At 44.8% G+C, this 283,982-nt stretch overlaps 10 protein-coding genes, 1 non-coding gene and 1 pseudogene across 18 annotated transcripts; 5 read left to right on the forward strand and 7 right to left on the reverse strand.

Moving 5' to 3' along the window:
• Positions 1-1,102: 1,102 nt before the first annotated feature.
• YBX3 (Y-box binding protein 3) lies at positions 1,103-23,939 on the forward strand. The gene is made up of 9 exons (XM_065675627.1): positions 1,103-1,503; positions 5,179-5,242; positions 6,947-6,980; positions 12,343-12,432; positions 13,094-13,216; positions 17,682-17,776; positions 22,134-22,305; positions 22,898-22,998; positions 23,412-23,939. Exons 1-8 carry the CDS (start codon positions 1,245-1,247, stop codon positions 22,961-22,963), a joined length of 903 nt encoding a protein of 300 aa, XP_065531699.1. The 5' UTR covers positions 1,103-1,244; the 3' UTR covers positions 22,964-22,998; positions 23,412-23,939.
• An 8,595-nt stretch (positions 23,940-32,534) lies between these two features.
• Positions 32,535-35,354, reverse strand: SYCE3 (synaptonemal complex central element protein 3). Its single transcript, XM_065665095.1, has 3 exons — positions 35,265-35,354; positions 33,860-33,965; positions 32,535-32,744 (listed from the first exon to the last, which is right to left on the reverse strand). The coding sequence occupies exons 2-3, from the start codon at positions 33,963-33,965 to the stop codon at positions 32,572-32,574; spliced, it is 279 nt and encodes a 92-aa protein (XP_065521167.1). The 5' UTR covers positions 35,265-35,354; the 3' UTR covers positions 32,535-32,571.
• A 1,889-nt stretch (positions 35,355-37,243) lies between these two features.
• On the forward strand, positions 37,244-58,780 carry STYK1 (serine/threonine/tyrosine kinase 1). Its single transcript, XM_065675629.1, has 11 exons — positions 37,244-37,279; positions 40,590-41,151; positions 50,356-50,460; positions 51,328-51,471; positions 53,141-53,389; positions 53,638-53,819; positions 55,422-55,505; positions 55,757-55,965; positions 56,189-56,229; positions 56,516-56,612; positions 57,287-58,780. Exons 3-11 carry the CDS (start codon positions 50,394-50,396, stop codon positions 57,489-57,491), a joined length of 1,278 nt encoding a protein of 425 aa, XP_065531701.1. The 5' UTR covers positions 37,244-37,279; positions 40,590-41,151; positions 50,356-50,393; the 3' UTR covers positions 57,492-58,780.
• A 17,158-nt stretch (positions 58,781-75,938) lies between these two features.
• LOC136007178 (killer cell lectin-like receptor subfamily G member 1) lies at positions 75,939-81,593 on the forward strand. Of its 2 annotated transcripts, XM_065665097.1 has the most exons (6): positions 75,939-76,162; positions 76,673-76,915; positions 78,245-78,343; positions 79,316-79,467; positions 79,878-79,981; positions 81,288-81,593. In XM_065665097.1, exons 2-6 carry the CDS (start codon positions 76,675-76,677, stop codon positions 81,397-81,399), a joined length of 708 nt encoding a protein of 235 aa, XP_065521169.1. In that variant the 5' UTR covers positions 75,939-76,162; positions 76,673-76,674; the 3' UTR covers positions 81,400-81,593. The 2 variants fall into 2 exon arrangements, with proteins under 2 accessions (XP_065521169.1, XP_065521168.1); XM_065665096.1 differs by lacking the exon at positions 75,939-76,162 and having other exon boundaries at positions 76,562-76,915.
• A 3,585-nt stretch (positions 81,594-85,178) lies between these two features.
• On the forward strand, positions 85,179-85,249 carry TRNAG-GCC (transfer RNA glycine (anticodon GCC)). The gene has a single exon. It is a non-coding gene; the product is annotated as a tRNA-Gly (tRNA).
• Positions 85,250-86,238: 989 nt separating this feature from the next.
• Positions 86,239-193,360, reverse strand: LOC136006083 (hydrocephalus-inducing protein homolog). Its single transcript, XM_065664102.1, has 84 exons — positions 193,241-193,360; positions 191,835-191,960; positions 190,723-190,842; positions 187,229-187,363; positions 182,108-182,307; positions 180,799-180,923; positions 175,947-176,148; positions 174,885-175,056; positions 172,043-172,142; positions 167,697-167,815; positions 165,474-165,697; positions 164,347-164,414; positions 162,252-162,487; positions 161,040-161,140; positions 159,659-159,794; positions 159,045-159,209; positions 153,930-154,082; positions 150,416-150,654; positions 147,267-147,522; positions 144,787-144,930; positions 143,762-143,905; positions 142,673-142,986; positions 137,684-137,876; positions 135,600-135,716; positions 134,692-134,901; positions 133,704-133,841; positions 132,347-132,524; positions 131,728-131,858; positions 130,871-131,004; positions 129,733-129,869; positions 128,815-128,942; positions 128,536-128,727; positions 128,001-128,150; positions 126,672-126,911; positions 126,226-126,394; positions 125,556-125,747; positions 124,550-124,720; positions 123,717-123,890; positions 122,388-122,599; positions 121,793-121,945; positions 121,323-121,506; positions 120,707-120,848; positions 119,802-119,958; positions 118,427-119,062; positions 117,713-117,922; positions 117,096-117,301; positions 116,736-116,918; positions 116,368-116,487; positions 114,859-115,018; positions 114,581-114,753; positions 113,926-114,124; positions 113,195-113,294; positions 112,793-112,892; positions 112,146-112,314; positions 111,621-111,859; positions 111,193-111,307; positions 110,385-110,589; positions 109,801-110,036; positions 109,061-109,212; positions 107,984-108,176; positions 107,291-107,399; positions 106,456-106,713; positions 105,726-105,868; positions 105,172-105,387; positions 103,838-103,998; positions 102,879-102,991; positions 100,621-100,867; positions 99,879-100,091; positions 99,073-99,211; positions 98,567-98,732; positions 97,971-98,118; positions 96,506-96,713; positions 96,008-96,229; positions 95,245-95,414; positions 94,857-95,055; positions 94,529-94,687; positions 93,674-93,954; positions 93,102-93,321; positions 92,097-92,309; positions 90,524-90,687; positions 90,078-90,228; positions 88,164-88,394; positions 87,321-87,545; positions 86,239-86,844 (listed from the first exon to the last, which is right to left on the reverse strand). The coding sequence occupies exons 1-84, from the start codon at positions 193,358-193,360 to the stop codon at positions 86,341-86,343; spliced, it is 15,357 nt and encodes a 5,118-aa protein (XP_065520174.1). The 3' UTR covers positions 86,239-86,340.
• On the reverse strand, positions 164,515-165,163 carry LOC136007461 (endoplasmic reticulum resident protein 44-like; annotated as a pseudogene).
• A 12,504-nt stretch (positions 193,361-205,864) lies between the features above and the next one.
• On the reverse strand, positions 205,865-212,584 carry GABARAPL1 (GABA type A receptor associated protein like 1). The gene is made up of 4 exons (XM_065675630.1): positions 212,309-212,584; positions 208,568-208,646; positions 207,513-207,631; positions 205,865-206,113 (listed from the first exon to the last, which is right to left on the reverse strand). The coding sequence occupies exons 1-4, from the start codon at positions 212,396-212,398 to the stop codon at positions 206,048-206,050; spliced, it is 354 nt and encodes a 117-aa protein (XP_065531702.1). The 5' UTR covers positions 212,399-212,584; the 3' UTR covers positions 205,865-206,047.
• Positions 212,585-218,203: 5,619 nt separating this feature from the next.
• TMEM52B (transmembrane protein 52B) lies at positions 218,204-222,817 on the reverse strand. 2 transcript variants are annotated; one of them, XM_065675631.1, is made up of 6 exons: positions 222,761-222,817; positions 222,196-222,555; positions 221,561-221,604; positions 220,835-220,873; positions 219,708-219,874; positions 218,204-219,275 (listed from the first exon to the last, which is right to left on the reverse strand). In XM_065675631.1, the coding sequence occupies exons 2-6, from the start codon at positions 222,241-222,243 to the stop codon at positions 219,025-219,027; spliced, it is 549 nt and encodes a 182-aa protein (XP_065531703.1). In that variant the 5' UTR covers positions 222,244-222,555; positions 222,761-222,817; the 3' UTR covers positions 218,204-219,024. The 2 variants fall into 2 exon arrangements, with proteins under 2 accessions (XP_065531703.1, XP_065531707.1); XM_065675635.1 differs by lacking the exons at positions 220,835-220,873; positions 222,761-222,817 and having other exon boundaries at positions 222,196-222,682.
• A 4,376-nt stretch (positions 222,818-227,193) lies between these two features.
• LOC136006088 (oxidized low-density lipoprotein receptor 1-like) lies at positions 227,194-233,217 on the forward strand. Its single transcript, XM_065664116.1, has 6 exons — positions 227,194-227,284; positions 228,787-228,885; positions 229,216-229,365; positions 231,071-231,222; positions 232,400-232,518; positions 232,786-233,217. Exons 1-6 carry the CDS (start codon positions 227,194-227,196, stop codon positions 232,946-232,948), a joined length of 774 nt encoding a protein of 257 aa, XP_065520188.1. The 3' UTR covers positions 232,949-233,217.
• A 3,668-nt stretch (positions 233,218-236,885) lies between these two features.
• Positions 236,886-245,037, reverse strand: LOC136012547 (C-type lectin domain family 12 member B-like). 3 transcript variants are annotated; one of them, XM_065675650.1, is made up of 6 exons: positions 242,776-245,037; positions 241,520-241,609; positions 240,282-240,380; positions 239,893-240,047; positions 239,228-239,340; positions 236,886-237,508 (listed from the first exon to the last, which is right to left on the reverse strand). In XM_065675650.1, exons 1-6 carry the CDS (start codon positions 242,885-242,887, stop codon positions 237,433-237,435), a joined length of 645 nt encoding a protein of 214 aa, XP_065531722.1. In that variant the 5' UTR covers positions 242,888-245,037; the 3' UTR covers positions 236,886-237,432. The 3 variants fall into 3 exon arrangements, with proteins under 3 accessions (XP_065531722.1, XP_065531716.1, XP_065531728.1); XM_065675644.1 differs by having other exon boundaries at positions 236,886-237,556; positions 242,776-245,034; XM_065675656.1 differs by lacking the exon at positions 241,520-241,609 and having other exon boundaries at positions 236,886-237,556; positions 242,776-245,035.
• Positions 245,038-246,409: 1,372 nt separating this feature from the next.
• LOC136012570 (natural killer cells antigen CD94-like) lies at positions 246,410-266,572 on the reverse strand. Of its 4 annotated transcripts, none has more exons than XM_065675658.1 (7): positions 266,246-266,572; positions 254,654-254,803; positions 251,942-252,040; positions 250,572-250,658; positions 250,130-250,284; positions 247,979-248,091; positions 246,410-247,628 (listed from the first exon to the last, which is right to left on the reverse strand). In XM_065675658.1, the coding sequence occupies exons 1-7, from the start codon at positions 266,385-266,387 to the stop codon at positions 247,508-247,510; spliced, it is 867 nt and encodes a 288-aa protein (XP_065531730.1). In that variant the 5' UTR covers positions 266,388-266,572; the 3' UTR covers positions 246,410-247,507. The 4 variants fall into 4 exon arrangements, with proteins under 4 accessions (XP_065531730.1, XP_065531749.1, XP_065531738.1 ...); XM_065675677.1 differs by lacking the exon at positions 266,246-266,572 and adding an exon at positions 255,424-258,345; XM_065675666.1 differs by lacking the exons at positions 246,410-247,628; positions 247,979-248,091; positions 250,130-250,284; ... (1 more) ...; positions 251,942-252,040; positions 254,654-254,803 and adding exons at positions 257,152-258,351; positions 258,450-258,643; positions 259,471-259,580; ... (1 more) ...; positions 262,352-262,495; positions 263,213-263,311 and having other exon boundaries at positions 266,246-266,549.
• Positions 266,573-283,982: the final 17,410 nt, after the last annotated feature.

Raw genomic sequence — 283,982 nt, forward strand, 5'->3', positions numbered from 1 at the left:
TCAAGAAATGAGGCAGCAGTGGTATGGCAGGAGTGAAAACCAGGCGTTGGTGGGGGCGATACAAACTGGAGGGTGCTACAGGAGGGAAAGTGTGAACATGGAAAAGGTGACAAGGAAAGAATCATAGAATCAATGAGGCAGGAAAAGATCCGTAAGATCATGTGGAACCATTACCCCAGGACTGCAAGGCCACCACTAAACCATATCACTAGGGGCCTAGTCTACACGGTTTGCGAACACTTCCAGGGATGCTGATTCCACCACTTTTCCAGGGCAGCCTCTTCCAATGCCTGAGCACCCTTTCAGTGAAGGAACTTTTCCTAATATCCAGCCTGAACCTCCCCGGTGCAGCTTGAGGCTGTTTCCTCTTTTCCTGTCACTTGTTGCTTGGGAGCAGAGACGAGCCACCTCCTGCCTCCATCCTCCTTTAGGTAGTTGTAGAGAGTGGTAAGGTCCCCCCAGAGCCTTCTCTTGTCCAGACTAAACACACACACACACACACACACACTCACACAGACTTCCCTCAGCCGTTCCCCATCACACTTGTGCTCCAGACCCTGCACCAGCTCTGTTGCCCTTCTCTGGACCCACTCCAGCACCTCAGTGTCTCTCTTGTAGTGAGGGGCACAGAACTGAACACAGGATTTGAGGTGCGGCCTCACCAGTGCCCGGTACAGGAGGATGATCACTGCCCTGGGCAGCAGTGATGCTACCAATGCCTCCCCGCTCACCAGCACGCGTCTGTCCCCCACAAGACGCTCACTCCTGCACCCACCCCACCCGGCTGCGCGCCCCCGCAGGGGCACGCCGGTGGGTGCCCACGGGCGGGCAGGCGCGGAGCTCAGTTCCGCTCCGGTCCTACGCACGTCCATCCACTCTTGTGTACACACGCGGCCACGTATATACCCGCATAGACACTCACCCACCTATCTGCCGCCATGCCATGCCATGCCATGCCATGCCATGCCATGCCATGCCATGCCATGCCATGCCATGCCATGCCATGCCATGCCATGCGCCTCGCCAAGGAGAAGCCTCTCCCCATGCCTCGCGTCCCGCCCGCTGTCGGCACGGCCCCTTTAAATGCTAATGAGGCGGCGCGAGCGGCGGCGCCAGCCCCCGCTGACTGTGTTAAAACTTCGGCGGGGCCATTTTGGGGGCAGTAAGACCCAGCGCGGGCCCGAGGGACGCCGACTCGCCCGCCGCGCACCCGCCCGTCACACACCGCCCTCCTGTCAGCCACCATGAGCGAGGCGGCGGAGAGCAGCACCGCCAGCACGGCACCCGCCACGGCCACCACCACGACCGCAGCCGCCGCTCCCCCGGCCGGAGCCCCTGCGCCGCCGTCGCCCGCCGCCCCGGACGTCAAGCCCAAGAGCCCCGTTAGCACCGCCGCGCCGGGCGCGGCTGTTGGTGAGGCGGCCCCCGGCGCTGCTGCTGCCGCCGCCGCCGCCGCTGCTACCACCACAACCGCCGCTGCCGAGACGGAGAAGAAAGTGCTGGGTGAGTGGCGGGCCCTGCTCCCAACTTCCCGGGGCACCTGCGGCAGGAGCGGGGGGAGCACACGCCACGGCACATGGCCGCCGCCCGGGGCCCAGCCCGGCTTCCCCCCGCCGGCTCCCCCCGCGGCTGTGAGTCAGGCAGCGCTCGGGGGAGGCGGCCGTGCCTCCTCCTCTTCCCCCCTGCCGGGGGGCCGAGCGGCGCCTGTCCGGGACGCCAACTCCGAGTTGGGCGGTAGCACCTGTATGCGGCGGCGGCGGCGGCGCGCCCGGCCCCGGAGAAGAGCCGGGCTCGGTCTCCCCGCCGGTGCTCCGGTGCCGGGAGGGGATAGCGAGTGAAGTGCGGGCATGCTGATGGGCTCCCCGGCACCTGCTGCCGGCCCCGTGTCCTGCTGGGGCATCTCCCAGTGGAAAGGGCTGCTGGCAAACCCTGTGTGATACCCGTACCCCCTTCGGGCTTTGCACAACTTCTGTATGTGTCAAGAGTCCTGCTATAGTAATGCTTCTATGTTTAGTGGGTGGTTTTGGGGGGAAGGTGTTGGTGGGTTTTTTTTTTTCTTGTTTTTCTCTCAGTTCTTACTTTATCAGTAAAGGGCAAGCCATAATGTCAAGTTGCCATCTCTCTGCTCAAGCCTAGTGCATAGCTAATGCAGTGGTTTTTCTCCATTGTGATTAAACAGGACCAACCTGTTGGAAAGAACAGTACTTCAGTCTGCAGTGGGATAGGGATTTACTGTTGATAAGTGTTTAAGACGTTAGTAAGAGCAAAGTTGGGGCTGACTACTAGTGCAGAGCCCTAAGCTTCATAAAGAATGACCAGTATCTTCCCTTCTGAAAGGGAAGACTGAGGTCTTACTGCAGCAGAGGAGCCAGGTAAAGAATTTCTCTGCAGCTCAGGTAGGAGGGATTCAAGCAAAACAAGACACTGGAGGTACAGTTTGTGTTTTTTCCCTGCTCTGTTATCGTATTTGTTGGTAATCAGTCGAGGCACATCCTGTCATATCTGTGTGTCTGTCTGCTTCTAGCCTTAACATGGCTTGTGTCACTCTTGGTAATGTTTTTATCTTGTTCACCTGTTGCTGTTGCTTGGGGCTGGGGGGAAGTGGAGGCATAAATGCCTTTCCTGGTCTGGCAGGGAAAAGAAAACTGCCATGGTGTTGGTTTTGCGTACTGGCCTTATTGCTAGGCAAGCTTTCTATCGGGAGCTGTAAGGAAAATGATTGTTGATAATGCTAATTGAAAATAAACTTATATTCAAGTCCACCTCAAATGTCTTGTGTTAATGGTCTTGTAAGAAGAGACTGAAGTGAATATAATTACAAAGATTCCATTAGACACAAGCTCTAATGCTTGCCCAGGGCATCCAAATGTCTGACTGAGGAATAAGGATAAAGGTTAGTCAACTTTCTCCTCTCTTGGTCACAGGAAGCTTTGGCTTTCTCTGTTATAAAACTAATGAAAAGGCTGTTTTGTCATGGATAGGTTGTTTCCCCTGATAGCATCAGAGTCCAGCATTTTGTAGAAATACGTGGGCTTTCACTTGCTGATGGGATAGGAGCGATCACATGAACTACCTTCTCTGCCTCGTGTGTAAAACTGGTTGTGGCTTCCTCTGGGCTTGCCCTCCTCCTTGCCTCATCTCCCTGATATGACAGCTCAGGTTTAACAGTGTTAACAATGCCTACACCATGGCCACGTGGATGTTCAGTGTCATGCTATTGTCTCTGAGGTTCTTTCTGCCCTTAAGGTGATGCTTGAGGGAGACTAAGACTGGTGTGGGTAGGGAATGGTATCTCTCCAGAACACTGTTTTAGGGAATCTGTTGGAGACTCCCCTGATCTCTGCCAGACTGTGCAAAAGGAGCAGTGTTGCTTTGAAGCTGTGTGCATGGACATCCACTTAGCAGCAGCCATCTGGCCACATAGTGTGAGTTTTATTTTCCTTTCTGCCAGCTTTCTTAACTCCTCTGAGGGTTTTTGTCAGGCTTCCTAGGCTTCTTGCCCTCTTCCTAATCTGATTGAAATAGGCCAACAGATTCAATAGCTATTCTGTGGGGGAGGGAAAGGATGGTGCTGGGGGAATCAGTGGTATTAACCTTGTTTCTTAAAGCAGGCTAAAACCTGCATGTGCCATTGGCACCTGTTACTGGGCCTTCCCCCCCTGCCCTTCTTCCACTGTTTAGTGCAGTGAGCTCTTGCATGTAGCCAGTGCCTGTGTGGTAGCAATAAGCGTATGTAGTGATGTCCCTATTAAATTAAACCTGAAAGCACAACTATATCTGTTGATGCTCAAGACTTGTGTGAAAAATCAGTGCTAGGCAGTGAATCTCTGTGAACAAGCAGTCTTGGGAATGGATGCTATACTCAGTAAAGCCCTTTAGTAACTGTTTCAGTCTTAGCATGGTTTTGCTGATTTTTAAATACAAACATTTTCTATTAAAAAACAGTATTAAAGAAGAACAAAACTTTCACTTCTGAAAGTGCAATGAGTAATGACCTGTTATTAGCTTCCATAACAGCAACAGTACTACAATGGACTGCTATCAGCAAACATTCCTGCTTTAGTTGTGTATTTGGGGAAGGAGGAAGAGGTTGCTTTTCTTGTCTGTCAGAGGGCTACGTATGAATGCCAAGTGTGCATGAGACCCAAGGTCTTGTCTAGCTGTGTCATCTCCTAGTGGATGTGTAGGGAATATTGCAGGTGTAGAGCAGATGATGGTACCTATTTGTAGTGTGTTTGAGTCTTTTTAATAAGACAAGCAGTCATCTGTAGGTGACTAGACCCTTTTCAAATAACTACTATGTAGATTACTTAGTTGTGGTCATGCCGTGTGATAAGTAACAGCTGTTAAGTCTAGGATCCAAAATTCTCCCTTTCCTACAGGTTTGAGAAGTACAAGTTTGTGGTCTCCACCCAGTTGCTGAGAGGGAAGGAGAGGTTAAACCACCTCCATTGCTGTTGAGTTCCTCCCACATGCTCCCATATGTTGGAGGAACAGGTTTTGCCAGATCCTATAAGACGCTGCAGTCTGGTTTCTAAGCAAGATGCTGTTTTGGTGTTGAGACAGGAGCTTGTCTTGCTCCTAGGAGCGTTGGAACATTAAGTTGGTCAGTTTGTAACTGGTAAATTGCAGAAGATCTCTAGAAGTAGGAATATAAAAAAAAAAAAGAGCCCAAAACACACACACACAAAAAGCCCCCAAAACACCACAAACAAAAATAAACTTGCCCCAGAAACTTCTTGTGGGGTCTTGTTTAGTTAGTGATGTTGGCCAGTTCTGGTTTCCAAGGAAGAAAGAAAAAGTAACTGAGTGAAAGAGAGGACTTATAAACAACTTTCTATTTGATGTCTAGTTACTAAGCTAAAGAGAACTGATGATTTTCAGCATCAGTGCACATCTCTGGCATAAGAAATGAAAAAAGAGGAGATGGATGCCTAATTCTGAAAATGGAGCTGGACTCCATTCTAGATGCAGTGTGGTAAACTCTTGGCTGAAGAACAGCATATTAAAACAATCCTGTGTTAGTATAAACTGAAGTGGGAGATAAAGGTAGGCTTTGAGTGTTAAGGTAACAGACTAGGTCTGATTTTGACTTCAGGAGCATAGATAAAGGTATTTTTGTAACATGCTTGTACTTTCTTATGTTTTAGAGTAACTTCTTAAACTTTTTGTTTCCAGCCACCAAAGTTCTTGGCACAGTCAAGTGGTTCAATGTCAGAAATGGATATGGCTTTATCAACAGGTATGTTTAGATTATGATAGTCATATTTGTACTGTACTAAGAGTCATGGTACAGATAATATGCCATACTTTAAATAATTGTAGCAGAGACCTGAAGACCTGAATACAAGTTTATGCTGTTGATGGCCAGGTTTGGCCAGGCATTCAACCAGCTCTATCTCAGGAACCACCACCCCTTCCCCATCAAAGTTTGTGTGTCTGGGGAGAAAACAAAGGGTTAAACCCATTACAGATTTGGTCTGTTGCTTGTTTCTCATGATTAATTGTACTACACCTTTAATGACTATATGCTTTTCATGACTGCCTGTCTTTTTTTAAAGGTGCAAGATAAGTTGTAGAATGAGGGAAGTACTTTTTGGATAAAAATTCAAGCGTTAACTGATTGGTCAAAATACCTAATGTAAATACACACTGAGATTCTCTGATACCATCTAACTGAAGATGTTCCATGCTTGAGTTCACAGAAATTGTCTTTTTTTTTTTTTTGTCCTTCTCTGATCACAAATGAAACTGAATGGCATCAATAAATAGCTGTTAGTGGTAGTGACCACACTCCAACCTTAGGTGCACAAGACCCATACTTCCAAGTTACTGGAGGAAACTCTGGCTTTTAAGGCTGGAATCTCTGTGGGTTTGAGAAGCTTTAAAATATCTTGTGTGCTTTATGAAAAATGAAGCTACTGTATGGGGAGTGCTTGTCTTGTGAAAGACATACCTGGTGAGTTATTTTATCCTACAAGTCCTTGAACCTACTTACACAGCAGTGTAGCAGTTGGACAGTGTAGAAAAGGGCAGAAGAGCCTGTTTCATGTATTTGAAGCCAGTTCTGGTACAGTATTTATGCCAGTCTCTGGAGACTACTCTCCAGTGTTATGTAAGCTTAAAGAAAAGCTTGAATGGCAAAGTACTCCTAAGTCTTTTGTAGCAGTTGATGTGAGAGTCTTCAGCTGGATATGATGTAATAATTTATTAGCTTTCTTCCTGAACTGAAGTCTGCTGTTAGTTCAGGCCAGTGCAACAAGTTTTGGATTATGCATTATTTTTAAAAACTCTTTAACCCTCTTGTGCCTTCTGCAGAGAAGGAATTGAGAGAACAAGTGGTGAGGTCTTTCTGTTGCATGGGATCACAGAATTGAGGTCTTGGACCTATCTTCATGTTTTGCATGTGAAAGCTTGAACTGGCTGGCCTAATCTTGACAACCTCACATTCATGTCTGGGTCTCCCTTTGATGGACTCTCCTGACATCTCTTGTGCATGGTTGCTTTGAGTTTCACTGAAAGGAGAGCTCTGTTGACAGCTGTGGCCAGTCGTGTTGATAGTCTTGCTTGACCTCTGGGATAACAGCTCAGGTTGCAGCCCCTGTGGAAGTTTTTTTTTGGGGGGGGTGTGGAATATAGTTAAAGGCGAGCAGTCCAGTCATTAACTCCATCCAGTGTCAAAACAAAATACGGAGTGCTTGCCAGAAGATTACAGAGAACCTCCCTGTCCCCTAACCCTTCTGAGGGCTGGGGAGTCCTTTCTGCTGTCAAGCATATGACCGTGAAAAATCAGAGCAGGGTCTTGGTATCATAGCCTTTACAGAACGTATGGCATCCAGGAGATGTACTACAGGGTGGGGGAAGGAGGGCTTCACTTGTGGAGTCAGGGATTTCTATTTAAGTCTCTCAGTCTAAACTCTTACAACTTCTCACTTTCTGTTCACAGAAATGATACCAAAGAAGATGTGTTTGTTCATCAGGTAAGACAGCAGTAAATGTGTTCAGGTGTGTGCTGTGATAGGTTTTTCAGGCAGCTTCCTGTAACAGCTGCCTGACCTTGCTGAACATGTGTTTTGAAGTTTTCAGGGAGGAATATTAGGGTATGTCTTCTTCTCTCTGGAGTTATAGTTGAAGGAGTAGGTATTATAACTCTCCATGCTTTTTTGTCTGCTCTGATTTGAACATGAGAGGGTTTGGGTTTGTGTTTTGGAGGGTTTTTGTTTTGGTGTGGTTTTGTTTGGTTGTCCCTCCCCTGGGGAAATGACTCCTGTTTTCTAAGTATGTTGTTACTTGTCTGTGTCCCATCGCTCCTTCTCCACTTCCTCATGTTCCCTGTCTTCTGTTTCTTCCTACCCTTCGTTTGCAGGTCTGTTGTCTGCCCTCTGTGGTATTGGAAAGAAAGTGATCTAGTCTGGCTCTTGACCAGCCTGAGTTGCTGTCAGCTGTTGCTGCACAAGGCAGCTGCTCTTAGGAAGAGGAGGAGGAAGGCTGCGTGCCAAAGTCTCAGTTTAGAGGGAGGCTGCCCAGCAGCTTGTCATTGGTTGACTTCCCTTGAGCTGTCAGTAGGCTGTTCTATGTTTATACTGTCAGCTTGCAGATGACTAGTGAAAAGACAGAGGATGCTGTTTCTCTGCTGATGTAAACTGGCTGGTTGGCTTAGATCTAGTTTTTCATCTGAGACTTTGTCCCATATGAAATATATGCAGATCCATGTGATCCTTAAAAGAATGAGCTTTCTTTTCAGGTGTATGTGGCAGTATTTCCATCAGATGTAACTAGGAAACTTGCACACATAGTTGGTCACAAAGCATGAGGATATGTTTGATGCGTATGCTGGTCAGCACTGAGAGTTAGCTTAGTTCCTGTGGGATCATGGCCAAATAGCCTGTGATAATTTTCTCTGGGTCAGGGACTGTGTAGTATATAATATATATATTTTATATTATCCAAAACCAGATGAAGCTGGAAGGGAATAAGTCTAGTGCCTTAGTGACTAAAGATGGTATTGGAAAATATGTGCAATTACATATTCCTGTTTCAGTTGGTGGACTTGGGATCAAGAGTTCTCAATGCATGCTCTGATCTCTAATGAGCTCTCTACTTCCTTGATGGCTGTGTATATGGCAGTAGTGCTGCTGCATCTGTGCCTTGATGGGAGCATGTCAAGAGGAGGTTGGGGAAAGTTCTAGTCACAGAAACATGTTCTGGGTAGGCAGCACTACGAAACTATCTTGAAGGCAAATGAGGTCTTCAGACCTGAAAAGATATCCTGGAAAATGGCTGTTGTGCTGATGACAGAGGCAACATGGATCGGTGTTATTCTGCTTGGGAAGGCTGCCTGCAGAGACCCAACCAGTGAAGGTCAGCAGCAGGCTAGTACTATCTGTACTGTTTTCTCCTTCAGTGGTGGAAATTATCCACCTAAATGTAAACTAGTCTGTGTGGGGAAAGGGGGGGATGATGACTTGTTTCCCCATCTCTTGTGGATGAAATACTCTTGGAGTGAGCACTGAGCGAAACTGGCTTGGCATCTTGGAAATACCATATTACATGCAAGCCTGCATCTGATTAACTCTCTTGGTGGGCTGTGTATGGCAAAGTAGATGCTTCCAGCTCTGGCTTGGGTTGGCTGCAGTGGGATTTTCCTCAGCTCTTCAATCTTGAGCTGTTTCCTTATGTGAATGCACTCATAGCCAGAGCTCCTGATTGTGGCCGTTTGCTTATGCCATGGATTTGCCTCCCTCACCAAAGGTCCTGCTACTTCGAGCTCCCTTGCCAGGGTTAGTGCTGGTTTTGCCCCTCCTCCCTGCACCCTTCCCAGGAGGGGCTGGATTACATGCCTAATCCCTTCAGAATAAGGCTGACCTAGTTGAATGGATCCAGCCTCCTCCCTGCCTCCCCTGCACACATCCGCAGTGGTAGAGAACAGGCTGATCTCATGATTGGAATGGGGGGTTAACGCTCAGTGTCTGGCTATTGGATGCTATTTATAAACCTAGTACAGATTAAAATGCTTTTCTCTTTAGGGCATGCATGGATTGCTTTGAATTAACCCTTTGTCTTGTGGGGGGACCCAAGCAGTGTTCTGGGGAAGGGCAGTTCTTCACCTTCTCTGTCCTGCTTGCACCCTTCTCCAGGTGGTTTGTGCAAGGTGCTGTGTTAGTTAGAAGCTGTGTTTCTGTCAGTTAGAGGTGTTCTGAACAGTAGGGATCGATTCACCTGGTGGGGTGGAGTGTATCTAAGGAAGAGGAGGCTCTTGCAGTTTAACGCCATTAAAAGTGTCAGTAGCCAGAGAAGTCCACCTTAATTAGTCATAGTTTGAATCAACAAGCAGTGAGGAGGAATAATGTTTTCTGCTGCACAGAATTCACTGGATAGTATTTGTCATGCACAGTAACTGGTGTAACAAATGCTGGCTATTGCTGTGGCAATGCTGGATGTGCACATGATGGGGCAGTAGGAGGATATGGAAGGAACTCTTCTAAGCAAAGTACTGAACTAGCTCTGAAGACTTTCATGGCTGTTCATCAGTGTTCCCTTGGGAAAGGAAAGGCTTTGTCTTACTTGTTGAGGTCTGCCTGTGTTAACACAAAACATCTGTCTTTCGAATCAAAGAACTAGGAGCCTGCAGGAAACAGTAATGGGGAGAATAGAGCTCTTTCCCTTCTGGATATACAGAGTAAAAGTCTTCTCATCAAGCTTAGAGCTTGGGCTTATTAGAGGCTAATTTCAGCAGTGTTTACCTGCAGCTGAAGTAGTAAGTAGTAAAGCTGTATAGTTTCTGTTCTGAAGTCTAGGACTTACTCAAAATTGTTTTTGTTTGCCTTTATGAAACAAACAGCAGCCTGCTGTGTGGTAGCCTCTGTCTCCGGCTGGCAGGTTAGTTGCAAACCCGGATTTCTGAAGTTTCTGTCCATAAACTTGGAAAGGAACATGTAGAATCCTATTGAAATTCATCTTCCGTTACCCTTCTTGGAGGATGTTTGAGAAGCTTCCTTAGTCTGAAGTATGCCCTCTATTGAATAATTTGGTAGTTGTTTTTTCCTCTGCACTTGGAAGGCGAAGGAGTTTTAAAATACAGGCTGTTGACATCTGTCATATGCAGAGCACAAGTCTTAAGAGTTTGAGCCAGTTTCTCAGTACAAGTGGTAGTGAAAGAACACAACCCTTACTCTGCAATGAAGATAATCACTATTAGTATACAGCAGTTATGGAAAAACCATCAATTCCAGCTGATTTTTAGACATGGGGCAGTTACACTGATAGGTCAGCAGAAAGCAGACAAAGCTGTCTCAGCTGATGGTGGGAGCCTCTGCTTGCTAAAGTAGTTCCCAAAAGAACTCACTTGAGCAGCTCATTCTCTTCCTGTATCAGCACACCCTCAGTCCTATCCCAAACCAACAATCTCATGGGTTATTTTTGCTTTGATAGCAATAATATGTATACTCTTGCGTTCTTCCTTAAGCCTTTAACACTGTGGGATACAGGGAAAGGTGTGGCTGGATGTAGGGCTGGAAGAGCATGTTGGCCTGTTGGGCAAAGGGGACACTATTCAGCAACAATGAGAATACTTTTCCTAAACTGGTCAAGCTCAACTTCAGACTGATTAGAACTTTTTTTTTCCTTCAGTTGGAAATATTTTTGGGCTGTTGTTGACTTAATGAATACAGTTGCCATGCACAGGCAACAATTGGGCTGGTCTTCATTCTGCCTGTTTTTGTTGAACTGCAAACAGGTGTGACAATTCTCTTATGTTTCTGCTCTGCATCCAGTTTCTTAAAACAGAGGAAATGTATTGTCATGTGCTTCTAGGTACTAGATCTGCACCTGCCTCCTTTATGCTAACAAAGGATACTTAGGTTATTAAAGACCAGCTTGCTTTAAGAGAACTTGAATAAAAAGCAGGCTGCTAGATTAGTTTACATGTGTGTGTAGTTCGTTTTTTTGTTTGGGTTTTTTCTCCCCTGGCCTTGTACAGTTTGTGTACCCTTATCTAACAAACAGACAGTAGTCTTTCCCTTCTAGCTGCCTTCTGTGGAATCCTGGAAATACTCCCCAGAGTGAAAAGCATTTGTAGTGACAGACTGAAAATTCCTTCAGGAGGTTTGAATGTTCCTGGGAGTCTGAGGAGGTTTTCAACCATTTTACTATTAGCAACATTGTCTTTGGATTATTTTGGGGTTTCTGTCTTTGACTCTGTCTTCTTGTACTATTCCTGAGCTCTTCAGTGACTTGCCTAATTTTTGGAAAGTTTTTTTTTTTCCTTGCAGTGCTTAGGTAGAAAGGCTTATTTATGTTACACTAGAGTTACAGTAATTCTACTCTAGTTACTATGAGTTGCCCTGATACCTTATAGTTAGTGCCATCTTCTACGAAAATGCTCCTGCTCTTAAGTTTTCTTCAGATGGTGTAGAGATCTCCTAGTGATAATGAAGGCATGGGGCACACTTGCTGCTGGAGCTGCCTTGGTACAGCTTGTTGGAGGTCAGACACTGAGTGTGAACACTGTCCATACAGCAATATGTGCTGATCTGCATCTTTAGTGGGGTTGACAGAAGGGATCTTGGGGCAACAGCCAGTTTGTAAATTTGTATGTGTTGAGAAAGGAGTAAACCTTGGCTGCATATTAGGAGGCCTGTGGAATAAAGGAGACACCTCTCAGACTCACAGAGTGGTTTAGGTTGGAAGGGACCTTAAAGCTCATCCAGTTCCAAACCCCTGCCACGGGTAGGGACACCTTCCACTAGACTAGGTTGCTCCAAACCACATCCAGCCTGGCCCTGAACGCTGTCAGGGGTGGGGGCAACCACAGCTTCTCTGGGCAGCCTGTTCCAGTGCCTCCGCACCATCACAGGGAGGAACTTCTGAAGATCTAATCTAAATCTATCCTCTGTCAGTTTAAAGCCATTTCCCCTTGTCCTCTACCTACATACCTTTGCAAAAAGCCCCTATCCATATTTCTTGTAGGCCTCTTTAAGTACTAAGAGTTGCTCTAAGGTCTGCCTCCTGAGCCTTCTTGTTGGCTGAACAGACCCAACTCTCTCAGCCTGTCTTCATAGAAGAGGTGCTCCAGCCCTCTGATCATCTTTGATCATACTCAACTAGTAGACTGTATCTAATAATTTCATAAGTTTCATGTTTCTCATTAAATCTGTATGTAGTAAAGCTTATGTAGGAAGATCAGTAGCACTTACATGTTTAAAATATCTTGGTGGGGTGACTGATCTGATGTGTAAAGTTGTGACTGTAGCAAAAGAATACTGCCCTTCCCTCATTCAGAGGGCTATGAATGTGTAGGATAAGATGAAATAGTACATTTTTCTCTATCTTCTTTCTTTAAAGACGGCGATAAAGAAAAACAACCCACGGAAATACCTGCGTAGTGTTGGGGATGGAGAGACTGTAGAATTTGATGTGGTTGAAGGAGAGAAGGTAAGAGATAATGGGGACTTTATGCTGTAGTCCAGCAGAGGTGACATCACTGTAGTAAAGAGTTACACAGTTATGGTTCTGTGTATCTGGTAGGTTTTTTGTCTAATGTGTTAATCCCTGGGGTGGGTGGCATTCATATAGCTTTTCTGTGGAAGATCTGTAAAGGCTTCATTAAGAAATATTTTTTGATATGTATCAAAAATTCTTTATTACATCCTTGGGCTTCTAGAATCTGTAATTTTTATTTCATAGAACATTTGAAGCTTGCAGCCTGCCCAGTAAACATTAACTAAGGAATATATTACCCTGAATAATTTGTCTTGGTGTCTGGTAGCTTAATAACTGTAAGAACCTTAAAGGTTTTTGTTTCTACTTTCTCAAATGCTTTTTGAGTTTTCTGATTTATTTTTTTTTATCTTTTTATTTTTTGTGTGTGTGGTTGGTTTTCCTTTTGTTTTGCTTGTTTGCTTTTAAGTTCTTTTATTTTTCCTCTTAACACAGCCTGCCTGATAACTCTTAGTTATGGGTTGAGAATAACAAACTTGCTTTTGCCCGATGTGGAAGGAAGGCATCTCTGATGCTTGGAACTGTTTCATCTTCTCCCTGTAGCTGGTTGTTCTTCTATCACACCATCTTGATTGACTTTCTTTTGGCCTTTAAGGGTGCAGAGGCAGCTAACGTCACTGGTCCAGATGGAGTCCCTGTAGAAGGCAGCCGCTATGCTGCAGACCGGCGCCGCTATCGCCGTGGCTATTTCGGCCGACGCCGTGGACCACCTAGAAGTGTAAGTCTAATTTCTGCAGTGGTGGTCATCCCACTTCCTCAGCAGTCTTGCAGTCCCCTCATGAGAGAGAGCAACAAGTTTTGCACTGCCATTCAGTAAACAGTTAATGTTTAACAAAATTGTGAGTTTTCTGTGGTGGTAATCTGGGTTCTTCCTTTGCTGATACTGATATTTTCTACTTTTGGGTGTCCTGTAGACCTGTCCTTGGCATATTGTTGTAAAATGTGCTAAAAGCATTCCTTTGGGTGTCAAAGTATCTGTGCTAAAGAATAAACACAAAGTAGTAAGACACAGAAGTGGTTCACTATGCCCTTTACCTGCAGCAAGGAAGAGTATTTATATTACTCTAAATTGTATAACCATAACTTGGAAAGGGCTACTTGGAAAATAAGATTTGTTTAAAAGCTTGTCGTTTCTGTATAATGTGGTAGTAGTTTGACTAACTAGTTGAAACCTCCATGTATCATCCCTTCATCAACCTCTGCCTACAGCAGTTCAGTGTAAAGACAAAGCCTTTTATTTTTTTCTTCAAACTAGCTACACCACTGTTCATAACATCTGCAACTCTCCCAGAAGCAGCTTCCCTTCAGGTTTTTGCAGAGGGAGAAGTATGAGCTACACAGCTGTAGTTCTAGCAGTTACTACTCCTATGCACATTATGCTTATGCTAAATTTGTGTCTGAAACAATCCAAGAAACTGGAACATACCCCAGGCTTGATTATCTGTTCTTTAATAGTTGAGTCTGTGATCATCACTTGCAGAAATAGGTGATTGATCTAATAGGAAAGCCCTGGTGGAAGTCTGCCCAAACAACACAACCCTCTTCTCATCTTGCTCTACGGAGTTGACAGTAAGGGAGCAAGTGGAACAAATGTTGTCATAGAATCAGAGAATAGAATCAGCTTGGTTGGAAAGACCTTTAAGATCATCAAGTCCAACAGTTCCCCAGCACTGCCAAGGCTACCACTAAACCATACCTCTGAAGGCCTCATATGCACAGTTTGTGAACACTTCCAGAGATGGTGACTCCACCAGTGCCCTGGGAAGCCTGTTTCAATGCCTGAGCACCCTCTCGGTGAAGAAACTGGTTCTACTATCCAGTCTGAACCTCCTCTGGTGCAGCTTGAGGCCATTTCTTCTTGTCTTATTGCTTGTTATCTGGGAGAAGATGCAGATCCTCACCTCACTACAGCCTCCTTTCAGGTAGCTGTAGAATGTGATAAGGTCTCCCCGAGCCTTCTCCAGATTAAACAACCCCAGTTCTCTCAGCTGTTCCTCATCAGACTTGTGCTCCAGGCTCTTCGCCAGCTCTGCTGCCCTTCTCTGGACCCACTCCAGCACCTCAGTGTCTCTCTTGTAGTGAGGGGCCCAGAACTGAACGCAGGATTCGACATGCAGCCTCACCTCTGCTGAGTACAGGCGAATGATCCCTTCCCTGGTCCTGCTGGCTACACTTTTTGTTTCTGTTTTCTTTTGCTCTACTGAGATTAAAATTTCCCTCAGCTGTCTTTATTGAGGGACTAAAGCAGGGACTGTGAAGGGCTGGGCAGGAGCTGTCCCTGAAATTGTTGTAGTGTAGGTGAGTGAAACCACTCAAACTTGTGCAGATACTCTTGTTATCCTCTGTATGCTTGCTTTGGTAGATCAGCTGAGAGTAGAATGGATCCTCATCTCAGGCTAGCAGTACTTCCTTTAGGAGGTCTTTTGCATTTGCACCAGTTAGCACATTCTTCACATTGAAGCTGTGTGTCTACTGTATCTAGAAAGATGCTTCTTTCTGATAACCTTTTAACAAGGTCTTCTCTTTCCCCTTCCATTCCCATGTGTGTAAAGGGGGAAGAGAGGTAGCAATGTCTGTGAGCCATAGCAGTGTGTATACACTGTTCTGTATAGTCACATTAGTACATGCGTTAAAGGTTGTACTCCTCTACTTGAGGTTTTTCTGTCTAACTGTCCTGCTGGATACTTCTGAGGCAAGTGTGAGTTGCTGATGGTATGGTATTCTTGGGCTGTGTTTGAAAGGATATTTACTTAGCTGTAGGCAACTCTTGCTGCATATCTGAAAGAGAAGGTTTCCATGTAGCCAAGCCTGCTATGCTTAAAGATCTTCTAGGCTGCAGAGGTGAAAGGTTTTCCTAGAGCTCAGCTGCCCATGTCATCAGTTCCTGTATTTACTAACAAAAAAAAAGTTGAATTTATTGAGGTGACTTTTTGACATGGTGGCCTTCTAGATTTCAAGACCTTTCAATTGATGTCAGCTGGCAAATCCAGTCCAACCTTGTGTAATGCAGTAAGAGTTGGTTTCTCCTTCCTTACTGGCATGGTTTTAGATAAACTAATGATGCTGTCCTTTGTTTGCCATGCTAGTTCACATGTGCCTGTACTTAGTAACTTACTGAGTCTGGTTTTGACCATACTGTGTGAATTTCTCAAGAATGAAGAGAACCCTGGGGAATCAGAGGTATTTGCTCTAGTGGGAACTGCATCTGGATTGCTTGGAAAGTTCTGTGCAGAGTAAAGTACTTGTTCATATCAGAAACTTCTTAATTGCATCCACTACAGAAAAGAGGCTGTGCTCTTCACTATACTAACAACGTAGACATTGTGTGGAGTTGTAGTCAGAATGTTAGAAAACAGAATGAATCATGGAATAACCTTGAGAATTAATAGTACCGTCATGTACGTGTTGTGTGTATGACTAATAGAAGCCTCTATACCAATGAGTCAGAAAATAAGCTAGTTTAAAAGTTGTTTTATAGGCTGATGCTGTTTCTTGTAGAGAGGAGACCCCAAAAGATTAATAGTATTATACAAAACTAGACTGATCTGAAGAGACACAAGACCAAATAAAGAAATTTGGGGAAGCAGATGGGTAAAAAGCTCATTGTGCTTTAATTAAACAGTTAATGCTTGAAGAAACTTGTATTTGGGGGACAGCAATAAAATTTTGTCCCTTTTTAGATGTTCTCTAACCTTTTTAGGGTTGCTTTGTTAGAAGGTATTTCCTCGAGTTGGAAGGTTCCTGTGAAGGAGATTGAACAAATGGGATTATGTGTGTGCTAGATGTGATGTGTGGTGCTTTTAGGAGTACAGATGTAGATTTCCTAATAAATAAATCTAATGTTTACTGATAGTAAGCATAAGACCTCAATGCTCAGGTTCTGTTCTGCATCCATTCTGGTGACTTCTGACAGCATAGTTTTATCCTGGAGCCATACTTCACTTCTGAACAATAGACCTGGGTCAATTGACAGTGTAATGTAACGTGTCAAGTGAATTTTTGTGCTGCTATAGAAGATGTGGAAAATTTTCAGGACTTACAGGCTAAGCAATTCAGTTGCTTTACTGTTCTGTTTTCAACTGATTGGTTAAACCAAACCAATTTAAAATATTGACATAGCAACATTTGGTTCAAAGTTAATAGAAAAAGGTTTGTGTTGGTTTTGAGTAATGCTTCACCAGGTCTAGAGATAGTCTTTTTTATCTGAGATTCCAATGTGGCCCTTTGTAGGGAGGAGGGGTCTTGAACTTCTACATGTTTTCAATAGCACAGCCCAGTACTGCCTTTTAAAGAGCTCTGCGTGTGATGTTGAGTGTGAAGTGCTACAGGAGAGCTTTGGCTGGTAAAAAAACACTGTTGTATGCCCCTTCCTACAGTTAGGTTGGTTGCTGCTTTACTAGCTTCTGGCACATTGTCCCTCAGGAGACCTACTAGGTCTTTGGTTCTGTATTTCTGGCATTGCAGAGCCCTGCTGAGCACTAATTTCTTGTGCTTGCTCAGAAATTCTGGAGAAATGACAACTATGCTGAAACACATTCAGGATTGTTTTCATTTTGTGCCCTCTCTTCCCTTTACATCTTGCTGTTCTCTTTTCTTGTTTCTGTGCTTTGACAGTCCTAACATGACTAAGAGAGTGAGAGCAGGAGCAGCATTAGTTTCTTATTTCACAACAGACAAATCCCAAGACATATGAATCATGGTTGTCACATACAGTACTGGTGGTGCTATTTCTCATCTTGCTGTTTGTGACACTTCTAACTATCCATCACAGGTCTATTAAATTGTAAAATTATTTAGTACAAAGGGTGTTGATAGAAACAGGACAGATTGGTATTCCAAAGTAGATAGAAGTAGTATAATGTTGTTGTAAGCTTAGAAGTGACTTTTGTTTCAGGTTCTGAGTGTCTCAAGTACTTTTCAACTTCTGTCAGGTGCTGCCTGTTATTACTACCTACTTAGTTGGTGGGAGTTCCTGTGAATATTTAGTTATCCTACTCTTATCTTTGTCCAAATTTAAGCCTTTTGAGTATCAGCTGCTTCTTTTCACTTCATCTGTTGGTGCTTCTATACTGAAACTGGTTTTGTGTTCAGGTTCAGATTTCTGGGCTTTATGGTTAATATACTACCCATGAAGTAAGATAATGCTTCATTGTTGACTGTCTTCTGCTTTCTTTTGGTTATAGGGTGGTGAGGGAGAAATCAAGGATGGGGTCACAGAAGGAGGACAGCTTCATCAACAAGTCCATAGGAATCCTACCTATCGTCCCCGCTATCGCCGGTTTGTACGGTTTCCTTTTTTCATCATTCCTTGGATGCTTTGTGATCCACACAGGCTTCATTAAGAGCAGGAAGCTGTGTTCCCTGATGTTAATGTCTATGCAAATCTTGGGGACAGTGAGAAGGTTTTAATTACCAGGAGAAAGGGGAGCTACCAGAATAAGGGAACAACTAGACTTTTGTTAAAGTGCTTATATAGTGCTCGTGGTCAGGAAGAGGTCAAGAATGGGTGAAGAATTCCTTGTATCCTGTTACTTTTCAATATATTGCTCAATTGTGAAGTGAGTTGCAGGTCCATGCCTGCCCAGCTGAACTCTTATGCTTTCTCAGACAAGTAATGCATCCAAATCCCACTTGGCCTGGGACAGCTAGGCCCACCACCTGCAGGGTCAAGGTGTACTTTATAACTGCTCCTGAGCACTGCAGACAGTAGTCTGCAGTTCAGCACTGGACTGCAGCTTGTGTGCATCCAGCTTAGCCCTATGTGTCATGCAGGCTTGGTTTTATGCACTGGTGCTGCTTGTAGCTACAGAGGGTAGGCAACTGTTGTAAATACTGAAGTTGTGTTCTCTCTATAATGGCCTCCAGGCCATTAAATAGTATGGTAAAGTTACAGTTGCCTCGTTGCCAACTCATACCTGTTGCCCCTTGTCTTCTCAGTGTATTTTCTTGTGAAGAGAGATTCTGTCCTTTTTGTAGCTGCCCTTTAAGTACTGAAATCCTGTGATGAGTTCCCCTCAGATGCCTTTTCTCCAAGGAGAAAAGACATGACTTCCTCAGCCTTTCCTCATAGGCCAGTTTGTCCAGCTCTTTGATTATCATCTTGGCCCTCCTTTGGCCCACATCCAGTCTGCCCACTCTTTGAATTGTGGGGACCAGCACTGGACACAGGACTCCCCAGTTGTCTCATAAGTGCTCATTAGAGTGGTATGTTTGCATCTCTCTCTGCCGCTGATATCTCTGTGGATGCAGCCCAGGCTCTGTTTTGCCTTTGACTCATGTTTGAGTTTTGCTGACTTGGGCTGTTAGGTCCATACAGCAGATAGTGGGAGACTTTTGCCATGGGGTGTTGGGGATGATAAAAACTTGCATGAGCTTGAGAAAGACTGGTCAAATACCAGAGAAGGATGCCATCGTAAAGAATGTAAACTCCATCTGGCTTGGGAGATCTCCAGCATGGAAATTAATTGGAGATTTGGAAGCTATTTGGGAAGTGGGTTTCCTTCTCCTTATTTTCCCCTGGGGATCCATAGAACTGGCATAAATGGGCACTTAAAGACCCACTAGGCCATTCTTAAGTTCTTAGTTAAGATCTCTTGGAGCTCACATGAATGCTGATATTTTCCAGTGGGAAATACAAAAGAAGTTGCTAAGTCACCAGTGTAGGACTCTTTTCTTTGTTTTCCAGCCTTAGTTCTGATATGACTACTCCAGCTTCCAGCCTCTACTCTCAGGGAGCAATTCCACAGCTAAGGAGTTCTGTGCAGTTAAAAATAGCAGTAATATCAGTATGAAATAGTCAACCTCTGACTGTCATAGCTTTTTGAGATGTTGCCTCACTTGGTGGTTTTGTTTGTCTGTCTTTGTGTTGGTGTGTTTTGTGTGGTTTTTTGGGTGGTGGTTTTTTGGTTTTTGTTTAAACTGAATTCCTGTAAGTGAAAAAGCTCATTCACTTTCTTCTTGTGACTTGTCACTCATTCTCCATGATGAAACAACTCAGATAAACCACTAGATAACTTTCACTGGTGTTGTTCATGAAACATTGTAACAGGGGCCCCTGCAACATCCTTATCTGTGGGAGATCTATGGATTTGATGGGTGGACTCTTCAGTGGATGAGGAATCGGTTGGATGGTCACATCCAGAGGGTAGTGGTCAACAACCTAATGTCCAGATGGAGATTGAGTGATGTCAGTACTGGTACCAAAACTATTTAGTATCTTCATCAATGACATAAACAGTGGGATTGATGCACCCTCAGTAAGTTTGCAGATGACACCAGGCTGAGTGGTGCAGCTGACATGCCTGAGGGATGTCATGCCACCCAGAGGGATTTGGACAAGCTCAAGTATTGGGCCGATGTGAACCTCACGAGGTTTGACAAGGTCAAGTACAAGATCCTGCTTCTGATTTGAGACAACCCCTGGTATCAGTACAGGCTAGGGGATGAACAGATTGAAAACAGCCTTGCCACAAAGGACTCTGGAGTGCTGATGGATGAAAAGCTAGGTATGATCCAGCAATGTGCACTTGCAGCCCAGAAAACCGAATGTATCCTGGGCCACATCAAAAGAAGTGTGGCCATCAGGTTGAGGGTAGTGATTCTGCCCCTCTATTCCACTGTGGTGAGACCTCATCTGGAGCACTGTGTAGAGTTAAGGAGTCCTTAGTACAGGAAAGACACGGGACACAAAAGTGATCAGATGGATGGAGCGCACCTCCTTATGAGGACAGGCTGTGAGAGAGTTGTAATGATTCAGCCTGGAGAAAAGAAGCCTCCAGAGAGGCCTTGTTGTGGCCTTTCAGTACTTAAAAGGGACTTATAAGAAAGGTGGGGGTACATTTGTGTGGTAGGGTCTGTAGTGATAGGACACAAGAGGAGATGGTTTTATAGTAAAAGGGGGTAGACTTAGACTAGATTTAAGGAAAATAGTTTTTACAATGAGGGTAGTGAAACACTGGGTTGCCCAGAGAGGTCAGGTTGGGTGTGACTGAGCAATATGGTCCAGTTGAAGGTGTCTCTGCTCATTGCAGGGGAGTTGGACTAGATGAGCTTTGAAGGTGCCTTTGAACTCGAATTAATCTATGATACTGCTGTCAAGGAGCTGGTTTATATTACTCTGCCATTCACCCACTTGCTCCTTTTCATCTTGTACTTGTTTTTCTATCGGTTAGCTTAAGAGGTTGAGTTCCAACAAGGAATTTAGAGAGATGAACTGTGAAATTATGTAATCCCAATTTTTTCCATATGTACTTCTGTTGGAAAACAAAAAAGCAAGAGTGAGGCACTGGAATTGGTTGCCCAGGGAGGTTCTGAGTGCTCAATCCCTGGCAGTGTTCAAGGCCAGGTTGGATGAAGCCTTGGGTGGGATGGTTTAGTGTGAGGTGTCCCTGCCTATGGCAGGGGGGTTGGAACTAGATGATCTTGAGGTCCTTTCCAACCTTAACTATTCTAAAATGAGTTATTCTTCTAAACAGTGCAAGAGGAGCAACAAGCTGAATTTCATAGGAATAGCAAGATTATCCTTGATGGTAATGACTGTCTGTTCCATGCGTGGTAGATCTGTCCTTGATGCTGGGTCTAGAGCTACAAGCCTTCCACCTCTACTCTGAGCTTTTCTGTATGAACATTTATGTTAAAGTTGTCCTTATCTAGGATTGTGGGAAGTGGGGTAATACTCATGCTGCTGCTTGTAGTCATCTGAGTTGAATAAATTTGATTCCTCAAAAGTTTCATTAATATTAGGCAGTCAGGAGTAGCACCATACCAAGCACAATGAGGCATTTGAGTTTTTGCCTGTTGTGAGTGAATCACAAGCAGGTTAATTTGCCTGTGGCTAATGGGAATTTATGCATTTCTGATGCATTTTTTTTCCTGTAAGAAGTATGATACTATATGAGTGCAGAAGGCTTCTGTTTGAGTTAATAGGTAAGTGTTGCTTGCATTTGCATGCATTAAATCCAGTAACACTACTGCTTTTATATTACATTTCCTTGGAAAAGCTAAACTGGCTTTTGGGACTAGGTAGCTGTGGATTAGCAAAGACAGGTAGTGGAAACTAGACAGTAAGCAGTGACTTTATTGTCATTCTTGGCTGTGTTTTAACAGTTTGTGGACATAGCTTGTGTATACTAGAAATGGGATTAAATGTTCTTGCCTTTCACCTGACTGAAATACATGCTACACTTCCTTACATGATCAAGAGAAGCAACTTAGGGCAAAGAGCAAAGATCTAGGAATGGTTTACAGGAGGAACTGAGATTCCTGGGGATTGCACCATTAATAGGGCTGGGCTGGTGTATGGCTATGCCAAGGTTAATTTAGCAGAATCAGCCTGTGTGGCTACTACTGGTTTGTTTCTTCTCCTAGCCAGCAGTTCAAGTGGGCAAACTACATCTTTATTGTAGGATACACAGAACATACAGGTACAGTGTCAACAGTGAAGAAACAGCCAGATTGCTTGTGTTTCCCTTCCAACTCTATGCCAGCCAAACTCCAAAGGATTGTTTTGCTGCCATTCAAAACTGTTAAAGATAGCACTTGGTTAGAGAGGTTTTTTTTTCCCCAGGCTAAAATCATGATAGTTTAACCTTCCTGGGCTTCTCTTGTACATGACGCCTATTTCTCCCCCTGTTCAGAGGGCCCCCACGTCCACGCCCTGCCCCAGTGGCTGGAGAGGCTGAGAACAAAGAGAACCATCATGAAGCCAGTGCTATGAGTCAGCAGCCACTTCGTCGTGGGTATAGACGCCCATACAACTACAGGCGTCGACCTCGTCCACCCAATGCTCCAGCTCAGGATGGGAAGGAGGTAAATACACTCCTGGCACAACTGTGGTAGAGACTGAGGTTTTAATGGGGTGAGTGCTTAAGACCTGTCCTGTGGGAGCTGGTGTGCTAAAGGAGTCTGGTCAAGTCTAAAGTGTTGGTAACTGAAAGTATCTGGCCTGTTCCTTGTGATCTTCTTGGAGAATGAGTAGCTTACCTTAAATAGAGCCAGCAGTGCAATAGGGATTGCTTCTGGATAGTTCTTAATTTAGGTCAGACTGTAACAAATGTTTTTGAAATGCAGAGAAACAGTTGTGTTTTCCAGCTCTCTCAAACCTTCAGTCTGTATGTAGTACAAGATAGATTTGACAGGTCCAGATCCATTTCCTGAACAGCTTGAACCAAATTAGTTAAGGGAACTGTTTGTGACCACAAATTTTGCCTTAATGACAAGCGACTTTCTCATTCTTTACCTACTCGAGGTAGTCCCCTGACAAAACCTGCTTTGTAATACTTAATATTTTCAGAGGATTTATCTTCCCTGATTATTTTCAAACCAGGGTTATGCTACCACTGAACAGAGGAAGCATCAGGAGGTCAGTCTGTGTCTATAATAAAGGTTTATTGTGTCTCAGACAAAGGTAACTGAAACACCTGCTGAAAAACCTGGTCCAGTGACCGAGCAGAGTGGTGCTGATTAAAGTCCGGCTCCCCAGGCACCTTTACCATTCCTCAGGTAAGGAATTTAGATGGTTCTTCTTCTCCAGCTGAAGCAGCGTGGTGTATACTTGTAGGACTTGGCCTCTGGCTACATCCGTTTATGTATGATCAGATATTTGTGATAACTTCTGAGAATGCTGTATAGGCAAACCAAAAACAGTTGCTGCTTTTCCCTCCTTTCTTTCCTCTGCTTCTGTAATTGTCACAAAATACAAGGAAGATCTGTCTGGTCCATACAGCAACAGCATCTGCTGATCAGTTAGTAGTGTTTTGTTTTAGGAAGATGCTGTACTCTTAGCTTACAGACAGGATATCCTAGTCATGCTTATCCTTTCTTTCTGTGATAATTCCTTTTCCACCTGACATCCCATCTGTTCACCAGGAAAATGAAACTTAAACTGCACTGTTTTCAATTTGGCTCTTCAACAGGTGTCCTAAAATACAACTCAAAAGTTACACCAAAGAAACACACAAAGCAATAAATTGTCAACAGTGATGACAAAAGCAAAGATTTGACCCATTGGAACTTAAACATGTACCAGCAGCTGAGACCCAGGGAACGCCTGCAAGAGATGCATGAAGGAAGGACAAGAGAGCAAGATCCAGCCAGAGCACCCTCCCCAGTTTCAGTAGCAACCCTGGGTTTTGGTGGTTTTGTTTTAAATTTCACTATTTCGCTAGTATGGAATTTTTCAATTATTCTTTTGGTATCAAACTGAAAAGGGGAAGATAAAAAAACCCCAACCAAAAAACTGAAATTGAAAGAAAAGCTTTTTTTTTTTAATGGATGCTGGTGCTGAACCTCCCAGGTGTGATGAGGTTTTTCTTTTTTCTGTGCCAGTCCTGATTGCTGCAGGACAGGGGGAGGAGAAGCTTGCGCTTTCCTTTGTAAGATCTATTTGAAACTGTGCAGCATGGGTGACGTTCCTCACAAATAAAAGTGACAACTACAAAACAGTCTGGGTTTAGTATGTTTTTCACTTTTAAAATAGTTAATGATTTCAATCTTGCTGCTTCAGCATTTATGTGTGAAAATGAGAACTGCTTGTTTAGTGTGTGTTGATGAATCTTGTCTGAAACCATGCTGAAGGATAAATGTGCAGGGACATGGCTAGGCTGGGTGGATCTACTTCAAGCCAAAACAACTTCTGCAGAGAATTTACACAACAGAACTATACCTCATGCTGTCCTCTCTGCTTTTCTGGCTCAAATGGTGTTAGTGGTTGGGTTTTTCTGTTACCATCTTGTGGCAGGAGTTTGGGGGCTTTGGATTGTGTTGCTGAGATGTTGTTTTTTCCCTATCTGTTTTCTAGGCTTTTTGTATTCTTTAAACAGCGGAATACAAGCTTTGAGACTCTTCTGCTCAGAAAGACAAAGTAGGCTTAGTAACTGCCACTCTATTCAAGCTTCTGTTCCAGATAATGACAATGTTTTACTAGCCTCTTCACTTTTCCTTGTTTGCAACTAGTAAAATCCTCTGTGTTAAGGAGCAAGGTACTTTAAAAATGTGTGTGGTTTTCTAATGTCCCTCCTGAAAACTTGGGTGCCTTGCAAGTGTTATCAGTCTGCTTCCAGCTGTTGAATACGGGTGTGTGTATTCAGCTATCTTGTTGTGTCCTTCATTCTCTATCCACCATTTCTCACGCTGCTGTCTTGCAGTTGCTGTTATCCAAACCTTAGATAGTGTATTTTTCTTAAAACATCTTTCTGTTCTTAGCTATGCAATCTTTACCCAGCCTTTACTGAATAACACTTTCATGTAAAACCCCTTGTGCTGGAGCCACACTGTAACTGTGTGCATGTAGACAGGTACTTGCTGTCCTTATCTCCTCTGGTTTGCCTGTTCTTGCACAGTCTTAATAATGCAAAATTACACAGAGGGTCTCTGGAGACACACTTCTTCATGTTACTCCTCAGGAAGTGAGAAGTAGGGGGGAGCTTAGGACATAATTTGAGTTTCCAGCTCCTGGGAAGGTGAGGAATGGCCCTTGCACCCTGTTGCCTTTGCCTTGAGAGGCATAGGGGAAGGTTTAGTGATGCATGAGGGATTGGTTTTTCAATGAATTAGAAACCTTTTGAGGTGTGAGCTGAAAGCTGCAGGCTTGCTTCAGGAAAGAGAATGCTTCTGACTCCCTTGAGTACATATGCATAGTTGTATACGCTACAAACTTATGTAGTGCAACCTGCCATTGCAGCACTTACGCAGCAGTTCTGAAAGGACATTGATACTAGAGTTGCTGTGAGACTTGAGTTGCTGCACTGAGTCTGACAATCTGTAGGCTGGGAAAGATATGGAAGTGGACACAGTGGTATTCTAATGTCTTCCCTTGGAAAATTAAGAATATGGTTGTTCTGACAATGAAGTTTAATAAGGTGAGGAAAACATAAGTAATATACCTTTTAAAATGTTGTCTTAAGCAGGACAATCCTTAGTAGGCTTCAGTTTTGTTCAGTACTAAATCTATTTCAGGCAGACTGGGGTGAGCTTGGCAGTTTCATCCTAATATAAACAGATGTATAGCAGTCATAAATACTGAAACATTACTGCAGAGCTTGTCATAAACTACTTGAGCTGCTTTCAGTTGTTCAGAGTGTTTTTTCTTAAAGTGAGATTTGACAGGCAAAAGAGAATTTTCATAATCTCTGCAAAAATGTAGTCATTATCAAGTCAGTGGAACAGAAGCACATAACTAGCTACCTTTTTATTTTATGATAGGAGAAAGTGAGGAAGAGATGCAAGTACTGCCCTAGTGTCTAGTTCTATTTCTGTTATTTCAGTCCTGCCTTTATGATAAGAAGAATCTTTGCATAAAACAGAAGCATGTGACTGATACTGCCTCCTTGATCCTTGAATTCCTGGTTATGAAAACACAAGCTCAGCTTGAGCAAGTCTAAAATAGTCACTGAAATTACATTTTGGCTGTCGCAGGCTGGGCATGAATTGTTCCCTTAGCAGGCCAGTTGTCCTCTTGTTAGCTGAGCTTTGGCTGAAGGAATCTAAAACTGGTGCTCAGTGGTGAGGGGCAGTTCTCTTGGCAACAGTGGTGCTTCTCTAAGTGAATAAAGCTGTGGTTGTTTACCTCAAGCATGACTTTAGATGAGTGCTTAGTTTGTAGGTTTAGTTTGTTTTAAAGCCTTTTAGCTACAAGGATTCTGAATTTGCAGAGTAGTTAACATACTTTCATACCTACTTTGAGACACTGCTTTTGTACTATGTTCATTCTTTCATTCCAGCATTCTTCCCTTTCCTAGGCACTTGTAATGGCTTACACTTGGAGTGAGTTATACTTTCATAGCGTCACCATTTTACAGTGTTTTCATAATACTCTGCCTGCTTGACTGCACCCAGGCTTTTTGCTTTTGTGAAGGCTGCTGTCTGCTGTTACGTAGCTGCGAAAATATTCCCTGCGGCTTGTGATCTTTTGAGGAGGATAAGGAAGGGAAGAAGACAGTGCTGTAGGCCTTTGTGCATTTTCACTTAAACATAAGTCTTGCAGTGATGAGACATTGATTCAGAGAAATATGTATACTTTAAACTTCTGCATTGAAGAACAATATATCTGTGTGCAGCCCTTCCCACCCGCTTCCATGGGAGGACAGTCCACAGGTACTGTGTTTTGCTTTCAAGCCATTCAACAAATGCTTTGGAAGTGAAACAGACTTTCTGCTGCAGCTGGAAAAGCTTTGGAAATTAAGTCTGTGCTACACAGAACTTGATTTCGGAGCCCTTATGGCAAAGCTACGTGCATACTTGTTTCCTGCTGCGGCACATGCTTGAGACTCCCCCATAGAATGCTGTCATGAACTTGCATGTGGTATGGGTAGTAAGAGTTGCAATGATCCAAATAACTCTAGAACAGTGGTTTTCAAACTCTTCAATTTGTAGATCTATGGAAACTTCCAATGAAAGTAGAAAACTGCAAGTCTGACACTCATTTCTTACTGCCTTTTTAGAAAGGCTGTCTGTAGGTCCTGAGTTCAAAGTCACTGCTGTAGACATAATTATCTTTTCTGCCAGTTTGGCTTTTTGGAGAGCCAGCTAGTCTTCATTGCTGGGATTCTGGAGAAACCACGTTCTGAGGCGGTCAGACATAACTTGGAGGGTGGGAATTGGCTACACAAGCCAAGCAACAGTGGGATCCTTGCTCAAGCATAGAGAAGATGAGAAAGCTTTGGAGGACATGGCAAACAAGTGTCAGCTTGCACTCTTAGTTTGTGCTGTTGACAATAGTGGAGTGATGCAGCTGTCATTTGGAGTGTTAGAGCTAGACTACAATGCGTGGGGCAGAAAATTTATCCTGACAACTTATTACCACCATGGTGAGATGAATAATTACTTCTAATATATCAAATTTTTAAAATGTGATAGGAAAGATCTACAGAATGTTGGCACCAAGTTCAGAGCTTCATCCTGTTTCCGATTATCAAAAAAGCATCAGTGCTTGACTGTCAGTCTTGAATTTTGACTTGTAAATTATGATTTTTGTGCGACCACAGGGGTCCTTAGATTTACTCAAGGATGATTTGCTGTAGAGTACATGTCTATAGTACAGAAAGATCTCTCCAAAAAATCAAAGTATGGGTTAAATGTGTGTTGATCCATGCAGTCAGATAAGCAGTTAGCAGCAGCCTAGAACCCAACTTTAGATGCACCTCAAGTTAAAAATCCTGTTTCCACTGTTTTAACTTACTAGGTAGCAGTAGTTAGGTGGTAAGATTTAAAATATGCTAAGAAAAGCTAATAGGCTTTTGTTTCTAGAGACTTAGAAGGTTGTGTTCTGTGGTTACTGCTCAGTGTTGCTCTAGGTAAGTATTTTCACTTGCATCACACAGCTTTGTCCATGGCTTGCAGAATGCTGTTAACAGTTTTTAATGGCCTCTGATTCTTGCCTTTCTTCTTCTAAAATCCTCTGTGCAATGTGGTGTTGGTGTATGTAACTAGCTGTATGTAAAATCCCAGCAATTTCATAATCTTGGGATGGCATCCCAAATGTGGCACAAAAGCTTTAACAGTCACTGAATGTACCTGCTCTAACTAGTGCCTCTAAATGCCTTTATTTAGTCTAGCTTTCTGTAAAGGGGAAGATGCCATGTGTCTCTTTTATTCACCATTTGACTTTCTGAGAAGTCACCGATAGTTTTATGGTTAGCAGAACTCAATCCATGTGCAAGATCACATGGCATTTCAGACCCCCGTAGTCTTACTGCCAATGGGCATATTTCAATGATTCAGATCCAAAGCACCTACAAAAAACCATGCAAGCAGTCAATAGCTTATCAGAAACAAGAAAATGAGAAAATAATGTTTCTGTTGAAAAACTGTAAATGCAGAAGCAGGGAGGAGGCAGAGCTCTAAAAAAGAAGTCAATTATGAATAGAATGAACACAGAAAAGGCCCCAACACTTTTCTTTCTGATAGAGCCTAGGTAATAAGGTCCTTGTTCTGGAGGAAAAGACTGACTGAAGGAATGTTGTTCACCCCCTTTGTTCTCAATAAGCTCTCTGCGTCTCTGCTAAGGATGCCAGCAAAAAGAACATTATGTTGATACTAGCATGTGTAAATAGGCTGTTACAGGTTCAATTGTCTCTTCATATGCATATCAGGGAAAAATTGCTGCAAGGATCTGGAGTGAGATTTTTATACAATGCCAAGTAGAACAGTTAGTACACATTCTGTTCTTGAGCCTGTCTGAGGAAACCTGAATAGGGGCTATAACAGTAAAGAATTGGAAAGCACTAGTACTAAATGATATTCATAATCTAACCAAAGCTGTAGGCCACAATCTGGCAAGGGTCAAGCTGCCTAAGTGAACATGCAAAATGTCTACAGCCCCTTCTCAGTTGTTTTACACTGGAGAGAAGGGCAGTTTCTCCCATCAGAAATTTTTGGGAGGTTTTTAGCCATGTCTTACCTGTTTCTTGCTAAAAAGCTGTTAACAGAAACTCTAAAAAGTGTTGAGAATCCACATACCTCTGAGTGCAGTAGCACCTGAGCTGCTAGAAAAAAGGGGCTATAGGACACCTTGTGTGCTTCTGTCTTAGAGGGAAGATAGCTGTTCACGTGCAGAAGAGGAATGTGCTCTGAGCTATGCGATCGCAGGCTGTTCAGGCAAGACAGCTCAGTTTGGTGGTGGCTCAGTTTGATGGCTCTCAGACAGTTTGCTCTTAGGCATAGATCCTTTCATCTTGCCCACAGGTTAAGTTCACAACTAAGATCAGTAAATTTTGTTGTGATAAGGACAGTAAAAGCACTGCAGTGTTTAACACCAGAGCATCTGCTACTCTTAGTAGGTTTCTAAGAGTCGAGTCCATAACTTCTTTGCTAAGCTTCACACACTCCTTGATGGAAACAAGACTTGGCCTATCAGCTCATGCAAAATGAAGCAGGGGTTCCAGAACCTGTCCAGGGGTCTGCATAACAAGAGGAAAAACTAACCAATCAAGCAACAGTACATTTTAGCTGATTTGTGACATGCTTATTAAGTGTTACTTAGCAGAAGCTAAGGAAGGAATTACTAAGGAAACAGAGTCCCTTACCACTGTATTTGGCATCCAAATTTGCAGTGCATTGGTGCCAACTTCTCTTGCTTCCGTAACAGTTTTGTAGAAGAATGCTTTGCCTTAAATACAGTATAGGAAGCACCTGCTCTGCAGGCTCAGATCACAAAAGTTGAGATCACTTACAGTGAATATAAAGCCAAACTGCTGCTGACGCTTTTCATTACAGAAAGCTTTGATGATGGGGGATTAAGAGATGTCAACCCAGCAATCCAGATTACTGCTATAGTTGTGTGAGCACCAGATGGGGCTGTTGCTCCACATAGTTTTTACTGAAAATTAATATAAAACCCTCTGACTGAAACACCCTGATTTCCTATGTGGGCTCTCTGTTTTCTCCTGCCTCTGAAGCATCTAGCTGGGCTGAAATGTAGTAGATGGTGAGATGTTTGAAACAAAACTCACAATTCCCACAATCGGATTCTCAAGGAAAAGGAAAAAAAAAAAAAGCAACCAAAAATATGCACAGATTATTTCAGTAGTAACAGAAAAGTATAATCATCTTGGTGTATAGTATTTCAAGGAATATGCACTGTTCCTTTGCTGGTGCATATCCCGAACTCTCCTCTGCTTATCATCATACAGCCGGAAAGTAACTGTTGGGGAGAAAGAGGCAGACCTAGCCTACTCAGCCAGCCATATTATTGTAGAATCACAGACTGGTTTGGGTTGGAAAGGACCTTAAGATCATCCTGTTACAAACCCCCTTCCTATGGGCAGGGACACCTCGCACTAGATCATGTCACTCAAGGCTCTCTCTAACCTGGCCTTGAGTACTGCTAGGTATGGGGCATTTACCACTTCTTTGGCTAGCCTGTTCCAATGCCTCACCACTCTCACAGTAGAGAACTTCTTTATATCTAATCTGAACTTCCCTGTTGAGCCCCTTATCCCTTGTCCTGTTGCTACAGTCCTTGATGACCTCCCCAGCATCCTTATAGGCCCCCTTCAGATACTGGAAGGCTGCTATGAGGTCTCCAAGCAGCCTTCTCCAGGCTGAACAGCCCCCAACTTTCTTAGTCTGTCTTCACAGGTGTACCCAACACCCATGCTGATAACTCACTGTTCCTTCACAACAGGGTAGCATGGTACCTCAGTGTAAACACCTCTCCTTGAGACTGAGTTGGTGCTCGATGGTTAGTAGCCTATAATTTGTCTGCTTTTTTCTGAGGAGAAAGTTAAGGTGCTGTTAATGCCATCTGTTGTTAGTGCTGTAATGCCTTACAGTTATACTTCAAAACAATATCCATTTTTAAGCATTTTCCAAACTTCAGAAAGGAAATACTGTAATGTAATGAGACTTGAGGACTGTAAAGAATGTTACCAGATGCCTCCTTTCCTTACAGCTGCACTCTGTCCCTTTGCTCTGGAGAAACAGTATTCTGACAGACTTACTGCAGCCTTCCAACCATGGGAAATGGGATTCAACATCACTACTGTTATAATTAAGAGACATTTTATAGAAGTGTTGGTTTTGAGCACTATTCTCAAATCAAAATGGGATTCCTGGATTCAAACAATTGGGTGTTTGTTTTTTTAAAACACTGGCTACTTGCTTTGAATATCTGAATGAAAACTGAGCTTTCTGGAAAATGTCAAGTCAATCCAAGCACAATTTTCAGCACTTTATGGCTGAAAAGTCACACAAACCCCACAAAATTCAGTAGATTCCTACACGAGCTGTTAAAGACAGTGCATTTTCAAAGACTTTGGTTTTAATAGAGAATTGAAGAGTGAAGAAAATGTAGTCAAAGGTATCAAAGTGACAACATGGCCTTAAAAATTCTCCAGAGATTAACTGAAATCTGAGTTACCTCATGCTGCTCTGCCATTTTGCCTTACCTTGGCTGGAATGAAGACCTGTCCACTGGAAAGTCAAGAGTAGAGGTTTATGTTTTTTACTATTTGCACCTCTAGAAAAAAATGGTAGCTTTGGGGGGAAAAAAGTGAAATTATTTTTTGCTTCAATGAGATAAACATTCTGTCTGTGAATCAAGAATACAGCCTAAAAATCTTTTGACAGGTAATTTAGATGTGATTTAGATAATGAAATGCCTCTTCAAAGGGGATGGAGATGCTCTCACTTGCTACATGGTGCTTATTTTCTAGTTAAAAGAGACTAATTTTAATGATAAGGAAGATCCTTCTTAAAGCTTGAACTAACTTCCATCTCAGATACTCTGTTAATGCATTAACTGCAAGCCACCAGCTGCTGCTCTCAATCCACACCTTGTCTGCAAAGGAAAATAACTTCTTTTTTCCTTCCTTTTTTAGTATTGGGCAGTAGGAACATACAAGCATGTTATATAATGTGGTTAGTTTGGTTTCTGCAGCAGTCCCACAAACTACACCACACACAGGGTAGTTTATAATGGTAAACAATTTTCTCCTAAATGAGATATGCTACCTACCTTCAGAGGGTTTGAGAAGAACAATCTTGCTGGGAAAGCCAGTCCAAAGAAATGGTTAAAAATCCAAGGAAGCAAAATGAAACAACCACAGATGAGCTATCTAAAAAAAAACCTCTTTAACTGAACACCTACGTGGCAATCCCACATCGAATTAACTCAATCTGTCTGCAGATCTAGAATTTCACCTGTTTTTCATTGGGAAATACAAGTAATTCTTTGGTTTTCCTTGGAAGGCATGTGCTGGTGCACTATCACTGTAACGGTTCACTGCACCCTGTCTGCATACACACAACACACACCCTGTCATTTGTTCAGGTGTCAAGGATATTGATGAGTATGATCTTCCAGGGAGAAAGACAGAAGGCACGCAAGTTGTGTATGTGCACACACCACAAGGATTACTGATGAGCATGATAAAAATAGACACATTGTTACCTTTTACCTTCAGCAATTATAAATATATGTATGTATAATCTTATTAAAATACTTCCATAGATGTATACACGTAAGTATTCTTAGGAAGGTGAAAGCCAATCCATTTTCCACAGTATCTGTGAAACTTCCACAAATAAGACTGGAGTGATTTTCCAAGTGTTGGAGTTCTGTGAGTGTGACTGAATTCAATTTACTCTTTTTTTTTGCTCTTCACCTTTAAATTCCATTAGCACTTCTTGCCATTTCTTTATCTCTTCTTTGCAACTCAGGAAGGCGTCTTCCAAGCGCTTCATGGAGTTGGCCAGGTCGAGGTTGGTACGCATGACCACCATGTCAAATGCCATCCAGGTTGCCCCCACTGCAAACCCAACAGATAAAGCTAAGCCAGGAATTTTTGGCTAAATAAAAGCAATAGCTGATTCAATAAATTAATAAAGAACATGAATTTTTATCAGTTCAGATCCTATGTCAGAGAAGGCTTGCTGTATAATAAAGTGGAAATTACCCACAGAAATACTGAAGATTAAATAAAAGACTGCTCGATACTGCTGCTTTCTAAATGTCTCAAAATGCTTCAGAATGGAAGTAATACTGATGTAAATTACAGAAGGGAGAGAGACATTTTACCTAAAAATTACAACAAAATAGGCAATCAAAAAGAAATGTTCAACAGACTGTTTTAAAATAAATGAACCAAAGAATCCTCTCTCCAGATCTCCAGACCAGTTATAGTCACAAGGCTCACATTAGGTGAGAAGGAGGAAGATCAAGGAGGCTGCAGCACAGAGATAAAAGGTTTTAAAACCAACCTAAATAACGGAATTGATTTTAAATAACAAGTATCTCATGAAGCAGAGCAAATAGTTTTAGCACTTATTTCATACTGTCCCTTCTGTTGTACTATAAATTGTCTGTAGTTTTCTCACTGGCACTCATGAATTGTGCTTCATGTAGTGCAAAATAGTTTAATTAACAGTTTCCATCTATTCTTGTTAGTTGCACAGTGTCTGATAGAATAGTTGCAGAACATGCAGAAGATTATTCAGTCCTTTCCATACATACAGGACTAAGATTAAATCTACAGAGGAGTCTTTATTCTAGCTAAGGAATTAAACATGTCATGTGCTGACCCAAGATCACTATGTATCCCACCATTTTTCAGGCTTAAATCTCACATACTATGATTTAATAACTGTACATTAAATATTTTAGTATTATGTCTGTTTTCAACTACAACTCTGAACTGAGCATCAGATTTAATGACCTATAAATCTTCAGTTCTGAGCCACTTGAAAATTCTAGATTATTTGCATGCTTTCTCCCAGTTGAGAACATGAGGGCATTAGTTGATGGTGATTGTTTCCACTTAAATTTCTATCACATGGAAGTTTACAGTAATAAATATAAATAATATACCTTCAATGTCTTTCCTTTAGTAGACAAATCCCTATCATTCTTAATAAAGACCTGTACCTGTTAGTTTTTCCATTTCATCCAGAAGTTTTTCTAAATCTCTTTTCAGTTCCTCCATCTTTACCATGTTATCATAGTTTCCTTCCTGATCTTCTGATTCAGCCATCTACAAGGAAACCAGGAATTTCATGCTTTCTTTTACTTTGAAATGAATTGATTTTCACAGTTGAAAGTAACCGTGCAATAAATTAAAAATAAAATCCAATATGTATATAAATATTCAATTTACATGTGAATTCATTAAGGATCTGCACTTGGAGTTACTGGTTATCACCTGTATGCTACATTCTACTTTCACTCCATTTTGAAGTGAATTTAAGTAGGAAGAATTACACTCAAATATGCTGTGTTTGTGCCAGATAAAGACTTTCGGTATGAATAATGACAAAGATCACTGTGTCACATGCTTCATCAGAAAATTTTATCTGTTACCCTGTTCCAGTTGTCTTCAGGCTTCTCTCCCAAATACTCTCATGCAGGGCAATTCCTGATTTCAAAGTTAGTTGCAAAATCCTCATTTGCTTACAGTATTTCACACTTGCATGCTACAGCTGGATAACTACATACACTAAGGTCTGTCACCATATAAGCATCCTGGCAGTGTTCAGGGCCAGGTTGAACAGGGCCTTGGGTGACATGGTCTAGTGTGAGATGTCCCTGCCCACGGCAGGGGGTTGGAACTGGATGATGTTAAGGTCCTTTCCAATCCAAACCATTCTGTGGTTCTATGATTGTATAATAGTAACTGAAAACGTGACACACAGCCTTGCCTTTAATTCCCTTTCCTGAAAACCACTGGTGGATGGGATGAAGCTATAACGGAGCCAGAAGAGTGTCACTGTAATTAATCACTGGACACCTGACGCAGCAGGCATGGCTTTTGTCAAATTTCTTTTTTTACATGCGATTTATCAAACTTGGAAACTTGGATTAATGAATGTCCAGTTTCTGTTTTTTTTTTTTTTTGTTTGTTTGTTTTTTTTTGACGGTAAATATGGAAGAAATGCAAGTTTGTAACAGTGCAGTGGTGTTTTAAAGCAACACCAAGCCTTATCAATGCTTTCAAGGGTCTCTTCACACAACCAGTTTCACCGGGTGACTGTGTGCCGGCAAACCCTTCACCCCAGAGACCTTAGGAAGCCCCAGGCCGTTTGCTGTACCACGGAGCGGGCACGCTGTAGTCTGCCACCGGGAACACCGTGCGGACCGACGGCCCGGCCGCGCCCGAGGAGCCGGCCTTCTGTCAGAGGGTACCTTACCCACCGCACCGCCAGAGGGCGCCCTTCGGGCCCCTCTACGTAGCTCGGAGGGCCCCGCGCTCCCCGCCTTCCGGGCCCGACGGCTCGTCGCCAGCGCTGGCGGCAACAGGGGCGGGCGGGAACGGAACACCAAAAAAAGCACTCACTCTGCGCTCTCTAGCCCGCTCGCCCGGCGAGCTCACGAACTCGATTAATTCTGTGTTTCACGAAAACAAGCACTTGGGTGAAGAGTTAGGCGGCCGAGAGACAGGAAGGGAAAGGCAAGGGTTTGCCCCCTCGGCGGCTCAGCGGGGAGGTGGCTCCTTGTCCTGCACCCTTCCTCCTTCCATCGCACCCGCAGCCGGCCCTCGGCCGCGGCACGGCGGCCTGTCAGCCTGCCTGGCCAGTCCCCTGACCCCTGGGACTGCTCGGGCTTGCTGCGCAGCTCCTCTACGCCTGCTTGTTGCGGCGCTGTAGTTGCCCTTCCTCGGTGTCTGGACCACAGGAGGTAACCGTTACCCCTGCTTGCGGCCCCATCGGAATGTACTGATGTGAGCAGGACTTCCTCTCACCCTCCTTCGCTGCCCGCCCCGAGGCACGGCCAGCAGCCGGCAACGGAAGCAGTGACAAGGGTGGTGTAAGCAGATGGCCTGTCGTTTGGGGAGTTTTGCTGAAAGTAACCCCGAAGTTAACATCTTGAGCCAAAAGCTTGGAAGTTTGTTGGTGCCTCTGCTTATTTTCTCTGGGGGTCCATCTCACCTCCAGGATGGAAAGAAACTTCAGACCGGGGTCTGTAGTGACAGCACAAGGGGGAATGGCTTTAAACTGACAGAGGGTATTAGGGGTTTAGATTAAATGTTAGGAAGGAATTATTTACTGTGAGGGTGGTGAGGCACTGGAACAGGCTGCCAAGAGAAGCTGTGGATGCCCCATCTCTGGAAGTGGCCAGATTGCTCATGCCCCAGATCTTGCCTCATACCAGATCAATATCCACACTTCAAAAGGGCTGAGGTGTTTCTTGTTCTCCTTTTCATCCACACAAACAAGAACTTAAGTCTTGTTTTTAAGTGATTGAGTGTATTAGCATTCTCATCATGCATGAAAGTTATTAATCTTTTGCTATCACCACTCATTTCAGTGCCAGCTGAGAAGCTGGTTTGAAGATGGCAATCCATCTTCAAAACACACTGAAGTATTTGTTCACCCAAGTTGTATGAATGCGGCAGAATTTGTTCACAGAGCAGTGTGATTCGTGTTGCTAAAGTTTTGCAGGGGTTCAAAAGCAGTTGGGCCAAATCATTCAGGGCATATAAAAGTTATATTTGGGTAGATAAATCCATGAACCACACAGATTACTGGAGGCTGAGGATATTGTTAAGGGAATATCATTTTATGGTGTTACAGTATTTCCTATATATAGTTTCCCGGAGCACTCACTGCCAGGTATCTGAGGCATAGTACTAGGCTGATGGCACAGTCATTTCTTAGGTAACCCCAGCTCCTAAATTTTGTGCCTTTAAGCCGCCTCCCAGATGCTGCCTCCCTTCTGGACATATGTATATGGGGTTAGGAGGCTGATTTTTTGGTCTGGTGTTGCTTTTTAATATGGCTTCATTATTCTGTGAAAATCTGTGCAGCAAAATATCGTGTGTTTATGCATGTAACTCCAATAGCTTAGCAGCTGCCTTGCAACTGCATAATAATAAATATGCTAGAATCCATTTCCAGTGACCCTGCACACAGGAAGATATTTTTCTTCAGCATATCTTTATTTGTGATTGTTCTCTACTGTAATTAGGACATAGCAATGTTTTAGAGGGTAAATTACAGATGTAAAAATTATATTATTAAATGGAATAGTTCTTAAGTGTATTTTTATGTTACAGTGTGACTCTTGGTGATATGTACTTTGTAGTTCTGAAGTCTCTGGGGGCATCCTTTCCAGAGGACACGTGGATCCTCAGCTTCTTTATGTGTGGAGCCCTGCAATTTATTCCATCCTGAGACTGGATGTTTAGGTCACTAAAGGTCTGTTCGCCAACTTCTAGGTTTTGCCAAGAGGAGCTGTGGAGTTCTCACAGGAAAATGTGAACAGTGTAAAAGTGTGGTGCCAAAGAGCAGGAATTTAAAAGGAAAATGTATAACTTGGACAAAATGAATATAAGAAACTAAAAGAGAAAAGGTAAAAGTAACAAAATAATATGTCCTCAGGTTATTGGTTGCTCAGGACACTAGGAACTTAGGAACTAGACAGAATAGAACTAAATGTATGTGATACATGCTGCACTTTACTTAAAGTCTAACAGTTCATCTGTCAGCCCTGGAGATACGGGAGAGGCTGTGGCCAAGCTACCGAGTTATGCTGCCCCAAGAGCTCCTGTTTAGGGAAGTTACTTCTTTGGAGAAGAGGAAGACAATGGAATTTTGCACAAACATATGGCATCTAACTTCTGATATTTGTCCAAGACTTGTAAATCAGGAGCCTTGGACCCTTTGTATGTGTGACATTACTCTAGGGAGAGAGGATTTTAGTACTTGAAATGCTTTGCAGAAGTTCTTATGATCTTGTATTAACAATACAGAGAATCTAGGACAGCTGTGTCCCAACTTAGTTTTCACCTGTGTTGGATGAATCCCAGCTTCTGGGCCTGGAAAATTTTCTGAAGAAACCAAAGGGGAAAACAGTACTGTAGCCTACTTACAGCATCTAACCAACCTTTGGGAGCTTTCCTGAGCCTATGGTTTGGGACGGGAGGGATGTCCAGACCAATGATAGCATGAAATTGTGCAAATGAAACTCCCATTTAGATTTAAGAGTTGGGAATCATAAAGTCTAATTTCGCAGGAAAGTGGAGGGAAAATACTGTTATTAGAAGTGCCTAACCCTAAACAGAGGAGGTGCTAGTAGAGTACTTGACCTTCAACTGACTGAAGAAGATTGATGCATAATCCTTCTGTCATTTAATTTTTCTAAGGAAAAGCTCTTTTGTGTTTTCGTTTGAATTCTCTATCTCTTTTCATATAATGCTCCTCTCTCCTAGCCTTTATTCGTTTGGAAATTTTAAGGGAGGAAACTGAAGGGATGAACTGAAAATCACACTAGAACCACCATTTTGAAGGAAAATCTAAATTTAAATAGGCAAATGAATTGTTCTCAAGCCAGAAGACCTGCCATCTTGAGAGGCGAAGCTCGTGAGGCAGAACAGGGACTTGGAATAGTTATGGGAAATCTCCTTTTACTTCTAGATTACCTGTTCTGATTTGGGGGCTTATAGCTGGCTTGCAGAAACAAAAGAAACGGTTCTGAGGCTTTCAACCTGTATGGGCTCAAGTTGACCGAAAGATCAGTTACAGTTGTCAGTTAGAGTTACCAGCTACAGTTATAGCTGTCAGTTATAGTAATCAACTATAAGCCACAGGTTTAAATCTTACATTAGGATGTGAAAGTAAGTCAGAGACCTCAAAATTACTACAGAAAAAGTGAATCCTGCAGTAACATTTAAGAAGGGGACCTTTTTCTGGTCCAGTAGCAGTTGTCTGGGGTATGCTTTGCTACTGGAAGCAGCACCCTTGTCAACAGTCCCAGCACATAGGACAAAGACTGAATGGTTTGTGGTTGAATTGATGCTTAGTCCCAAAAACACATCTTGAGGCTACTGAGCAGTTGTGTGTGGTTTGGGTGATTGCTCAATATGCTGTATCTGTCTTGGAGACAGAGAGGATGTTTTTGTTAGTCAGATTGCCAGTTACTGTCTTTCAGTGTGCCTGATCATACTTGCCTGAGGAAGAAACAGAGAGGAGGGAGGCATTTAAACAGGCAGTGTTTTCTTTGTGGATGTGCACGCAATACAAGACTTAGAACAGGAAAAGTTTATTTTTCACAAGACAAAACATGTCACTAAATGACTGCTGGAGGAGGGGCGTGTGGATCAGTGAGGAAGATTATATAGTCTGAGCGCTGAACTCTGAACTGATAAAATATCTTCTCCAACCAGTCAGACTGGGAGCGCAGCAGAGACTGGAGGAACTAAAAGCAGCAGTGGTTGCTAACTTTTGCATACGCAGGCCTTGAATATTAACCCTTTGCTTCCTTCTCTTCCTTCTACAGTGTGAGGGCTGTAGAAAGTGTGAAGGAAGGTGCAGAAGGAGGAATATTTCCAATTATAATATTTTTACATAGGAATCCAGATAGGTTCCCCAGATACCCTTGGAGAAGGTGCCTGTGGAAAGTAATGTATTTCAGTAAAGAACTCGTTTAAATGAGGAACTGTCGTTTGCATTTTAGCTGCATTTTAATGGGGAATGGTGTATAGGACAGATCCTCTGCTCCTTCATGGAGAAAATTCTGCTGAAAGTCAGTGCAAGTTAGTACCAGAATAAGAGGGAAAGACGAAACTGGAGTCTGAGCCTAAACTCTGCAACTGTTGTGATCTTTCTAACACAAGAAATTTCTCTATCTCAAAGGTGCCTCTCCTGGATTCTCAGGGGGTGAAAATCCACAGCACAGAGCTGTTTCACTAGTGCTATTTTGCCTACTTCTGCCAGTCTCTGTAGGGAGATCAAACAGTGAATAAAATCACTCCTAGTTTTCACCATTTTGTGCATATGGACAGTAAATGCCAGCTGAAAGAATAATCCCAGAGAGAAGTTAAGGACATGTTAGTGTACAAATACATTGATATGTGGTCGCTTTTATGGATAAATTATGTTTCAGTATCTAAATCTAGTGCCTCTACTGCAACTAAAATTTGCCCACAACACAATATATGCAGCACCAAAGTGTTAACAGAATTAGGTAAGTTTTGCTCAAAATCTTGGCAGAGAATGTATCATCTTCTTTGTCTTCCCAAAGCCACCTGCATTGTGTTGTTGACTGTGCGAAGTTTGCTCAACAATGGGTCTCATTGTTTCCTATTGTAATACAGCTGCCCCTCACTTGTATGAAGTAGGTAAGCAAATAATCTTGTACAGACTCATATAACCAGGAGTCAGGAATCTGAAACTCTTAATTCAGTGATAGGGGAAAGCAGACCAGCAGCTGAGGCTTGCATTCACAGCTTGTTTGGAAAGAGGGTCCCCAGAAATAAAATGTTGAGGAACTGAGGTGCAATGAAGACTACACCTCAGAGCTGCTGAGAACTGAGGGCATCAGCAGAGAGCAGTGGTCACCCCAATGACATCATAACAGAAAAGGGCAGAGGGCAACTTCAAAAATATTATCCAGTGTGGTTCGGGAGCTCAGGAGGGGTTTTATAAGGGGTTTTGTAAGTGAGGATCATTGCCAGGGCTGTGCAGGAGCTCCAGGCTGAACTGGTGGGAGGAAGGGCAGGGGAGAGCTCATGGCAGGGCTGGAAAATGCTGACAGAATGCATGGACAGACCAAGCTGGAGGAGTTGAATGAGCAAGGCAGAATGTGAATCAAGCCTGTGTTGCTGCTGTCTGTTGTAGCATGATTTGTATTATTAATATTTTCTCTTTTTCATCATCTACAGATTGTATTCCTGATAATACAGGACACTGAAAGCTCTTCCAGCGTCTGGAGTTTAGGGGTTTTGTACAGATTTTCTGTTCCGAGAGCCTTTTTTTTTTTTTTTTTGAACATGACCCTGTAATGTGAAGTGTATGGTTTTTATTTATTATGTTAGCCTATCCTTCCTGCTCTGTGGTTGCTTACCTTTCAAATGACGCTCCAGGTCCCTGCCTTAGGACTGTGATTTGCCCATCTCTGTCAGTAGCAGGTGAGCAGCAGGTGCCTGGAAGCCAGGCAGACCCGTTCTACAAGTGTGTGCCTACCTGCCCGCTAGCGTGTTGGACGTACACTCCAGCCATCTCCTCTCCCTGGGGAGACAGCTGAGAAGACCTTCTGAGGAGTAAACAATTGAAGCTGGGCAGATCTGGGGTAGACAAATCAGTGGGAAGGAACTTAGTCATAAGAATTGCAACCCAACGAGGTAACCGGCAGCATTATCAGGAGTGGCCTCAGACAAACGGAGCCGGCAGCAGGTGAGCTCCAGGAAAAGGCTACCACAGGGCAAGCGAAGTGGTGTAATTCAGGTAAGTGAAGGAAAACACTGCTGGAAGATTAGCTAATCAGTATTCAGTTTTTAAAAAGTCTTTTATTAACATAAATGTGACCTGAACTAGGATATAGCTGTACTGTAAAGTTTCTATGTGTATGTATGTATGTATATGCATCTGTGCATGTACTTACTGACACACTGACGTTACTTACAGTAGTAAATGTCTGTGATCATAATGATATTTGGGTTTGAGAAAAAAAAAAGGTATGTTCTCTACACACAGGTTGATTTAAACAAAATAACTTTTAGGCACATTTTAAACAGGAAAAGAATAACAAAGGAAATGTTTCATATAAAATTAGTCTCAGTTCACTGAAACAATGCAGAGTGATGCTATGCATTTGAGTATAAATACCTGCCAGTGTTTGGTTAAGTAATACATGCCTAAGGCTGGATTCAAAAGTAATTAGCATTTGACTTCCATTGCTGTTGCTTGACTGTAAGTAAGCTAAATGTAATCCAAAGCAGTGCAGATACCTAGGTTTTTCTATGTGTTTACCTGTTTGCATATATCTGTGTGTGTGTGTGCACAAAAATCTATGTTAAATGCACAAACCTCCAAAAGTTGGTAAATTGTGAAGCTAAAGTTTTGTGCTCAGTTCCCCTATGGCTATGTGTTTCTGAAAGCGTATTCATGTTCTGTTTCCTTAGCCATTGTACAGCAATGTGATATCATGTAGTATTTTTATCACACAGTGTTTTTTTACAGCAAGATCTGTATGTCTGCATGGTCCTTTGAAAAGATCCTTCATTTTTGTTAACGTCCTGTCCCAGCTTTTGCTGTCACAGTTTTTCAGAATATCTGCATTGAGTTTGTGCTAGGGTTTGATCCAGGCTTAGAACTGGCAGTTACCACCAAAATTAGAAGTCAGTTAGTAAGAAAGAGGCAGAATAGCCTGTGTTTTCCAAAGCACTGTGTGATTTTGACAACAAAAAAGGAAGCCATAGATAAGAGTGGGCTGTTGAGAGTTTGGCCTCTAGACTTTTCATATATTGTCAAGAGCCTGCTCTCTGAGGGCTTCAGGTTAATAATGTTCCTCACAAATTTTTATAATTTTAACTTTTATTTGGCAGATTACTTGTGAGGAATTAACTTTCCATGGCCTTAATTCAGGGGCAGCGTGATCACGATACATGTTAATTTTTTGGAAACTATAGTAGTCCATGTCTGCATTAGAAAAACATTGTTTTGTCTTTGTCAACATTCAATTCTTGCACCATTCCACACTTCTGTACTCAGACTTCCTCATGCTGCACAGATAAATTAATTTTTATTAGATGATCTGAGTCTAAGCAGAACTTAGCACCATGAGAGCCTTCCTATCTCCACTGATAACGGTGCCAGTTTAGACTAACCTTGTTAGGATGAAAGCACAGCAGTGCAGAGTCCTCCTGACTCGTATTTCTCAATGCAGCAGTGAGTGCTGACTTGGCCTGTTTTTTCTGCTCCCTTGAAAAGGAGCCAAGTTTGCCCTAAGTAATTCACCTGCTCAAATAGCAGCACGGACCTCATTACTTGCTGTTTTCTCCAGGGTCTAGCTTCAGAAGGGGTCAGCCTAATTTTGTTTCACTTCTTTAATACACTTCAGTAGCAGCTAGCCTAGGTTTTATGTTCAGGTACAGGTTCTGATTTTGGGCCAAAAGAAAATCTTGAGTCACTATACATTATTTTTTGAAATACTGTTTTCTTACAGGGTGTTACACCTACCAGCTCTTGCAAAAGTGAGTTAGAGTACCACATCTTTATAGCTGAGACAGTGTTACAGCCAGTACAGCAAGCCACAGGATATTATCCATAATCCTTGTTCAGGACAGAAGTGAGACGGCCTGATATGTTACACCTGGCATTGGCCAGTCAGAATTTCTCATTCTATGCAGTTGGAGGTGCTGCTTGGTGAGAGATGATATGACTCAGTGGGCCAGGGAAACCTTGCGAAGATGTCATGATCTGGCAGGCCATTGGAAGTAGTCAATAAGGTCTTCTGAAGGCAGAAGAGACAGGATAGCAGCTTTCCAATACCTGAAGGGAGCCTACAAGGATGCTGGAGAGGGACTCTTCATCAGGGACTATAGAGATAGGACAAGGGGTGATGGTTTAAACTGAAACAAGGGAAGTTCAGGTTATATATAAGGAAGTGGTTTTTTACTGTGAGGGTGGTGCGCACAGGCTGCCCAAAGAAGTTGTAAATGGTCCATCCCTGGCAGTGTTCAAGGCCAGGCTGGACAGAGCCTTGGGTGACATGGTCTAGTGTGAGGCATCCCTTCCTATGGCATGTTCCTTTTCAACCCACACCATTCCATGATTCTGTGATGTATAGTCTAACAAATACATAGCTTTTGCAGAAATAAGTTCTTATGGCATCAAGTTGTTAGGCTTGAAACCTGTGGGAGTTGTTTCTTACTTGTTTTGGATGCTGCTTTTAGTAAAATGATGGACATTACAGAGGAAGAAATGTCTGTTTTGCTGTTTGCTTTTCCATGGGGCTTTTCTTCTCCCTCTTGTCTCTCAGTATCCACGACTGCTTGGCCAGTTTCACTACTGTTTCTGTTCCAGCAATTGTCTTGTAGCTGTCTTCCCTTTCAGCTTTGCAGCCAGGGCAGGGCGCTTGTGCATAACAGCTGCCTAAGCCTTGACTGGTGGCCATGTTCAAAGGTCATATAAAATACAATGAAAATAGTAAAAGCAGTACAGAAATGGTCGCAGGAAAAGCTTGAGAGTATGGTTCTGCCACTGTAAGAAATTAAATAGAAGGTGTCATAGCTATAGGGTTTATTTTGTCTTTTATCATCCAGGCAGTATGCAGGACTGAAGTGAGTAATTCCATAGCTGTTCTTTACATGCCTGTAAGTCATTTTACCATTGGTCCTCACAATTAGTGTATGAAAAACGCTTGTAAGAATATATTTATAATAAAGTGGTGTGAAGTTAATGCAGGCTAGTAAGTCTGGAGAAATAGCTATGTTAATTCCATAGGAGCTCACAGCACAGTTTAAAAGGTCTAGTGAAGATCCAGATGAACCTTAGCCTTTATTTTTAACATATTTAAGTCATTTAATCAGCAGTTTCTATAGACAGTATAGCTAGTTGGTACTCAAGGATTTACCTATTTGTACTGATGTCAGACATATTCACTGGCAAAACTGTGTATTTACCATTAATATGTACAACATTTTATTTTCCTGAACATGGCAGGAGCAAGCAGAAGGCAGTTTCTGTTTGTGCAGTTCTCAAGCTGTCTGTTTCTGTATCTTCCATGGACATATAAGACTATATTTCTCTTTCTTTTCAGTCTTCACAGAATCACAGAATCACAGAATCCCAAGGGTTGGAAGGGACCTAAAAAGATCATCTAGTCCAACCCCCCTGCAAGAGCAGGGTAACCTACAGTACATCACACAGGAACTTGTCCAGGCGGGCCTTGAATATCTCCAGTGTAGGAGACTCCACAACCCCCCTGGGCAACCTGTTCCAATGCTCTGTCACTCTTACAGTAAAGAAGTTCTTCCTGATGTTAACGTGGAACTTCCTATGTTCCAGTTTACACCCATTGCCCCTTGTCCTATCACTGGATATCACTGAAAAAAGCCTAGCTCCATCATCCTGACACCTACCCTTCACATATTTGTAAACATTGATGAGGTCACCCCTCAGTCTCCTGTTTTGCAAGCTAAAGAGACCCAGCTCCCTCAGCCTCTCCTCATAAGGGAGATGTTCCACTCCCTTAATCATCTTTGTGGCTCTGCGCTGGACTCCTTCAAGCAATTCCCTGTCCTTCTTGAACAGAGGGGCCCAGAACTGGACGCAATATTCCAGATGCGGCCTTACCAAGGCTGAGTAGAGGGGGAGGAGAACCTCTCTTGACCTACTAACCACTCCCTTTCTAATGCACCCTAAGATGCCATTTGCCTTCTTGGCCACAAGAGCACATTGCTGGCTCATGGTCATCCTCCTATCCACCAGGACCCCCAGGTCCCTTTCCCCTTCACTACTTTCCAGCAGGTCAACCCCCAACCTGTACTGGTACATGGGGTTGTTCTTCCCCAGGTGCAAGACTCTACACTTGCCCTTGTTAAATTTCATCAAGTTTCTCCCCGCCCAACTCTCCAGCCTGTCCAGGTCTCGCTGAATGGCAGCACAGTCCTCTGGTGTGTCAGCCACTCCTCCCAGTTTTGTGTCATCAGCAAACTTGCTGAGGGTGCACTCAGTTCCCTCATCCAGGTCATTGATGAAAATATTAAACAGCACCGGTCCCAGCACCGACCCCTGAGGAACTCCACTAGTCACAGACCTCCAGCTAGATTCTGCGCCATTGACCACAACTCTCTGCCTTCTTCCTTTCAACCAGTTCTCGATCCCCCACAATGTTTGTCACTTGGGCTTCTTGACTCTTGTCGAGTGTCCTGGCACTTTAAATAGCATAAATTGAGCCTGATGAGAAATATAAATCCATAAAATGTGAGAGAGTATTGGTGACTTAGGCAGATCACCTTCCCAATCCAGTTTACCGCGTTGCCGTGTGAATGTTTGTGCTAGCTCTAAGGGGACAGTATACATGTGGGAATGAATGGCAGGGGACTAGAAAAATCATAGTAGGGCTTCTACTGGCACACAGTAACTGTGGATCTGTGCTGACACAGGGAATGGGTTCACAATACAGCTTCAGAAGAATTAGCCATTCACCACCCTGGGTGCTGGGAGACCCGTTTTCCCTCTTCCTCTTCCTGTATGTGTGCTCCTGCCACTTCATTGAGCCTGCCTAGCACATGTTGAATTGCTTGGTGAACTAATACCACTCACTAAAATGGCAGGAAATCACCGTGACAAAAGAATGATGAGTTTTTCCTGCTAGGTTAGCGGTTGGAATCTGTCTAACGTTATCAATTGCATAGCTGTGATGAAAACAAGGAGTGGGGAGAGAGCAGAGAGAAGAGATACTCCTTTCTTTTGGCATTAGTGAGCGCTTAATTCAGCTCAGCTGCATTCACAAAACCATATTCAGCTCAGCTGCATTCACAAAACCATATTCACATTCAGTACTGGGGCTTGCTGAACTGGTTTAAGCAGCCCCCACAACTACCATCTTTCAGATGCTTATTGCTGGCCTTGTGTTGACCTCTGTGCTTTGTCTAAATTGCCAGGGCAGCAGAACAGCTTGGGAAACAAACACCACCTTTTCCCCCAGTGTTCATCCTGCTGGCAAATGTGCACAGAGGAGCAGTAATTGTCTGTGTAGGGCAGATATGGGGGACTGTCCCCATGCTGTGGAGCTGCTGCACCACATGCAGTTCACCAAATAGTCTGCTAGTGGCAGTTTGCAAATGCTGCTGACTGTAGGTTAGCTTGTGCTCAGGTTTTGCCTCTCATTGTCAAAAGAGCAGCTGCTTCTGCTCTTTCTAGATGCCATGGCCTTCACTGTATATTTAGTTTGGACATGGGGATTTGGATTCAGGTATTAGTCAAAGAAGGGCTTGACTGACATGGTTGTTGCAGTCTGCTTGGAACTATGTAGTATCTGAGCATTGTTAATTGAGCATAACATTGAGCATTGCCATCTAGGGCACTGTATCTGCATTGACTCTCATTTATTTCCCTCTGCCCCAGCAAAAGCTCCCAAATCTCTCAAAATCTGTTTAGTGGAAACCCTGTCCCCTCCTGAGCTCTAGCCAGAAAAAACAAACACCTTCTCAAAACTCATTTACAAAGACCTTCACAGCCCCTTGTTGCTCCCATTTATCAGAGACTTACAGGACATGGAGTAATGGATTTAACTGTAAACAGGGGAGGTTCAGGTTAGATGTAAGTAAGAAGTTCTTTACTGTGAGGGTGGTGAGGCACTGGAGCAGGTTGCCCAAAGCAGTGGTAAATGTTCCATCCCTGGCGGTGTTCAAAGCCAGATTGGACAGAGCCTTGGGTGACATGGTCTAGTGTGAGGTGTTCCTGCCCATGGCAGGAGGTTAGAACTAGATAATCTTAAGGTCCTTTCCAACCCAAACCATTCTAGGATTCTATGATTCAGTCATTTTTATTGAGGACTGTTGTTATAGAAAAGCTCATTTGCTTTCTGATCACTGTTGTCAAAGGGAAGTTGTCTTTCAGGAAGGCTTTGTAGTCTGAAACTGAGTGGAAACATACCATCCCTACCTTGAGCCTTGGCATTCTGAGGGAAGAAAGACCTAGTACTATAGTCATTATGTATTGTGTTTGATTTCTGTATTGCACTGCCAGCTGATTTTCTTAAATAAGGTACTAAGTCACACTGTTATGCTGCACAACAGTGAATGTACTAAAAAAGATGCATGTCCAAGAGGAAGGAAAGTTTCAGGTTTGTGTCAACAATGAAAATTAAGAGTTTCAGCTGAAGGAAGAGGAAATCAGGATAGATCTGAAAAGATTAGATAGGCTCAGGCAGGGAGAGCAGACTATTGAAGCAGGTATGGTTTTGAAAGTAAACAATAAAGATAAATGAATTCCAGTGAGTGGATTTCAGTGTATGTAAAAGAGCAATAAAAAAACCCAGTAGAATAACTAAGCTGAGATTTATGTGTGATTGCACAAACTGTTCAATGCAAATTCTAAGTTGAATTCATACAGGATATGTTCTCCTGTGCTCATGATATAGACAGCACTGGTCTTGGCACAACATAACACACAGACAAGGAAAATCATAACAATGAGGTATAGGTTTTGAACCTTATAAGGTACTTTTGTCCCCCTTATCCTGGCTTGGTACTGGAAAAACTGTCTCCATGTAATAAAATAAGTAGTTGAGCACTCCCAATATGCTTTCTGGTATGTGGTGAGTATGCGCCTATACAGTGAAGATGTTACTTCCACATAACCTCCATGTGTCCCCTGCTGGTAAATTTAAAAAATAATATATATATATATATATATATATATATAATATATATAAATAAAATGTGGATTTATGAGTTACCACTCTGGTTGTGAGGATGGAAATGTAGGAACTGCAATAAAGTTACTCTTAGACAAGTAAGATGGAGGAGCTAAGTATGAGAATTTTGTCTGAAATTGTCCTCAGCCTGTAGAGTAGCGCTGAAAGGCACTTCAGAATTACTTTTTTTTTCCAGAGTTCTGCAAGAGGATAGAGGCATAGAATGTAAATAGACTTGTATAATCAAACTTTTCAAGTTTGATTGGACTCCTGTGCAGCTCCATAAGCAACAGCAACAAATGGGAGTGCCAGTGCAAATAAAGCACCAGGGATTGACAATGTTTTTATTCCTGGATCCCATAGTTCTGCTCTGAGTATGGTTAGGAAACATGGGGTGCCACCCACTGGCATCACTGCTGGGAGGTACATAAGGGAGGAGGTAGGAATCATTTTTTATGAACAGGGAACCAGTGTAGGCGTTGTTGCTGCGTCAAAGCTTTCTTCCATGGATCTTCCTGATTGTATGAGCATGTTTCTGTGTAACTACAAGTTGGTACGTGTGTGCTTATATCTGCCTTGGGCATGCACGTCATTTAAGTGTAAGTGTGCATTTCTAGTGAACATCTGCAGAAAGCAAAGCCGTTAGCTACTGTTAAGATGGAGCTTGGACTGTTTATGACTCAGATCATACAACATGATTGCTGGCTAGTGGTCTTGAAGTCTGCTTTCCTGTGCTGCTATTATGTCTGTTAGTATGTGTATTTTGTATCTGAGGGTAATCTGAGAGTGAAAGAAGCTAGGATTTACAGTTTTATGGTTAATCCTGTGTATTTTTGTGTAAGCGTGTGTATGTGTCATAGCTAAGTTAGGTTGATTTAGTGTGCTTACTTTCAGAGTGCACCTGCAAAGCTTGATGTTATTGCTGTATTATTGCTGCTTTGGCTGGATTCATGTTGTAGCCACACTGTGAATCCATGTCAGTTTGCTAGCATACAAATAATCAAAGGAAATAAGAAATGAAATAGACCTTTTGTAATACCTTGAAGTGCAGATATGTTCCATTTTCCTCTTTCTGCTGCCTCTGTTGTGCAACTGATCAAGCGTAATGTCACCCATCAATTTAGCACGAGAACAAACTGTTTAATATTTCATCCATCACTGACTTCCATAAAGCCATATTCATACCAGTAAGAATGCCATATGTTATTATTAACATTTGCCATTGAGGTTAATTGCCTTGAACTCATAGCTGAAAATAAAGTAAGTACTTAAAAGGATAAGAGTCCTGATGCTTATAAAACATTCTAGATTATACTGTTTGTGAAGCTGTTAGACTTAATTTTTTGGTACTGTTTATAAGTAGCAGTGACTAAATATATGTGCCTTGCCTTTCTGTCAGTCATCACTATTCACCACATATTGATTGATTTATTTATATATATTTTTTTTTTAGTTTAGAACTAGTAGTCCAGGTCCTCTGCTGGTGTAAACCAGTGCAGCACCACAGAGCCTCTTCCAGTCTTATTACTTCAGTCCTCAGTAAAGACAGTATACTTAGTGTAGCAGTGGGGCATCGTCCGAAATGCTTGTGTGTTCTCCAGAGAATAAACAAAAACACACACACCAATTTGAACTGAAATACAATTTTCTATAGGGATAATCTTCACCTGTAATGCAGAACAGCTAAAATTCTACAAGAATGTGTTTTGAGAGGTCTGCAGCTATCTGCAGTCCTGGAGCAATTCAAAGACACTGGCATACTCTGATGAGTCTAGTCCTCTCTGAGTGGGGTTACACAAATGGCAAATGCACTTACACGATCAGAAGGGTTTGTAGGTGTATGATTGCACATGCTAAGGGATTAGTGATAGCAGAAATTACAGCTAGAAAGGTGTGTGCTTGCACAGGCGCTGGATTTTTAAGTACAAATGCAGAAGAGTTGGACATGTTGTGCTTCAGATTAGTTGTGGGCCTGGCAGTGTTAAAGGAGCACTATGAATTTTTGTGCATATGCCAGCCTTTAGGCCTAGGCATACCTGTTTGCTTGTGAAGCACTCTAGAACAAGCTTAATCTTAAATTCTCTCTGGTCATGCAGTCTACTGTTCATAGGATTTGATACTAGATGTCCTGTATTATTCTCTAAGCCTCAAAGTCTCAGTGGTGCTTCTTGACACAAGCACTGATCATAAGGAGTAAAAAGCTCCACGTTCAGCTTACTTGTTGCTTCATAAATCATCCTTTCTTGAAATAAATTTAATTGATATTCTTTGTGTCTGTGCAGAAGACAAAAGTTGGAGACCCACTTGCTCATAACTGAACATGGCAGGGGATGTAAAAAGATTCACACGCGTGCTGCTGGAATGTAACAGCAATGACAAGCTGTGTGGTAAGATTCCCAGATTCCTTAAGTAATAACTTTCACATGCTGAGCAGGAAGTCCAGCTTTACTAGAAAGTGGGCCAAGCCCTTTCCACTCCTCCACCTGCATCCCAGCCCACAGAGAAAGATTTCACTGAGCTTTCCTTGCATTGTATCTCAGGGGAGAAACTTTTAAAGGGATGCAGCCTTTGTGGTGGGATTCATCTCACATAATTTTAGCCATTTTAGAGTATTTCTGCCTTGAATAAGTCATAGTCATTAAAGATTCCCTACAGCTTTCCTAAGGACCAGTCTCGTGAGATTTTGATTTCATGACTTTCTGTCATCTTTGGGAACTGAAACATGGTCTTGGCCTATGCAAAAATAACATCATCTCCAAATCTGGGGCATAAGAGAGTTAGTTACTTGCAACATACTTGTTAATTGTAATGTCCACACCTTGTTTTCTTTAAAATGTTTCCTGTAATTTTAATGGAAGGAGCTGAAGCTGTAATTGCACATGTATTTGTGATGGCGTAGCAATATTCAGCCCTTCCCATCTCCTTGCTGTACCTTTGCCAGGGACAGTTCTGTTGCACTAGTGGATGATACTTACACATGGCTACAATTTCCAGCCTCTCTATTACAGCATCTACATAAAAGACCTCAGGTGTGGGAATCCCAGTGGATTCATGCAGTTTAGATACTCAGCACCTTTGAAAAATAGGGTGGCAGCACTAACTGTTCAGTTGCTGTTCCAAGAGGCAGAGGATACATAAACTTTGGGGATTGAAAGATACTGAAATACATTGTTACTATTCTGTTACACAGAACCAATGTGCATCAGGAAATGCTGCTTAGTCCTCATTTTCCCATTTTCTTTTTCTTTTGATAGTTGTGCGCGAATATCAGACTGAAGTGATTGTTGTCCCAGTTCTCCTTGTGGGTGTTTTTGTCATCATGCTAACTGTGATCCTTTGGCTCCACTGCCGAGGCTTGCGAGCAAAGCAGGAGCAATCATCAGCATCTGGACACCAAGGTAAAAAACTTCTTTTCAGCCACAGGAGCGAGTGTTCCTGTCAGTGGCCAGAAGGCAATCCCTTCTCTTTATTGCTTGAGCCATTAGGCAATAGCATTTATAGAATCATAGAATCAACTAAATTGGAAAGACCTTTAGGATCATCACTTCCAGACACTCTCCAGTACTGCCAAGGCCACCACTAAACCGTATCACTAAGGTCTTTGTCTACAAAGACAGTGTTTGTGAACACTTCCAGAGATGGTAACTCTACCACTGCCCTGAGCAGCCTGTTCCAATGCCTGAGCACCCTCTCTGTGAAGAAATTTTTCCTAATATCCAGTTTAAACTTCCCCTTGGCACGGCTTGAGGCCATTTCCTCTTGTCCTGTCACTTGTTATCTGGAAGAACAGACTGATCCCCACCTCACTACAGCCTCCTTTCAGGTAGTTGTAGAGAGTGATAAGGTCCCCCCTGAGCCTTCTCTTCTCCAGACTAAACTCCCCAGTTCCTCAGCCGTTCCTCATCACACTTGTGCTCCAGACCTTTCACCAGCTCCGCTGCCCTTCTCTGGACCCACTGCAGCACCTCAATGTCTCTCTTGTAGTGAGGGGCCCAGAACTGAACACAGGATTCGAGGTGCGGCCTCACCAGTGCCTAGTACAGGCAGATGATCACTGCCGTGGCCCTACTGGCTGTGCTATTGCTGATACAGGCCAGGATGCTTCTGACCTTGTTAGCTGCTTGGGCACAAGCTGGCTCAGGTACCACTGCCATCAGTCTGGCCTGAAGAGCCTGAGTGGTGTTCAGCAATTGAGTGAAAAGTAAAAAAACTGAGAACCTTAATTTACACCGCTTGCAGTAGTAGTAGTGAAATCTATAGTATAGATGGATCTGAGAAAACTTAAAACAACATATCATATAGACTGTTTAACACAGTATGGTAACTAACATACCTCAAGACCTGCAAAGTGTGTTTATGTAATAGCCTTCTAGATGCTACTGCAAAGAGAGTTTCACTGGAGTAATTATGAATGATATCTGTTTTGGTGTAGATCATACCTAGTTAATCCATTTTCTACCCTGTCATTTAAGAAAAATTTCAAGCTGCTGTCTCCCGCTTCCTGTGGAGACAAGAAATAGAACAGGGACTGGGAGGGAGAGGGGGTATGGAAAGGTTTGTGAGTAGCAAAAAACACATGTTGCAGAAGTGAAATTCTGTGGAACTGAATGTGGAAATGAAAATCCAGTACTGAATTGATTTTGGTTTTGTAGAGGAAAAAGCCTTTTCAGCCTATACTAAGGGAAATAATTGAGAACAAAGATAACAACACCCTGTGGAACAGCTTGTGCATGTGACTTCTGTAACAACTGGTAGCTGGTAATAAAATGGTCATTGCTTCAACACAAGGGAATCAAGTACAAATGCATCTTACCTAGAAAGTTTACATAATTAAATATAGGGAAGATCTCCTGACTCATTCTGCCTTTTAATCAAATAGAGTTGGAGATAAATTCCCTCTCCTCTTCAAGGGCCAGGATAAGTAAGATACAATAACAGTTCTTTACTTTGTCCTGATTTCCAGTACACTGTGGGGTAAAAATTAGAGGCTAGAAGGACAAGTGTTGCCACCTACTACAAGAGTTCATCTGTCTGGTTTTATGCATCTTGTGTATTTGCTTTTGTCAGTGAATGACAAGAATCAGCAGGAATACAGCTCAACAGAGAGCTGCTATATCCAGCTGAGTGAGATGTCTGTGGAAAGCCTGCTAAATTCTGCATCCTTGACTCTGAAAGAACTGGAGATACCACGAGAGAAACTCTTACCAGGGACCTGGCTGCTGATAAAACATGGTCGCTATGGGAGCATCTACAGAGCACAGCTGGAAACTGGGAACCCCGGGAAGACTAAGACAGTAGTACTGAAAGCCTTACAAGGTAAGGCACATGGCCAGGATCTCTGTATCAAAGACATGCGCAAGACCAAGCTGTGTTGAGTATCATGTTAGCTAGTCTGAGTAGCTGTTTTGATAGGAGTGTCTTGGTAGGACTAAAGAAATTGCTGTTCATGTTGATTTTAAGCTGTTCTTTGCTGCCTCCATTTTATAGTATAGTGGGTTTTTTCTTGGGGGGGGAGGAGGTTGGCTTTGTTTGATTGGTTTGGTTTGGGGTTTTTGTTCTTTCAGACCTGGCTAGTCCCCAGAAGGTAAAGGATTTCCTGGGAAGGATTAAATTCCATCAAAATCTTGGTCATCATGAGAACCTGGTTGAATTGGTTGGATGCTGTGTAGGTCAGCTCCCACTTTATATGATCATGGAAGATGTCTCTCTTGGTGACCTGTTGGCATTTCTATGGACATGTCGGAAGGTGAGTCAAAAGAAGTGATGATAGAATATCTTCTTAAATTCTTTAGGTACATATTTACCCGTAAGTCATAGTCCATAAGTCATAGATGATTCTTTTCATCTCTCCATGCATCCCTCTATATCAGTCTAAACTATTTCCACCCCCCAAAGAAGTTCTGCACAAGTCTGAACTGGAATGGGATTAGTGGATATCTTGATTGGTATGATACAGTGTGGAGAAGTTGACATAGTCCTACAGATAACTGGAGCTTCTTGAAAGATACAGCAGGCACTGGAACAGAGCGAGAGTTGAGACAGCTATCTGAATTTCTAATCAGTTTTAAATAATGTCTCACCCCAAATGGTTTTAAGAAAGCAGAGCAGTTACAACACCAGGAAACAGAGTTATATGCGTGGAAGGCTGATACTTGCACTGGAGGGATGTCACTCATATGGGACTTGGTGCTGTTTGTTGCATGTATCAGTAACCTAGAAAATGGGATGACAGTGAGATGACGATTCCAGCCAGTAAAGGCAAGTGCTGGCCCTGTGGAACTGCAGGATTTTACAAGACTGAGAGACTGGCCAATAAAAAGAACAGGTGAAATTCAGCATAGTTACAAATGAAATTACGACCATGTAGGAAAGCAACCTTAGCTTCACATATGTAATGATGGCCTCATATCTGTCTGTTGCTGATGAGGAATAAAATCATGGATCTGATTGTATGAAAATGTTAACTCAGGCTGGAAAAGAAACCAAGTATTAAGCATTATTAAGAACGGTGTGGGAACAAAACTCTGCCATGTCACTGCAGGAATAATTTACCTACATCTGGAACACTCAATTCAGAGAGATTGCTTATTGTCTTGTTCAGCAGGTCAAGGTGGTAGCAAATAAAGCTACCAAGTGTCACGTTCAAAACAAACAAAAGAAGTGGTTCTTCATGCAGTGGGGAGTTGACTAGTGGAATTCCTTGGCACTGACTGCTGTGGATACAGAAACTTTACATGGGTTCAAGAGAAGACTAAATACATTCATGGCAGGTAGCCTTTCAGAGGTTACAGAATATGTTGAAACTGTAACCATCTCAGAAAATCCTTAAATTGAAAATAGTTGGGGGGCTGGAAAATGACACAGAAAAAACATTGTGTGCTTACCTTATTCTCTTTCTTTCATCTGGCATCCAGGTAGGGTCACTGTTAGAGGCAGGATAGCAAGAGAGATGGACTGTTAGTCTCATACCAGATAACCATTTGTGTGTTATAAATGTACATTTCTACTCAGCATTGTAATTTATTATGTATCTTTCATTTTTCTGTATGGGTTGTCATTCTCCAGTGTCATTCTACCCATTTCTGTCTAATCTATTAATCTCTTCTTCACTCTTCAAATTACCCACCAGTTGTCTCTAATGTACTTGTCTTCCCCGGCACACCATCCAGCTGTCAACATCACCCATCTGCATACCCTTATATTTCAGTCAATTTATAATCAGTTGGGAAATTACTTGAGGGAGCATAAGAATTGGTAGTACTAATTTTATTAGATTAGAAGAAAACATTTACCAGTATGCTACAGCTATGGCATTTGTTTGAACCAAGATCTGGTCTTTTGTCTCTAGGATGTAATGACAATGGATGGTGTTCCCTATGACTTCACTGAGAGGCAAGTATATGAGGTTGGACAGCAGGTTGCAGCAGCTCTGGTAAGTCTGCTCATATTCACTGCATTTTTTGCCTTCCCAATTGCAACTCAAGTCTGCATGGTGGCTTAAGTATTCTCGGCCTAAGCAGCGAGGATGTGCTTTGTAAAACTGAGCTATATATGCTTGCTTTATTTTTGTGAGCATACATGTCTTTCCACAGCATGGAAGACAGGCATAAATTAAGTGAAAATTTGTACCAATTAAAATTCCTTTTAAAATTATCATGATCTCTTTGTTTTCCAACTTTCCAGGCTTATCTTGAACAGAAGAAATTGTTCCATGGAGACATTGCTGCCAGGAATGTCCTTCTTCATTACAACTTCACTGCTAAGCTCTGTGGTTTCGGTCTGGCCTATGAAACTCACACATATGGTGTCAACTCAGTCACAAAGATTGTGCCAGTCAAGTGGCAGGCACCAGAGCGGCTCCTGAAGAAACCCCCCAGCATCAAGGCAGACATGTATGGTTTAATTTTTGAACTAGAAGTTCATCTCTTTCACTCCTTTATGTATCATTTCATGTCCTAAAGTTCACAGTAAGTCATACCTACTCTGAGCATAATGCTCCACTTTATATCTCATACCTTCTCTTCTCATTTCTGCAGGTTGTGCCTATTTGTTTGTATGCATTTACGCTAGAATTTAGCTAGAATGGAAACTTAACATTGTTTTCTTTTCTTGCAGATGGTCTTTTGGAATTCTGCTGTATGAAATGATTACTTTAGGTAAGAAGATACAATGATGGTAAAAAAATATGTAAGGAAGCAGCAAATTAGGAAGACCCCAGTCTCAAATTTTAGAATGTAAAGTTGTGCCGTTTAAATAAGCATTCTCTTTTTTCCAACTTGGAAAGCCTTGACAATTCCTTTTAGACTTCGTTTCAGTGTGAATTGTGACAGGATAAAAAAGATGGATTTTGGTAGGGAAGGAAGGCATTTTCACAAAGAAGCTGCCATCAGCAACAATTCCCTTGTCATAGTTTTTCTGCTGTTACTCCTTTTGCCCTTCTAGGTGCTCCACCATATCCTGAGGTGCCACCTTCTGACATTTTACCGTACCTTCAGAGAGAGAACATGATGAAACAGCCCTCAAGCTGCCAGCAAGCCATGTAAGCCACTTACTTCATGGGCAATTGAACTTGAGATCTGCAGAGCTAAACAGAAGTGCAACATACAAAACTAGATCTTACAGAGGATCTCTATAGCCAAAACAGTCATCTATTAGCTGGGGAGACTTTTTCTCACATGTCTACCACATCTCTTTACTAGATACTGCTGCATGGAACCTTGATTGCAAAACCCTTTCTTTCCTGCTTTTGAAAGTTACTCTTTCTGTTCCCTTGTCTGCCCTTGCATTTTGTTGCGCCATTGCTTCCCTGCAAGGTGTAGGACTATTCTGGAGTAATCTTTCTCCTCTAAGTTGTGGGATTCTCCCTGAAGGAAACAAAACATCCATGAGCAAGGTCTAAGGTATTATATTTCCTTTTGTGAAGGCATAAAATACTCTAATTTTAGAGGCTTTTTTTCTATAATGCTGTTTCAAAAGGGAATACCAAGCAATCTTTTTCCCTTTTCCCATACTCACAGTTGACATCCTGGCTAACAACTGTATGCATTTGTCCCCACACAATATTCTGTGGTTGCATATTTCAGAGGTTCATTGAAAGAACTTTACATGAAGCAGAAAAAGAGGAGGTCTCTAGACGTTTTAAGTATGACTGTAGTAAAAACTTAGTGTTGGTGCTTCTCATTCCCAGTGCTTCCGTACTTCTCAATCTTACAGGTACAGCATCATGAAGTCCTGCTGGCAGTGGAATGCAACTAACCGGCCTTCTCCAGCAGACCTGATGTGGTCACTACAAACAGCAATGAAGAACAGCAACGATCATGCAGTACTGCAGGTGCCTGAGCTGGTGGTGCCTGAACTCTATGCTAATGTTGCTGGTGTTGATGTACTCAATCTAGTGAGGGAATACACTATACTCTGAAGGACCTTGATACATGTTGGTATAAGAGAATTCTCTGAGTCTGCCCTTTCTAGACACTTTGCAAGCTCAGGATAAGGTCTGTATGTTGGGAGGGATCCCTTTGTTATTTGAACATGTTATATATATGTGATCTCTCCTCCATTCCAGAAACAACAAACTGTTATTATTATGAAATCAACCTGTTGATATCAGTCTGGCAGTGGTCTTTTTTTTTTTTTTTAGGAAGCTATAGAAAATGTAATGAGAAGCTTGAGTTAAAGTGTATTGGGTTTGTGTAGTAAGGTTTTGGTAGCAAGAGGACTTCAGGGGTGGCTTCTGTGAGAAGACACCAGAAGCTGCCCCCATGCCCAACAGAGCCAGTTCCAGCCAGCTCCAAGATGGACCTACCACTGGCCAAAGCCAAGCCCATCAGTGATGGTGGTAGCACCTCTGGGATAGCGTGTTCAAGAAAGGGTAAAAAAACCCTGTGCAACATTAACTGGAAGAGAGAAACAGCCCTACAGACACAAAGGTCAGTGCCCCAAGGAGGGCAGGAGGGGCTCCAGGCTCTAGAGCAGAGATTCCCCTGCAGCTCATGGTTTAGACCATAGTGAGACAGGCTGCCCCCTGCAGCCCGTGGAGGTCCACAGTGGAGCAGATTCCACCTGCAGCCTGTGGAGGACCCCGTGCCAGAGCAGGCAGATGCCCACAGGAGGCTGTGACCCCTTGGGAAGCCCACACTGGAGCAGGTTTGCTGCAGGACTTGTAACCTGCAGCAGGGGACCCATGCTGGAGCAGTCTGTTCCTGAAGGGCTGCACCCCATAGAAGGTACCCATGCTGGAGCAGTTTGTGAAGAATTGTGGGAAGGACCAATGCAGAAGTTCATAAAGGACTATTCCACAACCCCCATTCTCCGTCCCTCTGCAGCCCTGGGGAAGGTAGAGAAAATCAGGAGTGAAGTTGAGCTCAAGAAGAAAGAAGTGGGGAGCAGGTGTTTTAAGATGTAGGTTTTATCTCTCATCATCATACTCTGATTTTGACTGACAATAAATTAAACTGATTTCCCAAGCTGAGTCTGTTTTGCCTGTGATGGTAACTGGCGAGTGATCTCTCCCTGTCTATATCTCAACCCATGGGGCTGTTGTCACATTTTCTTTCCCTGACCAGTTGAGGAGGGGCAGTGATAGAGAAGCTTTGGTGGGAACCTGGTGTCCAGCCAGGGTCAACCCAACACAAGGAGGTTTCTGGATTATCTCTCCCAGCTTTTTCTGTCCCAGGAAATTGCATCAGTTGGGTATTCGAAAGAGATGTCCTGGGGAATATACTATAGATAAAGTATAGGAAAAAGTGCAGAGAGTAGGTGGTACAAAGGGGTAGTTTCCTGTCCATTCACTAAATACCTATCCAAGACAGTTGTGTTCGTGCCTTTTAAGAGTTCAATAAATGTCTGGGATTTCTCCAGTGCTTTATACTCTAGCTTTCTACGGGAGAATGGATACTGTATTAAACAAACAAACACCAGAAACCTGCATATCTGTGGATGCAGAAGTTGTTACATTAATGTAATATGTCTTCACGTAGGGTGTACCTTCCCTGTAGTAGTTGTGGGGTCAAGTGACTACTACTCCAAGAAAAAAGGCATATGCTTGGCTCAGGATAAAACCCTTACAAGACCTGAATTTCTCAGGGATGGCCTTTAACCAGTGATTCCTTTGAGCAGTGCAGGTCATTTGTTCCTGTGCTCCTCTTCTGAGTTGCTAATTCATGGGTTAATTACTTTGGTATTTTGGGGACATCTCTCCAAGGTTACAACACCTACTGTAAAAACAGTATGGAAATGTTAAGAGTAGACCACATAAGAAACGTTTGTGTACAGTAAAAATAGCATACATATGATGAGAATAAGTATTCATAGTGACGTTGTGTGCTTTATGGTAAGAGTATACCATAGACTGCATTTATCTCTGTGGTGACACCTTTGCTGTATGACTTCTGCATTGAGGATCTGGATAGTAAACATTACCTTCTTAGCTACTCTATGACAAGGGTGACAGTATGCAGCATTTTGTGAAGACTGATGATATCAGAGCTACTTCAGGGTCTCACGTATAAACAACACAGATAACTTTGGTAATCATATGGAGGATATGAATTTGTGCCCAGTGAGCTGCTGAGTATGAACTCAAGCTTAAAATAATAGCATGAGAAATTTTGTGTATGCAGTTTTCTTGTAAACTTTTTGTACGCCATGCATTGATCAGTCGATACACTTTAATGTGAGTTCCAGACTTGATTCCACTAAAGATTTCAATGACTGGGCTTGTTGCACTGGTGATTTATATGAGTGCATGTGATTTGACTCTTCAGGTTATGAGCAGGCTGTGGCTGTGCCAGTGCTACTGCAGAAAAGTTAGTAGTGCCTATGATAAGACTTGCTGTTGCAGCTGGTGGTTGAAGTCCCAGTGGAAATAAACCTGTATGTCTTCAGTGTTTACCTAGGAGAGGGGCAAGTGTCTTTAACCAAAAAAGTGTGAGTTTTGCTTGTTCAGTATTTATATTTTATAACGTAAGCTGCACAAGCCTTATCTGAAAATATTTGGTCATTGATTTTCATGATCATCCAAACTTTATAAAATATCAGAGGTACTTGAAGCCATAGTGCTGCTGCAGACCTGATGAGTAATGCACAGTGGTTCACAGGGAGCATTGTTAAACGGAGAGATTAATGTGACAAATGCCTCACTGTTCTCAGAGCTCCCTATCTTGTTGCATCACAGAAAGTGATTTTCTGCTTTACACAAATCCTCATATTTTGTTTCTGTTATCAAAGCTCTGATCAAGGGAATATGTGGGAATTCAGGATGCTGAGCACCTCACAGCCTATAACCAATTATCTGATTTAGTTTGCCAGTGAACAAACCAGTGCCAGTACCCTGCTTATGAATTTACCCACAGAAAGACATTCTCCTGCTGTACAATGAGGCCCAGATTTAATTTCCTTTCAGTTGAGGAGCTTGATTCTCAATGCGAGCATTCTTATCTTTGATTGCCTTTTCCCCAGGTTAGCTTATATAGATTTGGAAATGACCCAGTCTAAATTAGATTAAATGAATTAACACGAACAGCTCTCCTAGGGATAAGGAAGTTCTGTCTATTGCAGGCAGAGAGAAAAAAATATTACGGTTGAAAAAGTGACAACAGGCAGGATGCACATATGCTAACTATTTGTGCTGCAGTTTGGCTTCACCGTGCTTGGAATCTTCCTGAAACCACAGATAAACCATTACCTTTTTAAGTCTTTTTGAACTCTCTAAGCATCCATAAATCTTTTTTCCTGCTACAGTGGCATATAGCAAAGGATTCCCATTTAGACACACAGAAGGAAGATAATACAGTGCTCTTACTTGCTCTTCTGTGGTCACAGAATTGCTTTTTGGTGAGGGCTGCAGTTAGTCATGGGACTGGCAATGCCTTTGTTTATGCTCCCTCCAACAGCTTGTGGTTTTATTTATAGCAGGTACTGCACCACCAAGAAATAGCGATAATTCATAAACATATTACCCCCCCCCCCCAGCTCTCCCAAGACACAAAAAAGTGCTCATTTTTTTTTTCACATTAGTTAGGCTCGTATTGCAGCGATCCATCAGAAACCAGGACATGTATTTATAGAATGCTTTAACAGGTCTTTCTGCCTATCACAAAAGGAGGAGGTGGCTTGGGGTTTTCCTCTTCCCCTGTATTTAAACAGCCCCTGTGATCATCCACTTCTCCAAGACACATTTTACGTTGTGTTTTACAGTAGAGATGTTGCTCTTCTGTTCCTGTGTCAGCATAGCTTCACACAAAACATGTTATAGCTGTAGGTTAGAAGTTAGAAGCTCATTTACCTTGCTAGCTTATTTCTGATTTTTCACCAGTACTTTGGATCTGATTTACTTTCCCCTGCTGCCATCACCCTGCGTATTTTGCTCTTTATTTGTCTTTGCTGAAGCAGCCGTTGCTGTCAGAGCTGCTCTGAGGTGGCATCTTAATAACAAGGATCAGTCATGCTTCACTGCAGCAGTCACTCTCACTAAGGCAGGGGAAGTTTTTCAGATGTCAGAACAAAGGGATGTCAAAATAACCCGTGTTACAGGGTTACAGGTGCCTTTACTTCACATAGGTTCAGGAAGAATGCCAGCATGGCTTCTGATCCAAGAAACAGGCAGCAATGTGGCAACTGAGCAACGGAGCGCTGCCCACAGGCTAGTGTTTGTCCTCTTTCCCTCTAGTCGCTGCAGTCGGCTGCCTGCCAGGACTGACTGGTTTTACCATATCTGCCCTCTGGTCATCTACCTTAAAATTAAGGATTAATGTTGTGAGGCTAGAGGAGGACTTACCTGTACATCTGATTTTATTTAGATGCAACTGTGAATCTGAACAGCATTAAAACAACTCCATGTGTAGTGAGTCATACATTTCAGATAACAGTAGTAGCTGTAGTCTTCTAATATGCTTTGAGCATTCAGATGAAGTCTGCCACATTTAAACTGCTGTAAGAATTGAGATATTCCTGTTTCTCTTTCTGGGTTATCCCACATGTATACTGATTCTGTGGAGTCTCTTATAACCAACCCTTTAGGCCATTGGTAGGTTTCTACTCAGTGTGTAAAACTGGTAATTCATATGCAAAACATTTCTAGTTTGGTGATGGTCATAAAAATGTTTGAGTCTTTTGTGGCTTAGAGCTTGCTACCCAGTGATTTTTTCCCAGATGTTAATGAATGCTGTTTTGGTTTTCTTATTGTAAATTCATCTGGATTATAATAATTTTATCTCAAATCCCATCCCCTGCAGGATGCTGTATTTCCCTTTGTGGCTGTGGGGGTGTAGGGATGTCCCATTTTGCCCTTGGAAGCTATTTTCATTTCTCTTTTTCTTACGGTTCTCCCCTACAGATCTCGTTCCCAAGAGTCTCATAGGAGTATGCAGCAAGCCAGCCTGAGCTGCCATCACTGACTTTTAGCAACAGTGGCTTGAGTACTATACCAAAACGTTTCTTCATTTAATATCACACACAAAAATACAGTAACTCTCATTTTGCATGGCATCAGCAATCCTGTGAGTGTAATGGAGTTATTAAATACCCAACAAAATAGCTGGATTTCATAGAGCTTTTTGGTAATCCAAGGATTTGTGTACAAAACATAGCAGGAAGGCAAAGGTGTCCAGGAAACATGCTTGGTATAGTCCATGAATGGACTTCTGCATATTAAAATAATCACATTTCTGCAATTAGTTCCAAAAGAAGTAGTGAAGGCAGAAGGCTTGAAGGCGTTATCCTCTGTAGAAGTGGTTAAAATAAACACGTCTGAGGCAGAGTTGTGCAGAAAAGCTTTAAAAGGTTAGCAGGGTAGCTGGAACTAGTATTTTTAAAATACTGGAGACAAAATGTGTGCTTGCCTTATTCTGTGTGGAAGTAGCTTTTTCTGTTCAAAGGTAATAAAAGCTGCTAGATACAGTTAATGGCTGGAGAGAAATAGGTGACTGGCCAATGTAGCCTTGTGAAACCAAGAGAAAAGATCATAGTCTTGTCTTTCAGATGTGTGCACAACATGAAAGGTGTGTGTGGCTATAGATGACTTTTCAGATCCGTAATGGCAGCACAGTTTGGAGTCTGACTCAGGACAGAGAGATATCATGTAAAAAAAGAACAATTGGAAAACACTGACAAAGTGTCATTAAATCATTTTGGACTGACAAGTACCTATTTTTTCAGGCCAAGTGATATACAGTTGGGGAATGCTTCCTGAATACCTGTCATGTCTTATCCACAGTGGATTTGCAGCTCATGTTAGATGTGTTGGTAATCTAGTATGATCCTCTATTGCAAATTAGTCACTGTTCTTGATGGTCTAATGTTGGAATGGCATCTGACCTAGTCTTTGTTGCTGTTAAGTGATAGGATACACCTCAGTTATGAATCATTTGTTCCGAAAATCATTACTGAAATCTTGCTGTGCTGTATAGCTGCTTTTATAGCATCTTTAAACCTGAGATTGGTGGTTGCTGGTTTGTTGTAAGCACCCTGCCTTGTGGCTGAGCTTTATGTAAGCAGCCAGTAAGCAGCAGATGAAGAAATGCAGTGTGGAAACACAACCACGCTGTTTTCTCCTGAGTGCTTCTGTATGTTTAGAGCGAATTTGATGTGGATGCAATTGGCATGTGAAATACCATATCATATCATATCAGATAAAACAACACGGACTTAAAGCGTTGGATCTTAGTAAAGGTGATGTATCTGTAGAGCCTGCATCCAATAGAGTCTCCTTTAAAGCTGAAGAAAAATTGCTGGACTCCCAAGAATGTCACAACTTACGGAGCTTCCTTCTTACTTCTTGGGTTTGATAAATATTTCTTACCCAGCACTGCATTTTTTCCTGTTCTTATTAGAGGCCACAGATTTAAAGATCAGCCTGAACTTGTTTCTGAGCTCTTAAGCCTTGGGTGAGCTTGCGGATCATGAAGTGTGAGTGGCAAGGCTTCGCCTTCACTGGCATGTGAGTGGCTGGTTGTTATTTCAAAATTCTTCTTCCTGCTGCAGTTTTACGGAGAATGCTGGGGTTTTGTGGTTTTTGGCTGGTTTTCTTTTTTTGTTGTTGTTGGTTTGGTTTGGTTTGTTTCTTTGTTTTGGGGGGGGGGGGTTGGTTTGTTTTTTTTTGTTTTGTTTTGTTTTTTGGTTTGTTTGTGGTGGTGTTGTTTTTTGTTTGGTTTTTGGTTTTTTTTAGGTGTCCTGTGTTAGAGATTTCTTTCTGTGTATTAAAAATGCCTCTATGGTGGTAGTTAAAACTGCTATCTTGTCAGATATGGAAGCACGCATGGGGCGTGAGACAGCTTCTTGTCTCTCCAGGTTCCAGGCAGCTGGCCAGCTTTCTGAGCACATCCTGCTTTATCACCTAGGACACTGTATTCACAGAAATTGCTCCTTTACAAATACCTCTGTTCAACCTTGAGTGTGAATTTCCATCCTGAAGTGTAAAAAAAGGGTAAATAGGAAACATGTAATTTTGTCATATATGGATTAACTTGGTCAATACAAACATCTCTTACAACTAAACCAACTTGCTTCACCCTCTCCTTCCATTCTTAACCCTCTGCTTCATTTACAGTAACTATTGACTTTGAGAAACTTACAGCAGACCTATGGTGTAAGGAAGCAGTGTTTAGTAGTGCTAGGCTTGAGCCACAACACTACCAACAAGGCATGTTATGAAATATTTATCATCCTGTTTAGATTAGAGTGTAAATTGTTACACATGAGTCAATGAGTGATTTCTGTCCATACTAAAATTTAAGTTTTCCTTCTTGGAGGAGTTTTTAGTAGAAGATGTTAGCATCCAGGGTTTAAGAGCAAAAGAACTGTTAAAATAGGAAGTGAAGAGCACAGTTAGGATTAAAGAAGTTGAAGAGATATTGTGGCAGAGGAAGAAAGTACTCTCTTCTTGCTGCAACGGGTTGACCCTTGCCTACATCCGGTACCTTCCAAAGGTGCTGGATCTGCTTATCAGGAAGCTTGTTATTCCCATACTGGGTGCTATTAAGATGGCAGCAGAAAACCAAGTCCTGTCATGAGACCCATGCTGCACCTTTCTTCCTGCTTGCTGCCAGGCACTGCAGACTTAATTCTTTCCCTATTTCTTCATTAATAACACAATGCATGTTTGCTCTGTGGGATACATTCCTTCCTGGAATGACATCTATAGCCCTTCAGTGCAGTGCCCAGGGCAAATCTGGTACATCAAAATAGGACCTGGAAGACCTTGCACTGTAGTAATGTCGAGGTAGTCAAGATAAGATGGTGTTGAATTTGTCCAAAAATCAGAGATTTTGAGCATAGTTGCCTGGTTTAAGATTGTAGAGCAGTACCTGCAATGGAATTGCTTTTTGTGCTAAACTTAAGCCAGGACATTATATGGAAAATACTCTCTCTCAGTTGCTAATAGTTTGCTTCTTCATCTGTTTGTTCAAGCACCTGTTAGGATATTTTGTCTTCAGGACAACTTTTGCTATGATATGGCTTAGTCCTCCAGGAGTATTCTAAGTAGGAAGATGTGCTAGTGTGATTCATGTTAATTAAAACAACTTTTGTTTGCAAGAGCTGCTGAATGCAAACATGAGAATTATCTCTTCAGTGAGAGGAGTTGTATGTTTCTTCTGACTCCGGGCACATCCAGAGTTCTGTGGCTACAGTACAGCCTTGTGATGTGATCTGCTTTACATGGCAAAGGTAAGGAAAAAAGTGTTTGAAAGAGCTCTCTTCTGTGAAAATCTGGGAACTGAGTCAGAAGAAATTAAATTAGAAATATAATCCCCTTGCTGATAGTTTCTTTTTTGCCAGGCACCACCCAGTAATTCCAATGTGGGTTATCTTGTTGCCTGTTACAGAGCCTGCTTTTCACTCCAGAGGTAAAGCTGCCAAGTTGCCTCACACTGGCCAAAGCACTTGCCTGCACTGGGGTCTTGACCTGTAACTGAGGTTCCTGGTAATGGTGCCAGGGAGGATTGCTGAAGGACAGGCATACTGGAAGCGGGTCTGGATTGTGGTTACAGATAATGATGTAACCAGTGCCCAAATTTGTCAGCCATGGTTGGCCTCATTTTGGTGGAAGATGGGACCTGAAATTAAGCACTATTTTTGACAAGAAGGGGGTTGTGATACCTGGTGCTTGCTTCCTATTTATGCTTGTCATTCAGGCTGGCACAATGTGAGCATGAATGTTGGGATACTCCAGATGGTCTGTTTGTGGCCTGTAGGCATCTGTTGGTTTGTGTATTAAAAATGCCTCTATGGTGGTATTTTGAAGTGAGATTGCTCAGTGCTTGTCAGGTACCTGACAGCAGCAAGACACATTGCTGATAGTCCTGTTATTATATCCTACCTGCAAGGTGATTTTGATGCATGTCCCCAGGTGTGCTTACCATGACTGTAGTCTTCTTGCAGCACCAGTTGCCCATCTCAGGCTTTTAATTATATCTTCGTTTTTCTTCTCCAGAGAGCAGATCTAGGAAAACGTAAAGGATGAAAATAGTGAGAGGGTTATTTTGCTTCACTCATGGCTTGGAGTTCTGTGGCATGCTATCAAAGGTATGTTCTGTGACCAGACAAGAATGCATGATAACATCATTTGTGTCCTTATGTGGACACAGGAACTCAAAATCTTAATGCTTATGTTCATAATAACCAGAGAATGCCTGTGGTTGCTGTTGTTCATCACCACAACCAAAATGAGAGAAAGGAAAATTCTAAATCTAGAAAGAGAAAACCATGGGAAGACAGGCACAGAACTTCACTTTGAGGTCAGTATTTACATGGCTTCTGCTAGCAGCTATGTTGTGAACACAGTTCGAAAATCCATGATTTCCAGATGGTTTTCCATCGCATACATGTGCACACAGCCTTGAAAACTCTTGCAATTACTTGCAGATCATAATGATTTATGCAACATGCAATATGCAGATGTTAAAAACTGTAGTGTAGTCGTACAGAAGCTTCTCATCAAGATTTTGGAATTGGTAACAATATCTCTGAGGCTTGAAGAAAGGAGGCATCATAATTCTGAGAACAACTGTGGTCAGAACAGTGTTTGTTCACTGTATTACACATCAGGATTTATTTAAGTTGCTGGGTGCCAAAGGAGGTTCCTATGTGATGATAGCTTAGTGCCTCTGCTGTTTTCTGCCCAGCCTGAAGTGCACTGCATATAAGACTGGTAATGCAAACCAAGCAGTCACCAGGTTTTTTGACTTATATATATAAAACCATTAAAATAATTTTATAGGGCACGGGCAGCCACATCTGAGTCCTGCTCATTAATTCATAACCATTGTTTCAAAAACAATGAAGAAAACCTAGGTGTTGGGTGTCCCAGCACAAGAGCCAGTGTACCAGAGTACAACTCAATGAACTGGTAACTCTCCCTCCTCCTCTGTTCCAGCTCGACTCTGAACCTGGCAAAATTTGTGGTTCAAGTTCTATTATAACAGAGATAAAAATTTCTTAGAGAAGTTTCACAACCAGCTTTAAGTTTCAGAGCTGGCTGCATCAAATCACACTGTAAATTCAGGACTAATCCCCAAAATGCACATTTCTTTCTCAATGTGAACAGCCATAAAGACAACCAGTTTATAAGGGGGAAAATAATAAACACAAGAAGACGTCTGCTGAAATACCAACAGAGACAATGCCTGCTAGCCTGGGAACAAGGCCTGGAAACAAGAAGCATCCTTGAGAAGCACAGCTGGCACCTTTGAAGTGCAGGTGGGCACTGAGGGACTGAGACAGCCTGAGATACTGTCAACAAGTGCAACAACAACAAGGGATTGTAACAGAAGCTTATCATTTGGAAAGGTGAAAAACAGTCTGGCGAAAGGGGAAAACATCCTGGGAAAGTGAGAATTGGTAGCTGCCAGTGGCTGCTCTACCTGCAAGAACAGGGAAGCAGTCTGGAAAAACAAAAACTCTTTTGAGAGAACAGAAAACATCCTCATCTGTGGGCTGCTCCAAATGAAAAATAGAAACTAGCTGCCTCTATTGACTGCTCCAGGTGGTGGTATCCTGCGCCCATGTATGTCTCTGTGATACAAAATTGTCTTATTTTTGACCCAAACTGGAGCCTCTGCAAACTTCCCATGCAGCATGTACTCCTCCTTGTCCTGAGCAGGCCGAACTCCCTGCATGAGCTTTTCTATGTGACCTCCTGACAAGTTGCAGGGCCACAGCCAGGGATGCCTCGTTGGCTCCCATTTGTGCCATGGATGATCTCTGAAGTGAACTTCTGTCATTTTATTTGTCCCACTGGTGGGATTGGTTTGATTTGGTCCCACCTGTGGGATTCATTTGGCCTCCCACGTGTGGGATCGGTTTGGTAGTGCTGATATAATGAACATGCCTTTTTATACATATAAGTAACCTGCCACATGAGTATCTGCTGTTCTATTACTGATAAGTTTGCTTTACGAGTGATAAGTTTGTAGTAACCTGAAATAGAATCAGAATTACAGCATGATTTGGGTTGGAAGGGACCCTAAAGCTCATCCAGTTCCAACTCCCTGCCATGGGCAGGGACACCTTCCCCTAGACCAGGTTGCTCCAAGCTCTGTCCAGTCTGTCCTGGAATCTGACTGTCCTGTAGTTCCACAGCTCTTCCTTTTTACTGTTTTTAAGTTGGGTTTATGTTTCCTAATTGGAAGAACCTCTTTGGACAGCCTGTTCCAGTATTTTACCACCCTCACTGTAAAGAGTTTCTTCCTCACATCCAGCCTGAATCTCCCCTCTTTTAGTTACAAACCACCACCCCTCACCCTTGGTGTGTGACAGTTTCAGAGAAAACAACACAGGACTTCACATTCATAAAAGTCTCTGTTCCTGTCTATAGCAGTTTGGGTGAACACTTCACTACCAGGCAGAGGTGTCTTGATTATTATTCATTCCAAGCGTCACAATGGTATTTCTCCCTGTTTCTCCAAGTCTCCTGCTGTCCCTTGCCTAGCACACTTGCACACAGGTCCACCGCCTCAGGAAGTAATGTGGCTGCAGTCCTGAATGGGGAGGGGACACCACAACAAGAAGCCAAACAGCCAATGCTATGGCTTTAAAAGATGTGACCCACAAAAAGTGGTTACAGATGACACCAATTCATGTAAAAAAGAAAAGAAAAGAAAAAAGTTGAAAGAGTGTCAGTTTAAATGTTAGGTGTTAAGCAGGCAAGTAAAGGTATGATGGGAGGTAAAAGGAGAGCCTGAGAAAGTAGAAATCACTGTGAAGTACCAACAGGACCAGAGAAAACCCAAAACCTTCTCCTGCAACCCTCTGGCAGAATGCATATAGAAAAGAAATAACACCATCTTTCCAAACGGAGCTCTTAAGAGTAGGAAGCTGCAGTGCTGCAATGCACAGGGCAAGGCAGGCAGTGCCTGTGGTGCAGCCCCAGCTGCTGCAGTGATGGAAGCTGGTGTCTGCAGCTGCATGTGCCCCTTCTGCACTACCCGGGGATGTGCTGGGTACAGTGTGTAACTGTGCTGGGTGCCTGTGGCAGCCTGTGGGCTGTGGGGGGCTGCAGGGATGGTCTCTGTGGGAAGAAACTAGAGGCTGCTTGCTCTGCAATGGACCCACCGCAGGACACGACTGAGCCCCTCAGCCAGGCTAGCAGTGCCTCTGGGGACATGTATTGAAGAAAGGGCAAGGATAAAAAGGGAGAGAAGCAATAGAGGGAACACCACCACTGTCAGAGAAAGGAGGAGGAAGGAGGGGCTTTCGTGGCTATGGCATTTCTCTTGCCAAGCAACCATCCATCCGTGTGCTCAGCCCATCTTTCTTGCTATTTGCCAGACATCTGCTGGCTGGTGGGAAATACTGAAAAAGCTTTTTGCTTTGCTTGAGTGTGCAGCTATTTGTGACACACACAGAGTCATGGACACCCTGAGTGCCAGCACAGCACCTCTCCATCTGGCTCCTCTGCCCAGATCCCAGCCCCTTTAACCCACCCCACAGGCCCTCTACTCACCAATGGGTCCAGCTCAGTGCTCACCAGCCACACAGACACCCATCTCACAGGAACCCCACACTTATGGGACTCCCTCCAAACATCAGTAGGGACCCTGTGCCCACCTGATCCCCTGCCCAGCCCCAGGGCCTCCTACTCCCTGGCTAGTGCAGCTTGGAGCTTCCTATGGAATTGGAACTGCACACGCACGGGCTGGGAAGACACGGGCACTCTCCCCCCAGCACTGACACATGGACTGTGACCCCCAGTCCTGCTCCAGCTGCTGAGCCCCCCACTCATCACTCATCACTCCCTTGTTCTGGTGCCCCAGCAGCTGTGGCCAGGACACACAGACATGGTCCCAACCCAGACACTGAGCTGAGTCCCTCACCCACCCCAGCGCCTGGCACCACGCTGGGGTACTTGATCTCTCCGGCTCCAGAGCTGGCTCCACATCCTCTTGCAGGGTGCCCCTGGGTGCTGGCACCTCATCTTTACAGCACTGGTACACACGGGGCAGAGACTGAGGTAGCAGGGAGAGAGCAAAGAAAGGGTTTAATAAGGAGCCAGGACCTACTGTGGTGATCAGGGCAGGCCTGGGTCAGACAAGGGCTTGCACACCATCAAGCAACTGCTCACACGTGGCCCATCCCCTCCTCTCTGTCACTCCCCTTCCCCTAAATGTTCCTTGGCAGGTTTTGCACAGCCCCATCTGGAACATCCCAAACCCTCCTCCTTCCCCCCCATTTTATCAGTTACAAAGCCAGCGGTGTCCCTCTCCAAAGCTGTGTCTGGAGCTTCTTGTTCGCCCATTAAGTAGTGGCTGGAGACTTTCAGTCATTGCCATCTCTACTGCTCTTTTATGTGCAGCAGGTCTGTGTCTCTGTCAATCATTACCCTCTTTTGCATTTAAAGAGTACTTCAGTGGGGACTGTAATGGAGTGGATGCTCTCACCTTCCACATAGCTTTACAGAAGCAACTCAGTGTCAGCGTGAGCAGCAATAGTTTGAACAGTTTCCCATGACTAGTACTGCAAAATTCAGTACTTGGCGACGCATGAGGCTGGGTTGGTAAGGAATGAATATTTTAATGTGGAAAGGCTGTAGCAGAGCTCTTGCCACTGGAGAAATATTTCATTTCTTTTCACTGGGATCACTGTAACAAGAATTAAAGCAATTAAATATTTGTAGCAGATTTAGCTTATGACCAGCTGTTCCTTTGTTTATTATACCAACAGCATCTTGCATGTACACGGGTGTGCTGCAGCTCTCAACTCTTCCCCACAACCCGTTTTCAAGAGGAGGTGAGGAGACGGGAGCAGTACAGTACAGTGTGGAAATGTACACAATAAAAAGTGTGTATGCTGTTCTGATCAGGTGAGTTTATTTGTTGTTAATTGTATTTCTGTATTGAAAATTCTGTATTGAGAAGTCTTGAGTCTGAGATACCCAAACCACAGCAGCAAACACCACCACCACCATCCCCCACTCCTACAATAAACAAACATGCAAACCAGAGATGGATGTTTTGCATGTTCGGGCATGTTGCAAACCAGGCCTGTCTGATGAGGCACACAAAGAAATGGCACTATGACATATATATGGTGTTGTGGAAGAGAAGCACTCAGAGCTTTCTCACTGTCTTTTTGATTAACCATTGCATATGAGCTATTTAACAAAGCATTTTGTGAAGCCAATGCTTCCTGTCTGGTCAAAGCTGATGTCTTCAAAAGCAGCATTTCCTGTGAGCTGGTGTCAGCTTTTCAAATTGTGGATTTACTGTGGTTTATTGCTCATGACAAGAAAGAGAAGCCACATACAAGCTGAATTCTCTGTAACCTAACTTTTTAAACATTAGGTTTAAAGAATTCAGGAACGTCTACTTTCTGCACATCTCCAGCTCCACCATGGAGGACGGGGTTTAGTTTGATTTGTTACAGAATCACAGAATGGTTTGGGTTCAAAGGGACCTTAAAGATGAACTAGCTCCAACCCCCCTGCCATATAATGTTATAATGTTTTAATAACTTAAATTGCTGAATTTCATATACTGAATTATAAAAAAGAAGCCTTTTATTACATTTAATCCTGCATTCTGTATGGAAACTAGCTTGAGACATCTGTGTTTTAAGTGAGGAACATCCTGCCCTAGAATATGCAGTCAGATGCAGCAGCACAGCAAAGAACTCAGGGCATGGGGGAGAATTTAGATCCAGCTTGCTGGGGAGTGTGGCAAGTCTGATGTCTGTGTCATAGATCTGCCCACAAGGAACCACAGACTTGTAAAACAATGCTGAAGATCTTTGTCCAGTCAGCATTAATCCTTTATGTGATTTCTGCGGTGTGCACAATGGATTTTGATCTTGTGAGTTATGGTGCGTGCTATAATTGCTAGGAAGAGCTGTACTAGCTTGCTTTGCCCCCAAGAGATGTTTTACATCACAGCTGCTCAAGTACTGTCTGGATGAGTTTGAAATATCAAAAGCCACAGACTCTAAAGCTTTTCTGTGAAAACGGGTCAGCAGCATCCTGCAGCTCACTCCTGCAGAGCTGGCCCTAAAGCTGCCAGCTCCTTGAACCACACACCCCACAAATTGGGGTGAGGGAGGAGAAGATCTTTAGATGTGGAGGCCTTTAGGCCTTATCAACAACACAAGACAGAGCAACCTGAAGTCTGTTTTAACTTCCTAAGCCCAAGGAGTCCCTTCCAGGAGCAAAGGATTTATTGTACTGCAAGGCAGGGTAGAACCTACCTGCCTCTCCAAAGCTGCTGTAGGGGAATCAGCTGTAACATTCAGCCTCCATCTTCTTCTTTCATACTGAAATTTCACTACTTGTCACAGAGTCACAGAACAGTGGAGATTGGGAGGCAGCTCTGGTGACCGTAAGTGCCCTGCTTGAAGCAGGGTCAACCCATGAACATGAGCTGGCAGTGTGCAGTCACAGCCCAGACAGCCAACTGTATCCTGGGCTGCGTCAAGAGGAGCGTGACCAGCGGGTTGAAGGAGGTGATCCTGCCCCTCTACTCTGCTCTCGTGAGACCTCACTTGGAGTATTGTGTGCAGTTCTGGTGTCCTCAACATAAAAAGGACATGGAACTGTTGGAACAAGTCCAGAGGAGGGCCACGAGGATGCTCAGGGGACTGGAGCACCTCCCGTATGAAGACAGGCTGAGGAAGTTGGGGCTGTTCAGCCTGGAGAAGAGAAGGCTGCGTGGAGACCTCGCAGCAGCCTTCCAGTATCTGAAGGGGGCCTATAGGGATGTTGGAGAGGGACTCTTCATTAGGGACTGTAGTGATAGGACAAGCGGTGATGGGTTCAAACTTAAACAGGGGAAGTTTAGATTGGATATAAGGAAGTTCTTTACTGTGAGGGTGGTGAGGCACTGGAATGGGTTGCCCAAGGAAGTTGTGAATGCTCCATCCCTGGTGGTGTTCAAGGCCAGGTTGGACGTAGCCTTGGGTGGGATGGTTTAGTGTGAGGTGTCCGTGCCCATGGCAGGGGGGTTGGAACTGGATGATCTTAAGGTCCTTTCCAACCCTAACTATTCTGTGATTCTATGAACTACAGCAAGCTACTAACGACATTGTCCAGTTGGCCTTTGAATGTCTTCCAAAGAAAGAGGCTTTACCACCTCTGGGAAACCTGTTCCAGTTTTTGATCACATTCACTGTACATAAAAAAAAAAAAAAAAAAAAAAAGAAGGAAAAATAAAGGAAAAAAACAAAAAGACAAGATCCCCCTGAACCTTTTCTTCACCAGGCTGAACAGTCCCAGTGCTCATAGCCTCTGCTTGTATGAAAGATGCTTCAGTTCCTTAATCATCTTATTGGCTCTTTCCTACTTGCTCCAGTAAATCCACATGCTTCTTGTACAGGGGAGCCCAAACTGGATACACAGCCTGACCAGTGCAGTGTAGAGGGGAAGGATCACTTCCCTTGGCCTACTGACCGCTTTCTGCCTAATGCAACCTAGGAGGCTGTTGGCCACCTTTGCCATGAGGGCACGTTGTTGCCTCATGTTCAGTTTGTCATTTGCCAGGAATTCCCAGATCCTTTTCTGCAAAGCCGCTTCCCAGACAGCTGACCACAGTGTGTGTTGATGTCTCACCATGTACAGGAGCTTGCATTTGCCTTTACTGAACTTCATGAGGTTTCTTTCTAGCCATTTCTCCAACCATGTCCAGATCTCTCTGAATGCTGGGACAACCACCTGGTGTATCAGTCATTCCTTTCAGTTTTGTCTCATCTGAGAACTTACTGAGGGTAAGAGAACTCACTCTGCTCTATTGTGAAGGTCACAGGTCACAGACACACTACTGCATCCAGTGTTGAGCCCTGGGGCACGTCTGGTCACTAGCCTGCAGCTAGACTGTCACAACCCTCTGAACCCAGCCCTACAGCCAGTTTTCAGTCTGTCTCACTATTTATCCAGCTCTATAGTTCGTCAGTACTTGTCTGTGAGGATGTTGCAGGAGACAAGAGACAATATCAAAATAACACCCACAGCTCTCCATGGCGTGAGTCACCTCACTGTAGAAGGTTATGAGGTCAGTCAGGCATGCCTTCCCCTTTGCAAAACTGTGCTGACAAGGTGATTGCCCTTCCTTAGCAGGGGGATTGGACTAGATGATCTCCAGAGGTCCCTTCCAATCCAAACCATTCTGTGATTCAGTGATTCTTATCCTTCCTGTGTCTGGAAATGGTTTCTAGGATGAGTTGCTCTATTAGCTTTCCAGGGGCTGATGTCAGGCTGACTGGCCTGTAGTTCCCTGGATCCTTCTTCTTGAAGACAGAAGTCATCTCCTGCCTTTGTCTTCAGGGACCTTTCCTGATTACCATGACCTTTTAAAGGTTGTTGACAGTGGCCTTGCAATGAAGTCAGCTCCCACAGCACTTGTGCTATGTCCCATCAGGGTCCATGAACTTGTGTATGTACATTTAGTCTCAATGCTCCCTAACATGATAGCTCCTCCACCAAAGTTAAGTCTGCTTTGCACTGGACTTCCTCATAGTTTCCATGGACCTGAGACTGCTGAAGGAAAGTCACATTAACAAAGGCTAAGACAAAGGAAGCACTGAGTCACAGAGTGTATCACCCTTTCCTACATCTTTGTGATCAGCTACACTGCAGCCCACATTTTTCCCTAGGTATTTTTTGCTTCCTGATGTACCCAATTAAACCTTTTTTGTGCCCTTTCACACCAGATTCCAATCCAGGCAGGCTTTGGCTTTCCTAACCCCATCCCTGCAAGCTAAGGGATTCATGCGGGCCCACTGTCACCATTTGTAACCTGCTCATTGGGTGGGCTACTCTTGAGTTCAAAGGAACTGACACTTGAAAACCATCCAACTATCCTGAACCTCTTCTCTCTAGGACTGTTTGCCATGGGATACCCAAAAGCAGATTCCTGAGCAGCCTGAAGTTTGCCTTCTTCAAGTCGTGGGTTGTGATTCTGCTTTTTGCAGGTTTTCCCTTCTTTTTAGGATCCTGAACTCCACCACCTTAGGTTACTGCAGCCACACCTTCCCCCACCCTTTACATCCCCAACCAGTTCTTGTTCATGTCCTTAAAAATAAATGGAGTAAGAAGAAAAAGAAGGGAAAGGACATGAAGAAAAAGGATGGAAAATATTTTTATGTTTCAAAATTAAACATATACATCTTCCTGGTAGCCTATATAGTAAAAATGATTATGAAATTTTAATAAAATTATGTTTCCAGATTTTGACTAAACCTCAGCATTAACAAAATGAGTGAACTGTGAAATCCTCTTCTGTTCTAAAAGTACTATTATTTGTTTTCCATTTGAAGACTGGCAGTGCAAGCCTTTGCTTTTAATAATGCAGTCTACAGATTCAGCTTGTTCAATGTATTCTGTTGCTCACTGAATTTAGCACTGCAATTAGCTCAAACAGAGTTTGGTGCAACCATGGCAGGAACACCTTTTTTTTTCACTGTAACTCTGAAGAAGTAGAGCTCTGTGCTGCGATAAAAGGACACAAATTTCCTGTGTGGGTCACCACGATACTTATTTCCCATCTCTCAGTTGCCCTGTTTCAGTCTGATAGTAACAATCAATTTGTCATCCTGCAGAGTAATATATGGAGACCAAGACAGATTCACCAGCTGTTCTGCTATCACATTTCAGCTTCCTCCTGTGGAAATAAGGTAAAACCCCTCAATTTTCTTGTCAAAATTCTCAAAGGATTTTTGGTTTTCAATCAACATGTCATTGGTATAGGTCAAATGCATCTGTATTGCTTTTATTACTGGTGCTTGCAGTGAAAGAGAGAAATCCATGCTGCAAATTGTCCCACTAGAATTACCCATGTCTGTCTATTTGCTGCATAAGGAAATATAATTCCTCACCTTTGTCATTTTGGTCAAGTTTAAGTTGCTTACTTATATTAGTTGATGTGGAGAATGCTAGGTAACTTCACCTATCTGTGAAAGTAAGATCCCCTGTCTAACACTGGCCTACCTAGCATTCATAGGAGCAGTTTAATCATAAATGATAGAGCTCTTTGAGAGCTATTGTCATTGCTTAAATGACTTTGTACTCCAGAAAGCTGATTTGAACTAGATTGTATTTAAGATCCCTTTCAACCCTAACCATTCTATGATTCTGTGATTTGTTCCATGTATTACTCTTCTGCTAATAATATATGCTACCATCAGAAATGATTCCGAGCTCCTGGAAGGAAAGCTCTTTTGACCTTCAGGAAAATTCAGATCCAGACCTGGACTTTGTAGCTAGTTGGACTTCTAAATTCCAAGTAAAGCAAAGTAAAAAAAAGCAACACTTAAAATCACATGACAGGAATAAAAAGGAACCCATCTATCTGAATGTGAAACACAGCCCTTCTTCCAAGAAACAGATGATGAGAAGACAAAGAACAGAGGAGAACATCACAAACAAAGGTAAAGTCTGTGAATGGGAAAGATGTATGCATTACTGGATAAACAGTCTAACAGATTTCATGTCCGAAGGGGGCCTACGCAGATGCCAGAGAGGGACTCTTCATCAGGGACTGTAGCAATAGGACAAGGGGTAATGGGTTTAAACTTCAACAGTGGAAGTTGAGGTTAGATATAAGGAAGAAGTTCTTTACTGTGAGGGTGCTGAGGCACTGGCACAGGCTGCCCAAAGAAGTGGTAAATGCCCCATCCCTGGCAGCGTTCAAGGCCAAGCTGGACAGAGCCTTGGGTGACATGGTCTAGTGTGAGGTGTCCCTGCCCATGGCAGGGGGGTTGGAACTAGATGATCTTGAGGTCCTTTCCAACTCTAATCGTTCTATGATTCTATGAATTAATTATTTGCATTTGTATGCTAATGTATTTTCTTTTCTAGCCTGCTATTTGTAGTTGGGAAGGATAGAGAGTTCGAGGCAGGTTAAAGTTGGAGACTTGCAGCTCCAATGGAGTTGTGATCTAATAATTTCTGTTGATGCTGTATCAAAAATGTCACTGTAGTTGGACTTCTCTTCAGACGTAATCCTGAGTTGTGACTGATCAATAAGCCCCTGCAATGGGAGAAGGGAAGTATGTAAGTGCCATGTAAGCATGAAGTATGCAGTATTGAATGTGGCTGCCAGAAAGAAGGCTGAACTTACTATTAAGGGTACCACAGAGGTACTTTGATCAGCAGGTGTACCATTTGAGTGATCAGCTGGTGTAAATTTGTGTAAATTTGCCCGTGAGTTGATTAAAAGAGTGTGAATGTCTTGCTCAGCCAGACCAGCACAGGGGGTGTGCGTGTATGTGACAGCCTAACACAGACTGCAACCACTGAACAGCTGACAAAAAGAGCTTTGAAGACAGCAACAGGCTTGAGCTGCTTACACCCACATATTCCTTGCTGATGGAACCCAGTGTTGTGATGGTGAGCAAATTATAGAGCCTAGCAATAAGAATCACATTTATCTTGTGATTCAGCTGTGTATTGAAATGCTATATTCTGCTAAATGTAATTTGCACTTTTGTGCTGCTTTCAACACATAGCTGTATCACCCTGCTAAATCAGAACCTCATGCAACATCACATTTCTTTAGCAAAAATAAACTGATATTAAACATTGAATTATCCATGTGTGGAATATCAAAAAGAACTAGTCAGATAATATTGCACTCTGACATGAGTGCAGGGTGAAGTAAACAGGCACTGCAGTTTCACATATATTGTATTTCTAGAGCTGATCCCGTTGAGAAAACCTCACCTTTATCATATTTATGTTCTTTTTCTTCCTGTTAGATTTTCCTGGTTTATGCACCAGCTGCCGTATTACTGCAGTGATTCTAGGAATCCTCATCTTGGCATCACTGGGAACAGCACTGGGTTTTATTATCAAGGGTAAATAAATACCTGCCATTGAAACTATTTTAATGTCAGGAAGCAAAACAGCTTTTGATATCTGCTCAGGGCTCCAAGAAGGGCATGGAAGTATAATTTCTCTATTAAAAAAGACCTGATTCTGTTATCTGAGGTTTTTAAACATTAAGTTTGGCCTAGTTAGACCTGTCTTCAGCAGGAACAAGAAAGTAAGGCATAGGGAATATCAAAGATGCCTTTGAGAGGGGCAACTGGGTAGACTTCAGTGTGTAGCAAGCACACTTTGTTGGGTGCTCAACCACTCATGACTATTTACATCCTGATGAATGCAGCTCTAGGCTGGAGGACACAACCAGAAAGCCCATTTTTTGGTGTGTATCTGCAGATCATTGCTGTACAGTGAGGGAATGAACCCTGAGGTGTTCAGTGGCCATCCATGGGCCAGTGGCACTAGCTGCTCTCCTGTCAGGAAGGAAAAGGAGGGTGCTTCAAGCTTCAAGACCTCCATGACTAGCAGCTGTTACAAAATGATTCCTGGTCCTAGCAGCAGTCAGAGCTTAGTGGTGGGGGCTGTATGGAAGTGGGTGATCTGCCACGGTCCTGTCAGGTGCCAGGTCTCTGCCTATCCCATTGGACAGAAGGAAACATGGCCAAAGATGAAGTTTATATGGGGCAGACAGAATGAAAAGGGGAGGGGAAAACAAAAGAGCAAAAACACTAGAAAGGAAAACGAAAAGGAAAAGGAAGGCCCCAAGAGACCCCTCCATAATCTCCCACCTATTCCCATCTGGTAAGTGGGTGCTTTTCACAGAGCCCTCCAGAGGCTCTGTGCAGTTAATGACGTTGTCTTTGCCAGTCTCAGAACAGCTCCAGCGATGGCATTACTATAATGCTGGAGAATCATTTCCTAGAGAGGATGTGTGTGAGAAATGTGTTTGCAATGGAGCTGGCCCTGACTATGAACGAGAAGAGAGCTGTACGATTGTTTTGCAGGCTATCCATGCCCACGCTGCCCTGAGCAGTGGGTCGCCTACAGAGGGAGCTGCTACTCCTTCTCCAAGCAGAAGAAGGACTGGCATTCCAGCCGGCAGTCCTGCGGGGCACAGGGAGCTCATCTCCTGGTGATCAGTGATACCAGCGAAATGGTGGGTGCCTTTGCAGTGACCAGGACTGAGGGCCTTTGCCATACAGGATAATAGGATTGCAGGGCAGTAGGTCGAAGGCGCTGTACTGTCCAGCTGTTCCCCTCTGTGAGGAAGGGAAAGTGTAAAAGGCCTTTGCAAGAAGGGCTTGCTTCTTTCTGCCTGCCCTTGCTGAGCTTGTCATGGGCTCAGCCCTCAGACCCACGGCTGGGGGAGTTGCTTGGCACTCTGAAATGCTGCCTCTCACAAAGTAGGTTCCTACAGTAATGAATGGTGTGGGTGCCCAAAGGACATTGAGAAATAGCTGCAACCCTCCCTCTCTCACACAGCGCCCCATTGTTTTCCCCCAGAATCCAGGACTTGACCAGGTTTCTCTGAGACTACTGATCGCCCTGCCTCTCTGTCCCTCCTAGGACTTCTTCCAGATGATGCACACCGAATCCTACTGGATTGGTTTGCAGAATAGCACTGGTTATGACTGGGTCTGGGAAGATGGCTCAAAACTAAATGGCAAAAAGTGAGTATGGTATTTCCTCTGTATTTTTCCGTAAAGTAAAGGGCTTGAGATCCTTCCGATGCCCTTAAACTTTTAAATGAGATGTTCCATCTGTAGTCTGTGGAAGTCTATCAGCAATGAATACAGCTGCTATGTTCAGAGTGGCTGCTGCCTCCAGCAGCTCCAGAACTAACGGGTTCCTACTGTCCGGCTGCTGGAGCACAGCCTGGTGCACCAGAGATGTGGGAGCCTCTATCCCAGGATGATGTGCGCAGCTGCTACATTCCTGTTTGTAGGATCACTCACTAGGATACCTGAGCATGTGTCCCAGAGACACAAACACAGTCATAGGTGCAGGCAAAGGACTCTCACACAGCTGGCTGCACACACTGCCAACAAACAAGGCACTGCCTTCAGCAGCAGCCGCATGTAGTGCTAATAGGACTCCCATAAAGCATAACAATAGGCAGGTAAGTCCCCTTCCTCCTCTTTGGCTGCTCAGGATTGAAATCCATTAGTGAATACACACACACAACACTCCCTAGGTTCCCAGGGCCTCCTACCCCCTGGCTAGTGCAGCTTGGAGCTGCCATGGAATTGCAACTGCACATGGACAGTCTCCCTGCTCACACATGGCCTGACCCCTCCTCTGTCACTTCCCTTCCCCTAAATGTTCCTCGACAGGTTTTGCACAGCCCCACCTGGAACATCCCAAAGCCTCCTCCTCCTCCTCCCCCCTCTTTTATCAGTTATAAAGCTCAGGGTGTCCTTCTCCAAAGCTGTGCCTGGAGTTTCTTGATGGCACATTAAGTAGTAGCCAAACACTTCTAGTCTTTGCTGTTGCCTCTGTTACCTCTTTTGCACCAGATTTGTGTCTCTGTGGATTTCTGTTTGATCATTAATTCCCCTTTGCATTGAAAAGGTTTTCTATTGGAAAACCATAATGAAACAGAGGCTTTCATCTTCCACCTGCCCATACAACACATTCAAACTGGAATAATTGATACTTTCTATCCCAAGTCTCCAGATGCTTTAAAGCAGGGCAACAAAAATTCCCCTGTGGGACAGCACGTTTCTCTCAGTGATGGGAAATGGAGAGCCCAAAATGAGACAGACTACCCCTTAAATCTCAGGGTGAGCTGTGGGCATAGCAAGCCCCACTGCCAGACCTCACATGTTCCAGGGGGTCTTTCCTGACACAAGGTCATAAAGTCCAGCTTCAGTGAGTCTCCTACCTCCAAAGAAGTGCAAGGTTCTTCCCCCTGCCAAAGTGATGATCCTTTTCTAATGTCCTTCCGCTTGCGTGCTCTGCCTGTGTCTCCCACAGTGTCCTGTTCAACAGCCCCGTGCAGAACTGTGCCGTTCTGCTGGATGGTGCCATTCGTGCTTCCAGCTGTGAAATCCTTGCCCCATGGATCTGCGAGAAATCTCTTCAGTGACCTCAGAGGACCTTGTGTGAGGAAGTGTGCTTTGGAGAGTTGTGCTAAGGCTTGGTCCCTGTGGAAGTGTCTCAGGAAGCTTCTCAAAGAGAGAAGCTGTGCTCCTTGCTGCTGTTTGTACCTGGAGAAAACTGCAGCATGGCTGCCAGTGTTTCACTGCTGTGTAACTCACCGTGATGGGGTAAACCCGTTACCCTGCTGAGATGAAAATAAACACAGGTTGCTTCTAACAATTTCTTCAGTGGTTACTTTCTGTTTTCCTCCCCGATATCATTGTTTAGTGCATTAGGTGGTTGATAAATGGGCAGAAAGGAAGCTGGTGGCAGGAACAGTCAGGAGGGCAGGGAGTGAAATATTTTCTTTGCGCTAACACTGCAGAATAGCAGCGTCTCCTGTTGCAGAGAACACAATACCGCTACAGCTCTTAAACAGGCTCCTGCCCCAGATCTGCCTGAAAGATTGCTGACTGACACAATTACTTTTGTCAGCAGCCAAATAAACACAGCTCCTTTGCCCTGAGGCCCCCCAGTAAAGGTGCCCTCAGCTATGTTTAACATCTTTGTCACTGACATGGACAGTGGGATGAGGCACCCTCAGCAAGTTTGCCAATGACACCAAGCTGTGTGGTTCGGTTGACACACTGGAGGGAAGGGATGCCATCCAGAAGCACCTTGACACACTTGAGAGGTGGCCAATGCCAGCCTCATGAAGTTCCTCAAAACAGGGCTTTACCCAAATTGCAAGCAGGATGGTTTGAGACCGGGTCTGGGGGAGCAGCAAGGGCCAGTGCTCTGTAGCGTGTGGATGGCTTGCTGGGAGCTGAGAGCAGTAACATGGCTGGCAGAGGTGATGGCCCATGTCCCTGCCACCTCTTCTCTCTTTTGGTAACTGTAGGACAAGTTTCTGATTCATTGGAGGGAAGCTCCAGTTTTTCCCACTAAGCATGGTGGATGCTGTGGCTTAGGTGATGCCTTGTCAGCTGCAGAAACAGGGTTTCTTTTTCTTCCTATGCAGAAAATGTGGGGAATAGAGACACCAGCACCGTGGCACACAATACAGATGTAAGGTAAGAATATAAAGCCAGTTTGTCCCAGAACTGTTTGATTGACTAACACAGATGTAGCCTAAGAAATCTTGCCTCATTTTTCATACAGGGTTAGCACCTGTTTGGACTGTGCTCTGTTTCACAGACAGGGCCATCAGCTCCCTTCAGCAGTTGAACATCTGTAGTCAACATGCAAAGTTAACATGTGCACAGGTCTAACCTGGGACTCCAGCCTAATCCACACAGATTTGTTCTGAGATGACACCTTTGACATAGTGAGCAGTCTGGATCTCGGTAGATCTCCTAGTATTAACAGTGATGATTTCCACTGAAAGCATCATCAAGCAAATAAATCTTCCTGTTTGCTTGCATAGATCACCTTTCATCAAGGCATTTTTTCCTGAAGGTTGATACACTTGACAAAATCATGTATTGTGGAGAAGGATAAGGCTATTCTCCTTTACAGTGTAATCCCAGGAGAGCCAAGTTTTGGTTACAAAATTCCTAACAGTGAATCCTACTTAATGTTGTGGTCTTAGGTCCTGCACTGACGTTACTAAATCTGTCCCACTGGGTGACTTTATAATCTGTGTTCCACCCTTTGGAGGTTCACAATGCCTACACCCATCTTACATAAACAGTGGATATTTGAGTTGTTTGACTTGTTGAAACAAGAGTTTTTAATAGAAAATACTTATGATAATCCTTGTCTCAGAGTGGAAAATTGGAATAGGTGGCAGGATTCTGTCCCACACTGAGTTAGATTAGTTCATAGAATTGTAGAATCCTAGGATGGTTTGGGTTGAAAAGGACTTTGAGATCATCTAGTTCCAACCCCTCTGCCACTGGTAGGGACATCCCATCCTGTTTCTTCTCCTGCACTTCTTAAGAGGCAGCACAAAACTTCCCAGAAAACACACTACCCCCAATTCACAGCCAGCATATATACTTTTTCCTCTGTTATTTCTTTATATAACTTAGCTTTCCACATTTCTGCTTTTGAAACTCCCACACTATGTAGGGCTTACATCTTTCAGATCTCCAAACAAAAATCATGCTATTTGGAGACAGAAAATCATTTTCAAACTAAGCTTATAAATCATACTTAAGCACCTTCAGTATTTCCGGAAGTGGATGAGTCTATGAAAGTGTTGACCTAGTTCTAGCAGAAGATTCTCCCCAGCTTCCCCTTCAGAGACCTGATGTTACTTTGCTTTTTCTGCTCTGTATCTAGCTGATCTAGGGTTGTTTTCTGTATCTCAAAGAACAGCTGCCTTTCCTTAAGGAGGATGATCATATCAATTTTTGTATCAATCTCTGTAGATTGCTTTGAGATCCTCTGGAAATGGAGGCTAGGCTTGCCACGTAGTGAAACCTGCCCAGAACTATCACTCAGACAAAATGAAACCTGAACTGCTTTGCCAGCTTTTACACTTTTGATGACTTTGGTATGTACTGGGAAAACCAGGAAAAGCACAAATAGCTGTTGCAAGGAAAGCACGCCTAAAGCTCTGAACTACATCTGCCCTGTTCTAAAGGATTCGGGTATGCAACAGAAAAAAACAAGAAGCACAGAGGAAATCTTAACAACCTTACATCCTTGTAACATACTAGGGACCCCAGAGAAGACCACTAATTGGCTTAACATATGGAGAAAGCTAAAGCAGCCTGGGCTGACCTGAAAATGAGACAATCTGTGACTTAGTGGCCATGTCAGCTAGGCAGCAATAAAGAGTGAAAACAAGTGTCACTGAGGGAAGGAACGGCTTCCCCAGATGTACAGCATCACAAAGAAGGCTACGCTCCAGCTGGAACTGCTATGTGTACAAGCTGGGCCACCAGATAGGTCTTGGACACTTTTCCCACCTGGAGTAAGCATACTTGTCATGGCCAAAGCAGTCTTCATTTGGGGCATTTTATTGCCAAATTGTGAAAACTTTGGATTACTGATTCAGATATTGAGAAGAAAAAAAAAAGTATACAATTAAACAAGCATTTAGGGAAACACCTTTCCTCTTCTTTCCCTCAACAAATCTTCAGTAAGCTGTCAGAAACGAATTTTTGGCCACAACAAATGCCAAATAAATTGGTACTGAAATGGGGAATGATGAAGGAACCCAGCAGTGTAACCAGAGCTCTCTCCTCCTCCCCCCTGCTCAGGTCCAACAGCAGCTCACTGCCCTCCTGCTGCTCCCAGCCTGCAGCCTCTTACACCATTCGTGAACTCTCAGCCCAGGATAGACTCAAGCGCCACTCACCATGGCTGCGTGCTTGCAAAGAAGTCACCAGGTCTTTAAACACCCTCTCCAACATGGTAGGTTATGAGGGTCATGTACCCACAACACAGCATAAGACAGCAGCAGAGAACTGGCCGGTATGGAATTACGGCCCACCAGACCCATGCCCAGCACCATGACTTTGGACCTTCCCAGCCACCCATACACCACTTCAGCTGATATTCCAAGCAAACAAGGTTTCCATAAGCCATACCTGCTCCTCCCCAGGAACTTACAGCTTGGAACCCAGGGATATTTAACTCATCCACTGCACTTAAATGAAGAGACCTGTAACCCTGCTCCAGCCCATGCAACCACTTTAAGGTCCCGGGTCGTCCAAGGGCCCTTCAGTCCCAGCCCCACTTGCAGCAGAGCCACTGGAAGCACGGGCAGCTGTGAAGGCAGAGGGGCAGGCAGTGGTGTAAGCAGCGGTGCAATCAAATTTCCGAACAGCTGGAGCATTGGTGGTTCAGTGGTAGAATTCTCGCCTGCCACGCGGGAGGCCCGGGTTCGATTCCCGGCCAATGCAACGCTTACTTTTCCGTTTTAGCTTTGACTTCTCCCCATTCCATGGTCTCGCTCTTCCCAAAATCTCAGCCTAAATAGCATCTTTACCTCAGGCTTCAACGAAATGCAAAAGCTTCCAGTGCCTAACTCAGTAGAGGCGTTTGCCAGTGGCCTGTCACCCTCTTTAATACCCAGGAGAGTCGTTACAGAAGATGTTTATGAACTTTTCCTCCCGAAACGTCTCTGTTCTCAACCTGCTCTGAGCAAAGCAGGCTGATGGCAGACGGGCATGGCCACCCCAGCGCCAGCTCCTGCCTGCTGCCCGGCGAGACCCCCGTGTCCTGACCGCGGCTGGCCCGGAGCCGGCCGCTCCCCGGAGCGTCGCGGGAGCTGAAGCCGCGCTGCTCAAGCCGTCAGCGCGGGGCTCGCAGGCACAACGCCGGTGTCGGACACAGACCCTGACCCGCTGGCGCCCAGAAGCTGACAGGCTCAAAGATAAACTTCAGCGGCACATGGATGGGGATGGGAGACACGGAGCAACTCGGGGTGGGGGGGGGCGGACTGCGCCCCTCCTGCCCGGTCACTGACCCTTACACAGCCACCGTCACCCGAGCCCTCGCTGGGGCTCCGGGTCCGCACACACCGAGGCCTGCAGCCCCGCGCGGCCCCTGGGTGGCCCCGTCAGCCGGGGGAGCCGGTCCGATATGGCTCCGTACCGCGGGCAGCTCCACGGCGCACGGCGGCATCCACTCAAGCATCACAGGCCGGCTCCTGCCCTCCCGCGATCCGCAGGTGCCCCGCTCTGCTCCCAGTCCCTCCGCGCGGTGCCGCCCCGTCATCCATCCCCTCGGCGCCGGTGCCCCCGCCCCGCTTCCCGCTCCCCCCGTCCCTCACTTCCCGGGGCCGAGGGCCGCTCTCTTCGCGCACCGCGCTGGCGGCCACGGCCCCTGCACCCCCCAGCACCGCCGTGCTCCAGGGCGCCCCCAGGCGACGCAGAGGCTGCCTCCAAAGTACCCGCTGCTCCGAAGGAGCGCGCTTGGTTTATTGCACACCGAGCGCCGCAGAGTCAATGGACCCTCAGCTAACTACCGAGCGCCCGCTGTCAGAAGCAGCTTAGCTGGGGCTCAAGGGGGACACCGGTCCCTTGGCAGCGGGAAGGCCGCGAAGGTAGTACACCCAGGAGACACCGGCCCCCCCGGGGCAGGAGACCACCATCCTGCTGGGGACAGCAGCCCCGCCGACAGCCGGGCTGCCCGCAAAGGAGATGGTGATGGCCATGGTCTTTTTGGCACGCAAGCTCTTGGGGGCCCTGACGGTGAAGGCCGGATGCTCCACCGTGCACTGGAAGGCCATGGTTTGGAGGAAGATGTTCTTGAAGGGGATGGAGATGGTGGTGCCAGCCTTGATGGGGAAGGGGCCCTGGGGCTTGGGTGGGAGGGCGAGGCCAACGAGAGGGATGCTGTAATCGCCGCCAAGCGGGGAGGAGAGCTGCAGTATGGCCCTGGCTTCACCCAGCTGGCAGGGCTCGAAGGTCACCTCCACGCTCAGCTCCGAGCCCCTGGGGCTGGCAGGGGCCGCACTGATGGTTTTCTCTGTTTGGAAGTCAGCACAATTGGTCTGCACAGGGGAGAAAAGAGACCATGGAGGGGGAGGGTCACAAAAGCTGAGTCAGCACCTCAGGAAGAAACCAACAGTCCCCTGCCATCACACTAGTTGTGGTTCCTGTCCCTGTCCTGTCACTATACGTCCAACCCACAGCATTCCCCTGCTGAATGGGCATGAGAACTGTCCAAGTGTGCCAAGCAGGGACAACCTTGCACCCAAACCCCAAGAGGCCTTACTGGGCTGTAAGGTGGAAGTCCAGACACCATGGAGCCTGCCAAAGCACCTCCAACAAGGGCAGCAGAGAGCATTCTGCAAGGGAGGCCAGTCCAGCTAGGGACAAGCCCACTGCTGGTGGGCAGACCCCTGGACTCGCATGGCCATCCCACCTACGCCAGACCAAGCCAGAGGGGCTGGACCCCTTGGCAGAGAGGGCCTGTGCTGGCCAGAGGAGCTGCCTCCCAGCCAGATCCCTGGCAGCCCAGTCTCACCTGGAGGAGGTACTCAGTCTTCTGCCGGGCATAATTCATTATTTTTGTGGTGATGGTCTGACTAGAGCCCAGTGTGATGGAGAAGTAGAGGGGCTTCTCTGGCCTGCTCATGATGGCTTTCAATTGCAAGTTGTAGTAGAAAGAGCCCAAGTCGCTGCTCTGGAGCACCAGGCACCCAGTGCTCTCACCCACTTTCAGGGGCTGGTACTCAAGTACAAGATCAGCCTAAGAAGAAGGAGGGGAAAAGCCACTGAGTTAGACAGAGACAGCGAATTCAGGGCCTAGGATGGGGGAAATTGTTCCCTGGTGTGCTCACACAGTGCTGGAAGGCTGGGCTGCCTTCCTTGTTCCAACTCCTTCTCTCTGGGACACAGCCTTGCTGCATCTAGGGGGACAGTTCACTTGCAGGACAGTCCCCAAAAGCTGAGAGTTCTCCAGCACTATCCCAGAAGCTTCCCACCCTAAAATGCCCCTATAATGCCTCGGGGCACACACCATGTCCTATCAATCCAGGCTAAAGGCACCCTCCGGTGGGCTGAGGCATGCCTTGCAGCCACTCTGAACTGAAAAACCACATTAAATAAAGAGCATGTGGCGCGAGGACCTGCCACATGAGGCCTGATGGAAGCATACCACAAGGGGTAGCAGAGCAGACTCCACCAGCACAGGATGATTCCCACTAGGGATATTCTCACACACTACTTCCCCTCTAAACTGTCAGCAGATGGGAGCTGCCACCCTTGGAAAGAAGCCCCAGATGGTTTGTTCAGGGCATCACCCATCAAGAGCACCCCCTCCCAGAAAGGCTGAAGTGAGAGTGTACTTGAGGAGCTTTGCTCCTACCTCTGACTGTGCAGGAACAGTGAATTGTGGCGGAACACTGACGTCGGGCACTTTGCAGTCTATGGCAAACGTCACTGGGACGGACAGAGGGTTATCCACCTTGACGGTGGAGGACACTCTCTGCCGAACACTGGTGGTAATTTCGACAGTGCTGATGGGTTCTGAAGCAGTAGCTTTGTAAGTCACCATGTAGAACAAGTATTCCCCCGTCTCCTCATTGAGGAAGGTCACCTGAATCAGAGAAAAAGGGAAGTGCGGGTCATTCTCTGCCAAGGACCTTTGCAGGTCAAAGGAGGTGATCCTGCCCCTCTACTCTGCTCTTGTGAGACCTCACTTGGAATATTGTGTGCAGTTCTGGTGTCCTCAACATAAAAAGGACATGGAACTGCTGGAGTAAGTCCAGAGCAGGGCCATGAGGATGATTAGGGGCTGGAGCACCTCCCGTATGAAGATAGGCTGAGAAAGTTGGGGCTGTTCTGCTTGGAGAAGAGAAGGCTGCATGAAGACCTCATAGCAGCCTTCCAGTATCTGAACGGGGCTTATAGGGATGCTGAGGAGGGACTCTTCATTAGGGATTCTAGTGGTAGGACAAGGGGTGATGAGTTCAAACTTAAACAGAGGAAGTTCAGGTTAGATATAAGGAAGAAGTTCTTTACTGCGAGGGTGGTGAGGCACTGGAATGGGTTGCCCAGGGAAGTTGTGAATGCTTCATCCCTGACAGTGTTCAAGGCCAGCTTGGATGGAGTCTTGGATGACATGGTTTAGTGTGAGGTGTCCCTGCCCATGGCAGGGGTGTTGAACTAGATGATCTTAAGGTCCTTTCCAACCCTAACTATTCTGTGGCTCTATGATTCTGCAGATAAAAATATACCAGCTGTGCTAAGTCAGCTCAAAGAGCCTGCCAAGCACAACGCCCTGATTTCAGGAATAGCTGTGAGCAGCCACAGAGGAGGAGTGCAAGACTGGGGGAAAGCATGTGTAGTATTTCACAGAACCCTAGAATGGTATGGGTTGGAAGGGATCTTAAGGATCATCTAGTTATCCCTCTTGCATGGAACCTTTCACTAGATCAGACTGCTCAAAGCCTCATCTAACCTGGTGTTAAACACTTCCAGGGATGGGGCATCCGTAACTTCTCTGGGCCATGTGCTTCAATGTCTCAACGTCATCACAGTGAAGAACTTCTTCCCAACTTCCCAATATCCAATCTAAATCTCTCCTCTGTCAGTTTAAAGCCATTCCTATCCCTACATACCCTTGTATAAAGCTGCTCCACAGCTTTCTTAGCTTTCTTTTTGGCCCATTCAGGTACTGGAAGTCTTCTCTAAGGTCTCCCCAGAGCCTTTGCACAGCAAAACAAGCCCAGCTCTCTTAGCCTTTCCTCATAGGGAGGTGCTCCAGCCCTCTGATTATCTTTCATGGCCTCTCCTGGACTCGCTCAAGCAGGTCCATGTCCTTAGGCTGGCCCCAAAGCTGGACGCAGTATTCCAGGTGGGATCTCATCAGAGAGGAGTAGATGGGGAGAATCACCTCCCTTGACCTGCTGCTCACACTCTGGGGATGCAGCCCAGCACATGGTAGGGGGGTGTGGTTCTGGGCTCAAGGGCACACTGCTGCCTCATGTTGAGCTTCTTGACAGCCAACACCCCCAAGTTCTTCTGCTTTCTCCTTTAGAGGCTCCTGATTACCCATTGCATCCACCTTACCAGTGTCCTGACTCACCTGTACTCAGCTGCGTGACCCTCACAGAAACCATTGTGTTAGGGGGTGTGGGGAGTGATGCCTGCTCTTTAGTTCCCACCCAGGACACCTACAATCCCACCAGTGGGCATTTTGAGGTATGAAAACAGGTGTGTACCTTCTTGGTGAGCCAACAGCTCCTTGAAGGGCCGACAGCCTGAAGTCCACACTTACCACTGCGTTAATGACTGCTTCTTTGTACGAGAGGAACATGAGCTGGTAGTCCTTCTTGGCAGAGCCTGGCACATCGATGTGTTCCAGCCCCTGCAGCACAAAACTGCTTTCCAGCTTTTCTGGTTTGAGTATGTCTATCACCACAAGAAACCTGTGGGTGAGAGGACACATAGAAGGTCAATGGTAAGGACAAAAACAGGTACAATACCGCCCCTCTCATCCTCAGTGCCTCAGGAAGAGAGAGCCAGCTTTTGTCCACCTTGGAGGCAAGGCCTTCAGGATGGGTCTGTGTAGGCAAAACATGGGTAGTGCGTAGGCACCTATTGCCAAAAATGGCCAAAGAGAGTAAAAAGCTTTCAGGAAGGATATTCCATGCAGTGGAAGGTTTCTTCCTTGTGCTGCTGCAGGGATTGCTGATGGGGTGAGATTTCCTGGGCTGGACTCACCTCTGTGGCCTGTGTAGCCAGTTGCAGACGGGGATGAGCTCAGTGTGGGAAGTTCTACACGCCACCTGCCGGGAAATGATTCCTGAACACTCTGGCCCTTCAGCAGTTCCTTGCAGGCAGTAGTACAAGCCCATCCCGTCCGGCAATGGGAAGAAGATGGAACCCTAGAAGACAAGACGGAGGATAAGTGAGCTCTCCTGTGCTCTGTCTGGGCCAGTTCCTGGCTCTGGAGTACCTCTGGTCAGTCCCATGTCTCAGGCTGTCACTTAAGTAGCTTTGAGCAAGTCCAGCTGGCAGAGCTGTAACTGCAGCCCTGTCCTGCACAGGAGAAATGGCAGCGTTGTACCCGCTCTGGCTGGCACAGCCACAGGACACAGGGGCAGCATCTCTGGGCAAAGCAATGACACAGTGGCCCTGCAGCAGAGCCGTTCTGCCTATCCCAACGCTCTTGTACTTGCCTGACTAATCTGGGCATATCCGCTCCCAGCCCTGTGCTCATGCAGGGACAACCATAGTGAGGGGGATGGCAGTCCCTGCTGAACTGGGCTGCCTCAGCCATGCTGGGATTAGCCTCAGTATTACTGCCAAGGGAACAGACTGTAAGCTGGCACAACAGGGTGCTAGCTTACAGCCAGGTGGGCCATGAAAAGCTTGTATCCATACTCATTTTTGGTGCCAAGGGGTCACAGTCACCTACCTGCCTGTGGAGCAGCATCTCCTCTGCCTTCAGAACAGCTGAAAACTGCAGCACTCTTTATGCAAGACTGTACGTTAAGGAGGTACTGAGCACGTGCAACCCTACAGGGCCCAGCTCTGCTGAGCACCCTGGAGACTGAGCGCCTGTGGCCTCCACTCTGGCCTAAATTCTGGCCTAGGGTAAGGTCAGCAGGAGTGGGACAAGGACCCCAGCAGCTCCAGCACCCCAAAGTTCTTCTGAACTGACCCCTTTGATTTATGGCTTGTCCCTGGTCTGTCACGAAAAATATTGCCCATGGAAACAAAGGGGTTGGTCATCCCTGTGTGCCCAGCCTGACTTCTGCAGGAATGGCTCTTTCCAAAGCTCTTATACTACCGAAGGGGATGTCAGGAGAGCCCTTGGTGTCATTTCCCACCTAACTGCTCATGGCCAGGGGCTCATTGAGAAACTGCAGGGTAGCTTTGCCCTTCTTGCTCCCTGTGAAAGGGAAAAGGACACCAGCACAGCAGTGCTGGCAGAAGTGGCTGTGCCAGGGCTTGGGGAGCCTCTTCAGTCCATAGGGACTGAGACCCCCCCACGCTGCACAGGCAGGGATCAGGAGCTGCACTGAACAAACTTCATTTCCTGGACCTTCAGAAAGCCTGGCTTTTTAGGTGAGCTGCTCCAACACGGTTAGTAGTCAGTCCAGACTTCCCACCTGCCCCTTCCCTGTGCCTGGCCTCTAGCCACCAAGAAAGTAGCTTCCAACAGAGATCACAGGACACCTTTAGCTTGGACAGAGCCTCTGAATGTCATCTTGTCCAACCTCCTGCCCAAAGCCAGGTGACCTATGAGGGTCACCCCGTGAGGGCTGGCATGCTGGCACAGCTCACGTACCTGATGATTCATATTCTCAGAGGTCATGGTTTGAGGTGCGTAGGTGACCTTGTACGGCTTTTTTTGTTGATTTGCTTCTAGATGGAAAAGTTCAGGCCCTTTCCAGTGTTCCCCCTCAATGATGGGTTGCACAGTCCAGGCCTCATTGCTTGGGTTTGATAGGAGGATCGTCTGGCTCTGCTTCCCACGCACGCTGCATGTGAAAATCAGAGTCTGCAACAGAGGAGCACAGAGGCTGCTTGGTCACACCAAGGAACCCTTTCCACTCTTCTCACACTGGCTCTACACCAGGACTTGAAGCACAGAGGGCAGCTTTTCCTTGCCACATGCAAAATTTCCGGTTGGGCCACAACTTTTGTAGTAAATCAAATTATTTGTTTCTAAAGAAGGGAGAACAATCCTTTCACTTGCTGAGTGAAAGAAAAAGAGGTGTCCTAGAAGAAAACTCTCCTGTGCAAGGAGAAGACCTACAGATGCACAGCCCCTTTGGGGGCAGGCTGAAAAGCAGTTCTGGATGTTCTTTTGGGATTAGGAGCCAACACTTCCCAAGTTGCCCTGTCCTGCAATGCCTGTGAGGGCCAGGAGTCCTCCCCACTGCAGCCCTGTGCCCCAGGGGCCTGGTGCAGGTGCCTTGCCCACTCCCAGTGCTGAATGTCCTCCCCTGTCCCAACAGGGAGAAGAGCAGCTGTGGGTGTATAATTTTGGGAGTATAGCAAAGTGGTTCTGTGGGGAGGGTCTCAGAAAAGCCCTGCAGAGTGTCCCTGTGGCAAGGGTGCTGCAGCATAGAGCAAGCACAGCTGAGCTGCTCACTGGAGGAACAGCACCTTTAACAGGGCTCAGGAATTTTGAGAATCCTGCCCAGCAGATTTCTCAGCTCTCTAGAATACCCAGGCAGGAGTGAGTCCATGCATATTAAGTGTCCTCCAGTCCCTGCCCTGGGAAAGATGTGGTGCAAATGGTGGGGTACAGGTGGGATGGGATCCAGCCTGTCTCTGCTTCAGTTACCTCTTTGACCACAGGGGCTTCCACACAGCATCCTGCCAGAGTAAGCCGGAGTGGCTCACTGCCCTGGATGAAGCACTGCAGCCCATCGTAGTGGACAGCCTGACCCAGCTTTGAGGGGCAGAAGGTCACAACGAAAGGGACAACCATTCCTGGGGAGATGTAACCCTCTGTGGGCCTGATACAGAAATCTGGCTTGAAGCTCTTTATGTCCCACTTAAACCTTGCCAAAGAAAGCACAAGAACAGGAAAGAAGGATTAGCAACTTGGGAGGCTTGTGTGCTGTTTGCAAGTCTCTTGCAGTATTTTCCACATCTTGGCCATGATGCTGAGGCACCTGGCAATCAGGCTTTAGGCTGGGCAGGACTTAGCTGCGCCCATCTGTAAAGAAGCTTCTGGTTGTATCCCCTTTGGTTGTACCCCCTTGCTAACTGCCAGGGCCTGACTGCACAGCCTTGGCTGCATGACTCTCCACTGGGATGGAAAAGCAGAGGGGAACGATCTGGGCAGGCTACAGCTCCATGCAACCCTTATCCAAGCTGTCAGCCCTCAGAGGGGATGGGGTTCTGCATTACTTGACTCCTATGTCGCCTGTGTTCCTCATGACAACGCGCTGGCTTGTGTAGCTTTGCTGTATCACGGCTCCAAAACTGAGGTGGTCCTGGTCCAAGCTCACTTGGCTGCCCTGGCAGGAGCCCCGCACCACAAAAAGGGAGCGCACCAGCCCGCTGCACTCCAACATCACTTCTTCGGTGAATGGCTGGATGCGGCGCTTTGGAGAGAAGGTCACCTCCACCTTGCAGGTGTCTCCTCTGGGTTTCAGGTTTAGCTCCTTAGTGGGCTTCAAGCAGAGAACCTGCCCAACAAAATGAGTGGAGACTACTTCACCTGACAACTGAGCTGCGGATCCTCCCTCACTAGAGTCAGAGAAGAGTCTTCCAATTCCTGTTCTGTCCCCACCAACATTGCCCCAGTCCCACTCATTCCCACATATGAATTCCTAGGTAACACCAAAGGTTTTTTCCTGTGATGTGTCCATCTGGCCATGGTGAGCTGAACTATGTCTTCTGAAGTAATTTCATGCAAGCTTCAAGAGAGCTTTAACTCTTAATCTTTAAAAATTCATTTTATCTCCCTTACCTTTCCAGATCAAAAATACATGGCTTTATCCTAACGTATGTGTCTAAAACAGGCTAGGGGAATTGTACCACCTTGCTTCTGGCTCTTAGGGGAGTCCTGACATCCAGCTCAGGTGAGGCATTCACACTGCAAGTGTCTGCTGGCAGAGCAGTTCAAGCAGTGAGGACAAGACAGCACACAGGCAGCCGGGACAGGACATGGTTGTAATTAGCTACTAGCTCCTGCCCAGAGCAGTTCATAGCTACCTGCAGGCACACCAAAGTGCTCTCCAGTGAAGGAATAGGCCTTACCCCAGCTTCTTGCAGCTCTGGCATGGTGGACGTGAGACTAAGCTTAAAAGTGAGAGGGGCAGCACTGTTATTTGCTATGGTGACAATCTTCTTCACCGTCTGTCCAATGGAGAGGGCTCCCAGGTTCACCACCTTTCCTTGTGGTTCCACAACGTCAACCTGAGGCAGGAAGGATTAATGTAAAGTGAAAGGAGAGAGGCAGAAAAGGCTTTCTGCCACCTTTATGGCAGAAAACCAAAACATGGTAGGCTGTGGAGGAGATGAGGAAAATGAGAAAGCCATGCTGGCTTCTGCTACCTGCAGTTTTAGGATTTGGAGTTAATCTCACCTTCATTTCTATGCCTCTCCCTCGGACCTCAATGGCCTGTTGGTACACACCACCGATTTCAATAGGGATGAGCTCACGGTAAGATGCAACCTCTCTGGGATAGAAAGTGACAGGGACCTCCACTATCCCTCCTGGGCATAAGACATACACTGGGAAGTCCACCTTGAGGTGCACAGTGTTGCTGAACAAGCAATTCAAACTGGCAGAAAGCACAACAAAGAGGAACAGAGGTGTCACAAGGCTGCGTACGCTCAAACAGCAACAGGGCTGCTTAAGGCTCTTCCACCTCCTTTCCCTGCATCTTCAGAATTTCACCCACAGTGGTCATGAGGACACGGAGTAGGGACGTGCTAAGCAAGGGATGAAGGAGTGTATGGAGAAGTCCTACCTCATATCTTTGTCTGCCTTGTTTGTGATGACAAAGGTCTGCTGGGCAGGTGTCATCCCAGCACGGTAGATGAAGCAGGTTCCAAAGTTGAGTCTTGTGGTGGAGAAGTGGACAGCGGGTGGTACCACAGTGACCAGGAATGTGCAGGTAAATGTGGGACCCTTGCTGATCTGGGGGGGGAGAAAGACAGCATGAACCAGCTGAAAATAAGGAAATTCCAACCACAAACACCAGAGACAGCTGAGGAAGAGGATGGGGACAGCTGGCTGCAGTGACAGTAAGGAAAAGCACATGCTGAAGGAATTTCAGCAAACACTGAAAGGATTTCTGTTCCCAGAATGGAAATTGAAGGTAGAAGGCTTGCTTCCCTCTCAGGGAAAGGTTTTTGGAGAGACACATCCCTGCTTTCTGCAGCCATGCACTGGCAAGACCTTTCTGAGCTGTGGGACCTGGCTCAGGAAGGGCTTGGTGAGGAGAAACAGTTCCATCCCCACGCACATCTTGGTAGGCCTCCTTCCTCCTGCTCCCAAATTAGGGATAGAGAGAGCCTAGTGGATATGTTCTGGAACAAAGGCACTTCCCAAAGGGCTCCCAGATAAACACTTAGTAAAATTCTCCATTCAGAAGCTGTCAGACTCTTTATTTCAGCAGCAGGAGCCTCTTTTGCCTCCTTCAGGCTCTTTAGTGGTGGAGCTCACCCCTGGCTTTGGTCTCCTGCTGCATAGGGAAGGCAAAGGTCCCCTATTAAATGTTGCTGTCTCACCTGCAGTGTCAGCTTAACATCTTTTAAAGAGCACATATTTTGTGGGTGAAATGCCAGCTGGGTCTCTGCTTTCTCCTCTGCCTGCAAGGCGCCTGTCCAAGGGGTCATGGTGAGGACCTGCTGACAGGCTGCTGGGCCACACAGCTCCCATGTGAAGGTGAAGCTGAATCTGCCGTTGTTGCGGATGCTGAAGATGCGCTTGATGTTCTCATTTAGCTGTACCTGTGGGGGGAAAAGGTGGTGATGACGAGGGGTTGCAGCATGCACCAATTGCTGGCCAGCTCACTAAGTGCTCCTCCTTCATGTGCTCTGGCATCTTTCCCATTCAGCTAATGATCTCTGTGAAAGATCCACCTCCCTCCCTCTTGAGACCTGATTGTACCCATAAATGAAGAAAAACTTTCCCTCTTCTTGAAATCTGTCTGCAAAGCTTCTGGTTAAGGTGCAATCTTGCAGGGCTTTGTGGAGCAAATGGTTCAGGGAACCAGCGCTACTCACTTCCTTGAGATCAATGATGTTGATTTTGTGTGCACTGAGCTGAGTGACATGGCCATCGCTGTCCTGGCACCCAACAGAGACATTCATGCTGTAGCTGGTGGCCTTGATGTTCAAGGAGAGAGGCTGGGTCTTTCTCTTGACATCGCACTTGAGGTTGAAGACCACCTCTCCTTCTATTGTTGGCATGAAGAAGACTGTAATGGGAAGCCTGAGAAGAAAAGACCTTTTTTGCTCTGTTCACTGTCTTTTAGTTTTCTTGGCCCCACATTGACTTCTCTATGGGAGAGCAGCTGTGCAACGGCTGTGGTGAGACCCCGGGCCTGGAAGAAATCAGGAATGGCATTCTGCCCTTCCAGGGCCTTCCACTCTCCATGCTGACAGCTGTTTAGAGTATGATGATGCAATGAAACAGCAGAGGATACAACAACAAAGCAGCTAACACTACCTTTACTGTCCTGTCCATATCCTTGAGGGCAGCACTGCCTTGAGAGCCTGCTTCTGTCCCAAAAACAGAAGAAGGTACTCAGAGACCCCCAGTCTCTCTGATCTGTATGACAAGAGTAACATCCTCTTTGCAAAGAAGAATCATCCAGCTCCTATGACAGCAGTACAACGTGAGTGCCACCAAACTGCCTCTTTGTAATTTCTGTGAGTAATCTCTGAATAGGTGATCCAACACAACCAAACTACAAAGATCTGAGGAATTACCACTTCTCAGCTGAGCCATAGTAACCGATACATTGTAGTTGATACATCTCTTACATTGCACCCCATGGCAAGCAAAAATTCAGCATCTTTTAAGCCACAGCAAAGCTGCCCGGAGCTAACATTCTCTGAGCCCCAGAGCAGGCCATGAATGGGCACAGGGACATCCATGGTGGATCAGCAGATGAGCTAGTGACCTGTTAATGCTGCTTGAACTCATGATCATGTCTGACTGCAAGCCATGGCTGCAGTCTTACAAGAACATCCATTTTCTAACAGGGGATCCTATGAAACACAGCTAGTTGTGTAAGTCTGTTGCTGTACTCCCACAATGGGCTTATATGGTGCCTGTAGTGCTGCTTGCGTGCTTTGCTCCTCTTGGTGGTCTTGCACAGACCATGCATGGTGGGCTCTGTCACTAAAGTAACAGGGAAGAGTAGACCTTGCGCACTTAAGGCTACTGGCTTAGGGGATCACAGGGTTAAAAACCCAAAACGTTTTTGTCATCAAAACTAGAAGATCTATAGCATGGATTTCTCTAGGAAGGGAACCTAGAAGACTAGGGTAACCTGGACACAAGTACTTTACCAAGAAACCTGCAGTTTCAGAGTGTCCCAATTGGAAAGGAACGAAACAAGGCAGATGCCTGCTATTGCTGAGAGGCACCTGGTGACTACCAAGGGGAAAAAATCCCCAAAGTAAAACGGCAGTGCAATGTTTGGCATGCAGGAGAGGGAATGTGGCCTGTGAGCTCTTTTACCTTGAAAGAGGAGCGATGGAGCCTTTCAGGGGCTCTACCTTCACGGAAGCCTTGCATCCCTCTGAGAAGAGAGAGCTTTCCCTGAAAGCAAAGCTGAAGGCTTCCTTCTCACTGTTGATCATATACATAGTCTGGCGTACTTCGTGCCCTGGGGAGAGGACAAAGTAGCTGCTGAAAATCATTTGTTCCTCTGGCCACTGGGCTGCCATTGCCCCCTGGACTCCTGCCTGCCAGCTAAGCACAGCACGCAGTTTGCATGGAGGACCATTGCTTGCAGCATGGCACACTCAGAATGCCAATATGGAAACATTTCTTGTACAGCATGCACTGTTGCACCCTCTCTCCATGCAAGGGGACCCCCTGGACTTCCCTGCCTCCCCCAAGTCCCCTCTTGAGAATAGCCGCAACCACATGCCTTGTCCTTCACACATGCCTTCTTCCCCCTCATACATTTGGGTGCCAGGAGCTGGATGATCTGCTTAAAAGTACGCATTTCCATTTCCAGCTTCCCTTTTGGAGGCTGCTGGAACAACAGGAGTGCTGAACCCCTGGAGCAGTCCACATCTGAGCATGCAAGGTATAACCATGGTGCTCACCAATTAGCAACAACTGGAAGTTCAGGTGAGATCTGTCCAGAGTCACGAGTGGGTCACTGGCACTGCCCACTAACAGAACTGGGACTGAAATGTTCTGCTCAGGGACTGTAAAGATCCAGAATGATTCCGTCACGTCCAGGTGCTGTGGGATGAACTGGAACTTCATCTGTGAGAGAAAGAGGTAAATGAAGGAAAGTTGCTGCCCTTGGCAGGGCAAGGAGTGTGTGTGTGTGCAGTTTACACCATCAAGAAACCCAAGGAACCTCTACCTTATGCTGCTGCGAGCTCAGAGATAGGCAGCTGTGCCTAAAGCTTGGCAGATATGGGGTACAGGGTGAGAACAGGTTCATCTGCCAACTCATTTACACTACAGTCATAGGTTTCTGCATGGTCTTGGCAAGCTCACAGTGAGAGAGGATGCCCAGTAGTGTAGACATATCCAGTGCTAAAGTGGCATACATGTGTAGTGGAGCTACAGATCTGCCGTCTTAATTTTCTGCGCCCACCTCTGCTTTCTTCCCTGGCTGGATCTGACCTCTCTCTGTAAGGCAGAAGAAAGCCTCCTGTCCTCGTGGAGCTTCAAGGTCTTGACAAGTCCACTGGAAGAAGTATGCAGAACTGGTTGGGTTTGTAACCATGAAGGTCCTGGGAACATAAAACAAAATGGACTACTAAGGTGGAGCTGGGATGTGAACAACTCTTGTCCTGTAGCAGGCATCAGGAACTGCCAGTCCTGAACACCATCTGGAAGGACTTATTTGGTATTGGGAACCACACTGGGAGCACAAACATTTCACCTGCTTTCTAGGGACCTTGTTTGTGTCTCAGGTGACTAAAAATTAATAGCTATTCACAGAGAAATTGGCAGTCATCCGAACTCTTGCATGTAGAAATGGTAAGATCAAATGAAAATGATAACATTTCCATTCCAGTAAGAGTCTCTTGGAAGAATGGTGCTCTCTATTGTGGCTGCAGCCTTTGCTGACCCTGTCCAATTGGTAATCTCAAAGGAGCAAGAATGTTCTTTAGAGGCACAAAGGTTGTATTGGCCACAAAGCAGAAGCTTGGGATACATGGTCCTCCCAGACTGACCTACACTATTGAGGAAAAGGACAAAGAGAACCAAAAATTGGCTAGTTGGTCTTCACTGACCAGTTTCTTCCAGGCCCAGGACAGACTGGTGGCCAAGGGTCAGCAGATCACAGACAAGGTACAGATGTACATTGGGGCTTGGAAGAGGAGCTGGAGAGATTCTCTGGATAAGGTGCATGACTGGGAGACCATCAGCCAGAGAAGCCATGCCCACACCTACCTGCTGCTTCTGCTGCATACCCCAATCGCCACAAACTCAATCACTCTTGTGTTGAGGTCTAACATTGTCTCCTTTGGGTCTGGCAACTTTGGGTTGCGCCTGTTTGCTGTGAGGTAATCAGAGTCTTCTAGTTCAAAGTGGCAGTTTGTCATCAGACTTTTCCCCTTCACAACCACCTCTGGGCACTTCTGGTTTGGTGTCAGGTTAGGAATACTAGGAAGAAAGGGACTGATATTAGTCAGGTAAACATTTCCAGACAGCCTGTCTGCTTGCCTGTCTCCTTGTACAGCATGTACTGTTGCACCCTCTCTCCATGCAAGTGCTGCGCAGAAAATAAAACAGAATTGCATTCCCTGCCACAGAGACAGAAGAAACGGCACAAACATAAGCAGCGATGTGTCTGAAGACCAACTGCAGTGCACAGGTTTCTCTGCAGATAAGGAGGTCATGCTTGATTGATAAGAGAGCATAGCTAGGGACTAGCTGGCCCCGTGGTAGCCTTTCTTGTCCTCTCATTCCAGAGAGATCCCTACATGAGCTTAATATTTCATGCAATGTCTTTTCCCAGTACCTCCATACCTGCTTCTACCACAGCTGGATGATCATCTTTACTCCTGCGTGTTGATTGGTTCTGCTATCTCTGTGGCTGGTTGTCCACAGGTTCTCACCTCACCCATCCCAGAGGCACAACCATGACTATCCATCAGTAGCATGAGTTGAAAAGTGCCAGGACATTTCCTACCTGCAGAGCATATGGCTCTCAAAGTCCCCCACGTACACTGGAGAGAACTTCATCTGGAAGAGCTGCTTCTGGCGAACAGGGATGGTGCCACTGCGGGGCTCGACAGAGAATGGTGACTTGCCACTGATGGCATTCAGAGATGAGTTCAGGGAGGGAGAGACGTGCTTCAGTTCATGGTCCAGCTGACTCGAAGAACAGCTGGGATGGAGCTTCCCAGAGGTACCACAAGTGGAGGAGAGGGAATCCCCTGCGGTAAGGAAGAAGCACAACATCTCTCAAGAAGAAAATCCTTTGTTCTCAGCAACTCTGCCTCCTGTTGCAGTGGACAGAACAGAGCTGGGATGCATTTGGAGTGTCTCTGGCCAAGTGCTTTCAGCAGGAGGGCTCCCACTGAAGAACAGGCAGAGTGGCCAGTTTGTGCTTTCCTTCTGTGATACTGCTCGCTAAATCATAATCCCAGAAAGTCCTGGGGAGAGGTGGAAGAACAGGTGGGAGAACAGGGTGGGGGGAAGCAAATACAGTGAAATGGCCCTGCAGAGACCCAGAGAACTTCTTGAATCAAAACACACCATTGAACATCGTTCTGTAGACACTCATGGTGGACAAGAAGGCTATGTCTATGTTAGCAAATCAAAACGGCCCAGGACAGAAGCCTGCTGCTCCACTTCATGCTGGATTGGGGAGCTAGATGCAAACATCTTCTGCAGGACCACTTCTGGCCAGCATTCATTCCCAAACCATGTCCAGGATCTAACAGAGATACCTGTGTTGCAGCATCTGTGAGAATTTCTGGGTGCTGTTTCACATCCCAGCCCAGCCAGCTTCAATGCTTAGCATTAAGGACAGTGTTGAGTCCTGCAGAACTGAGCTTTGTTTGTTGTGTATGGTGGAGAAAAGGCCTTGGAGAAAATGCTGCTGTCCTTCATACCCTTTCCTTCTTTTGTCTTTCTCAGGCTTTCATAACTAACAACCAGACAGCTAATGACGCAGTCCAGCAGACCAGCTCCAGCATGAGGGCACCCTGTGCTGGGGGGAGTCAACACCTGGACCCCAGGGGAGGGAGATAAGCATATTCAGAGCACCAAGAACTTTGGCTGAGGTCTCCCATCCTGACCATCAGAAAGCTGTCCATGCTAGGAAACAAGAGGGCTGACTGCTCTCCTGTATTCTGTATCTGGTATGCAGTTGTGGTGTCCTCAACATAAAAAGGACATGGAACTGTTGGAACAAGTCCAGAGGAGGGCCATGAGGATGATCAGGGACTGGAGCACCTCCTGTATGAAGACAGGCTGAGGAAGTTGGGGCTGTTCAGCCTGCAGAAGAGAAGGCTGCGTGGAGACCTCATAGCAGCCTTCCAGTATCTGAAGGGGGCCTATAGGGATGCCAGGGATGGACTATTCATTAGGGACTGTAGTGATAGGACAAGGGGTAACAGGTTAAAACTTAAACAGGGGAAGTTTAGATTGGATATAAGGAAGAAATTCTTTACTGTTAGGGTGGTGAGGCACTGGAATGGGCTGCCCAAGGAAGTTGTGGATGCTCCATCCCTGGCAGTGTTCAAGGCAGGGCTGGACAAAGCCTTGGATGACATGGTTTAGTGTGAGGTGTCCCTGCCCATGGCAGGGGTGTTGAACTAGATGATCTTAAGGTCCTTTCCAACCCTAACTATTCTATGATTCTATGATGAGACCTTTTGGACACACAGCCCTGTTTCCTTGCAGCCACCCAAGGAAAACAAGCACTCAAACACAAGCACATTGCTATGGTTTAATGAGTCACAGCACCACCACTGAGCTCCAACATGCTGGGAGCAGGGTCTCTGCTGACAGGAACAGTTCTGTGCCTGAGTTAGGAGGGTCAGTTTTAGACAGTGACATTGCATTTGCTTTGGACTGGGGGATCACACACAGACAGTGATACAGATCAGCTAACTTACTGTTACACCATCAGTTTTCCCAGTCTCAGAGATTTCCCAAAGAGCTGCCCTCATGTCCCTGTTGCCAATCTTGACCCAGGCTCAGCTCCATGCTGACCACTGTGTCACAGCAAGCACATGAGGGTATGAAAGCCAGAGAGGGGGACAAGGAGAAAGTCTCCAGCTGCAGCTGGGGAGATGCTGATGAAATCAGATGGCTGGACAGGGATGAAAAAGCAACTCATGTTTTGGGGTGAAGTGACACAGTCTTCTCCCCAAGCCTTCAGCTACCAACTGAAACACCCTGGGCATGCCCAGCTCCCACCCAAAGCCAGTGCCTTACCATTCAGATTGGGCAGGAGCAGCTCCCCGGTATGGTTCACTGCCCTTTCATCCTCCACAGTTGCCATCCAGGTGTATTCCAGGGCCACATTCCCTGTATTAGACAGCTGGAAACTGCTTTTCAGCAAGAGAATAAATAAATAAAAAGAAATAAAAAGAAAACATCCAATAAGTACAAAGCAAGTAGAAAAATAATGCTTTATGATGGACTCCCGGTACCCCTTTCTTTATGCTGAGTAGCATCTTCTTCCTCAAGCATCTCTGTTTCATCTAGATTGCTGCACTGGACTGCCCCAAGACAAGGTACTTCAAAGTTTGGATGTGAAAGAGGAAAAGGCAGACATGGTGCCCAGGAGGTTAATTCAAGCGTCTTATTCTGGTCTTTATATCTCAGTTTAACATTATTTTGACTGCAAACTCATCCTTAAGCAGATGAGGACAGCCAACATGCAAAGAAAGCAGGACCATGCTTGTTTTCAGCAGAACCTCTCCTGGCATGTCTTGGCAGCATGGTGTCAACCATCTCCTGCTTGGCTTTGTATGCAGATATGTGAGCCTCAGCACTTAGCCAGGACCCAGAAAGGATGAAACAATAAATGACTTGTTTAAAGGGAAGAACAGAAGTGAGACTACACAAAAAGTTCTAGGAAGGGACTCAGATCCACATGTGGGAGATCTCCAGGACCCTAGGATACGTAGAAACTGAAACCTCAAGAACCATCAGGCACCAGCACCCGCCTCCAAGGCCGGTCAGCCTCTTAGAAGAGGTTTTAGAAGAATTAGAAGAAGTGGCTGAGCAATAAATATGTCACTGTAACTTTTGTTGGCGCAGGACCATGAGTAGAAGGAAAAGCAGAGGCCACCAGAGAGCACAGCACAGCTTTGGGGAAGCAGATGTTGGGACAGCTCTGGGAAAGGCAGCTCCCACTTGCAGGTCTCTGCCTGGCCTCCAGCACTCACGTGACTGTCCTTGTCTGGAAGAGCAAGGTCTCCTTGAACTGAATCATGTCCACATCCAGCTGGAACTCGGCATAGTCAACAACAGCACTGAGGTGAAGCTCCACCTCACGGCTGCTCTTCTCCAGGACAGTGTGAGCTGGTTCTGGGGTTGTCTTGATCACCTCCATAGAGGAAAGGGAAAAATCATTAAGCAAAACCCAGAAAGCCAGGCTGAGCAGGGAGTCTTTTGGCTTTAAAATCACATATAGGGGGTAGAAAGGACCATTCCCATTTATTTTGCCTGAAAGATGACAAAATTTGACCCTTCTGTTGCCTATTTGTTTCTACCTATTGATCAAAGCAATCACCACCATGACTGTGTATGCCCATGGGGACTATGACCGGGTATCAGTCCCTGTGTTTTATCCCTGTAGGGTGTCTGACGTTTTTCCTGGCCCCTATAAATCCCAGAAGGCCTCTAAATTAGTTTCCCTGCAGGAGCTCTGTGGATGGAGACCTCCAAGACTGAACAAACCTAGAAAGCACCTTTTCCTTCTTGTCTTATGAGAAAGTGCCTTCCAGATGTCATGTTGGGCAACAGTCACAGTGGTGGGGGCTGGCAACAGGTATTTTTGGGATGGGAATGAATTCCTTAGGAAGGTCTCTGACTGCTGAAGCTCTGATGAGGAAGAAGTCTGGTTTACAGCTTTTACAGTGCTTCAGAAACCAGGGAAGAACCATCACTGGGTAAGTGCATTTGACAATAATGATAGTAGAAGCAAGAGTTTCTGGAGATGACACCCAGACTCCTGCATGACTGTCCTACAGTGCCTGGGCTGCTCCATAATGAGATATCCCACATGATACAGAGACCACAACCAAAATCTCTGGTGTCAGTGTAGACAGAGCTCAGAGCATACACACAACATGCTGGTGGGTTACCCAGCATACACAGAAGAGCACTAATGTTGCTCTCCAAGAGACAGAGCACAGTGAATTTAACTCCTTGGTGAAAAGGCACTGAATCAGATAAGACATTTTAACACCATAAAATGCAATAAAATCAGAAAGTGTGACCTCCCATTAATCACAGGCTGCAACACTTCAGCCTTTGGCAGAGACTGATAGTTTACATGTAGTTAAACATCTCTTTCCAAAAGACTTCCCTGTCTTGTGTAAGCATGTCGGGCCACTGTGCATCCACCTCTCCTCTAAAATGCACTGCTGTTTAACCACATGGGATGGATTAAATAAAGGAGGAAGCAGAAGCTGCTTAGCCAGCAGAGATGTCAGTCTGCTGCGATTGGCAGTTCTTTTTGTAGAAGCTCAGTAGCTTTTGCTATTGTGTTTCTTACCTTTCTCACAGGCCACGTGGCTGCTGAGTCCCTGCTGGCATCCATCCACTCAATGGTGTGCAGGTGGTCATCCCAGTCCATCACCTCCTCTGTTGGCAGCTGGAAGGCGATCCTCACAACCTTACACTTCACAGGGTGCATTTTGAAGGCAACCGCGACATCTGATTTCAGGGTCACTGTGATGTCCTTAGCACAGCCAGCATGGAGGTGTCCCACCTATGGAGAACCAGAGAGCCAAGACCAAACTGGAATCATTGGCAAGGGCAGGACTGACAGCAAAGGGATTGATCTGGTGAGCAGCTGTGCCAGGAACCTGCATCTTACTGTGTCTTTGTCTGAGTTTGACGGAGGAAAGTACAAACAAAAGATGCCGCATCCTGTAACACAGTCTTTACTGCAGGGCTGATGGCTCTGCCCCAGTAAAGCCAGGGATTGTATCTCCTACATGGCACTGGAACTTCCTTTTACCAGTCTATGGTGACTCCCTGCTAGCTCCCAGGAAACCACTGGGTAGGGCTTGAGCAACAGGGAAAGGCAGAGCTGTCCTAGCTCACCTGGGGGGAGAACTGGAATGTGGGGTCTACAAGCCACTCAAACCGCAGCACCTCCACCTTGCTGCGGTTGCTGATTGTGAAGGTCACGGTGTAGGGTGTCCCGATGTGACAGTCCCCAAACTGGATGTGTTCCACTCTGGCAGCTGCTAAGAATAAGAACAATAGGTCTCAGCATGCAGTGAGGTCCATCTGACCCCTCACATGCACAGACATATGTATGTCCCACTCTTCCTTGCTCCAAGCCTTCCTCCTGCTACGAGATGCAGTTCTCCATCCTGCCACTTTCAGGAACATGCCCCAACACATCCCTAAAACCGTGGCTGTGCTGTGCAGAGAGACAGCTGTACAGTATGCACTGTGTCTGTGCATGCAGCTGGCATTCTCACAGGCTACCTGGTCCAGTGGGCAACAGCACAGGTCTGGTTACACAGAGGGCACAAATTACCAGACATGGTCTTCATCTCAATAACTGACTATGGGCTAACAGACCTCCTTTCAGAGATAAGAGCTGAATGCTGGCATCTCTGACCCTTCCCTGCTAGCCTGCAAAATTCTCCATTGACAGAGGATCTTCCCCGTGTTCTTATGTGTGGCTGCTCTGCAGGCTACAAAAGGCAACAGAAGCTGTTCCCAAAGGAATGGTCCCTGGACCAGACCTGAGCTATCACAGGGTAAGCAAATGTGTATTTTCCTGTTCCTTGCTTCATCTTGGGAGCCTCTCCTCTCTTACCCTCAATTATGTCTTCCTCCAGATTGCCCTCAGTGTTCTCCTCCTTGTCTGACACTAGTCCATGGATGTTATCCAGCGTGAAGTCATCCTCGTAGCCTTCACCTAACAGCTGAATGCTGGTCTCTTCATATGGGTTGTCCACCACTGACAGGTAGATCTTCCCTTTCACACGTTGTGCCAGGGTGGGTTTGAAAAGCACATCAAACTCTGCCGATTCCCCTTGATGCAGGACCAGGGCAGCGGTGTGAGGCTTCCTGTCTACATGACAATGGAAATCAGAGACAAATGGTAAAGCTATACAGGGGAACTAGCTTCATGGGGTATAAACAGGAGTAAGAGGTTGAAACTCAGCTGCCTCTAACTGCAAGCTCTTCCACAGTGTTCACAATGTTCTTCTGCTATGTTCACAAGACTATAACACCACCATGCTTAAGTGTCTTAATCTCAGGCTAACATCAAACTCTCACTCAAACTGCATCCAGCCAGCTTCTGCCATACATAAAGCTGAGTCAAAGAGCGTTTTTGGCTTTTCTTGGTTGGCTGTGGGCTCAAGGGCTGCCTCCATTCAGACTGTTATCTTCCTGTTAAATTCCCACACACAGCAAAGACCTCGGTGCATTGACTTAGTGATAGTCCCCCACAGCTCAATCCACCAGAAAAACTTCCTAAAACCTGATAGGAGGAAACCCTGAAAAGAGTCCACATGAAAAACTAGGGGTACAGAGCACCCCAGGAAAGAAACTATCTCTAACATCTGGCTGTTGTTTGGACAAGCGAAGAGTAGGGCACACATTTTCCCTGTGTGGATGACCACACTTCATGGTTATGAATTTACCTTCTTCAGGTGTGTCCTCCTTCATGTCCGCAGCTTGGTAGATACAGTGTGTCGTGGGTCTGGCTTTCAAGAAGAAAGCTCCCCCTTCATCCAACAGGTCAATCATCAGCTGAGGAAAGGGAACAGAGAGTACGACCACACTGGTGTGGATACAGGATGGCATGTGGATTAACACTGTACTGCTGCTGGTCTAGCATGGGGAGCCCAGCAGCCTCTCCCTTCACACACAGCTCTTAGTACAAAGTTAAAGTAAAATCAGATAGAAAGGGGAAAAAAAAGTGTTCAGAGGCACTGGGATGTAATTAAAATACAACCAAAAAGGACAGAAAGTACTAAAAGTAATGAGCAGAATTTAATTAAACTACAACTGAGATTAATTAAGTTGTAGTAAAAAAGGATCAAATACAATCTAATGTAACTAGGACGTCACATGTGCCCACATGAGAACCAAAACATGATAAGAGAGATGGGGGAAAAGTACCCCACCAACTTTCTGCTGTTGTGTTTAATTGAAAAGGACAGGCTGATGAGAATATCGCATTTCTGAAACTCTTCCTGGAAACAGACATCTGTCAGTTGCTTAAAAAGAATTCCCAAGACCTACTTCCACACGTACCATGTTTTCTGGGACCTTTCCTTCATGGAACAAGCACTTGTTCCCTGGAGCAGAGCAGCCCCATGGCAGGCACTCACCTGGACAGGCATGATGCCACTGTTATGAAGGACTAGAGGGAGTTTTTCTGAATCACCCAGCAACAACTTCTTGAAAAGCAACAGAGGGTTCCCTCTCTTATTGTGAAGGACTGGGCACAGGACCGTCACCCGAGGCAAATTCCCATCTCCAATGATATCAAAGATCAGGCTTTGTGCTTTCATTCCTGTACGGCTGCAGAAGAGGCAGAGGTAGAATCACCACAGCGGGCACTAACCCTTTTCCCACTGGGCAAGCAATGAAGGAAGGCCACCCACTGTGTTTGCCTTGGCTGGTGCTTCTTTTCCCCATGACACAATTCGCACTCACCCTTCTCCTCCCCATCTGATCAGGGCCATTCACAAGAGGAATGGCTGAAGAGCCAGAGCCTTCCAGCATAACGCATAATAATTTCACTCATGTAGTACAACAGACAAATTAAGAAGCAAACAGATGAGATGTGGCAAATGCACTGGTTGTGGTGATAGGAGACATACGCAAACAAGCGCATGCAGAGCATGAAAATAAGAAGGGGAAAATAAACAAATAACACCATCACTACAGATTATTTCCAAGGACACTAAAAAATTGCTCATTAGGGCAGAAAGCTGACTTATCTTGTCCCACTTCAGTGACCAAAGGTCTGGGAAGAGCACATCAGGGTCCCGGTACATAGGTCCTGGGACAGAGAAACTGGCCTCTGCTCTTATAAGGGGTCCAAAAGCTCCTTTAACATAAAATAACTTAATATACCCCACTTAACTACATAGATCATATCATTTTACTATAAACAGGGAAGAAATAATACATGCTGACTTTCTGGCATCTAATCTTAATCTAATCCCTTGTTTTTGGAAAGCCCCAGCTCAGCTGTTGCACATCTCGGGTTTTTTTCCAATTCAGTCACTTCCAGTTAGCTACTTCATGTTGCACTGTCTTCATAATCACTCCTATTGGCTAAACTATCACCCTCATTTTTCTGCTCTGCTATATCTAGTAGTTACTGGATTAACAAGAGCTCTATGTCCTCACATAGGAGAGGCAGCTGTCAGAAAGGTTCTCCCAACAGGGTGAGTTACCTTGCCCGGACATCAAGGGAAGCCTCAAAAGTGCACTGGTAGGTCTCCATTGACTGGGGAGTGAATGCCACCGTAGCAAAGGCATGGGAGCAGCTGGGAATACACATTCGAACAGGATCCACCTTGAAAACGTCACTAACACGGCTGTTAAGCTTGGGAACACCACAGAATGGGGTTAGGAGGAAACATTCTTCAATATGATGCAGTGTTATTCATATATGCATCACTGGGAACAGCCCTACACAGCATGTATTCTTCCCTCCTTCCTCCCAGAGTGGTGATGACCTTGCATGGGGAGCTGCCATAAGGGCCAGAACTGCAAAAGCTTGTTTTGTGCTCTGGGCAGTCAACCCAGCACACATGGGAGGTAGGGACTGCATGGAAAACCCTGAAAATAGTCTAGAATTGACCTTTAATGAGAAGAAAAAAAACAGGGAGCCCGAGGAAATGGTCTGCTTTGAGCCCAGGCACAGTCCAGTAAAAGACCCCATCTGAGCATGCTTCCAGGAGATGTTCAGAAGGGTTCAGGTCTCCTACCAAAGACCCAGAGGGGTGAGCCAAAACCTTGCTTGAGAGACACTGAATTCAACCCATCACCCCAGCATTGCTGCACTCCCCTGTAGTCCGACCTGCACAATGCTGAACTAGTCTGAGCAAGAGGAAGCAATGAATTTGGAGAATGAGGCAGGCTATCACACAGCCTTTAAATAGCAACAGTCACCTTGGCCTCTTGTCCTTACCTTACTGGAGACAGGTCTGACGGATAGGACGACGTTACAGGGGACTTTGCCCACATTGCAGATCTTGAAGCGAGCTGTGGCCTGGTGCCCAATCAGAACATCAGTGAAGATAAACTTGTTCTCATCTGTGATGAAGATGCCCTTGTCTTGCACTGTCCGTAGGATGTGGCAGAGGTTGTTGTTGCTGCAGATTCGATGTTCCTCAAAGATGGACTCTATGTCATCAACCACAAATGCTGCAAGCAGATCAGGGGAGTGCTGAGGATGGAGAAGCCATCCTCCTGAATTTATCTGGACCCTGTTGGCCTCTCAGAAGGCTTAATGAGCCCCTTCTGCCCAGGTCACCGCAAAACCCAACCTTGGGTGGGAGAGCTGGCTGTGAGGATAAAGCTCAGTCACCCTCAGTCTTAAAGGGTATTGATTTCATTTTATCCTTCCATGCATCCCTCCCAGCCTCTCCTCACTGGTGCACTTGAAAAAGACTGGAACTTCTGAGGATTTTAAGATGGGACTTCAAGGTCAGGGTGCCTCTCTATTCAAGCAGTAAGTTTAAGTGCTGATCAGCACCAGTGGACAGGGTGTACCTGGAAGGCAGGACTCAGCAAACAGGGTATACGGGATGCCAAAAGGATTATCTCTGGGGTCTCTGTCGCTGACATCGATGGACAGGAGCTCCTTGCATGTCCCCAGTGGCTCTGCACAGCACTCCACCGTGATCATCTGCTGGCCCCCAGGAGGGACGGTGCCAAAGCCTGGGTACACTGTGAACATGCCCATGGTGAGACGAGCCTGAAGAAAGAGGCAAATCAACAGCCTTACCTTGAGCATCCCCAGAAAGGAGCATGCCACCCCTTTGCCTCCAGGCAGGCCCAAGCCCCCAGCCCCAGGGCAGGGAAGGATGACTCCATGGCTTAAAGGCAGCCCGAGGATGAAACGAACAAGCCAGGAGGAGCTGCAGGCTTGTCCTGAGTGAGGAGAAAGGAGTCTGGGTGTAAAGGGTGCAGGTGGCAGCAGGGATCCTTCAGCCTCTTGGGGTAAAACAGGAGAGCAGAAAACTGTGAGAAATTATGGGAAATGGGAAGAATGATGGGAAGAAGAAAAACAAAGCTCATCTGATATCTGTGGACTGGGAGTTCAAACAGGAACATTCTGCATCTGTGGTATTCATAAACTTATTTTGCTAGCAGCTACCAAACACAGGACCTGTTCCCCTCTTTTGCCCTGCAACTTCCAGGTCTGAGCCAAGCATGGGACTGTCAGTAGGACTGAGCAGCTCCTGCCTCTGCTTGTGGGTGGGAGATGACGACCCTCCATCCCGTGGACCATGCCCCATCCCGTGGTGAAGAGCCCCCTGCCTGCAGCAGCATGTGCTGGGGAGAAGGGATAACTCACCTGTGGGACAGGGTTTGGGTCCTTTTGCAACAAGCGCTTGCTTGGCTTGCCTGACAGAACCACTGGCTTTCCATTTTCACTCTCTTGGGAGTGAGCAGATTTCCCTTGATGTGCACTAAGAGGAGAAAACAGAAACATCCATCATGCATAGCTCCCCCTGCCTTTCTCAGAGGCTGCCATGGAGGAAAGCGTTCAGGCTCCTGGCTGCTCCCAGAGGGCTGCCTGCAGCACATAGTGCTGAAGCTTATGGATAGGTCAGCTGTACCACCAGCTTCATCCTACACATGGGTATACTGAAGCATTTTTCTGCTCCCTGTTTACAAGCCTGTAATGCTAAAGGACAGTAACCCAGGTGTTACACCCTGTCACACCCTAGCCATGCCATGGTGCCTCGTCAGGCAGGAAGGATGGTGCAGGTCTCCTCTCACCTTTTCTTTGGCAACAGAGGTGCAGCCTGGTCTTCTTGGTAGATGAAGAATTTAAAGTCAAGGATGCCTTTGTTTTCCAGCATGAAGCTGCACGTTTTCCTGGTACCACTCACTATGGCACCGAAGCTGATGAGTGAGGCAGGGTGAATGCTATACTTGCTGAACACAGCTTTTGCTGACACCGTCACTGGGATGATGGCGATGGTCTCACCTTCTTCACAGATGTGGGGATCAATCACCTGCAACCAGAGAATAGCTTGGTAATTACAGCAAAAAGGCCAGCCTCTACCTCTGTCCCCTGATCCCAGGTCCCCATCAGCTCACTGTCCCTATTTAAGTGCCTCCTCCAGAGCCAGATTTTCAGCTCTGCTTAGAAAGCATCACAAATAGTTTCTGAAAGATCTTGTCATATAAATATGAGAGGATTCCCCAGCTAAAGCACTCCTTCCAGAAACACGTCCTGCTCCCACTCCCCAGCTACCACCTGTAGCTGTGTGCTACCACTGCCTGGCCCAGGCAGCTCACCTGGCACTGCAGGATGGGTTTGTTCTCAATGCTAAGTTCCGTCTTAGGGTGGAAGAGCAGCTGGACCTGCACAGAGCGCTCAGAGCTAGCCAACACGCCCCTCTGTGGCTGGACAGTGAAGTGGGATGCCAAGTCAGGTATGCTGGTATGTGTGGTTTCCAGCTTGAAACTGGGGAGAAAGAGAAGGAACAAAACCACTGCAGTTGAAAGTCCAGGGGCCACCAGCGCAGCAAGGACATTGCATATCACTATAAAAAAATCAAGCGGAAAGAGTCCAGCTCTGCTTGAGGATTCCCACATCTTGACACAGAATGCAATCATGAGTGTTGCAAGCTAACCCTGACACTGCATTTTTTCATTCCCTCCTTTAAAGAGTCTCATTAAGAGAGATGAGCTGACCCATAACAGAAGGCAACGAACCTCAGCAATGAGTGGCTTATATTTTGGGGTCTCTCCTTCTGGTTCGTGCTGAGCTGTGAATTGTGTTTGGCTAGATTCTCTACTAAAATATTTGAGATCAGAGAGCCCAGCTTTTGTATTTACTCAGACTATGACATAGCCAAACATAGGAACAGGCTCCAGCAGTGTGCAAGAGGAGAAGGCAGATGGTGGCACCATGCATTCACAAAGCAGGCAGCTGGACCCACCTGTACGCAATCTTGTACTTCCCTTTATTCCTCAGAGTCAGCACTTCCTTTGCATCCTCCAAGACTTTAAGGATTCCAAAATCCACACTGCCATCTGTACCTGCAGAAAACCCACAGAGTGAGGTAAGAAATGAGAAATATTTGTGATCTGCTGCAGAGTATACCAAGTGATAGGAGACATATCAATCTGCACATGAAGCTGCACACTTTGAAGCTCAGAGGTGAGAGAGTCAAGGCTGTCTGTGCCTTGGCAGTGTTTTACTCCAAGCAGCTTGCAGGATTTGTGCTTTACAGATCTGTGCCACACTTGTATGCTATCTCATCCTACACACCAAGTGCTTAGCTTGCCTATGTGCCAACACAAGGCAATGCAACAGGAGTACTTTGGGGACATCCACTGACCTTTAGAAATGCTGATGTTCAGAGCAACATCATAGGCCTCTGCAAAGACTTGGATATTTTCAGTGTGAGCAACCCCCAGGTCGTTTTCTGTGTCTGAAACCTAAGACAGCAAGAAACAAATACTGCTTAAGCCATTCTCCTCAATTCTTTTAGTAGACAACATATGAGTCCTTGTCTCTGCCAGCTGCTTCCACTGTGGCCTCCCCTGCTTGCCAAGTGTTTGTGGACTCCCAGGTTTTCCTAACCTGTTCATCTCATGGGCTGGCCCAGTGGGATTTGGCTGCAGTAACAAACACTATCAGCCCAACTCTGCTCTCCTACGTCAGGAAATCCTGCTGCTAAAGCACCACGGCAGGCATGTAAAAACAACCATGAGAAGTATAAGTTGTCCCAGAGCAGGCGGTATTGATCCAACCAACCCTCTCCTCTTCAATCACTCAGCATCCTCACCAAAATGTAGCTTCTAAACCATACAGAGCAACATTCCAAGGTGAAAGTTTGCTGCTCTATGTTAAGAACCCCAGACAGACTCCAAGAATTCAGGGAGCATGCCAAAGTCTGGACAACTAGGGCCTGGTTACCCAGCAGTGCAGGTAGAAAGAAATCTATCTCATGAAGGCTCATCATTTTGCTCTCTCTGCAGGGTACCCTTCAAGCACAGTCGCCATCCCTAAGACCACAGAGCTGACCACTCCACCCTGGTTTGGCAGGGAGGCCACAGTCCCCCTCACCTCTAGTCGGATCATCTTCTTAATGCTGAGAGCCTTCATAGGCTTAAAATACAGATGCACACCAAACTCCATGCAGGGACCAACAATGCCCTCAGCTTGAGACACAGAGAAGTCCTTGCCGAGGTTCTCCAGCCCACTGAGTCGCCAGGCCACAGGCAGTGGGGTGCGGTTTTGCAGGACCAGGGTCTTGCTGTCCCTCCTGCAGAGACCAGACAATACTCAGCACTGGCTGCTTGACTGGCATGCCAGCCTTGCAACTGAATGCAGCTTGGAGCAGCCTCATACCCACATACAAAACCATAGTTAAACATTTTCCCTTTGCCACAAGTCTCAGAGGCGAGGTCCTTGGGGAGACCTGGGTGCTGAAAGTGTATCCAACATAAGAGAAATAAGGAGGAGCAACTGAACTGCTCAATGAACCAGCAGCCAAGATACAAACGCATCAGGATGCCCATTGCACAGCACTGCTAGAGGCTACAGAGCTTGTGGAAGTCATGAGATATCCAAGCCAGCAAGGAATAGTGAACAAGAGACTGGATCTGCTGGAAGAAGCCAGCCTCCCATCTGACTGGCCACAGAGCCAGCAAAGGAAGCTGGAAGGGAGCTGGCTAACAGCTCGTGTCCCCAGCAGAGCCTGTGGGGTGGGATGACCGACCTGTGCAGCAGCAGCCTGTCGAAATGCAACTGCCTGGGGCTGACCGCCAGCTCCACCTGCACCCCTTGGCAGCACAGGTGGAACACCACCGGCTCTGGGTTACCATTAATGGAGCAGATGAGATTGTCTTCCACGAGGCCAGCTGAAGTGGGGTATGCCCAAATGCTCAGCTCCTGGTTCCATCCCCACAAAAAGAAACACAGAAGAGCATTTGGTGAGCAGGAGGAACAGGTCCTGGGCACTTCTACCTGTGCCTGTCCTACCTACCCATCTCCTACCTGCTTCTCGTTTGGTTTCAGCTTCATGCTGGGAGGGTCTAAAAGGAATGTGTCTGCTTTGAGATCGTGCTCAAAGCAGAAATGCACCTCTGCTTCCAAGGCAGTGATGTTGAGGATGGTGATCTTCTCACAGTTGCTAGGATGGGGCAATGCCTTGTACCTGTCCACAAGAGGGGAAAAGGCTGTTGAGGAGACCACTGCCCTTGAAACACACTGAGGAAAGCACCGTGTCCTGGCAGCAGGAGGCCTCACTGGAAGACCATAGTCTAACAAGCTGGCTAAGGATCACGTCCAAGGGCATGTTGCACAGTCTATGTCTTCGTTCTTGTGCTACTTTGATGTCTGCCCTATACTTGGTGCCTCCATCCCAGAAGCCTGATGATGTGTAGGCCACTTAGAGAGCATTTTACAAAATATCAATTCAAAGACAAAAATAAAAGTACACCAGGCACATGGGTTCTTCCCCCTTCTTTGTTAGATTTCCTTCCCTACAGGTTATAAAAAAACGCTTTTGAAAAAGGTTTTAAAAATAGTTCAGATTATCTCTTTCAAACAAGTCATGAAACTGCCTTGTATTTAATGGGTTAGCTCAAAGCCTGAGGGAAGGAAATAGAAAGGATTAATTCCCAAGAGGAATGCTAAATTCAACAACGTCCCTCCTCTCAGGTGTGAAACAGAATCTGGAGTTAAAGGGCTAAGAACATGAACAGAAACCCAAAAGCATTCGTCAGCCTGGCTAAAGATCCCATTTTCTTTTTTTAAACTGTTTTAATTTCCTCAGGTTGGCAAAATACCACCAGCTCTGCAGAGCTCCCATGAAGACAAGAGCTTAATTTCTAATATTAAAACAAAAGTTACATGCTACAATGGCCAACATTTTTAGGCAGACTTTATCCAGCAGTGAGGATCAGGAAAATATAATTCCTAGTTTTATTCCTCTGTAGCCTGCTGCACGCCCTCCTCTCCCCCATATTGGCAGGTCAAATCGTAAGGTCTTACTAATATTACAGACTAAGGAATGGCTTACAAAACCATCAGCAGAATAATTGCTCATTCGGTGTATCTGTAGAACTCAAAGCATTCGAAAAAAGCACCATAAAGTTAATTTCATAGGTGATAAAGCTGAGATGTGGAGGGGGGACACGAAGGCACCCACCAGGTAGGAAGATCAGCTCTACCTCTCCCCAGCTCCTCTAAGACCAATGTGCCTGTCAAACGCTCACAAACCTGTGGTACTTCAACCCCATGTATCTATTTCCTGGGTCTCTGCTCTACCTCTCCCCAGCTCCTCTAAGACCAATGTGCCTGCCAAATGCTCACAAACCTGTGGTCCTTCAACCCCATGAATCTATTTCCTGGGTCTCTGCCTGGGCCTGCCCTGAACTGTGCCACTGGGACAACATGTCTTAAGCATGATCATGAGAGCACAAGGCCCTGGAGATCCCATCCCAACATCTCACTTTGCACAGCAGTACATCAGGATGTTCACAGGGTGCAGGGAGCACATACCACTCTCTTGACTTCCCACACCGCAGTGGTCCAAAGTGGAATACACCAGTGTCCATGACATACTGCTTGAAGATGATGTCATCATCTGCCTTGCTCTTCCTCTGGTGAGGGAACACCACCCTGTACAGAGAAAATGTCAAATGAGGAACTATGAGATGCTCTAAATAGAAATCATGGTCAGAAAGCCTTAAACCTTACTGGTGGCTGAGGTACCAATACTGGTTCCCAGTTCCAAGCATGAGAAAAGATGCTAGATGGTTCAAGCAGCATGCTCTGCGCAAGTCAGAAGGTCACTGGGGTACATGGGGGAATCCTGGCTCTGAGTTAAGGGGGAATCAGTGTGGTAGGCTCCCACGGACCATCCTTACCGTGGGTCCTGGCTGATGGTGGGATACAGGCAGGTGCCCCTGCAGTGCAGCTGGTACAGTCGGTTTGTCCCCAGGATCTCAAAATGTAGCACCTGATCAAACTGGCCAACCTCTGTGGAGCTGAAGAAGACCTTCAGTTCCACCTCACCATGGGCAGGCACTATCCACCGGCAGCTGCTCAGCCTGGCAATTAAAGAGGAGGCTTCAGATATTGCTAACAAGCAATTAAGACAAGGAGGAGGATCACGGACTCTCCATTCCATGGAGGCACCATCAGAGTATCCCTGAGGCGCTGGGGATGATGGACTTCATTTGGCAAGATGGCCATGAAGCAGAGGGATCCCCTCCTCCACAGCTCACCTCCTAACACAGGTCGCTGGGGGTGGGACTATGTCCGTGACACTTCGGCGCACCTTGCGGGGACGGGGAGGTGCTGTTGTGCCCAACCCCTGGACACCTTTCCTGCCCCGGCTGGAGCCCTGCCTTTCCTTCACAGCCTCCCGGCTGCCCGTGGCTTTCTCCTTCCTTGACTGGCTCTTGGTGGGGGTGATCTGCTCTTCTGAGGTCTTAGCACCAAGGGGAGAGAGAAAAGGGAGAGAGAGGTGAGATCTGCCCAAGACATCCTCTTCCTGAAGAGAAAGCTGCATGTTGGATAACAAACAGGAGAGAGAATAAATAAGCAGCTGCATCTGCTCATGAACTTGGCCTTCCTCATCAGCCTTTGTTTTGCCTACAACACCTCTTCTTGCCCAGGACCCTCTCCTCAAAGAAAGTTGAGGGTTTGAGGTGGTATTTTTTCTCTCTCATTTTACAGAACCATCCTATGTCTCAAGCAGAGCTGTTTCTTTTGGACAGCAGAAGTGATGCCTACAGACATGGCACCCCATCACATTTCCACTGCCCTTCCAGTTATCCTTTCCCATCCCATATGCCCTCCTTCATGGCCCCCCCATCCAGCCTGGCCCCTGCCCTGGCACCTTCACTGTGGGCACAACAGGAACATCCAGGAGGAGACTTTCAGTTTTCTTTTCTTCTGAAATGGCACCTTCTGGCACAGCGAAGACAAAGTGCTTGAGGGCTTCTCCTACTGTGGGGGCCACCCGCTTCTCTGGGTAGTGGATCACAGAGTACAAAGTGGTAGGGGGAATGGGAGGCCCTGAGGGACCCAGCCCCAGGTCATCCAGGATCTAAAGCACAAGAGAAAACTCAGTTTATACTCCCACCACCTTCACCCTCGCACTCCCTCCTTAAAGGCACCGAGTTTTTGGCAATGTTGAGTTTTTTTTTTTTTTATTTCTGTGGTTACAACAATTTTTTTATGCCCAGCAGGGTGGGCAGGCTCCAGAGCAGTGCCACAACCTACAAGAGGGACCTAGAGAGAAACCTCTCTCTTGAGTGACTCAGCTGAAGGAAGCAATGACCATGAGCTGTATTGCCCTGGGACCATTTGTAATGATTTACAGACTGGGAAACTCTCTAAACAAACAGAATACTTGTACAGAGAGCACTATCTCTTTCCACCCATCTGAGGGATGGTGAGAACCTCCCCAGCCACATGGCTGCTGTGGAGACATTGTGGAACATCATCAGTGGCCTGGACAAGGGTCTGTGCCGTTCTTATTTGGTGGGACACAATGCACCAAGGCCCAAGGCCATGGCAGGCTCAGCATCTGAGCCTTGGAGGGCTTTACCTGCTCTGCTGCTGGCAGCCTGCTGCTCTCCAGGATTGTCCTGGTCACATCTTCAGAGTGCAGCACCTGGATGTCCAAGCAGGGCACCCCGACATGCTGGTCTCTGGCTGACCCTTCTGCACCTTCCCCTTCCAGCAGATATGACTTTGAGTCCTCAAGAGCCTTCAATTTTTCCAGCCGCTCATTTTCCAGGCGCTCTTTCTCCAGCCTTTTCAGACGCTCCTTCTCTCTGCTCTTCCGAGCCCTGTAGCTGGATAAATGTTGGCGCCGCTGTTCTGTTTGTTGCTGCATCTCCTCTTCGTTCAAAGGGATCAGCAGGATACCCTGAACCCTGTCCCAGGATGACAAAATATGGGTAACATCCTTCTGTGATGCCTCGTAGATCTTAAACCTCAGGGCCAAGCTCTTCTCGCTGTCACTCTGGGTCTTGGTTTTGGTTTCCTCCTGTTCTGGGTCTGGTGCCACCACCGGGCAGACATCTGTCAGGGAAACCTTGCTCTGCTTTTTCTTATCTTCTTTGTCACCTGCAACAGAGTCTGGGTGCTCCTTTATAGGTCCCTTCTTGTCCAGCTCCTCTGTGACGTCTGACTGGTTGCTGTTGGATGCATTGGTGTTGCCAGTGGCTGCATTAATGTTCTGGACAGGAAGAGCAGGAGAAAACACTATTTCAAAGCACTGACTCAAATGCTGTAGGGCACTCATTATCTTTATAACAGCACCCTAAGCCTTGCCCAAGCCCCGTGCTAGGTGCTCTACAAATTCCAATTCAGCACACAGATTGTACAGTTTAGCTCAAATGAAACCAAACTCTCCAGTGTCAGCCTGACAAGGAGTCCTGCAAACCAGCTGAGAAACAGAACAGCTTCCAAACCCAGAGTACTTAAGACCAGTGTGGTCTTCTGGGATTGTTACCGGCATGTTGAGCATCTCTGTGGCTGGCTGACTCTTTGGAAGTCTGGCTCCTAATGAATGAACTAAGGCTTGGTGTATCTCCTGCCAGACATGTCAGAAAAGACACCTCATCCCAGACAGGTCATCCCTCAGAGACGGCAAGTCACATGTGGAGTGGGGAGAAATGCTGGACTAAAACTACCCAAAACTTTACATGGAATGTATGGAGTTATCTGAAGCCATGACTCAAAGGCAGCATGATCCTAGAAGAGCAACTCTACCAACAAATCCATAGGAAAACACCCCTGCTGAAGCAGCAGTACAATGAAACACAGGCTGTTGCTTCCCAGCACAGCCCCACATTGCTCAGGGCCAGGTACTTGTCCCCAGCACTGTGTGTGGCTGCTGACTTCTCAGGGAATGGTACAGCTCAGTGGGAAGGTCCACAGGGCTTTTACACATCTCTATAAACACAACTACCTACCTGCCTGACTCCAGAATGGCTTTTCTTCCCCAAAGCATTATCTTTGTCTTTTCCAAGCTCCCTCTTTCCCCGCCTAAACTTCTTTTTCAGCTCTTCTTCTTTCTTCAAGTACTCTAGCTCCTGCCGGTGCTTTTTTGCAAGCACTTGAGCCATCTCCCTTCAACATGGCAAACAGAAAACATCCTTGAGAAATCCAACCATTCACCAGAAATCTGTGCTCACTGCAATCCCAGCTGGTCCTGCACTTAATTCACTGATCCTGAGGCCAAGCAGGACTGTTAGACTATTCCCATGTACTTCCCTCAACCTGGGGAGGCTGGGAACATCCGAAGTGAGGAAAGGTGGGAGGGGACCTCCAGGGCCAGCCAAATCTCAGCTTTGCTATCGTAAAGTGTCAGTTGGGCAACTTCTATGGTAAGGTCCACCCGGACACCTCCAGCACACTGCTGAAGACTGATCCACCATTTCTCTGCACTGATGCCTGAAGCCTTCTCTTGATTTCCCAGTTTAAACCAGCTCACAAATTACTAACACACACATACATATATATATATCCCTGCACCAATACTTGGCCTACCCAGCCCTTCTCCTCCCTAAGCATCGGCTGCTTCTTACTGAGAAACATCCTATCAATCACAAAGCAAAGGCTGCAGTAACTCCCCTCCTGGCTCCGAACAACCAGGTTTCCTGCTAGAACCCAGCTGTGACCAGGGGAAACTTGTGCTGTCTGTCCTGAAAATCGTGATTTGAAAGCAGACCCAGCAATCTCCTCCCAGTGAAACAAACTTCAACCTAGGCTGAATGAAATGCTGAAGCACAAGCTTTGAGCTCAACAAAGGTCTCCAGAGCAGGCAAACCCTTTAGGGACACTATCCTAGGGAGTTACCCATGCAAGGCTTACAGACCTCCTCTTCCTCTCTTGCTGGACTTGTCGTATATTGTTATTAAACTGAGTTTTCTGCTCCTCAGTGAGGGCATCATACTCATCCTCATCCATCTCCCAGAGATGTGCTTTCTCCCTCCTGGCAGCTTCTTCCTGCTCCCGTCCTGCACAGACCAGAGGAGAAACCATTAGTGACTGCCAGCAGAGCTTTGCTGTTCTGGGGAGGCTGTGAGGATTCACAGCTCTGGCCCAACCCAGCCTATCATCCTGCCAGGAGATACTGGGGAGCTCATATCGCCACTCCAAAATGCAGATAAACCCCCAGTCGCCAGTCAGTGAGTTCCTGTGCCTTACCTGGCTCATGTGCACCAGTGCCATGGGCTGCTTTGAGCCACAGTTATTGAGCCACAACGGCTTGCACTTGCACCCAAGCTTCACTGTCAGAGGCTAAGGTAAGTATTACAGCCTTAGCTCTGCTATATTTAAACAACAGTGAGCTGAATACTGGCTGCACTGAGGTACAACATGGATTAATAAAAACATTACTTACAAGCTTTGCTGGTAGCCCAGATACACATGGATACGGCTGAGGGCTTTGAGAGAGAAGATCTGGGAGGTATGGAGATGAAGAGTCTCACCTTCCTGCTCTTTTGCAGCTGTCTCCCTGGCTTTAAAAGCAGCATAATCTTCAATCAGGTTCACAAAATAGATATGAGGCCGATTTCTAACAGCTTTGAGAAGGCAGAGGAGAGCAGATGCTATGGTGTGCGCAAAGAGGGTCTCCAGGCCATCAAACACCACTCCCTGGTAGCAGTCACTCAACTGTGAAAAAGTCAGGAAGTCAGCTATTGCACATGTTGGGCCCTCAGCTAGTCATTAACACAAATGTCAAAGGACACCAGACATTGTGGTTCAAGGGCAGCAGCTCAGATGAACTCTGACCTTTCACCGTGCACTGCCAACTTATAGCATCTGCAGCTTCACCTAAGGATCCCTGCACGCAGCCCAGGACATCCTGAACAGCAGATACAGACCTCCTTCAATCTGAATAGCACCTTGCTGCCTGTCTCTCTGTAGGCGGAATGTCTTCTTTGCCCCCATGCCATACCTGCAGCCTTTCAGAGAGGATGGCTACCAGCAAGTCCTCGGGCAGCACGCAGCTCATGAAGCCCAGCTCTCCTGCTGTGCTGCCATTAATGCTCAGCCATCGCTGCATAGCAACGCAGGGAAGGGAAAAGGCGAGATGAGAACTGGATGAGCCCTGCAATGTTGAACACCACAAGAAAAATAAACCACTTTGGAAACCCCCAAACAATTCCAACTGCTGGGCCTGGAGCTGGGTTTCTCACTAGTGGGAAACTAGAACAATACTGTAGGACAGAAGCTCCAGGGGACAACCCTGGAGGGCACATCCCTTGGCCAGCAGAGACCCAAACCTGCAAGCCCCAGGCGCAGCATCCCACGGCTTTGCCCACCCCCTGCAGCCACGTTATCCAGGACTGCACTCTACCAACAAACCATTATGACCCAGTAGAGATTTTCTGCTAGAGCACAAGGTTTCAATCCCACCCTGAGCCATGCGCATGTGGTGCTCTGTGCTCTATATCACCACACCAGGCTCTTGGTAGCATGAAGCCTCCACTGTAAGCAGCTCCTTCATTTCTCAAGGCAACAGGCATTAACCAGTGCAGATCACACTTCACCTGGGAGATTGTGGGATCCGTTACACATTGCTGGGATTGGGAAGTGTGGCTATCCATCTTTTTCTTGCCCACTGCAGTGCTTGCCTGGCCTTGGGAATTCAGCCCATTAGGCTGCAGGCTGGATTTGCCCTCAGAGCTGGACTGGCTTGCACCTGGGCAGTGTGTGGCCTCAGTGTGGAGCTGCGGGCTGAGGGACACCACTGCAGTTTGACCTGTGGAGAGGACAGAGGCTCAGTGGGGAGCAAGCAGAGCCCTTTTACCTCAATGGGCACAGCCCTGCACTCTGCCAGAGACACAGCACCCATCCCTAGCCTGCAGGGCACCAGCAGCACTGCCTTCCAGAGGCAGCTCCTGCCCAGATTCTATTATTAGCATGATAAAGAGCACTGTCTGGTACTGGATTTTAAAGCCAGAGAGTTTTTAATGCACAGCCCTTTGTCCCTCCTATAGCAAATGTGCACGCAGGTGACACTGCACAGTAGCTCCTCTATGGATCAAACCAAGAATTCGTCCTCCATGACCACCCTGCACCCATCCTGTATTCTCACCTGGAGACTGTAACATGCAGCCCTGTCCCAGCCGCACCCCGTTATCTCCACTGGAGCTAATTCCTGGTGGGATAACCCCATCCCAGACCTTCCTTCAGCTCCCAGACAGGTTCAAAGCTAAGCAATGCAAAACTTCCCTCACTCCCCAGGCCAAGGTCTGGCCTCACCCTGCAGAGCCTGGAGCACCAACTGCCCCCAAAACCTTCCAAGAAGTCTGCAGTCTTGCATGGAGCACAGCTCAACACATATGAGCTATGTGATCTGACTGGGTGTATAGGGAAACCTCTGGAGAAATCTCTGCTATATACAGCATGTGTCTCATGTGAAATTCCTCTGCGAGGTTATTCTTCCCTTCCTCTTACGAGTGAAGCCATACTCTTAAGTCAGTCATCTAGTGCTTAATGAGCCACTTCAAAGGGCTTTTTCCTTGTTGAAGTAACCAGCAGTTCTATCTGAGGGCCACAAGGAGCAAGCTGGATTCAGCTTTGAGGAAATACAAAAACTTTGAGAAAGATACGGGTGTGCTTCACCTCTCTTACAGAAAGCAACATGCGCCAAGAACCCAAAGGCAGTAAAAGTGCCCATCTGAGTGCTTAAAATATATATTATTATTTTTTTTAATAACCAGAGATGCTTTAAGAAATTGTTCTGCATTTGTACATGCTGCATCCATGTTCCTGAAGAGACCCAAGGGCTTTCAAACTTCTTTTGTGGAGCAAGCACAAGTAGATGGTCATGGGCGGTTTCAAAGTGCTGCTCTGGGTCCCACGCTTCTCCTTACCAGCACCCTCTGTCTCCTGCTGGCTCTGCTCGATGGCAGCCTTGATGCAGAGCTCCCGGGCGTGGAGTCCTGCCAAGCTGCTCCTGCTCGAGATGGCTTCTTTCACCACAGCGTCAATGGACAAGCAGGCAGCACCGTAACGCTTGGACAGGGCAACTGCTGCCGCTGTCTTTCCTTGAGAGAGAGAGGAAGACTGCTTAGTGACACTTTCTTGTGAGGCATGTTCAGGGACAGGCTTTGGAAAGCGCCAGACAGGATTTCAGTTTCAGGGACAGTTGGAAAACAAGTGCCCTTTTCTTTAGGGAGACTGTGAGGATAGCAACTTGAACATGGTTAGAAACACTGAATTCTAGAACCAGGTGGATCATCTCCACCTCATGTTCAGCTGAGGACTTTGTCACTTGTGGTGACCTCAGGCCTGGGCCAGGACATTTTTTTGAGCCCTATCCACCACCCCTCAAGATCATTTGCTAGCCAGTGCTGGTCAGAACTGTCTTGTGCAACGTCCGGGTATGGTTTAGGGGTCAGCATGGGCTGGGACTGCTCCCATAAGGCAACATGGACAACTAGGCAGTGTGGTCTCATGAAGAAACGGCAACATGACCACCCTGTTTGGGGGAATGAGAGCCTAACTGTATGGACACAAGATAAACCACACCACCTGCACCAGCTCAGCAAAGGCCTGTGACCATTTCATGTATCAGAAGAGCTATGGCTCACCTCACTTCACTTCAAATGGTCAACTGAGCACCATGGTCCAACAAAATATGTTTCTTCTGTCCTGCCCCTCCACCCTCCCTCATCCTTGCAGCCAAGGCCTGTGGCTCAAGTACCTGTCAGGGGTGCCCCATGGACAATTATGACAATCCCTCTGCGGTTTTGGGCTGCACACCCTTCGGCAGAGGTATCAATGCCGAGGTGACGGGCGATGGCCCTAAAGACAGGGCTGTTGTCCAGTTCTCCTGTGGCCTCCTTGCTGCTGGTGGCACTTTGCCAATGCTCTGCTGTGCAGAACAAGATAGAAAAGTCAGTCACCTGCCTACCTTAGATCCTGACCATCCTTCCAATCCCCTCAGATCCTGGGAGAGAAGACTGCTGACACCTGTGTCACACCCAAGGTTCCTTTCGGTTTGTGCAGATCAGGGTCTGCCCTAAATGCTGGTGAAGGTGCCTGTTCAGATTACTTGTCACCCCTGCAAGTGGGGTGGCAGAAAGAGGGAGAACGAGCATCCAAGTGTACCTTAAGGGACCAGACCAAATCTTCTTCCATAAACTGTCACCATGGTCTTCACGGGAGTTTGGTCCTGGGTCCTGATGATTAAGGGGAGACAGGCAGACCCAGGACATTTCACAGTCCTAGGGGTGAGGCTCCATTTGGGGATGAAACGATTATCCAAAAGCTGGATGCTTTAGGAATGTTACACCTTACACGGGGAGATCTGGCTGGGCTCTGAATTCACCATAACAGCATTTACAAAGAGCTCCTGCCTTTGACCCTAGAAGGTCAACAAAAGCCATCGCCACTTGCAATATCATGTAGGACAAAAGGTGCAGTGCACTGCCCAGGGAAGTGAATATCATCAGCCTGATCCTAGCAGCTTCTGGGCGCAAAGTGCTTATTTGGCAAAACCGGGGAAAACCTCCCTGTCCTCTCACTCGTCCCTGCCCCAGACCCTTCTCAGGATCCTACAGACTTCATTTGCAAGAGCGGATTCAGGGTCTACAGAAGCAAACATGGTACCAACCTGCAGTGAAAGGATGCAGATGACACCAAAATCCTCCACTTAGGCCCTTTTGCCACAATGAACATAAAAGAGGTGAAGAGCTTAAGGCTATTACCTGTCCTGTGTCTTCTCTCAACACCTTCCTCCTTCTCTTCTCCACAGACAGATTTAGAGTCCACCTTGTTGGACTGGCTTTCATCAAAAATGGAGAAGGGAACAACTGAGCTACGAGTTGAGCTGGTGTGAATAATCCCAGCAGAGTGTTTTCCTCCTTGATCTGACGGGAACCGTACATCTTCAGTGTTTGCTGAGGAAGAACACAGGGAGAAAAGAAGAGGGTGAACACGGCCTGGCAATCTGCTCTTTGCCCTTCAGCACTTTGCACAGCCACATGCCAAAGGTGGAAAATTCCCCAAGGAGGGAAACTCTGAGGCACTGAGAAGCCTGTCCAGGCTGTCTCTACCCTCAGGGAATTTTGAGCTTGTGCTTTTGCTGCTGAGAAGGAGTTAGTAGAAAATAGCTAGAGATATTAGACCTGGCCCTACTAGCTGAAGAACTTGTCCAATCCTGCTCTTTGTGGTTGAGGGACACAGTCTACAACAGACAGATACAAGCTTGCTTTGGCTGCACTCAGGGCTGAGAGGCTGTGTGTTACAAGCCACAGACATTCATCCAGGAATTCCTCCATCAAGCTGGGCAACAAGCAGCTGACGAAAGCACAGACTTTCTATGGATAATGAAGTCTGCTGTGTCCACACTCAGGACAGCCAATATCAAACCCTCACCATTGTCCTGGCCTGCTGGTTCCCCAGTCTTGGACTTTTCCTGCTCATCCTGCAGTCTCTTCTGCTCCTCACAGTACTCTAGCACCTCTGGGGGTAAACTCTCACCCGGGGCACGTGGAGGCAGCAACAAGGTGTTGTGACAATTGTAATCCTTCAGCATCCGCAAGATCTGTGTGCATAAGGAGTAACCATATACAGGATGCATTTCTTGACCTTCATCACATGAACAGACTCCCCAACCAACCTATCTCCTTTCTCATTCCTTCCTCCCAACAACACTGACTATCCAAGCCCCTCTACAGCCTGCCAGCAATGCTGGCTAACCCTGAAATGTCACCAGGCTTTGCACTGCGGACTGCCCCCATATCCCTGGCAGAAGCCTGAGAATGCTAGAGCCCTGTGAAGCTATGGGAGCAGGCACATGGGGACCAGACCTTCCCTCTCACCTCCTCCTCAGCGAGGTACTGCTCATCGAACTCCAGTGAGTAAAACTCAATGGGGAACTGACACGGGTTCTTCACCACCACTGTCCCCTCCACCCCACAGCTGTATGGCAGCAATGGTCCCAGCTCGAGTACTGGGGGGCTGAACTCCAGACGTGGTTCCAGACCATGTCCCAGCACCTGCAGCTGGAGGTGCTTGCTGTTTTGGCAAATGTTAATCTTCATCTCACTTCTGTAGGTCTTCTGCAAAGAGAGAAGTGCAGAAAGCTCCTTCATGAAGTCCCAGGTGACAGAGCCTCCAATTCAACCTTTGCCCCAAGGTCAGAAGTGTTATCAGTACCTCTGAGGTGAACGGAAAACAGGTATTTACTTATAGCACAGGCTACAGCATCTGCATGCTGGCTCTGAGTAACTGGGATGAGTCCTGGTGTGAAGTGTAACTGGATATTTAGGCATCAGATGGATCTAAAATGGTCTATCAGATGTTTTTACCTCATCATGAGGGACCGTAATGTTAATGAGAAAGGTCCTCAGGGTTACATTGCCCAGACACAGTCCTGGACTGCTGCATCAGGCAAACATCAGCTATATGAAAGAGGCAGATGAGCTCTCACTGGCTAGAAATAATGGTTGTCTTCTCTGCCCAGTGTTTGGCTCCGGTCAAAGCCAGACACAAGACAGTTCATCTCTATTAGCAATTAAAAGATCCCTGGGACTGTTCCCAGGCATGGAAGCACTTGTGTCCATACTGTTACACACTGTCAATTTCCAGGTCGCAGTGGCCACAAGCAAATTCGTCTTTGGGAATGCTCCATCATTTAAGCTGACTCCCAGACTGTATGGGAACATGCAGCAAGCTGGGTCAGAGGCACAGGAACTGCTGGCAGAATACTGCTATAGGTATTCTGACAGTCTTGCCATAGCCAGGAAGGTGTCTGAAGGCTGCTTTGTTTGCTGGTATCAGCAGCAGGATTAGCCTAGACTGGCCCTTGCAGAGATATCCCTTGTGAGCATGCCAGATGCACTGCACCAGAGTCTTGCAGCCTGCAAATAGGCCCACATAAGGGGGGAAGATGATGGGAAATGGGAAGATTTCCCCCATCTGCTGAGAGGAGCCACATGCAGTACCCCGATGCTCTCTGGTAAGCTCCCCATGGGGATTTCAGAGTGCCTCTCAGAACAGTTGCTGCAGGGGAAACTGAGGCACAATGGGTACAGGGTTTATCAAAATCTCTGTGTGGAGGCAGGCCTCATCTCTTGCTCCCTGTGCTGGGCTATCCTGACCATGCTGCCCTTGCCAGACCTCCTGAGGGTGACACCTGCCAATCTCACCTCTTCTATGGGTGAAAACCTGACTTGCACGTTACATCGCTGCCCTGGAGCGAGGGTTCCAGCCAACGGCGTCACCTCAAAGACACAGGGCTCAGCCTTCAACTTCTGAGGCAGCTTCTGATGCAGTCCTACTGGCAAATGTTTGTCCACCTGGAGCACAGAAACCAGTCGTGTGAGGCCTCCTTGGTCTGTGAGGACACACCCTCTCTGGCTGCAGTGCTCTGAGATAATGTCAAGGTGCTAAGAGCATCTCACACCCAAACCAGATGTGGCCACCACAGCCTAGAACTGGAGGGAAAACATGTAGGCAGGCCAGGCAGTTGGGGAGGCACTGTCCTCAGAGAAGGAGTGGGTGAAGGTAGCAGAGAAGTGAAGCATCAGCTAATGAACAGCAAAGAGAATCAGCCTTGATTTCTGTCCTCAAAGGCCGCCACAAACAAGCTGCAGCCCAAGGCAGTCCCGGAGGCAGAAAAGGCAAGAGAAGCAAAGAAAACCCAACCAAGAAGTCATGTGTTAAACACTGTCTGTGCTTTACCTTCTCAACAGACTGTTTCATGGTGATGAACCATTTACAGGGTATCTGGAGCTGATTGTGGAGCTGGACAGTTTCTTCCTGGCACTGTCCATGCTGGACAGCGGAGAATTCCAGTCTGTCCCTGGAGAGGCAGATGGATGGTACAGCAACATTGGCACGGAGGCGGATGTGAAACGTGGGGCCTCCTGTGACCTAGTGAAGGACAGAGCATCCAGTTCAGAGACCAGGTGACATCTGCTGCTGTGCCCAACCTGCTCCCTGTCCCCAAAGTTGTAGTACCTTGATGGGCAGGAGCACGTCCACTTCTCCCAGCGGCAGGTTGGCACTTTGTGGGTCGAAGCGCACTTCGAATGTCTCAGTCTCACAGCAGGGCAGGTGCTTCACACGGTTCAGCCCCACGCTGAATCCTTGAACAGATGAAAAAAGCTGAGATATGTAAGCAACAGAAAACATGTTAAGGCCATATAGATGTCCTGGCTGTCAGCTCTGTGAAAGTCCCCTTTGCATCTCCAGAGAAACCTGCTGCTCTTTCTCCCTTGTCACCACTCACAGAGAAAGGGTTTTCACAGCCAAAATTCAAGGTTCATGTAGTAACATATCAGTTGAGGAGCACCAGCAATTCCTTTATGAGGCATCCAACTAAGAGACCACTTGCTGTGGTGCTCCCTGGACAACAACTTAGAGGAGACACCTGACCACCTCTCCAAGACATCAAGTTACTGTTCAATGGAATTGCAACTTTATCTGAAGGCCTGTTTTGGAAGCCTATTTTGATATATCAGTGGATCTCACAGGCTGTTTTCTCAGTTAAGGCTGAACATAAGTGCTATGACATTATGAACTCTAAACAAAGGACTTGCAAACCACAAAGGGTCCCATCTGTTTGCAACACAAGCCCACAAAGTGCGCAAAGAAACTCAGATGATGCTCACAGCAGCGAAGAGCAGAAGATGCTGAGAGGTGACCAAGGTCATCCGCCATATAGCCCCTGCAATGAAATTTTAGGACAGCCACAGGCAGACCAGGTCTCTGGGCACTGCTGGCCAGAATTCAGGCTCTAAAGCACCTAGCGAGAGGTACTAAGGTGGAAAAAGCTATACAAGAAATCACTCAACACACTCCCCATGTCCAGTGCCTTAAGCTAGTCTGTCAGACAGCTCCTTCAAGCCCACATGAAGTCTCTCTAGCACAGGCTACCTGTGTCATGCAGGACATGTCCATTGATGTGGAAGGACACAGGGAAGTGCCCAGTGTTGGTGATCTTCACAATGTGCATGTGGATGTTACCAAGAATGATGTAGCCAAAGTCCAGGATATACTCAGGCAGCTCAGCTCTGAAAGCAGGAGTAAGAAGAGTCCTTAAAACACAGCCTGGCTACGTTTCCAAGAGGGTGGAAGATGCAAATACAGTGGATATTTCTGTATTCACTGCTGTAAAAACTCAACTCAAGCCCATAAAACCCAAGGTCTGACAACCTGGTAATAAGACTAGGTCATGGGGAGTGAAGGTCCTAGGTTTTATCAGCTACCAATGGGACTTCATAGTAAAATTACTTTTAAATGTATACTGGACACAGTTCCTCTGCTATGGAAACCCACTGTAGTTAAGTCCACTGGACCTCCACTGGTCTCAGTGAGATTGCTAAGCCTGGTGCTCAGCCCAGGACCTCATCATAAGATTTGCCTACATGGGAAATCTTCACTGCTCAGCAACCAGATCTGTCCCCAAAGCAGCACTGGTGAATGCAGTAATCGACACCTACAAAATTCATGGGAAGGTCCTTTTCCAAAGCAACCTCCCTTGGGAAAGCACCTACATGATCTGCTTTGCAAAGCATCTTCGTCCTGAACTGGAACATACTGTGCTCATGCCTTATCATCAAAGAGCAAAGGGAAGGGCCAATTTACCTGGGTAAGCTCTGCAGTCCCACAGCTTTCAAGCCACCTGATTTTAGGGTTTGTCAAGGGTTTGTCAGCCTGTGTGATTCCCTGCTCTTTTTGCTTAGTGCAGTCTCTTAGTTGGAACAAAGACGCCAGCTTTGAGTAGCCTCTTTGAGAGCTGGCCAGCAGGGATGGTAGCCGTGCTGCCTAGACAGTCTGCACTGGACCCCCTCAGCTCCAAGAACAGAACCCAGCAACTGTGGAAGTGGCACTGTGGAAGTGAGGACACTGAGCTGCTCACAGGGAGCACGTAAAAATTACGGGGCTCAGAGCCTTTCTGAAGTCCCCTGCTATTCCCAGCTCTATAGACACAAGGAAGTCTCAGGAGCAGGGCTGCACTGCTGGGTGTTACCCTCAGGGCACCAGGAGATAGAATAGAGGAGTCCCTACTAACTTGAGAAGCCTCTGACGTGCACGCTGATCAAAAGCAGTCTCCTCTGGGGAACTGGAGGTGACAGATTTCTGCTGTTCCAGTGCATGTTCCTCTATCAACATCTGCTCCATCTGCATCTGTAGCTGAGCATCCAACTGAAGAAAGACAGTGGCTGGTTAGCAACAGTTATACCCAAGGACTCTGCTTGTCTATGGAGGATTCCACCCTGCTTTTGAGAGGGATGATGGAAGTCCTCCTGTTTCACTGCTCAGTGTCTGTGACACCTGCTCTCTTAGTCAGCACTTTATCTCAAGAGAAATGAACTCCAGCATCTCCACCTGCCCAGTTATAAAAGTTGATCCGGCTAAACATAGAGACAAGCCAAGGAACCTTTCAGAGCTCCAAGTATTTGCCTACTCTCAGCCAATGACAAAGCAGCTTGGACAAAAGCTCTCTTGAAAAAGGGAACCGCAATAAAGCTGGCATCTCATGGAAACAAACACTGACAGAACAGCCCCAGGGCACAGTCAGACTGCTGTTTTTAAGCTCTCTAAACCTGGCAGGGCTTGTGTTGTGAGCAACAAACACCCCAGCAATGATCTGCACGTCTTTCAAAGTACCATAAATTCAATTGCTTGAGCACCACCTTCAGGATCTGTCCCTGGGGTAGTCAGGAAGTTGACGCACCTCTGGGAGGGACGACTCTGAGAGGTGGGCAGCCCTTGGAGCAATGCTGAGCTCACACAGACCATGGCCAGTGGTGGGCAGGGAGGTCCCAAGGGCCTGCAGAGCCCTCGGAAGCCTGCTGTGGAGTGCAAGGGGCTCTAGTGACACGGGGGGAAGGTGGCATGTGCCAGTGGGGCAGCAACTGCTCTCACCACAGTGCCTGAGTTGTCTGTGGCTGGCTCTGCTGCCACAGCCTCCTCCAGAACAACTGCTTCATCTTGCTGGCTGGCTTTTTCCATCTTCTCTTTCACCTCTTTGAGAATCTTCTCATATTTTTCGTTTCCTGAAGAAAGAAAACATCCATAAATAGGAGCATGGGCCTAGTGCCATTCCCATTTAAACTGGGAAGCCCTATTGCCCTGATGCTGGCCTCTCCCAGAAACAAACTCTTCAAGTAATCTATGAAAAACGATGCTGTTGCTCTGCTCCAAATACTGATACTCACCCCCCACCATCTTTCTCCCCACATAGGAGCACCTCATCTCCTGCAATGTGATACAAATCCAACCCTGCCAAAATCCCAGCCAGCCTCTATTACAGATTTCCCAAGCTTTTCTGTCTAACCATCATCTTTCCAGGCCTCTGACAGATAGGCTAGCAAGCTTCTGCGGGATAGTTCCTGAGGCAAAGCCCACATGGGCTCATTTGCCAGAGACTCAAGAAGCAACCTCCAGGCCTGGTGGAGGTGGGTAAGAGCTGCTGCTGCTATGGTTATATGACATGGGGGAAAAAACAGGGGACTTTCCTGGGGAGCAGACAGATAGTGCTCACCTTTGATGTTCCTGGGCAGGTCCAGGTGGATTCTAGGAAAGGTACCTTCTCCTTTCAGGGAGATTTCTTCTGGTTCCAGGTGACCCACTTGGATCTGGAAATTCCCGTAGAAGACTCCAGGCACCCCTGGCAGGTAATAGACTTTCAGCATTTGCTCCTTGCCAGGTCCAATGTAACCCTGCAGGACACAGGATAAGAGGAAATGCATCAAAGAGGGTTTGCTGGAGGGATGGCTCAGATGATAGACATGCTGAGAAGACAAGACAGGCTCTCATATGTAAATGTCAGACGTCACCACATTCTAGCCTTCCTGTACCCAAAAGCTCTGATCTCCTACAACAGGATGAAGTGTATCCTTCAGAGGGCTCAAAAGGCTGTACTCCTGCAGTGCAGCCTGCCCTTTGCTCAGCATGAACACAGCTTTTCTGCTGATGGGGTTTAGCCTCTGCTATCAAGAGCCACACAGAATAAACAAAAGCTCTTTTACCAGCCACTATGGGAGATGAGTGAAGAGCCTGTGCTCTCAGCAGGGCCAGCAGCTCCTGTCAAGCACACCAGTGGTTCCCAGGCAGGTGTAGAAGGGCCTGAGACATTATTAATGATCCCAACCAAACATCTCCTGACTGTGTGGCTACTCCAAGGGCACAGGAGTCTATCCCGAAAGCCATTTGGCCATTTAGCTTCCTCTTCTGATTGCAGAAGGGGATAAAGATAGGAACACTGCTTCAGTTCAGACAGCCAGTTCAGGACTGAGAAGCTGGGATGCTGCAAATTCTTTCTCATTGCCATCCCAGCCTTGCTCCTCCCTGGCCCACTCATTGCCCAAAGCTGAGCAGAAAAAAGCAAAGCAGAGCAGCAAAGCTGAAGGAGTGACAGACCAGCACAAGGGCTGTTACAATTTCTGGAAAAGGAACTTCATGCCCAAGCAAGAGAGTATTTAAGTGCTGCTTAGTGCTGGCAGGGGCAGGCAGTGTTTGTTACAGGCAGGGACAAGGAATAAGTCCATTCTGATCACACAGCCTAGGTAAGGAGACCCTCTTAAGAACCAGCACTGTCCAGCTCCAATGCCACATAACCAAGAGCTCAGCGGTTGGTGTCTGAATTGCTCCCATAGCACCTCATGCCTACTGCTAGTGGTTGCTGTACGACAGCAGAGCCCCCTGCCAGCCAAGGCCATTAAAGGAGTCTATTAGGACTGCAATCGCTTGACCTTCTCTGCCCCAAGCAGCAATTGCTCACAGCCCCATCTCTCCTGGCTTGTTTTATGTTTGTCTTTTTTCCTTTCCCCCTTTTTTTACCTATTACCCTCTCCTGGCAGCCTGATACAGGGCCAGGGTTAATCCCTTTTGGTACTCACTGTGCTGGGCACCACCAGGGGCACGCCAGGCAGAGGGCTGGCTGCAGTGGCTGTGCTTGGGCTCAGCACTACAAAGGTGAATCCCAGCTTCCCGTTGTTGTGCAGGGTGACCTCTGCTTTGATGACTTCATTAAACAGCTGAAAAGAGGACAGAGGAACAGGAAGTTACAGACACAGGTTTGCTGCTGGGAATCTCCTTCCTCTTTTGCTGCGTTCAAAGTAAATGAACACAGCACAGAAGCAGGGAGTGCAGAGGAGAAATGGACACTTGCTTCTCCTGGGTTAACCTGGAGAATCTGCAGCAACAGGGTACCTCTTAGCCCTACATAAGAACAGATGGTTATAGCAGCATGCAGAGGTGCAGTAACAACCATGTAAAGTTCAGTAATAAATAAACCAGGGGATAAAAGCCCTTTGCACTTGAGGATGTCATCTAGGGGCTAGCTGAAACAAAGAAGGAGGCATCAAGGAATTTCAGAAGAAAAGGCACCTGCACACAAGTATTTGTAAGCAAAATACAAGCAAAAAGGGACAGAGACAGGGCAACACATACAGGGCCAACAGCTGGAAATATCTGTGTGGTTTTTAATTGAAAAGAAGTAAAGTGGGGATTGGTCTGGGACATTCTCTCCAGTGACTGGAAGCCAAGTTAACTTCCTCCCTCATTTATTTTATTGATTAATCAAGAGCATTAAAAGAGATCATCTCCTTGGACCTCCAGCTTCAGGAGTGGATCAGCAATGGATGCCCCAAAAGGCAGCATCAATTACCTTGAAGAGGAAGAATTCCCAACTTTATTGCTGGAGCAGCAATGGTCATTAAAAAACCAGCTAGAAGGCAGGGCATACCACTCAAAAGTTGGACTTCCAAGCCACAGAACCGGCAAAAGGTCCCCTTTTCAGGGGAGAGAGCCCTAGGCCTATGTGGGCAGGAACCCACCAGTGACAGTTTTGAGACAAGGACCTCTGCCAAGAGAAGTGTGTGGTACCTGTAGCCCGCAGTTGATCTCTGTGATGTCTAGGAAGTAGCTGATAAGCGAAGCCTCCCCACTCAGCATCACCTCATAGCTTGGGCCTCCCTCTACCCTGCAGAGCGCCGTGACACGGGCGATGACGTTTGCATGGCCAAAGAAGGTGAATCTGACCTCCTGGCTCTCACCGGGCTGCAGATCACCATACAGCGGCAGGACATCAAAAACCTGGAGGCAGCACAGGAGAGATGTCGAGCATGGGTTAGTTGATGCAGAAGAGTAGCCATGGCATGGAGCAAAGTACAGACATGGCTGGAGTGGCCTCTTCCTCAAACACAGGCAAAAATCATTCTAATATCAGCCTGCATCCATTCCACTTAAAATGGAGGGACCAGGGGAAAAATCTTCTTGCATACTCACTAATGAATGCATTAATTAATACACTACATTAAAATAATATGTGACGTCTCCTGGCCGCAAGAAATTCTTTCTGTTGCAGAACTTGCCTTTAAAAACACTTTTTACTGCCTTCAGAAAACCACAAGACTGGGAGGTGTGAGCCCGTGGAGCTGGGGGCTGGGTCCAGCCCAGCTCATCTGACTCCTGGTGCTTTCCAATCTCCCTCTGAGTTGTGTCCCGCTCTCTTGAGATGCTACAGCAAAAGCTACTGCAGAAATTTTCTACTGCCCACTTGATGAGTAACAAGACAAATAATGCCTTCCATAGGTGCTACACAGGAGGCGTCCTTGGTCAGCCCTACGACATGTCCCACATGGCCTCTCCAATAACCTCAGCACTTCCATGCGATGCACCTGGAGGGATGTGAACCCACTCTGTGAGCACTGCAGAGGGCCACCAGTGTGAGTGATGTCTACATCACTGTTTGCCACACTGGAAACGTGAAAGCAAGACAGATTCCCACTTACCTCCTCCACTCCCAAGGCAAGGGGCTCCATCTCCATGAACTGGACCAATTCCTTGATCTCCACTGGTCTCAGAGTATCTGCAGCACCTTCCAGTTCCTCAGCAGTGGACGGCAGCAGCTGGAAAACAAGCATCATGGGCTGCAGTAAGCAGCTGGCTGGTCTGAGTAAGATCACTCTGCTGCAGGCTCCACCACCCCACCAAGCCAGGTGCAGCCGAGATGGGACCTAGGTGAAAATCCACGCCATCAGTTGAGTGTAGGTCCAAGCCCATCCACAGATAAGACATGGGTTCCATTTATACTTCCTACATGCAAACTCACATGAGAAACCTAGGTGTACCCAGCGCTCAGTCCTGGCAGAGACCTCGAGGGCATTTTGCACGCTTGTGCCAGCCCAGTTTCACTCACTCCTGCCCGAGGAACACACCCAAAACCCCCATGGCTGGACAGGTTAGTTTCTCCATGACAAAAACAGGAACATAATTGCAAGTGAGAAGTATCAAACCCAGGAAAATAAGGACTTAGGAAGTGCTTGGCACAACTATCCAGTTTCAGACAGTGCTCAAGTTTCATCTCATACGTTCCTCAGTGCTGGAGAGCTGAGGATCTCCAACAGGGAATTCTTCTCAAATGACACCTTCTTGAAGAAGACAGAGATGTTTTTATGTCTTGCAGCCCTTGAGAGCTGGTTTTTTACCTCAGAGTTGCCATCTTTCAAAGGGAAGCTTGTCCCTGGGCTTCTGACTCATAGTTTATAAGCAAGTGCTTTGTGATTCTCTTATAGTCAAAAAATACTTGCTTCTTCAGTAAAAAAGTGCTTTGTGCTGGGGCTTTGACATCAGCAAAGTCTGCAAGAATATTTACGGGACATCTTTAGACCTAATCAAAGGCTACATCTCCCCAAGCAGATAAAGCACTGGGGAGGGGTGAGTCTTCTCATGCTTCAATGCTCTTTCTGTCATCTCCACATTTTCAAACCTAGCAAAGTTTTACTAAGTATATATTCCCAAAGGTGCTAGCTCACATCTTTTCCAGGCCTATGGTCTCCCATCTCCCCAGGGAGGTTATATGGATATTGCCTTGATACAGTGACATAAAGAGAAGATGAAGCTGCAATCCGGATGTATCCTTTGAAGTGCTTTCAGATCCTACTTAGCCATATACACTTGAATTTCCCTGCTTTATTTGTGCATACATGGCAACAAAGCAGGAAATGAAGATGATTTCATGCTTCTATCTGAAAACAGTCAGCCACACTATTCTTTACATCTACATGGTATCATTTTTTCTTGATTCAGAAAATATGTGCAGACTTATAATGCTAAAATGACTGATATTTGGAGGTGAGCAGGTGAAACCCCTCTCCTAGAACTTAATGCCAACATTGGCACTTTCAGAACCTCCCATGATTTCTTGCATCCTTTTTTATTGCCCCAGAAGCAGTTTCTTTCCTACAAGATGTCGTACAAGGCATCAGCTCCCACTAGCATCAAGGTCAAGCTCTAAAGCACCAAGGCTCACCAGGAAAGGTCAGCAGATCAAAGACCATTTTCCAAAGGCCATGCTAGGAGGAAGAGGGAGGAAGAGACAGTGACTTTACAGAGTCTTATTTTATAAAAGATAGCTCTGTGGCTGTTGCTGCAATACTGGGTCTCAGGTGAATGCAAAGACGTGAAAATGGGTGGCTCTCACTGGGGGTGAGAAGATTGGACATGGAGATTAGTACCTGGCAGAGCTTGATACAGGAAGGAAACTGGAAGCTTTCACATCACAATGCAGACAAAAGCCCGTTTTATACTGTAAAAGCCAAAAAAAAAAACCCCAAACAAGCAAAAAAAAAAAAAAAACCCCAAACAAAAAAAAAAAACCCAACCCCAAACTCAACACAGGTCAGTAGGATCTGAGTGGGCTTCTCCAAGCAAAACTATTCTGTGAATTTCTCCTCCCTTGAAGACTCATGCCCAGCCACTGGCCCTGCTGCCCAGCCAGCTCTCAGGGCAGCAAAAGGGAGGTTGGCACAAGCACAGCTCTTGGGAGGGAAGCTGGGGGATGCAGCACAAGTGAGAGGTGTACAAGAAAATCTACCTTTGCTTCCAGGGAGTTATCTGCATGTGCTGGCACTTGGATGAGATCTCCCACTGCTCCTAGGGCTTCAGCTGGCTCCTCTATACTTCCACTCCTGGAGCTGCTCTCTGAAGATGCTGAGTGCTCCAAGGAGGTTCCCTTCTCCTTCAGTGGTTGGGGTTCAATGAAAAATTTAGATGTTGGAGGGCTGTACCTGGAAAAATAACATAACTTCAATCATGGACATGCAGTGGGAGGTAAGGAAGCCTGCATGAGCAGCTCCTCGGCAGGATGTGGTCCCTGTGGGCACTGGTGGTGTGAGCTCAGCAATTGGTCTGACCCAGGAGCTCCAAAACCAGGATGGAGTGGGCCAGCACTTGGGGGTGCCTAGGGATGATGCTGGTATAGCAGTGGTGCAGGCAGCTGGGAACTGGTTGCAATAAGGAACTAAAAAGGACAGAGCTGAATGCCTTGTCGGGGGGCAGAAAGCACACCAGGAAAGGAAAAAGTGCAAAAAGGTGAGACTGAGACACAAACGGTCAGATCCAGACCGTGATGAGCCAGTACTGACTCACCAGTGCCCTCCTGAAAGTACCCGCTGTCGCAGACCGTACCCAGAGACCCAAAGCAAGACAGTTTGCAGCTCTACTAAGTATTTACCTTGAACATTTCCCCTGACAATCACCCACAGCTGCAGGTTAGTACAAGCAAGTTGTGATGCCCATGGCTTTTTCCAAGGGCCATCAGGCAGGAGGAAGGATAGAGCCCGCAGCCTGCTGTGGCCTGACCCCAACAGAGCCCAGCACCATGTAGGGGCACCATAGAGCCCAGCGCAGGATGCACATGCAAGGCAACACAGAAAGACATGTCAAGCAGCTCCAGGCAGAGACTCACAATTAAACAGCCCTTTAATCTCTGATGAGCACCAAAGCAGCAGCTACTGGTACTTTGCAGAAAGAAGCTTTGGTCATTTTTAATTAAGGTACTGCAAATTGTGACAAGGTTCAGCCACCTGCTGTACCACAGGTATTCCCTGGCTACAAAGCAAGAGCTCTAACTGCACCTCAAGCTAGAAAGGCAGCAGCTCTGCTGAAACCAGGCTGACATCCATGTGGCACTTACCAATGGTGCAATTACCTCCCCAGCAGTTTCTAAACACAAACTGCTGGAGGACCAGTTTGGTAAATGATTGAGCAAAGTGGCTCAACAGCCCACTCATGAACAGAGCCAAGCTGATCATTTGAGCAATATCTGACAGTAAAAGGTAGATGGTTTAACGTTTTCAAACATTCCCAGGTGACCTGGATTACGTTCCATTTTAAATCGGAGCAGGAGCTCACAGGAACTCTGCTTGCAATTCTAACTCCACATGGAGGGACACACTTGAATCAGGCCTACTTGTCACTGTGCCCATTTGCAAGTGTTCCTCCTGTAGTCAAGGCAGATTTTCTGCAACAACATGGCCTCTTCATTCTCAGCTGAGAATTCCGTGCCTTTAATGATACGTTCCCTAATGAATACTTGTCTTTAGCTTTGTAGCTTATTAGCTAAGGTTGTTCTTCATTTCTGGATTGGAGGCTCTGCTCTTCTTAACGCCCAAGGGATCCCACCTGACTTGTCCTTTCTATAATCACATGCAAGAACACGGCTTGGCCCAGGTGAGGTCCTCTGCAGCCCTTCCTCTGCCTGCTGCTGGAACCTCATGTGGATCCTAAGCAAGACCTTGGAAGCAAGTCCACGTGGAAGAATGAAGCAGGGCTGGAGGAGAGGAAAGTATTCACTTGCCCCTGCAAAACGTGGCCCATCTATGGCCCCACCTATGCAACCTTTGCTCCTCTCAGCTGAGGTACCTTAATACCTCTTGGGGTGCACTGATGGGTGACCAAAGTCCTCAACACTTCTAGCAGCCACTAACTTGGGTATCTGCATCAGAATCATAATCATAGAATACCAGGTTTGAAGGGATCTCAATGATCATCTGATCCAACCTGATCATGCAAAGCATGACCTAGACTAAATGTTCCAGCACCTTGTCCAGCCAAATCTTAAGAGTGTCCAGTGTTGGGGAGTCCACCACTTCCCTGGGGAGATTATTCCAGTGGCTGATTGTTCTTATTGTGAAAAACTTTCCTCTAGTGTCCAGTCAGAATCTCCCCAGAAATAACTTGTGCCCATTAACCGCTGTCTTTTTCATGTGACTCCTTGTAAAAAGGCAGTCTTCATCTTCTTTAAGACACACTTTAAGTACTGGGGCATAGTAATAGCGTCTCCCTGGAGCCTTCTTTTCTCAAGGCTCAACAGGATTATCTCTCTCAGCCTTTTCTCAGTTTCCCAGTCATTTTGTCATCTTTGTGGCCCTTCTCTAGAGCCTCTCAAGCCTGTTCACATCTTTTTTGTACAGCAGGGACCAAAAATGAACACAGTATTCCAGGTGTGGCTTGTCAAGCACCACATAGAGGCACACAGGATGAAATAAATTCAGCTCAGCTGTGACAGTAGTGCTTTTGGGGAACTTGCAGCTGAATGTTACCTTTACCTGGTGACAAAGGAAATACTTGCAGTATAGGGGTACCAACAGGAGCACCTCAAAGCCCTCCAGCTATGGACAAGTTCAGGGCATGGGTCTGGCTGTCATCATAGCAGCTGTCCCAAACCTGCCAGTGTGATCCATCCTCCAGGATGAAACGACAGCTCTTAGACTGGTTTGTGATAAATACTGTGGGTTAGTAACAACTCCTGAGGAGCGGTAAACCCCTAAGATGGAAAAAAAAAACATAATAATTTATTAAATTACATTAGTTTAATAGAATGGTTTGAGGCAACTTCACAGGACCATGGTGACTGGACAACAATACTTTTCACTCTAAAGTAGAAGCCCTCTGGGACCCAGTGCTGGGAGATGATGTGATCAGTCAGAAGCTGTGGAAAAGCACAAAGCAGAGCAAGGGGCTTTTTCCAGTGGTAGAAAAGTCAAAATGAATTACCAAGAAGTGTAACATGAACAGGAAGACAGTGAAGAATCCAAGTTGTCAATAGAAAGTTGACCCCTGGGAACAGGTATCTTCCTGGCACTGAGGAAAAGGTGAGTGTCTTAGAAAAGGAGAAGGAAGGGAAAGATGTTCAGCATCAGCCCAGGCTTTAGGTAGCTCTTTCTGTGATGAAAACTGGAACTTCCTGGGCATCCTCCAGTACTTTCAGGCCAAGGCTGTGAATTCAGGGAGGAAGGCAATGAGCAGAGAAGGACCCGTCCTAAACCAGATGGGCTAGAAGGCTGTAGAAGTGCATCCACCAGCACAGCTGAGACAAAAGCAGGCTCACCTAAAGCTGAAGGGGCTGAAGAAAGGTGTTAAGCCCTCCGGGCACATCTCACCCAACCCAGACAGCCCTCAGGTATGACAAAATGCCTCCAGGAATTAACAGAGGGAATTTAATGGAAGCACAGGTGGATTGACACCAGGGATAGAGGAGTCCTTACTGCTAATGAGCCAGCAAAGGAGCTATGCCAAACTCTTTGGAGCAGAGACTGCCATCCTGATAAGATATTCAGGACCCTCCACTGCCAAAGATGCAGCTGAGTTGGGGGACTTGGCACCTACCAAAGAATGAGCACCTGCAGGCTCAGGTCCAGCAGAGTCAGGGCAAATAAAAGCTGAAAACTGAATTAGCATTTACATTTCCAAGCCCCTAACTTGGTTCTAATAAAAAATAAGAGTAAATATAAACAGGCAACCGGCCAGCAAGTGGCCCCAGGGGAAATTAATTCCACACAGGCTTCGCTGTAATATGTTTGTTTCTCTGCTTTTAAAAAATATATGCATTGTTCTATCATCAAAATTAGATTTTCCCTTTCGCTTGTAATTAAACCCTCATCTAATTTACCAGGAGACAGCAGAGGACTCCAAGCAGAGCTTACAGATCTGCTCACTTTCCTCCATCTGCTTTTTCAGATGCAACCCTGCATTTTAGGGTGTGTTCTTGAAGTTGCCATGCATCAAGAAGGGCCATGCTAAAGACCTGTGAGTTGGTAAGACCTAGCTGAGAATGGGCTACCCCAGTGCCCCAGTCTTCTCCCCCAGGCCCTTCTCATAGCCATAGCTACTTTTCAGTTCCCAACAGGTTACCTTCCTTAAACAAAACTGTTTCTTGATGATCTCTATTATTTGTGACAGCAACACTTCACTCGGTTTCCTAGGACATTATGGAAAAAACATTTGCTACCATAACAAAAACTGCTGAGACTAGACTTTCATGCTATGCAGAGAGGCCACAGTGAGGCCACAGAGAGGCCACAGAAATGTGTTTATAGATGTGCTTCAGCATAACTGCAAGATTGTTCTTGGGCTTGGAAACCACAGCCAGTGCTGAATGGTCCTGCTTCCCAGGGAATGTCCAGACAAGCACTCCCACCAACATCTACAGCTGTACCTAAAGATGCAGCAGAACCTGCCATTTCACTGTAAAATGTTATATAGCTCTTTTGTGAATGTGATGTGTATTTTAACAGACAAAAACTCAGGCCGAGAAGGTCTGAAAAAGCAGCCTCCCACACCAGCTTTCCTTCCCCCAGGAACCAGTACAGGAGCTACAGCAAAGCAGAGCAAGAGACTGGGACAGCAGCATATAGTTCTGGTGGCTGTGCCTATGTAGGATCTTAATATGAGATAACAACAAATAGGGTTGGCAGGGAAAGAAAAGAGGTCATGTTTTATCTCTGCTTGTCCAAGTGCCTAAACATGGCTTTGTAGCTCCAGAGATAAAGCAGAAGGGCTATGCGAAAAGCGTTAGCAGTGCCTTACCTTCCTAGCATGGCTGGAGAACAGTGTCTCCTTTCCAGCATCAAATTAGTGGAGATCACCTATTCGCTGAGTCTGACCACAGATAGTAGGTGTTGTTTCCACAAGGGAAAATTGAAAACAGTTTGCCTGATCAGGCAAATGGCCTTGGTGTTTGCAAACTACAAACAGGATACCAAGAAGAAGAGCTTCGAGGAGAGGGCAAAGGTACACATACCTAATGAGGTTCCTATGGCTGTCTGACAGGAATGACCAGTGGTACTGGACAAGAAGTGGGCTGCAGTTGGTCATCTTGACATAACGCACATCTTCAGTGTCATTCAAGATGCAGCCAAAGTCCACGGCTGTGGTCTGTATAAGGAGATTCGGGAAACAGACTTCTCCCCGAACGGTGACCTGCTCCTGATGAGGATGCTCGAGAAATTGTATCTTCAGAGCCTTCTCTACTACTCGGCTACTCAAATCCTCCCCATAAGCAGGGTTAAATCTGATGCAGAGATGAAGTTCCTCCCCTGTCCCCAGCTTCACTGGCTGCAAGTAAATAGAGTATTAATCACCAGTATGATGAAGTCCCAAGGTCTGATAGCATGAAAAAGGTAAATGTGCAATGTGTGACCCCAATGTGGGCTACTCAGGTCATCCTTCGTTTTCTTCACAGTGAGTGTCTAACTGCAACCACCACACTTTTGTCTGAAACTATCTATCTCAGGGTCACATTCCTGTGCTCTGCATCAATATAAAAGAGAAATAAACACTGTTCTCCTGAATTATGGATCTGCAGAGACTGGAAAGCCAGGGCTTTTTGCTCTGACTTTAGGGGAACTCCTTTATCAGCACTGCAGTCTCACCCTTGCAGGGGCTAGTCACTGACAGGGCACAGAAATGGTGGCTGCACCTACAACAACATATGTCTAGCAGAGTCCATTGACACCAGGGCAGGAGCCAGGCAGCAGTTGGAGGAGCACCCTCAGCCTTCCCAAAGGCAAAGCTGCTCTCAAAGAGAGCAGGCTGCTCCTTAGGTTATCTGAGGATGGCTGCTAGAGAGCTGGGATGATTTCCCAGAGACACTTTACTACATGACTTGCCCAGATCTAGCTGCCTGCTGTCTTAGAGACAAGACATATCTTCCCAATACAGATGATATTTTTGTCCATCAGTAGCTTGTTTTGAATCTGATTTAGCTCAAGCCAGTCTACTGCAGACTCTACAGAATACACTTCCATGCTAGAGGACCTCCCAACAGAAACGCATCACCATGTTCCTCCCTCTTCAAACCCCATCAGCAAGAACGTCCACAACTGCTCACCTGAGCGTCTGCAGGGAGGGGCTGCTGGTCTGCACTGCAGATGGAGAATGGTTGTCCTAAGGCCAGGACCATGCTGAGGGGCAGTGACGAGATGTTTTTTAAAGAAAGAGGCTTGTACTGCAGAGTAAGGACATCACTGGGTTGCTACAGAAACAGGAGACAAGAAAAAAATACTGAACTCAGGCCATGGACCTCCTTCCCCTTCAGATGCATTTAAAATTTTTCAACCCCAAAAGTGCATACATCTCTATTTACTATTTTTATTAGTTTATATCCTTATTGAAGGTTTTTTCTTCAAGCATATCAGATGCTTTTCATGTTTAGAAACCACAGCAGCCCCCAGGAGACAGGGAAACAGTCTTCCATACAGATGAGAGAGTAGCACCTGTACAGGAGGCAGTTGCTTGAACAAGATCAAAACCAGAAGTGAACCCAGTCTGTCTCCAGTTTTGTATCCTCTCTTGGCCAGAATGGCACAAGATGATTTTCACTCACATATGGTAATTTCTAACAACCTTATCAGCTCTAGTAGCCTCATAAAAGCAGTGATGCTACTCAGAGGAGAAAAGCAAGCAGGATTTGCTTGCAGGATTTGCCCTTCATAGTGGAGAATCTGCAGCAGCCTGAGGTTAGCTTTGGACATTGAAGTGTACACACAGCCAGCTAGAAACCTCAACAGTCTGGTTGTAACCTGTTGCCCCTGCTACAGTGACATGGTGTCTGTAGTCTCAAAGCTATGCTCAGCCTAAGCTATTTCTTCCTGTTTATGCATTGTTCTGGGCTTCCTGCATGGTTTCTATAAACTAGACAGTGTTTAGGAAACTAGTTCTGGATGTACAGATATCCAACAGCTGCAGTGTCACAGCACTCAGTAAATCAGAGCATAATAATCGGGCCCATAACCCAGAGGCTGATGGATTGTAACCATCCTCTGCTAATTGCTTTTGACAGGCTGAGAAAGTTGGGGCTGTTCAGCCTGGAGAAGGCCACACCAGTAAATGCCAGTGTGCAATTCAGAGACTTACCTTCTCCACACGGAAGGTGATTTCTCTGGTGGACATTTGCAGAATGGGAGCGATGAACTCACACATGACATCTGTTTTCATGATCAGGGTTTTCCCTGCTGTGTTCCCCACGACAGCATGACACAGCAGCCGCTCCTTCACCACCTGTGTGCAAGAGAGACATGTCACTCAGTGGGTGTTATCAGGGCATCCAGAAGAAAACACTCCATTTGCTCACCACCCACAGACCCTATTACTGACATAAAGTTACAATCATTGGTCTCCTCAATAGCACCTTTTTCTTTCTATGCTGCATCCTATTGATTCTGCACTCAGATGTTCCTAATGCTACAACCCAATAGCCACAAAAGGCACTCATGAGTCATGTGCTGCTTACAACTGTAATAATACCTGCCCCAGATGTTTATTGGTTTCATTTGCCCCATTGCTACACATAATACTTACAGAAAGCTGCAGGAACTAATTAAAAAAAACCCAAAACCAAACAAAAAAAAAAAAAAACACCCCAAAACCAACTGAAAACTATATTAAGGGAAACAGCTGATAGAAACACCAACAAATACCAGCAAACCCTCCCTTGGAAGTTTGGCAGAAAGGATCCATGGGAAAAATGCCAATAACCAGCCTGTCTTCCTATGTGCCCTCCTAGAGCTGGTTTTAAGACAAACCTCCCCAGGAAAGAGATGTCTTTCACTTTGCATGAAAGCCCTCTGCATAAGCTGGATGCTCTTATATTCAAGACCTTTTTTCTTGATTTCTCACGGTTTCAATGTTTCCTCCTTTCATTTCCCACTGTCCTGGGTTCAGCAGTAGCAGTCATTTTCCTCCATCTTAGTAGCTGGTGCAGTGCTCTCTTTTTGTGCTCTGTTTTTGACTTTTAGCCTGGGAACAGTGCTGATAACACCGATGGTTTTAGCTGCTGCTCAGTAATGTTTACTCTGACCAAGGACTTTCTGAGTCTCATGCTCTGCCAGGGAGGAGGGGAGGCCAGGAGGAAGCAGAGACAGGACACCTGACCCAAACTGACCAAAGAGGTATTCCATACCACAGCACGTCATGCCCACTATATGGACTGGGGGCAGTTACCCAGAGGGGTTAGATCACGGCTCGGTCAGACTGGGTGTCGGTTGGCAGGTGGTCAGTGATTGTATTCTCTTTCCTTGTTATTTCCCTTATCATTATTATTATAAGTGTTAGCAGTAGTGGTTATACCTTAGTTACTGGACTGTTCTTATCTCAACCTGTGGGAGTTACATTCTTTCGATTCTCCTCCCCATCCCTCTGGCTGGGGGAGAAAGTGGGGGGAGTGAGCAAACAGCTGCGTGGTTTCTGAGTGACAGGCTGGGCTTAAACCACAACACTCACTCTTCCTTCTGATACACCACCAGAGCCCAACTCCTCCTCAGAGCCTACAGGCTTTGGAATCATCTGTGTTTCACACACAATACAGGGAGCTGGGCTTCTGACCAACCTGAAGTTCTCAAGACCAAGGAAGAGTCTTTGACTGCAGGAGCCAGGTAGCCACAGCTGAGCTCACAGATGCACTTTTAACTTTCCAAGCAAGACACTCTTACAAGTACCTTTACCACTTTATTTCCTTTTTGGTACCTAGTAGCAGCAGGAGCTTAATGCAGATTTTTTTCCATATTTGCTTAAACATCTGTGCCCAGTGCTCCTGGAACTAGAGAATGCACACCAGGGTCAGCTGGCAGCTCCTCTGCAGAGTTGGATTTCCCCTGGAAAGACAGGTCCAGAGAGGAGAATACCCAGTGACCCTGCTGAAATCTCCAAGTTGCCATCCAAGGGTGCTGCAAGATCCCTGGGACATCGGAGCTGGCTCAGAGACTAGGGCGAACTGTTCAGGAAACACTGACACAAGTCAAGGTATCAATTAAGATGAACCCTGGGAACAGTCTCCCACATGGATGAACGTCATTCTGATCATTAGAGCTGGCACACTATGTTAATTTCTCTTCTCCAGGATCCAGTGCTAGACAAGTCCCCTCTGCTCATGTTTGTCTACAGAGGAAAAATTATGCTGCTCACAGATACTTCCTCTCTTCCCTTGTGGGTTTTTTGTTTTACTCACTGCTTCCCCAGATAACACCACTTTGCATTTTTTAATTTACTTTTTGCTTGTGCTCCTAGTTTAAGCATAACTTATTTTCTCTGCCCTTCCTTCCTGCCTTGGCACACGAGAAACTGTAATCTGCTGTTTGCCCCTGACTTAGCAATAGTTCCTGCAGGCCACATTTTGATATCAGCAAGTTGGGTTTATGGCAGCTATGAACACACAAAAAAAGCCTTAGCAACTGATGGTGCCAACAAGGAAAGCAACTGGTGATGCCTCGGTAACTTGTGGCATTTTATTGAAATGCCACAGCTTATTGAAAGCATTTGCTCATTTGCCCAGGCAAATGTCAAGGGGTTGCAGAAGAAGTGATCTGGCAATGAAGGCTCAGCCCTTATAGGGAACTCACCCGGGGAGTCCTAGAGGAGCCTTCCAGCAGCATCTCCACTGTCTTGCCAGGCATCAGCTCTGCCCTCGCTGGTTGAAGCTTAAACACAGGGCAGGCAGGACTGGGGGCCTGGGAGGAAACCTTGCCTTTGGTGTTACTGATGGGAGGGAGACGATCATGCCGGTGAAACAAGGTGAAACCTTCTGTTCTCCAATAGAGTATATGGGTACGTTGTCCTTTGTTTGTTACCTTGAAGCTGTAACAGCAAGGATCCAGGCTAGAAGAGAAGCAGAGATAGAAAATGTAACGGGAGCTGCTATTTCCTAGCAGTCACCCAGGTTCAGCACCCTGATGGCATGGTCTGACTGCACAGTCAGCGATAAAACCTCCTCCCAGAAGGTTGACCTAGCTCAAAGCTTCAACAAAAGACAGACCTTGGCTGTCCCTAAGTTTACCACCAGCAAGCAGCTGGTCTGCTTGCATACAGCAAGGAAAAGCTTTTTGAAGACCGTAATCTTGGTTGCTCTGGACAGAGCATCACTAGCCTTTGGTGCTTAATACATGGAGTGTTGCTCCAAGGTGCTTCCTGCAGGTCTCACTGCATCAGGCACTAAGCTGGCCTGTGCTGCTTCAAGTAGATGAGGGAACAGCTTTGCTGCCATTTCACCTTCCCTTGTGAGCTGCTGCCTCAGATGGCTTCCTCTGAAGGTGCTATGGGGGAGCTGCAGGGTGTACTGACTCATCTGGTGGTCTGGACACCGCTTGCCTCTGATGGTGGGACCCTTGCCCTGGCACCCATATTATCTCCTTATCCTATAGGCAGCATCCAGCCCTCATAGCCCCCGTATCACCCTTTGCCTGAACAGTACAGCTGGTTTTGAGTTTTAGGAAGATAAATGCACTGTGAGAACACCTGTGAGAAGTTTCCCCAAGACAAACACAGCAGCAAGGCCAGCTCTAGCTGCTGAGGGAATGGAACAACAAAAGACTGTTAGATGAAGCCCTCAGTGACATGGTTTAGAGGTAGCCTTGGCAGTCCTGGGGTAACAGTTGGACTTGATGATCTTAAAAAGTCTTCTCCAACCTTGTTGCTTCTATGATTCTGTGACTCTGTAACTAGAGTTTGACCTAAAACAAAATGAATATTCAATGGAAATTGGTTCATGTTAAGAAACACTAACTGCAGGCTACTCTTACCCTCTATAAATCTGAGCACGACCAGAAAATCAATTGTTCCTAGAATAATTATTGTCTTTTTCTTGAAAGGTACAGAATACATGGCTTATAAAATTACCATCTGGCACAAGCAATTAAATAGAAACACTGAGGTGACAGTATAGAACACACTAGTCTTGGTAACATATTGTTAAAACATGATGTGTACTAGCTTAGTATGAAATGGTTTATGTTTTGGACAGCAACAGACGAAAGCTTGCAGAAGCTTTGCGTAGCTGCAGGATTTGTGGCCCTGGGAAAGCTCAATTCACCTGGATCCCATCTCAGCTTGTCTGGTGGCAGTGGCTGCAATGGCAGCAACTCCAAACCTGGAGGCAAAGATGTGAAAGGGGGCCAGAGGATGATGACACAAATCACACAGATGTCTCCTCCATCGTGTAGCTAGTTTGTGGCTGCACGGAGAACAGGACATGCTGGACAAGCATCAACCCTCCTGCAATGTCCCTGCTTAAGTGGACGGCATGTGGGTGCTACTTAAACCCCCAAAATCTATACTGAGTGCTTATGGTAGGATTAACCTGCTCTTCCTACCCCAAAATGTAGGTATCAAAGCACTACAGACCCTCTTTGCAGACAGGGAAAGGATCAGGCACCTCAAGAAGACTATTCTTCTTGTCCCAAGAGGTCTCCAACACAAGGCAAACAGCAATTTGAAAAAGCTTTAGTCCCATTTTTAAGAATGGGTGTGGTTTCAGACACACTCGTTGGGATGAGTGAATTCCCTCCTTCCAGCTCAGCTATTTCAATTAATTTATCCTGCTCAAACACAGAAGACTTCTCCTCCTCTCCCTTTCAGAGCTGCTCCTGTACCCATGCTCACATGACCATGCCTATGGCTGCCACTGTGGCAAGGGAAGCCGGCTGGAGACACAAGGGAAGAGCCACTACATCTAATAAAGAGCAGCCCAGCAGGGTAGCCAGGGAAAATGAGTGAACGGAGGGATGATACATGGCAAAGACAAATTCTGCTGCTCCTCCAGGACTCCTAGGGAGAGGGTAGGTAAACCAGCACCATTAATTCAGTCAAGCAGCTGCTAGCAAGCTACTGCCAAGGCTTTCCACTGTTGTGAGATGATACTCCATAGGGAATGGAAAAGCAAGCAACATTATTGCAGAGAAGTATGTTCAGACTTGTAATGCAGCATCTTTCAGTTGGAGGCTTCCAGGACCTGCTGTTTTCCTCCAAATCTTTGTTTGATAAAGTGAGGAAATAAACCATAGAATGGTGAGGCTTGGAAAGGACCTTAAGAACATCCAGTTCCAAAACCCAGACATGGGCAGGGACACCTCACACTAGATCATGTCACCCAAGGCTCTGTCCAACCTGGCCTAGAACACTGCCAGGGATGGAGCATTTACCACTTCTTTGGGCAGCCTGTGCCAGTGCCTCAGCACCCTCACAGTAAAGAATTTTTAAGCCCCCTTCAGATACTGGAAGGCTGCTATGAGGTCTCCACGCAGCCTTCTCTTCTCCAGGCTGAACAGCCCCAACTTCCTCAGCCTGTCTTCATACGGGAGGTGCTCCAGTCCCCTGATCACCCTTGTGGCCTCCTCTGGACTTGCTCCAACAGTTCCATGTCCTTCTTAGGTTGAGGACACCAGAACTGCACACCATACACCAAGTGCGGACTCAAGACAGCAGAGCAGAGGGACAGGATCACCTCCTCCAACCTGCTGGCCACAGTCCTTTTGATGCAGCACATGTATTATAACTAAAGACAATTCAGTGATAATTTAGCAACTGGTTTCCATTTCAGTAGCTTTTGAGAGTATCTAAAGTCTTTCATGTGGTCAAAAGTGTTTCTAAAGGAATCCCCGTGGCTTCAGTAAAACGGAGCCAGGACTCTGAGCACTGAAGAACTAGTGTGAAGGACTGCAGCACAACTCCTCTTTGCTGAGCCCATGGGAGAAGTAGGAGCCAAGAAATACCCTACCTGAAGTGGGGCCCAAGGTTGAGCTCTGGAGCAAAGGGTTTGTCGGTGACAATCGTGGTGCCAATGCCAACAGCCCGGACAGGAATGACAGAGGTATGGCTGTTCTTTACAAACAGCTTCACCTCATCATTGAATTCCTCCGTGTCATTCAAGTTTGCTATGACAGCCACAGACACCACAGTCTCAGGGGAGATCACTCCATTACTGGGTTCAATTCTCCAGCGTGAGCGTTTGTCAGCCTGTAAGACAAGCCAAATGCTAATTTAGGATGGAAACCATGGACCCTGGTCTCTAGTGTGATGCAGGAAGAGGAAGGACTAAAGGTAGGAGAGTAAAACCCACAAAGTTTAATTTCTCTAAACCTAAGCTATGGATTCTGGAGATAGGAAAACAGCAACTACACAGGAACCTACTCAACCTGTATTTTATCCTCCCTTAACAGACTCACCTCATGAACCTAATTTTGCCCAACCCAAGGGATGCTCATCCTCAAGAGATGGTTATTCACCCTCCAGTCTCTCTTTTGGAGTGCACGCCAATGGAAACTTTCTCTCTCCTGTTTTCCCAGCAATGGTGGCCAGGTCTGCAGAAGGGCTCAAGGCCAGAGGAAGCCAGAACTGCTCAAATCCCACCTCAGCAGCCACATGATTGGGGGGATACTGCTGACAGCCTGAAGAATAACTGCAAAACTGGCTGATCAAAACCCCAACACCAAAGTCTTCCTTCCCAAGAGTTAGGCAGTGCTTCTCAACAGCCCCTGAAGGACTGAAGCACTCTGTTCCCACTGATCATCAGCTGCAGCGCGGTGCCCCAGTGTCCTCTGCCCTGGAAAATTCAGCTATAAATGTTTAGAGTAGGGCAGTAAAGCAATAAGCAGAAAGAGAACTGCAAGACATGCCCTGTGGGCACTCTCTTCCTCTGATTTGTCATGGACCTCCTTCTATGGATGTGGCAATAAAGGTATTGGACCCCAAGCCCATCTAAAACCACATTCAGAGGGTGCAAGCTTCGGAGGAGATATGCATACAATGCTCCCTGGCCAGCACAAAATGTCCTGGGATGTAGATGTACGGCCCATCACAGTGTTAGTGGTACATGTGCCACAGCTCAGTGCTGTGTTTGGGATAACAGGTACTACTCACCCCAAACTCTGCAGTATTGTAAAAAAAGAGGCTTTTTTCCACTTTTTTTTTTTTTTTTAATGGAAAGCAACAATGCTCTTAGAGGCCTGACACAATCCAAGCAAGTGCTTGATCCAGGTGAAGTTAGCTCAAGCTTCCATCCAGCAGGCTGGCAGCACAGAGCTTTAACAGGACACCAGCCAGCCCAAGGGAGAAGAATATTATCAAACCAAGAAGCACTTCAAAGTCATGGGAAGCATTTTATACAGCCCCCCAAAATGCCCTCAGCTAACAAGGGTAAGGCGAGCTGGAGGCCAGGGAAGCAATAACTTGCTGAGCATTCCAGGCCCCAGCAGTGTGTGTAGGTGCCCCAGTGACAAAAACTCTTTAGGCTGACTGCTCTGCATGGAGAGCAGCTCAGATCTGTGCGCCTGTACCCCAGGATGGAGCATGCCAAAGGCAGCAGTATCATTCCAGGCTCTGGCAAAATTAATAAACTCAGCTCCATTTAATTTGCCCCCTAGAGCTGCAAAAGAAAGTCTTAAAAAAAAGCAAGATGAAAATGAGATGGAGGAAGGTAGTTGGGACAGGGTAAACAAGGGGGCCTCACTGACCATACAGGATCCCGCCAACCCTCTTCTGTTGTCCCTGCATCCCTTGTGTAGCTCATCACTAGCTGCAGAGGCAGCCACTGCACTGCCATCAGCCAAGGGAGATCAGTCACCAAATGGGAGACAAGAAAATCACAGCTCACCATCCTGCAGCAATCTCCAAGCAGAAAATCAAAGCAGCAGCTTTGGCATCTCAGAGAACACAAGACTTGGGTTCAGGGCCACAGCTGAATAAAAGATGCCCAAGTCACCAGTGAGGCTGAGACAGCCAGAGCCAGTTATGCTCTCAGATGCACATGTTTGGCTGATCCTGACACCCAACTGCATCTCAAATTTTACCTCCAAAATTATTCAGTCCTCTCTTCTTCCCATCAATAAACTGCCAGGCAGCCATAGGCAGCAGCAAAGGGCAAGACCTCAACTGAGGCAGCACAACAGCACCAGAGGATGCAGCTACTATGGGTACAGGAGTAGCTTGAGCACATCCCACCTGCCACAGTGCTGCTCCCATCAGAAAAGCAACACTGAAGAGCCCTTGATAAAATGGCTGATCAATCAGGTTCCCAGGATCTGCCACCCTAAACATCTCCATGGTTATCAGCAGCTGTCCTGTGAAGCCAAGATGCTTACTATAGAGTAATTCAACCCTGCAGAATCAAAAATGACACTATCTGTCCCTAATGAATTAGGACAACAAGCCAAAAGAATATATTACCAAATATGAAAAACTTCTAATGAAAAATAAAACTATAAGCAATTATAAAGATGCAGTGTCACAAATAATGATTAAAGAAGGCATGGAACAGGAATGCCTCTGTCTTCTCTTTCAATAAGAAGCGGGGACTATGGAGCAGCAGAGCCTGTCTTTACCGCAGGGAAAGAAACCATACCTGAACTACCTCATATCCTTGTTCTGTTTCTTGATTAGACTCAATATTCACAGAAATTGAAGTGAAGCAGGATAGGATTTATTGCCAATCCCATTTATTGCCAATCCCACACATGAGGGCCCTGAGGCAATGGAGAGGCAGATGCACCCTGCAAGCCCTGCTGGGTAACTGCAGGCTGCCCAGGAGAAGGGAAGGCATTACACCAGGACAGCAGTACTTAAAGAGCTCTGTGGGTCAGTACCTGGTTATGAGCATGCAACCCCATCATTTATACACCAGTACCACCCATCTGAGGTGACTTGCTCTCTGCAGAGATGGAAAGCTGATTTTAATTGTGGAGTGAAAGAAACCTGTCCTGAGAATCTCCACTTCGAGGTTACATTTATCCACCAAACAGCTGGAAAAGCAGCAGGAGGGAAATTCCGCCCTCTCCTCCTTGGCTCAGGAGGCTGAGCCTGTACTATTACACACCACCGGATGCTTTATCCACAAACACAATCAAGGCTCCAGTTCCAGGTCTGGGTTAACCAGCTCCTGAAGTTCAACACATTCAGCATGGTAGAAGACCAAACCTCCTCTACACCCTGTGCTGAGCCCCTCACAGATCTCCTCTCCAGCAGGGAGCACACCCCCTTCACCCCCAGCATGAGTCCTTCCTGGCTGCATCAGCCCTGCTCCTCCTGCCAGAGGAGCAACCCGTCCTCCTGCTGTGCAACTTGTCACACTATGCAGCCTCTATGAATTAAATAGCCTATTTCTGCAGCTAGATGCTCTGCAATTCTATGCTTTCTCTCTCACTGATGTGGAAAAGTTGCATATGAGAAAAAAAACCAAGTCACAGGCTGATCTGGACCAGTCATTTTCATTGAAAAATAGTCCCACAGACACTTACCATCTTTGCTGAGAAGGGTGCAGGGATGACAGACTGATTGGAGAGGTGAAGGGTTTGGGAAGCATCTTGTAGAACTTGGATAGCGCCAAAATTTATCTTACTCGGATGCACGTAGACAACTGGTCCTTCTCCAATGCTCACTAAATGGATTTTCTGCTCCAGGAAGCAGGTTGGAAAGAGAAAAAAAATAACACAGGGAAAGCTGTAAGGGTACACATAGACTGGGGAACAATTCTCACTGTTTGAAGTTTTCAGCGTTGTGAGGCTGAAACAGAAGGCTCAGAGCAAGTGTGGGATCTGGAGTGGTCCCATTTGAAAGCCACAAGCTCCTAGTTATCAGGGGATAAAGAAACCTCATTTCCCATGGATGCTTTTTCACACCTCCATGCTGTTAGCTATCCTTCCCCTACATTGTGCCCTCTCCTGCTCCTTTTATTGCTCAGTCTGGCCCCAAACCGCACTCCCTGACCACTGCTGCTGCACAGCCACACTGCACAGGAACTTCTTTAGCGTTCTCAAAGCTACACCTGCATCAAAGCTACACCAGCACAAGTCAGAAGCAAAGCTGGCTCTTCAGAGTAGAGATCATGCAAGTTAGTTGCCTGATTTGTGCTTATGCACATTCCTGGTATCTTGGGCTGCACCAAAAGGAGTGCGAGCAGCAGGTTGAAGGAGGTGATTCTGCTCCTGTACTCTGCTCTCATGAGACCTCACTTGGAGCACTGTGTACAGTTCTGGTGTCCTCAATATAAAAAGGACATGGAACTGTTGGAACAAGTCCAGAGGAGGCCCACAAGGATGCTCAGGGGACTGGAGCACCTCCTGTATGAAGATAGGCTGAGAAAGTTGGGGCTGTTCAGCCTGCAGAAGAGAAGGCTGCGTGGAGACCTCATAGCAGCCTTCCAGTATCTGAAGGGGACCTATAAAGATGCTGGGGAGGGACTCTTCATTAGGGCCTGTAGTGATACGACAAGGGGAAATGGGTTAAAACTTACACAGGGGAAATTTAGATTTGATATAAGGAAGAAGTTCTTTACTGTGGGGGTGGTGAGGCACTGGAATGGGTTGCCCAGGGAGGCTGTGAATGCTCCATCCCTGGTGGTGTTCAAGGACACCTGGTGTTGGACAGAGCCTTGGGTGAGATGGCTTAGTATGAGGTGTCCCTGCCCACGGCAGGGGGGTTGAACTAGATGCTCTTAAGGTCCTTTCCACCCCTAACTACCCTATGATTCTATGATTCTATATGAAAACCAGGTATTAATTATTAATTGCACTGTTCAAACAGTATTTTTTTCTATTGACAGTCTGAGACCCAAAAGTTTGTTCTTGCAGAACTAGTGCAGACTACTGGGGGAGGATTGTGGATCCCTTTGCTAAACCACCTTCTCACAGAACTAAAACCAATGAGAATTTATCCAGTCTTGCTGGTTTCACCAGTTCCAAACATACCAACTCTTGAACAGGATCTGAACACATCTGACAAGATGCTGTTGATTCACTGGAGGCATGGGGTATGATTTAACCATGAAAAAAGCCAGCCTCCATGATGTAAAACTTTTAATGACATCTGACTCAAGGAAATGGCATTGACAGCTGTCAGAACCACTAGTCCAATTCAACCAGAAGGAGCAGCTTCCAGAAATGCTCATCTCTTGACAGAACACTAATACGTGCAAGTAAGGACCAAAAATCATGTATCAAGGCTGGTACCTCAACAATAAGGAACTGAAGCCATGCATGATGATGGACCTTTCACACCTCCGTGAGAAGGGCAGTACAGTGAGCTGTGATGCTGCCCAAAGCTCCTGGGAAGGAGAAGTCAGAGGGAGGAGTTGTGCCTTGCCAGCCAGCTTCACTTCCAGGCAACAGCAGAGCAGGAGGAGCAAAGGCAGGGCAGAAGCCTTTGGAGATGAGCAGGATAACATCTGGAGGATGCCCACACTAGCTGGCTTCAAGTAGAGTGTGTACTCACCTAGAAAAGGGCTCATTAAGAACCCCAAACCTTCATCTACAGTTTTCTTAAAAGGGACAAGGAAAAATCTGTTGAAGAGCATTACAGCAATGTGACACACAAGGAAAGAGAGTAAAGGAGATGGCAACTTTGCCAGTCATGATATTGCCACGTATGCACTTCCCCACACCCAAGCAGCACTCCTGGCTTTGTTGATTGGTATGTAATGCCACTTTTGATCATTAAAGAATGAAGAGCATCTGCTCCCGGCAGACAGATGTGGTTTGAGTGACTATTTATTCTGGTAGCAGCCAGCTGCCAAATCCCCTGCCTGTGGCATATGAGGCTGCTTTGCCACCAGTAAAGCTAGGGCTGGGTTTTAACAGTTCCTTAATGCAGATGACAAAGAGCAAATCAAATCTAGCATGATGTCACCTGCAAACAAAATACAAGGCAACAGACCCAAGGAGGGACTCTACACAGCCTAGATGAAAGATCCGTATCACATTTCATTTAAAACAGTGCAAAGACTTGATATCAGCGCTAGACAGCATAATTAAAGAGCAAGCGAGTCCAGAGGAGGCCACAAACATGCTCTGAGGGCTAGAACACCTCTCCTATGAAGACAGGCTGAGAGAGCTAGAGTTGTTCAGCCTGGAGAAGAGAAGGCTCTGGGGAGGCCTTCCAATAGCTAAAGGGGCCAACAAGAAAGCTGGAGAGGGGCTTTGTACAGGGGCATGTTGTGATAGGACAAGGCATAATGGATTTAAACTGAGGGTAGATTTAGATTAGATATGATTTTCCCTGTGAGGATGGTGAGGCACTGGCACAGGTTGCCCAGAGCATCTGTGGCTGCCACATCCCTGGCAGTGAGCAAGGCCAGGTTGGATGGGGCTTGGAGCAACCTGGTCTAGTGGAAGGTGTTCCTGCCTATGGCAGGGGGGTTGGAAATGGATGAGATTTAAGGTCCCTTCCAACCCAAACCCTTCTAGGATTATATAATATTTTATTGGAATAAATGGCAGCCATCCCCCTGAGGTCAGATTTGCATCAGATAATCCATATGGTTAGGACCAGTCACCAGTGCAGGATGCAGAACAAGATGGGCAGCTGTTCTGCTAGGCCAGAGAGCTTTGGATAAGCCAGCTACTTGCACTCAAGCTATAAGACAGACCTATAGAAAATGCAGATTATCTAGCCTTACATCTAGAAACTCCTATCTGTGCAGGCAACTTACCCAGCAAGGTTTCTAGCAGCAGCAACAAAGCATGAGTGTGCTCACTGAACATCGATTGAACAGGCACACAGAGTCACTCAGTCGTGCACTAGTCATTTCTTTAGGGACAGCTAAAATTCCCCAGCTGAAATGCTCACACTTTGGGCATGTTCATCTTCCAAAAAAAAAAAAAACAACAAACCAACATGTAAAGTAAACTTTAAAACTACAAATTGTTATCCCAAGGGTAAAAGCTTTGTGAGAAGCTCTCTACTGTCTCTCTACACTGCTCTCATCCCCTCTACTCCGCCCTTGTGAGACCCCACTTGGAGCACTGTGTGCAGTTCTGGTGTCCTCAATATAAGAAGGACATGGAGCTGTTGGAGCAAGTCCAGAGGAGACCACAAGGATGATCAGGGCTGGAGCAGCTCCCGTATGAAGACAGGATGAGAAAGTTGGGGCTGTTCAGCCTGGAGAAGAGAAGGCTGCGTGGAGACCTCATAGCAGCCTTCCAGTATCTGAAGGGGGCCTAAAAGGATGCTGAAGAGGAACTCTTCATCAGGGACTATAGTGACAGGACAAGGGGTAATGGGCTCAAACTTAAACAGGAGAAGTTCAGGTTAGATATAAGGAAGAAGTTCTTTACTGTTAGGGTGGTGAGGCACTGGAATGGGTTGCCCAGGGAGGCTGTGAATGCTCCATCCCTGGTGGTGTTCAAGGCCAGGTTGGACAGAGCCTTGGGCTACATGGTCTAGTGTGAGGTGTCCCTGCCCATGGCAGGGGGTTTGGAACTAGATGCTCTTAAGGTCCTTTCCAACCCTAACCATTCTGTGATTCTAAGAAATCTGTAGTTAAAAAGCAAGCTCACAGTTAAAAAACTGGTTATTCTAGGGGGGAGAAACCCTCCTCTCCAAGGGAAATATGCCTTATATTTATAAGCAACTCCTGTCAAACTTCAGACCCTCCTGCATGGCCTTCTTGTTGACTGATTTACATGCACATCCATAATAGCCTCGGTGGAGATGCTCAGTGGCACCCAGGGGATTTAGCAGTATCATTTCCATTCATTTTAATAAAAGTTTAAATCCATGCAACTGCTTTCAAAATGTCAGCCTTCTTTTCTGTTACAGAAAACTTAATGTTCCTAGGAATCCTCTGACATCCTCTTCCATGCTCAGAGAGATGACAAGATATTTTAAAACAGCTGCTTCAAAAGTTGATACAATCTTAAATTGAAGTTTAACTAAATTTGTTCTCAGTTCCAGCTAGATGGAGCCAGGACACTACAGACACCATTCTCTTGCCTACATTCTGTTGTCATTGCTGTTGTTCCATATGTCTGAACGAAAACAACATCTTTCAGGAGGCTTCAGCCCAGAAATGCTTTGTCTCATCTATTTCCACACTTGGTGGAAAAAACAAAGCCTCTGTGCTCCAGATGCAAGTGGTGTGCATGTCTTTTTCTGGGGCTTTTTGTAAAGAGAGATGATGGATGGATAGTTCTCAGATATGATGGACCTGACTTTCAGAAAAGCTTAAATCCATCTTTGGACAGAACATCACTTTAGCACAGTTTCTAATACAAAGCTTGCTGTAGCAGGGTTTATGGGTGTCCCTGTGTGCTCCTGAACAAAAGTTCTAATGAAGCTGCCGTTGCTGTTCAGCTGTAACACAGCAGAGTATAAAACCCAAGGATTATTCTGGGTTTCAGACTGGGCTTGTTATCTTGTCTCACATACCCATAATTAAATGCTGTGACAGACAATTAGATTACCATCATCCTTTCTCTTCTCTAGGCATTAGTTGCTGCTTATGCCATGAATCCCTTCTTTCCTTGTCCATATCAGTCACATATTACAAATTCTTGGTTTCCCTGGAAGAACCCCTGCACACTTTATGCTCCATCACGATGAGCTGCACAATGGCACATGCCTTCCCTAGCACTCACCAGTGGGGCATCTTTACTCCCAAACACCACAACATGAGCAACAGTGTCCTGCTGTCCAGTCATTTGGGCTTCCAGTGTGAATGGGATCTCCACGGAGCTGTGAGGCTGGATAATTCCACGCGGCATGGAGCTGGAGTACCATACAGCAGCAGTATCCTTACGTTCCTATGAGGAACAGAATCAAATACAACTTCAGACCGACATTTGAGGAAACTTTTCAACTCTAACATCTACCACAATGGCAACTCACACACATTTTCAAAAATCCCTAGGAGAAAGTAGAAAAGGACAACACAAGATGCAAGACTTGTATGGGCTCAGCATCCTCAGCAGGTCCAAAAGCTGCTGCATCCACACTCACTGCTGTGCTGGCAGCCTCTTTGAAGCAGCTTTTCACAACACTCCAAGTCCTCCTGCATGAAAGCACCCCCAAAACTAGAATGTAAACTGCTTCCTAAAGAGTTTAAACTGCTACCTGAAGTTTATGTTCAGGTTGGTTCCTGTTTTCAGCAAATCTTTAGGTCTGACTATAAATCAGCAAGGTCTTAACAGCCCCTTTTTCCTAATAAACCCCTGGTAACATTTGAGGGCAGGAGGTGGATGGAATGCCAAACCTGAGGAAGAACCCCGTAGCAGCCTGGAAGGTCACTGTCATTCACGAGGGTCAGCATCTGATGATAAGGGAATTTTAGAAAGCACCGTCCAAACGTCATGACAGGGTCAAGCACTCGCAGCGGAGGAACTATACATCTAGGGAAGGAAACAACAAAAAGGCAATTAGATACTGAGAGAAAGTAGAATTTGTTTACCCCATGAAAAGCATGAAATAGAGTATAACACAATTGTCACTGTCATACAGACATTTAATACCCCTACAGCCATAAATGGCCTTTAACTTCTTTTTATTCAACAACCTCTTGCAAAGGAAGGGCAGAACCTGGGACTCAGCATTGTAAAGGCTGCCAAGTGCCCAGCAGAGCATGGTGCTTTGCCCCAGATAGGCTTTGCCCCTCCTTTGCCCTTCTTGCAAGCTTGCAAGGACCTTCCCAACAGTCCCAGGAGCAGCACTCACCAGGGCTCAAGGAACACCAGACTCTAGTGTCTCAGTGAAAACAACCCACTTCTCTCCCACACCACTGCTGCCCTGCCTGAAAATCCAGCAATTTGCCCAGTGTCAGAACGCATGGGTCATCACCTGTCTTACACAGTGGGTGATCACCCTCTCCCAGTCCCTATAGCTACCTTGCTCCTTCACCCCACAGGTCCACACATTATCTGTTCCCATTTGCACTTGTTTTACAGAACTGCAGCCCAGGCACTGACTGGATGACTCTGCCTGGGAGAGGGAACAGCACCAGTGAACTGCACCCCTCTTGTAATTAAACTGACAACCACTGCAACACAACAGGCTTGAATCTGGCTGCAGCAAAAACAACTTTCAGCTTAAGTCCGAGAACATTAATGCTCAAAAGAATCAGAGGGAAGCAGAGAAACATGAACTCACCTTCCACACCGAGGACTCTTTTCCCCTTCATTAGATCACACCTTTACTTTTCCCTCACCAGACTTGCCGTAAGCCCCTTTCCCATTTGTACATGCCTTCATTAACTGAACCAGACATGAGCTTTCAGCAGGCTGCTCTCTGCGGCCCAAACTGATGTTGTATTTTGGTTGCAATCCAGTACAAGTCTACCATTTGAAGGAAGAAGGAGGGGTGGCTCTTTGAAAATGATACATTTCAAGAACCAAAAATCCACCCTAATAATTAATATTATCACTATTCCCCTTCAGAGAAAGGCTCAGGGCTGTTACCTGCCCTCTGTGCACACGGGCTGCTTTCAGTGCACTACTGTTCTCCTGTTTAGCTGGGCAGAAGTAGCTCATTAAGCAATGCTTTTCATTTGGAGCTGAAGCCAGCAAGCCGCATGCAAGGCAGTGTGCTGGAGTCGGATGCGTGAGGAAAGATGAGGAAAGCTGCAAGGAAAGCACTGGTACCTGGCTGTGAGGAGCAGAGCCAACACCTCCTTCCCAACACCATCCACATCTACCACCAATGCCAGCCTGTATCTTTTCACGGTGTTGGAACACAGGGTGACCTGATGGAAGACAAGAGCATCAAATATTTCATCACTCCCAAAAGGCATAAGCCATGTGTGGTATCCTCCAGTTCTCATTACACAGTAAGGAAAGGGAGGATTTCTTGGATATTAGGAAGATTAGACATCAGGAAGAAGTTCTTCCCTGTGACGGTGATGAGATACTGGCACAGGTTGCCCAGAGAAGTTGTAGCTGCCTCATCATTGGCAGTATTTGGGGCCAGGTTGGACAAGACTTAGAACAACCTGGTCTAGTGGAAGGTGTCCCTGCCTGCAGTGGTGATGGTGGGGAGGGGTGGAATTAGATAATCTTCCAACCCTTCCAGTCTAAAAAGGCCCCTTCCAACCCAAACCAGTCTATGATTCTATGATTTTGTCTTAATTCTTCCGCTGGTCCACATGTAGAGCACAGTCTCTGTGAGTAACAAAAGTCTTCTGACAGTATCTGAATAGTTAAATAAACCTCGCAGTTATCAGGGCATACATAAGCTAAATTAAAGCACAATTAGAATAAGGCTCTACTCGTCACTGTATTAAATTTTTAATGTCAATTTTTAATGTCAGCTACAATAGCATAAATCCAGAGGAAATCTATGGACTTTTAACAGAATGAGTTGAACTTTACAGCGGGAACCTGAACACAAAATGTGGCTCAGCAGATGCTGCACAGTTCATGGCTGCCAGAGCTTTTTCAGTCCCCACTGGAGATCACTGCAGTGAATACAATTCATTCTGCTCAACAGGAGACAAGGAACAAGACTGGGAAGAAAAGCCAACTGCATTATACAATGACACCTCTCTTTTTAACAGCTGCCTTTTGTTCTCATCCTTCCTCTGCCTATTTTAAATCAGAGAAATCACTCCAAGCAGCTCTCAAAACCACATGAATGGCTTCTCTACTTGACTGTATGGTACATGATCTTCAGATTATGATTTTGGAAACAAAATGGTGCTGCTTCAGTTAAGTCTCAGAGCAACCCAGCTAACAAAAGCCTAACACTAGTGCAAGTACCTTACATTATGCTCAAAGCTAGCAGTGCTGAAGCCTGCTCACATGCCAGTGAAGCTTCAGCTCACCTCTAAAGCACTTACAGCTGGACTCGCCCCATACCTGGATATCCAGCTGTCCTCGGGCACAGACAGTCCCTCTGCAGGGCCTGATGGTAAATTCGGTTGGCTTGACATTATCTTGGGCTCCCGTTCTCCAGGACGGACAAGTGTTCTCTGACACCTGGTCAAAACTGGTCATACTGGGCTCTCCCAGTCCATCCTCAGGAATGCGAAGGTTGAAGGTCATGGGCACCAAGGAGGTGTTAGTGAGGTGACATGACAAGGTGCGAGGAAAGCCTAGGAAGGTGACACAAGTATGAATTTATGCATCAATTACCCCTTGATTACTGGTGTGAATGTCTTGTTATAATAAAACTGTGTTTGGAGTTCAATTATTTTCAATCTGAATTACAGCTAATTGAGAAGCTCAGTGAGGAATTAATCAAGTAAGTTCCTTTTATGATGATCACAGAGGTTGCTTCCTTGGAAATGCCCACTCTTAGTAATGCTGAGCATCAGAAGTTTCTCTCTAACTGTGAGGAGCTCTCTCACCTGCCCCCAGACCAGCATCATTTATTTCTCACTCATGAGTGTGACTTCAGATAGACCATTTACTCTGAAAATTCAATCCATAAAAGTTCTCGGTTAACTACGCAAACACTCACAGTTTTCAGTGATAAAAGCAGTACATTGTCATTGAGGAGAAGCTACAATAAAAGAAAGGAAGGATGAAACTGAGAACCGCAGCAAGATGCAAAGCACTCAGAAAAAGATTCCCTAGTCAGGATCCTTAAGGCTTCTCCTGTTTTGGGGCAACCAGACAGAGCATGTGACAACTTCACTGGAGGCAAACCTGATGCTTGCTTAGAAATTAGGAGGAAACATTTCCCACTGTACCTAAGAAGTGAGGATATCACATCCATGCTGCAGACAGGCTTTGGCTACTGCCCTCAAAGGTTTATATCACCAGTGATCCAAACACACCTGCTTGGGAGTAGACATCTGATGGCGGGCCAGCTCTGCAAGGAGTAGACGTGTCCCACCGCCTGCACACCAAGAGTTATTTGAATACAGACGGGGAGGCAAGCCAGCTGCAGAGGCACAAGATAGCTCTTTCACACCCATCACCAGTGACCATTGCCAACCTTCAGCAACTGGGAGGCAGCAAGTGCATGAAAAGGAAACACAGACTCCACAATCATGAATGAGACCCAAGCCACCAGATGCAGACAACAGTCAGCAGCAGTTGCAAAAATACAATAGCTGCCTTCAGCTGAGAAGGCCTTATTAATGAAATCAGATTAAGTAGGATGACTCTCCTGTTACATGACCACATTTCTGCTTGGTGCATTTCTTGTGTTTTAGCTATTCAAAAGGAAAAAAAAGAAGTGACAAAGTGGTGATATGGGGATGCTCCTCAGGAAAGTTAATAAGTTTTCTTTAGAAGTCCATGGACAGCATGAAAACAGAGGCATCCTGGGCACAGAATGATAATGGCCCTTTCACAACTGATTTCACAACAGTTCACAACTGATTTCACGCTTAAACTTCAGACCATCTCAGTAAAAAGCCCTTTGTGAGACTGATATGGAATACCAGAATGTGAATTTCAATGGAGATGTTCTGGGTGTGCACCCACTGTCCCTGTCATCAGAGCTGGGCTTTTGGTGGGGAAGGAGGAGCCAAGTCTCTGAGGACATCGGTGCCTGATGCAGAGCTGTTGTTTGGGCATATTACCTGGGAGGTGATAACAAAGTGCCCTCACAGCACTAATTAACTTCTCACATAAAGGTCAGCGGGGTAAACGGTGCTCTTGCCTTACAACAGGAAGATTTACCCAGAACAGCTACAAGCTAGTAGATGGCTTAAACTCCCTTCTCCTGTGGTCCCATCCTCGGGACCCTTCTGGGACAAGGACCTTCACAGTCATTCTGCTGCCACGGTCTGGGAGGCTGGGGCTGAACTGACTGTGAGGGACACCACACATGATGATCTCATGATGGCACAACACTGCCTAGGGAATCAGCAGCCCTGGTTTTAATGTCCTAAAGGCTGCTACACAGGAACACAAGTGACAGATGTTCCTATGTTGAAGTGCTCCATTTTGGTAATTCACAACCCTCTCAATGTATGGTCCAAGCCCAGAGCACACTCACCAAAGGAGACATCACCAAAGCAGAGGAAAGGTACATCGAAATGAAATGTCGGTCCAATGACACAGCCCCTGTGAGGACAAAGACAGGCAGAGGAGCTGTTGGCTTGGTTATAAAGAGAACTGCAAAGCCTTTAGCTTTTGTTACTGCTCCGATGGGTAAAAGCTGGTCTCAGAAGCACAGTAGACATTTATCTTGTGTCCACGCATAAATCAAACCAAAATTGGTTGGCAAGCCTAAACACACTGTACCTTGAGTGTTTTCCCGTCGTGGCTTGCCAAATACATTGGCTCTGTTAAATATCTCTGCTTTTGAAATAGCTTCAAAGGCAGACACGAATACACAAGCATCACACAAAATACTTGCTACTTGTTCAAAGGTTCTGTAATTGTCAGTCCTTTTGCTCAAAGTATCCAACAATATTTCTTCTGCTGCAATCAACAGAACTAATTTCCTCCAAATTCTGGACCTCCCGAATAGGGTTACAAGAATAACCTGCTGCCTGACAGGATCTGCTATTGCTGTCACAGATCTCTGGCCCTGTATTCTCCCTCTACCATCATTCCATTCCAGAAGAGTTTCAGAGTTGGGTATTTGCTTATCTCGTATCTCTGAGCTATATCCTAATGATGATCACACTCTAGCAAACACCACTTGATTCTTATCTGGATATTCCTACTTAATTACGTCAGAAGCTTCCTCGAAAATAGGATGCAGCATTTGGCTGAAATGGAAGCAATCAATCAGCATAAAAATTTACTAAAGCAACACCTGCGTCACGTAAAATGTCATCTGTATTTCCAGCACCTAGACTTGTCATTTCAGTTCTTATCTGGTGAGACCACATCTGCAGAGACTGGTCCAGCTACTTTATGATTTCCCCTTGCAAACAATTACATTTCATTTCTGCTGCAGTTGCAGAAGTCAAGATCGGGCAGCAGTCAAGGTCAGGCAGAAGTCAAGGTTAAAAAGCTTTGGCTCTTAGTGTGGGGATGCTAGGATCAGAGCCAAGACTCAAGACCTTAGTATATCTTTTCTAGCTCTGCTCCATCATAAAATGAGGTAGGTGGGAGATGATTACCCAGAGATAGCTACAAATGTGACCACCAAGCTCTTATAACCCTCCTCACCTGATAGTCAAGGCCACAGGCTCAGGGGATCTGTCCACACTGAACACGAATTCTTCCGTGAACTGCCCCAGGATACTGGGTCTGAAGGAGATCCGGATGACTTGGTACCCCCCCAGCAAAACGATGCCCTCCTGAGGGGTAAAAGTGAAGCAGGAGCCCAGAGCTGTAGCTGGAAGGACCAAGCTGAAGGGAGCATCAATGGCTCCTTTGTTAAGCAGGATTGCCTGCAGCACAAAGAAAACGAAATGGAAATACATGAGGAGAAGGCTGATTTGTTTTCTAATTAAACAATTTCTTTTCTAAATAAACAATTAATATCTGTAGAAGACAGAAGATCCTGTGTGCTGCTACCTGACAGAAGCCAAAGAAAATACAATATGACAAGTTCTGCCTTTGGGTTTTTTCATGTAAAGCAGTGATAAGTTCACATAAACAGAATCACTCTGGGTTTATTCCACTGACACAGAGTAGTCCACTTTTGACTTGCTGTGCAGAAGACCTGTTCAGCATCACCAAGTTGATTTAGACCCATCTCTAAGAGCCATAAAGGGCAGTTGCATCATTACTAGTGAATCATCGCATAACAGTTTCTGCTCCAGATGAGTCCAATCCTGCCACGTTCAGCATCCACTGCAGCAAGCAAACTTACTGCATGCAGAAGACACCTTAGGGTACTCTATAACCAACTTCAGAAGCACTCCCCTATTCTGCTGCGGTATATAATTTAGGTTTATTTAATTTTTTTATTTTGATCTGCTGTTTTCTTAGTCCTTGCTTAAGCAGACATATGAAGAGAGGACAAGAATGAGGTGTACAGCAGCTTCACTTATTTAAAAATTCACTGTTATTTAGAAGAAAAAGCAAACTTGGAACCCAGCCAAGTTGAGAAATCAACTGCCTCAAACAAGTAACACAATTCCACAGCATTTGCTGAGATTCATTTGCTGAGAAACACCCACATCTGTCTGTTGAGTACCAGCACGAGCATACTGCCCCTAACCAACAAGCCTACCCAAAGCAAAGCTGTTCTGATTGCTGCAGGTTGAAATCCTGATATTTCCTTGCACCTACCTATTTTCTTTTATTTTTTTCCCCTAAATTTTGTCCTTGCAAAACCTGTCAGAAAAATTGAGTCAGAAGCAGAGAGATGTCCCCCTTTTTTCTCTTTTTTTTTTTTTATTTTTATTTTTATTTTTGTGAATATTTACATATTCAAACTCTGCAATGGTAACTTGAAAACTACTCTCTCCTCTCATGTGTTTCATACCTTAATTACAAATTGCACTTTGGGATCCTATGCCAGGATGAAGTTTGCTTCCAGTCTCACTGCTTAGTACAGCTATAACAATATCATCTACTTATTCACATTGTATCAAGTAATGGAAATAATAAATTGATGTAGAGAGAATCAATTAAGTATCAGCATTAAAAAAGCAAAGAGAACACAGTATTTTGGTAAGAAAAAACCATAACGTGTCCTTCTCTGCCACAGTCAATCTTTTGAAAATGTGGCATGATGCACTGTATTACCCTCTACCTCTGAGTTGCTCTATGCCATTTTTTTTTGCAGAAGACTTGATGCTGTTGGGGATGGGAGAAGGCAAATATGTAGAAGGCTCCTTTGCTTCATTTCCAGAAATGCTTTGCTCTTTACAGAGCCAGCAATGCGCCAAGTCTGAAGCGTGGCAAAAGGCTGGTCAGCAAGGAAAAGCACTCTCAACTTCTTTGCAAGGGACAGCTCTGAGCTGGACGGCTTTCCTCCGACTCCCAGGAATTGGTGGGACGCATTTAACTGAAAACTATTTGCAATGGACTCAAGTTCAAACACAGTAAATCTGTTCCAGCAAAATTTTAACAGCCAGTACAAAGGTGCACCTAGGGCTGAAAAAAACATCTAAATACTTAACTTTTTGACCCAGTGTGCCTTGCATGTATCAAGTTCAGTTGGTTGGTTGTTTGGTTTTTTGCATTAAGCCTCCCAGCTGATCTCACAGGAAGCTTGCCCGAAAAGCAGGGATTAGGGTTTCATGAATAACATACACAACTTTCAGAGCTCATCAAAAGTATCTAGGCTCCACAATACCCCCAGATTTGACTATGAAGTCAAATATTCCCTGTTCACAACTGTGAGAGTTGCCAGAAATCCTGCAGGTCTATGAGGATCACTGCTGCCCCAGGAACCATCAGGATCCACCCCAACCCCTGCAAGCCCATACTGCTCACCTCATAGCTGAGGGCTGAGCCAACAAAAACCTGCCCGATGTCCAGCAGGTCAAAGTTGAAGCGGAGCTGGGGTCCGATGCCTTCCCCACTGATGCACAGAGGCAGCCTTGTCTCACGGCCTGAAGAGAGAGAACCCTTTCAGTATAATTCCCCCTGTGTCCTGGGTTCAGCAGTAGCAGTCATTTTTCTCCTTCTTAGTAGCTGGTGCTGTTCTGTGTTTTTGACTTTCAGCCTGGGAACAGCGCTGATAACACCAATGTTTTCAATTGCTGCTTAGTAATGTTTAGTCTGACCAAGGACTTTCTGAGTCTCATGCTTTGTCAGGGAGGAGGGGAAGCCAGGAAGAAGCAGAGACAGGACACCTGACCCAAACTAACCAAAGAGGTATTCCGTACCACAGCACGTCATGCCCATATATAAACTGGGGGGAGTTACCCAGAAGGGAGAGATCACTGCTCAGGTCGGGCTCGGTATCGGTCGGCGGGTGGTCAGTGATTGTATTCTCTTCCCTTATCATTATTATTATTGGTGGTAGCAGTAGTGGGTTTGTGTTATACCTTAGTTACTAAACTGTTCTTATCTCAACCCATGGGAGTTACATTCTTTCGATTCTCCTCCCCATCCCTCTGGGAGCGGGGGTGGGAGTGAGAGAGAGGCTGTGTGGTTCTGAGTTATGGCTGGACTTAAACCTCGACAGTTATTTTTGGCGCCCAGCGTGGGGCATGAAGGGTTGAGATAACAACAGATCTGACTGGAGTGTGTCTAATTGTATTTGTGATAAGCATTTATTGTTTTGGATTAAGTCACTCGTCACAATGCCGATTTATTGGCTCTCAAAGTTGTTGCTCTTGATCTCACAGTTCCAGCATGTCATACCTTACTTACAGCCGGTATTTGCTGTGTTAGTGTTTATCGGCTGGGGGCCTTGGGCTAAGGTTCTTGTTTCATTGTACTTTATGTTAATGACTTGTAATACAATAGAATCATTGATCATGAAACTGATCTGGCTTGCGTTCCCAGTGTGGTCACCACCTCTATACTTTGGGAGGTATATAATAGAAGTATATAGCAAGTACACATTTTTTCCAGGTTGCCACAGTGCTAAGCCAGCTCAAGATGCTGAAAGATGCCTTGCAGCTGGTTTCTCAATTCTAACTGACCCCTTTGGCTGGTTTGTAATTTAGTTATCGTTTTACACACTGAAAATGTGATGTTGAGTTTAAAACAAGATCTCTGAATCTCTTTCCATGACTTCCATGAGCTTTGACATCCATTCAGTGAAGGCACAAAGCTCAGGAAACAGAACTGAAGGTAAGAATCCGCTGTCTGTACTGATGCAATCAGAGACAACAGCACAGGAGTCAAAAAGCATGAGCCCAAGCAAGGTGAAGCTCCCTGCTAACAGTGACACGCACATCTTAGCCAATGGTTGTGCCTAACAGACAGCTCCGTATCGGGGTACTCCAGGGCTCACATCCTGCAGCAGTGCCTAAATAAGACAGGGCTTTATGATCTCCAGAAAGGAGAAGCACTCACCTATCCCATCAAGACACCAAGACCTCATCTTTGTAAAGAAACCTTACTCAAAGCATGCTCAGCAGTTTTGGAAAACCACCCTCCTCACTACTGAGATCAGGTAAGACACAAATGTAACATGAATATCCCTTGTTGAAAGGCAACCGAGACCTCAAGGCTTATAGCTAAACTCCAAGATGCTGATTTTCTTCCCTAAGTCTGCTAAGATGACATAGTGCAGGACCTTTCAGTCTGAAGGCTGTCCTGAACCACTGCAGAAGCCTGCAGAGTCTCAATCCTAAAATCAAATTTTGGCTTGGGTCTCCCTGCCACCCCATTCTACTCTGCATGGAAAGCAAGTAGCACAAGGAGGAGAAGAAAACCCCTAACTTGTATATAACCTTCACTGTAGCTTTTCTGTAAAGTCATCCTCCATCCTTCAAGCTCCTTTTGTGCAATGCTTGCCATTAAGAGAAGATCAGTGAATTAAGGTTCTTTTTTTTTTTTTTTTTAATCTGCTGCAGTTATTCCAGAATGTCCCAAATCAGTAAGTAAAGTCTCTTATTGCAAAGAGCAGCCCACGTGTGACAACACGGTGAACACATCACAACTTGAAAACAACTCTCCTGAAACAGCCTTTGCAATGATTGCTGACTTCAGTCTTGCAATGCTGGAATGAGAATGTTTGATAACGTCCAAAGCCAGGAAGGAAAAGCTACGTAGCTTCTGTGCACTGCAGCAATTTTTAAGTGGATCCAGGCAAAGGCCACCAGGAAGCAGAGATGATTCTATGTTTCACAGCTCAGGCATTAATTAGAGGGCTGTGTATTTGTTTCACAGACACCATAAAATGGGCAGTGTTGGGTGCTCACTGTCAAAAGATTCCTCTACCTTGCATCATGTGTGGCTTAATTTTCATTAAAAACTCTAGGTCTAAACCACCAAAGGTTTAGGAAATGACAAAGATTTCTAAGTGACAAGCTTTTGTCCATGATCGTGCTGATCAAAATATCAGTGGCAGTGTTTCCCCATTCTGCAGTAAGTCCTCAGCCTCTCCAGAAGTTTCATGGAAAACCATCCTTTCTTGTACCCCTACACTGATCCTGGAACTCTAGGAAGTCCAAGAAATTTGGCTCTTCCTCCTTCCAGGTGAAACACAGAGAGTGCTTTTCCCAAAAGAGGAGGAGCAGACAAAAATAAATGCAGCATTCAGGACAGCTGAGAGGAAAAACAACCAACCAAACAAAATGAGTGTACATCCTCCTCTACTAGGAGCTGGGACTTCCAGGAACATCCAGCCCTTGCCCAAGGCCTGGGTATAGCTGTGATGCTCCCACTGTAAAATGTTCTGGAGCACATAAACCAGAACTGCAGTCACTACATACCTCCTCATCCTCAATCCTAATGCCACACCTGGCACTGTGGAGTAAGAATTTGGATCTCAGCAGGAATAATACCTTGGCATGTCATGTGGGGTGTACAGTTTGGCATTGCTGCCTCCATTTAAAATAAACAGGGTGCAAGTGGCCCAACAACACAGGACTTAGTTGCCAAATCCCTTAACTCCTGCTGCTTTCTGACACTCCTCTTCTTGTTCACAGAATGTGACTGGTTTTGAACATGATTCCCATCTGACCCTGTTAATAAATGTAGATCCACTATTTACATGATGCAGGACATCAGAAGGAGTGATCATCATTTGGGATTTTGCTTCTCCCTGCAAGAGTGGCTTAGAAATGGGTTTTGGAAGAAATCAAATGTAACCCAAAATATGTCCATATGAAGAAAAACTTAAAAAAAAAAAAAATTAGGTTTTTGAAGCCCCTACCATGAGCTTCCTTCTAGTTCCTACAATTTTATTTGCATGAATAACTAAGAAAGTAAATTTTGAGCTGAAATATTTGCAAGAGCAAATTTCAAACCTCTTCAAACCACCTTTGCATTTGCACTCTCCAGAAAAGGAGCCTGGCCGGTGGAGGACGACGGGCCTTGCACCCCTTCTTCTTTGACAGTAAAACCAAAATGTTCCCTGGATTTGACAGTGATCTCCCACTCCAGAAAAACATCTTAAGCAGCAACATGCAGAGATGGAGAGGAAGGACAAGGTAACCTGAATCACTCAGCTTGCCACAAACATCCCCCGCCTTGTGCTAGCACAGCAAAGCAATTACCTCTGTAAGAGCAGAGGTGATACAAACTCAGGCGGGTCAGTGATAACTGCTCCCAGAAGAGGACTTGACAGCACCTCTGTAAGACAAGGCAACCATAAAGCAGTATGTCTAGCAGACTGCTCACCCTGCTGAGCACAGCAACTCCTGTGCAGGGAGAGAAGCACATGCTGGCCAGGAGTGGTCCTTCTGCAAACACCCTGCAGTCAATGGGGCTCAGCCACACTCAGTCTGGCAGCGTGTGGGTAGCAGGAGGGGATCCAGGCTCAGCAAGCACATTTTAACTCAGCTCCAGCCACCTCAGGAGTCTGATGGCGTATCCATGGAATGCTCATCTTGCAGGGAAATGGTCTACAGGGGCTTAGTGTTCATTCACTAAAAAATGCTCTCCTTTGTAGCTCTCTGGCCTTTACAGACATATCTCAGTAGAAGAAATGCTGGCAAACCCACGGCATAAAAGCTTATCCCTTCACTGCTTTGACTGTTCTGGGAGCAGTGATCCAGCACCAGGCATCCTGAACCTGGCCTTGGACAGAAGAGGACAGTGGGCATGTGCCAGCACTGCCCTGCTGACCACTCCAGCAATTACATGAGAACTGAGTGGGCTGGAAGAGTGTTTTTGCCTTCACTGTGGGTGACAGGAGCAGCAGAAAGGAGCTGTACCTGAGATGTCACAGTAGACTCTTTCTTGATAGACTTTGGCTTCTTGGGGTTTAAAGATCACCTTGATTTCAGCTGAAGAATTTGGCCAGACATCTCCCTCCTGAAACAGAGGGAGACAGCAAACCATTTATCTTCAAAAGTCACATTTCTTGTTTCCAAGCCTTGAAAGCATCAGCGAAGAGCAAGAAGCAAGCAATACTCATTGACAAAAACTGTGAGAGAGCTTGGAAGCTGCTGCAAAAATGCCTTTCTAAGTCCCTTACCTTTACTGCCACCTGGTAGAGGTATTGTGTTAAATTAGGGCTAGACAGAAGCAAGCCTTGAGAGCATCAGTGAAGAGCAAGAAGCAAACAATACTCATTGACAAAAACTTTGAGAGAGCTTGGAAGCTGCTGCAAAAATGCCTTTCTAAGTCCCTTACCTTCACTGCCACCTGGTAGAGGCATTGTGTTAAATTAGGGCTAGACAGAAGCAAATTGGCTCACACTCTAGCAAATCAATCAGGATTTCTTTAGAGGTACCAGATGCTCTAAGGAAAAGGTAGCTCTCTTCTGCAAACCCTTCCTTGTATCTCTGTATCACTATGGCTACACGAACATTTTTACTCAGATCAGAAGAGATTCAGCAAATTAAATGGGGTTTTCCATTCTTGTTTATGAAGGTTCTGCCTCTTGTACATTTCACCTTTCCATGCATATATGTATTTAGTGCACTGTGGTGAGGGTGCTCAGCACCTTGCAGAACAAGCCCTCCTGCCTGAAGACCAAGGGAGAATAGACTCCTTGCCACTGAGGGCTGCTTCTGCCCTGCAGCTGGAGTGGGCAGGCAGCACACAGGCTCTTCCAGCTGATGGATGATCAGAGGAAGGAGCAGAGGGCCTGTTTCTGTCTTCAAGGTGCATATGTTCCTGTTTCCCTGAGCACAGGCTCGAACAAGAAGAGATGAGATTTGCTTTCAGCTCCACACCTCTTTCAATCAGCAAGCTCTTTCCCCTGTCATGCTCTTACTCAGGGATCTAAGTCTGGGCCATGCTACCAGTGCCTGCAACTGTCTGCTGTTTCCTCAGGGTCTTCTCCCGAAGAGTCCTGGCACTGCCACTCAGTCTCAGGGAGCCTTGTCTCACATTCCGGAGGCATCCCTTGTTTCTAAAGGCTCTCACTTCTTGCAACTGGTTTAAACAAAGTCACCATTTATGTTCCTTCAGCCCTTAGCACTGCAAATGTCTGTTGACATAAATATATGCACTTCTGACAACTATAAGAATACTCTAGAAGAAGATGAAAAGAATAGAGTTACTTTTCTGTCTGCAAAGTGTGGCTTTGATTCTGCTTGCTGTTGAGTATCCTCAGTACTTAGTCCAAAAGCCTCAAAATGACTTGAGCCTCCAGCACTCCTGCAGCATAAATATTAAATAACTATAGTACTTCCCATCAACTGAGCAGTTATAATTCAAAGGACAGCCCCCACAAAAATGAAAGGGCTATAACATGGTGAGTTCTTGGGCTGCAGCTGCAAATAATACCCTAATGCACAGCCTGCTGGAAGTCAACAGAACAGTGGGAATAACAGGTAAAGAAAACCATTTCAAACACCAACAAACCAACAATAAGGAAAAAGAAATCTGAAAGGATAAAGTCAATTGGATTCTTCTCAAAACCGAGGGCAAATACCTTTGTCAGATCAAACATATTTCATATTTCTATCCAGCAAGCAACTGGCTGAGATGAAGCCTCAAATGACAACATGCTTGAGGAAGCAAACTGGGGACCCCTGCCTGCAACCCACAGTCATATGGGTCAACAGAGGGGTGAAATTGCAGTTGTGATGACATTGGTGGCTGTCAGCCTTACTCTTCCTTGGAAAAAAATAAATGAGTTTCACCTATTTTAAAAGAAATAAGAATTTGGTATTATTGTAGGGTTTTACTCCAATATGAGAAGGGATGTTGCACTGCTCAGACAGAAGGCATCCTTCCTTTCAGACCATGCAAATAGAATGAGAGCACTGGTTGATTGAAGGACACGGGGTTTTGCTTGCATCAACAGAAAAGTAAAATCTTTCCTGTGCCTATATGCAGTAGAACTCAAAAAGTCCATTTAAGCCTGCCAGCCTTGTGTCCAGGCTCACAGGTGACACTGGAAGGGAGATTCCAGTACATAAAGGGGGCCTACAAGCAAGCTAGAGAGGAATTTTTTATGAGGATGAGTAGTGGTAAGACAAGGGGGGAATGGCTTTAAGCTGACAGAGGAGATATTTAGATTATATATTAGGAAAAAAATTCTTCACTATGAGGATAGTGAGACACTAGCAGGGGTTGCCCAGAGAAGCTGTGGCTGCCCCATCCCGCCAGTGTTCAAGGCCAAGTTCGATGGGGCTTGAAGCAACCTAGTCTAGTGAAGGGTGTCCTTGCCCATGGCAGGGGGTTGGAAATGGGTAAGCTTTAAGATCCCTTCCAACCCAAACCTTTTTAGGATTCTATGATTCAGACATGGTACAAATCCAGGTTATATGAAGGGATTGGTATTTCCATGATTAAACTTGCGCTGAATTTGGCCTCCTTTCCTCAGAGGCCATTTCATTCTTCGGGTCACTGTAAACTGACAGTGCTCTAATATCCCTAGTTAATCCCCACATGCTATGTGTAAGGTTGTACCCTTACATATAATAATCGATACTTCTGAACACTGTAAGAACACCTAGTAAGTGCTCTTAATGTATAGCCGTAGTAGCAGAGCTCAGCTTTGGGCAGGCTTTTGCTGCCTGTTAGGAGCTCGCTGCTCAGAAATGTTTTCTGCAACAAGCTCTTTCAGCCAGTGAAGGTTTGTGCTCAGCTATTGCTTACCACTGGCTCAATGGTAAAAACATCATCGGAGGAAAGCATAGAGTCTTCTTGAACCTTTGTCACCCGGTCCTCAAAGGTGCGGATAAGAAGAGAAAGGCGTTCTCGGAGAGTGGGGTCCACCCCACCCTCCTTGCGAGCACAATCCATCCTGTCCTCTTCCTGCTTCTGCAACCTGCAGCCACAGGGACAGACAAACCAAGCAGGAAACTGAGTAAGCAACATACTTGCAGAGACTGTCCTATACACGCAGGAGCAGCAAAACACTCGGGAAAGAACAGCAGCAGCTCAGCAAGTGGCTGACCACAAGCCACAGGCTCCTAAATGGATCTGATTATTACCGGTCATTCGCTAGCACAGCAGGTAGTTTTACTCCACACTTACAAGCTAAGAAGAGGTTTCTGAAAGCTAGCAGCCCTCATGAGAGCCTCCTGGTTCAAACCCACTGGCCCAGCCAATAGAGATTTCACCAACAACCTCAACTGGCTTTTCCTGCCATAGGGCTATTGTGGGGGGTCAGAAAAAGACTGAGGAGCACACACTGCAATGCTTCAGTGGGAAGGGGAGAAGCAGGTAGGTTTCAGCTACAGGGTACGAGCATCACACTTTTTTTCTCCCTTTTTGAACCTACAGGGATAAGGAAACTGTATCTGCTCTGTTGTTTGTCCTGCTTTCCGCCAGAGGATCCTGAAGCACTTCAAAAGCAAACTAAGGAACTCAGGCTCAGTGCAGTCCCAGGTAATGAGTGCTGACACCTTCCCCAGCCTCATGGACCCTCCATAGCCCAAGGATCTCTGAACCTCAGTAGTTTGCAGCTCCCAGATGTGAATTTGCTCTCTGAGGAAATCCAGTGGTTGCAATCAACCTTTCCTCCCCAAAACATCATCCTCAGATGGAGTATGGCTGGAACTGGAATGGCAAGTGTTAAGCTACGTTGCCTTGAAGCCCAGGGACATGTACCCTGATGCTGTGGATGGGTTTACTTGTCCTAAACCATTCAAAAGCACCAACACCTCTCTCGGGCCTGGGCAGTGTGTCTTACCAAAATGAATCTTTGAAACAAACCTCAGCTTCTGCTGATCCTCCTCTTCTTGGTTGACAAAAGGTTTCCACTGGAAGTGGGCTATGATTTCACTCTGGTTGTGGATGACCATGGATCTGTGATTTGACAGCGTGAGGTAAGTCTTCTCAACTGTCAAGGAGTTCCTGTCTAGCCTAATGTTGACATCTACAGCTGCTCCATAAAGGCTTGTATGAACATCTTCACCTGGAACAAAACACATGGAAGTCTCTGCTCATCTCATTTGCTGATGGAAGTATAAGGAACAGAGCAAACCACAGTTAACAGAAGAAAGAACTACAGCTTTTAGCTGCAGCAGTTCCACAGATCAGACGTTTATCATATCCTGACAGCTGCATGTGGTACAGCATGAGGGTGTCCTGACATCACCTTAAGCACCTTATTTCTGCGTGTGTTTGCAGAGATTTATCACCAAGGTGCCAACATTTACAGTGAGATTCATTCTGATTGCCTGGCAAAGACATGCCCAATATACTACTTAATAAATCAATAAGCCTTCAAGCTGCTCTTCTGTTTCTCAGCAGATGTTGACTGATCCACAAGGAAAGGGGGCTAATGTAGGGTCAGTTCTGCCCTGAAACACATCCAGGCTTAATGAGACTTAAGAACATATTGGCGATTTCCACTGATGATAGAGTAGGCAAGCTGTGGCCCAGGGTGACCTGCAAAGAGATGAAAACCACATTCTTCCAGAAATCTGTCATGTGCTAAAAATGGCTGATGTGGCATCACAGGGAAATCTGCTTTTGTACATACCCAAGCACAAATAAAACAGTCAAAAGGAGATTTTTAACTTCCAAATGACCTTTCTATGACACACACCCTGAGCTGTGCTCATGCAGCCAGCTCTATGGGTTGCTTTAGCAGGCCTTTTGTCAGGAAGAGTGTTACACTGTTGTGGAGCTATAAAGCTCTTGCAAAAAAACCCTCAAGTAAATGAAGCACAAACTTAATTCCCTCTCATGTACCCTCAATGACAGACCATTCATCTTGGAATACGAGGCCCTGGAGAGGGGCAAAAGCCATACTCTGTTTGCAAGGAGTTGGAACAACCTTACCTAAAATAGTATTAAAAAAATTGTCAACATTATTACAAACAGTTCTAGAAAAGGGGAACAAAGGCAGGAAACAGTTGCTACCTACTGGCTGTGTTGACATAAACAAACACTTTGGAGAACAACTACATTCACCCATCAATCTAATTGATTTGAACTATAAAAGCCCACCATCAATCAGGTGTATAAAGTATCAGCTCCCAGTCCTCTGTCTGTTGCTGTGCTGCTACTGTTAAGGTGCGAAGTCAACATATAATTGCACAAGCTCCTATTTACACCTTTTGTTTTTTGTTGACTTTGAAGCAAACATATAAGAACTTAAAAGTCTGACAGAACCCAGCCATGCTGCTGGGAATTCCCACAAGAGAAGGAAGAAAAGCACAACATGCACTCACCACCTGCAATAAGCAGACAGAAAATCCTTTGCCAAGTTTTTAAATGGCCAACAGAAACCATTTAGACATGGAGGCTCTCAGGGAACCTGGTGGGACACTGTCTCAGGTCAGGGCCTGCTTCTCCATGCTGCAGCCTAGTGCTCATCAACATGAGGCTGATCACATTTGGTCCTATGGGTAGCAAACAGCAATGGGGAGGAAAGGGTGCTGGGGATCTCGTACTTTCAGGGCCAGTGAGCAAAACTCAGAGGCAGGTGTGCAAGGCAGAGCCTTCCCGTCACCCAGGGCAGGGCAAGCTCAAACATCTCCAGCTCCTACTGTGCTGCACTGGAGAAACATGCTCAGCTGCTCGAGTCTCCTGTACAGGAATAACCTGAATTTGGCCAAGAACAAGTGTTGCTCCCCAGGGCTCAGGAGGGGAGACGTTACTCCATCCAATTTGTACAAGTAAAGTAATAAACCCTGTGCAGAAAAAACTCAAACTTACTGGCTACTATGGAGCCAGAGGCAGATACTAACCACATCTTCTACCTGCCCTTGAAGAAATAATCAAGGAGCAGAGGCTGAGCTCTCCCTTCCTTGCCTTGGGTGTGCAAAGCCACAAAGGATGCTCTGAGTCTGGCCTGTGATACACAGCAAAACAAGCTGAGATTTGCTTTAGGAGAGCTCCTGCTCAGGAACTGTCAGCCCTCCCGTAAGCTGTGTAGGAAGTTGAGGGAAAACAACCAAATGCCGAATATGCAGCTGGTTCTTTAGCAGGCTTTTAGCACAAGGCTGGAGGCTTCCAGCAGGACTAAAACCACCAAGAACTGCTCCTGAGCCTTATGTTACCTCTCTTGTGGGAAAGCTGCTTTGCGGGGCTCCACACCAAGGACAGACAAGACAGTAATGGAGTGGACACTCCTGCTTGACAGCTGGTTCTTCTTGCATATTCTGTCTCCTAAAATTCTCCTGTGTGTACTGGCTCTGGTCTCTTTCCTCAAACAGGGTGAGATCTGCTCCGAGGCTTTTGATTCTGTATTAGTCTCACAGAGCCACCAAAGGAAAATGCTCTCCATAATCACTTTTATGACTGATGGCAATAAAAGCAGCTCAGTATATAGTGTCTGTCAGCCCTGCACAAGCTCAGGGGTGCTTTATTAATTACCAAAGTTTCCTGTGCTGACAAAGAGATCCCATGGGATGTGGAATGGGAATTTCCCAATGGGGAAAAACTGCACAGAGTAATTTCAGCACTGAACAACAGATCTCCTGGACTAGAAGCACATTGTAGCACCTTGCCACGAGGCCCAGTGGGTACTGCAGATGCCCACATACAAGCACAGAATTGGGTCCTACACCTTGAAAACCACCCATCATAGGGGACTTCCTGGAGACTGGAGTCTAATGTAAAATAGGATTTGGGGAGCTTTGAGCACAGAAGTGATTCTCCTTCCACAGTTCCCAGCTTCTCTCCAGCAAGTCTCATCTCTGTTGGCCTCCTTCACTTGCAAGAAACATTTGCCATAGATGTTACTGTTTCTGGTTGCTGTGGGACTGGTAAATTTGTTTTTCACCCCTGGCACAGCTCTGAGAACCTGTTAGGTGTCTCCTTAACCACGTGTCCCTGAGCAAAGCTCACCCTCCCACACCAAGCTTGTGCTATACCATCAGGCTGTAATAAAAGTTGTGACTCCAGCAAACTGGGTTTGATGTATGAACAGCAGTACACAGGGCACCTAGCTTGGCCATCTCACTTGAACACTGCTTGAAAGCTTAAAGACTAAGTAAGCTTTATGAATCCTGACTTGGCTGAGACTAGACTTAACTCCACAAACTCGTTTTCCCACAGCCACACAGGGTGGCTGAAAGTCATCAGGGAAGGGCCGAGGACTTTCAGTGGCACCGAGTGATAAACCCTTTCCAAACCTGCACGTGTACTTGGCAGGCAGGCTTCAGAACCCCTTCCTGGTGCCACAACTTGATGTTAAGGAGACAAATAGGGATGTTCTGTAGCCCATAACATCCCAAGCTACCTTTATTTCAATGTGCACTGGGATTTTTCACACCCAGACTCATGTACGTGGAGAAATGGAGGAGTTAGGCCATGTAAAGCACTGAGGGTCAAATATTCAATGTAAATCATTATGCTCTTAGCTGCAGCAATGTAAAGAATTCAGTAGTTCTTTCAAGGAAGAAACCCATGAGCCTCTCTCTGTGTAAGCATAAACCATTCTCTGTGAGTAGGTCATTAACTGAAAAGTATTAAACAAAGTTGTGAAAACTCAGAAGGCTACAAAGAGCATTTGAAGGATACAGGAATATTTTTAGAACTCACAACAACTCAAATGCTCTTTGCGATGCTAAAGCATAGCAGTGTCACATAGGTTAGGCTTCCGAGGACCGGAGTTCGGGAACAGGGACAACATAAACCTCTCTTTCAGGAAAGAGAAAATGCGCACCAAATGCATTCACACAGATGAGTAAATGCTGTGTTTAGCACCACACGATACCTCTGCTGAAGCAAGGCTACAGAAGCATTTTAACGCCGCACCTTTTTCTTGAGTTTTTCCCACTTTCTCTTGAAGCAACATTTAATACTGACAGTATTTCTGTGGCCTGATCCTGGAATGACATTCCCTAGTACAAATATTATACCTATGTTTGGATACATGTGAGCACTTCCTGCCAAATCCCAAGTGGCCTCTAGACCCAGCTGCTTTAGTCCTGATGTTGTGAACTGTGGGATGTAGATGGGTAGAGGGAAACAGAAAAAAGCTCTGTGGCAAGACAACAGAGACCCACTATGTGGGACAGAGGTATATAAGAGAGAGTGGGCATCGGAAAGAGTCTGTCAAGACACACCACACTTCAAACACAGCACTGCCTAGGAATAAGACAGTGCACATGCGCACTAATGGAGAATCAAGGTTCTGCTTTCCTCCACTCAGCAACTCTGAGCAAAACAGGATTCCAAAAACCTCATTCCTGTTTGACGGCATCCACTTTAACAATCCCTTAAACACCAACTAAGCTTCACTTCTCTTTGAGGTAAAGGGGGCAGGGAAGATGCACCTGGAGAGGGAATTCAGATGGCTGGGACAGTAGGAATGAGGGTAGATGACTGCCATGGGCAGGTGCTGTGTGGAGAACACTGTGCTGACACCAGGGTCTCCCCGAGGATAAGCTGGCACACAGCAACACAGGACACAGAGAACAAGGACAAACTCAGTCCTTGCCCCTTATCTGCTCACTTCTAAGAACTGAAGCATGCACAGGTTTTGAACGAAAAGGTTTTAGAAGTAGCCTGCAAAGTCTTGCAAGATAAGTTTAACATTATTCTGTTTAGGAAGGGCTCTGTTTGGAAGGACATAGAGAGCGTGCACCATGCAGCGCCCAGCTCTTACCTGTGTCATAGTGAACTATCAGGGATCGGGAATAATCACCAGTCTTCAGTGGTTGAAACACCACTGTCACTTGCATGACTTCACCAATCCCAAGAGTTCCGATGGAGGGATCCACGGAGAAAGGGCTGCAACACAGAGACATCAGGACTACAGTGGGAAATTTGAGGACTATATTCCTTTTGTAATCTAGTTCACTTCAGCTCACTTGTGCAAGCAAGGAGCAAGCAAACCACAGTCAGTAGAAGAAAAACAGAACATACAGGATCTTCTGAAGAGACTCAACCCTCAGAAGATCCCATGGTACAACATGACCTCATGTTCCCCATACTCTGCATCCAGTTCTCTGCAGTGAGGCTCCAGAGTCTGACTGCTAGCTGTATGATCAGAGAATGGATTTTGAAGAAGACAGAGGCGGGGAAAGAGCTACTTGGATACACAACTTGACACTGACTTCACATCAGGCATTTGACGAGGGGACCATCGAACGCCGTGTGCTTGTGGCCTCCTAGAGAATAGGTGTACTTGGCTGACAGTGGTATGTAACCACTTCAGAAGGTTATTTACGATCAGGAGGTTACAAGCTGGCTACTAACATATTCTAGCCCTCTCCAGGAAATCTTGGAGGGAGAAAGCCCTAGAAGAAAAGTCCCCCAAACCATGCACCAGATATTGGCTACATCTTTCACCTGAGCCCTCAACAGCATTCTGGTTTGGGCCTGTAATGCAGCTTTGAAGCCAGTGCCTGCTCCTCTCCATTTAAGAGTTCATTCTACTCCAGAATATTTGATCCCAGGAACCAGACCAAACCCCCTGGAAAACAAAGTTCTTCAACCACACACTGTTACTGCGAGGGCCTCAATACCCATTGCTTAGATCTACAAGCTCTGCACTTGCTAATACAGACACAGCTGGTACTAAATTCTTCAATGTCTCTCTCACCAGCTCATAGTGTGCCCATTTCTCAGCACTGTGTTCGGGCTACATAAACTGTGCTCCTAGAGCTGTCATCTGCCATCAGCAGGCAAGCTGTCTTCCTGTGTCGGCTCTTTCAATCTAACAGAATCAGTTGTGCAAGATGCTGCTTTAGAGACACCACTGCAGTATAAAACTTCACTGCATCTTGCAGAGTTTTCTCAAAGGTCGCATCATGCTTAAAACACTATAAGCAACAGCAAACCCCAGGTGTTCTGCCCATCTCCAGCTATGGCTGCAGTACAGCAGCTCAGATGCACCAATTCCTTTCTGTTGCTGTTTACCAATTATATTATCACAAAACAGTGTTTTGCACAAGAAAGATAAGCTCCTTTACCTCTGAGTGCTGATGCTGTAGCAAGCCTTCCGATTACCAATGTTGCGCACCAGCAGAGTTTTCTGAGTGCTGAACTTGACTGGACACTCTGAGAAGTTCACCTGGTCTGGGAAGTCCAGGATGGCTCGGGCACCTATTGCTCGAATAGGCACAATAAACTTCTCCCTCTCTGTGATGCAGATGAGCTGGTGGAAATAATCCTGCAGGGAAAGAAACAATCTTAGCACAATGCATTTAGTACCACCCCTATGGCAGGAGAAAAAACTGCTGTTTTCTGTGACTTTAACGGTAGCATTCAAGACTGTAGGAGTACTTTTTGCCTTAATGACCTTTCATTCCAGTAGCATAACTTGGACGGGGCTGTTAATTTGCAAAGAAGAAAAAACCCCATTGACTCACGTGCTTCCACAGCGAGCTGGCAGCATCAGACAAAATTAGCTCGTACTTGATTATGATTCTTTACCAAAATAATTCCATGTAAGGGATCAAAGCAGTAACAGAGCCTGCTTTGATCACCACTGCAGATTATTAAAGGCACTGCTAAGAACTCAGTTGTGCCACAGCACTAACTCCAATCCCAGCAATGCAGCGACCCATTGAAGCTTGGCAGGGGATGCTCAGATCTATTTTGCAAAAGGCCTTTGCCACATGCATGATCAACAGTTTGTCTTTGGTGCAATACTTCACAAGCTGGAAACAAGCATGTTTTTCATGTCAGGTGACCACAGGGTATGTGTGTATTTCCCTTTTTTTCCCACGTCATTATAGGGACAAGGCTGGGGCCACACATACTTAAAAAGCTATCTGATGCACCTCCCCACCCCTGAACTATCTCTGCGTTATACCCAAACTATCCTTGTGAGATGTTTGAAGAGTACACTAACAATTCCACCCCTGCCCTCTGCAGCCTATTCCATCTCTACCCTAGACCTAAAGAGAGTTCCTCCTGAGCCTAATCTCAATTTCCCTTTACATCTCATCCTAGCCTCAGGGGATGCAGGAAATAGCTTTGCTTCCTCTCTGCTGCATGGTTGATACCTTAATTACATCTCTCTGGTAAGGTCTTGGTGCCCTCTTCTCATGCCTACCTGAGACAGGTGGCACCAGGCGCTGCAGGTGGCAGACAGACATCCCTACCACAGCAAATTCAACTGTACTACTCTCAGTCACTGGCTTGTTCAGAAAAGAGCGAGACATTCCCCTGTCAGCATTCTGGTATTTAGCAGGAAGAGGCGAATCAAATCGCTAACAGCTTTTCCTGTAGGGATGAGCAGAGCCATCTCCAGATGTATAGTGTGCCACAGCTGTGCTGGAAATATCGCCTTGCCTACGGTGAAACCAGTGATCAAACTTCTGTAGCAGGGCTAGGAGCCATTGCCTCCAGCAGCTCCCTTACTGGTGACTTGATAAGAGCTCTGCCTCTTATCACTTACTTGCTGTCCTGATCTTTTCTCCTCAGTGATTTTAACTCATTTGATATTTTTATAACTGTTGAAGTAGCCCCAAACAATTTGATTTAGGAATTGCACACAGCAGCAAACTCCCTTAACCAGAACTCATCCAGATTACTTTGCACTTGGAATTTCCTGCTTTCATACTTACCCTGTTTAAGCCTGGAAGGGACCTAAGGCAGCCAGATGAGGCACAGACAGAAAGCTATTGCTTTAACACAACAACTAAACCTTAAACCTTCAGCTGGGGTTTAAGGTTGCTGTAACAGATGCTGTCACATCCAAGACATAAGGGAATAAAGAAGGATCTTTTTTTCTAGACATCTCAAATATTCACACTGGAAACTGCAGAAGGGCTTTTGCTTCTCACATTTGGAAGGTAAAATGCCAGGAAGGGAATGCAGCAAATTACCTACAAAACTGAACATCACATTTCAAGGACAGCATTTCATCTTCAGCAAGTCTTTCTGAATTAGCAATTCTGTACACAATTTTGCATCCTAAGCCTTCTAAAATAAAAGCTAAGGGCAGCCCATGTGAACTCAAAGCATCCATTACCTGGGCACTTCATGTCCCGTACTGTTTAGATGCTCAGATGTAAGTAACATAACGTGAGGACATGCAGGAACACATAGTGGCACAAGAAGACCTTGGGCCCACTGTAGGAGAGGATCTGGTTCGAGACCATCTTAAAAATCTGAACGCGCACAAGTCCATGGGACCTGATGGAATCCATCCGCGGGTCCTGAAGGTGCTGGCAAATGAAGTTGCTAAGCCACTGGCCATCGTATTTGAAAAATCATGGCAGTCAGGTGAAGTTCCCGACGACTGGAAAAAGGGAAATATAACCCCCATTTTCAAGAAGGGGAAAATGGAAGACCTGGGGAATTACAGACCAGTCAGTCTCACCTCTGTGCCTGGCAAAATCTTGGAGCACATTCTCCTGGACAGCATGCTAAGGCACATGAAAAACCACAAGGTGATTGGTGACACCCAGCATGGCTTCACCAAGGGGAAATCCTGCCTGACCAATCTGGTGGCCTTCTATGATGGGGCTACAGAATTGATGGACAAGGGTAAAGCAGTTGATGTCATCTACCTGGACTTGTGCAAAGCGTTTGACGCTGTCCCACATGACATCCTCCTCTCTTGGAGAGATATCAATTTGATGGATGGACCACTCGGTGGATAAAGAACTGGCTGGATGGCCGCACACAAAGAGTTGTGGTCAATGGCTCGATGTCCGGCTGGAGACCGGTAACGAGTGGTGACCCTCAGGGATCGCTGTTGGGACCAGTCTTGTTTAACATCTTCGTCGCTGACATGGACAGTGGGATTGAGTGCGCCCTCAGCAAGTTTGCCGATGACACCAAGCTGTGTGGTCCGGTTGATCTGCTGGAGGGAAGGGATGCCATCCAGAGGGACCTTGACACGCTTGTGAGGTGGGCTGATGCCAACCTTATGAAGTTCAACCACGACAAGTGCAAGGTCCTACACCTGGGTTGGAGCAATCCCAGGCACAGCTACAGGCTGGGCAAAGAAGAGATTCAGAGCGGCCCTGCAGAGAAGGACTTGGGGGTGCTGGTCAATGAGAAAATGAACATGAGCCGGCTGCAGTGTGCGCTCGCAGCCCAGAAAGCCAACCGTATCCTGGGCTGCATCAAAAGGAGTGTGACCAACAGGTCGAAAGAGGTGATCCTGCCCCTCTACTCTGCTCTTGTGAGACCCCACTTGGAGTATTGTGTGCAGTTCTGGTGTCCTCAACATCAAAAGGACATGGAACTGTTGGAACAAGTCCAGAGGAGGGCCACGAGGATGATCAGGGGACTGGAGCACCTCCCGTACGAAGACAGGCTGAGGAAGTTGGGGCTGTTCAGCCTGGAGAAGAGAAGGCTGCGTGGGGACCTCATAGCAGCCTTCCAGTATCTGAACGGGGCCTATAGGAATGCCGGGGAGGGACTCTTCGTCAGGGACTGTAGTGACAGGACAAGGGGTAACGGGTTCAAACTTAAACAGGGGAAGTTTAGATTGGATATAAGGAGGAAATTCTTTCTTGTTAGGGTGGTGAGGCACTGGAATCAGTTGCGCAGGGAGGTTGCGAGTGCTCCATCCCTGGCGGTGTTCAAGGCCAGGTTGGATGAAGCCTTGTGTGGGATGGTTTAGTGTGAGGTGTCCCTGCCCATGGCAGGAGGGTTGGAACTAGATGATCTTGAGGTCCTTTCCAACCCTAACTATTCTATGATTCTATAAGAACACCCACACTGTACAAGCACGGGTAACTAGGGACCACAAGGCAGCTCAAGTTTTCTATATCCATGCTAGCTGAGGATAGGACAAAGTGTTCAACTAAACCTAAGCAGTAAATGGAAGATGAGAAAACAGCTATGCTCAAAGGAATCATGCACCTCTGGCCCAGTGCAGAAACATCAGCTGGTGCAGAGCTATCCCCTAACGTTGCCTCTCCACCAAAGTTATGCAAAGAGGCAGCAGGATGCTAGTGGAAGGAGTTGGCCTGTCTGCCCTCATTTCCCTGCAATGCTTCCTCCTTTCCATGCCATGTAAGAAATCCTTTTGTACAACAAGCCTTCAGATAACACCAATTGACCCGTCATATCACAGAGAATCAGACTTGCCAGGGCCATAGCACTGATGCCCCAACATCCCAGGAAAATGTCCCTGCCATGTGCACGACACATCCTCTCCCCTGGACTCACAGCTGGATGCAGGCAGATAAGTATCCTCAGGGACAGCACAGCTGCAAAACCTGAAACCCCAGGGTATAAAAAAGCATCAGCTTTGCTCCAGCCTAGGGTGAGGCAGGAAAGTGGTTGCCAGATGGCAAAGAGAAAAGCTCTCTGGATCTCTTTGTTCCTCTAGTACTTCGTAATAGTTAAACCCCTACCATTGAGTAGAGAGAGGGCTAAACATCATATCAATACCTCTCCCTGCCATTTTCCTACTGGTACTTGTGCATCTTCCCTCATGAACGTTCAAGAAAGCACAGGGAGGGAAAGCACAGCTGGTCAGTCCTAACTGCAGTGGCCAGCGGCACCACACCGTGCCAAGATGGGATTAGCTGCAGACTGCCTGCCCACAACCTAGAGAAGGTCTGATGGCACACTACGGACTGTAACACACAGAAAATGCCAGAAAGTACAAGAAAAATGATGGCTTTAGATATAACATGCCGCTGTCTCACTGCTGTGTCCAACATGATATACATTAAAGAGACTGCAGTTTACAGAGGTGGTGGTCCTCACTCTGATCAGGCTCAACTTTGGGTTTTCCAAATACCTGGTCAGTCTTAAACAAACTTCTGTGTTTATAATTATTGGAGCAAACCCATTATTATGCAGCAATGGACAGATATGTGAAACCAACACCAAGAGGCCACATTACCACAGACAGTACTCATCCCTTAAACCAACAGACATTGCATTACATAATCTAGCACTGAAGGATAAAAACAATCTGAAACATGTAACAGCCCCCAACCTATGAGACCATAACCTTCACCATGAGGAAAGAGTTCCTCTCAGTTCTACATCCAGTGCAACTCCACTGAATCAGGACAGTTCTTCAAAACCCACACCAGATGCCCTGTTCTGAAACCAGCCCTGCAGGTTCACCTTCCTCTGAAGGCACCATTTCTTGGGACCTCCAGGCTCACCTTGTTCTCCTCAGGGGTGAAAAGAATGCGGAAGGTTGAAGACATGCCAGGTGCTACCTTATGGCTCCCACCGTCGGGGTTGATCAACTTGAAATAAGGAGAGTTTTCCAAGACGAGCTTCACCAACCGAGGAACCTGCAGGGCAGACATGAAACTATCACTTTGCCACTTGTGGAAGCATAGGGAGAGGAGACTTGGCCATGCCCTGGTGACATCCCTCCTTAACCACCTTTCCAAAACACTTTTAGGTCACATAATACACAAGGGTGGACTTGAATCCCTTCTGCCTGGCCAAAACGCCCTAGGCCAGAGGCAGCAGGGCAATCCACTGCTGTGAAAGAAGCACCAAGCAGCTTCTTTCATACCAGCACATACACCACACCAGGTAACACACCAGCAACATAGAGGTGAAATACCTGAATCAAGTCATTTGTAAATTCAACGAGCCCAAAGAACCTGCTTGCTTCTGCTTGTACACACCCATGCCTCTAGAGGGGGAATATCTTATCTGAAGGCAAAACAGTATGTGTTGTACTGGAGGAAGGAAGAAACTCACTTCTAACATACCAGGTTTGAGTGGGGAAGTCAAGCTGTTGCGCTAGTCATGCCAGCAGACCAGCAAGAGAAGGAGACCACAGACTTTGTGGCTTTACTGGGAATAAAAGTAAACCTGAAGAGAAAAAGGAGGAGCACAGCGAGATAAAAAGACAACCCCAGAAAGAAGGGGATAGCTAAGAGAATTTAAAGTGGGGTATAAAGAAGCAAAGGAAAACCACAATACACTAAAAGAAAAGGCTGAAGCAGAATATGAGAGCAGTCAACTTGCCTAAATGATGGAAAGCCAGACAACCCCCCAGGCTGTACCTATCAATTATGGGCTTCAGAGGAATTTTCTACCTTGAGATAGGTGACAGCACTGACTCACAGTGTGGTTTCATTATGAAAAGCTAATCTCAACTCCCCAGAGGCTCTTTTGGCCTGGTGCTTGCAGTCAGGCAGCCGTCACTGCAGAAAAGCCAGACTTTTGGGAACTCCTCCTGACAGCCAGGCATCCCCGCAGGCACTCTGCTGCAAGTTTCTGCCCTCTGGAATACCACATTATCATTGTTTAAGCCCAGCCGGTAACTCAGAACCATGCAGCCACTCGCTCACTCACCTTTTTCCTCCCCCTGCTCCTGGAGGGATGGGGAGGAGAATTGAAAGCATGTGAAACCCATGGGTAAAGATAAGAACAGTCCAGTAACTAAGGTATAACACAAAACCACTACTGCTACCACCAGTAATAATGATGATAAGGGAAACAACTGCTCACCACCTGCCTACCGATACCCAGCTCGACCCAAGCAGTGATCTGGGCCTTCGGGGTAACACCCCCAGTTTATACAGTTTATATACTAGGCATTACATGCTATGGTATGGAATACCCCTTTGGCTACTTTGGGTCAGGTGTCCTGTCCCTTCTTTCTGCCGGCTTCCCCTCCTCCCTGGCAAAGCATGGGACTGAGAAAGTCCTTGGTCAGAGTAAACATTACTTAGCAACAATTAAAAACATCGGTGTTACAAGTGTTGTTCCCAGGCTGAAAGTCAAAAACACAGCACTGCACCATACTAAGAAGGAGAAAAATAACTGTTATAGCTGAACAGAGGACACAAATGCATGGAGACAGTAAGCAGGCACTTCCTAGCACACAGATACCAACCCCTGAGTTCAAGTCGCATCTCAGAAAGTCTGAAACAGGTTTGACTGAAAGGCAGCTTCAGTGATAAGGCAACCTGCTCTAGTTGAAGATGTCCCTGCTCATTGCAGGGGGTTTTGGACTAGATGACCTTTAGAGATCCCTTCCAACCCAAACTATTCCAAGATTCTGTGATAAACAGCAAACCCACGTGAGGCTTGGAAAACATGGAGGCTCATTCTGCACCACCCAACCGAGCCTGATAACCCATGGCCAAGGCAGTCCTGAGCTCTCCAGAGGCCCTTTGCTCCCAGCAATGCCCTGCTGCAGCGAGCTCCAGAAGCCAATTTCACACTGCAGACAAGCATTTGCAGGTCCCTTGAGAGATGAGCACAGGTTGCAATGATCTTCATCAAAAGCCACACAGAACATGTCTGAGGGTGTTGAGAAGCAGCCTGAAGACAGGAAAGAATTTTACAGCACACAGGTAAGAGCAGCAAGTACATAATGAAGCACTTCTGGGATGGAGTGCTTACAGAGCGAGCCTCTATTTGGAATATACTTTGCAGTTAGCTGGATTTTTATGGTGCAGACAACCTCAGGTTACCATGCAGTAAGATTCAGAGGAATCTGGGAAGCTGGCGAGAAAACTTTGAGACAGAGCACAGTGTTACTTTTCTCCAGGACATTACCAAAAGCCAGCAAAGGGAGAATATCATAACCTCTCTTGGGATTATAATCTCTATTTTTGTGTACTTAAATATGCCAAGAATTTTCCTTACAGCTAATCTTACTTTTACATCAGTGCTGTCCAATGGTGGAGGTCTTAACTGGCTTCAGAAGATTGGGTTTTTGGTTGGGTTTTTTTTCCAGAATTTTGGATAAAATCAACAGTTCACACATTGCCTCCCTTTTACTGGGTACAGAAATCCCAAGGTGCAGCTGTACACATATATAACTTTTTACCGGGGAACAGCATGAATATTAATGAAGATGTTCTTTTCCACTTAGGGAAGCAAATTAACAGTTCACCTGCTAGCTGGTACTTGCCAAAGACAAACATTTTGCATGGATAATGGAACAGCTGAAGCCAAAGATTTAGGAGTGAAGCAGAGCAGTACAAAAAGAGAAACTGAGGCCCATTTTAATAAGAAAAGTGGATACCTACAGCAAAGATTGCCCAAAATGCACATTACCCTGGCTGTGCTCTGGTTCTCCAAAGGCAAAGCTGAGAGACATGCTTTCTTAGAAAAAGCTGAGCACAACAGAATTAAGCTTAGCAGGAGCCTAAAGTGACACGTGAAGTCCTCCCCACTGCATCCACTAAATAGTTCTGTTTCCACTGCTGTTTGAAAACACCTTTCCTGGGGTGCTAATGCTACAAATTATAACTTATTCCACCATAAGGTGGACAGTAAGATGCACAGAGGCAGCTAGACAGGCTGAGACAGGAAAACTGCCCTGCCAGAAACCAAGATTAACAAAGGATCCAGCAGGACATGGTGCATACTGTAGGTAAAGCATCCAAGCAGGTAAGAACTATACAGCCCTCAACATTCCCATCAATCCAGGGCTTTCAACAGGAAGCATGCTGCCTAGAAAGTTCCTTTGGGTTAGATACCACCAATGCATGGCCAAAATCAGAGGGAGAAACTGCAGCACAGGAAGATTTCTACCATCTTGCAAAATAAAAGTGGTGAGACATTTTATTCTGGATGTGCTGTGCTGGAGCAGATAACTTGCTATGCTGTATAGTGTGTGGATTCCACTGCTCTCCTCTTCCACCACAGTTTTAAACCTCCATGTCCCAGCACTTACCTTGTCTTTGTTCCTCAGAATCAGTGGCACTTCATAGACCTTGCAGGGAAGGTAGTTCTGAAACACCACTTCTGATGGGAAAGGCTGAAACAAGCTCTTGTCCAGGTCAACTGCTGAGAACTGGAGATGCAAGACACAGCACTGAGAGGTTCAGCTACTGGAAATACGTTAATGAATGAGAATCCTACATTGATCTCCAGTGAAGTACAGTCTCTTGGTGAGTACATGTGCCCAGCTCACATGAAGGAGGTGGCAGAGCACCCACCCATCTTCTGAGCTGATCAGATGTTTCAGGACCATGCTGAACAGGTTTAAACTAAGAAGCTCTTTTGGTGGGTGTTTATTTAGGTTTTCTTCTGCAAAATGCAAGGCAGTGCTTAACTCCAGCAGAGCCTTCTGCTAATGGGGTCATTCAGCTCCAGAGACTTACTCAAAGAACCACGAATCCTCACAGAGGAAGCAAAACCCAAGAGTTTAAATGAGACTCCACAGGGAAACAATTGGGCATGATCTTTTCTCCCAGAGAGTGAGAACAAGTCCCAGACATGCCCAAATATCTTTATTTCTATATAGAGCCTAGAAATGAGTATGAAGACAGCAGTACCAGAGGATGTAAGACCAAAAAGAAAGTTAACACAGTAGTTAGGAAAAAGACCAATGAGGTGAATGCTTAGATTCATCTAAGGTTCACCTTAGGTTCACCTAGGTTCACCTCTTTTATCAGCATTATTGGGCAATTGAATTAAGACTGTACTTGGCATCTTCTTTTTCCATGAGCTTTAAATGGAAGCTTTAGTGTATTCTATTATTGCTGTTTTATTCAATACTACTGCAGAAGCATGTCTGAATACATGAACAGCAAATGCTTCCAGAGCAGAGCCATTACTTTGAGCTGTTTTTCCTTTCTTCCAGCTGCACTGATCCCAGACTCTCACTGGAGATAAATGTTTTACCTTTCCCCCAGCAGAAGGAATTACACCACCACCAGTTTGAAGTTACAACAGGACCTAGTCACCGAGCTCTTTAGATAAGCTGGGGGCAAGCCTGTCACAAGCACGCGCCTTCTTCAGATGTCACATCAAACAGCAAGGGAAAGGGCAGGAAAAGGCTACCTTTCCATGGGAGGTTTCGCTCATGTCCTGAAGCTGGATAATCTGGGGCTGCCTCATCTCCCGAATGCTGGCCAGCCTCTGCTCAGTGCTGAGAGACATCTCCTTCAGGAAGGCAGAGGGAGTCAGCTGAAACAGAAAACACCATCAAAAGCTATGGAAACACCTTTGCTCAGAACGGCTTTCCTTGTTCAAAGTGCCACTGATGAATAACTTGTGATCACAGCCAAAGGACAGTCCTGGAAGTTACCTCCTGAAATACTTAACATCAGTAAATCAACAATTTTGAGTGGAATACACATGCTTTCATCAAGTGGCTCTGTACCATTAGCTTCTCTTCTTCATGACCTGATGTGTCGTTCCTCTTCAGGCATTTGTTTCCTCTTCATTTTTGATGGATTGAGACAGTGACCTTTGCAGGGATCAGGAAGGAGTTCCCAAAAATCCCCTAACTCCATCCTTGCACAACACTCACAACCAACACACGCATGGAGATGTCACTGCTGGGTGAATCAGAGGAGAACAGAAAAGCAGTGTTGTGGCAGGACTGCTCCCTCCCTGGCAATGTTCAAGTCTAGGTTGGACAAGGTGACATAGTCTAGTGCGAGGTGTCCCTGATGATGGCAGGGGGCTGGAACTAGGTGATCCGAAGGTCCTTTCCAACCCAAACTGTTCTATGATTCTATGATTCTGTGACTGAGGTGAAGAGAAACAGGTTGTAGTGATCTCTTTTTAATTAGCACTTGTTTTCTCTCTGTTCTGGCCTCACAGACCTCTCCCCTGAAGTATACAGAGGTATCTCCTTGATAGAGTCTCAGCACTAGGTCACTGACAGTCTAGTGGGCTCCAGTCAGCAAGAGGGACATTTGTGAATGGGACGGAGGAATTGCCCTGACTCCACTGCTGCTTGCAGGGCCGGATCTGACCTCCACACAGGATAGGAGACAGATGTTCCAAAACAGTTGTTCTATCTGGGACCAGCCATGTGTCTCAAGCTTTGAGGCAGAGCTTGGGCAGCCCACCACATGCCCAGCTGCCTGGAGGGCAGGTATGGCCAGAGAAGCACTAACAACTATGCCTACATGACAGAAGGTATGACTGCCCACAGAAAGAGGATGGGCAGAAGGACACACTCATGTTTCAGCTACTCCAGTGTAATGCCCAGTACGTTCATTTAACTTTGCTCCAGTGGCACACCCAGGCAAGACTCTGGACTATCCCTGAAGTAGGACACAGTCCATCACCTACTACACCATGATTGACACCTCCTTCCCAAGCATTGCAGCAAAGAGATGGGGAGGTAGTGTCTAGCTTCACAGTGCTGCAAGACAACAGGGGCAGGTACATGAGGGACATGGCAAGTTTCCAGCCTCAGCACAGCTCCTTCCTGGCCTGTAGCATGTACTTACAGTTCCAGACTCCTCTGATTCTCTGACTAGCTCAAGATCATGAGGTGTTACCACTTTGCTCTGGAATCTACCAGCCTTTTTGGAGGACCTCGTGGACTGGAGCATCTTGACAGTAGCCATATCTCAGAGATCACCTGGAAGGAGTGAAAACGGGACTTTCACAATCCAGAATCTCAGTCACAGCAGACCCAAGGATACACCTGTGTCTCTGGCTGTGGCACCCTTCATAAGCAGAGAACATAGGGCCTCCCCACCCTGTTTCATGATAATGCCATATTTAAGTACCTGAGTTAAGATCATAGAAGTAAAACCCCAGAACAAACAGCCCCAGAGCCAAAACAGCCTTTTGCTATTAGTGCAGTCCCACAAGCCACAAAGAGACACCAGGACCTGCTGGTACTTCTCACCTTCCATTACAGAACCCCATTTACTGGAAATATCAAGCAGATCTCTATTCATCTCCAAACTGCCCCTTAGTACTCTTTGACAGTTTTTTGGTGGGAACAGAAGGAAGGAAATGGTACTTTGCTGCCTCATTTTGATGTAACATTCATCTGGATTTCAGTGATTTATTACTGGGTCTTGAGAATAACTGGATTATTTGTCTCAACTGTCTAAACTGTAATTTCACTTTACTTGGAGTCCTGCTCCTCATGTGCATAGCGCTTGCTCCAAAGGGCTTCCACTCTCCACACCCCCATCCCAGGCTAGCAGCTTCCCCTCCCCTCTAGGCATGGAACAAGGCTCTTGCACAGCCCCAAGACTCCACATCCGTAGAGCCCAGAGGAGGAGAAAAGAAGCAGCAGTAAGAAAGCAGCCACACTGTCCTGCAGAGGCAGGACACGACAGCAACCAGGACAGCACACCTACAGCCCACCACCCCTGCCACTCTCTTCCCGGCCCCAGACGGCCCTTTACCTGCCCCAGAAAGGAAGGAGGGGCTGCAATTTCCCCTCCGTTCCCCCTCAGGGCACAGGCAGCTCTGTTTGGGGTTCAGAGCATGAATGCCCTTAGCCTCCGCAGAAGGACCTGCTGTGCCAGGCCACAACAGCCCACACCGCCTGGGAAAGCAATGAAGAAATACACCCAGGGCTGGGCTAAAATTCCTGACACGTCTCAGGAAACCCCGACGTATCAGGGCTGGGTGCCAAGCTGAAGATCACCAAGGACACCCAAGCTTCAGCCTCTCCCGCCTCTATCCAGGCTCTACAGCTAAAGCTACAAGTCTCCACCGTCACTGCAAGTTGCACGGCAAGTCTAGAACCCGCTAAAGCCCCTCTTAACCTCCCCAGCCTCCCTCTTAGACCAGGCGTGTTCGAACCCTGCTGAGCCCCACAGCACTGCCACAGCCCTCCCCTGGGTCCTGCTGCCAGGGAACCGCCTCCTCCCTCCTCAGGGGCCCGGCACCGCCCGCACACGGGCAACTCACGCTTCTTCTGCAGGATCCTCTCTGTACAGGGTCCAGTGTCGCTCCTCGGCTCCGCACGGGCTGCTCGGTGGCTGCGGGCAGCCTGGGCAGGCAGGAGTCGCCCAGGGAACCGTTGGTGCGGCCGCTCCCCAACAACTGCCGCTGGGCTGCAACGGCCAGGGCAGCACCGGGGCGGCCTCGGGATGGGGCTGCACCGCACCTCCCCTAAGCAACCGCCGCTCCCCCCCCCACCCCCAGGCAGGGCAGGAGGGTTCACCAGCGCCTCAAGGAAGGGGAGAGAAAGCAGGCCTGCCCTTAGCTGAAGGCTGCGGTGATCCTCCTGCTGTAGCGAGGGCAGACACGGCTCTGCTTGGGGCTGCCCGGAGCGTCTCCAAGCAGCAGCAGCTCGGATGTAGGTGGCACGACAGGAAAGGCCACCAGGCCGGCGCACAGAGGGGGTTACCACCTTAACCACTTCCACACCAAGGCCACGGGTGTGTGTTCTAGCGTTTGTGGCTCTGGGATTTCTTCAGCTCCAGGCTGGAGTGCACAGTGCCTTGAGCTCTGTCAGGATCATAACTGGCCGACTTGTCCTACTCTGGTGGGTTACAGTGCCACTGAAGTTGCTGAAGTGACAGCCTTGCACCTCCCTGCAGCCCATCTCTTTCTTAAATATCTCACTCTGCAATGAATGACTGCAGCAGGATCAGAAAGCGCACCTTAGAGCAGCGTTTGTAAGCATCCCATGAGTTTCAGACAAGCTCAGAATGTCTTTGCTTAAGGAGTAAAGATTTTTCCAGCCCAAACCCTCATGCCTTCCCAGGCAGACCGAGGGGGCCAAAGCCATTCCTTTGTTCTGGAGAATTCAGAAGGCTCAGTGACACAAACACAGGCGCTGCAGGGCCCACGAACTTGGCAGAAGCTGTGCTGAGGAAGAAGTTGATGTGAGCACTAGATATGGCCCTGAGGAATCCAAACCTGTTTGTGCATATGTCCAGCAGCTTCCCCCTGTAAAATAAAACTGAACAGTACTCTGATGATACTGTGCTGGAAAAGACAGGAATGGAGAATAAACAGCAGTATTTCCTACTGGAAATTAAGAAAAAAAGGGAAGTTTCATGCAAAGGCACAGCTTCATGTCTGTACAGATCCTGTGGCTCTCACTGTGCCACGTGCCAGTGCTCTTACTAGAAGAGACCCCATGCCACTTGTGCAGAAGCAGCAGCACAACCTCTGGGCTCTGCTGAAACCAACTGTTTGCCCTCCAAACTTAAAGGCTAGGGAAGTATTGGCACACTCTGCACTGCAATACGCTACACCCAGCTCTTCTTGTAGCATCACCGACTGATGCCTGAATGAAAAGGTGCCACCACCATCTCTGAGGTGGTGTTTGGCCTCTGTACAGTCTGGGGCATAGACTGACCTTGATTGAGCAGTTAACCAGTCACCAGACCCAAAAGGAATGCAATTCTCAGGTTACACAAGTTGATTTCTTGTCTTGCTGCAGGCTGCACAGCACGGGAACAGGGCTTCTGACTGGCAGCACCAGGCATCCCCAGCTCAGTTACAGCTGCACCTTCTGTTTCCTCCTTCACCGCTTCGTCCTGATGCTCTGCTTTCCTGTCTTTTGCCTGGTAGTTTTTCCCTTTATTGTCTTACTAGCTTAACACAAGGCCAACTAGTTTTCCCCTGTTGTGGGCTGCCATGAGTTTCTCACTGTGTCACATGGTTAGTTTAAACTCAAGCCAGGGCTGGGGAAGACAGTGAACGAGAGCTTCTGTGAGCAAGGAGATGACAGACACCATCAAAACTAAGGTCTGTGCTCTCCATTGCCCACCTTGGGAACCTTTAGAAATCTCAAAAGGCACAAAGGAGCAGCTTAGGTGCTCTTCAACTTAGTAAACCTGGGCGGGGATGCCAATGAGGTGCGAATGTTTAGAGTAGACCTGCCTGAATGACACCTCATACTCCCCATGGAAGGGGAAGAAGGCCCTCAGGTGGGAGAGGTGACACAGAAGATGTCCATGTCTCTACTGGTGATGGTAGTCAGCCAGCACAAGCATAAGCAGCCAAGACAAGCTAAGGTACTTTTTGGGAGCTGGTCACCTGCTGTCAGGCAGCGATATCCATGTAGACGTTTTTAGTCAAAGAGGCTGTGCAGCAAAAGTACTACTGGGGGGGTGTGTGGTTAGTGATGGTTCTCCCTTATCAACAGTGCTGTCGGTCACATCAGTGAATAATGCTTTGGAGGGGCTATGGAGCTCACAGCTGGGTTTTAAAAATGCTGCTGGAAGGAGCCAGATGTGGCCACCCTGGCACAGACCCAGTTTCTTTGGCCAATGTTGTGATTTAAGCCCAGCCAGTAACTCAGTACCATGCAGCCACTCACTCAATCTGCCCCCTTTCTTCTCCTCACCCCCCCCACCCCCGAAGGGATGGAGAGGAGAATCAAAAGAATGTAAATCCCATGAGTTGAGATAATAACAGTCCAGTAACTAAGGTATAAAACAAAACCACTACTGCTACCACTAATAATAATAATGATAAGGGAAATAACAAGGGAAGAGAATATAAAACTAAAAAGGGTAAAGAAAACAATAAACACAAGTGATGCACAATACAATTGTTCACCAACCACCAACCAATACCCAACCCAATCCGAGCAGCGATCTGGGCCTTCTGGGTAACTCCCCCCAGTTTCTATACTGGGCATTACGTGCTGTGGTATGGAATACCCCTTTGGCTACTTTGGGTCAGGTTCCATTCAGCTAAGTAAACATTATTTAGCAACAGCTAAAAACATCAGTGTGTTATCAGCACTGTTCTCAGACTAAAGTCAAAAACACAGCACAGCACCAGCTACTAAGGAGGAGAAAAATGACTGCTACAGCTGAACCCAGGATAATATACACTGCTTATCCCATATCATTCACGTCATGCTCAAATTGCACATTTTTCAAGATACCATCACTTTTGTCTCATATATACACACAAAGAGATATAATTCCTTAGTCCATGGACCATCACCATAAAATTTGCTGAATTCTTTCAGTCCATGGTGTCAGGCTCCATCTCTCATAACAGTCTTTCAGGGCAGGAGAGACGGTGTGTAGTGTTGGATTGTTGCCTGCTGACGACACCGCTGAACTCATCTGGTTTCATCAAAGTTCATTCTTTGTTGGGGTAATGATTGGAGGGAAGTCAGGGTCAGTTCATGGTGACCTGAGGACAGTTCTGCTGCTGCCAGCTTTTCCAATGTCTTTATTCTCCGCTGATGTTCATGACAGCACATAACTTCTTTTCAAAGCCCAGAGGGGTGATGAGCATTTAGCTGATAGGCTAAAAACCTGTTATATAGCAGGCAACAGCATATAATAGAATTCATTGGCTGTTTTTCCCTAAAATCAAATCCCCTTGAGGTACACATCGGACTTTCCCATCTTCCCATATTACGCAACAAGTAAATCCAGGTCCCTGAACAAAAGCAATCCCACGAGTGGGTTTGCCTTTACCTGAAGCAGAAATAACCCAGACCGTCTTCCCCAGCAAATTCTTTATGTGCACCACAGGAACTTTATCTCCCTCTACAGTACATGAAAGTCCTGACTGGGCTGGGCCAGCCCTGTTGGCAGATCGCCTGTGTTGACCAAGCAGGTGGCTTTTGCTAAATGTGTATCCCAATGTTTGAAAGTCCCACCACCCATTGCTCTCAGTGTAGTTTTTAACAGCCCATTGTACTGTTCGATTTTCCCAGAGGCTGGTGCATGGTAGGGGGTGTGATATACCCACTCAATGCCATCCTCTGACCCAAGTGTCTATAAGGCTGTTCTGGAAATGAGTCCCATTGTCTGACTCAGTTCTCTCTGGGGTGCCATGTCAACACAAAATCTGTTTCTCAAGGCCCAGGACAGTGTTCCGGGCAGTGGCGTGGGGCACAGTGTATGTTTCCAGCCACCTGGTGGTTCCTTCCACCATGGTAAGCACCTGGCACTTGCCTTGGCGGGTCAGTGGGAGTGTGATATAGTCAATCTGCCAGGCCTCCCCATACTTGTACTTCAGCCATTGTCCTCCATACCAGAGAGGCTTTAACTGCTTGGCTTGCTTAACTGCAGCACATGTTTCACATTTGTGAATAACCTGGACAATAGAGTCCATTGTTAAGTCCACCCCTCGATCACAAGCCCATCTGTATGTTGCATCTCTGCCCTGATGGCCTGAGATGTCATGGGCCCACAGGGCTAAAAATAATTCATCCTCATGTTGCTAATCTAAGTCCATCTGAGCCACTTCAATCTTAGCAGCTTTATCTATCTGTTGGCTGTTCTGATGTTCCTCAGTGGCCTGACTCTTGGGTACATGAGCATCTACATGGTGTACCTTTACCACCAGATTCTGCACCCAGGCAACGATATCTTGCCACAGTGCAGCAGCCAGATGGGTTTTCCTCCACATTGCCAGTTACTCTGCTTCCATTGCTTCAACTACCCCCACAGGGCATTTGCTACCATCCATGAGTCAGTATAAAGTATTGGCCATTTTTCTCATTCAGCAATGTCCAAGGCCAACTGGATGGCTTTCACCTTTCAAGGGCTAGGTTAGGGTTAGGGTTTCACCTTTCGCCTTTCACTATCTCCTTCAGCAGTTTCTGCAGCTTGTCACAGGGGACTCTATACAGTTGTCTTCCATCTCCGATGCTTTCCCACAATATGGCAGGACCCATCAGTAAACAAGGCATACTGCTTTTCACTTTCTGACAGTTTATTATGTGATGGGGCCTCTTCAGCATGCATCACCTTCTCCTCTGGTGGCATTCCAAAATCTTTGCCCTCTGGCCAGTCCATGATGACTTCTAGAATTCCTGGACAATTGTGTTTTCCTATTTGACCTCCTTGTGTAAGGCCCACTTACTCCATGTAGCATCGGCTTCATGATGTGTAGAGGAGACCCTGCCTTTGAACATCCAGCCCAGCAAGGGCAGTTGGGGTGCCAAGAGGAGCTGTGCTTCAGTGGCAATCACTTCTGAAGCAGCTCAACACCCTTCACAGGCTGCCAGTATCTCTTTCTCAGTTGGAGTATAGCTGATCTCGGATCCTCTGTATACCTGACTACAAAAGCCAAGGTGTTGACCTCAGATGTCCCTTGGAGTTTTCTGCCACTCCTTCTTCCTCTTCCTCTGATTCATGTATTAATAACTCTTGTTCAGATGCCATCCCCTGTAGTAAGCTCATTGGGTCTTCATCTTCTTCACTGCACAAGTTGCCCTTTGTGGCTCTTGTTTGCTTTTCCCCTTGCTTACAGGGGCAATCGATATTGGCATGGATTGGTCCTTAGGTTTAGCTGCAGTGTCTATCACTATGGCTGGAGTGGCTGCAGTGTCTCCCACTAGGGTTTGAGCAGCTGTAGTGTTTGTTGTTCAGGTTGGCGTAGCTGCTGTGCTTGGGGGTTGAGTAGCTGCGTTGTCTGTTGCTTTGCCATCATATCCAGAAACATCTTTTTCTAGAGGTGCTCTGTAGGCGTAGGCCAAGTCCTAGCATGTTGCAGTGATTTGTCCCTCTCTGGTATTGCCAGGATGATAGCACACCTCATTTAAGTGTTCTGCTAATTTTTCCAGATTTCACACTTGTTCAGACATGAAGTTCCAATGCACTGGAGGGGCCCACTGGCCCAGGTGCTCTCCCATACTTCCCCACAAACCCTGTCGCTCATGACTGTCCAGCCTCAGTGAAAATCTCTTAGTGGTCCTCCTATATCGTCTTTTAACCCTAGACAAGACTCGAGCCCAACCCTGCTTAACTTTTGAGATCAGACGAAATAGGGTGTTCTCAGGGTGGTATGGCTGTGGGTAAAACATACTCTCTATGTGTGCCAATATGCTGATCCCCAGCAAAAGCAGCAGGCAGGTTTCAAGGGTATTCAAAAGCCATCCAAAACCTTTAGAATTCTCAAATGCTGCTGTAAATAGCCTGGTGGGGGAGCAGGGAATATGAGGGAATATCCCTTCATAGGTTGACCACCCAAGCAGGAAAAAAAAATGTGTAGCTGCTAAAAAATTCCATTACATGCCTCCCACAGTATAGAGGTGACAACTACACTGGGAACGCAAGCCAGATCAGTTTCATGACCGATGATTCTATCGTATCACAAGTCATCACCATGAAGTACAGAGAAACAAGAACCTTAGCCCAGGCCCCTCAGTGGATAAACACTAAAACAGCAAATACCAGCTGTAAGTAAGGTATGACATGCTGAAACTCTGAGATCAAGAGCAACAACTTTGAAAGCCAATAAATCAGCATTGTGATGAGTGACTATTAATGCAAAACAATGAATGCTTATCACAAATATGATCAGACACACTCTGGGCAGATCTGTCATTATCTCAACCCTTTCAGCCCCACGTTGGGCACCACAAAGAACTGTCAAAGTTTAAGCCCAGCTGGTAGCTCAAAACCACGCAGTCACTTGCTCACTCTCCACTTTTTTCCTCCCCCTGTTGCTGGAGGGACAAGGAGGAGAATTGAAAGTATGTAAAACCCATGGGTTAAGATAAGAACAGTCCAGTAACTAAGGTATAATACAAAACTACTACTGCTACCACCAATAATAATAATGGTAAGGGGAATAACAAGAGGAGAGAATATAAAACTAAAAAGGGAAAAGGAAAATAATACACACAAGTGATGCACAATACAATTACTCACCACCTGCTGACCTATACCCAGCCTGACCTACCCAGCAGTGATCTAGGCCTTCAACGTCACTCCCCCCAGTTTCTATACTGGGCATGATGTGCTGTGGTATGGAATTCCTCTTTGGTTAGTTTTGGCCAGGTGCCCTGTCTCTGCTTTGTCCCAGCTTCCCGTGCCTCTTCGCGTTGGCAGAGCATGAGACTGAAAAGTCCCTGATCAGAGTAAACATTACTTAGCAAGAGCTAAAAACATCAGTGTTATCAGCACTGTGCTCAGACTAGAGTCGAAAACACAGCACTGCACCAGCTACTAAGAGGGAGAAAAATTACTGCTACAACTGAACCCAGGACAGCCAAACCTGCTTTTAAATCTGCTCTTCCAGCTGTTCTTCAGGAAACACGGCATGCATGACGCATACCAGTGCTGTGCCTGTGACAAGAGAAGACTCCAAACTGTGCTGGGGCTAATGGTGGTGGTTCTCATCAGCTGCCCATGTTCCCCGTTTCCCCTGTTACACCCCCATTGTATCACTGGGGGTAGGGTCCCAGAGTGACAGGACGGTGGGAGGGCAAAGCTTGCTGTGGTGATATGGTCAGGGCTGTCCTGGGCTGTTTTCTGCACCAGCCCTGGATGGAATTGGAGGTGGTCATGCAACGATGGGAGGGGTGGCAAGGGAATCCTCCTGGACAGTGAGAAGCCACAACAAAGCCCCAGGATCCCATGGGGAGATCCCTGCTCTGAGGTCTCTCCTGGTATGACTTCATGTCCCCACAGCTGGCAGACCCCAACCTTGCTGTCACCCACAGGTGGTCTCGCCAACCATGAGGGTGCCACCAGGGAAAAACAAGATCTAGTCCCCCTTAGGTGTCATTAAAGTGATGAGCTTTAATGAACTCCTGGGTGTTGGCTGGAGCCAGGTATCGTAGAGGGTCTTCTCTAGTTCCTGCCTCGCTCAGAGGGCCCCCTAGTCCTGTAGCTCCGAGGGATCTGGAACAACACAGGCAGAGCCATGGGGACCTGGTCTCATGGCTGCCCCGCTTGAGGGACCCGTTCTCCACTGGTCTTTGCATGAAACCAGGCCTCCCAAGCAGCAGTATCTAATAAAAGCCCCGTGATCCCTTCCTTCCACAGCCCTTAGCCTTACCTCATTAAAGAAAGCTGCAGCTGCCACCTGCAGTTTAATTGAACTGGAATCCAGCCACAGCAAGAGGTTCTGCACCAGCGTGGGAGAGACAAGCCCAGCCTGGAGCAGGACACTGCAGAGAAGTGATTCAGAACAGCCCTTCGGAGGACTTGAGGGTGTTCTGAAGCTGAACAGACCTTTGGGCAACATGGTCTAGTGTGAGGTGTCCCTGCCCCGTGACACAGAGGTTGAAATTAGATGTTCTTAATGTCCTTTCAAACCCAAACCATTCTGTGGTTGCCAGGCCCAGGCACAAGCCCCAACCATGATGCTGATGAGGCAGGTCAAGATGGGAATCTCATCTGCAGGCCAAGGTCAGGATCAGGCTCAGTGATGGCAGGGCTGTTGAGATGGTGATGGACTGAAGCTGGGCCCCATGGATCTGGCTCTACACAGCTCATGGCTTGGCATGGCAGCCCTGTGAAGAACCATGGACTGAGACAGGGCTGACAGCCCTGGAGAGGGTAAGATGGGGCCCCAGGCGATGGGCAGGCTGACTGGTGGTCCTGGGCACCTGGTAAGAATAGTTATGGCTGATGGTGCCCTCAGGGCCCCATCAACTGGCTAGGGCTGTTCAGGGCCTTAAAATAGCAGAGAATGCCTCTGCCTCCATTACGCTTCTTAAGAGCTTCTCATGTTGTCCAGGTCTAATTGAAGTCCACATTGGTGGCACGGCAAGACATACATACCCAGGCTATATGTAACAACATAATCCATAATCAAGAAAGGAAAGAAGTGACTTGTCCCAGTACACAGGACAGAGTAAATTTGGGGTTCTGGGAAAAAGTAGCCACAAGAACTTCTGGTAAAGCTGTTCCTTTTTACAAGCCCACATCAGGAAGACAGGCTAGTCACCCATTTTGGATCAAGCGTGTGATTTTCAAATGCATCTTTATTGATTGGTTGACTTAGCTCAAGTAGTATGAACTTTAGTTTACAAGAACCTGCAGCTAACCAACACAAAAAAGAATTACCATCATTACCTTGTACGATATCAGACTAGCACAAAAACAGAAGTAAATGCCACAATCCAGTAAAAAGAACTGTAATATAACTAAATCAAACTGTAAACTCTACATGTAACAAACGGCTGAGATTAGTCCCACACATGTCATGTATAAACCCAGCAGCAGGACAGGAGGGGAGGTCTGAACTCAAAACCAAGCACCCCAAATGCCAACACTTCTCCCTTAAGCTTTGAGACAACGCACAACTACGTGCTTCGCAGCACGCATGTGAGCAAGTGTGACAGCGGCAGAGACATGCACACCATCTGCCTGCATCTTGTTTTCTACCCTAGAAAGCCTCCTGGGTCTGTTTTTTACTTCAGAACAGTCAGAGCTTCCTAAAACAAGAGACTGATTTGGATTTGCACCCAAAGGATGTGAAAAGAGCCTGATAATTGGAGGAGAGTGGTCTAAAAAGAGAGGACTGAGTACTGCAGGCAGAAACTAGTTACCCAAGTTGGCAGAAGGTACAATGCATCCAAATGCATTTATTCCAGATGATGGAACAGCAAACCTGAAGTTCAGGAGGAAAAACTGGGGATGCTAACCCACCCATTCCATCCTTTATTTCCCCACTTTCTGTCTGCTCATTATGACTACTCTGTCTACCTCCTTTGTGGTCCCCCCTTCTCTCCCATTCTTCTACTATTTCCCATACCACACAGGTAGTGACCCTCCGGCCCCACCATGCTGCCTTCCCTGACCTTCACACAGTTCTGCCAGTTAACTCCCACTTTATGCTCCCAGCCTCTTCTCCTGTCTCATGTACCTCTGTGGAACAACAGAGAAGGCTGAAACCTGATTTCCTGTCTCCCACAATCAAGGAGCACTCTTTGTGATTTCTCATTCCTGAGGAACACAGAGTGCTGGGATCTAACTTCGTGTAAGGAGAGCAAACACCTTTGACTTATTTCTGGAATCTGAAATGACAGAAATCTGCCTGTCTTCTTCATCCTTCTTGTCTTTTCCTCCCTCTTGGTCCCTCTCAATTGTAGGAATGATTACAGTAATTCAGATCCAGTTCTCTGATTTTTAGATAAACCCCCACAATTTTTCTGAAAGTCAGCTCACTCCCCAACCCCCATTCCTTCATCAGAGTTATGGCAGTTATGGGAAAATCTGCTGTTTGTGCCATTAGGAAAAAACTGCTTTGGCATGACAGCATAAGGCTTGCACAGGACAGGATCTATCTCTCACCCTTCTAAGAACAAAGCTGGCTTAAAATAAAATAATGAAAAAAAAAATCCACAGAGAATCTATTCCCCTTCAAGTCTAAAAGCACCTCTCCTGTCGCAAAGAGTGGCACTGTCATCCGATCACAAAAATGCAGCAAAACACTTGTGGAAGTGACTGATTTCTTCTGCTTGTGCATGTGGTGCAAGGACTGTACAAGGATGAGACATGGAAGGCTTCTGCCATTTTCAAAAACAAACAGGACTTCTGCCATCTTCAAATCTGCAGAAGATTGGTGCAAGAACAACAACTGATAGTAATTTCCTGTGTTCACCAATAACAAGACCATTAGTAGTTAGTTACCTTAATACATAGCAAGGGAGACTAAAGTTAGCAAGAAAAGCTCTCTCACTTGTAGGCTAGCTAGGAACTGAACAGACAAATTCAGCAGCTTCCAGGATCCACCTCAGTGAAGCTCACTAAGAACAAGTTTGACAAGCAGCTATGGTGGACATGTTTGGTATACTCAGTCCTGTCGCAGAGCTGGAGTAGGCTAGTCATTCTCTTAAGCTCCTTTCTAGCCCTGTGCTTACAAGTTATCAGTTGACTTCACTAGGTAAGAATGAAAATGTCTTCTCTATTTTTTCTCGCCAGCACTTTCAATTAAAGCAACAAAGCGGGGCGGAGGGGAAATCCTTCTTTTTCCCAACCTTCACATCTCACAGCTGAGGAGTTCCCAGCCCTCAGTCAGCCCTTCCAATACTGACAGAAATGATGGGAAATACAATACTCTTGGAACACTTCACAGGTAGCTGTAAGAGTGCAGACTGTCAGCACAGGACAGCCTTGTGTGGGCAGAGTGAAGTATTTAACAGCTCACTGAATGCTCACAGGAGTGAAGCCTGGGCCACGGGCAAGGTGTGACAAGGTCAATGTACAATACATGGCATGCCTTCATCCAGTGGAAGGGTTACACAAAAATGGCCTTTCTGCCCAGTCACTCTCCTGGAGCTCCACCACACTGGCTTGTCTAGCAGCTTCCAATACTGGCTAACTACTTTCAGCTGTGGCAAGAGAATAACTATGAACAGTGGAGTCTCCCCAGTGCAGAACCCCTTGTTAGCCTTTCAGTTCACCCCTTCATACACTGTCCCCCCACCCCTCCCTCCCCTCAATTTAAAAAATAAAATGTTATCATTAATGCATGGTAAGTGATGGCATTGTGCATGTGTTTCACTTCCAGTTCTCTTCCTCTCTTCTCAGGCATCCTCCTTCTGCCTCTCCAACACTCCCCCTCCAAATCCATTCCATCAGTCCATCTCGCCTGCATGCCTGAGGTGCTGGTGCTCATTTGCCGTAGACGCTCTCATCACTGTAGGCCACATAGAGAAAATAGTCCTCTTCATGGTTATCCTGCAAGAGGAGAAAGGAAGAAAGTAACATACCAAAGCCCTGTAACGTGCTACATGTGAAAAGCCCAGGGATCACTGTAACAAGAGGGCATAACCTCTCTTTCACTATTTCTCCCCCTTCATACCAAAGCAAGCGTATAGCAACTCCCTCTCTCTGGCCACAGCTCTGCTTCTTAATTCATGCATGTCACATTTCTGGACACAGTGAATTTACTTGAAGAGCCACAGCCAGAGTGTGCTGCAAACATGCTACAGGAAGAGCTCCGACTGTTTCAGGCTAAGCAGCAGAATCTCAGCACTGGTATAGCCTTGAGATCGAGAGGAGGGACGTGGAAGGCTTTAACAAGTCAAAAATCGCCTCTAGATACTTCAGTATTGGGTAAATGTGATTGTATTTGTCATTTTTCAGAACACTTTGGCAAGTGGCTGTATTTCTAGTCTTGGTTTACATATGGGCAGTAAAGCTGAGATGTTAAGTGATTACGTTGAGACAAAAAGTCTGCCAAGTGCCAGGAAGAGAGTCCTCATCTCGGCTCTGGACAGTCAGACATACCTACCTGCTACATGTCCAGATGTGGAAAACTCCCTGTGTATGTTGGTCTTACATGATTTTCATCCATTCACATGCAAATTGTCAAATTACTGTCAAAAAGTCACAGTAAAAAGAAAACCCTAACCCTAACCCAAGATTCCCAGCACCATACTGGAGCTCTTCTATTAAAGCACACTAACACAGCAAAAGAAGAAATCAATCCAGGCTGCAAACCAGCTAATTGAGGACATTCCTCTGATGGGTACAGAATAATGCCTTTAAGGTCAATCAAATAACACTGCTCAGTAGAAATGCTGGGCAGCAATGTTCACAGTGTCCTACAAGGTCCTCACATATACAGTGCAAGTGATGAAAAATTCTCAACAAAGAATAAGTGTTCCTTGACAATGTATTTATAGACAGTTGGTTGCCCAGTGATACTGTGTTCTTTTACCAGCTAAAAGGAAATCTCTTTTGCATAAAATGGAAAGCTATAGTGCGTGTTCTACTTCCCCCCCACCCAGTCTTTCCATTGAAATATAAAGAGGTTTATTTCATTACTCTGTTAAAGCGGCAGGACCAACATATCACTGCTGAGGCAATCATTTACCATCTGCTACAACAATCCTTTTAACTAGCAAACAATCAGTTAAAATGATGAGGCTCCCCAGGCTACCCTTTATAACTGCAGGATGGAACTTCCCTAAAGAGATGATGGAATATAGCCCAGGCAAAAAGGGTTCGTGTCCAGGCATCTACGACCAAGCTGCACCCATTGCCAGTAGACTAGTGGTCAGCTGTCCTTCAGTGAAGATGCGCATTCTTACAGATACTCCAACAAAACAAAAAAGAGATGGGCCAGGCTTACCTCATACAGCTGGCCCATGGTAGCACTGGTGGGAGGGATGGTATTATTGACAAAGAAGAATAGGGCATCTTCTGGCCTCAGGTGGATCCGCTTTCGGATTAAGAAGTAGAACTGGCCAACTGAAGAGGAATAGAGAAGAATGCCTTAGAACATTTGGTTTGGATTTTTTTGTTTCTCCTTTTGTGGTCTTTTTTTACCCTAACCATGGTTGTTTTGTTTTGGTGGTGGAAGTCACAGGCTGTATGTGAAAAGTAGGGGAAAATGAACAATGTAGGAAAGAAACCAGGAACTTCCATGATTGCAACCACATTAGCAGCCAATCTACTTGGAGCTAGTATTTTCTCAGGTACATGCCTCAGGTATGTACCCTCTAAGTCCACACTCCACCTCCTATGGTATGAAATGCTCTACTGCAGGGAGTGGTGGGAAGACGTCTAAATAGTTTGACCTTTAAATCCTATAGCTCAAACACACCTTGGAGAATTTAGCCTTGGTGTAAGTGGTCATACCATTCCTGAAAACAAATTCCTTACTATTTGCTTGAGCCATGTTGCACAAGAAAGTATTTTGCAATCCACTATATACTGCAAGAAAAAGAAACGCTGTTCCCTTAACTTGTTCATGTTCTCAAATTAAAACAAATGTATTCACACACAAAGTGTCTATGACCATTCAGAAAAGAAACTCTGTAGCTATGACTCCAGCCACACCATCTTGGAAAATTATGGGACTATTTCAAGAATTTGTCTCTTCCTGCAACAAGCATATAGCCTCTGGCAACTACTCTGCAGCTAGGCCATCATTAACTGATGATGTTAGAAGTCAGCTGTGACACATGCATGCTAAGTCAGTGGGATACCTTAGAAGATCTCAAAAGAATTCTGCATGTTGTAATCCAGGCTGTAAAGTGCATAAATATAACAAGAACAGCCATGTAAACTGGGGTGATGATAAGATGTGGAGCCTGCCTGGATATTTTCTTGGTGCTGATCATAGAGTAAAAAATACTTCTGAGACCTTCTCACTGAAAAATCTGGAAGAATGGACTTTGTTACCTGTGAGGTCAGAAGGCACAAGATACTTCCTTTTGTCTAGATCGGGTACTCTGGCTTTTGGTGCTTTTTCCACAATTACCTAGAGAGTGAGAGAATGCAAGAAATAACCCATGAGCATCCTAAGACAAAATGTACCAAAAAGCATCAGTGAAAAAGGATATTACCCTTTTAGAGAGATGGTGCTACCAGGCATTATAAATCTATTTAATCTATAACAAATACACAACATTAAAGCACAGATAGGTGAGAAGAAGACTTAAAATCACTGGCAATAGCTGTGCTGGGAGCCCAGGACTGCAGCAGTAAGCACACTGAGTAAAAAACAGTCTGGAATAGGCATAAAAATAAACCATAACAGCCAAGGGGAAAAAAAATTAAAAAATCAGGTCACCTTGATGGTCCCAATGCAGGTTAATTTTGTAGGTAGGAGCTGCCAGGAGGCTAATATGTGAACACAAGAAGCATCACTAGTTGAACTGTTTCCAGGTAACAGTTCCAAACTGATTGGCACAAAATCAGCTCTACTCCCAGGAGTCCCACATCCTAATTTCTACACTCACCAATACCAAGTGCTCTAGAATGAAGCAAAGAATTAAAGAGAAACTACAGCTCACTGGGGAATGTTTGGGGTTTTTTAATCCCCAGTTCTTTGGCAGTTATTTTCTACTCTGAATTCTGTATCCTTTAAGGCTATTTTCCCAACTTTATCTAGTTATGGGTATTTTCTTATCCATATAAATATCTAATACTTAAAACACAGGCTAACATCCAGGCAATCGAAGTCACTGGAGAGACCTCTGACACAAAATCCTAATCCTCATTATATTCTAATATCATTACGACACATTAAAATATGAAGCTCAACACCTTTAAAGTCAAACTGACCAAGAGATCTTCTGCTATAGGAACATTTTTGCTACCAGACCTAGGCAAAATGCTTAACTCAGAAGCAGGAAATATTCCAAAATGACCTGATCTTCTTCATGAAAAGCCTTTGAAACCTTTGGAACTACTGGGTTTGTGCAAAAAACAACTGCAGATGGGTTTATTTTGTTTTCTTTTAATGATATGTAGTTTTGAACTGGTAAAAGATGTATGACACAACTCCATCTGCGTGGCTTGCTGTTCTGCAGAAGCCATTTTGACCATCTAACAAGAAGCTGGATTTTCTGGATCTCCTCAGCTTGTTAATTGTTAGACCCTGTAACTGTAAATGCTCCATCTGAGACACTGTGGGACTAATTTCTTAGGGTTCCATGCTCCCACAGCTCTTTGGCAATTCAAATCAGTGGACTAAGCCTTCTTTTGGAAGCAAAATGGTGGTGTCACATCAGTGAGACAATACGCTAGAGAAAATGTTATGATGATGAGCTTGGTGTATTTAGCCTGGCCAAAGTGGCTTGCTAACTTTACTCTTTCTAGATCCAAGTGAATATCTGCTAAGCATGTCACACCACGGAGATGCTAGCTTGGACATCTCTTCCCTGTGCTCCATCTGGATGTTGCCAACACAGCCAAGACCCCTGAAAGTTCTAAGTTTGTTTTTAAAATAGAAAAAGGGTTGTCTCTGTTACTGCAAGAACTTGAAGCACCTCAATTAGTACAAGGCATTCAAGCTCTTTCAGGCAGCTTGTGGTAGGTTGTACATTTGCATACAAGATGCTGCTGGTAAATGCTATGAGGGAAAGATAGTTTCACAATCTCACTGAACAGATGCAGGCTGAATAGCAACAGCACTTTGCATGTTTTTTCACCTGCACATCCAACAAGGCAATACCTAACACAAGAAACTGCAGTGGAGAGAAACCTTTAATTCTTACCTCCAATTTTAAAAACTACTGACACACACAACTGCTGTATCAGCAGCACCAATATGACCACCCTGACTCCAAAAAGGTGGCTTGTTGTTAGATAATAAAGGAAAATAAGTCATTGGCTATAAGGAAAAGGTGAGATTTTTGGGGCTTCTAAACGCTGGTAAGTATTTAAATCAGATCACCACTAAGCTTTAGAGAGATGTTGCAAAGAGGCAGGGGAAGGAATGGAAGTGCTCTACTAATCTGACTAGCAACTGTAGTCAGTTTGCCTGATAACACAGGTATCTCTTCTGAAGCACTAAACCCTTCACACACACAAATAAACCTACAAACAAAATCCAAAGGGCAGATACAGATTATCTGTATGTCTGTTGTTGCTGGGTGGTGACTGTGGTGAGGTGGGACCATGCCAGCAGTATAATCTCAGCAAAATGCTGAGATGTATCAGGGCACTGCAGTGTAGGCAGCCAAACAGACGTCATCTTAAAGGATCTTGCTGCTAGGAAGGGCAGAGACATAAGTGATGTCTGCTGCATCCATCTGCTCCTTACACAGCTCTGACCACAGGCTACCCCCAACAATTAACATCTGGGCCTCAGCATGTGTCGTTCTCACTTACCCTGAACTATAGCACATTGTGTTATTTTGGTCCTGGCCTTCTCCATAAAGATCTGCTGATGCCCCCCTACCTTGACCTCTTTTACCTTTGCCAGATGTGGCCTTGTGCTCCTCATACAGCTCTGTTGCACACACCTATCATGATCTGCTGTGCAATCTGACATGTTAATCCTCAGTTTACTGCTTGTCTCACTCCTGACCTCTATGGTCTTCATCATACACCACAAACCTGCACAAGACTTTTGCTCAACCTGCTAGGCTTGAGGGGTTCTCAAAAACACCTAGGACAAATGCACCCGAATACTGACTTCAAGAACTTTTGCAAGTTAAATTGAGGGCCACTCCTGAGATTAAACAATGGTGTTAGCCTGCATGGAAAACATGGAGTAACTGCTGCCCTTGTGCTTAGATTTATGGGGGAGTCTAAATTATTTTGCATGCAGTACCCCATGGCAGTAAATCTAGGACAGACCTCTCCAGTGGGGATGGAAAGAAGGAACATTTGCAAAACGTTTATTAAAAAGGAACACACACACACACACAAACCCAAAAAAAAAAAAAATCAAACCAAACCAAAAACCCACCCAAAACCCCCACCACAATTAATTCGTCACCTCTTTTCCCAACTATTATTAGTAATTATAAAGCTAGAAATTTTCCACAGGTACTCCAAAGGGACCAAAGGATGAGGAAGCAAAGTTTAGGTAGGAGATGACCTCGTTTTCCAAGTGACGTTTTTTTCCACAGGATGATTAAACAGCAGCGCAAAAAGCCTGAGAAGTATTTTTTTTTTTTTTCTCTCATGCAAAAGAAAATAACAGGGAAAGATCGAGCCGGGAAAAAAAAAAAAAAAAAAAAAAAACAACCAAAAGCAAGCTAAATAAAGGATCAGATGACAAGGATCTCGAGCTTGTTTTCTACGAAGTGCACCCGGCTCACCCACCTCATTGTTCTCCTCCATTTCCACAAAGGATGGTAAGCTCCCTCCCCATCCCCACGCACGCAGGCTCCCAGAAAAAGAGATTAGCAGCATTCCCACTGCGGAGTTACTGCGGATCCCAAGAAAGCCGGGATCCAGCCACCCACCAATACAGGCCTTCCTTACACAATAAACACGCCTAGCTGTGCGCTGGACACAAAAGCAGCCTAGGATTTGAAATTGGATCGTCACGACCGCAACCATCTTTACTGATCTCATTTGTTCTGCCTCAGAAAAGAATAAATGTAAAGCAAGCAGCAGCCGGCAGCAAGGCCAACAAAGGCTGATTCGTCTGCCAGGAAAGCCGCCCTCGTCACCCGCACTCACAGGGACTCTGTCGGGATATTTCTTCCTGATTTTCTCCCCTTCTTTTTTCCTGTACTCGAACGGGTGGTCTTCCTTGTACTGGAACTTCATGCTGCCGGGCTCTCACCGTCCCTCCCGAGGGCCGCCGCAGCCGCTCCCTCCCCTTACGGCCTGGTGCTCTGCAACCCACCCCGCGGCAAGCGCAGCGCAGCACAGCGCAGCAGCGCAACCCGGGCCCTGCCGCTGTAGCGCACCACCCGCCGACGCCAAGCTCCGCGCTGTGCCGTCACGGGGAGGCACCCACCGCCCCCCCCCCCCCCCCCCCGCCGTCACCGTGCCGTCGGGGCGGGGCTCGTGTCCACACCACCCGTGGAGGGGGTGGGAGGAAGGTGCGGACCATTCACGTACCGGGGAGGGGGGGTCAAGAAAGGAGGTGCCCCCTGGTTTTGTTTGCGGCAATAAATAATAATGCATATAAAATATGTAATTTTTTATATATATATATATATATAAATAAACGTTTCTTTTAGATATATAAACGCAAACTAAACATACGTTGAGCAACGCTGCACCCACGCGTGAGTCTGCGGTTATAAATACAGCATGAGCAGGCACATAATCCAGCCGTGACTGTGGGGATGGACTCGTGGGAGCGGGGCTGCTTGTCCCCCTTGTGAGGCTTACTGCTTCTGCTTGTCCTGACCTATTCTGAATGTGGCTATTATATGTAAGAACAAAAAAAAAGGCTGGTTTTCGTGCCCGTCCCTGTTGCTGTTTGGATCTGGATTACCGCCCTGTTTATGACAGCTCAGGTAAACAAGGGGCACAAAGTTTGTCACGTAATGTGCCAGACCAGATGCCCATTACAAACAGCAGGCAGTTCAAGGGAACTGTCTGCAAACAAGCCAAAATAGCTGGCCAATTTTAGCCCAGTTACTCAGCTGATGCATACTTGGAACATCTTTGTTGTTTTCCTAGGAATAAGTGGGCTCACAATTATTTACTGACCAGAAAAAGAGAAGGTATTAGCAAATGGATCAGCTCAAATCAGCACAACAATAAATTGCTGGGGAACAGCTAACAGGAGTGTATCAAATAATTTTTTCTTTGTGTGCCTCATCCAGAGAAGCAGATAGCCTTTGTTAGTTCATGTGCATCAGGTTTGTACAGGAAGCATGATCAACTTGTTTCTGTCTATCCTGGGACATGTGAACATTTCCCCATGGCTGCAGGTAGTGTCAGAGGATCTCAGAAGGGTGAGTCAGAAGGAAAGAATTATTTTTGTGCAGTACCATAGCAAACAGCCTAGAATGAAGGAATACCAGCGTTTAGGCCTGGGGAAAATTCTGATTTCATGGCATTGTGACTTTCTGTAATGACTCCTTGCTTCCTAACTGCCTGCAGCATAGCAGTTGCTGAAGTGTGTTTGTCTTTAGTGTTTAGATCATAAAATCATAGAATCATAGAATGGTTAGGGTTGGAAAGGACCTTAAGATCATCTAGTTCCAATCCCCCTGCCATGGGCAGGGACACCTCCCACTAAACCATGGCACCCAAGGGTCTGTCCAACCTGGCCTTGAACACTGCCAGGGATGGAGCATTCACAACCTCCCTGGGCAACCGATTCCAGTGTCTCACTACCCTTACATACAGCAAATAATTTCATCCTTATATCCCATCTAAATTTCCCCTGTTTAAGCTTTAACCCGTTACCCCCTGTCCTATCACTATAGTCCCTAATGAAGCCCTTCCTCAAGGATAAAAGAGGGATTTTTCTAGCCTGTTTCAGCCAGTCCACCAACACATTCTGGCAATTTTAACTGACTGATCTCAAACTCCTGTTGTGCTGTAAATTGCTGTCTCCATCTCCAAGGCGTGCTGAGCTAGCATCTAGTTTCAATTTCTGTTGACAAACCAGAGAGGAGCTTTGGGGTTCTTCCCTGGTCTGATGCAAAGACATGGCCTGTGAGTGTATTGTGAGGTGACTTTTCCTCCCCCAACAAATCCCACGTGAGGATCGCAAATCTCCTTACTGAACTCTTGCTGCCCTTATGATGCAGCCCTGGATGTGCAGCTATAAGCCTTGCTCCTCCCACTACCCTGCTTCCTCCCCATCAGGCACTGAATTCCCATCCCTCTTCTCCAGCTCAGTAATAACAATAACGTCACTGGCACAACAGCAGGCAGGAAGATGATACATGCAGAAGTAGCGACAAACAGCTAATCATCTGACTTAGAGTTCTTATTAAAATGTCAGAGCACAGGCATGTGACAAACCCCACATTCTGGATCTGTGTGCTAGAGGGAAGAACTGGAAATCGGCTTGGATAGTTTTCCTACCTTCGACTGACAGCACAAAGCGTTTCTCCATAGAGTGTCAAAACAATATACTCTTTCTTAACCTAGAGTGTCAGAACAACTCTGAGCAGGAAGTATATCGCTGTCTGCAGTCAGAAGTTCCTTCTAAAAGGGATTCCTGAAGTGTTGCCAATGCTGTAGCCATAGAAGCAGGAGATAAAAATACTTGCACCAGTTCTGGAGGCAGGGTTTGCAGTGCATGCTGTATCACACAGTGCTCCAGGGACACAGCTAGGAGCTCTGCAGTGCACTACTGTGAAGTGAACCACCTTAGGTAGCTAGCTGCCTGTCGTGGTTTAAACCGAGCCACACAGCTCGTTCACTCACTCCCCCCCCCTTTTTTTCCTCCCTCTTTCTTTCTTTCCCCCCCCTCGCCCCCCCCACTCCTGGAGGGATGGGAAGGAGAATCGAGAGAATGCAACTCCCATGGGTTGAGATAAGAACAACCCAGTAACTAAGGTATAACACAAATCATTACTCCTACCACCAACGATAATAATGATAAGAGAAAATAACAAGGGAAGAGAATACAATACCACCGCCAAACGAGTTCGACCCCCCTGAAGAGAGGCTGTGCCCTTCTGGGTAACTCCCAGTTACCTCCCTGGGCATGACGTGCTGTGGTATGGAATACCTCTTTGGCTGGTTTGGGTCAGGTGTCCTGTCTCTGCTTCCTCCCAGCCTCCCCTCCTCCCTGGCAGAGCATGAGGCTCACAAAGTCCTTGGTCAGGGTAAACATTACTTAGCAACAATTAAAAATAATCGGTGTTATCAGCTCTGTTCCCAGGCTGGAAGTCAAAACACAGAGCTTGCACCAGCTACTAAGAAGGAGAAAAACTGACTGCTACTGCTGAACACAGGACACTGCCTAAAATTCTGTGAATTAAGGACAAAAATATTAATCATTTGCCCTGTGTTTCTTGGAGGTGTTACCTATCTGAATGTCTCTTGGCAATCCCCTGGAGCTACTGTTCAGCCCTGTATAACTCTAGACTCCCTTGGATATTTCTTTTATTAATATCTCCACCTGGGTGCTAATTTGTGCCTCCACAGTCTGACTGTTTCATTTAATCTTTGGTGTGGATTCAGCATATCAAAGCCTCTCTTGTCAGAAAACTTTAGTTTTTAGTCTGAATTGTGATCAAACCATAGAGGGTGTACCTGTTGCTCTGTTTGATGTCTATCCATGGCAGAGCCCTTGCCTGCTGCTTCTCCTGGTGCTTCTCCTGCACCACTTGTGACTCATCACCAGTTTCACCTGACACTGGATGTATAGCAGCCTCACAGCCAGTACTAGCACATTGGCCCTGGCGTGAGGGCATAGGGTTAGTCACTCCCAGCGAACAATGGCTAATTGTGCAGATGTTTTCCTTTCCTCTAGGAAAGGACTCTGTATTGTATACACTGAACTGCTGCCTCACTGCTCCCTTTTTAGCAACATCTTATTTTTTACAAAGAAGCTGCTCATTCCTCCAAAACTGATTGCATGGCCTAGCCTCAGCTCAACTTACATACAAATGATGTTACAAGGGGGTTGAGGAACATACCATGTTCTTGGTAAAAAGCAGCAGTAAAGGACACCACCCCAGGTCTGAATAACACAAGTCTGAGATCCTTTTGTTCGATCCAGTGGTTCGGAGTGGCCTGTTGGGGATGGGTATCATTGTTCTGTGAAAACAAAGGAGCAATACAAAAGTGGGGCTGGTGGGGTGTTTTTGAAGACATTTTTCTCAAGTACCATATGATCTAGGGAAATCTATGGGTGGCTTGGACAACTCATTCGCAGCACCTTTGTCAGTGTATTCGTGTTTCCCTCATGTGGTTCCAGCCCAAATTACAGCCTGTGCAGGCTAAAGGTAGTGGAGGCTGGTTGCTTCCTCCTTTGAGATCACTAGTCCTATGCCTGCTCCAGTCCCACCCTTTTCCCAGTGTTTGGCCAAGGGTTGAGCGAACAAGCAAGCCAAAGCTGAGCTGAGAGTCAGTGAATTGGTTATCATGGTTATCTTCAGTACTTTGGGCATCATTTTCCCCATCTACAGATGGAATACTAAGGCTTGTCTGACACATAGGCAGTGTGACAACATGGGTAAAGTCTGAAAAGTACATGAGGATCTTTGGATCTTAATTATTCATACCAAAAAAACAAACTTGAGCATACCTTCTCTAGCACTTAACAACTAAGAGTGAGATTAGCAAAGTAGGATGTGAGCAGACGAGAAAGGACAGAAGAGAAAGACAAAACTGGCTCCGGTCAAGGGGAAACCACTGAAATTAGCAGGTAAATGTACAGCTCTGGGTACGACTGACCTGTAACTTTCCCCCTTGAAACTGAGAAAGGAGATAGCAGAGGTGATTTGATTCAGAGGAGGGGAAGACTATGAATTTGAAAACTTCCCTTTCTATTGTACATCTTAGAAAAAAACCCACAACAAAACAGTTAATTATTTTTGCAAGTTGCTAAAAATTGTGCTCTCCTGTTTTGTGAGGCAGGATTACTGCCCTGTGGAGCAGGGCTGCCATCTTGTGTTAAATGCCCACACACCTCGGGGCTGGAAGGCAGTAGGAAGTAAGTGGCAGAGGAACGTATGTTCCCCCTGGAAACAGTTGTGAAGGCTTCCAGGATGTTTCTGGGCTTGATAGTGCTTGATGCATGTTCAGCAAAACATAATGTCTCTCCTTACTTCAGGCTTTCGCTGTGGAGTAAATAAGAGCCTTCCAGGAAATGCTCTGTAGCTTGGTGGAGAAGTCAGGCTTGAAGTGGACTTCAGAGAGCAGCTGATGAAATAAGTCACATTGGTAGATGTTCTACAAACAGCTGTTACTATTATTTCAAGTGTGCTGTATAGTGGAAGAGACATAACTTTAATGTCACATTCATTCCATGCCAGTTTTCCCCTCATTAATGGTACAGTTAGGTAATGACGAGGCAGACGTTTGTCACCAAGGAAATCAAGACCCTTATTAAATTCCCTTGGATATGAGACTGGGCAAGGTCTGTCGCATCATCAAAGATATTCTAGTCATTCAATTTGGCTTCATGCTATCCCCAAAGCTATCTAACCATCCTTCTCTAAAATTCTCTATGGCTATAATTGAAACAGCAGTTAGGTTCCTAAACTTATCGGGACCTGGTTCTTGTACTCCTTACCTTCAAAATAACCATATTTTCTGTATTTCACAGGAAAGAAGATCAGTGTATGAAGGAAAGTGAGAATTTGGGTATTCTACTAGGAAGACCCATGCACATGCTTCAGAGAGATATATCCATGACCTGTGTATTCATATCAATATTAACATATACATGTAGTTCATTCATGGCTGCTTCTTGTCTGATATTTGATGTCTTTCTGCTTTAATGTTTTCAGTTGCTGAACATGGGGTAGAGGCAATACTGATGTAATTCAAGAACCACCTTCTTAAGAGTACCTGGGCCAAGAAAACATTCTACAGATGGTCTGTACCTATGGTCATCCAAAGAGTTTGATGAATATTTCTGAATTATTCAACATATTTGTATTGCTAAGGAAAGACTCAAATTATTTCTATCTGAGAAATGACTTAAGTGTTTTAAATGGTCTTATTTAATTTGATCTGCTTTAGACAGCACCAGTAGGATAAACAATAAAATATGAATGCAACAAAAATATGATCGAGCTTTATTCAGAGGTAATGTTATTGCTCCTCCCCCCCCCCTTTGATCTGTAAGTGCATACATCATCTTTTTAAATTAAAATATAAGAGCTTGTGACTACTATTTCATAATTGCTGTCTATCCTATTGAGAACTGGACTGTCTTCATTCTATATATCCTGTAGGGCATTTAAGGCATATACTGCACATATTAACAATGTATTCTGTCTTTTGTTTACATGCAGACTGTGTTCCTACACAACTTTTTTTTTTTTTTTTTTTTTTATGTACTATAAATGGCAGTTTCCAGACGTTTGGTGTTATTATTTGGTATCAAGACCTTCTCACATGTCTTTATTTTTCCTGCTATGAAAATCATTCTGTCATCCCCAGGAAACTTAGGCTGGAGGCAAGCAGAATGAGCCAGCATCTGCAATCACCCTGCAGGTCAGTAGCCTGCAAAGTGGATCAGCACCTTGGTCGCACTCCCTGCTTATTTGTGCAAACTGTGGCAGTTGTGATGTGTGTATGTAATAAATGGGCACAGAGAATGTCAATAGCCAATTATCTGAAGGGAGTGTCTGAAGAAGCCACCAAAATATGGTTGATCTGAAAATATATGGAATTTTAGTCTTTTTTGCTTTCTCATTAGACTAAGAAAGCTAACCTGATATTCCTAGCCCTGCCCAGAAAAAATAGTCTCTGCATGTAACTGTTCTGTATTATTTGCCATTCAGTAGAAACAGGCACTAGTGTCCTAGGGGTGCTGGCTGGGCATCCTTGCCCTCAGCAGATGCCTGCAGTTTCTCCTCTGGAACTGGATCCAGGTCTGGCGCTTTCTGCCCTGCCTTGGCGACTGTGAATCTGCTCATGCGCAGAGCGTCTTCGTAGACTGGAGGAGTGTCTGATGCCGAGAGGGGTGGTGTTCCCTGCGCAGTGTTATGGGAGTGTGCCACTGCTAATATCCTTCTGGCAGCAGGCCCAAACACAGAGTGGAGAGCTGAAAGGGAGGAGACAAAAGCTGTTTGCTTCATCCTGAAAGCACCATGCGATTAGAGGAGGACAAATATATCTGAAGCGTGCTGGCTTTTCTCTCCCCACAACCTAAATGTTTGACTTTTCCTGCCACTTCATTCTTCCCTAAAAGAGGTGCGTGTGAATACTCATAAGCAACATCCCACAATCAGTCCTTCCTCAAATGCCACCAAGGCTCTTAGCTGCCCCATTTCCACCCGAACATGTCTCACAGCTGATTCACTATCTGGCTGCACTTGCTATGTGAAGTCTGGTGAACACCTTAATTTGTGCTATGTACAGATGCTGCTTGCCCTGCATTCTGCCATGAATTCCCTCTGTCAGCTTTGCGGTGCTACAGTCAGTGCAGCCCTTCACTTCAGGGTGTATGGAGGAGCCTCTGTCAAAGCCAACTCACAGGTAATGGTGCTCTGGAGGGTGCTGTCGTGATCAAAAGCAATGACGGTAACCTCGTAGGGCTGAGGACCTGATTCCTCCCCTGTGCGATGGCAATGAAAACAGCATCTCACGCATATGGAAAGCAGGCCACACAGGAGCAGCAGCCCACCGATCACCACAACCAGCCTGGAAAGGGAGAGGACACAGGACTAGGACAGAAAGATTTTATTTGCAGGGAAACTCTTAATGTCTTTCCCTGCATAAAGCAAGGATAATTTCAATGCTAGATAAAGTCTAGTCATCTGGGGCTTTGTCCAGCAGAGTTTGGACAGTCTCCAAGGATGGAGATCCCATATCCCCTCCAGGAACCTGTTTCAGTGCTGCACCATCCTCAGGGGAAGCATTTTTTCTTCTGTCTTACCAGAATTTCCCTGTATGCAGCTTAGTCAGCTTAGGTCCTTCTGCGGGGCATCTGTGAGAAGGCTTTGGCTCTATCTTTTCTCAAGATCCACTTTTGGTAGTGGAAAACTGCAATTAGGTTGCTCCCTTAGCCTCCTCCACACTGAACACGCCTGGTCCTTTCAGCCCCTCCTAATACATCATGTCCTCTGGACCTGCAACCATTATATTTGCTTTCCAGTGGACTTGCTTCAGTTTGTCAACATCTCTGTTGTACTGGAGGACCAAATCTGGACTACACATTTCATATGTATCCTCAAGAGTGACAAGCAGAGAGGAAAAATCATCTCTCAATCTGTTGGCTATAGTGATCAATGCAGCCCTGTAGATGTCCCTCTTTTTTGATCGTATCCTGATGAGAATTACTAAGAAATCAGACTAAAATTACTTTAAAAATGGGCCTTTTAAAGGGCATACTGTGCCACAAATTATTTACTAGTATTGTTAATCAGACTAAATTAATATGTGGTATAAAAAAGGAGTCTGGCAAGTCAAGATTTGTTCAAGACAATGTGATATCTAAGGGGTTGCCTTGCTCTGCAGACCGTTAGAGCGTCCCAAGGGAAAGTGGGAGGTGGCATCACATTTGAGCAGGTCACATTTAATCCCACTCTTTGCTACTGGAATTGTATCAAATCTCTGGAATCCAGAGATGCAGATTTTTACAATAAATATATGCCATCTTACCAGATGTACCACAAATGGTCCCACTCTGTACCTGAACAGCTGAGGAGGAGAGGGTACAAGAAATAGTTAGCCACAGAATACGAAATACGTGGGAGGATCTCTACCGTACACTTTTCAGGTTCCTCCCATGCTCCTTACTTACCATCCACCTTCTAAAGGGCACAAGGGTGAGAAACTCACTGTGCTTCGTGGAGAATAGAGTTGACCAACCTCATCAATCTCCCTGACAGACTTTCCCTTCTGTTTGGCTTTATCTCTTTGTTGTTCTCCTGATATTTGTGCCTGCCCAGGTCTGTTTACAAACCTTAGGGATCTGCATTCCCATTTGCTTTTGTCAGAATATAATTTCTGTTATTCTTACAAATGGCATACCCTAGGGTAATATTCACTAAAGCAGTATATTTCAAACCATTTTTTTTCAAGGAACAGTTGATTCTAAATCCATAATCTCAGCCAATCAAAATGACACCAGAAAGCTCTTAACTATTACAGTTACACAAATAGATAACAGGAACAGTATGGCATGATCAGTATGTTGATCAATAAAATAGCAATTAATACACTTCACATTCAAAGAGATGGAGTTTTTATGTGAGTTTTCGGTAGTTGCAGTTAAATAAGCTGCAGCCATCATATTGTCAGCCATCACATCATAACAGTGATGTCTACTATTGCTTTTGTCTGTCATAGTTTTCTTAAAAAAGTGCAAAATAGACAAGTACTCACAGTTCAGTGTTGAGACAGTTTTCCTCACCTCTGACTTGGGAGAACTAGAAAGGGAAAACCAAACAAGACACAAATAGAGTGAATTAAATTTGTCATATACAGTTTTGTTACCTGGATCGTTACCAGTCTGAATCTCCTATGGTAAGGACTTACTGTTATTTATCTTCCTTTTTGAAGTTTTGAAGTTGCTGTGATACCAACTGCATTGTTTTGTATCTTAACTTCCTGTAGTCATTAAAATCCTACTTAGCACTGTTCCCAGCACACACCCCAGCTTATATTCACTCTCACCACAGGTTTCCCTCTCCCCTTACAGATGTAGATCCTCCTCCATGCTCAAATATTAAGAACCTTTAAATGCCCTGCTTCGTATTATACCCATACTGACTTGAATTCTGCCTGGACCCTCCAGCACTCCTATCCTAATTTCTTTGGATACCCTGATCTCTGTGTTACCGTCTCTGGAATAGCAGCAAATATCCTTCTCTTCTGCATGTCTGCCTTTTATATGTCTAGTTCTTTCTAATATCAGGGAAATTATTGTGACTGTCAATTGCTAATGCTCCTCTGCCTTTCTAAGGTAATTTCATAAGTGGGCAGAGGTGCCATGAAAAGGAACCTGAGATGCGACTTACCCATAAGAAACACCCTAAACCAAAGCAGATCATGACTGGACTATGCATCCCTGAAGGGTTGGTAGTTCAGTGGCCTCTTGGTGTCTCAAGCTGCTCTTTGTCTTCTTGTCCTTTAGTTTCTGTTCATCCTCACCAGTCCACTGACCAGAAGAAGGAGCAGATTTCTTATTGTGTGTTGAATCCAGTTTCTTCTTCCTGTTCTATCTCTTCTTCTCCTCCTCTTGGTTTATCTTTCTCTGCCCTTCAGGTGCTTGCTTTCTCTCTTTCTCTGTCACTGGGAATTCATGCTTGTTTCTGTTCGTCTCCTTTTGTTATTCTCTGGGCCTGCTTCTCTCCCTCTTTTGAAGAGATCTCTAAAGCCTTCCAGTCAGATCAGGAGAAAAGCAGTCACTACAAGTTCTTACTCTAGATGTTGAACTAGTTCAGTGAAGGGCATCATGAGATCTCTGCAGACCTGACCCTTCCCTTCTGTGAGCAGAAAGGGTCTCTGAGTTTGTTCATTCCCAATTATTCATCTCCCCGCCCATACCCTAAGGGGGGGTGGACTGAAGGTCATGTTACTGACCTGTTTAAATGAAGTTTAGATTCCTCTCCCTCCTCCAGTACCATTTCTGTCCTGCACTCACAATGTCCCACCTTTGTGGATCCAATCTATTGACTTTAGCCATAGGGTCAACATCCAGAGTGCATGTTACAAGCAAGATATTCCTGCTGAAGTGAAAGAATTTGCAATATAATAATTATATACAGCATTTTATGTGGAGAGTTATATATATATATGTGTATATGAATGCAACAGATATGCACATATCTGTCCTGGGTTCAGCTGTAGCATTTATTTTTCTCACATCTGTGCATATATATCATAGGTCGTATCATATATGTATGCATATGCACACATGCACATATATGTATGCATATGCAACACCTCTTGTATCTCCTATTTTAAGGCTCCTCCACCATCCCTCTTACCTGAACTTCCTGCATGGCCAGCCAAGTCCCAGTCAGTGTTGTGCATTACAGGGAATACATGTTGACCTGGACACTATTTATCCTGCAGCTGGTTATATTAGTAGGTTGTGTTCAATGAACCATTAGTTTTCTCTGTTGTAGAACTGCTTTAGATTTCTGTTACTGCTTGTGGCTATTCAGAGTGCTATTTACATGCATATAATTGTGTTCACCTTCCCTTCTGAATAGCTGAGAGAGAAAGAAAATGCTCTGCAGTAATGTGTTACTATTTGTGTTTGGAACCACCTGGGACTGGTACATTAATATATGTTAAGGGCAAGATAGCAACTAGAGAAACTTGTTGCCCCGTGTTGCAGTCACAATGCATTCACATTAACCTGGTGAATCATTAGCCCTGGTGATGCATTTTAGAATTGCAGAGCAGGACCAGTGGATTCATGAACATAATGTACTCTCTCAAGGCAGGCAAAAAAAAGTTTACCATTCTCTAACTATAAAAAGCAGTGGTGCAGTATAAACATCCCTTAGCATGAGTTTTTTTTGTCTGTCTGTCTATCTATCTATCTATCTGTCTATCCATCCATCCATCCATCCATCCATCCATCCATCCATCCTACTCGATTACTAGAAGGTTTCTGAGACCTGGTGGACAAATAAGAAACATAGAAACATGAGGTATTTGCTTTGCATTTATATGAGAATTGCCCAATACTGTTTTTGTCTCTCTCCTTCTTTGTCTTTCTCCTTAAATTCTTTTGTGTATTATAAGAGTTTTAGAAGAAAAGACCCAGCAGAACTGTAAAGTAGCCTTTCTTACATGTATAACTTTTAAAACTGGTATGGAAAGAAAGGGCAAATTTACAGTGTTTTTTGGGGGCTTTTTAATGTCAATGTGATAATTCAGTAGAGTATCACTTGATTTTTAACTGAAATTCATGAGGATTTCAAATTCTAGAAGGATAAAACTGGAGAAACATCAAATAAAGTGATAAAAAATTTCTCTAAAGAAAAAGCATTAGTGCGACATAAAACAGTGACCCCTCCTGTTAAGTGCATATCATAACTCATTGTTGATGAATCTTACTGATCATTCTTTTTCTATTTCTATGGCATTGCCATTAATACTGTGCTTCCAGTAATCCACCCATGGCCTTGCTAGCCTATCATTCAAGAATGCTTTAAATTTCTTCACATTACCCTGGTATTTTGCCTCCATTATCTCTATTCTATCTTTATTTGCTTTATGCTATATTGAAGTGACTTTTCTCTTTCATATTTCCCCCTTACCGTCTTTCAAAAGGTTTAAAAAGTGTGATCAGACTCTTAGAGAACTGCTAAAACAAAAATATCTCATCACTGACTTTTTCTCTATTCTTTGTTTTTGTTTAAAATCTTGAGTCCATTCCATAGTAATCTACGCTCTGAATCTGCGAGTTGAACATACCCTTTCTTGGATGCCAGAGAAAGCAGGCTATGGTACGGACAGAAAATATTTGTGTCCTCTCTGCTTCCCTCTTCTGGTTGCATCAAGGGATGCATCTCAAACCAGTTCTAATTTTCGTTTCCGAGGTAGCACGGTCTTAACTGGGAGTAAAGCTTCCTAATGAGCTGGAAAACTGCTGTTGTGCTGCTCTTAGAAGTTGTTGAGAAACTGCTGCTTGCCCCCTGATACTCTTCAAAGGGGTGTTCCACTAGAGCCAGCTTGATTAGTCATCGCCAATGCTTCCCCATAGACATTTGGAAATATTAAGTACGGAAATACATTTGGGGCTCAGAAGAACCCTCGATACTTCTGCAGGTGTAGTAAGACATTTTACTGATTATCTATCATTTAAGATACATGATTATCAAAGCTTTCATGTATTTTACACTGGTTGATAATAATCCAAAAGGGCTCTGTTTCTTGCAAAGCAAAACCAGATCCTTTTTTAATAAACTGTGCATAAAGAAGCAGAACACTTCCCTCCCACATTTCATGCAGTCATAATTTAACCACAACTGGCAACTAAGACCCACACAGCTGCTTACTCACTCCTGCCTGGTGGGATGGGGGAGAGAATCAGAAGAGCAAAAGTGAGAAAATTCTTGGATTGAGATAAAGACAATTTAATAGGTAAAGAAAGAGACACACACACAAGCAAAGCAAAACAAGGAATTCATTCGCCACTTCCTATCACTGGCAGACATTCTTCAGGACAGTAGGGTTCCATTATGCATAACAGTTATTTGGGAAGGCAAACACCGTCACACGGAACAGCCCCTCCTTCTTTCTTCTACCCCCAACTTTATATGCTGAGCATATCCCATATCATATGCCATATGGTATGAGATATCCCTGGTGTCAGCTGGGGTCAGCTGTCCCAGCTGTGTCCCCTCCCTACTTCTTGATACCCTCAGCCTGCTCACTGGTGGATAGGGTGAAAAGCAGAAAAAGCTTTGACTCTGTGTAAGCACTGCTCAGCAATGATTAAAACATCCCTCTGTTATCAACACTGTTTTCAGCGGAATTCCAAAACATAGCCTTGTATAAGCTACTATGAAGAAAATTTACTCTATCCCAGCCAAAATCAGCACACATGCTCTTTCCACATTGGACATATGTAGGACATAAGGATTACCTCTCCTTGACAGAAAATGTGACAGAAGTTTCAAAAGCTCTGTCTCCAATGAGCCTTATGCAGCTCATTGAAGGCAGCATAAGGCAATCCTGAAAATTAAAATTTATTTGTCTTTATTTGTCTGCCCAAATGCTGGAGTCTAAGTCACTGCACCTGCTTTTTTCATGGTAAGATAAGTCAGTGAATGTCTTCTGGCCTGTACCCAGAGAGCTCTATCTCCAGCAGCCTGGGCTTAGCTAAGCCCCAGTGAGATACTGTGCTGGGGGGTTGGGTTCTGTGCTCATGCTTGTTCCTGAGTTGACAGCTGGTGAGAGCAGCAGTTCTGGAGCTGTGTGAAGTAGAGCCATATGAAGTAAAACTTAAAATTCAGATCTCATTCCTGTCATTTTGCCATCAAACCTAGAAATACCGGGAAATGTAGGACCAGTTAAGTTTCTCCATCTTATTCCTAGTGCTCAAATTTCCAAAGAGCATGGTGCAGGTGCTAAAGCTGATATCCCTTCTTGGATGCAGCAGCAGCCCTGGAGGAAATGGTATGCTGCTGTGCTCTGTCAACCACTCTTGCTAAATGCAGTGATTATCACACGTACCTGTACCTAGACTACTTCCAGCCCAGAGCAAGTCCAGGAGCACAGCATCATACTCTGGTACATGAATTTTCTACCCAGACTTCCCATTAGTTCAGGAGATATCTTCATCTTACTACCTTTTACAGTGCAGTCATACCTGGAACAGCAGATGGGAAACCTGAATTAATTTCTTTGTGTCCTAGGAATGGGCAATGACTGTGACAAGTCAGTGTGGTACCCCATTAAGACAAACATGATATGTGTGCTTACAAGCAATAAGTAAAGGGTATCAGGATGTTGCTCACTTCATTTTGCCTCCAGTTCTCCTGTGCCACTTGAGAAATCAAGGAGCCCTTCTCACTGAATTTACTGAATATTTATCACTGTATAATAAACCCAGGAAACAAACACTCCTGCTGCTGAAAAACTTCAAGGAATTGTTTAGACTCAATCCAAAATTAATGTAATTTCCTTTTCACATCTTGCCTTCCATTTTTTGTTTTGGGTTTTTTTTTTTTTTTCCTACAGAAAAAGTGTACTCAAATTAGGGAACTCTAGGCATCTGTTCCAGGAACTGAGAACTGTAAGATTTCCATGCCCCACTGAATTTTAGGAGATTTAAATACTATTCTGGGACTCTGCTGCCTGTAAACAACCCCCAGTATCCCTGCATCATGAAATCCTTTAGCATGAGCAAAAAACCCCATTCAACTTTTGCGTGAATCACTCTGTTAGCTGTCAATGACACTGATGGTTCGTTTCATCCCAGCCAGATCAGATTATCCCTATTTCTCCTGTGGGACTAATCAAACTTGAATTCTCCTATAACCTTGCCAGAAATGACAAGTGAAGAAGTGACCTACGCAGACCTGAAATTCATGACACTGGAAAAATCCCAGGACCAGGACCTCCAGACTGCCACAGCAAAAGGTAATGATGGTGCTGGAGGGGGAGTTCTCTCCAAGGCAAATTCTCACCTTGGAGAACATTTCTGATGTGGTGCTCAGAGGAGGATGTCACCTACCAAGAAGAATCTGGCTTCTGGGAGCCCTTTGGACTCCAATCTTTTAAGAAATTGAAGGGAGAAAAGAAAGAAGGCAGGAGATTAAAAGGAATAGAAGGGTGCAGAATGCAGAAAAAATGCCTCAATTTGAGAGGAGAGATATAAATAAGGTTGTGAGAGATAGTTAAGTAAAAATAGATGTGTTCCAGTTGGACATTAAGTGTCAGCTCCTGGAATTTAATGAAGTATCTGTCAAAGGGAATTTGCAAGTCTTTCAGCTTTACTCATTTAAATCTGACAAACTGAGCTAAGTAAATGCTAAGGGAAAAGATGTTTTCTCTCAAGGAAAGGAATAGATGGACAAATACCTTTTTGTACTTTAAAAACATAAAAATTGTGCTACAGAGCTTCTCAGAGGAAGGGAGGAATGTGACTGATTGCAAATCTATATTCTTTATGCTTGCATTAGTGCTTTAGGATTGCTCAATATGGAAGGTAGTAGCAAAGCAATGAGAATGTTATGTTCCAGCCTGACTAAATGTCTGGTGATGCATTTGATAAATTTGATAATAATCTAGTCGATTAAAAAGCTCTTTCTGAAGTAAATTTTCCCTTATTGACTAGCCAGTGATTATCTCATTCTCACTTTTTAAGGCTTCCTTGAGTTTTATCCTTGGAAGCTGAACCTGAATGCCCAGTAATCTAGTAGGGTTCTTTGGTTGAAGATTTAGGGAACACAGGGAATAAAATGCAGAAATGCCACAGGTTGATATGCTGGTATTTCTGCTGGTGACTTCAACATAATATTAGTATTCCTACTGACATTTCAGACTGTGCTTTAGTAAAAGAACACAAAAGTCATAATTGGAAGCAGTCCTTTCCCCTGAGTATTGGGACTGTGTAAATTCACATGGGCACTTGCATTTGCCCATATTTCAAGAATGTGTGTGTGCATTTCCAGGTGTGAGACTGTTTCTGTGCAGCTGTGTCTTGTTCACATCTGCATTCACTAGTTTCATGTTATTTTACAGGGGCCTGGCTTTCACTGGTGACTATTTCTGAGGTTATTTTCTGAAACAGTGAATTCATTCCTTCTTGGCAGGTTAGGCACTCAAAAGTAAAAATACCAATACCTGGCTACATATGAAAATTTCAGCCATGTTGTAAGCACAAATACTTCCTTGATGTTCTTTCCCACTGGTCTCCATGACTTGCTCCCTTTCCAGCCCCCAGCTGCTAAGGAGCTGGAAGACTGGCCATAGCCTAACAAGGGGACAGTTTTCATAATGTAATACCGCACACCAGTCTGAAACTCAGGAATTCACTGGGTGAACTACCATTCATGTTGTTTTGTGCATCGTAGGATCTGCAGATACAAAGATGAGAGGTTCCTGTTCTTGCTGCCTTTGCTTCTTTTTGTCTGCCTCAGATTCCCCCAGCCCATCTTCCTGTTGGCGACTGGCTACAGCGGTGCTTGGGGTCTTCTGCCTAAGTTCAGTGGCAGCTGCAGGAGTCTTGGCTGCAAAGTGTAAGTATGGTCACAGAAGGAGTGTTCAGAGTTCAGTATGAGCAACTAAAAGCCTAGGAAATTGGTTAAAGAAGAGGATTAGCCTAGGAAATTAATGATGCAAAAAAACTGGCCCTTGCTGGAAGAGTTTACCCACTCAAGAGATCTCCCAGTGTTTGAAATTGGGATGTATTATGTCATGCTTATGGGTGTTCACAAACTGTAAGTAGGCCAGGTATATTCAGTTATGGGGAGGTACGTGTGTCTTTGATAAGTTTATTCAGGTTGCACTGGGCAGTTTAGCTTTAATATTAATGGAACAATTTCCTTCTTGTTTTGCTGTGATTCAAGTCATCCTGGTCTCCCACCTTATGCATGAAAGGGATGAAAACTTCACCCTGCAAAAGGCAATTATGGAAAGCCTCAACCAGCAGCTAGAGCTCCTCCAGGCTCAGAATCTGAACTTGACAGAGACTGTAAAGCAACTTGCCACCTGCAGAGGTACACAGTGGTGGGAAGATGATGTTTGCACTGCTTTATGGTAGACACAGATTGATTTCTTTTTCTTTTTTCTGTCAACCATACTGGAAGGACAAATCAAAATCTCTAACATAACCCTGAATGGTTTAATTTAAAAACAAACTTCAAGCTGCATTTCCATTTTGATAATTTTTTAAGCATCAGTCTTTCTGAAGTATATTTATCGCATTTTTATAATGGAGCTGGTTTATACCCTAAACCAAATATTTTAATTCAGCAAATACTACAATTATGACACTTTAAAAACAACAACAAAACCCAAGATATTTCTAATAGAAATTAATTAATTGATGACTCATTGATGCTACTGCTCCTTCTTTCACAGTCGGTTTGAGGAAATTATAGTAAAAATATTTTGATGGAAAATTCCTACTGGCTTTAATTGTTTGGAAAGCTTTGATTCCTCAAGACAGCTTCATTGTGTTATGCAGTAGTGGGTGCAGCAGTGTAAATACTGCTGCTCTCTACCAAATGTGATTGTAACCACTGGCTTTAACAGTTTACAGACTTTATGCTGAAGGTATTTTTTTCTTTTTTGTTGTGCAAAATAATGTGAAACTTTAATGATATATTAGCTGAATATGCTGGATTATCATATTGCAGAGGGAAAAGGATCATAATAAATTAGCATCTTGTGAGAGAGTGGCAGGGTTATCATCTGTGTAGATGTCTGCATTTCAGTTTAGCACAAGCCATAAGGTACTTGTAAGAGTCAAGTGCACTGTGCTGTGTTACCTATTGCCATCCAGCATCAAGTCCTGAAATTCCCAGCTGGCACTGGTTAATTACAATATAAAATGGTCCTGTGAACTGGAGAGCCATGAACATGATTCATCCTATGGTTGGGACCCAGTTCCCAGAGGTCTTCAAAATACTTTGGCTGGCAGGTTTTCTTGCTGTTTGCGATTATTTCGGTTTCCAGCTAGAAATGGAGTTCCCCAAACGGTGCAGAAGTGAAAGAAAAATCCAACATTTTGAGTTCCTCCTGGCTTCAGTACTACTCAGGGTTCCAACAGCTAACAGAATAAAGTGGCAGAATAGAGTCAAAGTGCAGCTGTCCAAAAGGCATTTTCTTTAACAACAGTGGGCTCATCTTTCGCTTTGGCTGGCCATCACTATCTGAGATCTGCACACTGAATCCACAGCAAGCATGAAATGTTATAAGAAAAGTTAAAGGATAAATTGAATTGTAAAGCACATAGCAAGGAAGAGCTGTTGAGGTCCTTTCCAACCCTAACCATTCTATGATTCTATGTTAACAAGAAGTAAAAAGTATGTTCACATGAACAGAGATGCACCCGTATGACTGAAAGTCTAGGGGGTATTTTACATCCACCTAGATCCATGTCTTTGCACATGTCTCAACCTTCCAAAATTTACTCTATTTGTATGTTACCAGCACCTCCAGGTTTCCTGGTCAGATTCAAAAAATCTTTATTATTTGTTTTTTCTGATTTTCATTTAGAAATATTTTTCTGGTCTTCTGGCAACTGGATTTATTATGTCTCCAATGAAGACGTGAATTTATCTGCAGAATGAAGGGGGAATTGTTGCTCCTCTGTGATAGAGAGGCTCTGCACTGCTCTAGTGATCCTGCAGGGATCCACTAGACCACTAGAGATTGCTGTCACTGACAAACCTGATCAGGTACTCTGTTGTTTTTAAGGACATAAATGTATTCCTTGCCCTGAGAACTGGCTACAGTACGGGGAGAACTGCTACTTCTTTTCAGAGGAATGGAAAACCTGGCAAGAAAGCAAGGCAAAATGCTTGGCTCTGGATTCCAGACTTCTTAAGATAGAGAGTAAGGAAAAGCTGGTAAAGATATATATTTTTTTTTTTCTCTCTCACTATACAGTCTTCATTTTACTGTGGCCTAGGCAGCCATTCCATCCTTCCACTGGTGCAGGATGCTATGGCATGTGTGTGCTGGACCAGGGGCAAAAACTGACCATGCCCCTTTGGATTCCTCCTGCCTGTACTGTGGCTGCACCCTCCCTGGTGCTTCTCTACTGACTTCATGGAGACCCAGCTTGGGTCTATGTCTAGATGCTGTCCCACCTCAGGGGAAATATAACTGAGCTAGTAGTACTGGTTGGCAACTCTTCTGTTTTCTTGCTAGGGCAAGCTATTTAGCAAATGTCAGAAGCCTGTCCACAATTAGAAAGCTCACCAGCTTGGCCGGCTCCCTGACGTCTTCTCCCATATGAGCAGAAGAGGATCTGTATCTTTTTCTGACTCTTACATTGTAGATGAAGTAACAGACAAAGCACAACCAGAAGAGCTCTTGAGTGCAAAGGAAGTTCTACCCAGACCCTTAATGGCAATGGGTTTCTTCATCTGGGACAGCAGCAACAAGACAAGGGGTTGTGGGTTCAAAGTTAAACAGGAAATTCAGGTTAGATGTAAGGAAGAAGTTCTTTACTGTGAGGGTGGTGAGGCACTGACACAGGCTGCCCAAAGAAGTGGTGAATGCTCCATCCCTGGCAGTGTTCAAGGCCAGGTTGGACAGAGCCTTGGGCGACATGGTCTAATGTGAGGCTGGATTGGAACTAGATGATCTTAAAGTCCTTTTCCAACCCAAACCATTCTATGATTCTGTGATTATGTCTTGAACTCCATGGTTTTATTGTCTATATTTTGAATTCCTTGTGTAAAAGGACAGCAAATGATTCAAAGGCCTTTTCCTGCCTGGCTTAAGCAATCAGGGTGTTGGAAGGAAGTTGTTATCCTATACCCATTACGCAGCTTATGTTCTAGCTTTGGTTATCTCATCTCAACTGTGGTTTTAGCTGAGAACTATGAAAGCTTTCAGGAGGTTCATTTTCCCTATGTCCAAAACAGCACTGACGACCAGAAGTAGGAGGCAGGGCCCATATTCACTTGGGAAACAGGTGAGAGCAGCTCACTTTCGTTTGCCTCTCGGCTTTTCCAAATCATAGGCTGTTGTGACTGAAGCAGGGATGTGATTCACAGGCTTTGAATTTCCCCACAGGACTTCATAATGCGATCAGCACTGTCTCGCAGTTCTTCAATTTTTTGGATTGGGCTGTCTCGCAACAGAGCCGAGGGGCCCTGGCTGTGGGAGGATGGATCAGCTTTCTCCCCTGATTTGTAAGTCCTTACACAGATAGGAGCAGACCATGTCCAGGCATATTTGTTCTGAGTCAGAAGCAGCAGACTTTAACTTCCACTCAGTAATGGCCTGTCGCCCTGCCTGCTTGTCAGCAGACAGGTTTCCCATCATCATTCACTCACCAACCTAGGCAAGCCCCCAGCAGAGAACTTATGGGTCAAATGGGTAGCAGCAGTCAGGAATTATTGGATCAGCCTGTGACTCTCCATGGGCTGATGAATATCTCTGCTATTTTTTTTTCACAGGTTTCGGATCCAACGAGCCAGCTCCAGTCCTTCTCTAGATTGTGTGTGGCTTCAAGGTGCAAACATAGACACTGCACAGTGTGGTGAATACAAATTTTACATCTGTGAGAAAGTGGTGGATCCTGTGATGGTCGAGCAAGTGAGCTACTCAGACAGGCACTAGGGTGCAGAGCTCTGTAGAGAGCCCCTTCCTGGGATACACTCACAACAGTGGGGGTGAGTTCTGGCCCAGAATTTGCAAGAGGAAAAGTATTATCCTGAGTCTTAGCTCAGTCAGAGTCCTTGGGCTTTAATTAGAAATAACTTATTTTCCTCTTTCTTCTTTCAGCTCTTGCATTCTTATGCAGACACTTCTCATAAATGCCTTTGTAAATGAAACAAAATTAAGTATGTGATTCTGGAACTATATTGTAAGGATTCATACCTATCTCCCAGAAATAGCTATCAATGACAGCTTGTAAGAGCAACACGTCATGTTTTCGAAATCTATCCATTGGGTATTCACAGATGTGAGCTCCCAATTTATGATAGATTTCCAAATATTTTATTTAATTTCACTCTCCACCTGCTGATAACTGAAAGTTCAACCAAATCAGAGCTTCCCTTAAAAGACAAAAATATTTCTAGTCCTCCTGGTTAGAGAAAAAAACTTTGAAATGGGATTGCATCCCTTATGGCCTCAAAAAAACAGAAGGCAAATACACAACACATCTTCATTGAGGAAAGTCAGCAATTTTTAACACCTAGGAATGCCAGTCCAACTACTACTGTATTATTGCAGCTGCATTCCTCTAAGACATCTGCCTTGAAAATAATCCATATCACACATGATGCAGTTCTTTGATTTCTCGATTTTTTTTCCATTCTGCTGCAGAATTTCACAACTGGAATAAATGTTGCTGCTATTGACCTTTTTTGTAGTGTATCTTTTCAGTAAGTCACTGCACAAAGTGACTCAACAACTGTCAAATAAAGGGCCTTTAATGGTGCAAAGCCTCCTGCCACTTCGCTGCTGTTTAAGAGGCTGTTCAAAGAGAAGACTGCTTCAGAGAGAGCATCTGTCTTCCATGTCACTAATGAAGAACAGAAGTCTTTAAAATCTCTCAGGAGCAGTCAAGTTTATGGTTAGAACTTCTGTTCCTGTGTGTATTTTGTACTAATTTGAGACATTCAATGAAAATTGAACTGTTGGAAAGTGAAGATATTTAGGCAAGTCTCTAATTATGTTTATTTCAGGCATAAAGTCATGCATCGGAAGTGTGCAGTAGTAACAGCCAACAAGTGTGCTGCCTCCCTTACTAAATGAGTGCTTAGCAATCATAGAATCCTAGAACAGTTTGGGTTGGAAAGCACCTTAATATCATGTAGTTCGAACCCCCCTGCCATGGGCAGGGACACCTCCCACTAAACCATGTCATGCAAGGCCCTGTCCAATCTGGCTTTGAACACTGCCAGGGATAGAGCATTCACAGCTTTCTTGAGCAGTCCAGCCTGGCCTTGAGCACTGCAAAAGATGGGGCATTTACCTGTTCTTTGGCATTACCTTAATTATGGATATGACAAAATGATTTAGAGAAGTAGGGACAACTTCTTGCCACACAGCTATCTCGTAGTCTGGAAATGCTGCGTTTTCTAAGTCTAAGCACAGGGCCTAAGCAGCCATGGAGATACTACCTGGGATCCCAGCACTAACTGGTCTACAGGGGATGTAGGTAAAACATGAATGGTGGGAGGGGTAACATACATACAGGGCTAATCATTGCATTCTGCACAGCTACCTATGAAGTGTGGTCCTTCGAAATTACCACAACTTCAATGTCATTTTGTCTTGAAAGCAGTCATCTCTGCTGTCATTTGGCTGCAGAAATCATTTAAAACTGACAAAGTTCAAAAGGCAGCATACCATCCTTTAATTGAATGAACTGACTCTGAGTTATACAATGCTCACAGGCAAATCTTTGGGTTTTGTTGCACACTGAAAAGGACAAAGAGTAAAAGGGTTTTTTTTGATAGCTACTGCTAGATCAGTAATTAGTTCTCTGTTGTTGCTGTAAGGTCTTGTTAGCACAGCCAGTTCTGTATTCTTGAGGTTATGTTTTTCACTGTGATAAAAAAATTGAGTATATAATTAGCCTTTTCAATTCAATACCAAGTCTGTTAAGATCGGTATATAAGCCTTGTACCTCTGGCATGTTGTTACAAAACAAGTGATCATCTCACAAGCCCCTCTCAGTGCTCCTTGGCAAATAATTTCTTTACTGTTCCCAACATATTTGTCTCAGTAGATCTACCAAACCTATGAATGTTTTTCTTCATAGTGCCTATGTGTTTTAAAGACAAATAGTTCTGCTCACTTAGTTTTCTTCTGTTGCTTTCATTTGCTTCATATTGATGTATAGCTGCATAAGTAGCTCATTTCTTGACAAAGCTCAGAGATGCAACCTTGAATGGAATGTCACAGCTTTGCTTTTTAATGAGTTTTCTTCTCTGCATTTTCATACTCTTTATCCTGGTGGCAGACAGTCAATAAACCATCTGCATCATAAAACCTTAAATCCAAGTGGGGAAAAATGTTCTTGCAGCAGGATCCAGATACTCATAATTAGCAAAGAAAATACATGCATCTTTTATTTCATGTGGAAAAAGAAGGTGCTGTCTTTAACAGCAGGCCTTGCAAAATATACTGTCATTTTCAAGTTGCCCAGCTACATGATAGATAGATAAAAAATACTGCTAAATCACCTCTGCTAAAGACTGCTGGGAGAACAAGGAAGCAAGGAGAGAAGCACAATGATTTATTGAATATACAACAGTAAATACAGCTGCATATTTGGTGCTTTGAGTGAAATATTAAAGTTTTCCAAGGTTTTCAGTTTTGTTTAAAGTATGTGTTCATGTCGTGGACCTAAAATCAAAGTCAAAGGCATGAAAGATGGTCAAGAGAGATTTTTTTTGTGCAGTTGGAATGCTTCAGACAGAGTCAGAATGCATTTAAACCAATGCGTTCAAACTTGTTTAGCCTAATCTTTTGCCCTGTCTCTAATCTTTGATTCTCTTTCCGCCACCATCTCATCTCAAACCCTCTTGGTTAAAAGAACTAGTTTTAACACTTAAAGAACTAGTTTTAACGCTAAAAGAAGAAGTAAAAAGGGAAACATTACTCATCTTCCAGTTCTCTGGTTAGAATCATGTGGGGATTTTTTTTTAATTTTGCTAATTTTTCTCACCCTGTAAATTCAGCATAAAGAACTTTGTGGTTTTACACTAGAAAGCTAAAAGGCAGAGCTTGTCTAAATGCTTCCAGAGAAGCCTATTTCTGTTTCAGAAATTTGGAGTCAGTGATTTGCACACATATGACTTCTATCCTGAAAACCTACATACCCTCCCTGCTTGTCACCCTTCTGGAGGCCCATCAGGAGACTGAACAGGAGGAAGTGCTCACTTCTGTAGAAGGGTTGCCCTTTTGTTCTGATTTGAAAGAAAAACATTCATTTGTAAAATATTTTTTTGGCAGAGAAAGACCTCATAAGTCTGATTAAGCCATCAGCAGGAAACCCAGTACTTCCTCACTATTCAGTGTTTCCTGTATTTTATTGTTTCTCAATCTTTAGATTTATTGGACTTCTTTCAGAAGAACACAGCTAGTAACAGCAGCACCTGAAACAAACAGATTCAAGTGACATATGGAATTGGAGCACCCAGCTGGAACACAAATGCACAAGATGCCTTTGTGGGTAAAGCATTTCCTGGAGACGGACAGTCAAATGACCATGCTGAAGTCATATTTGCTGCATATTTCCAGCTGGTCAGTCCCCAGCATATACTGGTGCATGAGGTTGCTCCTTTCTGGTTGCAGGACTTTGCACTTCTCCTTACTGAACTTAATGGTGGTCTCATTCAGCAGAGGGCCTACATTTTCCCTGCATTTTTCCCTTTCTTTGTCACTTACATGCTTGTAGAAGCCATTCTTTTCACCTTTGATGCCCCCCCTCACCAGATTCAATTCCTTTTGGGCTTTAGCTTTCTTAACCTTATTCCTGCATCCTCAGACAGTGTTTCTATGTTCCTTCCGGGTTACCTGTCCCTGTTCATATATTATACCCAGTCAAGAAGAGGACAAGGGTGCCAAGTAATGCTTCACTGCCAAGTAGTGAACAAGGGAGACACACATTTTTGAGTAGTAAAAGAGAGGAGACTGCCTTGGAGTTTTAAAATAATACAGAATAGCTGAAAGTGAGTGTGCTGAAGAGAGGGCTGGAAATAGTTAAGAACTATGAGAGGTCAGCTTAGATGGATATACATGAACTTCCAATCAGAGTGACAAGAAGTGGTCCCAAAGGCCTTTACACTTCTGATTTCCTTGGCTGTAAGTAATGCTCAAGACTGTCAACATTGCTTAAGTAGAGGTTTCTGAACTAGAACACTAAGACTAATATTTTGTCTCTGATTCACAGATATTTGTTAATACTGGTTCCTTTAATCTGCAAAGGCTTTCTGTATCATTTCTATTTTTTGTGTGAATGCACTAGGAAGAAAGGATGGACTCTGCTCTGAATTTGTATTAAACATTATTTTACACCCCTTCTTTGAAAATCTGAACATCAAAGTCTTCATCCTCTTCCAGTTCTTTTTCTGTTGATAATCTTTTTAGATCAGCTGCACTGCTGCCTTCTCACAAATCCAGGGATGTTTCTCATAACAATTCTCACTGTAAACTGTTGACCTATGATAAAATAGGTATGCACAGTTCTGCTTAAAAGACAAATCAATCCTAGAAAAACAAACAAACAAAACAACAGACCATCTTGTTAAAAATTCCCATGTACACATGTTTTAAAAAAACATAAAGCCCTTTTGGACAATTATACATTATTGCAAAAGTTTCTTAGCCATTTTAAGATTTATAAAAGTTTATATACAATATTGAAGGTCATAATAGCTCATATAATTCAAGTCTGAAGGATCTCTGGCAGTGTCCAAGGCCAGGCTGGACAGAGCCTTGGGTGACATGGTTTAGTGTGAGGCATTCCTGACCATGGCAGAGGGTTAGAGCTAGGTGATCTTAAGGTCCTTTCCAATCCTAACCATTCTAGGAGTCTATGATTCTATTATCATTCTCTCACCTGCCTTCAGCTCTAAGATGTAAAAAAGGAAGCCTATGTATGTACCATCATAAAATCAAAAAAGAAAATAGTACTAGTTCCTCACAATAGCTGCCTGTCCAGCTATTGTTTCATGTAGTGATAATTTGGGTCTGGAAACTGAAAGGCAGTCTGCCAAAATAGAAGTCAGATCGTTCTGCCTGATGTTTACTAGCTTTGGGAAGTGTAAGAGTTTGCAAGAAAAATGAGCATGTATTTCCAAGGAGACACTGGAGAATCTTCACTTGAAAAAGGTTCTCCAGATCCTGAAGAAGACTCTCACGTTATTGCATACAGTGATTATTTCACACAGAGCATAATGGGAATTAATTTTTTTCCCCATGGTTAGTAAAGGAGAGATGCACCAAGTAAATGAATGAGATTTTACAAAACAAAGTAAAAACGGGTTTGCACCACCTAATGTTGACTTTTTTTGTGTGTAATAAAGGTTTCAAAATGTTGGTGGCTGAGCAGAAGAGGGAGGTGTAAGCAGGCTTTGAAGGAGGTAGGCTGTCTTGAAGGAAGTGTGGGTTGCTTCCTATAGAGTCATGAAATATTTCATAAAATTAATGGTTTTATATTGTGAGATCAGTCAGTGGCTGCAGTGGTTTTGACTCCTTGTCCTGCTCACACTTCTAGTTTTCTGAAACTCATTGTCTGTTCCAGAGGGTATCATGGTTTAACCCCAGCCAGCAACCAAGTACCACAGAGTGGCTTGCTCGCTCACGTATGCCCCAGTGGGATGGGGGAGACGATCTGAAAAGTGAAACTGAGGAAACTTAGGGGTTGAGATAGAGACTGTTAAATAGATAAAGCAAAAGCCATACACATAAGAATGCAAAAAAATGCCATAACTCCTTCTTCTTCCCCCAGCTTTATATGCTGAGCATGACATCAGCTGGGGTTAATTGTCCTGGCTGTGTCCCCTCCTAGCTTCTTGTGCACCCCCAGCCCATCCACTGGTAGGTGATGTGAGAAGCAGAAAAGGCCTTGACTCTGTGCAAGCGCTGCTCAGCAATAACAAAAATATCCCTGTATCATCAACACTGTTTCCAGAACAAACCAAAACCACAGCTTCATACTGGCTACTATGAAGAAAACTGATTCTATTCCAGCCAAAACCAGCACAGGGACTCCACGCCAGAATGAGTTATTTTAACTCCAAATACATCTGCAGCTGTACTCTGCCTTGAAGCTTTGCTGTTAGTGGGATTTTGGTTTCTTCCTCCTTCAGTGCACAGGGAGGATATTGTGCAAGAAAAGACAAAAAACCACCAGCTGTTTAAGTTCAGAAAACTCACCAGTCCAGTCTCTTTGTAGAAAGTTTCGTACCATCTACCCAAGACCAGCCATCAACTCCATATGACAATCCAATCCAGTAAAACTGTTTCAGTAATATTTGAGATATGCTAATCTATAAAAAATGCAAAACCTTTATCACCAAGAAGTATGTAGGTAATTTTCTTTGTTGTACCTAAACAGCTACTGTTAAGGGAGGAAGTGATCAAGAAAGAATCAAAGGAGGTAATTTGACAATGACTTCCTGAACAACTTATCAGGCCCTCATAATTTTTTCCAAGTGAAAATATCTCTATTTGGCATGCATTTCTGTTTGGAATATTTTGTGTCTGACATCTCTACTAAATGTAAGACCAGGGCAGCAATTCTTTTTAAAGCCCTCTTTCTCAGAGTATTAAAAGAGATTTCCTGAATGAAGAGCATACTCCTTATAACCGTCACAGGATCCACGATGCTCATGTTCACTGTTTGGCTGAGTAATATCCTGTGTTGCTAGCTACCTCATCATTACACATTTGTGGTCAAACATTCTGCAATTTGCATTGCCTCAGACCTTGCTAACAGTACCTCTATTCCTATGTAACATCAAAAGATACTTGCTGACTGGCAAGGAGTTTGGAGTAGTTGATATCAATTCAAAGAAATGCTAGTATGATTGGAACCATACCAACTTGCTTTTCATTTTCAGCATAAGAAGGGTGGCATTCTGGGAGAAGCAAAAGTCTTCACTTTCCTGCCATGTGGCCTTCTTTTCTGAAAAGTAGAAGCAGGTGTCGCCTCCAACCCATTTCCAGTTTGCAGGGCAGAGAGTACATGCAGGTCCTAGAACAGAAAGAAACCATCACTCATAAATGCTCAAAAGTGGAGTGGAGAAGTCTACACCCATAGGCCTGAAAAATTAGAGTTATGCAGAACTGAAATGTGTATGGTACTTTACGGGTCACTTTTTTTTTTAAACTCATTAGTTAATCTGATACAGTATATAACATCCTTGTTTAACCTGATATAAGGCCTAACACCTAGATTTCAGGCTGTGTGAGCAGTAGTTCTACTTACTATTGTTCTTGCTGTTGTCATCACCCATCAAGCACAATTTCTCTTTTAGTCCTTGCAAGTTTTCATTATCTCCCACAGGTACCTTAGAACCTCTGAGACCTGGAGTTCATAAAGATATTCTTCATGAGTCAAGAAAGCTGTGACATGGCTGCACCATGACACATGCTTCATCATATATTGCAAATTCACTTTCTGCAACAGCATGCTGACATGCAAGTCTGATGCTACAGTGTCTCATATTGTGAGATTAGCAGATGAGAAAATGATGAATAAAAACATTTCCAAATGTTAAGTGCAGTTTAATCACAGTGCCATTGCAGATCACTTGGTCATCTAATAAAGGACTAAAATAATGCAAAAAGTACACTTAGGAAGGACTATCTTTAACTGATGGTGTTGATCTGAAAGGAAGTTTTATAAGACTTTGAAAAAAACTAGAATTCTAAACATTCTTGAGGTTGAAAAAGCCTTTTACTATTAAAAGCTTGTAAAACTTCTGAAGAAAGTGGGGAGGATTTTTTCATATAACTTCCTCAATAGTATTTGACACTGGCTTCAGCATTGTCATCTCCAGGCTCCATGGTGGAAAGCATAGGTACGGTCAGCCACACATTATAAAAGCTAATATAAATATGAGTGTCCTTCTGTGATGACTGAGTGAAACAGACAGAAAAACAGATTTCTTCATGAATTTGAGTTCTAAAAGTATGCCCATTTTTGGTGTACTACTATGAATTAGTTTAAGTAGTCCACAAACATGAAAGGTTCATCAAAGGAATGAGATAAGAACTACTCTTGCAGTAGAGTAGGGAGACTTGAACAACAAGAGAAGAGGTGAAGGGGAAATACAGACTAATTTATGAAAGTCAACATTAGAATTTTATAACTGAATTTGAATTAGCAAATAAATGAGTAATAGATGGATGAGTACAGAATCCATTCCTCCCACTTCTTCCAAAATATATCATCCTGACTTCTATATCCTTGCTCTGGGCATAGGTCCAGACTTAACAATATTGCTTTCCTCAGAGCCTTATGTGCACCCAGCTGCAGAGTGTTCATCGTAGGCAACTAGGAGGAGAGGAAAGGACTGTATATGTGGGGAGAATGAGCTATGACTGTCCTTGTAACAGTCAGCCACCTTTCTTTTTTTGGTTGAAGGTGTTTTGTCCTTGTGTAATAGTTTTCATGAAAAATGGACACATGAATAAAGGAACACAGTATACTAGAGCACTTACCTAGGATTATCATTCCTATGGTGAGGGCCAGGCACAGCACAAACAAAGTAAAGATAGCTGGCCACCATACAGCAAAGGGAAGAGAGTGCCCTGGGAGAAACCAACAATTTATCCAAGAGCAGGTACTCATTTCAGCAGCACTCCCAACCCTCCACCCCTCCATGAAAAGCCATATGGTGACTCTTGAAAGAGTTCCCCTTCCAGGCTGTATATTTTAAGGATCAACCCAAATGCAAGCTCAGAAGATGTGGCGCCTCTGTTAAAGGTGTTTCTTCGAAAGAAGACACTGGACATGCTTTAAATGGAAGAGGTAGGGGATTCCTTGTCTTTGACAAATGATGAAACTATGAAACACTGTAGTTATCCTTTGCCTTAGAAGTAGGTGATGATGCTGTTCTCCTTTGGTAGTGATCTGTTACTGTGCTTTGTCAGAGCAGAGTAACAATGGTTTGCATACCATCTTTACCATCTTACACTTTGCAGAAATCCTTCCTGCTCTGAGGGCACACAGTGCTCACTCTGCGCTAAGCTGAAGCCCAGTTCAGAAAAATTCTGGAGTACAAGGTATCCACTGAGGTTTTCCTAGGTTCAAAAGTTCCTGAGAGTTACCATCACCAACCAACCATGGCAATGAGGTATGATGGACCTTTAGATAAAGAAATATTTTAACTCAAGACTGGATGCCCTCTTGAAGTACATGGCCTAGTGTGAGGTGTCCCTGCCCATGCCAAGGAATTAGAACTAGATGATCTTAAGGTCCTTTCCAACCCTAACTGTTCTATGATTCTATGATTTAGCCCAACTGGATCTGTGGGACTTGAAGAAGGGAAATGATATGACAGGCCTGATGCTGCCTCATCCCTTCCAGCCTTAAGCATTTTCTGTCAAATTAAGGTGTAGAGGTAAAAAAGTAGAGGGTGTTCTTTTCTATTGAAGTCAGATTGCCCTGTCTCTACAACCATTTCCTGTAACAATAAATAAACAATAAACAATACTAACCACATAAAAGCTTATGCCTACATTCTAGAGTTTGACCTGTCTTTTCCTACCGAAATCCGAGGCAAGTAATGGCAGTAGTTCCACTCTATGCATTTTCACATTCATGTATGCTGGGTTTTGTCAGACAAAACCATGCCAAATAAAGCATGAAATCTATAACATTAAGCATGTAAGTATGTTACTGACCTAGACAAAAGAAACTGTCCTACTGTTATTGTCATAGTGCAGAAAGTTCAAAGAGCAAGCCTCAGTTGTACCTTTGTTGATGTTCAGGGACATGTAGTGTCTGGCTGGATGCTGTGGCAGGTGATATAAATTAGAGTATCCACCCTCTTCATCTGTATTCATAGGCATCATCTGGGAACTCATTCGGGGTTCAATAATGATCCTCTTAAAAGACAGAGTGAATGATTTGTGAAGGAGAAGCAAAAGGAAAAGAAGAAGGAGGGTGGGGACAGGAGGATGATTCACACTTTACATGCCTTAAGGCAAAATACTAGTATTCAAATGTTGCATGTGACTTCTCCTTTTCCTCCCTCGGGAAGAACTCCTCTCTTCCCACCCATCATGTCTTAGCCTGGGTCTGCATCACCAGTTCTAAAGACATGTAGGGATGACATGAGTCACAGCATATGTACAGCCTGGTAGTTCCTCTCTTTTCCATTTAACCTTCCCATGACTTTCATCTCCTTTGAACTTTTCACATTCAAAAATGAAACAAACACCTTCAATTCATCTCAGAGGTAGACTAACTTCAGCTCTGTGCCTTTTTCAGTATTAAGTGTTAAGGGCTATAAAACTAAATCTTTCCATGATTCTATGATTTAAGAGTAGGAAGCTAAAAGTTATTATAATCTTTAGGGGAGAATGCACACAGTAACAATAGTAGACCACCCAAAATTTCTTTATCTGTTCCACATTTTAGTAACTTGGAGAGAAAAATTTAGAAAGTGAGAAACAGACTGGATGCTACTTTATTTAGTAACTCAAATTCTCTGCACCACTCAGCTACAATAGGAGCCCATTTTTTGCTTTTGCAAAGCTTGGTTCACAGTTCATTGTCCTTTCTGCTCAGCACTGTGCACTCTTCCCTTTTTCTTCTGCAAATTCCCTACCAGGACAACGTAGGATGCATTGAATTCATGATAACAAGAGAGAAGTCTCTGAAAGGTTGGCACCTCTCCTGCTGCCTCAGATGTTTCAGATGAGTAGAGGCTTATTTAATTTAACACAAAACAAATACAAAAACAGACCAAGTGAAGGCAGGGACCGCAGAAAGACCATGCTCTACGGACAAACCGATAGCAGTTGAAAGATCCTGTTAAGGACAAAAGTTTCTGTGGGAAAGACAAGTCAGGCTTAGAGCAATGTGAATCTGTAGGGTAGCAGTGAGGTTGTGTAGCTGGACACCTGTCATTAGAGATACATGAGCCAGAGCTGAGAACTGTGTCAAGAGTTCAGGTACCCCAAGAAAAGATGCATGGCTGAACCATGGTGTCTTAAGACTTATGTCCTAAGTGCTGTTGTTTGAAAGAAACCTCTGGAACTCAAATAGTTCAACCACCTATTTAAAGCTGGGGCAGCACTGAGCTCTGATGAACTTGATCAAAGACTTATCCAAGTCAAGCTCATGCGGTCTCCAAAGATGAAGATCTCCCAGACTCTCTGGTGCCTGAGAGCACTCAACAGATAGGCAGTAGGCAGATAGTTTTAGGATGAAAAGTAAGAGTAGATTGCTATGTGGGTGGCACAGTTGTGGACCACAACATCTGTAGGTGATGCCCAGCTCCATCCTTCTGTCCTGGCACCTTAGGTGTGGGAGTAGGGGCTGGACATTTGCACTTTGAGAGCTGGCTTCTGGGATGCCTGAGCACACTGCCCAGAGAGGCAGTATGCAGATGGAGTTCTAGGTGACAAAGCAAGGGTGGATTGCCATACTGGTGGCACTGTTCCTGAGGCCACCATGTGTAGGTGATGTTGAGCACCAGCTTTCCGTCCAGGAGCTTGTATGCTCATAGCAAGGAGATAAAGGACATTGGGAATGAGAGAGGATGCAGTCTGTGCAAGGCATGGAGCAGGGGATGTAGTGAAGGATGTGAAGAGGACTTGTGCAGCAGGTGTGTTTGGTTCAACTTTCTTATTTCAGAACCTGCCTTCCTGACATCCATGAACTCTGCTTTTTTCCTATGCTGCAGCTGACATTTAGCATCCTCCAATTTCACTGTCTTGATTGTTTTGTTGAAGATGGGCAAATGCGAAGCTGTCATGCTCTTTCCACTTCAAAAGGGCACTGCAGGGCTCATTCCCTGAATGTACCCCTTTATTCACTACACCCCTATTTTCTTCACTGTCCATGTCCTGTTTGAAGGGATGTTGAAGCCAACAACTGCTCTTTAGTTCCCAAACTTTTCAAGATTTATGATGTCTTATTTTCTACCATGGGTTTTACTCTCACACCTAGTATACTATACTAGGTTTTATGTTCCACACAAAATGTGCTTCAAGTGAACCTCTTTTCTGAACTTCTCAGTGCATGGAGGGATTGTGGGCCTTCCCTATCCCCAAAGATGCTGAAACTCATCGAGCAGATTGTTTCTTGGACTCCTTAAATGTGTAGTCAGAAGGTCTTTGACAGCCTCTGAGATAGAAGGCAGATTGGATGAAATAATGGATTTGCTTGAATTTAAATTACTGGATAATATAAATTCATCCCTCTAAAACAGGCCACTGTTAACAGGGGAAAAACCATTTCCAAGCTGCTGGGGCCAAGATATGGGCTAAGACCAAATAGAGCTTACTCTACAAAGATATGGAAATAGTTTATAAAGATCACCCAGCCAAAGAAATGTACCCTGCAAGTTATCACCACTGGCTTGACCTACCTGCTCCCTAAAAAGTGAATGCTACTCTCAAAGGCACACCAAGCAGCCAGCAGGAAACCCAAAGGCTAACATTTGTTTTCACAAAGCATATAACAAAGGCATATAGCAGATGATTGCTAGAAAAAAATAAAATCCAAGTGTTAGCTTGTGGGAAGAAAAAGCGGTAAAATGTGGCAGCCTAGAAGAGTTATATTTTTCAACTTGAATGGTTTGAAACAGATGGAACATTATATTTTACTTGCACTGTACCTTGCACTTCCTGCTGCGATTGTAAGGAATTCCAGGTAGTTCAACTGGTAATTATTCCCATGAATTATGACTTGGGTCTGCTGAGTATTGTCAGTGTATTCAGTTCACAAACACCAGTAGTGTGCCCTTACGGCCAGGAGGCCAATATTATCCTGGGGTGTATCAGGAGCAGGTCGAGGGAGGGGATCATCCCCCTCTACTGACCCTGAAGCGCTGTGTCCAGTGCTGGGCTCCTCAGTACAAGAAAGACAAGGAGCTACTGGAGAGAGTCCAGCAGAGGCCACAAGGATAATCAGGGGTCTGGAGCATCTCTCTTCTGAGGAGAGATTGTGGGAGCTGGGTCTGTTTAGTCTAGAGAAGAGCAGACTGAGAGGGGATCTCGTTAATGTATGTAAATATCTGAAAGGCAGGTGCCAAGAAGATGGTGCCAGACTCTTTTCAGTGGTGCCTAGCAACAGGACAAGGAGCAATGGCCATAAACTACAAGAATTTTCACCTCAACATGTGGGAGAACTTCTACATTGAAGGTGGCAGAGCACTGGAACAGGCTGCATAGGGTTGTTGTGGAGCCTCTCTCTTTGGAGGATTCCAAACCCACCTGGACACGTTCCTATGTAACCTGCTCTGGGTGGCCCTGCCTTGGCAGGGGGTTGGACTGCAGGTCTTTTCCAGCCCTAACAATTCTGTGATTTTGTGATGTTTTAGCACATTAGGAACAAGGGTTCGTTTTATACCAAGGAACTGCTTCAGTCTGTAATAATAATTTCCAAGGAAATTTTAAATATTAAAAACATACTATCATTTTTTCACTTATTTTAAGGAAAGTCTCCAAATACTAAGTCACATGCATACAATACAATGTATACATGTACAAGGAATATGTAATACAAAACAGATGCTGACATACAACTTCATGGAACTCATACAATGAAACTCCACTCAGAAAATTGGAGGCATCATCTTCCTTCAAGAAGTATGACAAGTGCTTTAATAACACATGATGCACAGTGCGTACCTTGAGGTCAAGAGGTCCCAAACAATGTGGATATAGTACAAGAGCTCAAGTAAGACCTGTGGCAATGGATTCTGCATCAGTTTGAATACAAATTGTGTGTAGTTCTGAATGAAGCACATAATTATTATTCTTACTGTTATTTGAATATCAATTAATATGATAGCACTGAAGTTATTCAGGTAATATTTTAATCCAAATGTGACATTTGACTCTGCTTTTAGAAGAGATTGCTTCCAGGGATTCCCTGTAGTCTTCTCACAAATGTCCTTTAAATTTTATAAATATTAATGCACATATTAATGTATTTTTATGCATAAATAGAGCTTTGGGTTCTTTCTGTATCCCTGTAACTCAAACAAGGTAACAGCTGGCAGAACAGATTTAGGAAAGAAGGCATGCCTAGGCAAACTGCTCTAGAAGATGATTATGTGTGGACAGTAGTTAATGCATACATTAAGAAAGTCAGTGAGAAAAATCATCAAGGATGTAGTTGGTTTGGTTTATGCCTGGCAGGTGTTAGTGTAAAATGCTGACTAAAGCTCAAAAATATAAAGCTCTGCAAGAATTTGTGGTTGTCAACTCAGCCACGCAAGAATCATTGCTTGACTGTAGCTAGTAGTTTCTAGCTTTGTAGGTTGTTTTTCTTTTTTCTCTCCAATTTGCAAACCTGGGAGGGAAAATGCAGATAAAGAGGAAGACATAGTCTCTAATAACCCATCCACTTGAATCATCATTCTGAGAAAACTGCATGATAAACAAAAATGAAAATATGCATAAAACTTCCTGTTCCTAAAGTGGGTATCTCACAGTGGCAGATCCCACATCCCTTCTTGCACTGCTTCTTCAGGTGAAATGAACAGCCACTTTCTCACAGATCCAGAATTGCTGTGTTGAACAGGAGTGGCTGGCATAAATGATCCGTCCATATAAGGAGGCGCAGAAGATGCTGTCATATAGCAAAACCCTAGGAAGTTAAAAGATATGTCTTAATGATGTCCTGGTAATATCACGTGATTGATATTTAGAACATTTGTAATCATTTTCCACTGGAATATAGAGTTATCTCCCCCTTGGAGATGCTTTATTTATGCTAAGTGGTCCTTTCATCATGTTTGTGAGTTTGAGCCGTACTTTGCCACCCATTGCTCCTTACACAGGACATGAATCTGAAGCTCCATAGCAGATACTATAGTCTCCATGCTCCATCATTGCTCATGTGACAAGCATGAGCAAGTAAAAGGAAGCCTAAGTCTCATATAATTTACTGGGGCACACCTGGTAGAACTGCCCTGGTCCTAAACTATGAAGGCTCACCAATTTGTTGCTTCTTTGGAAAAAGCTGTTCCATCCTCCCAGTACCAGCCACTCCTTTCAGATATGTATGATAATCCAACCCAGTAAAACTGTGAATCCTGTGGCAGAAAAACCTGTAGGTATGAGAAAATCATCACAATAATATTTAAAAAATGAGACCTAAGTTCCTGTGTCTTTGTGAAGGTTCTGCAACCAAAGGAGGTAACTCTTACTCAATAGGAGAGTGATCTGTTCTCCATGCTTGTTTACTATGAGGCAGTACTGACTGCTATAATTATAGGATCATTCAAGTACCATTGTTTATTGAATTGCCACAAGAGAAATGTACTCCTGATCTGTAAAAACACTGCTTTTTTAAAAGAAAACAAAAATCTGGTCTGCCTTTAGGTATCTACACTGCCTTTAGACATCTACACTGCCTTTAGACATCTGCAGTTTAGATATACTTATGAGAGCACTATTTAAGTACCAATTGGAGTCGGCTGAGATGTGGCCAAGAGATCCAGTGGAGCATGACAACAGATCCACCTCACCCAGTGGGAGTGCTACTGAACACTTACTATTTGCCACAGCTCCCACTGGCTATTAACAGAGCCTGAGGAAGTAGCTTTGAAGTTGCAGGCCACTTACGCTGTAGATGCCTGAATTTAAGTGAGATAATTCCCAACCTAGAGGGCTGAGTCTGTCACCTAAATATAGGCCTCTTGTACCTTTTGAGATTCTCCAACTGGTCTGAGGTCTTTACATATGGCTGACAGACAGGACTGAGAACCTATGGGAGAGCTGTGCCTTGCTGAGGCATTTTTTTGTGGTTGAAGAGGTAATTTCAGATTGCCCTAGAAACCTGTGCTTAGGCACTGGAATAATTCCATAGGTGTCTAAGTGCTACCTAAAAGATTCCTCAGCATCTTCGCCCTTTCATATCATCCAACTACTCTACTGCTGCTTAGTAGCATGTCTAGGTACTCAACCAAAATCTAAAATTCACAGCTGGCTTAAACTGCTCTGGCCTCAGCCTGGCTGCAACTGCCTATACCAAATAAGGAAGAAAAAGTAAGCATACAGACATCTGGAATGAAACTATCCAAGGATTTATATATTGTTTTGATGATGTCAAAACAATCTCTTGTATTCAAAACAATCTCTTGTATTCAACATTGAAGGTGTGGTGTTCAGGTGTCTTCCAACAGTGGGAACCATGATTCTAACCTCAGGATGCTGCTAAACACAATAATAAATCATTTATCCACTTTCTATTTTGTCTCTGATCTTATTTTCACTTAAATCTCATCCATTTTTCATTTAAAAAAATAAAAAAAATAAAATCCAGAAGGCCATCCTTTATGCCTTAAAATAATAGTTGAGAATTCCAGTCTGAAACTAACTCCATCTGGAAAAAGAGAGAGATTTTCAGGGAAGCTTGGTTCCTTTTCAAAGTTTTATGTAGCAAAAAAGAAAAAATAAGGTTATTTGGGGTTTGTGTAAGCTTAATATATTTTGGAAAAAAAAGTTTCCAGATATATGTGTACAAAAAGGGAAAATATGATCTTGACAACAAATTAGAGATTTTTCATTAGTCATCAAAACCAATCCCAAATTAGTAAGACTACTTAAAATCAGTAATTCCCTAAAAACCAAGGCTGTCTAGTCTTTGTGCTACCATCAACAGCACTCTGTGAGGGTATAACACAAGGCCAGAAAACAACCTTTTACAGTCATTTTGCACTGCAGCATGCAAATGATAGTACCATGGTGAATCAGACACTCTCTAGGTTTCATGGCAGATGTGAATTTGATGTTGGGAGCCTGCAGTAATAAAACTTGTGAAAAAAGAGGATGAAAACATGCATTCTGTGTGCTGGGTCTCCCTCCTCCATGCTGATAATATAAAACTCATTTTCTCTGTGAAAACCTAAGTATTAGCTAACAAAGGTACTTTATGCAATGGCTTATTCTATTTACCATAATGCATAATTTTCACAGCACACTATTTAGAAAGTGTTGCAAATCATGACTTGTGACTTGAAGGAAGGCTGCTTGACCAGGGAAACTTAAACACATGCACTGTAAATGACCCAACTACTTTCTGCCTGTGTGAAAACACATCACATGAAGAAATGTATGAGGTTAAAAGCATAAAAAAAGATGTACCATCTTTGCTTTGTCTTTTAGCACAAGAAGAGTGGAGTTTCTTGAGGAACAGAACTCTTGACTTTGCTTCCATGTTTTCTTCTGCTTTGAAATATAGAAGCAGTTGTCAACTCCACTGTTTTGCCAGCTTGCTGGACAGAGGGCACATTTTGTTTCTAGAAATCAGAAAGAGTATTATGCAGACTTTGTGAGGCATACAGGGCTTTAGCTACTGGCTTGAGTGAGGAAAGATTAAGGGGAGCCATGAATCAGCTGAGCTCTTAAGGGGCAAGAGACAAATTGTTTTGCATGTTAGTGTACACATATCCACGCCTCAAGTACTACCACAGTTAATACCAGACACGAACCAGTCAGATCTTTTCCCTGTGATTTTATAGTGTCTCAGACAATGGGCTCTGTAAAGGGGGTGGTTTGTGTTTATTTACATAACAACCACATTTACCATTCTTCTCCTTCCCTTCAAAACATAATGCTTCCCTCATTTCCTGCAGCTTCTTTCCTTCCTCAGGATCCTTGGAAACCTGAAAGACTGAAGGGCATGAAAATGCTTATCAAAGATTGGTTTTATAAAAATTTTAGCTTTAATTGTAGCTTTAATTTGTAGCTTTTGCCATTTTTTTTTTATTTTTGTCTACTTTATTTGTATGTCCACCATCGTGTGTACATCATCCACATTTTCTTAAGCAGGAGGGTTGTGCAGCACTGGAAAAGGTCACCTGGGAAGGTGGGGGTATCTCTACCCTTGAAGTTTTTCAAAGGTCATCTAGACAAAGCTACAGGTGAGTTGTTGCTAGTCCAGTTTTGTATGGTGGGGAAGAAAGGGATGGTGTCAGAGTAGAAACCTGAAGAATTGCCTCTGAGCTAACATTGCTGTGATGCCATGGACCACCTTGAGTATTCGTTCTGGGCACTTGGAACTGCTTCCCTCCTGCCAAAAAAGGAGATGAGCATTCTCTGTCTCTACTTCCAAATGTATTGGCATCATATTTGGTTGTTCATTGAAATGTTGCTGTGGAAAATCTGCTGTAATTGTGGACAAATGGACCAGTCACAACGCTTCGATGCCAGAATTGCCCTCCTTGTAAAAAGCTTGGAATCCAAGAAAAAAGGGGGTAGCTGTGAAATATTCCAGTAACAGTCACGGGGGGTGGCAAAAGCACCACTACCCTGATTGTGTGGCTAATGAGGTGGGCTACTACTGTGGAAATTAAACATTTCAGATATGGGTTAGGGTTAAGAGTTAGAGGTTAGACTCAGGGTTAGGGTTAGTCAGTGGTTAGAGTTAGGTTTTAGGGTGAAGTTTAGTGTTAGGTTTAGAGGTGTGGGTTAGGGTTAAGGTTGGGGTTAGGATTAGGAGAAGGTTTAGGGTCACTATGATTAGAGTTAGACATTAGGTGTTAGTGTTGGGGTTATGTTTAGGGTTATGGTTTAGGATTACACTTGGGGTTCAGTTTAAGGGTTAGGTTTATGCTCAGGGATAGGGTTAGGGATTATCTTTAATGTTAGGGTAATTGAGTTTAGGATTAAGATTAGGGTTTAATTTTAGGGTTAAGGTTAGTTAGGTTTAGGTCTTGCATTAGGATTAGTGTAACCCTTATGGTTAAGGTAACTATAAGTGCAGATAGTAGTGATCCTGAGTGACCTGTGCTGACACTCAGCCGTGGGGGTACTTCTGTGGGAGGGCTGTACTGTTGCCCTTCTTGCCTTATTATTTTCACTGGGAAAACAGGGGCAGTCTGTAGGGAGAGAAGAAGCAGCCACACATCTGGAATTCACTCGCACAGCAGTATCTTGGGACACCATTGTACTTACACAGGGCCAGCAGTGCTACCAGCCCCAGCAGCAGCAACAGGCACAAAGCGAGGAAAGCAAAGGCCACTGGCCGCCATATGGAAGATGTGGCAGAGGCTCCTGGGACAAAAAATAAACACATTCAGCAACAACACTAACAGCTCTTCTCTCCATGCAGTAGTGTTACCTCCTCTCTAACAACACCAGTTCATCTTCATCATAGAATCATAGAATAGTTAGGGTTGGAAAGGACCTTATGATCATCAAGTTCCAACCCCCTTGCCATGGGCAGGGACACCACACACTTAACCGTGTCACCCAAAACTATATCCAGCCTGGCCTTGAATTTAAACTGCCACGGATGGAGCTTTCACAACTTCCTTCTGCAGAGCCTTCTTTTTGTCTTAATGCAGTTTCTGTAATCACTGTTCTGAATTTCCTAGAGTAATTTTGAGAAAATATGTACTTGTCCACTGAGAATATTTATTAACCAAGCCTCAAGAGTTAGATTACAACTGCTTCTCATGACACAGGTAGACAGATTAGATTTTGCTGTTCCCACTGTCCTGGAAATAATAAAACAATCCTTATGACTTTTTAATCTTAAAAGGTAAAATTTACTACCTAAGTTTGAATGATTGCTTCAGGAACCTGTGATTGGGATTTCTAAATAGTTGCAGTGTTTGTACATTAAACTGTCCATGTTTCTTCAGGCTCTTTCTTCAGATTTCCATTGTGATTTGATGTCTAATTAGGATTATAGTGCTCCAGAATTTTACAGCGGACTATACACATATATATATATATACACATATATATATATATACACACACATAAAATACACGCATTTTTCCTTCTTGGGAAGCAGTGCTTGGCAGTTTTCTCTGCTACTCATGGTATCTATTCTAGAGTGTTCAGACTAATTGAAAAAGATTGCATATATCATGTTTTTTACTAGAGTCCAGTGGGTAAAAGCAAGCACCTCCAGGGACCCTTTTGTTAGGTGAGAAGAAACACTTCAGAGGTGCCCAGAAGTCCAGATAGACTTGGCAACTAAAACTCACATAGCCAGAGTTAAGGGCGATGACCCTAACCCTCATCAGTTAATGTAATTTGAAGAGACTGTAAATGGCACCACATTGAGATAGTGACTGATATGATGGAAGCAGGACTTCCTTTTAAAATTGACCTAAAAATCCTAGGAATGGGCTATAAGTGCTTAACAAAGGCAAACATGAAATCTGGCATGTGTAACAATACAACTCCGTGCACCAGTACAGGTAGGAGACTAGAAAGAAGCTTTGGAGTCCTGATGGACAAGTTGAATGTGAGTCCTCAAGTGTCTTTGTGGCAGTGAAAGCTGACCACGACTGGGGTGCACTGGCAAGATGGCAGCCAGCAAGTCAACAGAAGTGATTATTCCACTATATTTGACAATCATGAAGCCATTCTGGGGGTATTGTGTCCTGTGCAGATGTCAGATAAGTGCAGAGAGTCCATCAGAGGAATGCTGAGTTGGTCAGGGACCTACAGAGAGGCTGAAGGACCTAGGCTTGTTTAGCCTGGAGAAGAGGAGCCTAAGGGAGGGCCTAATTTCAGCCCTTCACTACCTAAAGGGGCATTATAGATGGAGCCAAACTCTTCTCAGAGAGGCACAGCAAAAAGACACAATATAAGAGTTGCAAGTTGCATCAAGGAAATTTCCAATTAGATGTGAGGAAAAAAAATTATTTTCCTTCAGCAGGAAAAAGTACCCAGAGAGGCTGTGAGATATTCAGTCCTGGAGGATTCAGAAACTCAAGTGGACAAGGCCCTGAGCAATTTGATCAGGCTTTAGAGCTAGCTCTTTTGAGCAAAAGATTGAGAAAGATGAACTATAGAGGTCCCTCCCAATATAATTTGATCATAAGTCATGTTCTCTGTGCATATCAAAAGGGTTAAAAGTTTTCTGAGCTTGTCAGCCTGTTTCTTTTCAGGAAGCTCTGCTGATAGATCACACTCCCTTTTATCCTTGGTTTTCTGGCTGCTGCTTTTCAACAGCCTCTCCTGCATCCTCTTTGCCAAGCAGTCATTCTCAATGGATAGCCCTAGATCTTTTTCAGACAGCACCAAAGTGATGTTAATTTAGTCTCTGTCTACCCAAACCGAAAATAGCAGCAATGATATTTATTTCACACATAAGCCACCTGGTGAATTTATGAGCAGCAGCAACAGTCCCCAAGTCATCATTTAATGGTCACAGTGGACATTCAACTTTTTTAAGAAAAACTTTAGATACAAACAAATAAAAATACGTACTCAGAGCTTACATTCACTATTAAGACTGATAAACAGGGCACCGCTACTCCCCACAGCTGAAGAAATTGCCTCCATTTCCTAGGCCTATATTATCTGATAAAACTATAGAGCCTTCTTCTCTTGTAGTGCTCTGCTGTATAAAATGACTTGCACCAAAATGATAAAAAATCCTAACAAAGGTGGAATTTGTTTTCTGTGTTGAAGTAAATGGAAAAGATAATTGGAGTAAAGATAGGCTTTAGAAAAAATATAATCTGTGATCATAACCCATAGCACACAAGACTCCATTATGATTTTTCTTTCTGCTGTTTTTATGAATATTTATATGAGAACATGCTATAAAGTTTAGAAGAATTCTAAAGCAATTAACATGAACACACAAATTTAAGTTACGTCCTAATTTAAATAGAAAAGCTAATTTCCGTTTGTACTTACTGTCTACTAAAACACAACTGCCTGGAGCCTTAAATGCAGAACATTTCTTGCTGCTCAAATATCCAGGAGTGATAGCTGAAGTTGAGGGTCGTAAATTTAAAGCGGTGTAGCCTTCCTCATCCTCCATCTCCAGCTTGTCACACTTCTTTCCTGCAATAGCAATACTTTGGGAGTAAGGGTACACTGCAGCACGACCAATGCTTAAACAATGAGAATAGTTCATTTTTCAGCATTTCCAGGGAAACCACGGAGGAAGCTGGCTCTAGTCTGATTACTGTGTCATAGTAAAAGTGTAACATGTTGAAAGCACATTAAGAAGTCTAAGTGGCAGTGTTAAAGATGGGTATTTTCTTCCTGAATGTGAAAATGGGAAGGCTTGTTTCCTGGTCAGAACTTAAGACTGTTTCATTTAACTATCCACCTGATCTGACCCTGTAATATCAGGCAAATACTAGGATTTTCTACCTCCTTAAAATAAGATGCTCTAGAAATAGTTGCTATTTTGAGTGAAGGTTTGAAAGGTATCTGTTCACATCTCAGGGCACAAATACAACACAGGAGCTGCATGGAAAGCAACAGGCTGAATCTCCATACACTGTTATGAAATAAATGAAAAATTAATTTACAAAAAATTCACTGAAATAAATGCTAGAAGGGGAAAAGGTGAGCTGAAAGGATGGTGAGGTCAGGAGCTCAGCATGATTCACATGACTGCTCAGCCTGTTTCAGGGGAAGACCAGACTTCACTGAGCTCCTTTCTGCTGTCGTACCATACACAGAAGTCACCATGCAGAAGTGGCTTATCCATCCTCACTCTTCATCTCTAGCTCTCTGCAGTGCCTTGATCCAGTGCTGAGTTGTAGCTCTTCAGCATCTTCAGTGACCAGCTCTCCTTAAACAGAACACTTGTCCAGACATCATGAGTCACATTGTGGTGACTTGATGGAAAGAAATTCCTCTGTTGCAAAAGAGGAATTTCTGTGGTAGCTGTTCACGCTCTTGTGTGTAAAGTTCAAAGTCTTCCCTTTGCAAAACAGTATCAACAGTCTGGAAATAAGCTGTAATACAGTCTAATGACTGGGCTATTCCAACTTTGCTTTCCAGATGGTGAATTTCTTCAGAGCAAAAATGTCTCTGGCTGCATGTATTTCTTGCATTACATCTTACCTGTATGCAGAAAGAATGCAGGATGGAAAAATTGGGAGTAAAGGGTGCTTACGGTCAGTTTTGCTACACAGAAAAGCAAACAAGGAATAGCAGTTGTATTCGTGGTATATCCATAATATCCTCACAGAAACCTCATGCTTAATATTGTGCAAAAATACTTGTCTATTAGGCCTGAAAACTGTATGTTGGCACCCTAATGTAAAAAAAAGCTTTTCTGCAGATAACTGGGATTCAAGTGTGTGCTGCTGAATTTGGCTAACAGCTTATGTGACTGTAACCTCTTCAGTCTTAGCAACAACTTCTCAATTGTCTCTGGGGGAAGTTCTCCAATCTGATTTTACTTCTGAAAACAGGAGGTAAAGCAATTTTCTTGTATCATTTTGTAATCTCTGAAGTCAATAAGCAATCTGTTAGTTATAACACTTCACCGTCATGCTCTGTGTCCTTTAAGGATGCAGAGGAGGCAAAATTTCTTGTTTCTTCAAACTGAAAAAAGGTAAACTAAGGCAGGAAGTTTGGGTCTACATCTGAACACTCGTATAAATATTGTCAGCAGGTTGGACAAAACAACTGTGTTTATTAACCAGAGTGTGACCTAGTAAATTGTATTAGCTGGAGTCTATGACAGGGGGGAGTGGAAAGGGGCATGGTGAGGAGCAGAATTTAGGTATGGGAAAGACACTGTTGTAGGGAACTATGATTCAAAAATGCTACCTCGGCCAATACACAAACAGTACATTTCTGTGTCTCTTCTGCTATAAAGAAATGTTCATTTCAGTGAAAAAGGGGATACAGATATCACATCCTTAAAGCCTTTGTGATTACCCCACAACCAGGGTATACCCTTTGCCAGCTTCAAGCTTGCTGGACAAGGTTGTTCACTGAAACACTCTGAATGCCTGCAGTGAATGGTAGGATACTGCCTCTCTTTAATTTGGGGTGATTTTCACTTTATTTCTTTTTGTTCTTCCTATTATTATTTCTGTGTGTGTGTGTATGTGTTTCAGACATTGTTTCACACTGTGAAACCATACTCTAACCCCACCTGCCTTTACAGTTGCAAATACAGTCACGGCACCGGAAACTGCTTTTGGACTGGCAGTAAATTGACACAAAAGGTCAAGGCAAATATATGATGTAGCCCTTTGGATGCTTGTCACCATGCAGAGCTGTCAATCTCAGGACATGTTTGTCTTCCACATACTGCAAAAACACCCAGGATTAGCCCATCTGCTCCTCGACATGCATTGTTAATAAAAAGACATCCTGGAAACATCTTTCCTGTTTCTTCACATTCACTCTAACATAAGAGAAAACTTAAAAGGTCAGACTTTTTTTTCATTTCCTTCTTTCTTTTTAATATTTCTGCAAATTAAAGCAAAGCCCATTATTATCATCATGAATACAGTTCAGAATACATTCCACATGAGATTTCTTATTTCGGTAAAGCTTGTATGAATGCTGAGAGACACTCTAGGAAGTCAGCAGGGCTGTGTCTGCATGACAGGACAGAAGCACTGTGCATTTTCACCCCCAAAGACAGGATCAGATAGGAAAAGTTATGTTAGAGATGCAACTGATGAATGCAAACAGCAGACAGGAAAAGAAATCCACTAAGGTTTCCAGAGTATGAAACTGGTATTTGAAAATAACACCCAAAATGTTCATGTCGGTGATCAGAAATTGTTGTGTAGTGCTGAGAGCACTGAGACACTAGAACAGCCTCTTGAAGAGAATGACTAATGCTTCAGAAGCCCAGCTGTAATGCTTCAGAAGCCCAGCTGCTACACCATTGGTAGATGATCCACAGTAAATAATCTGGGATGAAATCCGCAAGGAATGCACAAGTCTCCAAAGGGGACCAAGCTAAGAAACTGTGGACTTTTTGCTCATATCAAAACACAGATATGGGACTGAAATTTCTCCTTTTAACTTGACTGGCATTGTTCTATGGAGATGTGGAGGGAGACATTTTGTTCATCAGCACTGCTTGGGATATTTTCACTATGGCTGGGTTTGTAGACGCTTGCTCAGCACATTTAATTAGCAGCATGGCATTCCAGGAAATATCCTAAAAATACATAATAGCAGGTTCTGTTCATGCCTCTGACTCAAACCCAGTGTAACTCTTTAATAGATTAAAAGAGTAGAAAATTAGAAAAGTAGAGAAGAAGAGCAGAATTATTACTAGGAAAAGAGAAAAAGGGAAAAGAAGGGGGTGTGTATGTAAGAGAACTAACAGCGCCAGGAAGATATATAGAACATGGAAAAGAGCTTGACATTTATAGCTGAAGGGTATCTTCTCCTGTAACACATGCACAAGGACACACATGCATGAGGACTGTGAATCTCTGTGCTTGTCACTGTACTTTTTTTTTCCTGGCCATCACTTTTGGCCATTTTGTCCATCAATTGTGTTGGTTATAACTAAGTAATCTTTTGACAGTATTCAATCTGGAATGACAGACTTGGGGTGCTCCTGGAGCCTGCCACCATGCCCATTTCCTTAATATGAAGATATTTTTACATGTCTAAAAGAGAATGAAAACAGGGAAATGTATTAGGACTGATAATAACATATTTAAATTCCCATGTGATAGTTCTCAAAAAGAAAATAAAAAATTCCAACCTTGCAGAACATCTTCTAGCTTCTCATAACCATTTGGTCTGACAAACCAGCCCTCTTGACAAGAGTTGTTACATCTCTGTAATTGGATGGCAGGCCTTTCACAGATATAGTGAAGCTCTTCTTTACATGATTTGAAATATATGCTAGTATAATAAATCGATCCACAGCCTTGGGAGTAGTACTTAGGCTTTACCCTAGGAAAGAAAAATCTTTATTTTTACGTCGCACCTCTTTCCTATGGTTCATCCTTGCCCCTTCCAAAAACCTGTATTTGCAAGAACTCCTTATGTGGCTTTCAAGAAGAATATATATCCCCAGCAATAAAACGAAGTGTTTAGTGTTATCGTGTACCAGCTCCTAGGAGTCTGACCCTGTCCTGAACATGCCAACAAGCACCCCCAGTGGAAAGTAAGTGTGGATCCTAAACCATTTCTTGTAACTGGCAGTAAGAAACACAAACTCCTGGGTACTGACTGGAGGGTGTCAGTGGCTGTTTCAACAGAAATGCTAAGAGAAGACTGCCCAATGATGAAAAGAGAAATTGGTAAAGCAGGTTTGAAAGCAGGAAGAAAAATATATTGTATTTCTGAAATAGTACATTAAACCCAAGTGAAATGAAATGGTTCTAGAGAATAAATAGTGCCTTTTATGAAAATAACAAGATATTAAATCAAAAGCATGAAATGAAACACCTCTCCACTGGAGATATACCTTGTCTCCTCACTGAAACAAGATGTCAAATATGAGAGAAACATATGACATTTATGGTCAATCTGAAAGTACCTTGTGGATATAAACTTTCTAGTTTTTTTTTTTTTTCCCCCCAGTAATAGTGCTTAGACCACCCTCCAAGCAGTTCTGGGTGAGGCCAAGAAAAATCTGAAATGGAAAAGTGAGCCCTACAATACAGAGAGAGATGCATAAATGTTCAATGTTCAATTTGCCCTTTGAGTCACAGAGACTGGGAGTTGTATGTGGATGAGGACCAACTTCATGTACTTCAAGAAAGCTTCCAGCTTACCAAGACTTTTGTTGTTCTGTAAGAATGGTGTTGTCTGCCCAATACCAGACGCTCTGCTCAACTCTAAATCCAAGCCAGTATTCTGCTTCAGGGATTTTTTTTACCAATTCCTATGCATAGTAAGGACAATTCAAAATGGATATTTAGGAATATATTAAAAACAAATATTTAGGTTCAGAAGTTGAAATCATTGATGGAAGTTGCTTAAAGAACATAAACAACACAAATTTTTCCACCTGTCAGGACAAGTTCTGCACTTAGATGTTCTTACATTACGAGTTCTGCCTAGTATCAAAGTGAAAATGACAGTAGAACTGTTTTTAATAGGAGAGAACATGCACTTCAAGCTCTGAAGAGCAATGTCACCCTCATCAACCTGATATAAACCCTCTGGATGAAACACTAGATCATTCTCCCCACTTTAGTCATGAATCATTCCTCCTTGACTCTGTCCTTAGCATTTGTGAACAGCAAAAAAGGAAGCCTCTGCAGGGAGCTGTTCTCTTGGATTTGTTGAACTGTCACACTTGGCTCTAGCATCATTAACTTACTCCCAAAAGCTGGACCATGACAAGTAGAAGAGGTCTTAGAGTTAAGCAATATTCTAGTCTTAAAAAATGCTCTGAGCAGAACAGGTAAGAATGCCGATTTGAATAATGCTGGTTTTCTCGCTGCTGTTGGAGGAAAATTTCTAAAGATTTGAATTCAATTTTTCTGTTATTCTCTTCCTTCCTTCACATGTCACTGTCACCCTGCGTGCACTTCTCCATTTTCTGTTTTGTTTCATACCTCTCAATGCCATGATTAAGACAGCTAGAACAGACTGCTCTTCACAATCTCTGCTGTCGCCAGTTTGCAAGGGTGAGAATTAAGCTGCTTGCCTTTACTCCTGGGACAAACCTTATGGCCTGTAGCTCAGTGAGAGGGAAACTGGCATTTGTCAAGTGCTGGAGAGCAGACAGGCACAGTCCTGACTGCCAGCTCTTGGGACAACTTTTCTGCCTTTTCTTCCAATGCATCTGCTGGCATTCAGAATCAAAAGCATTATTTCACTCTGCACCTGGAATTTTCTCTTCCCATCTCAGCTTATTTTCATTTACTAGAAGATTAGGCCAGGTTTCAGCAGCTCATTGCTAATCCTGACTGAAAAGATGAGATCAACTTTTGTGGAAAGAAGTTCTGCAAAATGGGGAAGACTGATTTGCCTGTGGGGAAAAAACAGGTTAAAAGAGGTTTTCACAGAATTATCTTTACCAAATCCTTGTATGGATCTGCAATGCTGGCAAAATTAGTGAAATCATTACCTACAGCAAAGTAGCCATGAACCTGCTTTCACCGGTCAACCCAGTAAGAAGCCAGCCATAGCAAGCCAAGGCAAAATGGGCTGTCCCTGATGGCCAGCCACTTGAACACTTTGTGTGATGTAGACCAGTTGTATGCCTTAGCATTGCCCAGGACAGCCCAATCACTGTAGAAAAGTTCCTGCTCATGGTGCTATTTAAGAAAATTTTGTGCAAGGCAAGTAGCTGATACAGTGTAAGAACTTCCTCTACACTAAACAGAGTGAGAAACCAGTCCATACCAGCTTTTCTTTCTGTTTTATCAGAAGAAGAGTAGAGTTTTGTGAGGAACAAAGTTGGAGACTCTGTTCCCACGACTTCTTTTCCATGGAGTAGTAGTAACACATATCACCACCTTTCCAGTTCCAGTTTGTGGGGCAGAGTACACAGTTCTGGCCTGGAAAAGAAAAACCGTCACCCTATTTCTGTTCCCAGGCTGTCCCTTATAGAACATCGCTGTTGACCTGTGACAACAGGATATGTACAGACTGATGATATTTGAGATGTTCCTCATTCAGTCAAAATCCTATTGTGGTCCCAGAAGGTTAAGGTTCAGTTAATAACAGAGATGAAAACTGAACCATCCCCTTATCTCTCACTTTCCTATAGCACTGAGAAGAGGTTCAGGTGCTGCAAATGGGATTTATTTTGCCTAATTTTCAGAGTCTTCAAAGGTGACATGAATCAACTCATTTGGATTCCCATTTTCGTCAATAGACAGAAGCAGGCTTGTCTCATGCATGGTTTTGCTGTCATTTTAGATGTCTTCCTTGGGAGAAAACAGGCTGCACCCTTGCACTACCAATTTCTCTTCGTTGACTAGAATGGACACCCAGACAATTAACTTCATTGTGAAATGATATCTGGACAAATGAAATCCCCCTTCCTGACAGCCACCCTTTGCCTGGTGCCTACTAATGCTGTCTGAAGAGAACTATTTCTCTGGCAGGCTCATTGTCAGATGCCACTTAAATAACCAAGCTGTTGCAAACTGATTTCAGAAACAGCCCTGAACTGTACACAGTCAGGAGACAGGGAGTGAACTCACAGGTTGGTTTAGCTATGCTTCACCACACTTCAGTTGTGACTTTAGGAGGTTCCTGTCTTTCCTGGAGTTGGTACTAGCACACTGTCCTTTGTATGGACTGCTGTTCACACAGAGTGCAATAAAGTTGTTCAATTCTCAGTCACTACTGTAAAATCGTCTATTAGATGCAGGTGAACAATATTGTAGAGATCTGGTGCTGACAGGAACTGGCATATCCAGAAGACATCCCATGGAACTCTTTTCTTATGGAAGCTAAATCCTGAAACCCTGGTACTACTGCCAGGTCCCATGCCAGTTCACATGTGACGAGGCTTTGAGCCTCCCTTCAGGTGCTGCATGAGGAGATATTCTCATTGCCTACATTCTAGGTGATCACATATAAGAAGACACAGGCTTACCTGAGGAGACAGACCTGAGTGGACACAGAAGACATATCTGATTTCCTTCCCTGCTATTTTGAAAGATAAACCCTCATAAAAACTTTTTGATTTACCATTATTTTTAAGGTTTGTTTCCCCTTCCAGGCATAGCTGATTTCCTATTGCTTGCAGCATGTTGGAGAAACTTGCATGCAGCTTGTTCTTTGTCATGTTGAGGTCTCTAAGTTGTGTTCTGTAGTCCTTAGGAATCTGGAAAACTAATATCCACAATAATACGTTTTCCAGTGCTGTCCTTCAGAAAGGGTGGGATGCAGATAAGGGATGTCTTAGCAGATCAATAGGGATAAATAAACCATTTGGGATGCTAGTCCTCCCTGAACAGTTGCATGTAAAGGCTGAGATTGAAAACTTTTGAGTAGTGGGTTTCGTATTATTAGCCTAACAAGTGAATAAGAAAGAAGTGAACAAGAACATTAAAGTGTCACTTTTCATCCTATATTTCCATTGTGTATCTTTCTCTCATATCAGTTTCCAGGCTGTGTTTTTTTCCTAAAATGTGATCTTCAGCTCCGGATCACACTGAACCATTGCAGTTGGGAGGTTATATACACAACCTGTTTACTGTGACACAAAGCTTTTTCCTTCCCTTCAGATTTAGCATTATCGAAGAAGAATTCCCTCCATCATTAGTCAGTACAGCAGGATTGCGGATACAGTTTTTAGGAGACCAAGCAATGGCAGTCAGAGCAAGCAGTGAATCTTCTACTCCACCCCTTTCCAGTTCCTATCTTCATTGCTCATTTTTAATGTCATCACTTCAAGAAGAGGACAAGGGTACTACAGCAAGGGAAAATACCTGATTTGCATGGTTGCCTGTTTTCAGCTGAACTAGAAATTGCACGTCAAGAAGATGTCAGTCTGATGTTATTTAGTAACTTGAGCCCTTCAGCAAACAGAAATGTATTAGTACTTACATAAAACTCCCAGGGTCACTAGCGCCATCAGCAATGTCAGGCACAAAATGAGCAAAATCAGGACTGCTGGCCAGCAAGAGCGGAATGAAGTGGGAGATCCTGGTAGGAATTCATGAAATGGAGGTGTGGTAAGAAGGGGATGGTGAATGCCTCATTAAATTGCAACCACCTTTGTGGTGCGTTGGTAGATAATTAATTGCTTTTACTTTACAGTTGCATATTCCTGCTACAGAATGTCTGCACACAGCAAAAGATGCACAAACAAAGTAAGAGTGAGACATCACAACAGCTCAGTGAAGAATGTGGAACAGCCTTGGTCCTTTCAGAGGCCACAGACACTAGCAAGAAAGATATTGAGAAAGCAAGATATTGCAAAATCAAAGCTGAAAAAAAGCACACAGTGTATGGTTGTGGTAATTTGCGATGCGTAAAATATACCTGGTAATCTGGTTAATTTGAGTGTTACAGTTAACTCATAGTAGTTTGAAAATTATTACTTCATAGGAGTTTGAAATTTCTAGCTAGGAATTAATAGAAAATTTTTCTGTAATAAGGATTACAGCCTAGATACAAAAATGAGGACTCAGTGAGGAGAAAAAGGAACAATTCTTTTCCTGAGCAAAGAATTTTAAGCATGTGGGTCATCCATGTTTATAGAAATTGGAAGATTTCATGGGTGAAGGTGCACCAAAGAAGGGAGAAAAAGCATACAGTCAAGGAAGCACTAATTCTAGTGCAAATACTAAAGTTGCAACTGTATGAACTTCGTGGAGAGCTGCAACCAGCTTGACTTAATCCAATAAAGGCAGTAGATAGGAAATGTGGAGAGGAAATAATTAGTCTAGAAAAGGAAAGAGCTATTTAAAATTGGGGAGTGAATTGCTGAAAGAGCAGGAACTTAAATTTAGTGTGTCAAGCTGAAGGAGCAGGAACAGAAACTATGCAGGGTGTCCTTCTTACAAATAACCTGTGGTCAGCTTCTGTGGTGAAGCAGTCCTGGGCAGAATGTTGTACAAGACCTCACTCTGTAGAAACTCAAGTTGATGAATATTCAAGGAAAGACTGAGCAATGGATGTTGTCTTGAACGGGTACACAGATCACCACAAACCCTAGGTCTTTTCCAGCTTCCACAGCCAGCTTGTTCCCAGTCTGTACTACTCACTAGCTGGGATTAGATAACACTGCACAATTTGTGGAGCTTCATGGGGTTCCTGCTCACCCAGTCCTCAAGTTTCTCAAGGTTTCTCTGTTTGAAGCTCTACCACTTGATAGCATCAACTACTAAAGAAACCCTAAATCTCTAATTTAATACTGTTAGAAATTTGCTGAAGACACACTCTGTGTCATTTTTCAGGTTGTTGATGAAGATTTTAAACAATATAGAATCAGTATCTACTCCTGAAGGACCCCTGAGGGACTCTGCTACCACACAGATATTGAGCCGTTAGTTACTCCCCTTTCAGCCTTGTTGTCTGTTCAGTTTTAAATCCACCTAACAGTTCATCATTCAGGCCAAAACCTCCTCAAGTTTTAAGAGCTACTCACAAAAGCCTTGCTAGATATGTGTGTGCCGCTCTCCATGCATCTGTATTTCAACCCAGAATGCACCACCAGTCTAAGGAAGTGCTCTAACTGCTTGTTATTGCATAAAATACCCAGAAGAGAAAGAACACCTCCCTTCCGCATTATTTTCCGGAGTTTGATCTTACAGACATATGACAGAAACACTCAGAGATAAAGCTTTCATAGAGGAATCACATAGATCCTACCAAGGATGCTTTGACTTGTGAGGTCAAAGTGCTTCTATACATGCTCTGAAGCTGAATATTATGAGTCTGGAGAACTTCAGTAATAGAAATTTGAACCCCTAAGGCAGGCTGCTATATAGACTCATATGTATTGGAGTTAAAGGGCAAAGAAAAAAATTGTTCCTACCCCTACAAAGTCACAGCCCTAAGCTGAAGACTGAAAGCATTGTAGTCTATGTTTCCTGGAGCTTTTAGATGAGAAGAGACAAAGATTCTGTATTTGAAAGTAAGATTTCATAAACAGCTACAAAATATTTTCTGGGCAGCATTATGAATCAAAATAATGCACACCCTCTCAGGACGTTGCTGTCATCACAGGATGTGTTCTCTACTTGAGACGAAGAAACAGGATATCTGGAGTCATATGAGGATACTGGTGTCATTGGACATTGAAGGAAAAGAAGCCCAGAGCTTAGCACAAAGACAGGTTAAATTTTAACTTTTTTTGTTTTTTAGCTCCTGAATTATACTTTGGCAATGCTCAAACCCAAAACTTGACAAATTTCAAAAAATGTAGCAAACATTCAAAAAACAAAATTGCTTTAGAAACCACTGCTCTTTGATACAGAATTTCCTAGAGAATTTCTTCTGAATCACAAGCAAGTTGTCTCCTTGTTTATGAACCTCTGTTCCAGAGGTTTACACCACCCCTGTACACTTTCTATTTTTTTTTTGTTTCCAGGAGTTGCACCACTCAAATCTAGAGCTCATCCTTTCAATATAACACAAATTAAGCAAAATTAATTTTAAGTTAATATTAAAAAAAGTATTTTAAATGCATTCACCCCTTTAACAGACATAGCCATTTCAAAGACCAGCATCTTAATTCAGCCCAGAATTTCAGAAGTGAAATAGAGTGAGTCAGTTAAAGCTTTTTCAGTTCCAAGCTTGAATGCAAATGGATAGAGAAATTAAATCAAACTAATTCACTTTAAAAAATAGTTCAGGTTAACTCTTTTGAGATTTAGACAATTAAGACTGTTTGTGGAGCTTAGTATAACGCTCAGTAATAAGCTTTGCCATGAAATAATAAGATCACTATTTCACCTTCCAAACTCATAAAATTCAGGCAGAAATAACAACAACAAAAACCATGGTAAATTTACAACTAGTATAACTTTTTGACAATAGCAAAGCTAACAAAAGCCCCCTTGGCTTATAACTAGAAGTATTTCCCATCCACTTTAACAAGAATAAGTAATGAAAGATTCATAGATACTATACCTTTTTCCTTAGTATCTTTGGGCTCTGCGATATTATCCAGTTCATGGTTGTTTTCAAATCTGAGATTAGCATATGTTACTTCTGTCATAGCTGGTAAAAACAAAAGCTTCAGAACAAAAGGGTAGGAAAAAAAATCTAGCATTGGCAGCTAGTAAGAAAATCTAGCCCTTTGCACAGGTTCCTCATACTGGCAGGCACAAATGAAGCAGCTGAGACATCAAGATACATCTGAACTTCCCTGATCACAGTACTGCTAAGAAAATGTTCCTCTCTCATTGCTATATTCTCTTTCTTCCTCATTGCCTCACTTCTGCCCTTCATGACTGGCATGTATTTCTTTTTGCCATTGTTGAAGAATACACAGCCACATTTGTAGAACTTCTGCTTTCGATAGCCAACACCTAATTCCTGATTACAACAGATTCAGGCTTGAAACACTGAACTGAATAAAATGTTTTCCAGCTTTGAAGATGTCTCAATTTGGACAGCTGTGTTCAGCAGCAGTTTTGTGATCATACTTGTTTCTGTTTCCTATTGGAATGCGCTGAAAGCAAATCAAAAGGTGGACTTGCATCTTAAAGCTGGCAAATTATGCTCTCATCCAAAAGATGTAAGCACTTGAGCTTGAGGTTAGCACCTCAGCTAGGATATGTCAGGGTATTGGCTCTTGCCTTCCATGCCACCTTCCCAAAGTGATTAGCCTGGGACTTCTGTGTCACCAAACTAGAAGGACCTCTTGACAAAGCCTAGATCTCAGAAGATACTTACTTCTACTCAGTTTTTTGGTTTTGATATTCTATTTCTATTACTGGAATAATTTTCTTTATCCCTCATTTCTTCTCCAAATCTATGGAATGAGGAAAAGCATACACTCAGATTTTGAGACTGCACAGTAAAGTGGCTCTGCAAGAAAATACGTTTCATATATCTCCCTTGAACAGATGGACACAGCTAGTGCTCTCTAAGGTGAACAAACAACTCTTTATGTTCATCCAAGTACTAACCGAGACCTACCCTGCTTGGCACTTCCCCCCTTGGAAAGTTTTGAAAATCATTTCAGTACTTTCATTCTAACATTGTTGATTCTTGCTCATCTTTTTGCCTGGCCGCTGTTTGGATGTTCATTCAATTAAATGCAGTCTTGTTCTTTATTTGCCTTTTTAAACAATAGTAGGTCAAAATAATTATTAAAAAGATTATCAACATGGCTAATGCAGTGCTAATCAGTGATTTTATCCATGAACTCAAATTCCACCCTAATCCCTTGAAGATTTTATCTCTCCAACTTTCTTGTATGCCTTGTTGGAGCCTTTGAGTATTCTCTTCTGCCTTTATCTAAGGCATGTCTAAGTCATGTTCCACATCTCGAGTCACATTCAGAATGTGTATACAATAATAATAAATTCTACCTTTTAAGTAGCCACAATCCCCATGCTCTTCAAGTAAGACCATATCCAAAATCATTCTGTTTCATAAAGCCATCCTTGAAGTTGCCTGTAATTGTAAATTCAAGTCCTTAAATCCTTTTCTGGTTGCATTCGCTAGCTTTTCTACTTGTCCTGTTAGCTGGTAGATGCATTCCCTATTCTATATTGTTAAAGGAGGCAGCAAAGGCTCTAAAGCCCAAACAAATTTCACTCCAGTCGAAGATTCATTCCATTCTTCGTCTACTTCTGACCTCTTCACCCATTCCAATTTTAAATTTTCTAATGCTGCTCTAAAAGGAGTTCTTTTCCAGGCTGGACATAGAGTCAGCATGCCTCATGTTATTTGTTTTCCTTTACCGTCTAAAGGGAAATGAGTTGTCCAGATCCCATCACTCATTGTCCACGCTAAGTGTCCTGGGCTCCTGAGCGCATATTTCTTTGCAACTAAGCATTGTTTCTCTTTTGGGTATGTATATCTCAGTCAATTTGAGGTCATTCCTAAGGCCCCTACACAAATGTCCATGTTTTAAAGCAGCAGCTAAAGGAGGACTAGTAGCCTGGATCACCTTATTACAATTATATACCTCTTCACACTTCCAGCAAGACACTCAGTTTTCCTTTTCTCACCATGAACTACTCCTATTCTTTACATTTGGCCAGGTTGCAAAAGTCATTCCATCCCAAATAAAACACCAAGGTGCCTTAGCCTTGGATTGAAATGGCCATAGTCCACCAAACAGAGTCTCGGTTTGCCTCATTTTTTTTTTGTGTTGGATTTGTCTCATTACATTTTCATTCCATGATCCTTCAACTCACATTTCTTGTCCACCAAAGGACCACCATCCTACAGTCTTAGATCTCCCTATTTTGGTAAAAACATAATTTAACAATTTCTCACATTCAGCCCTGCTACCTGGGGATTTCCATTGTTTCTGAATGGTTTCCGTTTGTTGTTGCCATTCAGCCACAGGTTTTTGTTCACAAGGTGTGTTTTCATTTTTACTTAAAATTGTCAGATTCATAGTTAACATTCCCCAGGGGATTGATTCCCCCAATGTTCTTGGAATTGTTAAACAAGCAGTCATTTGTGACACTTTTTGCAAATTAGTAAATACTTTCATTAATCCTAACATCAAATTTTCACCCCAGGTTTTTCTTGGAAGATAGATCGATTGGTCTGTTTCCATTTGCCTTTTATTTCTTATTTCTTTCCTCCCCGTCTTTTTCCTGGTTCACTTGCCATCTCATTAGGATTAAGGTCTGGAACTGGAGCAGAACTCCATCCCAATTTCAAGAGATTTCCATGTCTTACTAATTCTCCCTCTGGTTCAGCTTTTACCTCAAAATTGGCTCCCAGTCACATCCAAATCAATATCCGTTCTCCCCAGATTTGAAAAGGATACACAAAATTAAATATATTTCAGAGCCAATTTTGAGGTCTTATCATATCGCTATTGACAGTTTTCCACGATGGTGGGGCTTCCTTCACCCTATTAATTGCCTATTAATACTCTGTATTAATATCTTCAATGTCTGATCATTAATTTGTTTCAGAAACAGCACATTTCAGCCATACTACTGAAATCCAGAATGGGATTTTAAAGGTAATTCCTTACTTTTGCTAGAATTCAATATTACTTCTATTAAAAAATATGAATTTGCCAAGCAAATAGATTTGTAATGAACAGAGATGGAGATTAATAGTTACAAAAATGCTTTCAACATGACTTCGCTTCACGCTTCAATTTAAGAACAAATTAAAATTTTCAGAATGTGTCACCAAGCAGTGGAAAAGTAAGTAATATTAAGACGACCATTTCTTACCTGTATCTGAAGCTTGTGAAGTAAAATGAACTCTTTCCTTGGGCAATACCTCTGCATAAACCACCTCACTTGCCATTTTGAAAAGGTGCTTTCAGATCTGCAATCAAAATGGACTCATTGAAGTAGTACCCCATATCACACCCTTTCTGGCCTCACCCCACCCATCATACCACATTAGGTCAAAAGAAATGTTTACAGGTCTGTAAACCGGAAGGAAATGAGATATATCTTTGCTTTTCTCTTTTCTCTTTTCTCATTTCTCTTTTCTCCTTTTTCTCTCTTTTCTCTCTTTTCTCTTTTCCCTCTTTTCTCTTTTCTCCCTTTCTCCTTTCCCTTTTTTTTTCTCTTTTCTCTTTTCTCTCTTTTCCTTTTCCTTTCCTTTTTTTTTTTTTTTTAATGTAAATTCTCTCCTTGTAGCTTTTGATAAACATTTCTGAATTCTCAGCCACTTCTGGTGGTGCACATTCTACTAAAAGCTGTATACCTTCAATTTCTATCAACTTTTTCATAAATTGTGACTTTCACCTCCCACATTTTCATTTGAAACCTCAGTATGTATATGGGTATACATTTGACATTGTGCCATCCTTGAGCGGTATGTAGGGAATGGAAGAATTTGATTGCTGAGGGCATTTTTAGTAGCTCTGGCCCATCGTGAGCAATCCAGTTCATGTTAATGGTTCAAGACAGTCTTCCTTTTATAGAAAGGAGGTTTCTGGCGAAGGAGACAAGCACCATCAGCTTGACCTGCATTATTTTACACACCTGGGAAAAAAAGCAGGGAGTGGTCACACTCAAAGCACCTACCCTGAAGCCATGTCCTGCCCTTCAGCAGCAGCTTGGGACACTGCAGGAACAAAGGACACACCTCCCCTGGTGCCTTCTTCGCCTGGTCTATCCTTGTTGGGAGACATTCAGGGACCGACCATTCCTCTGACTTTTCAGGAGAAGATGCTAGGACCATGGAGGAACCTATTTCTACTAATTGGAATGTAAAAGTAAACAGCTTAGATTTAGACACCTACCTATAGGCATCTAAATGAGCAGATTTCAGCGTTAAAATACTTCTGTCCAAAGGAACACAGAAACATAGAACCATAGAATGGCTTGGGTTGGAAGCAACCTTAAAGATCATCTAGTTCCAAGCCCCACCCAGTTCCAACATCCTTCCTCTTCTAGTAGCAGCATCTTCCTCTTTCCTTAGCAGGCAGGAGATGGATGATTCAGATGAAAAAGACATTTGCTTCATGACTTTACAGCCAAGATGTTCCAAGGCAGATTCTTTACTGCAGCAAAATAACATGAGGAAGGGATTTGTATTAGCACTTAGGCACTAAACTGTGCCCTTAGTGTCAGCAATGGAAACCTAGACTAAAGTTGTTTACTGTAGCATCCAAGGTTATTGAAGACACCAGGGAAAAGAGAAAAGAGGCTCTGGAGGCACAGAAGCCAGTAATGCTTGATCACTGTTTTCCATCCTGTGTATTACCAGTTGTACAGAGCTGACAAAATTATTTTCTCAGTGGGTTTGGTGGAGAGCATGTAAAGACTTTTTCTCACGGATTTGGTGGAGTGGATGGGCGTAGTTCCGATCACTAGAAGGGTATTTCAAGGGTTTGCCATCTCACATTAATCCTTTGCATTTTAATAACACAAAATAGTCACTAGATGTCTCTACTGCACCATAAGAGAAATCAGACATCATATTCCATTTAAACTGGATAACATTTTATATGTTAATATAGCTTTTGTTAAAAAAAGAGGGTGAGTAGCATAAAATAACTTGTCAAGTACAGCCAGAGTGTGAAGGAGAAAGAAGGCCTGGAAGATAAAAAATGAGTGGATGAGATGGGTATTGGTTACAAACTCACGAAGCACAGAAGACTTGTCTGTAATCTTTTCCTAACTATGATCAACACAGTAAAGTATTGGAGAGATACTGGGATATAACTGTGTCCCTCTAATAGAACTATAAGCTTAAGCAGTTTAAACCAATCCTGATGGGGAAGACAGGAGTGTGGGAGTCAGCATTGTAGAGAGATGTGCAATATCCGTATCCCTCGATTAGTGGTGATGGTAGCAGAGATGGAGGAAGGTGTCAAAGTCCACAGAACATATCTCAAGGTCTTTGGCTAAATTGACCATGAAGGTGATGTCAGGTGACAGGACTTCAGTGGGGCACAGCGAGCAGCATGCTCAGAGGGAAGAGATGTCTTGCTCCAGTATGGTGGATTCTGTGCAGATCACGCAGTCCAAACTGATTTTCCTGCCAAAGAGCTCATTGCACAAGAACTTTATAACTTAGACGATCAAGATGCAAAGTACCCATCCAGCCCATTTCAACTTTAACCGCAGTGGTTAAATAACCCAGGAAATGCACACAGCAATTGTGCATATCTATTTTTTATATGTTTAATATTATTAACTTCTGGTTTTGTGGGTTGCTACTGTGAAAGCTTTAAAGGAAACTGCATTCAGCAATTCACCTGTTGGAATTGCATTACAAAATAGGTCCTTGCATGATTCTGTTGCTATGCTCCTGACTGAATTTTGCTTGGGAATCTCACAGTAGTGGAAATACTGTGCAAGTTTTCCTTAACAAAAAAAAAAAAAAAAACTTAAAATGAGAAGAAGTTCCCACAAGGCTTTGTTTTTTTAAACCTACATCAATTGGCTATTAGCAATTTGCTGCAATACAGCTGCCACTTGAGACTTTAAATGTGAGCAGGGAAGATGCAGGGGGGTTGGACTAGATGATCTTTTTAGGTCCCTTCCAACCCTTGGGATTCTGTGGATTCTGTGGATTCTGTAGTCTGGCTCAGCCAAGTGTTCAGATCATCAGGGCAGGTCTGAGGTGAAGCCAGGAAATCAACAGATTGGTTGAGCTGAAACGGGGTCCTGAGCCCCTGCGCTGGCACGTGGGAGGAGGGATCACGTGCGGGGTGACCCTTCAGAGTCAGTCAGGCTCATGATGAATTCACAGACTCCGTCATGGTCCTACACAGAGTTTGTGAATTTCACTGTCAAAAAATGTGCCCACCTACAGACAGTAACTAGACGTGTGTGGAAGCATGTTTGGTGGCTTGGCTTCGCGAACAAAGATTTGGGAAGGGCTTTACCCATGCTTACTACAAGTGCGATGAGGCCTAAAAGGGCAATGTGGGATAGGCAAATCTGGCTGTAAAAAAGGTTGCTTGGTCATTCAGGATGTTTCCAAACAACACTGTCATCTCCTGGGTCGATCTCAAGCAATCAATGTCCTGAACTGCCTGCATGCAGGGTTGGGTCTGCAGCTTCTAGTGCACCTTACCACCTGCCGTTTTGACCCTCGTGACTCTCTACAGGGCTTTGCAAGTGTGAGTAAACCCTTCAGGCCTGCACAGTGGATTTTTTAGGTGAGGTACAGCGTGTGTGGAGCTGGCCCCACCCTTTAGACCTGAGGTTTATCTGCCAGCGCTTAGCTAGCTAGGACGGTGACAGCAATGTCCTCAGATCATAGGTTTGGTTAGAATGTCCTTCTCTTAGATGGATAGCCTTACAAGGCTAGATGAGCTCCATCTGTCCGGGTTTGAAGTTAGAGTTTTCCTTCTCCTAGGATGGTTGCCCAAAGGCTAGTGAGCAGGATTCATTGACGATGTCTTGGCCTCGTGAACAAAGACCTGGGAAGGGCTTCATCCATGCCCACTACAAGCACAATGGCGACCAAATGGAAGCATGTACCATCAGGTAAACAATGCAGTCTTGGACCACCACAAACATAAAGCAGAGGAGAAAGGTCAACCAAAAGCAGACACCCAAGGCATCACGAAGCAGTGGCTGGAAGTATTTATTGGCATATTTACACGACAATTTACAGAGGCAGCAAAATGGACTTCTCACTGTGCCTGGCACTTCATGCTGACTCTTTCATCTGGACTTTCGACAGCTAGTGAAAAATACCCTGTCAATCCTAACCTTGACCACAGGTCCTTACAAGAGGTCTCCTTCTGTTCTTGTGCATTCTTGGTGAATGACTATGAGGAAAAAAGATATACTGTATACTCTGTTCCAATTTCTCTTCTTGCCTATTTCTTTCCCCCCAAAAAAAGTACATCTTCGGGGTTAATTCCAAGTGCATTTATAGTGATTTGCAGTTTCTTCTTCCCATGTCTTTGAAGATCAATATGCCAATCTCTCCATTTCTCTGTGAGCTTCTTTGAGATTAGCATAGTGTTCTGTTTCTAGACTAGGACATTTTCCTAGCTTTTAAGCTGGCCTTTCTTCTGGTTCACATTTTTAAAGGCAGTAACCACTCTTTATAAGTCATGCATCCTGGGAAGTAGCCATTGTACAGGTATCTGCTGAATCTGAGAGTCCTCACATTTCTCAGCTGAAAATGGTGTTTGAAAGGCAGGGAAGGTTAGAACCTTTGCCCTCCCTTTGGACTCTCTTCTAGCATCTCATGTGGCACTGGCTCTCAAATAATCTGCACTCTAGGTTGAATAATGGTGACGAATGCTAAGATTTTACCAGGTAGTAATTTTGTTCTCTCTTTTCCTTTGTAGCTGCAAAACCTGAGACGTCACCATGGAAAACGTCCTCCTGAACAGGGCCCCAGCTGGTGGATAGGCTTCAGAAATAAATGTTATTTCATCTCAGAGGAGGAAAAAACTGGACATCTAGTCAGACCTTTTGCGCAGAGAATGAATCCATGCTAGCCACTTTCAAAACCCAGGAAAAAAGTAGTGACATGTTACTATGCGCTTTTGATCTGTCTACTCACAGAGCGCCTAATAGCTCCACAGATAGTCTCTAGGACAAAACAGTTATGGGAGTTTTGCTGTTTGCTGCCGTAAGACAGGTGCCATGGCCTCTATATCAGCAATATATGTCATGGTTGTATCAATTGTACATGAAATGGGGGATCACTGCTTCTTAACACATGTAGGAATATTGCTTCCTCCCTGCAATAGTCACATTACGCATGTGATTATACATCTCCCTCTAGAGTCAGACCCTGAATTTCAGCACTAGAAAGCAATGTATATGTTTTTCTCTGTAGTGAAGGTGGTCTTTAGATGCATGCAGATGTGAAAAAATTCCATGCTATTAAAATGTCTGATTAAAATGAAGTCTCTGAGAAAAGAGATTTAAACCATATTTCCCCTTTTTATGATTGCGAGTTTAATGTAACCATCTTTAGAATACTGCTGTGCACTTCAAGAAAACCTCTAATATGAGCAAATAGTGGGAACACTTCTGAAACAGGCCTTAAAAATGAGTCTGTTTTGTAGGCTGAGAAGCAATATTAACTCATCAATATCCTGATATTTCCAGAATTGCTTTTTTGATTGCCAAAAATGCCTACTGAATGATCAGAGTTGCTTCTCTTCTATAAACAATAATCTCTGTAACCTAATCACAAAAAAAAACCCAAATTCCAAAAAATTGAAATGAAACATAAAAGTCAGTCATATGCTCTTATTTCAATTATTTACTTTTATTTCTATCATCAGGGTATTTAAAAATCATCAATTCTATTAGGTCCATGTTGTGTTAGATGCTGTGTTTTCCTAAGAGTCCACACTTGCTTGAGAAAGGGGAACATAAAAGGCAGAAAACGCTGGAGTGACTTTGCCCAGAGGACTGAGTGACAGAACTGCTAATGAAAACTGTGTCATTAATCTGTCCTGCCAATAGGCGGCATTATGCCTTACAGGAGATTGAAAGTGAGCTGCTCAGCTGGCAGGGGAAAGTTGGCAGCCTAAACTTCAGTCTGGGGTCTCCAGGAACCTTGGGTACCTCTGGTGAGAAGCTATGTATTTCTGTACTCTTTCTCGGGGGAAAAAAATGCAATTTTTGTTGATAGCAGTGTGATTGAAAATGTTCCCTTTAAGCTTTATATTGCAAACTGCTTCTCGGTCTCAAAATTCATTTGTTCCTGAATGAATCCAGGATGGCAGGATTTCAGGATAAGTGCACTAAAGCTTTGTTTGGTATTAGAGAAGTCATTCTTCACAAATCATTAATTTGTTTTGAAGCATCTGTACTGTTTTTCCTTTAAAATGTTTTATTTGCATTTGCAAAATGGAATGATAAGTGCTATCTTGAGAACCTTAAGTGAACTTTATCAAAACGGGTTTTGAAATGTTTTTCTTAAATGCTGTTTTTTCTACAGTGACACGGTTCTCCCACAGTGCTTTGGGTTTGCTACTTCTTTCCCCAAACACCATTTCTTACCAATAGAACAGAACAGCGGAAAAACGTACATTTCAGTGGCTGCTGTCAACATAGGGAAAAGAATGGCCACGAGGTGGTAGCAGTGTGTAAGGGCGGACCAGAAGATGGCTCATAGCTTTGCTTCTTGATCCAAGAAGGTCAACACTGCCTGTGTGCCTTACACCGTACCACGGAGCATTTGCAGTGTTCAAGCAGAGTTATTTTAGATACGTTTTCTTGAGTTCTTTCACTTTGAGGTAATCTTATGTGAGGTAGAAAAATAGGAGATAACACCATAGTGTCTCTCTTGTTGTCTCTATAGGCATGGGCAAAGATGCCAATTGCAAATCCATTTAAAAATTGCTTGTGTGCTGCTGTGAAGCCTTGGCTGGCTTGTGCAGCCTGTCTGCTTTTTGGGCTCTCCTGATGGTGTTCAGAATGGCATGGCCCCAGGTTGCAGGGTGTTGACCTCAAACATACCCCTTCTTCTGCCAGCTCAGATCAGTTCAGAATAATGTAATCCATAATATAGTAAGTTCATACTGCCTGGCTTTGTGAGAAATCAGATGTCATCCAGCCTCTCTGGGCTGACATAAAATTTGTGTTAGTAGAAAAAGACAGTGAAAACTCCACCACGTGCTCTAATTTGATAGAAATGCAGTCATATGCCCACACATGATCAAGATTAAATTTATGCTATCTGGCAGTGTGAAAACCCATTAATGCAATTGAAACCACAGTTTCGGGGAAAAAAACCAAAACAACCAGACAACAAACAACCCACTTTTACTTTTGCTGCTCCTGCTATGAGAGAAAAGAACAGAAAGTGGAGGTTCTGACAGATTACTGGGGCAGAAAATTGCATGGATCATTTTGGTCTGGGTTGCAATTACCAGAAAAGATAGGAGGTTGTTCTGTAAACTGATTCACTGTGAATTCTGGGAGAACTTCATCTTTCTTGATGCATGGGGATTATGGGAATGTGTGTGAAGACTTGTTAGCACTAACCTGTTTCTACCCTGTATCTGCTTTACATCACACTTGGGTGAAATGTTCGTGTGTTAGCACAACTTAATATAAAGGCAATGTTCAATTTACAGCATTATAAAATTCATTCAACTCTGCAACGAAGATAAGACCCTCATTTCTTACTGCATTTGTACATATAAATGTGAGTTGCACTGCAAATAATTTCATTTTGTTGTGGTGCACAGATATGAATGCTCAGACATTTTGCAGCATGGAGTTTAAATCTTTCAAAGAAGAAAAAAGTGCATCAGTACGGACTCAGCATTTGTTGCTTAATAAAATGAAGCACTGAAGGTAAAGGTAATTGTTTCTCTTTTATACACTCATCAATACTTTTTTCTATTTCTGACTTAATTTCCATGTTTTCCTTTACTTTCACAATTCTCAAAGGTGCATCCTCAATTTTATAGAAAGCAAACTGTTCAAGAATATATATAACTACTTTATCTAAATAAACATAATATACACTCTGGATATTTATACAACTGGCACACTTATGGGATTTAGTAAATCTCTATGAATTTTCACAGGTATTTGGGAAACTCTTTGTCAAGCAAGCTCATTTAAATCCAGTTATTTCTGCTTTGTTCTTTTCTGTTCTTTCCAGATATTTTCTTCTCTTGGGCGATCTCATGAACGTCACATCCCTAGCTGCCAATACTGATTCTTGTGTCCATGCATGGGTTTCTTTCTCTTTTTCTCCTTTTCCCAGCTCCAACTTTAATAAGCCTCCTGGGTTTTCTTTGAAGATTTCGTCTGTAACTGCACATAAACCCTTGGGTACTCTGATGCTGATTAAAAACCAAGTGACCTTGTTTTTAAGCCTGAACAAAGAGCTTCTGAAGCTCTTTGGAGACAGGTACTCGGCACACACCTGAACTCAAACCTGGAGTACCTATAAAGCAAACAAATTTTTTACATTTTTTCTGCCTTCATTAACAAATCATTCTGAGCCTGTTGTAATGTCTATGTTCCTTCTTGCATTTACTGAGTTAAAGTTTTCATTAAAGGCGGTATGTTTCTTTCCCATTTTCCTCCCAAAGCTCTGGTTCTTGTACATATAAAACAAGTTCTCTCACATACTTGGGGAATATTTATATTGTTTTTCTTTGTTATCTCATTCTCTTTAAAAGCCTTGGCTGAAGCTCTTGAGACTTATTACTTTGAAATAACTTGGGATCACCCAAAATGAAACTTGAAATGTCATGGTACAAACTTGGCCCTCCAATATCAGAAAGATTGCAAGCAAGAATATATGCCATGTTCTGAGGCATCCCTATTTAACACAAGTGCTTCCCAAAATCATGTTACTGCATTCCAGCACAACCCCTTGAGAGAGCTGGGCAATGGTGAGACCCTCCTGGAAATGGCTGGAGAAAAAAAAAGTCAGGGAAAATGGGTGGTAACCATGCATAGTTCCTAACTGCTCCTACACACATTCTCCAGGGATAGGGAGGGTCTTTTTATTACATGGATTTACAGTGTTTAGCACAGCAAAGCTTTGAGCCCTGCTAAGGTTTTTTGGATGTTTAGAGAATGCCAGTGAAAACTGTGCTATCTAACCAATGGTTATTGTAGTTCTTTGAGAATTTGTTTTGTTCCCAGAGGTTTTATTTTTATCCACATTCCTCAGCTGCATATTAGCGTGACTGTCACTGTCATTGTCATGCCATGACTAGTACTCACTGCATTCTGGACTACTTTGTTTTTGGATTTTGAGTATGGCACTCACCTCTAATCACATGCAAATGTCTGTATCTGAGCTAGGCCCCTTAAGCTTTTTCCCTTGTCTGTGGAGGATTAATCAATGTAGCCGTGACCAGGGCATGATTCATATCATGCTGAAGCATATGCCTGTATTTGGCTAGATGAATACATCCTTCAACTCTGGTGGTTTTATTGACTAGATTCGCCTTGGCAGCCATGCTACAGATACCTAAAGTTAGCAGAGATGAATCCCATCCTTAGAGACCTCTACTGTGCTGCCTGTATAACAATGTAGAAAGATGATGTGTAGATGGTGCCTAACCCATCCCAATCAGAGGGCTGGGTGCTGCAGGGGCTGTCCCTGGCCTAGTGCAGGGGCTCCTTTATGTTTTCCCTGTCCTGTGAATCTGTTGTAACCAGGCCCACAGAGTCTGCCATATCCAGAGCAAAGCATGAACTCCAGATAATAATATTTCTCCCTGTTCTCCTCTGCCACATCTTCCCTCCTCTCCCTGCCCTGTCTTGCTCTTCCCTTTGGCTTATCTCTGCTGTTTTTCTCAGCACTGTGCTTGTGCCTACACTGCTTTCTACCAAGTCTGCCAGTTTTTCGCTGGTTTCACTGTTGTTTCACTTCACATTTTTCAGTAGTGTCTTTCTAACTACAAGGGCAATAGAAGGAAGAGATATTCCACATTCCTCATTTTTTGAAACAGCTTGGGATGCAAGACAGCTGCACTGGGCCAGCCCTAGGGCTCACACACCCTCTGCTGTGTTTCTGATAGCTGCCTGTAGTGGACGTTGGGGAAGGATGCAGGGCAAGCCCATGGCAGTACTTCCAGTCTGCAGATGTCTGGCTCAAAGGCTTTCTAAATCAGAGATACTATATTTGGATCAAAATCCATGAACTCTCACAAATAAAGGCAGTATTGTGGCAACAGGTCTGAGGCTGACATGTCTAATCCCTCCTCTACCCTCCCCACTCTCAACTGGGCATTGCTGGCTTTGGTGTTGTTTTGTAAACAGGGGGTTTACTTACAGGAACCACCTCAATTACTTCTGATTTTTTTAGATGAAATAATAATTAAGTTCACCTTAATTATAAACTCCAAAGACATTGGGTATAGTCAGAGAGTGGAGAAACAGTTAATGAAAGCATTGTCATCAGGGGTGATGAAGGCCTTGTGGGAGACCAGTGGTAGAAGAACTGATGCATCTTAGTGACCGTACAGAGTCAGTGAGTTTGTTACTTGCACTAAAGATTGCCTCTGATTTAATATTCAGTCATCTAGGACATAGACCTGCTGGGATAACCAGGCTCTGAAGATTCTTGTGACTTAGGAAGACCATTGTAAGGTGTAGTCTAGCCAGAAGTCTTCTCTAGCTGACAGAGTACACCCTCTGGTATTGTAAAATATAGGCTGATGGTAAGCAGCAATGTGACACCAGTGCTGGGAGGAGCAGTGACCATTTTTCCAAAATGGCACAGAAATAGGGGAGACAGTGAGAAAAGATGATGGAGAAGATGCTCTGGTGAAGGAAAAGTTGAGAGCCCTGTTTTACAAAAGGGACAGTGTATGCTTAGTGATAGCAAGCTCTGACCCTACAACACTACAGTGATAAATAAAAGCACTTAGAGAACAGCTAACCTGACTATCTTGTTAAGAAGAATAAACTTGAATTTAGATTTTCACAGCATCAGTGATATCCCAAAGCCAAACCCCTCTGAAGCTAACCCAGTGGTTTGCAGTCTGCTTTTTTGCCTAACTCAATCTTGGAATGACACTGAGTGGTCCCCTGGTGGAATGGAAAATAGATTATGTTGCTATGGCTTCTTGTACCTGCTACATTTCTAATGTACCACCCTTAACTTGGTCTGTTTTATGTTGCTATACAAGAGCATGGAAAATACTTTGTTTAAACTTGCTTGTTTATTTCTTTATGGAAACATGTTGTCTAAAGGTGGTGTGTCTATGTAAAATACTCACCGTCCCTGCAGTGATTTCTGGACTAGCACATAGGTGGCATGTCTGCACTTCATAGCTCAGATGTGCTGCAGCTAGCTCCAGTTAGAGCTGGAATATCTGAGCAGTGTTGTGCTGAAGTAGCAGTCTGGATCTAGAGGACAGTACACCAGTTTCACTAGTGATGACATTTCACTGGAGGGAAAACTAGCTGGCCAGGCTGCTGTGCTGAGCTGTTAGGCTGTTTCCCAATCCAGAGCTATTTTGGTGGCCGTTAACTGCAGTCTTTGCCCCAGACTCTGTTGCAGGATGCAGGTATGCTCTGTTGCCTGTTTCTGCACTAAGGAGATCTGTGATATAACAGACAACATGACAAATATTAACCCAGCAGAGGTTATTTTTGTCTGTCTGTTGCAAGATAGCTGCACTCAAGGACAATCTGAGTAGATCTGGTGAAGCTTGATAAGTCAAGAAGATACAGGGCTGGCTGGGTAAATCAGCAAAGCAGATCTATAATGCAGAAAACAGTTCAATAACATTTCTGCTTCCAAGATGAAAGCAAAGTCTCTTGACTCAGTGAAATAATAACAGCTTAGCTCAAGTAGCAGTAGAGAGGTGATGAAACCACTGCACTAGCTGTAAGCTATCTGGCATGGATGCTGCTGAGGAACTTCGTGCAGCAGCAAAAATTCTGCATGGGCTGCAAAATGCTGCTGAGAAGCTATACGTAATCACCATAGTTTCATGTTTCAGTTAGTTGAAACACTTAGAGTCCAGAAAGTGGTATGTATGAAGTGGGTTCCTGCTCTTTAGGGTGGGGGCATGGACTTTTCTAGACCGCCTTCAACCTCAGATGATGTCTTTTATCTTTTTCCATTATGCTTCAAAAATTTTTCTACTGTAGTGTGAATTTCTGGCCATCAAATTGAAGTGTAGTGGCAAACATGTTGTTTGCCTTGGTTGTTTTTCATGGACCCTTTAGAAGTAGTTCATGGATCCCTGGGGACTGTAGACCACAGGCTGAAAATTACTTAATAATTCTCTTTCCTGGTGCCTTTCAAATTCCCGGGACACAGCAGCTCTTTCAGCAGAAAAAACAGGATGATGCATCCACAAATACATTCATAGCTTATTTGAGACAGAGGGCATGTTTTTTTAGGTCAGGACAGTATGGCATGCACTGCAAAAAAACCTAATTGAGAACAAAAGTGCTAAGTGATGTTTAGTGTATGATAATGCATTATTTTCTTCATTTCTTTTTGCATTCTTAACTGGGAAGTGAGGTGAGAAGTACGTGAGCATGTAGGGTAGGAAACACTCCTTAGACTTCCCCTGCTGTGGCTAGTTTTATTTTTTATGTTGACTTGGGGTTAGGAACAGTCTGTGGCTGTTTCTTTTCTTCTTCAATTGCATTTTTAACTTTTGGCAAAGTGTCACAGACTTGAAGATGCTTATTTTTATAGATTTTAGGAAACAGAATAAATAAAACCCAGCTATTTGTATCTCTGTGCTTGTATCATTGAAAGTCATAATTATGCCTTTCACTGGTTAAAACAGGACCCAAGAGCTGTTTTTCTACAGCTGTGGAGAGCTTGCATAGGACTTGATAGTGCTGAAGGTACAATATATTTTCCCCCAGCCTGCCTTTCCTTCCAGTAAGAGAAAGTTCTTGCTTATGGGACAGCTGCCAAAAGATAAAACTCATGTTATAAAGCTGATTTTCTTACAAGTCTGTACTAGTGGCTGCTATTTCCTAGAGTGGAAATCACTGCTTTCATGTAGGGAGAATTTATCCTGAGATGCACACAACTCATTGTGTGTGTATCCTGGATCCCTCTGTGCTGTTCCTGGCCCCAAACACTATAATATTGCTCCTCTCCCGCATGGTGGTGTGGGTTGTGGGAGGCAGCCAGCTCCCTACTCTCTGCATTCAGATGTCAGGTATTACTAATCCCATGGTTCCTCTTCTCTCAACTTCTGAAAACTCTTAATGTTTCCATGAATGAGGAACATCCCAGTGTTTCAGTGCCACTAATGAGAAGCTCTGTTTGAGGATGCAGCGTCCTACCACCTTGTAAGCCGACCGTTGCCCAACTGCTGTTGGGCAGTTCTGGCAGTGCATTTTGGAAGGCAAAAGCTACTCCAGCTCTCCTTTCCCCACTTTCAACTGGACTTACAGGGCAACAAGTAAGTGGATAATTGCTGGAATATGGCAAAGGGCAGTGGGATGGACAGCGGTGCTGTGTCAGGAGGGTCTTCCCTTGGCACAGCCTCATTCCGAGTGATATTGCAGAAAGGCCTGAGAAGCATGGGATAGTAGGGCAGAGGTTTTAGGGCATTGTTTTTACAACCTTTTGGAGAATGCCATAGTCATAAAAGGAACTTTTTGGTATTTCTAGATCTAAAAAGTACAACAAAAATTGAAGCTGGAAAACATACCAAAGTCACCCTTATTTTCTGTATTTATAGCTTCAGTTCTCACAATACACCACAGACATTACTGTCTAACCATACAGGTCTGTGTCCCCAATAAGGACATCTCTGTATTAAGGAAATTACCCTTGAGTTTGGCATGGCCAGAAGCTGAGTGCTCAACACTGTGTTCAAAGGGGGAGCAGGGCACAGTGACCCTTGGATGAATAGCAGGCAGAACCACTACAAGCATGTGAGGAGCCCCAAGAGAACAGGACATGTTTGCCAGTCACTGTTGTCATTCTCCAAAAGGAGCTTATAGAAGGCAGTTATGTACAGGGGTTGGGGATCAAGAGAGGGTGTCCACTTACACACCTGCAACCTTGCCACTTCCAGCACTGAACAAAAGCAATACCAGTTCAGTTCCAATCTGTGCTTACTGGTACTGGCAGCCTTGCTTCTGTAGCTGGACTTTGCCTGAGGCAATAGGGATGTCCTGGCTATCATCTTGTTAATTAAACTTGATTTGCTACAAATGCTCTCATTTGCTGCAAAAAAATCTTTACTGTGAGGCATTGGCAAGTTGTGAATGCTCCATCCCTGGCAGTGTTCAAAGCCAGATTGGACAGAGTCTTGGGTGACATGGTCTAGTGTGAGGCATCCCTGCCCATGACAGTGTGGTTGGAACTAGATGATCTTAAGGTCCTTTCCAACCCTAACTGTTCTATGATTCTATAACACAAATTGTTAACATATCCCTGTTTTGATCCCCATGGGCATCTGCAGTCCTCCCTCTGATTCTGCTTTGTTAAGTGTGGACCCTGCCTGCTGAATGCACTTACCCCTTCCAAACATCCATCACCCAGTTTCTGTTCTAGGTGTGTCTTGTCAGCCTTTCTGAGGCAGTAATTCTCCACCATAGCCTTGCTTTGAGTAACCCCCAAAATGTAATATCCTAGGTTAAGATATCAGTGAGTACAAGGCAGCATCTTCTGGTTTGCCGTAGATGGCTAAAATGTTAAACTTACAAACTCCCTTGTCTTATCTAAAATGTTCCTTCTTCCTAGTTACTTCAGGAAGGCTAAGAACTTTACATCCCTTTTCATAGTATAGCCATCCCCATTGTTTCAACTAGCTTAACTACCAACTCCTGTAGAAGCCCAAGGCCGATACTGCGAA

The sequence above is a fragment of the Lathamus discolor genome, chromosome 1 (assembly GCF_037157495.1).
Source record: "Lathamus discolor isolate bLatDis1 chromosome 1, bLatDis1.hap1, whole genome shotgun sequence".
Taxonomy (NCBI): Eukaryota; Metazoa; Chordata; class Aves; order Psittaciformes; family Psittacidae; genus Lathamus; species Lathamus discolor.

Excerpts from the sequence above, each read along its gene's own strand:
- YBX3 (XM_065675627.1), top strand. The coding sequence starts at position 1,245 with ATGAGCGAGGCGGCGGAGAGCAGCACCGCCAGCACGGCACCCGCCACG. Across the intron at positions 12,433-13,093 it reads ATGTGGTTGAAGGAGAGAAG|GGTGCAGAGGCAGCTAACGT; the intron begins GTAAGAGATAAT and ends TTGGCCTTTAAG. Across the intron at positions 17,777-22,133 it reads TATCGTCCCCGCTATCGCCG|AGGGCCCCCACGTCCACGCC; the intron begins GTTTGTACGGTT and ends CCCCCTGTTCAG.
- SYCE3 (XM_065665095.1), bottom strand. The coding sequence starts at position 33,965 with ATGGCTGAATCAGAAGATCAGGAAGGAAACTATGATAACATGGTAAAG. Across the intron at positions 32,745-33,859 it reads TGAAATGGAAAAACTAACAG|TGGGGGCAACCTGGATGGCA; the intron begins GTACAGGTCTTT and ends TTGGGTTTGCAG.
- STYK1 (XM_065675629.1), top strand. The coding sequence starts at position 50,394 with ATGGCAGGGGATGTAAAAAGATTCACACGCGTGCTGCTGGAATGTAAC. Across the intron at positions 53,390-53,637 it reads AGTACTGAAAGCCTTACAAG|ACCTGGCTAGTCCCCAGAAG; the intron begins GTAAGGCACATG and ends TTGTTCTTTCAG. Across the intron at positions 55,506-55,756 it reads AGCAGGTTGCAGCAGCTCTG|GCTTATCTTGAACAGAAGAA; the intron begins GTAAGTCTGCTC and ends CCAACTTTCCAG.
- LOC136007178 (XM_065665096.1), top strand. The coding sequence starts at position 76,660 with ATGCTACCATCAGAAATGATTCCGAGCTCCTGGAAGGAAAGCTCTTTT. Across the intron at positions 78,344-79,315 it reads ACTGGGTTTTATTATCAAGG|GCTATCCATGCCCACGCTGC; the intron begins GTAAATAAATAC and ends ATTGTTTTGCAG. Across the intron at positions 79,468-79,877 it reads TCAGTGATACCAGCGAAATG|GACTTCTTCCAGATGATGCA; the intron begins GTGGGTGCCTTT and ends TGTCCCTCCTAG.
- LOC136006083 (XM_065664102.1), bottom strand. The coding sequence starts at position 193,360 with ATGGCTACTGTCAAGATGCTCCAGTCCACGAGGTCCTCCAAAAAGGCT. Across the intron at positions 182,308-187,228 it reads TCACCCCTGAGGAGAACAAG|GATTATTTCCACCAGCTCAT; the intron begins GTGAGCCTGGAG and ends CTTTCCCTGCAG. Across the intron at positions 100,092-100,620 it reads GAGAGCCATATGCTCTGCAG|TATTCCTAACCTGACACCAA; the intron begins GTAGGAAATGTC and ends CTTTCTTCCTAG.
- GABARAPL1 (XM_065675630.1), bottom strand. The coding sequence starts at position 212,398 with ATGAAGTTCCAGTACAAGGAAGACCACCCGTTCGAGTACAGGAAAAAA. Across the intron at positions 207,632-208,567 it reads TGTGCCTTCTGACCTCACAG|TTGGCCAGTTCTACTTCTTA; the intron begins GTAACAAAGTCC and ends ATTCCTCTTCAG. Across the intron at positions 206,114-207,512 it reads CCATGGGCCAGCTGTATGAG|GATAACCATGAAGAGGACTA; the intron begins GTAAGCCTGGCC and ends CTCCTCTTGCAG.
- TMEM52B (XM_065675631.1), bottom strand. The coding sequence starts at position 222,243 with ATGCATAGTCCAGTCATGATCTGCTTTGGTTTAGGGTGTTTCTTATGG. Across the intron at positions 221,605-222,195 it reads GTTTAGGGTGTTTCTTATGG|TTCTCCCAAGTCAGAGGTGA; the intron begins GTAAGTCGCATC and ends TTCCCTTTCTAG. Across the intron at positions 220,874-221,560 it reads AACTGTCTCAACACTGAACT|CTGTTCAGGTACAGAGTGGG; the intron begins GTGAGTACTTGT and ends TCTCCTCCTCAG.
- LOC136006088 (XM_065664116.1), top strand. The coding sequence starts at position 227,194 with ATGACAAGTGAAGAAGTGACCTACGCAGACCTGAAATTCATGACACTG. Across the intron at positions 228,886-229,215 it reads AGGAGTCTTGGCTGCAAAGT|TCATCCTGGTCTCCCACCTT; the intron begins GTAAGTATGGTC and ends CTGTGATTCAAG. Across the intron at positions 232,519-232,785 it reads TCAGCTTTCTCCCCTGATTT|GTTTCGGATCCAACGAGCCA; the intron begins GTAAGTCCTTAC and ends TTTTTTTCACAG.
- LOC136012547 (XM_065675644.1), bottom strand. The coding sequence starts at position 242,887 with ATGAGTTCCCAGATGATGCCTATGAATACAGATGAAGAGGGTGGATAC. Across the intron at positions 240,048-240,281 it reads TGACAACAGCAAGAACAATA|GACCTGCATGTACTCTCTGC; the intron begins GTAAGTAGAACT and ends TTTCTGTTCTAG. Across the intron at positions 239,341-239,892 it reads TGAAAATGAAAAGCAAGTTG|ATTAGCATATCTCAAATATT; the intron begins GTATGGTTCCAA and ends CATTTTTTATAG.
- LOC136012570 (XM_065675658.1), bottom strand. The coding sequence starts at position 266,387 with ATGCTAGATTTTTTTTCCTACCCTTTTGTTCTGAAGCTTTTGTTTTTA. Across the intron at positions 252,041-254,653 it reads CAGTTGTGTTTTAGTAGACA|GAGCCTCTGCCACATCTTCC; the intron begins GTAAGTACAAAC and ends TTTTTGTCCCAG. Across the intron at positions 250,285-250,571 it reads TGAAGGGAAGGAGAAGAATG|AAACAAAATGTGCCCTCTGT; the intron begins GTAAATGTGGTT and ends TCTGATTTCTAG.